General features: G+C 39.8%; 1 protein-coding gene across 2 annotated transcripts; it reads right to left on the reverse strand.

Moving 5' to 3' along the window:
* Positions 1-104,696: 104,696 nt before the first annotated feature.
* On the reverse strand, positions 104,697-231,961 carry SH2D4B (SH2 domain containing 4B). 2 transcript variants are annotated; one of them, XM_089507914.1, is made up of 9 exons: positions 231,778-231,961; positions 200,331-200,490; positions 199,875-200,022; positions 183,923-184,070; positions 162,443-162,642; positions 157,429-157,430; positions 152,897-153,024; positions 109,676-109,896; positions 104,697-104,851 (listed from the first exon to the last, which is right to left on the reverse strand). In XM_089507914.1, the coding sequence occupies exons 1-9, from the start codon at positions 231,959-231,961 to the stop codon at positions 104,759-104,761; spliced, it is 1,284 nt and encodes a 427-aa protein (XP_089364040.1). In that variant the 3' UTR covers positions 104,697-104,758. The 2 variants fall into 2 exon arrangements, with proteins under 2 accessions (XP_089364040.1, XP_089364039.1); XM_089507913.1 differs by lacking the exon at positions 157,429-157,430 and having other exon boundaries at positions 162,432-162,642.
* Between the last annotated feature and the right edge of the window lie 11,832 nt (positions 231,962-243,793).

The raw sequence follows: 243,793 nt of genomic DNA on the forward strand, positions 1-243,793 counted from the left end.
CAGTCTGATCTAAATGTATAGTATACCCTTAATTTTCCTACAGTTCTGTTGTGTACATTATGCATTTTTCTTTTCTTTTCAATATGTATAAATTAATGCTAGAGAAAATCAACCCTGAATTTTCACTAGAAATGATTAAACTGACACTTGCATAGTTTGGCCACATCATGAGACAACATGATATATTGGAAAAGATGCTGATGCTCTGTAAAGTGGAACACACTGGTTAAAGAGGAAGACAACATTATGGATGGTTTGATTCCATTTAGGAAGCCACACTGCTGGGGTTGCAAGTCTCAAGCAGGGCTGTTGATGGCAGTAACTCATTCATAGGGTCACCAAAAGTCAAAACTGACATAACAATAAATAAAAATAAATAACAACATTTTTTCAAAGCCATTAAAGCCAGTTAGATCTTGCATTCTACCATAATTGGTCTTTCTGTTGTTTTTATTCCATTGGCTAGACCTGTCCTCCACTCAACATTTGGTTGACACTCCCCTTGCATTCTATCAAGTATCCAGTCTTGGGAATGATTTGTCATGGAACAATATTTTTACAAGACTCACCAGATTCTGCATCAGCACTGCCTAAGACCCAGAGCTTTTGAGACTTCAGATCTCAAAATCCATAACCTAGCATGGACAATATTTTAAAATATTTCCAGGCTGTAGCAAGAATAGATTAAGACATTCTGAGCAGCCAATAATGCCCCAACACAGGTAAGTCATGGAACACAGTCCCGAGAGCTAACTATATTGTCAGAGAGGGTAGAAATCTCCACGTCACTTCTCCAGGTCTAGAAGTAAAAAAAAAAAAAATAATTAAAATGCAATAATAAGGAAAATAAACAATTCATTATTTGCTGCCTTTTCATGGCATCCACAATTGTAATCACTGGGACAGCACAAGGTCTGCCATGATTTTGCTGCTCTGAAATCAACTTTGGCAATCTAACCCTTGCTCCTGTGAATTCATGTTCTACCGCTTCATTTGTTAACCACTTCTACAAGTGAACTGCATCCAAACTGTCACACAGACTTCATGTAAAGGATATAGCAAAAGATGTAACTGCCCTTGCCTTCTGCACAATAGCAACACTCAGCAGAATTAGAGCACATTAAGAATTCATTAATAAGATGGCTTGCTGAAGTCAAGAAACTCAATGCATTAAAGAAATATAATTAGCTCTAAAAGCATAATAGCATAAAAGTCATCAGTCGGCTCCTCGGCCCTCAGTGTACAAACAAATGTGTTACTTTCTTAAAGAGCTATTTAAGAGGCTATTGCATCTACAAATGATGCTATTAGTTGGGGTGTCTGAAAGATGCCCAACTAAAACACAACTGCAGAAACAGGCAAAAAAGAAACAGCTATTTATTGTTCTTTAGTTTCTTGGCAGAAAGATTAGCTTGCAAATAAAGAGTGACATTAAAGAGTACTTGCAAGGGTGAATTGAAAAATCACAATCTTTTGAATGTTTTTACAGATTTAATTAAAGGTGTCAACAGCAAAACACATTCACAATCTGGTCCCAGCTGTAGAAAGAACAGCTCTGCTAAACTGCAGCAACAAAGTGTCTTAGCTTTACTATGATATATGTATAAATGCCATTTTAATTTTCTTTTTAAAAATGGAGAAAACTCAGTGGTGCTGTCTTGACAATAGCCGCCAAAAGGAAGGCTGATCTAAAGAGGGGTCTTAGCCCAGGATTTCTAGGTATATAGGTCCAAATCATGATGTGAATCAAAAAAATAGCAAGGAAAAGAAAGATCATGTTGTTAAAGCTGTCACATTCAAAACAAATATCAGTTCTACGTATCTAGGTTTTCCTGCCCTTCTTTTAAACAGTTATGGAAGGAGACTACCATCATAATTCTGCTCCTTTCCCAAGAACTTTTGTCCTACACAAATAGAATAGCTGATAAGAGTTTATTGCCTAACTTATTATTATTATTATTATTATTATTATTATTATTATTATTATTCCTGTAATGAAATTCTGACCCATTTCCACCCTTTAAAAAAATTCCTTCACATTGGTGGCCATAACACATCTGGTACTTCAGATATTTCAAAGTTCATTATGTGTTGTACAGATAATTAAAAGAAATTTTCATCCAAACATCCAACACATGAAGTGTGAATCATGCTTCTGCAATGAATTTGTTATTAGTATTTGTTGTTGTTATGTTCATTCAAGTCATATCTGACTTATGGTGACCCTAAAATGAACCTTTCACTGGGTTTTCTGCGTCCGAGGTGTGTGACTCACCCAAGATCACCCATGGATGAACAGAGAATCAAACCCTAGTATGTAGGGTCTTCGTCCAATTCTCAAACCACTACACCACACTGGATTTCTATCAGTATTTAGGTAAGCCTCAATATCCCAAATAAAAAGAAAAATAAAGATAGTCAATATGGTGTAGTGGTTTGAGTATTGGACTACATACAACTCTAGAGATCAGAGTTCAACTCCTGACTGGAAATCCATTGGGTGGTCTTAGGAAATCACATGCTCTCAGCCCCAGAAAAGCCTGTGATAGGTTGCCATTAATCTGAAATGACTGGAAGGCTCACAACAATACAACACAATACCCTAAAGTCACCAGATCTCATTTAGTCTCGGAAGCGAAATGGGGTCAGCCCTGGTTTAATACTTGGATGAGAAACTGTCAACAGATACCAAGGGATGTCAGCTATAGTTCAGAGGAAGGAATTGGCACAACTACCTCTGAGCATTCCTTGCCTTAAAATACCCTGTGAAATGTATGGGGTCACCAAGTCAAGAGGTGACTTGAAGGCATGTACACACACAAGTGGAGATAATTTTATTTCCTCCTCCAGTATTGCTTCTGACACATAAGAATTATGAATGAGGCAGCTTTCTGGGATTAAGAAAAACATCAGGTATTCTATCTTTTATGTGTTTATTTGTTGTAGTCTGTGGGCCAAAGTAGATATGAGAACATTCTGAGAAATAATAATAATGTGAGCAGCGTTTAAAAGTAAATATAGGTATACCTCAGTTAAGGAAGCATATGTGTTCTTGAGGTATAACCTATATTTACTTTGAAAAGCTGCTCATATAATTATTATTTCCCAGAATGTTTACAACCTCTTTGGCAGAAATACATCAACCAATGGATTTCATAAAAGGAGTTGCAATCCTGGTGTTGTTTCACACTATACAATTATAGTGCTATGATTTCACTTAAACCTCCATGATTCCATCCTATCCTGAGAATTGTAATTTAAGGAGGAGTATTTGGAATTCTTAGCCAGAGAGTTGTAGTGCCAGACCAAATGAAAACCCCAGGATTTGACAGGATACTGCCATGTAGTTTAAAGTGGAATAGTAGTAACATATCATATATACTTGATTATAAGTCGACCTCATTTATAAGTCGAGGACAGATTTTGGGGGAAAAATTATGGCTTTTGATATGACCCATGGATACATCAAGTATAAAACCTATGGGCATGTAACACAGGGTCTAAAAATGAAGCAAAGGAAAACAATATCAAAGAACTTACCCAATTCCAGAAGGCATTAACTGTTTGTGCTTAGTCTAAGGGCTGGATGGATAAGAGAATGGGAGTCAGTGCTTCCAGAAAAGATTATACCTTTGCCTTTCACCAGGGGATGGTTCATTCCCCCCCCCCCCTAAGAATTAAAGCACGGTACTTACACTGACCCATGGATAAATCCACTCACATTTTTGGGACACTTTTTTAACCAAAATTTCTAGACTTTTATATGAATATATACAGTAACTGTGTAGCGTGAAACAGTCCTTGGTCTTTAAATCAAGATCCATGCAGCAGCATCTGCATACAATAAAAATCAAATGTCCCTTCTTCAGATGTAGGCAATTACTATGAATAGGGAGAAAAGAAGAAATCCCAGTGTTTCCAAAGGAGCGACATTCTCCTTTTTCTTGTAAATCCCTAGTAGGTCATCAGATTAAACTCAATATGCCTATGCAGTAATTATTTAGCAGGAACAGATAAGAGGACTATATAAAGAATATAATATTTTGTAATAATTAATAAAAAAAGTAAGCACACACAAAGAAATACACATTGACTATTAGCTGTAAACTTTATATTTTCAAATGATATTCCACCCCACACCCATGACATCCTTCAGACATCTCCTTCTTATCTTTTTTTCAAAAAGAAAACAATTCTGATTGCTATAATTATAGCGGGCTAGCCTTTTATAATGAACTAAAACCCAATGACCCAGGACTTACACTAACAGCAAGGAAGAGACAATAACCAAAGATCCCCAAGTGCCACGCATTTAGTAGTCTCAGCATGCTCTTAATGACCCCTAAACAGTTATTTTGCTAAATCTTCCCCCAGTTGGTAACTTTATTTGCTAAAGCAGATTGGGAGAGTAGCATATTCTAAACTGCGTTTAAAATGCTGTCTGCTTCGATGACTCTCTTGTTATGACAAACATTAGAGCACAATAAAAAATACCTTAGTTATCTACGGTTTTCTCAAGTGAAATAGCTCAATTAAGTTATTATTCCCAATATCTAAGCCACCGGTAGACAACTGTGGCTGCTTCAATATTTGGGCCTTGTTTCAAAAACATGTAATGTTGGTACTTAAACCACTTTATTGCTATATTTATCTACACATTGAGGGGATTCTTTACCTGAATTGTAAACTGTAGTTATTCTTTCTCCTCAGGGGGAATGTTGGGAACTGAGCTGTTCTTTGAAGGGAACTGCAGTTCTTTGAAGGGACATAATGGCGCTGTACAGACGGGCCCTACGGGGCGCTGTCGTTACGTGCGAGGGGCAGCGCTTCCAGACACAACTCGCCCCTCGCATGTGACAAGGGTGTCAAAATGGCGGCGCCCTCTATATATGGGCGCCGCCATTTTGACGTGACGGTTGCCTAGCGTCCACATGTCCTGGCATCATTGTGATGCCACTAGTGTGCCATTGGTGCACTGTGGCGTCACAACCGTGCCGCAGAAAGAACCCACTTTTTGCGGGTTCTTTTTGCTGCCCGAGGGAGCCGTGCGGTTTGTCTGCTGCGGCTCCCTCACACAGCAAACCAGGGTGGTGGGAGACCGCCCTTTTTGGGCGGTCTGTATCCCGCCAATTGCTAATTAGTTTTTCAGCACTGAGACTAAACTAATATACAGGTTGAGTCCCCCTTAAACAAAATGCTTGGGGCCAGAAATGTGTTGGATTTCAGGTTTTTTCAGATTTTGAATATAATGAGATATTGTCGAGATGGGACCCAACTTTAAGCACAAAATTCATTTACATTTCCTATACACCTTATATACATAGCCTGAAGATATTTTTATGCACAATATTTTAATAATTTTGTGCATGAAACAAAGGTTGTGTACACTGAACCAGCAGAAAGCAAAAATGTCACATAGCCATCACAGCCATGAAACGTGCTATCCAGAACCTCTGGGATATTTAATCCAAAATAACTTTGCTGATGGAAATAAGGGTAGCTCCCCACCTCACAATGCAGTCTGTTGCAACGTATTCACAAATGCACCCCACTGTGAATGTGTCATCCAAATCTTCTTCCTAATGTCTAAACAGAATACTTTTTTCTTGTGACCTGAACCTGTGAATGTATATACTACTTTCTAAAGCAGCATATAACAAACATGTTCCATGACCCAACTCCTTCAGCCTTTCCCCAATGAACTACTTTCTCAGCCTATTATCAAGACAATGAAAAAACCCTTTGAATCAAATCTTGCCAAGAAAACCTCATGATGGAATTGCCTTCGGGTCACCGGCATACAACAGCAGGAAATATGTCATTGCTCCTATATTAAATGTATGGTGGAGCATTTGATGCAGAATGTTCCAGCTTTAGCATTACAGAAGTCTTCAATGGTTTTGAGCCAGGATGTCTGAAAGACCATTTCCTCCCCTTTTAGACTGGCTATAATTTATATTTTTGTAAAATACTTTTACATCTTTCACCCTCCATCCATCCACCACTTTTGTTATATTCCACCTTTCTTCCAGACTAGGACTCAAGGAAACTCATAAAATGGAGAAAATTACAGTGGAAGATGCATATATTTAAAACTTACAATTGAAATTAAAGCGGTATTAAACAACAACAGAATTAAAGCCATTTATAATCTTACATTAGAACAACAGTTAGAAATAGCACAGCACCATAAAAGCCCTCTTCCGTTAAAAAAAAAGAAAGCCCAAACTCTTGCCAGGGTGTGGAAGGTGTTAACCTGCTGCCAAAAAGACAACAGAGAAGGAGCCATCCTAGTTTCCAGTGGGAGGGAGTTCCAAAGTGTGGGAGCAGCTACAGAGAAGTATGAGCTTCTCTCGTATTTCCACCAACTGTGCTTGTAAAGGTGATGGTATAGAAAGAAGTGCCTCTCCTGAACATCTGAGTGTTTGGGCATACTCATATAAGATACTATGGGCCCATACAGACAGGCCAAAATAAAGCTGCTTTGGGTCACTTTGGAGGTTGTTTAAATGATGCATGCATCATAAGAGTCCTGTAGCCACACCAAAGCCATGCTCTAGTCCTTAGGACTGGAGCGTGGCTTTGGCATGGCTTCCAGACTCTTAGGATGCATGCATCATTTAAACAGCATCCCTCCAAAGTGACCCGAAGCAGCTTTATTTTGGCCTGTCTGTATGGGTCCTATAATTCAAATAGCAAGTGTCTGAGCCATATAGGACTTTATATGCCATAAACAGCACTTTGAACTGTCCCCAGAAACAAACTATCAACCAGTGTAGCTGTTGCGAACAGAAAATTGTGTGTTCCCTAGAACTAGCCATTGTTAGCAATTTAGCTGCAGCTCTTTGGGCTAGTTGAAGTTTCTGAGTAATCTTGGTGTTACTTGTGATACTTCTGGACCACAGTGCCCTGCCTGTGGAACTGGGGCTTCTTCTCTAAGGAGAGGAGGTTAGTTGTTGCACTTTACCTCTTATAAATGGTTCAGTTGATAGTGTTGCAGCAGGATCTTATTCATTACCAATTTTATTGTAGTTGTCTGTTTTTATTGTTATTATTATTAATGAAGTGTGTTTCTTTACCCCCTACTTCTTATGTTATGGCATGATGTGTAGTTTTCATTCTTTTTTATTGGTTAGTTTTATTGCTGTATCATCATGAGCACTCATTTAATTCAGAAATGTGCTAAATGAAAGATATAATTAAAAGCTAGTGTGTTTCTGCTTCAAGGAGCCCAGTTATTTAGGTTGGAAAACAGATTTGTCCTATAGAAAAAGTTATTTCAGCTTTTCTTCCTTCGTACCCTAACATATGGAGAAAGATATGTTGTGGTTGCTCCAATGGATGGGAAGAGAGGAATATTTTTAGGATGCTACATAGAATTCTCTCCTCCCATCAAGTCTCTTCTCTTCCACCCATTTCAGAAATAGATTTACATTATCCTAATATGACATTTCTGGTTGTGATTATTGTTATCAGTTCATCAGTGCCAATCAAAGAAAAAAAAGATGGTTAACATTCTGGTTATGCAACCCATATCTGCAATATCAGTGAATGTGCTTGGAACACATGACAAATCCTGAAAAAGTGGCTTTTTAATTTGAATAAATAAACCACTAATCCTCATTACTCCAGCTCGAAAAAGCACGAAAACATCATGAATGCAATGAATTACAAGAAATTAACAACAACAACAGAAAGAGAGTTTCCTTTCAAAATCACATGTTTCCAAGGCAGAGCAGAGATGCTAGCTGTCATTTCAGAAAATGAAACCAAACAATCAATTAGATCACTGTAAATGAAAATTACATGGATATGATATTTGAGAGTGAATTACATCCTGGTACATAGTTTGGAGAATATAAGGAGAGATCATATTCATTATTCATTCTAAGCAATGAATACAGATACCTTAGAATACAATTTATGACTTATTCATATCACTAGCAATATTTTATGGACTGAGACTTTTTTGCACCTAAAGGTTCAAGTCAATATCTTGGCAGACATGGCTATGATTTACATACTACTGTAAATATGCTCCTTGATAAGAAAGAATTGCCCTTTCTCTCAGGATAATCTTTTGCCTTCTAGTTGGTGATGAGTGATAGAGAGATCTTTATTAAGATTTTTTTGGTGTCTACTAATTTCCCAACCAGTTGGAAGCTGTGAAGGGGGAGTGTGTTTTTTGGATGTGTTTTTTTCTGCCCTTTACCAACATGCAGTCTAAGTTTGGAAGTGGCTAAGAGAGGGTTCTGAGAGTTTTCTGGGTGGCAGATGCAGATTCTATGATATTGAGCTGAATCGACATTGCTTTTTGACTGGTACTATCCATGTGTACACTGGTTCCCATCTGTTGCATGCGCTCATTTTAAAATAAGCAATTTATAGAGCTACTTGCTGACAAGGAAATTGACAGTGAAAAATGGTGCCTTTGGAACCTTCAGCCACTTGGGGAATTTGGGCAGATAGACTAATAAAAATGCCAACCAACATTATATTATAATGGTGGCACAAAAATAATTTAGAATACATTCATGGCTCTTGTAACCACCTGAGACACAAGCTAGGCAGCAACCAATAAGGCAACTGACAATACATCTAAAACAGGAGAAAACAGCCACAGTAACAAACAAACAAACAAAAAAGAGGCCAAGACTCCAAAACCTAGGTGCCTAGGTGGTGCATAACTTACTCTCATTCTTTTCTCTAACTTAAGAAATATCTTGACATGGGAAACAAATTATGAAAACCCATTTGCCCTTATCACTGGCTAATTGTTCTTGCTGAGGAAATGTTCCTAGCTAGAGCTACAGCGGTGAGCAACTGAGATGAGTTGAGGAGGTGCAATCTTCTTCCATAGACTGCCAAAAAAAATGGGGGGGGGGGGAAGCTGAAACTGTCCAGATGTCCATTGTAAAACACTGCAAGCACCCCTGTAACTTGTCTCAAGAGGTTAACTGCTGCTTTGGGGGGGGGGGGGCTTCTAAAAAAGGCACTTCTGCCCTTGTTGTGAGTAGACAAGGGGCTGCCTGGAGACATTGGTGAGCCGTGGCCCCCCAAAAAAACAGTATGGGGGTCATATGTGACACAGATTCACACTATACCTACCCCCTGAAATGCTGTCACCTGCTTTGGATGATAGCTGGAATTTGAGACTATAAAATGCATATCTGTAAGACTGCATTCCAGTTCTGAGAACTATTTAACTGTTTATCTGAATGGTGTTGTCAAATGATGCCCTAGATGGTCCCCTTTCATTGCATATTAAATTGGACACATGGAGAGAATGATTTTCCCATTATTGCTTGCCAAGCCATTTTACTTAACACAACATTAGTTCTATCCATGTTTCTCCTTAATAAACTGATTACTTGTAGCATTAGAGACAAAATAAGACCATTCCCTCTTCATTTTATAGCTTGATTTTCTTTCTCTTCAGGAAAAAAACAACACACGTGCCTTTTCTTTTCCATTTTGGATTATTAGTGTCTCTTATATGCACATTAACCTCTTGTATCCATGAAGATACAACTGATTCGATCACACATAGAAACAATGGTTTTCATATGATACCATGTCATATAAAATGCCCTGAAGTACTAATATGATTCTGAAATAGAAAAGCCATGTGTCCCAATGGAGCTTTATGTTCTAGATTCCAGAACTGATAATAAAATAAAGGTAATTTGGGGTGTGAAAATCTGTCAGTCTATGGAATTTGGTGGTTGTTTGGGGTTTGGGGGGTGCTTTTTGTGTTTCTGTGTGTATTTCTTTGCATTTCTCAACCTGTCCCAATTCCCAATAGGGTCTTAAGATTGTTTTCCTTTCCTGAACAGAACTTTGTACACATTTTCTCAATATGCTGTTCATTCTTCACATATACTTATTTTTAGTCATTCATACTGATATAGGCTATATTTCAGAGGGAAGAACTGCCAAAACCACATCTAACTATTCCTTATCTGAGGAAATTCTATGAAACTAATGGCACTGCCATAAGTCAAAGGTGACTTGAACACACACACACACACACACTTGTCAAAAGTGTATATAGGGGTGAAACAGATGGGCAGGAAAAGGGGGCTTGAAGCTGCCTTTTTCGAAACTGCATTGAAACATCACCAACTGCACCACCCATTCCAAAGGAACAGGAGGGCACATGTCATGACTACACAGCACAACTTCAAGCAATTCTACTGGGTACTTTTTTTACTGCCCCCCCCCCCCCATTCTTGCACATCTTAGCAGGAGCTAACCACCAGTAACTGCCATCACATTGTCACATGTGCAGCGCTTCACCAGGATAGGACATCAGACCATGCAGTTGCCAAAAATTTCCAATCGTGCCCCCTTGACCCCCCTTCACCCCATGCCCCCTTTTCACTGTCTGTTTTGTGTATGTTTTACTCACCTCTGTGAGAGATGTCAGTTTCTCTTTTGGGCATTGCCACCCTCACTGCTTAGGTACAGCAGGTCTGTCCTTTTTAAATGAGCTCCTGCAACAGAGTGTTTACATGCACAATTAGGGTTAGAGTTTGGAAAGAGTGCCCCTTTAGAGCTGCCTTGGCTTTGGTGCATTTATATGTACATGTGAAGGTGCTCGCTTTCTGGGAAGAAGCGGGAAAAAACAGCTCCTTTTTCATCCAGCTTTTCTCCCCATAGTGTAGTCTGGAAGCAGTTTCAAGGCTTACATCATCTAAGTGCCCCACCTCAAAGCCAGCCAGAAACACTTACAGTGGACCCTTGCCTTACACAGAGGATCCGTTCCAGACCCCCCTGCATAAGGCTAATTCTGTGTATGCTTGAGCCGCATTCATTTGAATGGGGCTCGTGTGAGCAGCAGCGCGGCGGCACAGGAGCACGCGGGTAGCTATGGATGTGTGTCCCATTCATTTCAATGGGACACGCCGCCCCACATGCTCCGTGCTCTCCCCGCAGCCTGACTGCATACACTCAAGTCCGCATATAGCTTGCCCGCATATAATGCGGGCGCACTGTATTTTGACCACCTGTTTCACCCCATATTTTTTGTGCAGTTTTTCTTTATCAAAATGTAGAATCATACTGAAAACCTTTGCAATGGCGGGATACAGACGGGCAGGGGAAGACGTCTTGGAGGTGTATTCTGCTGAATATGGAGCCTCCAGACCGGCCACCCCGGGGGCATGGCTCAGGTGATGGGGCTTCCACATGGGGGGCAGTGAAGACGCCTCACCTGGGGCCGTTTCTGACCCGCAGTTTCCATACCGCTGCCTCGGAAGACGCTGCAAAGAGAGAGGCAGTTTCCTCACGGGCGGCCAAAAACGGGGCTTTTTTTTTTCTTTTGCCGGCTGGCGGATGCGCAGCTGTGCAGCTGCGGCGCTCAGCAGCAGCGACAGAAAGCTTATGTGCACATTTAAAGCCCCCAAGCCCCTTTAAAACTTTTTCCCTCACCCTGCCCAAGAACAATGGTGGTCTCCTGCCAGCTGGTGATCAGCTGGTGTTGGCATCCTTGTCCACTTGCACTTTGCCAATGTCACCAGGATCATGGATGCCTCCTCTCCTTTGGTCCCCGCGCTCTTGCTGAATCTGCAGTGCACAGCCACAGCTGTCGCCGCTGCCACCGCTGTCCCCCTGCCATCCCCCATCACCTCCCTTGTACATATGTAAATATTTAAAGTTTTAGGGGGTTTTATTGTTAGGTGAAAATGGCACAGGAATGTGTGTAGGGGTTCACTTTAAATTCCAAACTTTCCCCAATTCTAGCAGCACATGCGTACATGTTGCTCTAGGGTTAGGGTTAGGGTTAGGGTTAGGGTTACGAGTCTTAAAATGCGCTGCAGCTGTGCTGCAGCTTCCACACCTGCATGGCAGCGGACGCTGCAATTAAAGCCTGACTGCAAACTGCGCATGTTCCAGAACCCCGACTCATTATGTGACACAGCAGACACGGAGCTTTTAAATGGGCAACTTAAATTAGCAGCGTAACAATTCTGGCGTACCGGTGCAGCAGCTTACAGACGGAGCTGCGCAGCTGCGCATCATACAGAAAAGAAGCGGGGAAAAGCAGCACCTTTTTAATGCCGCTTCTTCCTGCTTGGGGCGTTCATGGCGGCATTCAGGTAAGGGCCATCTGAAGGCTCTACCTTCATGACGTCATGAACACACCCCTTTTTGCCCGTCTGTATCCCGCCAATATATGGATTTTCCAAAGCTGGATGCACCTTGTTCTATTCTCAGTCTCAGAAATACAAATGGATATTTTCATAGGGGTATGCAGACTGAGAGACCTAGTGTGGTGTAGTGGCTTGGTTGTTGGAGTACACCTCTGGTGACCAGGTTTGATTTCCCACTCAGCCATGAAAACACTCTTGCTGACCTTGAGCTAGTCACACTGACTCAGACTCAGAGGAAGGCAAAGGGAAACCTCCTCTGAACAACTCTTGCCAAGAAAACCCCAGCATAGGTTTGCCTCAGGTTCATCATAAATCAGAAACAACTTTAAGGCACACAACACCAACAACAATACACATCCAACAAATGTTAATTCTATTATAAGATACTTGTTTCCTTGATTTTGGTGGGCCTGCTTTAAGAAAGTTAACCACCACCTAGAGCTAAGTTAACTGAAATGAAAATGGGAATAACATGGTGACACATGCCTTGATTACATCTCATTTGGACTATTGTAATAAGCCTTACATGGTGCTGCCCTTGGAAATGGTTTGGAAATTCCCGGTGCAAAATGGGTGCAAAATGTTCCAGCCAGGCTGTTGACTGGGGTTGGCTACAGAGACTGTGTAACTCCCCTGCTGAAACAGCTATGATGGCTACTGATTCGTTTCTGGGCAGAATTCAAGGTGCTGGTTTTGACATTTAAAGCCCAAAATGGCTTGGGTCCAGACTATCTGAAGGGCTGTATCTCCCTATACAAGCCAGCCCAAGTACTAAGATCAACAGGACAGGGCTTTCTCTCAGTCCCACCTTCATAGGTGCGGTTGGTGAAGACTCAAAAGAAAGCCTTCTCCATGGTTGCCCCCAGACTGTGGAACTCCCTTTCATGGGAGGTTAGGTTTCTTTGCCCCTCTCTGGTCTCTTTTCAGTGGCAGATGGAGATGTTGTTATTCATGCAAGCATTTGGTGGATGAATTTTACTTCTGTTGTGCAGTGTGCTCTAAATACTTTGTGGTTTTTACTGGTTTTAACTATGTGTTTTTAATATATGTTTTAATATTAATAATATTTTATTATTTTAATTATTTTTCACTTCTGTAATTAATGTTTTTACTTCTTTAATCATTATGTAATCAATCATTAATCAATATTTTTACTTCTGTCTTTTTTATTATTGTAACTCACTTGAATCTCATTGTGGGACAAAGGCAGGATATAAAATCCTTGAAATAAATAAATAAATAAGTGTTAAATAACTTTTAACTATACTGTAAAAAAAAAGACAAGGGAAGGATGAGCTTTCTCTTTCAAATAACAATACACCACAGTTTATCACAACATTGGAGAGTGCCCATTTTTATCCATTTGGTTTTCCTGAAATTACCAAGAAAAGCTTTCAGATGTCACTTTTGGTGAAATTTTCACAGAATCCTAAGTAGCAATATATTTGGTGAGAGGATATGTTAACAGCAATTGTTTTTCTATTGATAAGCAGTTTTGATAAATTGTACTTTTAAAGTGGTATGGTGCTAAAGTGGACAAATAACAAATGTAAAGATTTTCCACAGGATTCATGATGAGCAAATCCTAAACTCCCATTACATTAAGTTGGGGAAATTAGAAGGAGTATCCAGTAGTGGCTGTTGTACTCACAATGAGTTTTAACAGCAGCAGCACTGCCCAACACAACATCCACCAAGGCATCTTTCCTATCTTCCCAAACATATCATGAGGCAACAACAAAGGGAAAGCAAAAATATTCCCTCCAAAAATGTTTAGTTTATCTTTATTGTTTTGTTCTTGTGGGATAGGGGGAGCAGAAATGATGTTGGTTCTCAGATAGAGAGGAAGAAAATGAAAGTACTGTACTCATGCAACATTGATTCTGACTTTCAAAACCTCTTAACATTTCTTGAATCATCCACTGCAATTGCTCACTTGGGAAACCAATAAAAGGGAAGTAATACCATTTTAATTGCCTTTTAATGCTATTTATCCCTTTGGTAAGAAAGGTGCAAGCCCCTCTCTTACCCCTTATTTTCACTTTGCCAGAAGCAAGTGGTGGTTCATGGATCAATGTCAGACAGAGGAATGGTAACAAGTGGTGCTTCACTCCAGTGCTATTCAACATCAATGAGAGGAGAAGAAGGAGTTGAGTATGTGTCCATCAAAATGTGTGGATGGTACCAATTTTGACGAAACTGCAAGGATTACAAATAATAATGTAAAAATCAAAATTCTGAAGTTAAGCTGGAACACTCAATTGTAGGGAAATGTTAATCAACACATACACACAAACACTTATTGGGAAGATCACGTAAGACCTAGGATTTATTTGCTGTTGTTGTTGTGTGCCCTCAAGTTGTTTCTGATTATGATGACAATAAGGTGACCCTGTCATGGGGTTTTGTTCACAAGATTTGTTCAGAAGGGGATTGTCATTGCCTTCCTCTGAAACTGAGAGAGTGCCCAAGTCATACCATGGCTAAGCAGGGATTTGACCCCTGGTATTCCTGGTTCTAGTCCAACAATCAAACCATTCTACCATGTGGGTCTCATCCTAGGATATATACTAGCTCATAATTCTATGAAACAGCAATGCGTAGCTATTCTAGAAAAGGTATACACTATTTTGTTTGTGTCATTTTCAAAATTGTTACATAGGCCTGTTACAGACTGTCAAAATAAAGCTGCTTTGGGTCTCTTTGGAGGTATGCTATTTAAATGATGCATGCACCCTAAGAATCCGGAAGCTGCACCAAAGCTGCACTCCAGTGCTTAGGAATGGAGTATGGCTTTGGCGCGACCTCCGGACTCTTAGGACCCATGCATCATTTAAATAGCATACCTCCAAAGAGACCCGAAGCAGCTTTATTTTGGCAGTCTGTAACAGGCCATAGTATGCCTGAAAGATATTTATGAAGATGTTGAAAACTTTTATTCCTTTATTACTATGGATATTTTAAAGTTTCCATTATCTGCTGTGGTGTTTTCTGACCATTTATCCAGAAAAGCTGATGTTAAGTGTATGCATATTCCTTAGCAGGCTTAATTGAATATCATGTTCCTCATTAAGGACCACAGACTCCTTAACTGTTATCACGTAGATCTAAATTATTGTTACACAGCAAACTTTTCATGGAGGGCTGCAGTAGTGGCCTTAATCTGCCACAGTGAAAACAAAGAATTCTGTGGCACCTTAGCATTTGTTTTTTTCTTTTGAAAAAACAGGGTTTTGCAAGCTACTGCCACTTTGCAGAACTAATGAAGTTTGGTCATCCTAAGTGAGAGGTATAATTCTTCACTTATTTCATTGTTGCATACAAAGCCCCATTAATTTCCCTCTATATTTATTTCTTCCTGCTGTATTTTGAGCATTTTTTAAAAGTTTTCTCTTATTTGGGACTTTAACAGTATCTGTTTGTATTTATAAATGTGCACTTTGTTTTGTGCATATTCAGTTTCTCTGAAAGACCCTGTAAGCCATGCAAATATGCACATTCTTAAAGCAGGTGTATTTTTTCTTATAACAAGTACAAAATGCAACTTCTGTCAAGATTGTCAAGTACAAAGACCTTATTTTCTCAACTTTACATAGAATAAGGCTGCTAATATCCCACTGAAATAAGTGAAATGTAAACAGCCAAACTATGAGCAAGAATGTAATCTTAGTAAGCATCAGTGGCCCATGGTCCAAGTATGGGGTTTTTATCACACCAATTTGCAGCTATAAACCCATGTCTCTGACATGCTCTGGTCATAGACGGTGGGTAAGTATCCGTTATACACAAAAGCCTGCGGTGATGGATGCTCTTGTTCTGCTTTCTAGCACTGCTTTCCATTTTTCTCAACTAGGTTTTCCATCTGCCTCACCCAGAATAATAAGCTTTCCATACCCACTGAGCATGCTCAGTCCTCACTGAGCTATTATGGGATCCCTGCTTTGAGTTTTTATTTCCTAAAGATTTGTTGTACTTCTGAAAGCTTTCTCAGTTCTCCCAAACCCTCCGAATGCCCCTGTGGAAGTGATGCCATTTTGTCTAGTCATAGTGCTACACATGGAGAATGAGTTCCCTATCAGCATTGTCAATTCAAATTGACGCTTTTACCTTGAGTTTTCTTGCAGCTATGATTCACTTTTACATAAATTGGGGGGGGGGGGGACAAAAGGCAGAATACAGCCTATCACATGATTTAATGGCACTCTTCTGCTAAGAGGAGATAGGATTAAATTTGAGTTGTATCAACACTTTTGTTTTCAAGAACTGCCATTATTCATATGGGCATCCAATATCCATATTTTTTTAAAGAAGAAGGCATGGAGGAATATCCATCAGAGAAACTGAAGGAAATCATAGCCAGTAAATATAGCCTGTGCTTCTTCATTCGTTGGTTCATTCCCAGAAATATGTGGCTGTAGCCTAATTTGTCACCCCTCATCCATTTTTTACAGCTGTGTTGCAGTAAATAGTGCAATACTTAGCATTCAAAAACATAAAAGAAAATGGTGAGGATCTGGAAACCGGAATAAAAAATCCTTCTGTATTTCTTGCATGAGCAGTTACATGTTGAATATTTCTGCAAAAAGACTTCTCCCCCTTATTTTCATTTGGCTCTTCATTTGGAGTCAAAACATTCCTCTATCTGTCCAAGAGTTGAATTGTCTTGTGAATAATCGGTCATAATTTCCTCACACTTTTTCTTTGTAATTTCTGCATTTTGTTTTGAAAGCTAGATTAACTACAACAGGTTTGAGATGTTTGCAAACCCAGGAGAGCAATTAACCTGTTATTTTGCTAGAAAATTGTTTGGTTCTTTTGTATTCAAGTCCTGAATTGTATCTAGTTTTTTATTCTGAAAAAGCACAGAAATTACATTATATTTCAACACTGTTATCACGACTTTGAAAAATCTTTGAAAAATAAGGATCTTCAGTTTCAGACTTGACCTTTTTGTTTACATGGGACTTGAATGCCCATTTACCCTAGCCAGCACACTAAATGATGAGGGATGATGGGGATTGCAATCCACTTACACCTGGAGGGTCACAGATTCCTCTTCTCAATAGCAATTCAGCTTTGATCAATGAAGCAAGTGTATGGACAGTAGTTATTGAGATGGAAGGTAAGTACATTAGCAGTACACAGGAGTGCCCCTAAGTTGATGTCTAAAACATGCAGAGCAAGCTCTCTGAAATATATGTGCTAAAAGTAAGACCCTTCACTTCAGTGGAAGTTATTCTCAAGTAAATGGGTTTGTGTCTCTCAGCCCTATTCTCTTTTATTTCCTTTTCCATTGCATTATACCTCTAAAAGTAATTTATGAAATGCCTAGAGATCTCTTACATGGGATGACCTAGGAAATGTGACTTATTTCATAGTGTAATAGAATTCATTTAAGGTTCTGGGTGAATTACTGTTAGTGTCGCTTCCTCTCCTAATATCTTGTGGGAGTGAATCCCTACTTATTACAAACTTGCATCTTGATTTTATGTCTTGGGTTTCTATACAAGGTGATAGACTGGTTTACAGGGCCATGTACTTTTCTTTTCTTTCTTTTTAAAATTAGATTAAAATTTATGCTTTATTGTTTGGCAATTCCATATACCAGTTCTGTATGAGAGGAGGGAAAATCAATGTGGTAATTTATTTATGTCTACTATTCAGCTGCAAATCACACTTCCTATTGGTTAAGAAAGTGGCATTTGTTGCAGTGATAAAGTTTCGGTGGCTCAGAAAGAAGTTCTGGGGTTCCTAAGGCCTTCCTCAGAGAACCGGCCTTAGGCGCTCCTAACTTGAATGAATGAATGAATGAATGAATGAATGAATGCTTTTATTTCAGTTAACAAACCATAGGCAGTATAAAAGCAAAACAACAACAGTAACAAATTAATAACAGCAAGAGTAGTACATACACAGCATATAAACAAACATGTAAAATACATTAAAATAGAGGTTTTGTTAAAAGATTCGCCACCCCAATTTTCCATAAGTGTTTGAGCCAGGAGAGAATATCACTACTCGCCTTTATGGCACATGCCTTTACCTAAATTATTCTTAAATTCCAATTTTTAAAATGTGAACCAGAGAAAAAATTCACTCAGAGTTGCAAAAACCTCAAGTCCCCAAATCTTTTCCCCAAGAACCATTGTATTTCCTCCTAATTCCCCTCACTTTAGTGTTGATGCTCCTACCTTCCTGGTAGGTACAGTGGGCCCTTGTTATTTGCTGGAGTTTGGTTCTAGGACCCCACATGGATACCAAAATTTGTGAATGCTCAAGTCCCATTAAATGCAATGGCATAGTAAAAAGGTATCCCTTACGTAAAACTGCAAAATCATGAATTCTTGAGTCAGTGGATAAAAAAAAATCTGTGGACCTCTTCAACAGCTGGTTTGTTCCATTGCAGTTCCAAGATACAGAATCCTAATAGCATTTTCTTAGGAAATGTGAACATCTGATTCCTTCAATACACAGGAGGTGGCAGCTACTGGTTATGGTAAAAGGGCAAGTAGGTTTTAAAAACGAGGGTGATGAGGTGACCAATATGAATAATCTAGAAATGGATTAATAGGAAGATTGTTTTGGGGTGTATCCACACTGCAGAATTAAAGCAGTTTCACACCACTTTAACTCCCATGATATTATCCTATGAAATCCTAGGATTTGTAGTTTGGTGAAGTATTCAGCCCATTCTGTCAGAGATCTCTGGTGCCTCACCAAACTACAAACCCAAGTATTATGTAGGATAGAGTCATTACAAAGTGGTGTCAAATTGCTTTAATTCTGCAGTGTGGATACACTTGCTGAACAATTCATGCAATGAGACTGCTCTAGTTTGGATAAAACAACAGGATTCCTACCAATTGACAAGCACTGTCAATGAATATATCATTATCAGACAAGGAAATAAACATATGAGAACATGCAAATGTTATAGATTATTTCACCTGCAATTTGTCTTTAAAAATGTTCTTTTCGATTTCATTAAGGACCAGGTCACAGTTATATCATGGAGCCAGTCTCAGCTTTTCATAAATGCTTACTTGCATTGAACAATACATTAGCTTGGATTTTGCTGATAGACCCAGTCCCAGTGCATCCACTGAAATAAAGGGATTACAGAAGTGTTGACTCCCCATAAAACAATCAATTTAATGGGTCTATTGCATTTGGGATTAACCAACAGGATTCAGGCGAATGAACTGGATCTTGACTACAACCATCAAAATCAACAGAACTGAAGCTGATGACTAATGCCAGTCTCACTGAATTCAACTGGTCCCTAGTAAATATGACTAAAGGGCTTGACAGACAGCTCCAAAGGAGTGGCTTCCCGCTGCCCCTTTCAATGCCAGTTTGGGGCCATGGCAACTTGCCAGCTCTAAAAAGAATGGCAAAATGCTGCTCCTTTTAGAGCTGGCAAAAAGCCACCCTGGCTGGTGGCTTTTTGGTGTTTCTTTGGCATGGTGTGTATAAACACTGCACCAGAAGAACATCGTGACACCCCCCGCCCTGTGGTCAGGCACACGGTGTAATGCCAGAGTCAGGGTGGAGTCGGGGTTGTGCGGAGTGTAGTCACCACGCTCCCACTCCACCCGGATGCTGGCATTTCTAGCCAGTCTGTTTTGCCACTAAGCTTTGGCTCAGATCATTGTTTGAACAAGCAAAGAGGTAGTATCACCCACATTTACAACACTATTTTGTGGCAGAAATTTTTGAAAGTTTTTTACCTCTTCTTCCCCTTGTAGACTTCTATGCTGCCTAGAAACTGGTTGTGGAGAATTTCCCAACCCTCCAGCACTGATTTCCAAAACACAAGAGGGTGAACTGAAGAATTTTTTTAAAAAATCCCATCTTAGTTATTTCATTCTCCCAGTGGATGCCCACCACTGAATTCTTCACATTATCCCTCAAATTGTGTAACTAATTTTGCCAAGAGAAAAAGAAAACCCATACTTATGGACCAATAAAATTTAGGCCTATTTTCCTGACAATGGGCCCGAACAGATAGACTGAAAAAGCTGGCTTAGGGGCATGGCAGTTAGATGGTGCACACCCTCAAAATGCATGGAAGATGCACAAAAGCTGTGCCCGGGCCAAGATGCAGGGTTTTTTCACTCCAATTTTGGTCCGCAGCAGAGGATGGCCTTGGGGCCTCAGTGTGTGATTCTATGGTCCCTAAGCATCTTGAGCAGGGCGGCTTCAAGTCACCCTTTCATGCAGGTCTGTTTCCCCCCAAACTCATGGGGTAGATTTGGATTCAAAGCAGGCAAGCATTTGCTTAAATAGGAAAGCTATAAAAACATCAACAACACTGCTCCCCTGTACAAAAAGGGGAAAAGCATCAGTAAACTGATAGTTCTTATTGATGAAACCTGACATTGAATTTGATGGTTACCAACAGTTGTGATGCTGTCACTTTAAAATATGTACACTCCTACTTTAGAATGATGACAGTGTAGAAGCAAATGGATTCTAGTAGATTAAATTCTCCTGCTGGCTACTGATTCCACAGCATTTGGTGGAGATATAAGGTTTAAGAGCTTGGCTACCAGAACTGATCTCTCCAAAAACCTCAGTTGATACCAGAGTAGCTAGTCTGAAAGTTTTTAAAGGTACTATCCTCAGACCTTCCCAACAAAAACTTCATACTGGCCAATGCTGTGCCTGCAGTCTTCTTGTGTATAGATGGATGGCAAAGTAAAAGTAAAACGAATCTTTATGTGATGTATTATCACATTTATTTCATTTACTTTGCTCAAGAATAATTTTGCCATTAATTACATTGCACTTACTATTTTATGATTGAAAAACATAATTTTCAAGGTTATTGAAGCAAATGGATTTTTTTATCTCTTTTTGTCAGATGAGAGATAGATAGATAGATAGATAGATAGATAGATAGATAGATAGATAGATAGATAGATTTGAGGGAATAGAAACACAAAACATGTCATTTCCCTGTATGTTTTTGTTTCATTTATGCCTGTTCTGAATATTCTCCCAGTTTGATCCTTTCAGCTGAAAATTGTGCTTAGAAGGGCCCAATGATGGTGAATTTTGTCTCCAATAGGGTCAGATTTAACCTCAGAATCTGAGATTCTCCATCACTGACTTAAAATATAAGATTGTCTTCTAAGTGCATATTTGATGTTAACCTAAAACAAATAAAGAAGTTTTTTTTTTAATTTTTTTAAAGTGTGCTAAGAAGAATTATTTTTTCCCTATCTTGTCATATCCACAAGCAGGAACAATATTTAGCTCCAAGTGCACAAATGTTCTGTATTCCTGGTGTATTGAAAATCAATTGCGATTCCATATGTAATTTACAGAAGATTTTATTTTATTTGTTTATAAGTGGCATATGGGATTCCTATAGAACAAAAGAGCCCTCTCAAGGCAAAATTTATAAAACATCAATAATACAGTTAAAACTCTATTAACTGCTTAATAACTAATAAAAGCCAAACAGTGGGTTCACTCTTAATTCAGTACAAATATTAAAACCAGTCATGAATTAAGACAAGTTTCATCAAGAAGCTCGAGGGAGGGAATAAAAAAGAAAAGATCCCTGATAACTATTTCTTTGGAGTTCTTCTGAAGGATAGCAAAAACAAGGATTAACATAGACCACCTGTTAAAGAGTTTCATATGTGTAGTGCCACCACCAAAAAAGCCCTATCCTTTGTGGCCATTAGTTCACAAAGGCGCGTTACAGACGCGCACAAAGTACATGCGGAGCACGTATTAGGGTTAGGAAGGGGCGTCATTTCCTAACGCCCCTAACCCTAATATAAATAAAAATAAATAAATAAAAACTTTATTTATATAGCGCCCTTCGAAACATCAGGGTGGTTAACAACAATAACAACATACATCCAATTTAGATTAAAAACAATGCAATTAAAACAATAAAAGAACTTGTGCCAAATCACAAACTACTAACAGAGGAGGGGGGGAGAGGGGGCTCTCAGGGCAAAGAATCAGGGGTAAGCCTGCTTGAAGAAGAACGTTTTCAGCCCCTTCTTAAATTGGACCAGGGAGGTTGCTGAACGGAGCTCAATGGGCAGCGAGTTCCAGAGGGTAGGGGCCGAGGTGGAAAAGGCCCTTCTGGTGATATTAACTAATCTAGCCTCCGGAACTCTTAACAAGTGCTGCCCAGTGGATCTGAGTGTGCAAGGCGGATTGTACGGAGAGAGGCGGTCCTTTAAGTACCCTGGGCCCAAGCCATTTAGGGCTTTATAGGTTATAACCAACACCTTGTATTGCGCCCGGAAGCAAATAGGCAGCCAATGTAGGTCTTTTAAGACCGGTGTTATATGACTGGTCCTAGGTATGTTAGTGACCAGTCTTGCTGCCATATTTTGCACTAATTGCAGCTTCCGGGTATGGTACAAGGGTTGTCCCATGTAGAGCGCATTGCAGAAATCCAACCGAGAGGTTACCAGAGTGTGTACCACTGTTTCTAGGTCCCCCGGGCTCAGGTAGGGACGCAGCTGGTGTATCAGCCGAAGCTGAAAGCAGGTGCTCCTGACCGTCGCATCCACCTGACTGCGTACAGAGTCCTTCACGGGAAGCGTGATCCCATTCAGGACAGGTGGAACCACCGCCATCCCTGGGCCAGGAGAACCTATCACGAGTACTTCCGTTTTCTCTGGATTCAAGCTGAGTCTGTTTTCCCTCATCCAGCCCATTACCGACTCCAGACAGGCCACGAGAGGAGAGATGCCATCCCCGGTCACTGCATCAGTCGGAGACATAGAGAAAATTATTTGGGTGTCATCAGCGTACTGATAACCCTGCGCCCCATGTCTCTGGATGATCTCTCCCAGCGGTTTCATGTAAATGTTACAAAGCATGGGAGACAGAATGGCTCCTTGAGGGACCCCAGATGTTAGGGGTCTCTTGTCGGAGCACACGTCTCCCAGCTGCACCATCTGGAACCTCCCAGAGAGGTAGGACCGGAACCACTGGAGCGCAGTGCCCCCAACTCCCACCTCTGCCAGGCGCTCCAGAAGGATACCATGGTCTATGGTATCGAAAGCCGCTGAGATGTCTAAGAGCACCAACAGGGACACGCTTTCCCTGTCAATGCCCAGACGGAGGTCATCGACCAAGGCGACCATGGCAGTCTCAACCCTGTAGCCCACCCAAAAGCCGGTTTGAAATGGGTCTAGATGGCAACAGCGATACAGGCCGATAATTATTATGCATCAGAGGGTCAAGGGAGGGCTTTTTTAATAAAGGTCTTACAGTGGCCAATTTTAGATTCGATGGAAATTGCCCCTCCCTGAGAGATGTATTGATGATCCGGTGTAACATTGAAGTTACCACCGGTCCCCCCTGAGCCGCCAGCCATGAGGGACAGGGATCGAGAGAGCAGGTCGTCTTCCTAACACTCCCAAGGACCCTGTCCACATCCTTGGTACTTACAGACTCAAAGTGATCCAGTTTAACCAAGTCCACGGAAGCTCTGGGCGCCTCTACTCTGGTTTCTGCTCTAATACTGGCATCCAGACCTTTGCTTATCCGAGAGATTTTATCCGCGAAGAAGTTGTTAAATCGGTCACAGCAGGCCTTAGTAGGTTCAAGGATCTGGTTCGGGGCAGGAGGGAGCTGAGTTAGCTCCCTCACAACCCTGAACAACTCTGCCGGACGTGACTCCGCGGACGCGACAGGTGCACCATAGAACGAGTTCTTAGCTGCACGTATCACCTCTCCGTAGTCCTTCAAGAGATGGTCTAGGAGAGTCTGGTCGGATAAGCGCTGGTGTTTCCACGAGCGGTGCTCTAGCCGTCGCAGAACCCGCTTCCTTGCCCGGAGATCTTCCGTATACCAGGGCATGCAAGGCGCGGGCGCACTGTAATTCCTACACTTGTTTATTTAATTTTACATGTGTTGATATTGCTTGCTTCATTTGTGAGGTGATAAATTTACTACTTTCCTGTTTTGTATTTAGTGTTTCGTTTTTGTAATATCATTTTAATATGATTATTTTCTACACTATCTAGTATGTTTTAAATCTGGTATATTTAATTTATGACCACTGGATTATTATGGAAAATTATATTCTCATCAAATCATCCTGATGAAGATTAACAGAAAAGCCTCCACATTTCTGGGTGTACTCACTTAAAGGTCTTCATTACAGCCTTTCAGTAGAGTATGCCTTGTAGATCATATTTAGTTTTCCTATTCCTATGGAAGTTCAGAATGATCCTTAATGTTCATGTGATCCCATTGTTGATTATGGACTTCCAAATTTGTTCTGCAACTATTTTTCTACAATGCCGTTGGTCTTGTTCGACATATGCATTTATATTATATGGTATATACAGTGTGGTGTTTTGACCTGAGTATTGGACTACAATTCTGGAGATGAAGGTACAAATCCCTGCATATAAATGGAAACCCACTGGGTGACTTGGAGTAAGTCAATTTTCTCAGCCCCAGAGGAAAGCAAGGGCCTCTCTGAACAAATCTTGCCAAACCCCCCCCCCCCCCAAGGGTCACCATAAGTCGGAAATGATTTAAAGGCACACAACAACACAAACTACATTATATTATATTATATTATACGGTGTTTTATTTAGCTACATTGTATTTAGGTTTCAGATGGTCTTTGTCTTTTCTGCCAGCTGCCTTTTTCTCATATATACATTTATATTGTTTATTCTGTAGTGTATTGTGTGGTTTAATATCAGTTATACACTGTATTGCCTATAGGGTTTTGTTGTTCTGTGCCTTTTGTGTTTCTCACAATAATTTTTTTTAATTGGTTCAGAGTCTTCACTCCTGTTTCTGATTCTTAGGGGCAAAGCAGACCACCTCAAAGGAGCATCTTCTGGCTGCCCCTTTAAGCGCTGGACTGGGGCCATCGCAAGTGCATGCTGCGGGCCTGATCTGGTGTTTTTACAGCCCAAAAAGGAGCTGCAAAATGCTGCTCCTTCTTGGTACGGAAAAAATCCACCTCTAATCACTATGCCACAGAAATGTCTCAGTGCTGCCCACCTCTGGTTGGGCAAGCAGCTTGACACTAGCTTAGAGGTGGTGTCAGAGCATGGTCATCCAAACACTACACATCGCCCTTGAGCCAGTGTATCGTGCCGGTCTGTTCAGACCCTTAGTTGATTTTTGAGACCCTTTCTTGTTTTCTGATGTTACCAGTAAAGGCAGGGCATTTACCTGAAAACTTTACACTAGGATTTATTTACCAGGGGATGCAGGGATGTAGCCAGGATTTTGGGAAGGGGGGGGGGTCCAGACTAAGTGCAACCATTATAATGAGGCTTTGGTGTGGAGGTGCAGCAGCACACACAATTCATTGTATGTAATGGTAGGGGGGGGGGGGTCCAGACCCCACAGACACTCCCTTGGCTACATCCCTGGGGGTTGTCTGAATGAGCAAAGAGACGCATCTTCACCCCATTTTTTGAAACCTACCTGTCTAAACGATGCATGTGGCCAAAATGAGAGGAAATTAGTACCGAGCTATGTTCTAGGGCTAAACAAAAGAGCAAAACAATCCTTGGTTTGCTCCAGGTCAAGCCAGAAAGTGTGAACTATAGCACCAGCATATGGACTGTGCACCAGTGTGGAAATGGAGGAGGGCCCAGGTGGCCAGTGCAAACAGTCAGGAGTAGGCACCATGGGTTGAGCAAGCTCTCAGAACCATTGCTTGCCAGAATCTTGTTGTTGCCCACTCACAAATCAATTGCAAAAATGCACTAGTGGTCAGCTGCACCATTGAAGCATTGCACGCCCTGTGAAGCAAAATAATTACAACAGATCCAACAATACAATGAATTTAATAGAAATATTAACAAAAAGCTAATTAACAAGGGTCGGGGGGGGGGGGAGAAAGAAAGTATGTATGGAGTGGTGGAATTCCATGATCATACTATGCCAATGTATTACTGGCTGCACTGATATGCCATATGGGCACCAATCATTCATGTAACCATTCATTCAGTCATGTAACTGGTCTGCTGGGCTGGTGGCTGGGCAGGATGAAGGATGCAACTGACAGTTGCTGGTGGTATGTCCATGCACTCATGCATGTGCCTTTGGGGGCAGAACAGGAAAAAATAATAATGATGTGATGCAACTTGTTGTGGCAAATGCTCCGTTTTGGCATTTCATTCTTGCAGCACCATGAACTGTTTCTTGTGGAAACTGGCAGTGTAGTCAGAGGATTCTCTCTATGAATTGGGAAACCCTGAAGTTAAGCCAGTTTCTCTGCCTCATCTTCTCAGTGTCCCAGACATGAATTTAACATGTATATAGGGATATGACCTCACCTTCCTTTTATACCACTGTCTAGCCACCAAACCATGTAAAATGTGAAGTAAAGGGTCAAGTTAATCCTTTCTGGAGAAAAGATAGAGAGGATAAACAATGTCTGAACTCTGACAAAACAGAGGCCTTTTGACTTCACAAGAGAAATCAGAACCAATCACACGAAAAGAGCCTTTATGGCTACAATGGAGGTCTGAAATCATATGGCCTCATTTTACAGCCTTTTTTCCTTGTTGCTCCTTGACATCTGTTTGGCAGGAATTGAGAGAATTGAGAAGTTAACTTTCTGACTGCAGGAAAACACTTTCATTGTCACATCCAGATTTAGATATGTGGGCTTTTGTTATTCCAGTCATGTACTTCCATTTCCCCTTCTGACTTTTTAAAACGGTCTTGGCCTGATGAAGAAACCTGTGAGCTTTGAAAGTTAGTATAATGTATTTTGTGCCTTCTGGTTGGTGTGAGGAGCTCACTAATGTGTACTTACGATTTTGTACTATAAATGTATTGTTATGGTATATAAACTGCTAAGAGATTTTATTATTTCAAGCAGTATGTGTGTATTGCAAGAAGCAAGCTATTATCAATTCAAACATTGGCTTTATTCCTAACTATACCACCAAACCCTGATATACAGTAGCAGACAGTTCACTGCAATCAAATCGTTCACTACAATCAAATCATTCAAGCAAAACTTCCACAGTAGATTGTAAGAGAGAGAGAGAAAGAGAGTGTGTGTGTCTGTAAAAATCACATGATAATTTATTTTAATTTGAAGGTGCTTAACCTTCAAATGGGAAATGCTATTTTAAAAACAACAGAGGAAGTCGCTACTAATAAAGCAGCAAAGTAAAAGGGAAAATTCCTCTGCACCATAAGAACATTAAATGTGCCATAATCTGTCCTATGTGCAACACATTGTTGATAAGGCTGCATTCTTATCTGAGAGTAAGTTCCATTGAACTCAGTGAAATTTCTTCAGAGCAGATGTTCATAGGATGGCAGTAAAAGACAAAATGTTAAGCGTGAGCAGACCCTCCCACCCTGAGGCCTGCCATTAGCAACAGAACAATATACATTCAAATCACTCCTGACTTTCCAGGTCACACAATATATATATACCCAAGTCCTTTCCAGGCGAGCATTCTCTGAAGATGTCATCCACAGATGCTGGCGAAATGTCAGGAAGAAACTCTTCTAGAACATGGCCACATAGCCCAAAAAACCCGCAAAAAACTATGGATGCCGGCCATGAAAGCCTTCGACTTCACATTAAGCGTGAGCTGTTATGTACAGCTTATATATTAGAAAGCAATGGTTCAATAATCTGTTACGGTGATCATATTTGAATTTGTGCACCTATTCAAGAGTCACTGCTGACTTAAAGGGGCAGATTTTTTAAAAAGGAAACAAGCATGAGAATGTGTAACCTTGTACTTGAGAACCATCAATTGAAATGTTATAAACTATAACAGAAACATGGTGTACTGGCCTAACCAAAGTTACACTGCTGCATAGGCAAGTATATGTTAGAATCCCACACTGGCATATTTTCTGCACTGTCACGAGTTTACTGTGACAGTGTCCATCCTCAATCGAGATTTTTTTCATTTATTAATATGTGCAAATCCGATTTTATTTTTTTTAAAAAAAATACTTGAGAGTATTTCTCCCTTTGCATCCATGTACATTTCACAAGAGTACCAGTGTAGTGTAGTGGTTTGAGTGTTGGACTCCAGGAAACCAGATTTTGAAGACTCGGTTCCCCACTTGACCATGAAAAACCACTGAGTCACCTTGGTCAAGTCACACTTTCTCAGTCTCTTAGGAATGCAAAGACAAACCTGCTCTGAACAAATCTTGACAAGAAAACCCGGTGACAGGTTCACCTTAGAGCTGCCATAAGTCACAAATAACTTGAAAACACACAACAGCAGCATTTTATAGACTTCTGGTGGCTGGATTATTGTTGCCATTGCAGCAGATACCCATTGGAAGATGTGTAGTTGTTCCACTTGTAGCCAAACTGTAATTTTGCAGGGTGTGGGCAGGGACAGGTCCCCAGATGTGTTTATGTCACTAGCAGAATGATATGGTGATGTTGCTACTGCCATGAATCAGGGATCTAGCCCTTAATGTGTGGGTGTGGTGTGTAACTGATGATATTACTATTCTCTGTATTTTTACAGAACTTGGGAAAGTTCCTTTTTGAAGTACAGCTCTCAGATCTTCAACTAGTGCTGTAGTCCAAAACAATAACTTTTCCAAGCTCTGAATTCTTGCCATTACATTTCAACCTCAGTCTCTGCATCTGTTATGACAGCTAAGATATGGTGCAGGATGTGCTTTCTAGATTCTCAAATGAAATTTGAAGTTACTGCAATCCTGGAAGCCTGAGGAGTGTAGGAAAGTTTTAAATATCTTCAGGCAAGAACATCCCCTTCCAGACTCCTGTTTCCACATGATTTTACTACCTCCTCTTTAACAAATACATTTGGGAGGGTAGAATTCTTGTTGGGAAACAATGCCTTCATCCCCACTCCCACCTGTAGCTATACATGATATAATTCTGCCCTGATAGACAACTCTGAGATTCAAATTCATCAGAACTTCAGATGACATACATACACCATTTGACTATACATGGAAGCACACACAGAGTGTCATACTCACACACATTTGCGAAACATAAGACAAATGACACTTTTCTACTTTTAATTCATTATAATGCCCATCTCTTTCCTCCTCCCCACCTTTTAAATTATGAAACAGCACTAACTGCTCATGGGATGGCACAAGTGGGTCTCTGGTGAGTGGTATTTGTTACAGAGGAGGTAGTAAAATCATGTGGAAACAGGAGTCTGGAAGGGGATGTTGTTGCCTGAAGATATTTAGAACTTTTCTACAAGTTATATATGCAAGTCTGTGTTTTTCTAATAATATTCTGGAAAAAAAATTCCCAGGTGATCATTTTCAGCACTACATAAACAGTCATTTATTATTGATGTGAAATTACCACAGTTTTGCATCAGAATAATGCATTGAGATTCCTGGAGTGCTCAATGAACTGCCTCAAAAAGCAGCAAGGAATATTTAAACTATGTTTCTGTGAGGCAAGAAGGGATGCCACAACAGCTTCCTATCAGCTGGAAGGCCCCACGCTTGATGAACATGGCATTACACTTTCATAGTCCTGGGCTAATTTGTTGGAAGAAACTAATATGCCTTTGCTTCACACAGAGATGTTTTCTTTTTTAAAAAAGAAGTAGCCATAAGGTTGAGCAAAATGGACTATATATATAGTGCCACCTTAAGGAGAAATGCATTGACTGTGATATGCACATGAATCCATTCTAGTCTTTAATCTGAACTTTTAAAAAAATTATCCAAGGTCCTAAACCTATTTTGGATAAGATTCAGCTGTTGAATAGCTCCTTTAAACTCTACACTAACATCTAGAATGCATTCTCTGTTACACTATCATGGGAGCTGCAAGCTGTCACTTGCCCACGCACACACACACAAATGCACACTTCAACAAAATGGTTGTTTGGTGCTCCAGAAAGCCAGCCCTACCCTCTTCCAGAATATTTCTTTCCCCAACTCACTTATTTTCTCTGTTTCAAATTTATACTCTGGATTTCCATAACCACTGAGTTTAGTCATGACTCCTTACATTCATTTGGGACCTCTCCTCCTTTTTGCATTTTTTTAATGGATAAAATAGAGGCCTGTTACAGACTGCTAAAATAAAGCTGCTTTGGGTCTCTTTGGAGGTATGCTGTTTAAATGATGCATGGGTCCTAAGAGTCCGGAGGTCGCGCCAAAGCCACACTCCATTCCTAAGCACTGGAGTGCAGCTTTGGTGCAGCTTCTGGACTCTTAGGACCCATGCATCATTTAAATAGCATACTTCCAAAGAGACCCGAAGCAGCTTTATTTTGGCAGTCTGTAACAGGCCATACTTTGTAACTCAGGCTTCCTCTGAGTGCATGTTACCATATCCTTGGGCATGAGTGGTGCTCCTAAATGCTGGCACTCACCTTAAAACATAGTTAATTGGGCAAATAAGGTGTGCGTGTATGTGTTTCCATGCATGTATACACAAGTACATTTGTGCACAAACACGCACATACAACATATGAATGTTCCGAATCTTGTGAACTGCACCATTCATGAGTAAATGCCTACAACCTCAGACGAATGTAGCCAATACCCAAGAAAGAAAATGAGAGAAACATTCCCTCACTTTTCAGGCATACATGAGTAAATTGTGACAATTTAAATTACTGTCAATAAGTATCCACAAATCTCTGCATTTCCAAGAAATAAACTCTGTTGGGAGATTGATATAAAACGCAGGGGGGTCATACCTCAAAGGGAGAGCTAAGCACATATATAATCCTCTTCTAAAATAAATGGAATCCAAATATGCACATTTTGGGTTAGAACATATCCTTTTGTGACTTATTATTCATTATTATGAATGAAATGCATCAATGCTACACTAAACAGTAAGGCTGTTATCAAAGTTACACGCTAGTATGAAATAGCAGCTGAATCATCACTTTCCACAGCCTTGCAATTTTTAAAGGGAAATGCAATCTCTCTGGATAGCAACTCTTATCCCATTCTTGAAGTGGAGAAGTTTTGTCCACTGGATGTTTTGAACTACAGCTCCCATAAATCCATTTAGCATTAGTCATGCCAGCTGGGGAGCCAAAGTTCATATATCTGGAAGTTACCCACAAGTGCTCATGTCAGTCTATTCTTTTACTTGAACTGCAGCATCTCTAGCCTCAGAAACAGAAACTTTGTGGCAGACAAGTGTTTTAACAAATGGCTTTGTACATGTCACTGGCTGTACATTTGACTTATGGTGACCCTATCATAAGCTTTCCCCCTGGTGAATTTTTTTACCACTTATGTACTTGTCACTGGTTGTACACTTGTCCAAATCATGTTTGTGTGATGAAGACCAACATGTCAAAACAGTTTGTAACATAATTCTGGAATACTCTATTATGTTCTACCCTGGATTCATTTGCTTGGAGAAATTCATATTCACTTGCTCCATGAATGTAACTTCTAAAAAGGTGGTCACATTAGTCTCTTGTTGATTTTGTTTTAAAATTTCAAGCAAACTTTGAAGTGCAGATACCAGAGAAATGTAAAGAAAAAGGGGTTAAACAGAGGAGAGTTAAAATAGACAGCCTATGGTCCTGGGTTAAGCATATACCTTAATATGGAATTTGATATGTCCATATGACTCAAAGTCAGCCAGTGTTATATTGTAGTATGAGTAGTGGAACAGCACTCTGTGAGACCAGGGTTTGATTCAGCCCACAGGATGAGCTTGGGCAAGTCAGCCTCTCTCAGCCTAAGAAAAAGGCAATGACAAACCTGTCTTCCAGTACAATAAATTGGAATGAAGGCCAATTCCCAAGCCAATCTGGGTAAAAATCACCCAGCTACAGCAAAACAAGGTACACAGCAGAGTATTAAAACAAAACACGCACACAGCTATTGGTATTGGCAGTGCACTGACCACGTTTCACACTTAAAAGAAATAATCACAGACAATTGATTCATCCAAAGTCCTGGGGGCTTTTATCTTCAGTTATAATATGTACAATATAATACAGCATACATATATATATATACACACTCCTCTTTGACTTTCAATCAACTTCAATGTTTGTTTCTCAGCCACAAACTAAAACACAGTAGTTCACAGCAAACACCTGCTGCTCCAAGAAAAGCTTACAACCGACCAAACATTCCAACTGTCAATTGTCATCTAATATGTGACCAGTCTTCTGCTCCTCTAATATAGTATGGTGGCTGTGAGTCATCATTCAGTTAGTCAAAATATTTTTTTCCTGTTGTTTAAAGGTATATTACACCAACAAAACCATCCCTGAATAAATCTCACCAAGAAAAGCTTATGGTGATAGAGTATCCATGTCAAGACAGCACATAACAAATATGTTCCAAAAGACACCAGATCCAAAAGATTCATGATATTGCATGTCTACATAAGAGAGGTAGCAACAACAGTGAAGAGTCTCCTTAAAATATATATGAATGGAAACATTGGATCATACCCAAGGATTTGGGCTAATTAGATCAGTCTCAGCTTGCAGGAGGCAAGCAATTTAGATACACAAAGAGCCTGAGACACTAAAATTCTTTGTGATGCTTTGAAAGGGTTCTTTTGGCCTTTTAAGCAAGAAGACAACAGGACAACAGACCTCCCACTGTGCTAATCCATGTGATGTTAACAGACAATGGCATACAACCAAAATAGCTGGTAGCAAAAAAGAAGGAAAGCTTTAATAATTTCTAGTTGCAACCAGTTGCTTTTCAATGGTAAAGGCTCTGTAATTTGAAACAGCTGCATGACAGACCAACATTCAACAGGTACCACTTTCTGCTGGCATGAAGGTACCATGGCATGAAATGCTAGACTTCTTGACCTTTTCCTGTCATGTAGCTGTTTAAAGGCTGAGAGACAGCGTTAGAGAAAAGACTTCAAGTCTAATAATCATATTCTTTCCAGGCTAAAAGGAAGAGGAGAATCCACCATTTACTTGTGTGGTATTGATTTTCTCATTAAAATTGAAAGTGTGATGCTAAATTGAACAAGAGATCTTTGACATGCAGGTTCTTTCTTCACAGGCTCAAGAAAGTAACTAATTCTTTTTGCCCAAGTAGGTGACATTATACTCACTAGCCTGAAATAATTCACACCCCAAAGCTGCCAGCTTCACTTGACACCATATTAGGTTTTAATCAATGGCAGGAATTGCCAGTTTCTGGATTCTTTGAAGGATATAACTTTCAGTTCTCTGAATAATAGTCTCTGGGTGTTAGCCATTTATATAGACTCTTCCTTATTGACAGTCGGGCTCCACAACAAAGTGAGCATCCCCTAAAAGTCTGGCTCTTCATAACAATGGGGCAAATGCAATGAAATTTCCCTTCAGTCCACAAGTTTCTAGTTTTGTAGTAACTTAAAATGTTGGTTGCAAATTTAGAAATGCATTATAGAGAAAGGAGTGAGGCAAAGGTACCAAAGGAATACAAAGACAGCAAGTAAGGACATTTAGTTGTGGACAATTTTCAGTGCCTCACTGATGGCAATGCTAGTAGAATTGGGAAAGATGGAAAATTTCATTTGGGAGGCAGAAACCTTATTTGAGGGGAAGGTGTCCCACTTCCCATCCAGCAGATACACCTCTGTTCAGACTATCAGTGATCTGGATTCTATCCAAGAGGTATTGTGGATAACATGGCATGTTCCAAATAAGATCACTTTTTATAATTCTATCTATGGTGATTTCATTCAGATGTTTTGTCAGTCAGTTGGGTATTCCTCTCAAATCATTTATCACTCCATACTGGAACTATAGTTATTTGCTTTTCCTAAGGTGGTGAAGTTTAGTTGGTCAGTTAATATTTCATAATCTTTTCTCTCTAATTATGCTACCCCCTGGGACTGCCACATCTATAATCTAAGCACTCTTTTTCTCAGCCACAGTTACCAATGGTATAGTATACTATTTTTATCATTGTTTTTGTTACTATAATATTAGTTGAGGCCTCACATTGAGAAGATTGAGTGTTCATAGAGTTAAATGAAAGTTATATGATCGCAATGCACATACATTTTTATAATGCACATGAACATCCATGCACAACAGAACACAATGTGCAATGCATACCCATTTCCAGCGCACAGCCATGTGCAGTATCCATTCAGTGCAATGGTATCATATGTGGAACTCCACTTTCTCAACCTTAAACTAAGTAGGAGAACTTATAAATGTGGAAGATACCAACAGGATTTGGTCACTTACTACAAACTGATTATACTTGAATGCATATAGCTATTCATATGTTCGTATAAGAAAAACCTTTTCTGTCAGTCATGTTTTATAACAAATTAAATATCTGACAAACATTGGCTTCTGTATGTAACTAGTTGTCTCTATGATTTAAAAAAACCAGTTTGACAGATGATATAAGAGAGATTACATTTCTATCTCTTTATTTTAGACTTCTCAAGGTGTATTAATTTAGTCACAATGATATATTCCTATATTATTTGTTTTCCATTCCTTGACGATGTGTGTTCCATGTTCCTTCAAACAAGTAATATAGACTTCCTTAGAACAAGTAACATAGACTAATTGTCTGCTATTTCAAAGTCTGATCAAAGTTCATAAAACATTAGCTATTAAAGATGTATTCATTTTCTGGTAATTATTTTGACTGCTTTCTTAATACAATACCATAACCTATGTACAGCTCTGTCATTAGAACAACTGAATGGTTTCCATTTGGCTATCCTTGACATAAATGAAAAATATTATGAGGGTGATAGTCTACTAATGAAAAATACAAAAGATATAGCTGGGAAAAGCTTTAATTGGGGCCAAGCTGAAGGCTTACTTCAAATATATACAGGGTTATTTTTCTTGATTTTTCTGGATTTAAAATAGGCTTTTCTTATTACTTACACAGATGCTAATATACAGCTATAAAACTAAGTAATAATATACTTGTATGTCAGCATGTAAAATAATACATTTTTAGTTACTGTTTGGCATTTTCTGAATGAGGAATCAATTTGCTGCTGTCAAATAAACTGACTACTCCTATTGCTATATTTGAAGTCAGTCAACATGGACACTAAATAAAAAAGTTTCTTAAAATTGATTTAAAGGGAAATGTTAACATTTTGCAAAGTTCTGTTAACCAATTACCGCATTGGTTGATATTACACACAGAGAAGCAGCTGAACTATCAGTTCATCTTCTGCCATTTCTAGCACTAGATTTAGGAGGAACCTCCTGACAGTAAGGGCTGTTCGACAGTGGAACACTCTCCCTCAATGGAGAGTAGTGGAGCCTCCTTCCTTAGAGGTTTTTAAACAGATGCTGGGTGGCCATCTGTCGGGGATGCTTTGATTGAGAGTTCCTGCATGGCAGCGGGTTGGACTGGATGGCCATTGCAGTCTCTTCCAACTCTATGATTCTATGATTTTATTTTTTTAAAGCAGTGAAGTGGTGATGGAGGAAGTGATATTAGCTGAGATCCTAGATTGCACTGGGCAAGTATAATGTTCCATCAGGCATAACTAAGGGCAGGCCCCCTTCCTGTCCCCTTATATTTCATCATGTGAGGGCACCTTCCTCATACAGTCATTCAATGGCCAGGGAATGATAGGGGAAGAGTCAAACAGGGGCTGGCTCATTTTCAGCAGCCATCTACAGGAAGATGACATCCAAATCTTTAAGCTCATGGAAGATGCCCTGGATATTAAGTGGGATCCCCTTGTTGTTCATGAGCCAGTTTGTGAAACTAAGCTACTTCCCATTTTCCCCTCACCATTGAATAGCTATTTGGTTACCTATCACAAGGAGAGTGAGGTAAGGGCACAGATGGGTTCAAATCAAATAAAATAACTTTAGTACGGTCAAAGACCAGCAAGAGATGAGTTCAGCATGGATAATGAAGCTGAATCTTGTCATCTCAGTTGGCCATAAAAATACACAGAGAGACATAAGTTGGACTTATTCCTGCATATGTCACCAACAGGATGCCAAGTATTATGATATAGCAAGGTTCTGCAATGGTGCTAAAATCACTGTCAGTAATATGTTAAAATCCTCTACTTTAAGTCTGTTGCTGAAAGGCAAAAGGAAGCGAAAGGTTCTCTGACATTAGTCAAGATGCAAACTGCTTGGGCAAAGTGGTGTAAATAGAAATACCTAGAAAAGGAAAAGTAAGGCTAGTGAAACTTTGGAAAATAAATTACATTTAAGATGTATGATGGGGCAGTATACAGCAGGAGTCAAGAAACACAGATGATCTGCGGTAGCACCCAGCCCAGTTTCCACTGCACTTGGCCCCTATAGACCAGACCAAAATGAGCGGAAGGTCACTTCTTAATTTTTTTTAAAAAAATGTGTTTTTGTGTGGATGACCACATCTTGTTTTAGACCAGAATTACATCACTCTGGTGCAGTGATGTTACACCCATTGGTGTCATCCGGTGCAGTGACACCCCCCCCCAGCTGCCCATCACCTCTCCAAACCATGGGATATAATGCCCTTTCTCACTTACCCAGCAGCTACATCTGTCCCATTTGAAGTACCATCCCACCAGGTGTACATCCCCCTCTGGGGTGTCACACATTGCAATCTGCACCCCCCCACACACACACACACACCGAATTACACCAATGCTCTGATGGTTTCCAAAGCTATGATTCTCATTCAGAAGTTATTTTATACTTTAAAAAATGACTGGCAAAGTAAAGTAGGCACCCAGGGGAAACACAGATGTCTTTTAGGGGTGCATATACCCTACAGGATATCCCTTAGCAATCTCTGATCTAGAGCAATATGATGGAAGGAAATAAAGCTGTAATAAAGGACTGTGGACACATGTGAAGTGATCAAACAACAACAGAAGTGGAAAACCATTTCAAACTTGCTTTTAGTTTCCTTTCCCAGCAGTCTAGTTGGGCTCTGGTTCAGAAATGAACATAAAGACGTTCTTCAGAAGTAGGGTTAAGCAGGAAATCTAATACTAAAAAGCTCAGCTTGGGGTGGAGAAATTGTGGCGCTCTCAGTATTTTGCACTATAATTCCCATACTCCTTTACCACTGATCAAACTGGCTTGTTCTTCTAGCCAGGTAGGAGAATGAAATCAAACACAGAGAAAAAGCAGTTATTATTGCAAGTTCATCTGAGGCAAAAGAACAGATCTGTTAAGATGAACTGATTTAATTGAACATCCGTATGGATTTTGAGACATACTCAGAGAATTTTTCAGATTAATCTCTTCCCGTTAATTGCCATCAAAATAGTTTCAATGGATGGCAACCCTATAAATTTGAGGTGTCCATGATACCCTATCACCAGGGCCTACTTCCTCCTTATTTTAGTTGTTGACCCATTATGCTTCAGTAAAGTTTGATGTAAAATTGCAAGTAAAATTAAAGAACCATAGGCCTGTTACAGACTGCCAAAATAAAGCTGCTTTGGGTCTCTTTGGAGGTATGCTATTTAAATGATGCATGCATCCTAAGAATCCAGAAGCTGCACCAAAGCTGCCCTCCAGTGCTTAGGAATGGAGCATGGCTTTGGCGTGACCTCCGGACTCTTAGGACCCATGCATCATTTAAATAGCATACCTCCAAAGAGACCTGAAGCAGCTTTATTTTGGCAGTCTGTAACAGGCCATAGTAATTTTTCAGAGTAAAAGTGGGGCAGGTAGTGCACACACTTCCATTTAAATTGAAACATTTTGGTATGATGGAAAATAAATATTCATCTTAACCTATCAAGAAAAAAATTGATTCAAAAGCTCTGTTGATAAGAATCATTTTATTATTAGCAAATGAAAACTGAGGAATGGGAAAGAAATCCTGTCTTTTTCTAAAATTGCTATGGATTTGTGTGTGTGTATGTATGTGTGTGTTTACCTCTACAAAAGTTTTGCTGTATGGTTTATTTTTGGCCACTGCTATTGGCTTTTGTCATGCAAATAATAATCTTGCAGGGAAATGTCAGCCTATGCATCTTTTATACAGACTTTATTTATTTCATGTAATAGAGAGTAACTTGTCATTGTGTTAAAATTTAAATGTGTTTTTAGGCAATGCATAGGCTTATGTAATAATCCTGAAGAAGCCCACTCAGTACTCTTAGGGCCCAAACAGACAGTCCAAAGTAAAGCTGCTTTGGGTCATTTGGAGGTATGCTGTTGAAATGACACATGCATCCTAAGAGTCCAGAAGCTGCGCCAAAGCTGTGCTCTAGTCCTCAGAAGTGTGGCTTTAGCATGGCTTCTGGCCTCTTAGAATGCATGCATCATTTAAACAGCATACTTTCAAAGTGACCCGAAGCAGCTTTATTTTGGCCTGTCTGTTCAGGGCCTTAGATACCATTTTTGCAATGTTTTATCTCCCCTAATGCTGAGTTTTCCTTCTTTAATATGGGAGGTTTGGGATTAAAACAAGTAATCTCAAAATGTTGCTGCTTTGGATAATTTTTCTCAACATACACGCATACACCCCTCTAACCTCAAGAGGTTCAGAATGGGTATAAAAGAGTAACAAAAATGAACCCATCCATACACTTTTGTTTTGTTGATGTTGTGTATCTTCAAAATCATGTCTGACTTATGGATATCCTAAGGTGAACCTATCATGTTACCCCTGATATTTATTTTGTAAGCAATAAATACTTAACTATATGGACTCCACTCAGTTCTGTTTACTTTTTTGTTCCAAAACAAAATGGCAGGGTCCAGTCTTCAAGAGACACATTTACGCTTCTCCCACAGTCATCCAGCTCCATATATTTTGAAAGGTTTTTGTTTTGCCTCAGTAATTGTGAAACCTGACCAGAGATGACAACAGGACAAAAGAAGTTTGTGTGATTCCTGGAGGAAATTATACCACCTTCAGCTCTGTTAAACATGACTGCCTGTCTACGGCCTTTCTGTGTTAGTCAGTCAAGGTGGCTGTCATCCTCAGTCAGTCATTGCTACCTAAATGAGAAGCATCAAATACATGTTTAGGAGATCTTAATATAGCAACATAATATCAGCTGTGACTGCTGGCCACCTCCATAGAGAGACCAGCAGCTGCTAACTGTGGTCAGGGTGGTACTGATTTTCATTTTTCTTGATATCAAAGGTATAGTGGTTTGCCAGTTTCTTCCATCATAAAGATACCTTTGTAGGCCCCTTCCCCATAGGCAACCACCCACTGGTAATCCCAGACCATCTGAGAGTGTGCGTGAAATACACGGATGCAATTCTTTACTAACTTTACTCTTGAAAGAAGCAGTGAGTAATTTTAGCAATTTTATTCCTACTCTAAGAAAGTCTTCAGAACCTCTGCCATTTTCAAAAACTTTTTTCAGTTTGAGATTTGTTCTACAGGGCATCTTTCTGAATAGCATTTTGGTAGCTCTCTGGAAGAAACACAGAAAAGGCAATTTTCTTGCATAGGCAACCACATTTTCTGCATAGAAAATAACAAATGTTATTTGTACAGAAATATCCCTGCATGGCAGGGAGCTGCATGACTTGGCTCTTTTGTTTTGCTTCTATGGTACTATAATAATCAGAGCATGTCTGTGTAAGGCCAGGATCCTATTGGTGACACATACCAACACAGCCTTCATTTAGGCTAGTGTGTATATGTTGATGCATGATGTCCAGAGAGACATCTGCTACCATTTTGTATCATGCTCCCCCCAGGTATAACAAAGTTTTACAGAGAAGGTGGCACAACTCCATGGCCAAATAGAAGGAGAAGAGAGACACCTTAGCACCATCTGCTTGCAAATGGGCAGCTAGGAAAAAAGGGATAGCTGTCACCCTTCCTGACTTCCATTGTAACACATAGAGTATGGTGGGATACAAACCACCGCTTTGCGGCGCTTCCCGCCGGCACCATTTGCTCTGCGCGGGAGTTGCAGCAGCCAAACCGCGCGGCTCCCACGCGGAGCAAAAAAGAAGCTCCATTTTGGAGCTTCTTCTTGCGGCGCACTGATGACGTGGCGAAGCGCCGCTGGCGCATTCGCGACGTCATAGGCACCGTGACATGTCTGGATGCTATGCGTCCAGTACGTAAAGATGGCGGCGCCCATGTGGAAGGGGCGCCGCCATCTTGTACGTATTGTATACGTACTAGGGTTAGGGGGGTGCGGAAGCACCGCCCCTTCCTAACCCTAGTACGTATACAATACGTACTATATGGCGGTGTGTATCCCGCCTATATATGAGATATTTGTTATTCAGTGCTTCCATAAGCTCTTTAAAAAGCTAACTCTTGGGACTTTTTCATATGAAGAAAATTGGAACATTATACTGGTGCCAATGCAGGGTCATCCAGGGCATTAGGGACAGGATCACAGTTGCTTTTCACATGACAGTGCACACAATCTGAACAGACTCTAGACAGAATGTCTGGTGAATCAGGAAATAAGCAAATCTGCAAAACGATCATATTTACATTTACATTTTGCTTATGAATTCACTCTCTTCACATAATGGCAGCCGTCTGAAAACCAAGCCTCCAGTTGCCTCCTGTTCCCAGATTTTCCAGGGTCCTTTGCTGTTCCAGGGAGAGGGAGAAAGCCCTGTTCTTAAAGGATACACACATACATCCCTTGCCCAGCTGCTTCCTCCTTCCTCCTGCAGCCTCTAATTAAGGGAATAGCTGCTGGGAGAAGGCAGAGAGAGGACAGCAGGGAGAAATGGAGGACATGTCCTGGAAAAGGAGGGCATCTGGGAGTATCGGCCCTCTGTGGAATCAGGCAGGTTTATGGACCCAGCCCCCTCCTCTTTCTCTCTCTCTTGTGTGTCTCTTTGTGTGTGGTTTTACAGAGTTTGCAAAGGGAAGCCTCATCCTGCCTTATTCTGACACAGCTTCTGGGACAAAGAGGTTTTTTCCTCCCCGTTTCTCTTCCCTCTCTGGAGCATGTGGGTGTGTACGCACTTGTGAAACTGACAGTTTGGGGCATGTGCAGAAAAGGTATTTCTAAGCTGGCAATGGGGGTTTGTCCTCCTACGTTTGATACTCAAATTCTCATTGGACCCTAAGTAACGTGCCTTTAACCCCCCTTGTGCTCTTGTGTGTGATAAGCATTAGCAAATGGGCTTGCTTTTCTGGGATGCCAGCACTTTAACCATTTTCAGGATGGAAGCACATAGGTCCCCATGTGAAAAAGTCCCTGGAAATTCTCAACCAAGGAGTAAGATTTTTTTTTTTAATCATTTGCAAATGAAGTGAAGGGATGAGACCTTTGAATCAACAATTTGATGGGCAGGATTGCATATTTTTCATAAGCAAAGCAACCATTCAGACTTGGTGTTACCAGAGGATCTTACCAGAGACATACTGTACATTGGCTAGTTCCTATGTTATGGTGATGGTCTGAAAATATTATGGTGAATTTCCTTTGAAAATAATTGATTCTTTTAGAATCAGGTTCTAATTCAGCAAGATCAAAGGCTGTCTCAGCAACATAAAAACAAGCAAGGATTCCCCCCCATCCCAAATTGCTAGTCTTCAGAAAATGGCTTGAGGTCCCTGAATTATTATGTTTAAAATGACATGGGAACTTGTGATTAGATACTAAATTTGTATGAATAGGATAAGCGTGGGGTGGGTAGGCGGAAGAAGCCAATAGTAGAGTTCCAAATTCCAATATCATCCGGCATGCTCCATTGCTCCTGAGCATCTGTGAAATAAACCATTGTAGTTAGGCTTCTGCTTGGCATGAAGTTCTGAAATTCATAAAAAGAATAGGGGAATTATCACCAGAAGTCCAACTATTCATATTATTATTTCAGCTTTGTTCTTGCTAACAGGGTGCATGTTGGTGCTTCCTGATAATGAGAAAGAAAGAAAGAAAGAAAGAAAGAAAGAAAGAAAGAAAGAGTTTGTTTTCACAAATGTGTGAGTTTTATCCACGTTAAAAAAAATAAAAAAATACTACATTAAAACACAATCAGGAAACTTGAGATAACATGCTTAAGCTAATTCTAAGCTCCAAATAGAGTAAACCCATAAAATCAGTGGACACTTATTAAGCCAGCACCCAGAGAAATTATATTACAAGTTATCCAGAAATCCAAAAATATCCACATGGGTAGATGAGATAGTGACACCTTTGCTTTTTGGTGATTCAATGTATGCAAACTATGTTTCATGCAAAAAACTTTTAAAATATTGTTTATAAAATTATTTTCAGGCTATATGTATAAGGTGTATATGAAACATAAATGAATTGCATATTCAGATATGAGTACCATTTCCAAGATATCTCATTATGTGCATGTAAATATCCCATAATCCAAAAGAAAGAAAGAAAGAAAGAAAGAAAGAAAGAAAGAAAGAAAAGAAATCCAAAATTCAAAACACTTCTAGCCCCAAGCATTTCAAATAAGGAAGACTCAACCTGTAATTAAAATAAATCTCATCCAGTTGAGATTAAAAATTGAGTTTAGACCACTGTGTCTATGGAGCTCAACAGACGGCCCCAAAGGAATGGTTTTCTGCTGCCCCTTTCTGTGCCAGATTGGGGCCACAGCAATCACACACCACAGGCCTGATCCAGCACTTTGCCATTCTAAAAAGAAATGGCAAAATGCTGCTCCGTTTTAAAACTGCAAAAAGCCGCCCTTGTCATGATGACGGCCTCTTTTCTGCATTTCTTCAGTGCAGCAAATGTAAACACTGCACCAAAGAAATGGCATGATGCTGCACACTGTGTGGATGAGCTGGCGGCGTGATGCCAGCATCAGGGTGGAGTTAGGATGTGCGCTGTGAAGTCACCACACCCCCACTCCACCCTGATACCGGCATTTCTTGCCAGTCTGTTTAACTCCTATCTCCTCATTTTCATTTCACAATTCAGCTTATCATATTGCCACCTGGGGTGTGATGGGGGTGGAATGAAAGGGAGTGGGATGGGAATAGAATGGGGCAAGAAACACATTTTACTGCATTCCAGAATGCCAACGATGCTACCGGAAGTTCCCATTCCATTCCTGATCCATCCCGGAGGAGGCGATTTTCAGGAACTGTTAAGAAGCGGTCCTGAAAATTGCCTCTTCTGGGATGGATTGGGAATGGAATGGGAATTTCTGGTGGCAGCAGCGGCATTCCAGTACACAGAAAAATGTGTGCCTTGCCCCCCTTCCATTCCCACCCCGCTCCATTTCATTCTACCCTCATCACATCCTGGGAGGCAATGCGATAAGCTTAATCAGCTATTGAGAGACAGTGGTCTGGGGACTCTTGAGGTCTAAGTATTGCTGTCCTCTATATTATCTTCTTATTTTATTTGAAAACAACCCCCCCCCCCCGAGAGTATGTATATATTTATCCAAATTTACTGTATGTATATATAGTTATGAAAATGTGCCAAGGTGTGCATCCTCTCAGGGCCCTGCTAGGCTACAGGAAATATATAAATACTGGCTGGAATTCAGTACTGTAATCCTGGATTCATGATTGAAGAGTCATTGGTCTGTAATGATTCATATTCACAAGGACTATGCATTCATGATCATAGCACTATGACCATACCCTCCCCCCAATTCTACCTTAATGGTCACCAAACACATTAAATGAGGGAGATCTGTTTTCCTGTTGACTGAAGCACAGCAGCCTAAAGTTTCCACCCACTTGTCATCAGATATCTCAAATGCAAGGAGGAATTGCAATAGAAATTGTTGCATCAGAGATCACTAGCAGGAGGGGAATGGAAACTTAAATCTGCTAAACCTCAATAGGCAGGAGAACATACCTCCATCATTTGCAGTGGCTGGTGGCCATTAAGGTAGGATAGAGAAGGTTGGGCCAGGAGACACTTCTTAGTTAATTAAGCAGCCAATCTAGGCTTTTAGCCATCATATATGAATTGATGGAAGGAAGGAAGGCAGTGGTGAGGTGAGGTGACACTGATTTATACCTGGGATTACAACTTAAATTAGGCTGAAACATCCACTGACACCTTTGATAAGAGTCTGTTTGTCTTCCAGGTGTCCAGTTGCTGCCACCTTGAATGTGGCATTCATTGAAGGAAGGCAGGAGCCCAGTGCCAGGAATGGGAATTAGCAGTTTGTAAATCAATAAAGCAACAAAGAAAAGGGAGAGTTCAGTTACTTGAAATGTGCATTAAAAGGAGAACAAAAGATTAATAGCCAAGTGGGACCATGGACTATGACCTGTATTTTTAAAAATCTTATATTTTGTTGGGATGGGCTGGTTTAGAAAATGGATTGGGCGCAAAAGGACTCCAATACCCAACAAAACTAGAAACATTCTACAATATTCTGTTCTCTAACCCATCTCCCTCCCTCCCTCTCTGTATGTATGTGTGTGTGTCTATCTTAATGGAAGGAAGGAGCAAGAAAATGACAGAGCAAGATAAATTATCTTAATGGCAAGGCAATAACATGGATGGGAGAGTTTTTGATAGCACACATCTGAGTCAAGACTGGCCTCTTCTCCCCTTCCCCTTCCCTCCTCCATACCAAGGTACATAAAATTTCAATAACACCATAACATTTTCCAGAAGCATTTATGTAACTTAAGCAACTGTGTCAACGATTGGCATTTCCATTTGCTTGCCTGAAGATTCCATGTGTGCTCCTCCATCTGATCCAACATGATTCCAGATTTGTTGGAATATTTCAAATCCATTAGGAACAGATTCCATTCTGATTTCTCCAGCATTGCGCACAGCTCACTTACAATTTTAATTTTGTTTTCCTTGTTCCCACATCTACTATTTTCTATTGTCCTTGCAATACTAGTTCTCTGATATCTATGTGGAACTTTAGATTAGCTTCAAAGTAATTCACATAAATTGTCATCATTACAACAACCTTACAAGGTAAATGAGATAGCGATAAGATGATAAATAATGGCTTGGTAAAATGAGGAAAATGCTTTACGATTCCAGGGCGAATCTGTAAGTTTCTTTCCCCCTCCACTCTGTCACTGTAATATCTAACTCATTCACATTGTATACACAACACACATCAAACAATTATGCTTGCCTGTTATTTTTGCCTATATAACAGATGTCTGCAATGTCTCTCATGTTCTTTGATTCATATTTCAACACTGCATTTGGTGGTCCTTATGTAGACTTGTCTGCAGCTGCACAGTATGCAGTAAACTCTTGCAGCCATGAGACCGTCTCTCCTGTCCTTTGCCGAGTACAGTATTTGCTGAATTTTCTTGGTTGATTTGTAGCTCATTTGGAGGTTGTGCTTCCTCACCACTTTCCCTATTCTGTCTGTGACTCCTTTGATGTACGGTACAAAATATCTTCCTTTTGGCAGACTGGGTCAGCCAGAAAAATCAGCAGTAGCAGAACACATTATAAACCATCCTGGGCATAAAATGCTGTTTGAAAACACTGAAATTCTGGACCATGGCAACAACTATCAGGTCAGAATGCACAGGGAAACCATTGAAATCCATAAACATCTGGACAACTTCAACAAGAAAGCAGAAACCATTAAAGTAAACAAAGTCTGGCTACCAGTCCTGAAAAACACTGAAATCAAGACCCTGCCCATGCAAATGAAAACTACCCATTGTCCCAACAGACAATGGATGATTAATTAAATAGACACTCTGAGGCCTTGCCATTGAACAACAGAACAATACACAGATTAAAAAGCAAATCACTTCCCCTCAACCAACAGTATATATACCCCACTCTCTTCCATGCCAGCATTCTCTGAAGATGCCAGCCATAAATGTTAGTGAAATGCCAGGAAAAACCTCTTCTAGAACATTGCCTCATAGCCTGAAAAAAACACAAACATTATAATATTTCTCCTTTCCCTCTCTCCTTCTCCCCCTCAGAACAATCGTGGCCACCAACATCTCCCTGAAGTCGGCTGCTGCATGCACATTCACACAGCAGCTCACTTTGGAAGGCGGTTGGCAGCCACAATAACATATCGACCTCACCTGACTCATGTCACTGCTATGTGAATATGCTTTCAGAGGCCCTGTGCTTTGGGAAGGGGCAGAGCAGTGATGGCTGCTGCCAATATACATTTGGCAATGTGGAAAACAGATCCCACAATCATGTATTGTCAAAGCGCTTTCGAGGGAAACAGTATGGTAAGGAATGATACCAAACTGGTACGCTTCCATTTCTTTCACATTCTTGTGGCCTTCCCCCTTGCTATTTTGTGTAACATGGCAATCTTTCATGAACTGAGGCTTTCTTTATAAAAAAGAGACAAAAGACTAGAATATTGTCACACAAAGTAAATAATCTAAATTTGCTGAAACATACACACACATTTTTGCAATCTTTATAATGCTTACCAGTGGAATAAACAAGAAACAGACATCAAATATGAAACTCTAAAGAGTCCAAAACAAGGCAATAGGACACTCCCAGATTTGTTTCTTTGTATGTATAATTTACAGCAACTCTACAAAAGCAGTAGCACAAGTTTTCATCCTTATCTTCAGAGCCCTCAGTGGCCTTGATCTCCTCCATCTCTGCATTCTCATTCCTAACCATCCCTGCCTTTAATCCTCTAGATTTTCTGTGTAACAGGTTTCCTACTCCTTCAAAGTATTCTGCCTTTTCTCCCAACCAACATGTCATCATGATATGATGGACATTTTGCTAGTAAATATATATAATCTGGCGATCTGAGTGATTTTTCTTTCTCATGACACATATTTTGCAGATGTTTTTCTTCTGTGTTTGTTTTGACCATTGGAAATAATGCTGTGACTTAGCTGCCCTTTATCTGTCACAAAGGAGGTGAGAATGGCTGTCCCAAATAATTCATTGCCCTGCTATTTGAGATACAGGAAGCTGCCAGGCTAACCTGTTCTTTCATAACTAATGTTCTAGGTTCTGTACCAAGGCTAGCATTTTAACACTCTAAGCCTTCAACTGAGGGCCCAAACGGACAGGCCAAAATAAAGCTGCTTTGGGACATTTTGGAGATACACTGTTTAAATGCTGCATGAGTCCTAAGAGGCGGGAGGCTGTGCCAAAGCCACGCTCCAGTCCTAAGGACTAGAGCACAGCTTTGATGCAGCTTCTAGCCTCTTAAGGTGTGTGTATCATTTAAACAGCATACATACAAAATGATCCGAAGCAGCTTTATTTTGGCCTGTCTGTTTGAGCTCTGAGTTCACAGGTACCATAGCATCAGGGGTTGGGATGGGGATCTTAATCATGAACTTTATCTTTTAAATTATTTAAACCTGAAGTGAAACAATACTCACCCCGTCTGTACTGACCAAATTTGCAGCATAGGTACTTTTATTCACAGCATAGTGAAGATCATGTTGTATTAAAGATGAGGACACTTTCAGGATAAAGAAATGGTATTCCTATTTAGTACCACAAATGAACTCAATACATAGAGTTTCAAAGCCAGACTGTTAAGAGTTATGTTGTGTGACCATTTCACAGAGAAAATTTAAGGGAGAGGCCTAGAGAGCTGTGCTGTTGCCTATGTAGGATGAGGAACATGGGTGGTGATAGAGCTGTTATAGTGATCTGTACCATCTTGTGGCATGTTTGCTTTCCTGCCAGAGGATCTGAGGGGCTATACTTGCAGCAAGTGGAAACTCTAATGGACGAAAAGGTACAACAACAACAGGCTCATTCCTCAGAAGGAATGGAAGTAACCTTAGAGGGTTCTACAGATGGCTCTTGCCAGTTCCCAGAGAAAGAAGAGATGTGTGGAGCAATAGGTGATTCCTGTTGTACAGAACAGAAACAGCAGTGTATGGACCAGCTAAAAAAGTATTGTCTCCCAGGGAGAGAAGGGGATCCATTGTCTGTCAGTTTGTTTCCAGGCACAATTCAAAATGCTGGTTATGACCTATAAAGACCTATATGGCTCAGGTCCAGGCTATTTGGCAGACCGCATCTCCCTCTATGAACTGGCCCGGGGTCTAAGATCCTCAAAAGAGGCCCTCCTCTCCATCCCACCACCACTACAAGCATGGTTGGTGGCAACATAAGAAAGGGTCTTTTCCGAGGCTGCCCCTAGACTGTGGAACTCCCTGCCTGTGGAGGTCAGAATGGCCCCTTCCATGTTATTCTTCCATGAGCAGGCTAAGACCTACCTGTTTAGACAGGCATTTAAACCAGAAAGTTTTTAAAGCATGGGATGGAGTGGTGTTGTATTGTTTTAATGTATTTTTAACATTTTTATCTTTTTAATTGTATTTTTTTAAACATGCAAGTAGTTTTAATACTGTAATAATTCAATTCTATTTTACTGTACTATTTTTGTATGCTTTTAATTGTACAGTTTTTTAATGTTGTGAGCTGCCCTGAGTCCCAGTTTTGGGGAAAGGGTGAGATATAATTAAATATCATCATCATCATCATCATCATCATCATCATCAAGCCCATTGACCACTATTACCCATTCCTTCTGATGTAGAATACTCAACACAATTAACAATTTGAGATTGTAAAACAACTTTTTTTTCTTCAAAGATAAGGAAATTTGCAAATATTCTTAACATTCTTAGTTTTTTTCTGTGCTTTATGTGATTTGTTTTGGGAGCATGGCTGCTATAAAGTGTTAATGGGTGCAATTGTGAAGGCAAAGCTAAAATGTCTGTATATAGGTATTGTGCATTTTGGCTGGTACATCAGTGCATATATATAACATGAAACAAATTAATATATTCAGGTTATAACTCATCCATGTATATAATTGTGCTTTTAATAGGATGGTCACTTAAATATCATTTGACATTTCTCTGTATGATTGTGAAAGCTACACAGTGAAGAAAACTGATAGAAAGAGGATTAACTTGGAAAGTGGTGCTGGAGGGAAATTCTATGGTTACCACAGTTTTAAAAAACATATTATAGTTATTATTAGTAGTAGTAGTAGTAGCAGCAACAGTAGTGGTACTAGTATTTCTTACTCACCTCTCCCCATGGATTGAGGTGAGGGACAACAGCAATTAAAAAACAAACACCATCAGTTAAAATACACATCAATTTAAAAGGACAAATAAAGACATATAAGATGTGCACATATTAAAATAACTGACATTTAAAATTCATCATTTATAACTCACAATTTAAAAATCATCTAGACAGGCCTGCTAGAAGACACTAGTCTTCCGTGCTCTTTTTCAATTCAGACAGCATATGCAGTTGTCAAATCTCTTCTGGCAGGTCATTCTACAGTCTAGGGACAGCTGAAGAAAATGTCCTTTGACTGACAGTTGCCAACTTAGCCCTGGCTGACTGGAGTAAATCTCCACCAGAAGACCTTAGTATACAGGGCTGATTATATGGAAGGAGGCAATCCAAAGGTAACCAGGATCCAAACCACGTAGGGCTTTAAAGTTAATAAGCAACACTTTGTACCTTGCCTGGAAACTATTTGGCAGCCAGTGGAGTGATTTTAATATTGGTGTAATGTGACCACTCCTAGATGTCCCAGTATTCAATCTGGCTGTTGTGTTTTGAACAAACCAAAGTTTCCAAACTTGGTACAGAGGTAGGCCAATGTACAGTGCATTTCAGAAGTCCAGCCTTCAAGTTACCAATGTGTGCACTACCATTTTTTTTGTCCTCCAGCAATAGGTAGGGGTATAGCTGGTGTAACAGTAGAAGCTGATAGTAAGCACTATAGCAATAGCAATAGCAAGTATATTTCCAAACTGCTTATTAGTGCATTTAAGCACTCCCTAAGTGGTTTACGATGTATAATCTAATTGCCCCCCAAAAGTTGGGTATTCATTTTAGCAACCTTAGAATGATGCCAGGCTAAGTCAACCCCGAGCCCCTGGCTGGTATTGAACTCACAACTTTGTAGTTTGTGAGTGAGTGGCTGCAGTACAGGCATTTAACCACTGCACCACCAGGGCTCTATCTGAGTTATCATTTGGAGTGATGGGTCCAGAAACACCCCCACACTGTGAACACAGTCTTTCAGGGGGAGTATAACCCCATCCAGGCCTGGTTGACACACCTCCAAACACAAGTTAGGACTTTTGACAGTAAGCACATCTGTCTTGTCAGGATTCAGCTTAGTTGTTTTCCTCATCCAGCCCTTTACCTCCTCCAGGTATTCATTCAGAGGAAACACACTATTCTTAGCTGAAGCTGTATCTGAAGGCATAGAGAAATATATTTGGGTATCATCAGCATATGGATAGGACCCTGCCCCATGCCTCCAGATCATCTCTCCCAGCTGTTTCATGTAGATATTGAATAGCACTGGCAATAGGATGGCACCTTGTAGTATGCCATATAACAGCGCCTTTTGGAGGGGGGGGGGGAGCAGCTATTCCCAAGCACCATCATCTAGAAACTTCTTGAGAGGTAGGACCATAACCACTGAAGTATAGTGCATCTGATTCACAGATGCCCCAGATATTCCATGGTCAATGGTATCGGACGCTGCTGAGACGTCCAAATGCACAAGCAAGGACACACTTCCCCTGTCAATGCTAAGGCAAAGATCATCCATGAAGGCAACCATAGCAGTCAAAACTCTATATCCTGCTTCAAAGCCAGTTTAAAATGGGTCTAGATAATTTGTATTGTCCAAGATTGCCTGGAGTTGGAAGGCAACTTCCCTCTCAATCACCTTGCCTAGAAAAGGGAGATTTAATATTGGTCTATAGTTGTTTAAGTCCAGGGGATTAAGGAAGGGTTTTTTAAAGAAATGGTCATACCACTGCTTCTTTTTAAAAAATGGAAAACTTCCCCCATTGAGAGATGCATTAATGATATCTTGCATTTGAAGCCTAGTTGCATCTCCCCCTTGGACAACCAGCCAAGAAGGACAGGGATTGAGAGGACAGGTGTCTTCCTTACTTGCCCCAGCAGCTTGTCCATTCCAAATGAGGAACTGTTTCGAGCTTTGGCAAACAGCAGGATATGCTAGATATGTAGCATACAATTGAGCCCTTTCTTTTTTACTTACAGGAAGATGCATGGTTACTAATTTCTGTGTAGGAATTTCCACACATAAGCAAGGGAGATTCATACCCTCCAATTTTCCTGATTTGGAAAGTACAGTCCCGATTAATCCTTGTTCATCCCACTATTTCAGCTGCTTTTAAAATGGTCCAATTTCTCTCTACTCACACTTTCCTCCTTTCCCTTCAACTACTTCAGTTGCTACACACTGAGTTAAAGAGCAAAAGTAGTTTGTACTCAACTCATCAGGGAAAGAGGAGAGGAGAGGAGGCAAGGTTCAAGTCTTCCAGTGTGCTTAAAAACAAGCAAACCGTTCCAGACTCTCTTAACATGTTTTTTTCTTCTTCTTTATTAGTAACTTTTGCCATCTTGGTCTGTTGTTGCTTGGCCACAAGTATCCCAGTTTTCATCTGTGAAATGTTGGAGGGTATGGAAGTTTAAGCCGATGGCATCAATAAATGCTCCCATGCACAGGAAGGAGAATGTAGGGAAAACAAGCATGGTAGAGGGTATGTTAAACATTTCCAGCCTGGCCTAGGGAGTCCCTCAATGGATTGGAATCTCACTTGCTTACTTGTAAAGAGAAAGAAGTAGAGGTATTCGCTGTACGCTGCATATTTAACATATTGTGTCGTTTAGCCCTAAGTGACAGGATAACCTGGGTGGTAGGTTTTTTTCTTTGTGTAAACTGGTTGCTTAGTTGTAGCTGTACAGAAACTTAATATGTGCAAAATGCCTGGGAGACACAGGCTGTGATTGTCACAACCACCTTTGGAAATTTCATCTTACAAGTATCGCATCCCCGCTAAGTGCATGATTATTTTTCACCTGTTCAGGAAATCTAGAAATGCTTTAGGCAAAATGACCTTTCATAGGAAACAACAATTGCTAGTGTGTGCGTGCACATGGAGGAATGTGTGATTCTCCAAATGCTGTTAGACTGGAACTCAATCAGCTTTACCCAGTATAATAAATGGATGCTAGGAGTTGCAGTCAACATCCAGAGGGTCACATATTATGTATCTGAAAGATTAGGTATAAATGGACCTAAATCCAAATGTTAATTCCAACTAATGTAGACTGGTTATTCAGTAGGAAAACAGCTGGTTGACATTTATATAAACTCCATTAATTTAACTGGTCTATTCTTATTTAGATTAACAGTTTGATTGAGGTCACAGAAATTTAAGTCTAAATTAGGGTTTGGAGAAGTTATGTTAGGTTACCACTTCCAGAATCCTTTACATAGCGTGGTCATGGAACATGCTAGCTGGAGCATTTGGAGACTGGGAGTTGTAATTCAAAAAGTAACTTTTGCAGGCATTTGTGGCTTGGAGGAGCCCCAGTGTCGAAACCGAGGGGCTCCCCAGCGCCGCAAAAAAGAAGCGCCCAAATGGCACTTCTTTTCGCGGTGTGGTTATGACACCGCAGGGTGCCAATGGTGCACTCGCAGCATCACTTGTGCTGTGCAACGTGCGGACGCAATGTATCTGCTATATCAAGATGGCGGCACCCATGTGGAACAGGCGCCACCATTTTGTGCACGCTCCGCACGTATTAGGATTAGGAGCATCAGGAAGTGGCGCCCCTTTCTAACCCTAGTACGCTTGGAGCACGTACTATAGGCCCGTGTGGAACAGGCCATAGATACAGCTATCAGACTTTATCACACGGGGAAAAGCAGTGGTTTCAACTGTCATTGTCCCATGAAAGTCATGTGATTATTATGGAGAAGATTTTTAAAAGGCCTCACAATTAAGGAGGACTTATCCTAGGAATATCCAAGTAATAACCAGCAACATATAATTCACAGGAAAATCCTTTGAATGATTTGTAGCTGGCTATTTCCTAGTTATTCCTGGGATAAGTTCTCTTTAATCACAATGTGTGTGAAAATTTTCCTGTGATTGTGTGACTTTCCAGGGATAATGACCCCCGATTTCCCCACTCCCCGATTTTGCAACATGTGATAAACTCAATAGATATAGCTCTTAAACTACAAATGTGTGAACTCTGATATAATGGGGAGGGGAAGAATGTGATCCTCTTGATGTTAAACTACAGTTTTCCCAGTATTCTTCAAAATTGCTTATGTTGGCTAGGGCTCATAAGAGTTGTACTTCAGTAACACCTTGAGGACTATGCGTTTGTGAATATAATTCAATTCAGCTGTTTCTCTTTCTAGTTTTTTTTTAATCAGAGATACATTTACTTGCTCTTCCTCCAATGTAATATATGCCATGCTATGCCAGTAATGCCCCCCTACACTCTACATTGGAGAAACATGGCAATCTTTATATGTTTATATCTGACATTAGAAATGGCAATACCCCCAAAAAACAGTTGCAAAACATTTCAAAAGAAATTTACAGGCTGTGGTCCTTGAACAAGGAAATCACAAACACTAGAAATTCATGCAAACCACATGAATGACCACACATACTCTAGCAAAAAACGCAATTCCTTTTTCTATACGTATGCACAAAAAGCCTCAATTCCTCCAAATTGCATGTGAAGGAATCACATTCTAGTTTAATAGAATGAATATTATTTAGCTCATGTAGACAAGCTGCTGCACCAGTGCACAAGCCACTACACCATGCTGGTTCTCTGGTGATGCCCAACCGGTATAGCTAATATCCAAATCATACTGTGTGAAGTAACTCATCTCTATAGTGAAACCAGGAACAGTCCTTAGTCAGCCAAGACCTTTAGAATGCTTACACTCTCTCAGAGTTGTAAATAAAAAACCCTTTGCAAGTCTATCCATTGACCTAAACAACCATATCAGTTTTAGACCATTTATAGAGTTATAATCTCCCCAAAAATCAAGAAAATGACAATTTGAGAGTGCCAGGAACTATCTGTTGTATTACTCAAAAGGACGTGGGGATGTGGTGCCCCACTAACAGTTACAGTATATCCTTGGTATTTTGGAGAAATTATTAGCTCAAAGGAAGGCCTGCAAAAGGTAGTTAATTTAAAGGGATGTTTCCACCTATGTATACTAGTACTAACTGCAAGAGACTCTGGCCCTGTACACAACAATCATTAAGGCCAGCATGGGGGCATAGTCAGGGCATAGCGCCCTCATGATCCATGCCTCACTCTACCCCCCCCCCCCCCGGGTGCCCTGACGCCTCTCCTCTTGTGTTGTGTCCATATGATGCAGTGCTGAAGGAGCACTAGATAGCTGTGGCAACTTGTGCTCTCAAAAGGCGTGAGGTTGCCGCAGCCTCGATCTGGCTAGGAAAGCAGTGGCATCACACTGCCCCTTAGGGGCTGTATGTACAGCCCCTTAGTTTTCAATGAATAAAAGAATTTCATTTAGAAATGTTCCAAGGTTCATGCAAATACACAAAACCAAGGCAATGTTCAGAAACATACAAAGAAAGAAAGATATGAAAGGCTGGATAGCTAGAAATTGAGAATAAGAAGACATGATAATTACCAGTCCTGAAGAGTGATTTGCACAGATGTTGAAGTGTGGCTCAGACAGAGTTTCGGGGCTATACAGAGAGTGAAGCTCTGGTCTATGTAGTGAAACTCAGTCTGTAGCACTGAATTGGCCATGTGTGTGGCAGATTTATATTACATTCTGCACTCTTGAGGGATACTTGGTGCTATCCTGCAGTGTAACAAAGACTTGATGGTCTTCCCACGGAATTCACAATAGGATTCCAGAACTGCTGGTGGCTCTAACTCTAAGTAACAAAACATTTGTTGGATTTGAGATAAGTCTCTAGATAGTTGGGCAGGAAGAGGTGAATAGGGTCACTGCCTGGGCAGGAGGGAAGATATGGTCTTTAACTATATTGTGATGGGATTTGTTCCATCCGCATTTCAAGAGGATATGTGGAAAGCTTGAGGGAGAACAGAGTAATCAGCAAACCCATTCAGCCTTTATTTAGTGTTATCTAGATCTTCCATATGCCTTTGGGTCAGTATGCCTTTCCCATGTGAAACTTCCTAGTGTTCCAAAGGCCATTGTGACATCTTAAAAACATGCCTCACTCTATTTATCAAATATGAAAATATATTCAGTGAGAGGGGTAGGCTAACAGTTGCAGGTTCCTAATTTTCCTCTGCCACATGAAGACACATTAAACAAAATTTCCAGAGTTTCAAGAGTGAATAACTATAATCAGGGTAAGTCTGTGGTATAGAATATGCATGGTGAGAGGAAAAATAAAGGAGTTCAACTTTGTATAAATCTGGTACTGATGTTTCATATATTTTTAAGAATGGAATGCTGAAGATGGACCTCCAAACTGTTGTGTCTTTTGCCACAGCAAATATTAATATATTATTGATATAGATATTATAGATTGTCAGATGGATGGATGGATGGATGGATACTAGGCAGATTATATGTGTTTTGACAATGTATGTGCATAAATTATAATTATATTGTTAACTGAGAGATTAGGTGGTGAAAATTATTTGCTTATTATTATTTAATTCAAAAAAGACAAAATGTAAAAGTTTATTCTTTTAAAAAAGGTTAAGTCTGTGGTGTAGAGACATTTTAAAGATTGCAGGCATGTCTAAGTAGGACTCCATGCAAAAAATACATACCCACCACTTGACTCAAAATGAGGAATTATTCTTTACTTATGCTTGATTCTAAAAATATCATTACACACCCTGCATTTGAGTACAAATTACAATGTCTGATATATAGATAGATAGAGATAGAGATAGAGATAGAGATAGAGATATATTCATTCATTCATTCATTCAGCCAAAATTCAGACATAATTCGTGTTTAGGAAGGGGTGAGGTGAAAGCAAGCTAATGAGAAGTAAATTGGCCAGAGCAAGTTAAAGCAACAGCATTCCCTTTTAATGTTCCAGCTGCCATCTTTTCTTAAAGCAATGCAGCTGTATGAAATAATGACTCGCAATTTGTAATATAGCTGTTTATTTTTTTTAGTTCCCTTCCATTTTTTTGAAAAAAATTAATGGGTATCATCTCTTGCATTATTTAAAAGGGTTTGCTGTGCAGATTAGCTCAATTGCACCATCCACTGGGACAAAAGGACATGGCATCAAAAATTCAGTTAAAATCAAGCAGGTGTTTGTTCATTCATTCTGTGTAGAATACCTCTTCTTCTACTGTCTATGCAGTTTGTCACTGCAGCTCTTCTCTCGTGGACTTTTATGTCAAAGGTGTAAGAGGTGTATCTCTTCTTGCATTCTTTTAAACTATTCCAAATAGGCAGAACACAAAATGAAAGTCTGTCTCCAAAATTTGATGGGTTGCAGAATGAAAAAGGAGAAAAATCCTCCTTTTATAAGAGTGAAAGCACATGTTCCTTTCCCATCTCCTGATTTTCTCACATTTCAAAGAAGGACCTATGTGTTCTATCTCCAGGTCATTTCTTATTTATTGGTGAGAAGGCCTCCCCTTCTGGCTTCTGTCCTCTCCTATTAGTAAACATCACTGGCTCCAGGAATATGCTATCTCTTCTGTCACATAAGCCACAGAATTAAGGCATTTGAGAGACAAGAGAGAGAGAGCTGTAGCACGAAGAGAGAAAAAGAGAGGAAGAGAGGCAGCTTAACACAGCTAAGAGAGTTCCCCTTGTCAAACTCAGAAAGTTGAAATGACAGCCAGATGTGCAGAATGAAGAACTTCTGCTCCTTCTGCAGATGTTTTTCCTTTCCTGTCAAAAAAGTTTGTCCCTCCAAAAGCCGCCCAGTTTCCAGTTTCTCTCTCTCTTTCTGGAAATATAAAATCTTTGAGGCACTGCTCTTTTTTCCAAACTATCAAAGGCCTGATTTCAAGGTCACAAAAAGTTTTGAAGTGAAATATCACACGCAGGAGAAAAGTTGAAAGGTTATGTCGTCTTCATATCCACATCTTTTTCTCTATGATAGTAGAAAACCTCCCGACTTCACAAGAAGAGCAAGAAAGCAAATGGTAAGTGTCATTATTATATTCTCATTTATTGTAAAACTGATTGAGTGTTAAAATTGATTAAGTTTTTTTTCATATATACAATAAGCTACTATGCAATCAGAGAGGCAGTACGATGTAGTGGTAGTGGTAGTGTAGTGGTTTAATTGTTGGAATAATTTTTGGAAGACCAGAATTCAAACATTGCTGAGCCATGGAAACCAACTGGGCAACTGTGGATAAGTCATACTCTCTTAGCCTAAGAGGAATCCAATGGCAACCCCCCTCTGAATAAATCATCCCAAGAAGACTCCAGGATCTGTTTGCCAGGAGCTGAAGTCAACTGGAAGGCACATAACAACAACTATATAGTCAGAGCTGGCCCACTGTGTTTTCCTACCTGAGCTGAATGCCACTCCCTCCAATGTACAGTCAACCATATTGGCAACTGTATTTTATTTCAATGCTGGTTGCTTCTACAACTCTCAGAGCGGCTTACAATTATTCTTATTATTTTTAATAAGATGGTTCCCTGCCCTCAAGCTTACAATCTAAAAATACACATTATTATTATTATTATTATTATTATTATTATTATTATTATTTGTATCCCACCTCTCCCTGTATTGGATCGAGGCGGGTAACAACAAACAAAAGAACAATGAAAATACAACACAACAAGCCACAAGTGAAAACATAGCAAAACATATCAATTCCTAATTCCCTATCTGCCTCCCACCCTAAAAAGTGTTAAAACAACAATTCCCAATAAATTGCTCCCAATAAAATAGTCAATAAAATAAATCACGAACACAGTCCGGTGGGAACAGCTATGCAACTGGAGAGTGAACATTCCGAGGAGGTCAGTTTGGAAAGGACACAAAAGGAGAAGGGAATGGTGGTGGGGAAGGGGATCAGGTCCAGCAGCTCTTTTCTCCTTCTGAGGCCTGGACCAAGGCAGATGGACTGGAGTGAGGACTCTGCTTACTAATCTAAACCAGGCCCGATGAAGCTGGGTCTGCATCTCTCCCTCCATGGCCAGATGGCACCAGATGAATTGAAGGGAGGGCTCTGCTTCTTAGAAGGCACTTGGAAGGCAGAGGTCCAAGCAGCAGTAGAACCAACAGCTTCCTCTTCCCCCTGGCCCCGGATAGTCACTGTGGTCCTCTCATTCTCTCTGCTGGGGTGTTTTCCAGCAGAACTCTGTCAGGTCTTGGTTTTATAGCCCTAGTAGGCAATGTGGCTGTGAGTGATGGCAAACACAGTGGCTACTGAGTCAGGGCTTCAGTCCTGAAGAGAGAGGAATCCATTTGAAAGGCAGAGGTCCAAGTACCAGTAGAACCAGCAGCTTCTTCCCCCCCCCTGGACCTCTGATAGTCACTGTGACTGTGAAAGAATTATCAAAGACCCTCTGACAGTCTTTTGGAGGTCCTGGAAAATGACTTCATTTGGGAGAGTAATTGCAACATGAAAGAGATGGGTTTTCAGGGAGAGGAGATAGGGCACCTTGAAGAACTTTACACTGCAGAACCACTTCTAGATCTGTCCGCTTCCTTCTCTTAGACCCCAAGATCCCAAAGAACAAATCAGCTAACAACCTTCCTCCCACAGGAAGACCAATGAATGCTCACCAGTGCCTCCTACTTTGTTGCTCTCCTTCCACTTCTGTAAAAGAACCAACTATTAAACGGCACCATCATCAACCAACCTTTCCAGTTTCACTCATAGATCAGTGCAGGTTACAGAAAAAGATTTCCCTTCTGAGATAATTTAATGAGAAGGCATACATTCCTGCCAGTTTTGAAGCAACTAGCCATATTTGCAGTAACCACAAAGTCAGTTCGACGGGCAGACAGACCAAGCAATGAAGAAAGGGCATTTTGGTGGTAGAACTGATTTTCATAGCCACAGGATTGCCCCTGTACTCTTACATTATGATACATCAGTATCATCACGAGTCACTGAGCCAGTCTCCCTCCTGGCTTCTTGTTCGTGTTATGTGCCGTCAAGTAAATTCCAGCCTATGCCAATCCTATCCCAGGGTTTTCTTAGCAAGATTTATTCAGAGCAAAATTAACATTGCATTTCTCTGAGGTTGATAGAATGTTTGTCCAAGGTCAACTAGTGTGTTTTTTTTTTAATGGCTCTTGGAGCCCTAGCCCAAAACTCAAATTATTTTCCCTTCCATTAGGAAAGCAAATAGTAGCCCCACAAATGGATTGAATTGACATTTCTTCTTGTATAATAGGTATGCTATTGTGTATTAGGTATGTTATTGTGTCACATGGAAGTTTACCCTTGCCATCATCTGAGGCTGAAAGAATGGTCCCATGGTTACCCAGTGGATTTCTATGACCAAGAAAGGATTCAAACCCTGGTCTCCAGTTATAGCCTAATGTTCAATACACTACACCACACTGACTCTCTGATATTATTTCAATCTTTCAAATGGGTCAAAGTGAGGGGAAATTCCCAGTTGTTGACATGTGAGCCCTGGACTGCCTGTATAGTCCCTGATACACACTACCAGTGCATACGACTGTCTGACTGTTGCTAACAAGCCTCAGATTGGTGTCCAATTAATTACAAATATCAGGTTCTTGCTGCCATTTCAGTTAATACACTGGATGTGCTCTGATGGTTTCAAATTTAATCCATCTTTGGTTCCCTGGGGAGTGACTGTGTAGTGGTGGTAAGGGAATAGAAGGAGTGTTATCTCTGGAGACAGAGATATTCTTTCCTCAATTAACAGAGCAAGCATTTTCGACCAAACTCTGCCAAACTCCTGTCGTGCTGTTGCTCTGATCATAAACACTGAGTGACCTAATGGGGACAAGCAGTATCAAGAGCTGCTGCACAAACCATGGATTTGAGAGGCTTATGCTGATCTCCTGCATTCTAGCATGTGCAAAAGGCTCTTGCAGAACATATTTTTATTTACACATTGTCTGCATGTTTTCAAATATAAGCTAAAGAGTATATTTCCTGATCTGATTATATCCCACCCCTCACACTTCATTTCTTTCCCACCCAAATAAACAACCCGCAATACTAAATAAACAGAAAGGGGTAACTAATCTTCTGGCAGCAGAAACACTGAAATACCAATAGTATCACAAAAATGATTCCTTCTGTGTAAATCCCAACTTGAGTGATTAATAAATTCTGCTTACCTATCATTCCTCTTTGAGTTTCAAGGGGAAAACATTATGTTTTTAAATTCTTGGCCTAAAATCGGTTGTCTGGTATTATAGATGCTGAAGAATACATGTTCAGCATTCTAAATCAGTAGACAAGAAGCTCATAAGTCATCATTAAAAACAGAACTCGCCAATCTCTTCTGTTCCCCCCCCCCCTTCTGTTTTATATTACAATGTTTATACTGAAATGTACTACCAGGACTGTGCTTCTGAGAAGTTAAACACTCATAAGGCCCATACATCTATACTGAGACTAATATCAATACTAATATATCTATTTATGTCAGTGTGTGTGTATATACACACACGCAGGCTATAGCTTGAACTCTCTGCATGGTTCATGAAACAAAGCTTAAAACAATAGAATATAAAATAATGTAATCACCTAAATATGTTTTTAAAAATAATGGAACCTAATAAGAGCCAAAAATATATATATGCAAGAATAGGGAAATAATTAAGAAGCATAATATTTTTTATAATGTATGATGAAAAAGCCTGGGATGTGTGTGTGTATGAATCCTACTGCTAATCTACACTAGAGTAGACCCATTAACTCAATATGATTTACCTATATGGTGTTCTCTCACCATTGACTGAATATTCATTCATATGTATGTGTTAATACACCAGTCAATAACTAGGTCTAGTCTGGTTGGAATCAACCACTGTATGAGCTTCTCTGGGGCTGTCTGTGGTGTTCTACAGTTAAGATGCCAACACTAAAAATATTTTTCTTTAGTTAGGTTGCCAGGTCTCTGGGTTGCCAGCTGAAGTCTCCAGGAATTGCAATGCTTCCCTTGGCTTTCAAACGTGAAGACAAATTTCTGGATAAGCAGAGCATGAGCTATTTTTATTTGGAGGGGGGAAGGTAGCTTTTGATCATGACTGCCCATTGCTTCTTTAGTCTTTACTACCACCAGAACTCACTAGCTTCACAGAAAAATATTTGCCTGTACAGTGGTACCCCGGGATACGAATTGCTCGCGTTACGAAATTTCCGGGGTACGAAAAAGTTAGATAGGAAAAAACTGTTCCGGGTTACGAAGATTTTTTCGGGTTACGAAATTTTTTTCGGCGCGAAATTCAAATCTGAAAGCGCGGCTAGCGGGCGGCTAGCGGCTTTCCAGCGCCTTTTCGGGTTGCGAAATTTATCGGGTTACGAACGGCGCCGCGGAACGAATTAATTTCGTAACCCGAGGTAGCACTGTACATTGCATTTTCACATGATTAGTGAGAGTAAGGAAGCTTTCTGAGATATGCCATATTCTTGTAGTCAATCCTTGCTTTGTCCTCTATAGTCATGGTACTGAAGAAATAATTTCACAATAACATACCTATTAAGCAAGAAGAAAAGTCAATTCAAAGTGTAATTGGCAACAGAAAATTTGCTCTAGCATCTGGGGCCAACATTTAATAAAACAAAAAGATCTACACTGCTGGTCTCTGCAAGAAGATTTTGGCTAAATTCACACATGTGGGATAGCTGCAATAAATGACTAAAAAGCCGAAGCCCAAATTTGTGATAGTTACTATAATTTTTTTTTTAATGTATGCTTTTTGGGGATGAACACCCTTCAGAAATCAAATTCATTTTATTTGTTATATGTATAGCTCTTCATTCATCCAATGAGCTCAAGGCAGAATACATGACTCTCCTCTTTTCCACTTTATCCACTCAACAATCATGTGAGGTAGAGCAGATTTTGAGTGAAGGAGTGCTCTAAGGCCACCCACTGAGGTTCATAGTTCACTGAGGATTAAAACCTAGATCTCTCATATTCAAATCTTATAGTCTGGCCACAACACCATATTGTCTTTAAATGGGAACCTTTAGGGTTTTTCAGACAACCCGAAGGCATTTATGATTTTAAAGTTTTATACTGTTGGCCTTCTGTATCCATGGATTCTGCACCCATCGATTCCACCAGCCACAGCTTGAAAATATTTTAAAACAAATTCCAAAAAAGCAAATCTTGATTTTTTTCCATTTTATATAAGGGGCACCCTTTTACTCCCCCATTGTATATAATGGGACTTGACCATCCATGGATTTTGGTATCAATGGGAGGTCTTGAAACCAAACCCCAATGGATAACAAGAGTCCACTATATCCGTTCTTTAAGATGGGCCTGGAAGTGGATTAGAAGCCAGGGTGGTTCAAGACCATTTCAAGACCATTTAAAAAGGTCATCAAATATAAAACTTATAAGTTATAAAAATAACATGTTGACAGGGTGTAGACAAATGTAAATAGACTATTGCTGTGCAGACAAGATTGTATCAACCTAAATGCATAAGAGGTGCCACCAAGGCAACCACTAAAGCTAAATCTTTCAAGATGGACTGTGCAGTGAATCAGTATACACACTCTGAATTCAACAGAGGCTTCAGCCTCTCATTGCTGAGCCTGAAGCAGAATCTAAAAAAGAAGGCAAACATTCCTTGAAACAAGGCACACACATCCCACACATGTCTGTTTTCCAACCAGAATCACACTTCTGAGAAGCTTTGTGGAGTGCAGTCAAACTTGTAAACAAGGAGTACTGAGAGCATGGACATTTCCTTAATGCAAGGAAGAGGGAAATGCAGATGAGATCTACATATAGCCCCTGCCATGTCAAATTTAGGGGTAATAAAATTACCACAAAATAGCCAATGACGGCCTCATTCAGACTGGCATAAAAGACCTGGAAGGAACTGGGCTGATCCGGATGCCCCTCCCCCGAATCGCTCCGTTAGCAAGTGCCCACTACAAATTTGAAATCGAATGCATTCTGTGTCTGCAAATTTGAAATCGAATGCATTTGGCGAGGTGGCCGCTGTCAATCAAGCGATCGTCATGGTGACGTTTTGCAGGGCATCGGAAAGTGTCCTCCCCCTCCTCCCTTTTTTTAAAGAGCCAGGCACAGGGTTAATTTTTTATAAACCTATGGGCATTTGGATCAGATCTGCTCCTGTCCCAGGCAAAGGCAAATTGTTTAAAAATGTAACATTGATTGTAAGTGGGGTCTTTTGCAACATTGTAGCTTCCCTCTCTGCTGAACTGACCCCTTTCCTCCTGCTTACACTTAGCCATTGCCTTCCACTGAGGCTGAGAGAGAGTGACCTCATGGAATCAATTGGGAATAAAGGGGAAATGCAGCGCATTAATAGTAATAATAATAATCCAGGAGCAAGAGGAAATAAAGCACAAGCAAGCACACAGACATGTCACCCCAAAAATCATACGCATAAATTGTCAAAAGAGGCTGCTTCTGCTGCATCCATTTCCCTACATCCCCCAGCCTGGGCAATCCTCCTCTTCCTTTTCCTCCTCCCTCCTCCTCCATCACTTTCTCCATCTCCCCCCCACCCCCAGCCCTATGCAGCCCAGTCCCCCCCTTTTGCCACCTGTCACCCTTAGCATCCACCCTTTGGGCTCTTTCCTCCTCTCTCTCCCCTCCGATGAGGGGAGGGAATGCTCTAACCCATGGAATCAATTGGGAATAAAGGGGAAATGCAGCGCAGGCATTCTGACTGTAGCATCCGCATATAACAGTAATAATAATAATAATAATAATAATAATAATAATAATAATAATCCAGGAGCAAGAGGAAATTAAGCACAAGCAAGCACACAGACATGTCACCCCAAAAATCATGCGCATAAATTGTCAAAAGAGGCTTGGAGTCCCAGGAGGAGGAGGAGGCTGGGGCTGGTCTCCGCTGGCGATACTTGCCCAGAGGCTTCCTGCAGGGCCTTCCAAGGGGCTTTTCGGAACCCAGAACCCCCTGCAAGGCCTGGAGGCCACCCGGGAATGAGGCCCCCTCCTTCCTCGCAAAGCCCCCTCCCGTCCTTCCAGGGCCAGAGCTCACTCTCTCTCTTCCCCCAAAGCAGCACCTTTCCCCTGGATGATCCCCTGCCCAGCTCCCCTGGAGGCTCCCCTCCTCCTCCTCCTCCTCTCCCCCGGAAAGGCCTGCCTTGCCTTGTCCGGACTTTTGCATGGCAAATGGGGTGCTGCCAAGGGGCCCCTCCTTACCCTCATCGCGACTCCGCTTATGCCTTCCCTTGCTCCCTTCTTCCCAGGGCTCTTTCCTCCTCCCCCTCCCCTCCGATGAGGGGAGGAAATGCCTTGCCCTTTGCCCACCCTCTGACCTAAATCCCTCCCTCAATTTGCCTCGATTGTGATCAAGGCCAAAGTTCTCATTCCCAGGACCCGGGGTTTTTAAAAAGAAACGGCATTTGCACCGATTTCAAAAGACCCGCGCTAGGGGCCATTTACCACGGAACGGGTGTGCAAGCCTCGGATTCGCTTGTGTGAGATTCGGGGTGAGTAGGAACTTCACGTGCAAGATTCGCTTTGAAAACCGCTTTTTTTTCGTAGTCTGAATGGGCCCGATGTTCCTCAGGGTTTACTGCCTATTGCACCCATCACCATTTTTAGACCCAAGGAGGATATTTTTCCAAAGAAAAAGTGATTAACGGAGGATGCAAAAAGAAAGCAAGCACAGCAAAATGAGGCTAGCTAATCACTTTCATTCAAGTATGTCTAATGCTTGTCTGACAATAACCTGCTTGAGTACTTTGCCTAGTAAAGAAATGTTTGCAAATGGATTATGGCTGTCAACACCTTCTGAGTTTCTTCAAGACTGGTCCATATATCACTTTCTCAAAAGTGGCCTAATGCCAGCCTTTCCTGCAGAGAAGAATTTCCAGCCTGTTTAATATGGCTGGTCATTCCCTTCCTGTTGGATAAAAGAGGACACGAAAGGCATGATTCAAGTACATAGGCAGTCAATTGAACTTGGCAAAACTTGTTGTCCACATCCTCAGGCCTCAACAACTGAAAGTCATTTATAAGACTAGGCAGTGCCCTGGGAACCCCTACTAAAGAAGAAGACCATAAGAAGATGCTCCACATGTTCTAAGATGGTCAACTGTTTATTCCTTTTAAAATAGCCTGCCCTAATGTATTTTGACCTGTATGAGAAAAGGCCTTCTTTAGGAGCTGAAAACAAACAAAAATACAAATATATTAAATGTTAAAATGGGGGGGGGGGAACACAACATTAAATTAATTGTTATCACAGTATCTATACTTCAATCACCCTTATTTGACCGTTGATATCAAATTAATTTCAAAAAGTAAGGTTGCCGGTGGGTTGCCACTATGGGGCTCCTAAGCACAGGAAATCAACCATATCATATTAGGACATCTGGATGACTTAGCATGGGAGAAGCTGAAGGCATACAGCTGAGATCACTCCAGATCAAAATCAGCATAATCTCTTCACTGAGGAGAGTGATGGTGGAGAGCTGAGCTTGCGAACTGTCTGCATAAAAAGCCAAAGGGACTTTCCTTCTGGCAATGAAACCCTTTTTGAAGTTGAAGGCTTTCATGGCTGACATCCATAGTTTTTTGTGGGTTTTTCGGGCTATGTGGCCATGTTCTATAAGAGTTTATTCCTGACATTTTGCCAGAATCTGTGGCTGGCATCTTCAGACGCCAGCCACAGATGCTGGCAAAATGTCAGGAATAAACTCTTATAGAACATGGCCACATGGTCCTAAAAACCCACAAAAAACTATGGAAACTCTTTTTGTCTGAGGACATTCACACCAGTTGTCCAGACATACTTGTATACCTCTTTCCATTCTTCTCCCCTGGAAAAACCATTTAATTCTTGGAAAAACCATTTAATTCCTGAAACACTGCCCTTAGGATTCATTTCTTACTATAAATACACATGCTCAGACATTAGCAAATTGGTCTAGTTTGAAGCCGGACAGAACTTCTGTTTGATTTCATCTGGACACCTCAATATAAGGCCACCCCACATGTCTCAGCCAGCTACTGAGCCATTCTCAATTTCAATAATCCCACAAATGGAGCTACATTTCCATATCAGTACAGTAATATATTTTATCCATTATACAACTTGCTGATAACTACTACCATTGCGTTGTTAGTTCTTCTGTATGTGAATGAAAGAGTATGTTTGTGAATGTGGATTCTCTCTCTCTTTTTTAAATAAACTAAATTGATTTGGAACCTGACTCTGGAGTTCTTTGGGTTTGGAACTGATATACATAGACTTAGATTCCAACTTTATGTTACTGAAGCCTTCTTGCTGCTTCCTATTAAGCTAAACTAATTTCCCAATTGAATTCAATTTGTGGGTGCTCTCTTGGGACTCCCTGCAATTTAGATAACATTAACCATATCTCATAAAATTACTGAGGATTACAATATTTTTCATATTGGAAACATAAATGCCCTTCAGCAGAAATCACTGGAGTTATAAACACTTTTCAGTACTCTCTTCACCACGCCTACTAAAGATCTAACATGATGTGGTGAGTCCTATGATTCCTTTCATTAAAACAGACGGCTGAAGGCTTCAGACCTCTTGAAAAAGTTCCGCCTGACACCATGGAAAAGACTTCACAATGCTGGTGGGATCTAAATATGAAGTCAAAGAGTAATGAGGTCTAACTCTATGTTCAATAAGACTTTGGATGAGTCTTCTACAGTGTGTTCTCATAATTTTCCCATTTCCTCTTTTTTTGTTATAAAGGTTTTAAAATCTGCAACACAAAACTCCATTTGAAACAACAGAGAACAATGACCAGGTGTCTGAACAAACTTTCCTCTATTCTTTTGTTCTGTAAATAAGCATTCACCCTTTTCCTTGTGATAGATGAAGGTGTACCATTTTCTGTATTCTGTGGGGCCAACTATAATCTATTTCAAATACAACCACAATTTAAGTTCCAATACATATTTCTGTGCAACATTCGAATGAGACCTTCACCACCTTAAGCTTGAACTCTATATACCAGAAGACTTTCATCAATGTGATCCAAACTGTATGTACAGTTGGTTTCCATCTGTCAGCCAATTTCTTAGTTCCCTGAGGGCTCAAATATGTACTAGAATTCTGTCTTCTGATTCAATCTTCAACCTCACAACTTTAGCATTCCATTTTGTTATATTGGCTTGCTGATGCTTTTTACTTTCTTTGATGTCCAAATCATAAGCATAACGCAGTCTGCATTTCAAATCTCTCACATCTTTCTCAAGGCTTATTCCCTTGTGTTCCCTGGGATTTATCTGAAAACATAAATCAATAGGTAACAATTGTTGTCTTCCTAACACTAAAAAATAAGGAGATTTTCTTGTAGTGCGATTTCTTGTGCAGCTGTAAGCATGGACCAATGGCTTTATATACTTCAGTTAATTTTCTTAGTAGTTCACAAAGTTCCTAACAAGCCTAAGAAAATACAATTAAATCTCTCAACAGGATTCCCTCTAGGGTGGTATGGCATTGTATGTGATTTAATGCCTGCCAACTTAATCAACTCTGTGACTTAGGGCTGAAGCAGACAGGCATGAAAGAATGGCCCAGGTCTGCTCTGGCCGCAAACAGCTTGGGACCTTGCTGACTGCACAGTCCACTCCCAAAATGGGCCACAGCGACAGAACCTAACCCATTATCTTGGCTCCATTTTGTGCCAGTCCAAAAGACCATAACACAGCTTTGGTGTAGCTTTGGGCTGATCTGGAGACATGCATCATTTGAACACCACTCCTCCAAAATGGCTGGAAGCCACTTCATTCATTCCATCCATTTTGGAACTAAGTCTGACTCAAATGTTTATTCCCTGATCGCTGTGAATCTTCTAGAGAATTATTGGCATATAAAATGCTTCTGCAAGGTGTTAGCACCCTGGGAAGGTTAGAATGGACTCCACTTCAAGAAAATTCCGGTAAAGATTCCTGCTCCCTTAAATGGTTCCATCCATTCTCCCTTTCTACTCCTTTGTTGGAAAGTTCTTTCCACAACAGTTGTGTGAAACATCTTTTCTCTCTTTCTCCAAATGTCTCTCTTCCCTCTTTTCATCTGGAACACTTACTTTAAGGAATATTGCCTTTTTAAAAAGATTTTAAACCTGAGGTAGTTTACTGTTTTAAAGTTTTATTTTATTCCCAGCTTAGGATGGATTGTATGCATACACTCACCTTTTCATTTGTTTTTAATAAGTGCTTAATTTTTATGTTGTTTTATTCTAATATATTCCAATCTCCCTGGAGAATTTCTTCCTATAGAGCACTTCGGTGCTAGTATAAGTGTGTAAGCCAGTAAGTAAATATCTCTGAGCAAAACATACCTCTTTTGTGAAGATCGTAGCTCATTACTTCAGTCCTTGCCACTACAGAAACAGTATCGTGTACTCAGCAGGAACTTCCACAGAGATACTTGGCTTACTCTCAAGTTATTGTGCATGTGACAATACAAAGCAGTAGTCTAAATCCTATTGATAGTTTCATGTAGAGCAGAACTACTAAATCAGTCCGATTTACTAATATGTTGACTCACCACTTAACAATTGATGCAATAGCTCTACTTTTGTGGGGACTGACCAATAGGATTCCAGCTAGAATGGGCAACATATATCAGTTTCTTGCTTTCCTATTGTCTCTTCTTCCCTTCTAGATCTCCTTCTATTGAAACATGGATTGTAAATTAAACTTAAATGTAAGATTGGGATCGTTTTATCTCCCTTAATGCTATTCTGTAAGCAACCACATATACTGACTGCTAGATTTTGTATAAATATATATAAAGGCACAGTACTGTATAGCTTATATGTTTGTTCAGGCATGCAGTTTTAAAATGCTATACATTTATACATCCCTTCAGTACCTTTGGCACTTGGAAGGAAGAGGAACATCAGTTTTGCTTTCATCATATGAGATGGTGTAGCATTTAAGCCCCACTATTCAGAAGTGGGGAATGCATTAAATTCCTCCCACGACCACCATGTCTAGAAAAAGCAGTTCAGAAATTGGTAATGGCAACATATCCACTGTGAAATATAAATGCAGACCATAGATCTTTAAAAGTGGCATATGGTCACATTGTGGAGGGTTGATTTTCACTTGTTCAGCAATGGACTGCTTCTCAGGCCTATTGTTATCCATCCACTGAGATTCGTTTTTGACCTCAGCTCAAATGATGGTAATTGGTCTTTACTATCTGATAGGATAGTCATGACAATGTTGACCAATCCCCAAAAATAAATATAACATGCTGGCAGCATGCTGTTACAGGAAGAATGTAATGACAGAGTGAGACAAAGTGTTTGAAGTAAAAGATATGAAACAACTAAGTATGAAAGATAAACACTACCAAGTGAAGTACAGTCAAGGAGTAACCTGGAGCACTCACTGGATATTGTGCTTACTACAGAGCTTACAAGTATGGGATGGAATATAATACAGTATGTCCGCGTCAAACGAGGACGGGACTTATGTGGCTTTCAGCATACACTAAAAGCCACACCGGAAGAAGGTTTGACACAACCTGAAAGGGGTAATGGCACACACACCACGGCGCACCACAGGCACAAGCCCCATTCTTTTGAATGGGGCTTGAGCATACACAGAATTCCCCTTACATGGGGGGATCCGGAATGGATCCTCCGCGTAAGGGAAGGGCCCACTGTAATATTATCTTACTTGTATGGCAACTATCTACCAACATGTTATCTTAGCTTCTTGCTCCATAGTTGCAAAAGCATTTTTAAGAAGGAAAACAATCATACCATTAACTCTAATACATGGTGTGCGTTCCCTCCCTGCTTACTCAATAGCAGTATAAAGATGAAGTATCCTTTACTCTGCAGGGAGTACTACAATTAAAAGTGTCATCCCTATAGTTTACAAATCAGGAAAACTTTTCCATGCCAACTTAGTGTGTGTGTGTGTGTGTGTGTGTGTGTGTGTGTGTGTGTATGCATTCTGTTTGCTATGGAATGCACGCATATTTGCCAGTGGAGTCCTGTTCATTGGAGATTAATTTAAGAATTGTTCTAGAGTGAACGCTTCACCTGCAGGGCACTGATCAATCTGTTAGAACTAATTTTCATGCCATAGGAACTGAAAGTGAACCAGACCCAAAGCTTGGGAAAAGTTACTTGATGGCTACCACTCCCAAAATCTTCTGTCAACTTGTAGGATTCTGGGGATGTAGTCCAAAGTTGTAACTTGTCCAAATTCTTCTTAGATCACAACTAACACTAATTTGAATCTCTGTTGGAGAGGAAGATTGCTAGTAGTGATCATGTTTTCTTTGTCTGTCATTTCTGACCTCATTGATCAGAAAGCCCAGGGTTCCATGGAACACATTTCAGAAAAATCCAGACTCTGTCATGATAATGTGCATAGGTTCTGTCTGTTTATTCTATGCTTTGAATCCAAGGTTTTACCAGTAAATGTCTAGGATAATTTACTCCTTTTCAATGTTTTCATGGTGCATCTCCACAATTTCCCAACTCACTAACCACAAAATTAACCAGAGGGCTGTTGAGCATTATTAGTCCATAGGTATCATTCTGAGCGATTACTCATATTGAATGGGTGCTCAGCAGGGTGTAAGAAACCATTCTAAAGGACTGTGGCATACTAGAGCAGAGAACTGCCACTTTTTATATTAATTCAATACCAGGGATTTTATACACAGACCATTTCCCACCTGTATTAAACACTAATATTATCTGCCAGTTTATACATACCTTTTCTTTCTTTCTTTCTTTTTGCCCTGACAGTAAATTTTAAGAATATGAGATACCAATTTCAGCTCATTTCTTTGGGAATACATTTTCCTTTTCTCTACAGGAAAACAATTAATGAGATCCAAGCAGTTTATCTGCATAGTCACATAGAAAGCAAATTAACAGCATCTCTAATAATTTATTCTGCTCCTTTGAAAAAATTGACTAAACTTGTATCAACAGAAGATACACTTCCCACCAAAAATAATTGCTAATGGCTATATCTATGGAACTAAAGCAGAGGTTTTGACTCCATGTAGAGACTCATACTATGTGTACATCCAAGGTTTTTGGAACAATCTGCTGCTGATAATCACACAAATGTGGAGATATGTATACACCCAATTTTTCCAGGCAAACTCTCTGAAGATGCCAGCCACAGATGCTGGCAAAACGTCAGAAAGAAACTCTGCCAGAACATGGCCACAGAGCCTGAAAAACCCACAAAAAACTATGGATGCCGGCCATGAAAGCCTTCGACTTCACATTGAATTTGTTGTGTGGATTTTTTCCAGATTCAGAGTGATGTTACAGTGAAAGTTGTTGAAACTCTGTTGTGTCCAAACTACAAAGATATCATCTAGAAATCATAGGTAGAGGAGATGTTTTTGAGTGCATGTGCTAAGGAAGCATTGTTCCAGGGAGATGTTTCATAGTGTGTTGCCATTCAGGTGCCCATGACAATGCTATTGACTTACGAGAACATATTATTCCTAAAAAGGAAGTCGTTGTGAGTATAAAGTGGCAGAGTTTGGTGGCTAGGTCTGCTGTATTCTTGATGGTCTGTAGTCCATCTTTGTAGTCCATTGGTGTTTAAACATTCCACATCCATAATAGCTAGAATGGTGTTCTCTGTTTTGTCATAAGAAAATCAGTAGTGTCCTTCACGTAACTTGCAGTGCTAGTGGCCTATGGCCTGAGAACTGAGTCCTTATATCCAGATATCTTAACAGTCAGGGCACTAATGCTTGAGACAATAGATCTTCCTGGATTGCCTTCTTTGTGTATTTAGGGTAGCAGATAGAAGATGCCTGGTTTGGGCTCCTTGGGTGTGCCCATTTAAATTCAGCTCTGATCATCAATAGATAATTATCTGAGTAATTTGTGTAGTTCCTTCAGCTATCATTGAATGGGATCTTTGGAGAGGCTTCTGTAAATTGTTGATGGCCATATCGATGAAAGTTCATGTGAAAATACAAAGCAGGTAATCTTAAAAGTACTGCCACATTTCTTTTTTTTCCCTCCCCCTGCATATCTTACATTGTTGATGTTCTTTCATGAAGTTTTCATACCTCCTTCCCCCAGTCTAATCTTTCCTTACATTTGATACATTTAGCGTACAAGTTAAACAGGATGATCAAATGAAACCTGCCTGACGGCTTTGCCAATCAAAAATCATTCTGTTTCTGAAGTCAAAGGCTTTCATGGCTGGCATCCATAGTTTTTTTTGAGGGGGGGTTCGGGTGATGTGGCCATGTTCTAGAAGAGTTTCTTCCTAATGTTTCGCCAGCGTCTGTGGCTGGCATCTTCAGAGAATGCTTGCCTGGATATATTGCTTGGGTATATATATTATGTGACCTGGAAAGGCAGGAGTGATTTGCACGTATATTGTTTGTTGCTAATGGCAGGTCTCAGGGTGGAAGGGTCTGCAAAAGAGGATTAGTGTCTGCTTGATAGTGCTCATTGTCTGCTGGGAGATATATCATTTGCATTTGTTGAGTCTTTATCTTGCTATTTTTCAGGACTTGTTTACTTTAAGGATTTCCTCTTTTCTCTTGAAATTGTCCAGGTGTTTGTAGATTTCAATGGCTTCCCTGTGCATCCTGACATGATAGTACACAATATATATACCCAAGTCCTTTTCAGGCAAGCATTCTCTGAAGATACCAGCCACAGATGCTGGTGAAACGTCAGGAATAAACTCTTTTAGAACATGGCCACATAGCCTGAAAAAACCACCAAAAAAAAAAAAAAAAATCTGTTTCTCCCGATGGTAGCTTTTTGTCAAGAGTACAGGTTAAGTGTCAGGACAATTAAGTATTGCACACTCAATTCTTTAAGAGTGAGCCGTAAGTTTTCATGATCTACACAACCAAAGCTTTTGCTATAATATATAAGATATAAAGCAAATAATATAAAAGCAAAGCAAATATATAAAGCAATGCAATTTCTTCTTAAATTATTTGTTGTACTCCATTATCCAATTTAAGTTAGCTTTACTCTTATTTTTGATATTAGCAGCCTATGCCCTGTGCCGCAATCTGCTCCTGGTCTTGTTTTTGCAGAGAGAATGGGGCTTCTCCATCTTCTGCTTCCAGTTATGTAGCTGATTTGATTTCTATATTGGCCATCAGCTGATAGCCTTCGTTTTCCCGAAGAATGCATTTATGGGAAAAAAACAAACCTCTTTACCTCGCTATCCTACTTCATTTCTTGATCCTACCAAATTTTCATACAAAGATTCTGCTCTGTTTCTTACTTTTTCATTTGAGTTGCCTATGATTAATAAGAAGTCTTTGTGATCTATTCCATCCTATACTCCAGAACAGTTTCTTTTAATTTCTTCTGCTGCTGCTTCTGTAGTTGGAGCGTAACCTGGATTATGGTTATATTAATGGGTTTTTCCTGAAGTCTTATTGATATGCTCAGATTTTGCATTATATTCTTTGACTGCTTTTGTTACATCTGTCCTCATTCACATTTCTTCTTAGACTTTCCTTTCTTCATTAAAACACCATGTAATTACCTGACTCAAAATGTCTCATTCCTGATCATTTTAGCTTACTCACTGCAAGTATTGCAATGTTTATACATGACATTTCTTGTTTTACTGTGTCTAACCTCCCCTGATTCATATTTCTCACCTTTCATGTTCCTATAGTATGTGCTGTGCAGCTCCGGACTTTCCTTTCACATCTGAGCATGTCAACAGCTGAACATCCCTTCATCTTGAGTCTAGTTGTGTCATTAGCCACAACACTACTCATAGCTGTCATCTGCTATACCTCAGTAGCTCAATGAATGTCATCTGACCTTGGAATCTCATGTTTTGGCACTATCTCTCGTTTTATTTTGGATTGTCTCATAGTAGGATTTTCATGGTAAAAAGATATTCAAAAGGAGTCTACTGTTCTTCCTTCTGTGCAGTATTAATAAGTGCTAGCTATGGTGCCACTGCTGTTTTCTCTGAGAGATTCTCTACCAAGGTCACTACCACTAAAGATGGGGTGCCAATGTCACCCATCCTAACACATTAAATCTGGCTCCTCAGGAAAAGTTTGTCTGACAACGGAGACCCTAACAGCAGCACACTGCCATCATCACAGCCTCTTGCCTCAGAGGAACATGCAAAGGAATCACTTTGGAAATGTAGTGCCATTAGAGGGTGTTGTTTTATACTATGTTGTTATTCTCCCCAGTTAGTTACTGCAGCAATATTTTGTCTCCAATGGCAAATTACTGTTTTGCAAGTGAACATGCTTTCTTACAAAAAGTCAGAAGAAGTTAAAAATATAACAACAATGTGGGGTTGGTTAATAAGACTTCAAAGCAGCATTAATCAATCTCTGCTTCAAATTGATGAGCCTCATCAATTAGCATAAACAAAATATGGATTTTTCACAAAAATTACCATTTTTAATGTAATTGTCTAATTGCAATAAAGCATGGTTTAGAGTGACTAATGGTTCAATAACTTTTCCTTCCACTTCAGGTTTGTGAGTCTGAATTAATTAAGCAGCATAGCATTGGTGAATGTGCAATCATAAATGCTGACTAACCCCTTCACAGTTGAGAGGAACATCAAGTGAGTGAAAGAGCTTGTTGGCTACCTCCTGGTTTTGCTTATTTCTAGGGCCATTTTGGTCTCAGTTAACCTCTGCTAACCAACCATGGAATAATGAGAGCAGATACAGAGAACTGGGTTGAAAAAGCACCACTTTATTTAACTTAAAACCAATTTGAACTGTGTTAAACCTAGAAAGAAGCAAGAAGGAGGAGCAACCTAGTGTGGGATTAGATGAGGTATTGGCAATCCCATTGTCCACCCCAGCCACTTGAAGCACTGTGAACAAAATATAATGAAGCCATTATAGAATATAAGCCCTGACCAGATATATGAACCATGGGCCCTTGAGTACAGAGAATTAATTGCCTGTACTTGGGCTATATTATCACACTAAAAATGAATAGAGGAGTTGGTCACATCCTCAACCCAAACCTGAACAACTATCACAATCAGAAATAAATCCAAAAATGTTAAATCCAACAAGGCTGACCTTAGCCCACTCCTCAGGCCATATCTTGGCAAACTAATAATCACAAAAATAAAACCAAAAACCTGCTGGGTAAGAAGACATCTTCAAGGCATCCCAGATTTGCAACTCATCTCCCAAAAGTAAATCACATTAAAGGAAGGAAGGAATTCTTGCCAAACCTTTAAATCTCCCCTAATCCCTTGTACAATCCTGAAATGGTCCTGATGTTTTTTGAAATGAGTTTGAAGTACTTGGGAAGTACTTTGAAGTAGTTTCCTAAGGTAGTAATATTGAGGTGTGAATGGGTATTGGTGGTCATGCATTTGCAGGCAGAGGGGATTAGCATGCAAGATTTCTGGTGATTTGTTTATATTAAATCTGCAGCCCATTGAACTATAGTCTTGGATCTCCTCACCACCTCCAAAATGTCCAGAACTGATCAATCAAAGCTGGGGCATTCATGTAACTACTTTTGCTAGCTTATGTGCTTGGGCTCCTTTCTAGTAATGGTGTTCGCATCAGGATCATGGAAGGGTCACCCAGCCTATGATTTATTAAGTTTCTGATATCAAAAAAGGAGGGATGATTGGAGATCCACCCCATGGGCCTGCTGCATACTCCCCGTATCACCATAAAACCACTGGGAATGATGGGCCCCTTGGGGTTTACAATGGTAGAGGGACATTTGAACATGTTCCACTTAGGGCGGAAAAATTAAATGCACGGATATAGGATGGGGGACACCTGGCTGAACGAGACTACATGTGAAAGGGATCTAGGAGTCCAAGTAGACCACAAGTTGAACATGAATCAACAGTGTGATGTGGCAGCTAAAAAGGCCAATGCAATTTTAGCCTGCATCAATAAAAGTACAGTGTATAGATCAAGAGAAGTAATAGTGCCACTGTGTTCTGGTTTGGTCAGGACCCACCTGGAATACTGTGTCCAGTTCTGGGCACCAAAATTCAGAAGGGACATTGAGAAACTGGAGTGTGTTCAAAGGAGGGCGACTAAAATGCTGAAGGGTCTGGAAACCATGTCCTATGAGGAACGACTTAGGGAGCTGGGGATGTTTATCCTGGAGAAGAAAAGGTTAAGAGGTGATATGATAGCCCTGTTTAAATATTTGAAAGGATGTCATATTGAGGAGGGAACAAGCTTGTTTTCTGCTGCTCGAGAGAATAGGACCCGGAACAATGGATGCAAGTTACAGGAAAAGAGATTCCACCTCAACATTAGGAGGAACTTCCTGACAGTAAGGGCTGTTCAACAGTGGAACACACTCCCTCAGAGTGTAATGGAGTCTCCTTCCTTGGAGGTGTTTAAGCAGGGGCTGGATGGCCATCTGTTGGGGACACTTTGATTGAGAGTTCCTGCATGGCAGGGGGTTGGACTGGATGGCCCTTGTGGTCTCTTCCAACTCTATGATTCTATGATTCTAAGTCTACCGCTCCCAGGAACCACTCCTAGACTGTCGATACCTATAGTATCCTGACCTTCTAAAATACTCGAAACCTCTCCCACCCAATCTAACTATGTGCACCTGTTAAAACTGTGTTAGTGTCATGAGACTCACTTGAAACCTGTTCCATTGGGGTGGACTCACAGACAGTGCCCTCATCATGAGCCAAGAGAGCCACAGGAACCTCCTCAATGTCTTCATACAAAGCACTGTTCTCATTCTAACTAGGCTTCTCTAAGATGAGTCCAAGTTAGCTTAGTGAAACTTGTTTTACACCTACTTTATTTTGCTTATTAGTTGGGGCTACAGGCTGCTTCAGAGCTTTTTCCAAGACCTCCAGTATGGCTAAGATAATAAGCCAACCCACCCCTTTCCCTTCTTCATCTGACACAGCAGATAACTCTAGAGGTGGGCACTTGGATGGTGGTCACTTAGCTGAGCCTTTGCCCTTAGACCTTGTAATGACTGGGCCTCCAGTCATTGGAAGACTTCTGCCAGGTAATAAGAGTAATCTGGCAGAGAGGCACATGCAAATAAATAATGACATCACAGCTGACGGAAGGCTCACTTGACCAATCAGTGAGCAGGAGCGAGAGTTTCTTCCGGAAGCTTCTAAGAGAAAAAAATCCTCTGAGACAAGATGACAGTTGGAGAGTGACAGAGAGAGAAGCAGAGAGAGAGAGTCTTCAGCAGTTAGTGGTTTCTACAGTGAGAATTCAAAGTGGATATATCTCCCTCGAGTTAGTCTTACAGGTTAGGAAAACTATAGTGTTGGGCCTATATCAAGAAGGCATAATTCAGGCAGATAGTTTATACTAAGCTAAGACCTGTAACTATGGTGTGGTACATACCACCAACAAGCGGTGGACCAGCGCCGATTCTAGGGTTAGGGACCATGCAACAACTGCACGGTCCCTAACCCTTGAACATATTGGCAGCATAACAATGGTGGTGCCCTATGTACACGGGCACCACCATTGTTACATAAGTGATGCAGCACGGCGTCTGCATAGCATAGTAGCTATACTGCTTATGCATATATATCACCTATGCAGGATTCCAGTCATAGTCTACACATCTAAATACCCTAGCCATTTACTTATGTCCATTGAATTATTTTGCTATCACATTTGCTTTTGCGGCTGTGCTAATCCAACCAGTTGAGGTCCAGTTTATCATCTATAAAAGTGCCTAAAATGGAATCAGGTTTTTCCCGAAATATGCTTTGGCATAATTTTTGGTGCCAAATAAAACTTAAAGAAGGAATGGGGAAGGAAAATGGATTCTTGAAAATGTGGCTTGGGCAATATATTATGAGTCAAGAGCAACCTGTGTACAGACTTGCTAAAAAAAATAAAAATAAAATAGGACCTATTCTATCTAAGAGCAAATCTGGGAATAAGGAGAGTAATGAGAAATTAATTCATCCAGTACTGGAGTGCTTTCAACCACAGAAAGAAGAGATTTTAACCCATCAATCAGAATAGGATATACAGTTTCCCTGAAAAGACATTTGCATTGTGCATCCAGATGAAATGAAATGAATAAAAAAACAATATTTGAGAGTAATTAAAACAAAGAGTGTGTGATTGTGTAACTAAGTATTTGAAAGCACCACATTTGCTTTCTTTTTAAAAAAAAGAAAACCTAGAATGAAGACCTATTGTTTAAAGGGAAATTGAGATTAAAAACAATGGTGCTTTTCTTTTTAGTAGCAAATATTCTTTCTTCAAAAATGCTGCTCCTACTTTTAATATTAAGTGGATGGACAACTTCTTTAAAAATTCAGTTTTAGAGTCACTGGCATTCCCTTTTCCTCCAGATCCATTCCTTCTTCACAGTATGTGGTCTTTTATCAGCAGCAACTCCTGGAAAAGTCATTTCAGAGAAATGTATTTAATTGCTTAAAGAAGTAAGACCACATATATGGACTTAAAGGTGGGGAGGCACCAATAATAATAATAATAATAATAATAATAATAATAATAATAGGTTTTATTTAAAAAGTAAGCATTGCTCACTATGTAGTAAAAAATATCGATGACATTCAACCTATAAACCATTGTATAGCCAGATAGTATGTTCTTAATTTTTAATGATGTTATTCTTCAAGGTGAATTTATGTCTGCAGAATGAAATCCTTCTCTTTTTTTAAAAAAAAAAGATCATGTTACATTTGCCAAAAAAAATATATCTAGGATTACATTTTTGTTGCAGCACCAGCATAATGGGGCTTTTTTTTCTCCAGTTCTTGGAAAGATTTTTGAGAGAAGTTTGGAGAATTGAGAAGTTTGGGGAGTAGGTTTTTCTGGCCTGCAGGGAGCTGGAGTGAGGAGTGGAGAGTGACCCTTTTCAGTTCTCCTGATGGTAGACGTACTGTCACTAAATGGCTGGAATCTTGTTGCTGACATATATAGGTGTAACTCTTGTGACACCACATATATTTATGCATTCATTATGCAAGGTACCCCCTTGTGCAACAGTACCCCCTTGAGCAATGACATATGTACTTGATCCAAACCATCGAATAAAGAGACCAGTCACATAAATTGGATGAATAAAGAGCCATTTATTTGACCTATATTTAATGCTAAGCTCTTGAACTTCAACCTTAAACTTCAAAACTCTTGAGAAAATTGATTAAAGTGAAAAGCCTGGTGTGGGTTCAGTTGAAGCCAGGTGTCACTCCTAGTCTGCCTCTTCAGCTTTCCCTTTGGGCACAAACACAGGACCCTGGGGTAAATCCGATGATTTGAACTGCATCCTCAGCCATTCCTAGGAAGATAAACATAAGGCACTCTCCCAAAAACTCCTTCGAATTGCCACTAGGCAATTCAAAATGTCTTTCAACCCATTTTGAAAATCCCTCAAAAATATTTAATTGCCTTCATCTGAAAGGTGAACACCACCTGACCTGTATAGATTGGGGCATCTAAACAAAATTAGTGAGTGGTTAATTAGAAAGCCAGACATCTTTAATAGAGAATTTCATATTTCTCTATTAACTCATTTTCTGGCAACATCCAATTTACATAGATTATCTTCCTCTCTCCACAACTGTTAGGGCAAAACATCTGACCAAATTAATTTTATGCCTGGCCAGATATGGTATATTGTATCGAAATCAGGCCTTGCTTGCCAAATCAGGAATTTTCCTTTCATCAAAACCAGGTCATTTCCACCAAGGTGTGTCAATAGCACATCAGATTGAGGGCTGACACACTCCTCAAACAAATCTTGAGCAGACCATTCCAACGCAGGCCTCGACTGCCCAACCATTTGACTGTGGCAATGTCACTGAGACCGAGGTGGGAAACCGAGGTGTGGCTGTTGCGCTGCTGAATAGATCATACTGTGCCCGCAGATGAGGATGCAAACTCTACTAAAACATAATCTGAAAACTAAAAGAGGCAGGAGTCAATAAGCTTCCTCTGTAGGATGTGTTTCCTGAAAGCAGAAGATTTCGATCTACCAATGCATTTAATCAATGTACTTTCCAATCCCACGGCTGCAGCTGTGGAGGCTGCTCCAATTTCAAAAGAATATGTATCATATCTGATCCCTTTTAGCCCAAGGTTATGCCCAACTGTCATGGCAGTTAAAGTCATGTCAAACTAGATTATTTCTGCAATGTGGATGCAGCCTTTACGAAACATGCCTTGTTGAGAATATGAAATATGAAACAGATGTAAACCCAAGTTGTGCCAAGAAATGCTTTTATGGGTCTCAGCATGAGAAGACTTAAACAGAAGACTTACAACAGGCAAAGATAGATGGTTAATGTGCCAAGAACTTTTGGAGTTTAATCAAGGGGAATATAGAAATAAATGAAGTGAACAGCTAAAAATGTAGGGATATTATTTTTAATGGTACTCTTACTTAATTTTACTCTTATTTGTTGGACAAAAATAGGTATTGTTTTGAGCACAATAAGTCAGAATTTGAAGTGTAATTGTGTACAAATTATGACCATGTAATTGCTAATATGTATAAACTGCACAACGCTGGGAAATATGGGAGACCCTTTAGAGCCCAGCCTAATTTCAGACAGGTAGCTCTGCTGGTTTATGCTGAAGGCACCTGCAAATTTCACATTTAAAAGCTAAACAAAACAGTAGTAAAAGTTGTTGACTCCTCAAGTTTGGCAATTATACTGGTTTCACAGCTGGCGCTGTCTCCCTGGAGCATCAAACAGCTGACAAATTTTAAAATAAGACTAAAGATAATGATAGTGATAATAATGATAATGAATCTACTGCATAGGTAAAGAAATTTAGCCTTTTGCTTTAGCCTATAGCAAAGCAACTGGTGAGATTCAATCATGTAGCACAAGGAACTAGGGAATGGGAAGAAAATGTTTTATTAGTGGGAGCCTTCTGACCAATCTTCCTATTTGGAATCAATTATATTATTGTTAACAAAGGCCCAAAACAGATGGGCCAAATGACACAGTTTCCTGTCATGCTCGGGGTTTAGTATTTACATGATGCATGTCCCAAACACAGTGGGAAACCTTGTCATTGGAAAAGAAACAGGCCAAAAAGGAGCAGTGGTGCAGAACTGAGCCAGGTGCATGCAGTCTCTGTGGCCCTAGTGCAAAAGACACCATCACAACCCCACCATGTTTTTTTTGTTTTGTTTTTTTGCCTGTCAGTTTCCGGCTAAAGAGGAGCAAATAATATAATAGTAATGGTATGGTAAGAACTAGATCAGGAACTTTGATAGGGGTATGAAAAATTCTGAGGTAGATTTTACTTTCATGTTTCTGTGGTGTGTGTGAGCCAATAGGGCACTTACTGGCTCCTTTAAAAGCAACAGCTATAGCAAGATATACTGTGAATCATTCAGGAGCTAGATAATTTACCTAAAACTTGGCTTCCTATGTTTTGGCACAGCCTGAAATGTTGAAATCTTTAGCATACATATTTTGCTGCACTTGAACAGTGAGATAATCTAGACTGTACCTGTACTACAGAAATAATGCAATTTGACAGAGCTCTAACTGCCATGGCTCCATCCTATAGAATTCTGGGATATTTAGTTTATTGTGACACCAGAGCTCTCTGACAGAGAAGGCTAAATAGTTCACAAAATTACAAATCCCAGAATTCCATAGCATTGAGCCATGGCAGTGAAAGCTGCATTATTTCTCCAGCACAGATGCAGCATAAGACAAAGGGTAACAGTTGAGTTTTCTTTGGATAATAGCACACTGGAAGTTTATGTTTACTTTATAGTAGTTGGGCTTTCCAAAACAATGAAGTCTAGGATACTGAAAACTGAAAGCAGGCAGTGCTACTGCTGATCCTAATGCATGTCCTTAAAGAAAGTGTGGTTACCCACAGGTTCTCCATACTTATGCTAGTCTAGTTCAACTCAAAATCAAAATCAAAATTCCCAGGTTTGTGACTTTCTTTACCTCCAAATTCTGTTTGCACCAAAGGTAACATAGGAATCAGTAAACATATGTTGAGAATGAATAACTAACTATGGGGTGAAACAGATGCCCCTTTGTGCAGCCGCCCAGCATCTTGGGGGTGTTGCATCTTGAGGGCTAAAGACAGTTTTTCTGTGGCTAAAAAAAAGGAATGGTTACAACCACTCCTTTTTCAGCTGGTGGCATGGTGGATTGGAGCCGTGGCATGTGGCACCATGCCCCCAATCTGGCTTTAGAAAGGCCAGTAAGCCACTTTTTCAGGGCTGTCTTTTTTGGCTGTAAATCATCCTATGAGATGAGGTACTTTCTATTGGGATACATATCCAAAAGTCAAGCAAAGAACAGTTCACTCTTTTCTCATGAACAAATTTTGGTACCTTTTTGTATGTTACCTTCATGAACCTCAGATTAGCATGTATACCCACTGTCAGGAATATATATTGAGAACTATAGTCTAAAAATGTAAGAATAAAGGTTCTGTTTCCCTATGTGACCCAATAAAAGGGAGATTATAATCCCTTTGTGGAATAGTCAAAGATGAAGAAAGGAGATGGACCTTCAGGCACATTTCCATAGAACTCAATTAAAACCAAGTCCATTTGCGCATCAGGAGTCTTTGGAACGTAATACAAATTTCTCAGCTATTTTTAAAGCCTAAGATCCCACATGCATTAGAACTGTGTTTTGCTTGAGTCTGGTGGGATTGCTAAAGCCTAAAATGTTTGCAGCGATATGGATTTGCAAGTATCATATATACCTTTCTACTGTATATCAATGCCATGATATTGATAATAAGGGATTTGCTGGCTATTTACCACTGACATTTTCAGAAGCTTGTCTGTAATCCACAATGATCTCCTGCTGTATTACATTCTTTGTTGTAAATGCAGTTTCTGGGTTTTACAAAGAAAGGCACTATATTGTACAACCTGACATTTGGATGCTTTCCCAAGAGATATTAAGAACTTAACATCTTCATGCCACGTTTCTGCCAGAGTAGATTAAAAACTATATAAGGACATTTTTTATTAGAGACTGGTTAATCTCCAAAAGTTCAGGGGGTTCATTTGTTCACACAAGAGTACAGATGCTTCTTGGGAACTTCTCTGAAAAGTACGAGCCTCTTGAGTCTAGCAAAATTGCTCCAAAGACCTAAAGAACAAGGAGGGATTCAGATGACATTTTCTGCATTTCATCTTGTTTTTAAGGCCGCAAATGTATCTTTAAAAATCCAACTCAAGTATTTGTTCAGAACTAAGAGTATATAATTGAAGAAGTTCTGTAGGTCACATTAAGGACTGTACAGTCTCTAGGTTTTCATTTCAAATTGGTGGTTTCAAAGGGATAGTATGTTCTGAAGCCTCTTGATTGGGTGAAAATGAGCCTTGCTTCAAACCGTTTCAGTAGCATTTCCTCCCATGTTTCTTCTTCTTTGTACTATGTGGATGAACCCTCTTCGTCAGGAACTAGGGTCTCATTTTTCTAAGCTCATATTGCTATTTATCCATTAAGAGACTGTCAATGATCTGAGCCAGCATAGTACAGTGGTTTGATCTCTGGGGAGAAAGGTTCAAATCTCCACTCAGCTGGGTGACCTTGGGCAAATCACAGGCACTCAGCCTCAGAGGATGGTACTGACATTGTCAAGAAAACCCTGTGATGAGTTTGCCTTAGGGTCACCATAAGCTGGAAACAACATGAAGGCAAGCAACAATAACAACAAAATTACTGATAATTTTATGGTGTCACGTACCCTATCAGTGATGCTTTTGTCGTTGTTGTGTGCCTTCAAGTCATTTCTGACTTATGGTGACCCTAAAGTGGATCTATCATGGGCTTTTCTTGGCAAGATTTGTTCAGAGGAGGTTTGCCATTGCATTCCTCTGAGGTTGAGAGCATGTGACTTGAAGGTCACCCAGTGGGTTTCATGGCCAAGCGAAGAATCAAACCCTGAGCTACAGAGTCATAGTCCAGTACTCAAGCCACTACTGAGGGTAAATTGGGGTCAGCTGAAAATTAAGACAATATTGTTTTTTAACCAATCATTTATTCAGTCCCCAGCCAAATATCCAAAAAGAACTGTCTCATGCAGGAGATATTTCTTGATACTGTCAATCATTTTCAAGAAGAACCAACAGTAGTTTGATCCCAATTTAGAATAATGGTTCAAGTTCACTTTTCCCCACACTTGCTTTTATGGATTTTGTTAGCTCACAAAATGTTCAAGCAGCACTTGAGTTGAAAAGTAGAAATCGAATCTTAAAGAGGGGTATTGTACTGTGAATATATGAAATTTTAGAAAGTTCTTTGTGCAGTCTCCTGTGTTGTTGCTGCTGCTGCTCACTTACAGAGACCCTAAGGCACGGTACATACCGCCAGGAAGCAGCGTACCAGTGCCAGTTCTAGAATTAGGGACAGCACGTCAACCACACGGTCTCTAACCCTAGAATGTACAGATGGCATAACAATGGCAGCATCCACACGTCACCATGCAGCGCTTACGTAATGAGTGCACCAGTGGCGCACTTGTTACACCACCCCTGCAGCTTAAAAAGAACCCACTTTTCTTGGACTCTTTTTCCTCCACAGGGAAGCTGCACAGTTTGGCGGTTGTGGCTTCCCTCTGGAGGAAAAAAAGCTGCCAGCAGGCTGCCCTTTTCGGGCAGTCTGTCCCAGGCCTAAGGCAAACTGATCATGGAGTTTTCTTGGCAAGATTTGTTCAGAGAGGGTTTGCTATTGCATACCTCTGGGGCTGAGAGTGTGTGGTTTGCCCAATGTTACCCAGTGGTTTTCTTAAGGCCAAGTCTGATTTCCACAATCCTAATCCAACACCAGACTTCAACACCATATTGGCTCAAATGTTTTGTTTTATTATCACATGCTTTGCGTGTTTGTCTTCTGAAAAAATTAAATGCTTCTGTGATGCTGTTCCATTCAGAATTTAAAGAGACTTGGAGGACAACAGGAATTAATTTGATCCTTGTCACTAACAGTTTTGTTGACACTGGATGACTGAAAGAATACTATGTTTATCCTTTATTTTTACATTACTGTCCAACAATAATGATTTGAGCTAGGCAAAATGCTTTCCCTCCCAGCCTTATATGACTATTCATTCTTCGAAAGTGACATTTGGAAAGCTGAGGTGATACCAAAGAATGTTTGAGTGGAAGATCAGCCTTCCTTTGAAAGAAGACTTGATTTCCTTTCCTTTCCTTTCCTCTTTCTTTTTCTACATAGTATTTTTGTTCAAGTTTACTTGCTACTTTAGATGGTGATCCTGGCAGTGTTTCCATTGCAATTGGAAAGAAAATGTCACACACAGTGCCATTTGTGGTGGGGTGTGTGTGTGGCTTCTACCACTGGACCCATGACCTGCACAACTGATGGCTGTTTTGCCCAAAAAGAAAGAAAGACCAAAGGCAAGGAATAGTTATACTGTGTGCAAAATGCAAGCCAAATAAGTCAGATGTGTGCATTTACTATATATGCATCTTCAATATATTTTATTTGTTATGTGACTGAGTTTGTGTAGCATCTTTATTGTGCAAATTATTCCATCTAAGAACTAGCTTATGAGGCTTTGTAACTATTTTGTAATACATTTTAGTCTGACCTTTCATCATATAATATTGTTCTTTATTTTTGGAGTAAACTGAGCAATTTCCCCAGATTCTTTTTCAAAAAACAGTTTACTTTCCATAAAAATATCAGAGTGGTAAGCTGGGATAAACGATAATCTTTTGACAAAAAGTTGCATTCTGAAAAGAATCCCCTGTAAGTTACAATCTGTTGTCTAGCATAGCCAAAATATACTTTCATTTTTCCCTTTACAAGTGATCAGTGCTGGATCTTCAGTATCTAAAATGTCAAGTCTCAAAGATCTTATAGCAGAGCTTTCCAATATTTAAAGTGAAACCTCGGTGGTCCTAGCCCCAGGATATCAGATGAATTGTTTACAAAGATAATAAATGGCTGTCACATCTCAATAAACATGTCCATCCTGATTTTTCCTCTGAGAAATTTACATTTAGCTATTTTTTCTCATTTAATATCAGATTCCACAGTCTCCTCCATGATGAAACAGCTAGTTCCTCTACATATTTCCATACCTTAGCTATGGCTATTTTCCCCACTGATAATAATTTAGATGAGATATTTATTATGCCAGTCTCAGTCTCTCTCTCTTTCTTTCTTTCCTACCTCTACACACACAAGATTCAACTACCAATGTAGTTAATTTCACTACATCAACTACTGAAGGGGCATCAACTTTTCTTTTACCTCTGGTGGCAATCTTGGACTAATCTTACCATTCTTCACCCATATGTTCCATGTGTTCACCAACTGTGTGAAAAGAAAATGAGAAGAGATGTACAGATGTTTCTCCTTAGTATCCCACTGAGTATTTCAATAAAGATGGTATGTACCCATATTACTCTAGTTCTCTGATCTCATTTGGCTGGCACGTCTCCTTGTATCAAAGCTTTGCATCTTACATTGCCAGCTATGGTGACTTAGCTACCACTTTGGTAACCATATCATACTTTACTTCAGTGAAGAAGATTGTGGCTCACAAGACATGAATCCACAGTTCAGTATGAACCCCATATCCAAGGGAGATACATCCCCAAACTTACTGCAAACAGTGAAAATCAAGGATAATAGTGAAACCTATATTTCCAGCAGACGATCAACCTAAAGTTATAGTGGAGGACCTCCAGATGCCCAGAGAGACTGTATTTTTTTAGATGTGAGTAAGTGAAATTGTGGGTACCAATCTTGTGGATGCATGTGTTTTTCTTTGTCACTTTTTTGTTTGTTCATTTATGATGCAATAAACTGGCATGGCTACCCCTCTGGAATTTTCCTTTACATAGAAAATTAGCATCTCCCTGGCACATACCTTTTCAATATACAGGGTATACTGTTTGTATAGAGAAGGATTCAGCTATTTCAGTTCGCACCTGCAGTCTGAAGGGGTACACGCCATATCCCATTTCAGTGACCAGGAGGCTGTGTAGCAAAAATTGCATTAATCTGCATAAGTTTCTGACTAATTAAACTGGACACTCACTAGCTAATTAAACTGTACTGAACTCTGGAGTGCTAGATGACCTGGAAACTGGTCAGTGCTCTTCTCCAGATTATTCACTCCTATTTTATATCATCATCACCACCACCACCACCACCACCACCTAAAACCTCTGTTTTCCTTTTCTTCCCTTTGTTTGGAACAAGGTGAAGGCATTTTTCTAAGAACAAAGCCAGCCAGCATGATCACTTCATATGAATGAAGTGCTTTTGCTTCTCTCCCCAGTACTTACTGACACATGTGCTCAGTTTATCACTCCACTCTGCAGCAGCTACAGTCCTTGTGACCCTCTGCACCAATTACTGTCCCTATATTTTATTTGTATACAAATCCATGTCAGCAAGAAAACATATTTTATGTTGCCTTTGGAACAATCTTTACTCTAGACACTTTCCATATAACAAAGACAAGAGCATGATGTTCAGCATTGCTAGAGATGGACCTGTTCCTCTGATTGCAGTTTACTTTAGTAACCTTTCATGATCCAATCCTATTTTCTATAAGACCAATTTGAAAGGAGATATTTTGAACTTGATGTGACCACAGTGAAAGCCATTCTCCCAGGCAAATCTTTTGAATTAATGTCCAACAAAAGGATGGCTAACCTGTGGCCTCTGAACAATAGCTTCCCATTGATAGATACATTTAAAAAAAAAAAATAAAACACAAGAAACAGATTTGAAAAGATCTGGCCAGCCCCTAATGATACCATAGTACACTGGCATTTGTTTTTGGTTTTTGTAAATTCCTGCTATGTACTTTACTGCTACTTGCTTCCTAGCTTCATTTAACCATTTTGACACGGATAACATAAAATCCCCATCATCTTCTCTGGCAGTAGAAGAGATAATGTGTATGTTAATGCTGGATTTTTTCCTCTAGTTCATGCAGTGGTTAAATTGTATAATTGAAACTGGAGAAAATGCCTATAAATCTTGAATATTAGTCATATGTGGGCCAGTTCTCCATATAGAGATCCCCTCCTTAACCATATAGGGAGGTCAAAGTTTTCTTTTTAAGTCTCTGCTTCTTGGCTCTTGGTTTGTGTGGAGACTGGGGTCAGTTAAAGTTAAAGTGGAATAGGGGCCAGGGTACCAAACTATAAGAGTTTAGTGTGGTAATCTAGTTGGTCTCAGTGAGTGCATGCCACAGATCTTCGGTAGTATCAAGGTAGATTTTGAAATTTAGCTGCTCATGATATAAGCCCCCATAGCAGCATCTTCAGGGAAAGCCCCTCAAAACTAGAAATCTGTCAGTGCCAACAAACAGTTCTAGCAGTTTTTTATCTTCCACCATAACTAGGATTTTCTAGAGCTGATGAGTCCTAATTTCTCAAGGTCACCTTGAAATCCTTTTTATTAGACTTGGGATAGCTTGCAACAATAGGTTGCTGTTGAGGAAATCCATCCTCCCGATACACCTGCTGGGGGAAATTACAAGCTACACTCAGAGGGAAATGGAAAACCAGGAGTAACAGATCACCCTTGCTAACAATGGCCCTGACCTTTGACGCTGCAGACCTTTGTTCCAAATTTATAGTCAGAAAGTTTCAGTAGGGTTGGCTTGAATATAATTTGGGTTGTGGGTGCAAGAGTGGTGTCCCAAGGTGCAGAAAAAACACAAGACCACCAACTTGAAGAAAAAAGGCCACAACTTTATTCTTTACAGCAGAGGAAAACTGGGTTGGCCCTAAGCATGGTTCAGGATACTGGCATCGACCAACTCATCTGCTGATTGATGAACTCCCAGCCTGGCCTGGCACCAGACCCAGGGGATGACAGCTCACACACTGAAGGCTCATTCACACTTACCCTTTTGTACCAAGGAGATCTCCTTGGTGATACTGAATCTCTCCATGCCATTTTAACTTTGTTCCCATTCATACTTGGGGAGAGGAGGAGGAGGAGGAGGAGGAGGAGGAGGAAAACCCTTTCTGGACAAACCTTACCAAGAAAACCCCATGACAGGTGTGCCCTAAGTCAGAAATGACTTGAAGGCACACAACATCAGAGGGGTGGGGTGCCTCTCTTTCTTAAGAGACCCCTCCTCTGATCTACCTTTTTTTTACAGTAAAGTTTTCCTGTCACTTTGTCACCTCCTATTCCCCATTCTTGCCCCTCCTAACCCTCCCTCAGCTCCAGCTTGGGCCAGGAAGGAAGGAAGGAAGCAAGGAAGCAAGTCACACTCTTTCAACAGAAGATGGCAAAGGCAAACCCTCTCTGGACAAACCTTGCAAGAAAACCCCATGACAGGTGTAGCCTAGGTTTAAAATGGCTTGAAGGCATGCCACAACTACAACAGCAACAGCAACAACAATAGAGAAGGGGGTGGCATTGCAGGGAGAGGAGGGAGGAGGAGGAAGAAGAAGTGGAGGAGGAGGAGGAGGAAGGACTGCACTTGAGGTTCCCATGGGATTCAAATCAAACTGATAGCTTACTCTCACTATCAGAGATCTGAATAATTGTTGTTCTTTTAAAAAGCACTAGTTTAACTGAGCTTTTTGGTCTTCCCTCTGCAAATTGCACCAATTGCGGTCAGGGCAAATGTGAACTTCATGGAAATAAACAGGTTCCACATCGGTTTATTTCCATAGCGTGAATGAGCCTTGAGGTTTCTAAAATGTTATTTATTTATTTTATATCTATTGACCCTGAAACAGGCATGGTTCCACACTCCTTTCTCTTGAGACTGAGGGACTGAGGGTCTGTCACCACATGTCATCTACTATGTATCTGGCTGGGATCCCTTTCTATCACCTTTTGGTCATCTGGATGCCCAAACTGTGACTAGCATTGAAATCCAGGCAGGCAGAGCTAACATCAACACAGTACTTATGCATTCTTAAGTACAGTATTGGAATCTCTGGATATTTATGTGGGAAAATGAATGGGCTGTCTGTTAATATTCTAGGCTATTTATTATAGTCAGTCATAGATATAGATGCATATATACTCTCTTAGGAAGAAACATAGGTATTGCCATTGGTACATTGCTTTGATTAACCTACTTTGCATGAAAGGCATCAAATGCATTACATTACAATGCATTGCAGATAGAATGTTACACTTTCATAAGGACTTGATCTTTCTACCATCTGTGTTGCTCTTGGTGACTTTTCTATAGTTAAAACATAGAGGAATATTGCCATCTTAAACAATAGATCTTAGCCATTTATTCCCTAGACTGTTTAGAGATGTCTAATTCCTCTTCTGTCAAGGAACTAGACATCCCTAAATAGGCATCTGTGAACAAAGAGGCATGTCATCATAGGCTTGGCAATAGGCTCTGCTCTGGTGCCCCAACAAACTGTCCTTCCTAGAATTCCATAGTGTTGAGCCAGTGTAACGAAAGTGCTGTCAAACCAGACTATTACTGGAGTGCGGATGTACCCATCTCCTATTTGAAATCTATGGTTCTCTGTCTTACTAGCACGGTCTCCTTCCATCAGTATGTCTGGATTATCAACTCAGAATGACAGCTGTTCATGAACAGCATTCTTTTATGCTGGAGACTGACAAGCTGTTTGACTTCTGACTCCTGACTGTTTCTTATCTTTTCTAGTCTAATCAGGTGATATATCTGGTCCAATAAGACAAAAGAGGTTTACAGGTTCTCTCTTATGAAAATTATTAGTCACTCTCCAGGGGTGCTGTAATGTCAGGGACTATTGATTTCTGGCTGTCTTTCATCAACTTCCATCAGCCGTCTGATTGCATCAGATGGTCCTCTTTATCATTGGCTCCTGTTTTGAGTTTATTATCGATCCAGTCATTGTTGACATTCTCATATCTTTGTTTATAGCTATGTTGACTTTTTTCCTGGAATAGCTCTGTGTCTATAGTTTTAGTAACACACATTCATTCTACATTAAACAGAGCTTTCCCCTTTATATTCTAGGCCTTGAATGCTTTATGAACCCGTTATTTATGTTTTCTGGGACTTAAATTTCACAAACTAGAATGCAAATCAGTGAGCCACCTGTATCATCTGTCTTTCATTACATTCTGTAATGGCAGAAAAGTGGATAATGTTGTTCAAAGAAACCTTGTATATTCCTATTAATACAGCCAGCTCTGAAAGGGTTTTTGTTTTTGTTTTTGGCATTGTTTCAGAGACAAAAAGGAAGAAGAATGCAAAACAATGGAAGGAATACAAAGGCTTTTCTCTTTCCAGATTTTGAAGCATGTGTTTCACACTGGAACAAGGGAAGGAAGCCTTAACGACTTGAATTAAGTATGGCTTGCATTAATATAAAATAAAATATACAGGAAACTCATTCTAAAAAGAAAGTTATAAAAGACCATGCAAGCAACCATTAATTAGGAGAGAGAGAAGACAGAACCAAATAGAAGAGACTGTAGTGAGCAATAGATGTGAATGGATTTGTGAGTTTTTTTCCTGTAGAGGACTTTTAAGAAAACATCTCAAGTTCTTTCCCTCTTAAATATAAACAAATGTGTGGCTGTTGATGCAATAAATAAGAATCTTACAGCCCCCCCCCCCCCCCACAAATGAACAAGTTTTGGTTGTCATAAGCATTCACTGCAGTCCACAAAAATGTGTGCCAAATAAAACATGGCCCTGTACACACTGGCCATTAAGGCCAGCATAGGGGCAGAGTTGGGGTGTAGTGTCCTCACAATGCATGCCCAACGCCACCCCCCAGGGTGCTCTGATGCCACACACCATGCCACACAGTGTGCGGCATCATCGCGCTCCTTTGGTGATGTGTCCATACCACACAGCACTGAAGGAGTGCCACATAGGTGCGGCAACGGGGCTATGGCACCCTTTTGAGGGCGTAAAAAGGAGCCACAAAAAGTGGCTCCTTTTCACACCCTTGAAAGGTCAGATTGGGGCCATGGTGTGAGGTTGTCACAGCCCTGATCTGGTGCGAAAAGTGACTGTGTAGAGCCCCCAAGTTAGTGGTAAAGCTGCCAGCACTCATTGAAATGAAATTATGACTCCTCCACACCAGCCAAATTCAACCAGGAGAGCTAATCCCAGTATATGTGATTTCAATGTTGCTTTTGAAAATAGCTTGCATGACAGAAAAGAGTGGTGGCACAGCACCACAAACATAGTATATTACCCAGAGATTTAACCCATACTTTTAAGAGTACTCAATGGCTGAATGGATGAATTAGTTTCAATTTTTTCTGGCTCCTAGCTTCCTCTCCCATTCTCATATTTAACTCTCCCTGTTGTGTTAATGAGAGCAGCTTTGTATAGATCCTCCCATTGATTTAATGGGGGAGAATTCATAATACCAAAAAGGAGAAGAAGAAAGAAAAGAAGAGGAGGAAGATATTGAAGGAAGAGAGTGGGTGTGTTAGGCTTCTATCAGTGGGATTCTGGGTTCACTGGAAGCTTTGATGCTGCTTACAGCAGTTACTACCAGAAGTAGGCTTGTCCTACTTCTGGACACACACACACACTTCTTACTGTCATTTATATTATGAATCATGCCTTTTCTTTTCTTTTTCATTTTTAGTATGTGCATATAAGCTATCTGAGTTGCTTATAACTCAAAGCTCAACAAAAATAATTTTGACCAAAAAAAGAAGTCTGAAAAACCATTCACAGTGTGCAATATTTATACTGTGTCTATGTTAATTTAAAATATTTATTTTATATTATATTATTATTATTATTATTATTATTATTATTATTATTATTTCTTCTGCCTCTCCCCATGGATTGTGGTAGGGGACAACAATTCCTCTATAACTTGCCTTTCTTGAAGCCTTTTTTTTTTTAAAGTGAACATAACATTTAGAACATAAACTATGACAATTATAGCAAACTAAAGTAGATTTCCTTTGGTTTATTTACTCATTTTTAATTGATCATATTGCCTGTGTTTTGCCTTCACCTTTGTATTCATTGGAACCTCTCAGATAGATTACATTGACAAAATGAGCTTTTCATAGTGAACAGAGATTTAAATGTGGGTCTCTGTCAACGAGTCAGTGTGGCGTAGTGGTTTGAGTGCTGGACTATAACTCTGGAGACCAGGGTTCAATTCCTGGCTTGGCCGTGAAACCCACTGTGTGACCTTGGGCAAGTCACACACTCTCAGGGGAAGGCAATGACAAACCTCTTCTGAACAAATCTTGCCAAGAAAACCCCATAATAGGTTTGTCATAAGTCAAAAATGACTTGAAGGCAAAACACACACACACACACACACACACACACACACTGTCAAGATCCAGGTCCCTCAAAGGTCCTGATATATTTGTTAGTTAATTTGGCTTTGCCTTTTGTTTGGTTTGTTTCATGTTGCTGGAAGCTGGGATATATCATGCTGGTGGTACTGTGAAGAAGAGAAAGGTTATTTATACTGGGGATGGCTAAGGAGCAGATATGAAAGGGAGGTGACAGGCACCAAAAACTGGCAAGGTCAGTTCTGTGAGAATGAATGGGGCTAGAGAAAACAACTGGGAGGTCTGGAAAAATAAATGTTTTCCTTTTATGACCAATGAGGCCTGAGCACTCAAAAGAGGACTGCAGAATTTCATGGTCCATATATATTCCCTAAAGTAATGAATATATAGGGATGGTCAATATAGAAATGTACTTGCTATTGCTAATAAGAACCAGTCTCAGATGTGTTACTCAAATTTACACATTTGCAACTATCTTAGTGAATTCCAGTCATCGTGTATATTTTTTCTCTCCAGAATGTAATCATTTTCCAAGTATTTTTAGTGAGAAATACATATTTTATTTTACATTTATGTCCCATTGACTAAAGTGTTTTGCACATTTTGGATATACACATATTTAATTGTCTGCATTTTTCAAATGCATGCATGATTTTGTGGAAATTTTCCTCACCAAAACACATTGCAAGCCTCGGAAATGTAAGGATTTCTGAGACAGGAGGTGTGTCATCCTATTACTAGCCTTGTAAGGTGCAAAAGGAGTATTTGTTTTACAGAGAAATGCAAACCAACTAATATATTTTGTATCCCTACTCCACATGCAGAGCATTCATCCAGTTACAAGAGCTAAAATGACTGCCAAGAGGGAACACTTGCCAGGAGAAAATAGGTCTTTGCCCTACTAGAAAATCTGAATTAGCCACAGGTCATAACGTAAATGCTCAAGCTGCAGGGCTAATCATCATGAGCCAGCAAATATTTGGAGAGGAGATTTCCAGAGAGTGTTGGCCTAGTAAGAAATTAGCTGTGAGGAAAAATAGATTATATATCATTATCACCAAGTGGTCTGTAGTACATCCCAGAAACAAGGCTCAATCCAAAAACAGCCCAAACCACCACAATGCTTCCTCTTTCCCTGGGATGTTTTGTAGTTATTTTGTATCTCAGTTCACTGTTCTCAATCTCAGGATTGAAGACTGTGAGCTTTAAAGTTATCACAAAGTAATGTAATGTTTTTCCAACTCCGAACAGTCAGTGCTAGCACACAAATAATGCAAATGAATATATTAATATAAAAAAGGAGGTGGAAAAAAATTGCTCCCAGGGTGATACAAACCACTTTCAACCTAACACACAGCTCTGACAAGTCTATAAAAATCCTGAAGATAAGTAGTGATTCACAGAAGCTTGGAACCACAAAAGTATAGGGTGATTCTTCTTTACTGTATCTGTTTCTAAAACTCTGTATTTATACCATCTGCAACTAACTTTAGAAAGTCATATAGTTTAAACTGATATACTGTCAGCCAAAGTCAAGGAACTAATATTTATCAGCTGACTAATATATCAACTGAGAATACATCCTATTTAAAAAAAAAATTGGATCCCTGGCCTTGTTTCTGTGACTTTATTGCCTTAGTTTTCCAGATTTAGGGTCCTTTATGGGGAGGAAAGTCATATATACATGAATGAAATAAATAAATAATCAGGATCATGGGCTCATTCGCACATTTAAGATCAGGAAAGTAGTTGACCCTTAGCCGCTGTCACCCATGAGTTGTGGGTTGTTCTCAGGACAAAAAGTGGCGAGGCAGATTCAACCTCTTATTTAAAACTGTTCCAAGGAGATTTTCTCAGACCAAACACAACCTTCAGGCCCTGAGAATAAGGAGATAATATGTTGCATAAGTAAACAGCCCCTGTGGCACAATAGTTAAATGCCAGTAGTGTAGCCACGAGGTTATGAGTTTGATCCTGCAGGGCTCCAAGGTCCTCTCAGCCTTCCATCCTTTTGTAGGTTTGTAAAATAACCACCCAGCTTGTTGGGAGCAATTGCCTTACAGATTATAAACCATTTAGGGAGTGCTAGTTCACTGATAAGCAGTATAGAAATGTACTTGCTATTGCTATTGCTAAGTCTTATTATACCAAAAATTCACTTCCTATCTTAGCAGCACAAGGCCAGAGATTAAGATGGTGTATTAGGGTGGGAGAGAGATATGTTTCCACATTGGAAGCACCAAGGAGCCTGTTGTGCTACTTTCATAGCCCTGCCTAAAATATATGACAGAAGGATGGTTTTTCACAAAAATAAAGTACTGATAAAGCTGTCTAGACTTTTTCAACTGAAGAGGTTTTGCTAGCCACTCAGATGAAGATCCAGCTTGATCCAGTGTTTACCTTGGACTAGCTTGTTGCTGAAGCAATATTTGAACTAGTGTGTCTCCAGTTTGAGCTTCACATGGAGCTATCTGTGGTACCACTTCCTTTGCTAGGTCTTGATCTTATTTGATTTGTTGGTCCAATTAGGTCCCAATAGATTGATCTGTTATTAGAAAATATCCTTTGCCTACTTTTGACTTTGCCTTATAAGAGACACTATAGACTTGCTTGACTGTGTCTTACTTGCTTTTCCAAAACCCAAAATTATGTCTAAAGCACACATACACACAAACACACACTTTTCACACATATGAGAACTGTATCCTACCATCACACTAACAGTGCAGCAAGCCAAGTCAAAAGAAGCAACTGTATACTGCTTCCCAATTATCCTTCTACCCCACTTCCTTCATTGTTTTCTCTGGGACAAATTATAGATTCCAAACTACTCAGAGGAGTGCCATGTCACCTATGTAACTATGTAATGTACCGTTCACCAAATAAAGAAATCTGAGTATACATTTATAATACATTTTCTATGTCTTTTCTGTGGTGGCAGCCCAGTTGTAGAATTCCCTCCCCCTGGAGGCCTGACTGGAGCCAACACTGGAATAATTTTGATACCAAGTCAATATTTGTGGGTTTTTTATTATTATTTTAATAATTTTTATAAGTTTTCAAGATATATAAAACACAACACTTAATAACAAAAATTAGGAGGAATAGAAAGAAAAAGGGGGAAAAAAGATAATATTAGATATAAAGAGAGAAAAGAAAGTAAAACAACAAAGAAACAAAAAGTACTTCCAATCTTCTCAACAGTGGTTATTAACCTATATGATTTTATAAAAGAATTTTCAGTGCCTCACTAATACAATGAATAATCAACTGTCTCTTTATAAAATACAATTATTGAGTCAAATTCAGATTTCGTATAGTCAAATATATTTCCCCTGCCGAAAGTCACTAACATGTCTATAAATTCATTAAGAACTAATTCACTTTCTTAATAGCTTCCCACTATTTATTATTATTAATCCTTCCAACCTGAATTAAACATTGGCCCAGTACAGCCCTCTGGGAATCGCCATAACTGGGCCAAAACTAGGGTTTGGGAGTGCGCAGCAACCACATGCTCCCAAACCCTAGCGTGCAGCAGCGGTGCCATCATGGCAGCCTCCAGTCCACACGGGGGCTGCCATGATGACACAAGCACCGTGCAAGCATCCAGACATTGCTGCACTGCACTTACATCATTAAAGCAGTCAAGATTAGTAATATACTGGATCTCCTCTGGCAGCCCATTCCATAACCTGGGCACGACAGACAAAAAGGCCCTTTTAGTAAATGCAGCCAACCTAGTTTTTGCTGGCTGCAGTAAATTTTTCCCAGAGGACCTGAGTGCACAGGGTGGGTTGTATGGAGGAAGGCAGTCCTGCAGAAGCTGGGCCCAAGCCAATAAGGGCTTTAAAAGTTATAACCACTACCTTGTAATGTGCCCAGAAACTAATAGCCAGCCAATGGAAAGACTTTAAAATCAGTGTTATATGGTCACCTCTAGATCTCCTGGTGACCAATCTAGCTGTCATATTTTGAACTAGTTAAAATTTCCGAACTAGGCAGAACAGTAGCCCTATGTAGAGAGCATTGCAGAAATCAAGTTGTGAGGTCACGGCACATGTACCACAGTTTTTAGTTCTCCAAGTTCCAGGAAGAGGCGCAGCTGGCTTATCAGCCAAAGCTAATAGCAAGCACTCCTGGCTGTCACATCTATCTGAGCTGGCATCTGAAGCAACAGATCCAGGAGCACCCCAAGCTGTGAACACCATCCTTTATGGGAAGTGTGATGCCATCCAGGACCGGTTGACAAACTTCCATACCCGGGTTAGGGGCCCCAATATGTGGTACCTCTGTCTTATCTGGATTCAGTTTCAGTTTGTTTTTCCTCATCCAATCCATTACCAGCTTAAGACATTCATTCAGAAGGGAGATACCATCCTTAGTTAATGCTGTAATCTGACGTATGGAAAGATATATCTGGATGTCATCAGCATACTGATAGCACCCCACTCCATGCCTCTCGATGATCTCTCCCAGCAGTTTCATGTATATGTTAAATAGCATTGGGGACAGTGTGGTGCCTTGAAGGATGCCACATTTAAGCTCCCCTTTAGAGGAACAACTATCTCCAAGCATCACCACCTGGAATCTGCCTGAGAGATAGGATCAGAACCATTGTATTACAGTGTCACCAATCCCCATTTCTCCCAGGGGCTTCAGAAAGATACAATACCATGGTCAATTGTATTGAAAACCGCTGAGAGGTCCAGAAGTACCAACAGGGTCACACTTCCCCTTCAACACTTAGGCGAAGATCATTAATTAAGGCCACCATAGCAGTCTCAAATCTGTATCCTGCCCTAAAGCCGGTTTGAAATGGATCCAGCTAATCTGTTTCATCCAAGACTGCTTGGAGTCGAAGGGCAAAAGTCCTCTTGATCACTTTGCTTAAAAACGGAAGATGTGAGACTAGTCTATAATTATTCATGTCTATGCGATCTAGGGAGGGCTTTTTCAGAAGCAGCCGTACTACCGCTTCCTTTAAACAAGATGGAAACTGGTCTTCCCTAAGGGATGCATTAATAATATGTCCCAGATCAATCTTAAATGCATCTCCTCCTTGGACTACCAGCCAAGTGAACTGAAGAGGTGAAGGTTCTCTCACTGTCTTGTTCTAGCCACTGTTGTTCCAAAATGCAAAGCATGCTATAAGTAAAACAAGTGGTGAAGGTGGAAGATGTGTAGTTACAAACAATTCTTCAGGATGAAATATTGGTAAGAAAACAAGGTGAGAAAGCTTCATTTCTCAATGTAGCCCAAGCAAAAGTGGTTTCTTGTACTTTTCCATTTTAAATATTTTTATATATATTTTGAGCTTCCTATTATATAAATAAAAATGAATTGAATGAAAATAAATGGCCTATAAGAGTATATAAGAACAAATTTTCCTTTATGTCTAGGCTGTGTTTTATTGTAAAAATTTAAGTACATAAAGTGCCTTGTAATAAATTCCCCAAAATCTCACTGATCAAAAAATAAAATGGCAGAAAACACCTAATGGAAATCTTCAGAATGCAAAATTCTTCTAACATGTGACTAACAAGAACGGTAATGTGACGGTCACTGCTGTTATACTGTAAACCCAGACAATGAAGATAATGAAAGTGCAATGAGCAGATAAGTACATGAGCTATAGGAGAAAGAGAAATTGGGGAGAATTTGAGCATGAGTCTTGAGTGAATTGTGCAATGGGTTCTTGAAAGCTGGATCTTGATAATCATCAACATATTATACAATTTGAGAAATCTGACCAACATTGGCATCTAGAAATCTATGAAGTTTATGGAAGCTCTGATAACATCTATAGACTAAATCAAGAACTATCAAGTGAAGGATTGCAGAGATTTATGGTTACTTCCATATATAAATTTGAACAGCTGTCTCACTGGTTGGATTTCTGACAGTACTCACCATGTGAATTGGTAATCAAGATCCATCTTCAATTTACACTTATAGCACTTTAATATCACTGGAATTGATGTTAGGTCTCCCTATGAAATCCTGGGATTTGTTGTTTGACTACTTAGAATTCTCTTCTAAAGAGCTGCAGTACAGTAGTACAGAGGAGTGGACTAGATCTTTCTAGCGGTGCTTCATCAAACTACAAATTTCAGGATACCCTGGATGGAGTCATGTCAGTTAAAGTGATATGAAACTGCTATAATGGTCCAGAGCAGGTATGTTTCTATAGTGATGGTGCTATGTAATCTTAGGCGGGTTACAGACTGCCATTTTGTACGTATTCAGTACATACTAGGGTTAGGAAGGGACGGTGCTTCCGCAAAATGGCAGCACCTCTTCCACATGGGGGCCGCCATGACGACGTCACGGCACGCCGCCTCTATACGGGGTGGCGCGAATGTGATGTCATTGCTCCGCACCAGGGCGCTTAGTGCACCCTTTCGGCGGAGCAGGAAGGAGCTCCGTTTCGGAGCTCCTTCCTGGTTTTCATCGCTGGGCGCAGCCTTTAGATGCCTGCGCCCAGCGACGCAAGGGAGAAAAGGGCCAAGCGGCCCCTTTCCTCTCCTCCTCGCCGCCGCGGGGTGTCCTTGGGGCTTGAAGCCCCAAGGACACCCCTTTCCATGCTGCGGGGAAGCTGCCTTTTGCCGCTTCCCCGCAGCCTGGAAAGCGGTGAATCGGGGCCTCGGAGGCTGCCGGTCTGGCAGCTGAGGCCCCGATACACCGGGGAAAGGGGCGGGTGCAGCCCGCCCCAAATGGGCGGTCTGTAACCCGCCTTAATATCTACAGTTTAGTCTCCACCACCTCCATTTGTTCAAGGATCTCAAACAGTAGACAAGAAAGATTCTCAACTAGAATAGTGCTGATAGATGAAATAGGCTGAATGAACCTATGATATAATTCAGTTTAAGGGAATTACATAGGCGGTGGAAATGTAGTTCTTCACTCATTTAGTTCTCAAAGTTCGCAATGAGTAATTTTAGCAGTTTTCTTCCCATTGTGAGAAAGCCTTCAACATCTGTATTTTTCAAAGGTTATTCATAGTTTGTTACTTATTCTGTGTGCAATTTATTTTGCACAGAAAACAGCATTTTCAACAAAGGAAAGTTTTGCATAGTCTTCAAAAATCTTATATTATATGTAGAAAATGAAGTTTTAGGTTCAGAAAATGCTGTAGTTGGAGACAAATTCTGCACAAAATTGGCAAGTGTGAAGGCTTTTGTGCAGAAAATAGAATTTAGAATTTATGCTATTTCCTGCACAAGGTAGTCATGTATAGAATAAGTCCCAAACTATGAAGATTCATACAACTTCACAATTCTCCTCATCAGGATTTCCCAACACTTGTGAAGCATCTTTTCTGACTTTTTTTATTTAAGTAATTCCAAATGTTCTTTCCATCCCTAATAGAAAAACAGGGATTTGTATAAATCTGCAGGATATCTCTGATAAACTCTGACAAAACTTTGCATATGTTTTTCTCCTTATACATCTCCTGCACAAACTTGACTTTTAATGACTTGTTTCTTTTTTCAGATTCAACAAAACACACTTCTAAGTAAGCTTAAAGGAAAGACCCTCTTTATTCATTTCTGTTTGTTCCCCACTCCCTTGAGTAGTGGCAACGGCTGTTCATCTTTTCCATATAAAGCTGTTGCTCTTTTCAATTCTTCCATGCCATGAGCTCTTTTTGTTTCTTTTGAAATTTTACTTCAACTTAAGTTCAATTCCGTTACATGGCTGCTGCCTCTCCTTATATATTGTTGAAGTTTTCTTGGCTGCTATTCTAAGTTGACTGACTGTTTTCATTATTTCTGTTTGAGAATCCTGACATTTATTAGCATAATAAAACTCTCAAGATGAAATTGCAGTTTTCTAGCCAGTAATTTCATTTGTTGGGGAATTTACAAGGAATTTATTTTAAAGCCAGGTAAAACCTAAAATATGAGATATGCATGAAATACAGACTGCGGAAAAATGAAAATGGATTACAGAATGAAAAAGTATGCTGTTGTGCCATACTTGTTCATTAGGGAATGCAGAGAATGTGGAATAAAGGCCAACAAGTTGCAAAGCCAAACTTTCAACAGTCCCGTACCCAATGTCATGCACCATTTTGCATTCTGCTCCAGGTTGAGAAGTCCAAGTTGAAATCATGAAGCATCTATTGCTAGAAAGGATTATTACTGTCTTCAGATAGTGACCAACTCTGTCCTCTGTCGGAGGACAACAATCTGGTCATCTACATACATGTTTTGGTCACCTCCTGCCAAAAATAACATTGAACATTTTACACAAGATCTTCTTTGAAGGATCCAGAAGGATCCAGAAGGTAAAATCTCATTACTAATAAGGGATAGCTGCAGGAATCATGAAACTCACATTCTGAGGGATCACCACTCCCTTTCAGTTAGGCTCAAGACCCACTAGAAATGTACAATATTGACCTTTAAAATCTGAAGTGGTCCAGGATATCTTGAGGAATGTTCTCTTTCATCTTTTCCAACCCATGGACTCAAGCCATTTGATGAGTCACTGCTCTCAGTGTCCTAGGCTTTGAAAATGAAGCTGCTGAAATCAATAAGAAGTATTTATTCAGATGTGCATCCATCTCTCGAGCATTTTCTACCCAGACGATGGTCAAAATGATTTTTTAAAAATTATTTTGGAGGCTTCTTAAGAGAGCAAAGCTGAACTTTTTGATTCTGATTGTTCTTTTCCAATTTTGTTAATATCATTTATTAATATATATTATTAATATCTTATAAAAAAGATCATTATATTTTCTTATTCTTCATGTTATTTTCATCTTGTAATTGCATGTTAAAATGTAACCCACCTACTATTATGGTATAGGGTGGAATCTAAAATAAACACCTTTTCATCAGGGACTTTAGAGAAAATTCCTGAAGAGGAAGTATCATCATTGTCTTTATTTTTGGAAGACAAATGTGAAACTTTGACTCATCTGGTTGTTGTTATTTTTCTGCTTTTAAAATCATGTTTCCTCTCTCTCACCGTGACAGGCAATTCCCCCATAATGGAAATGTGAGTTCTAGTTGAGGAAGCATAATGCATCCAATTCTCTGAGACTGTACCTTCTCAGAGAAAAGAGTTATCTGATCACTGTCATTAATGCTTTGATAACAACTCAAAGATATTACTGTAAGATGCTTCTTGTTTTCCACACCAGCAATTTACCCATCTTTTCTGATATGAGATGTCTAAAATGTGATCATAGCTGGAGCTCATCTATGATAGTGGAGAGCAGCTGCCATTCCCTGCTTTTGATGTTGCAGAAAAAAGAAGGAAAGGGGAGCACTTGCATTTCCTCTTCCATTTGTTGTACCATTCCAAATTCTAATGCTTCAAGCTTACATCATTGCATTTCTGCAGTTATGGACTGGGCTTCATTGTGGTATCATGGTAGGAGAACTACAGTGGCTATCAACTAGATTTTAGATTAACTTAAGGTTGACATGTAGGCTGACATTTATGTTTCTAAATAGTCTGGAACCAGGTACCTTGTCTCATATGTGTCTCTCCAGATTTTGAGGCATTCTGATGAGGCCTTGCTGGACATACATATATTTTATATGTTTTCCCAATATCGTCTTAAAGCAGGGTCCTCTGTACCATGGCAACTTCCTTTCAGAATGCTCTTTCTAGTCTGCAAGACTAGTTCTTTGTTGATTTTTGAGCTTTTTAAAACAAATCAAAGATCTGGACCAAGAATTAGTAGAGAAACATGTACCAGACTTCTCACAGAAAGAACACTTGCAAATGTTCTCACCCTTCATGACAAAAGGTTTCTTGACGCTTTGATATACCCCATCAAGTAAAAGGTTAGCTGTCATGAGATCTTTTTGCATTTGGAGATTTTTGTGTGTGAAAAATTAACCTTATAGTTTTGCACAGAAAACCATATTTTGCTGAAAATCCACAGCTCCCTAAATAAAACCAGAAGTCATCTTTTGCACAGAAAACACACTTCTTTATACAATAATTGTGGAGTCCCCCACCCAAAAAAGTCACAAAAACTGAGAAAAAGGAAATATGGAGAAATTGGAAAAAAATATGCATAAACTTTCTTAATCTTATCCAGAAAGAAGAAAACTTTTGAAATAATTAGTTCATGCATGTCAGAATGAAAGAACAAAGATTCACATCCCTAGAGCAGATCCACTAAACTCAGTAGAAATGAAGTCAGTCATGCCTCACTTTAATTCCAATCGATTCCAGTTGTTGTGCTTTCAGTAGGGCTTAAGTCTCTATCTAAGTGATATTTTGGCTTTTGTTTCAGTTTTTTTTTTCTTCTCTCTACACCAGACATTGAAGGTTTAACTGTCAAGTCTTTCTCGTTGCTTGCACTGCTGATAGTTTTGTCTCTGCTTTATATTTTTATCCACTTTGAATGGTTGGGTTGCTCTTATAATTGTTTATTTTCTGTAAGTCATCTCCAGGGCCCTTTGAATAGAAAGCTATGGTAACTTTGGGAGGAATGAAAAATAAAGAGCTCCTTTGTATATTCCAATGGGAAACATTCCAAAGTATCAAACAGTCATACCTATCATACCTGAGGCTCGGTACAAAATATAAATATGTCAGTATAGTTGGCCACATAGGCTTGTAAAGCAAAGCTGGCAAGGGAAAGAGCCCCAGAGAAATGAAAACCAAAAGACGTATATCCACAATATTTCAGTTTCTCACAAGTGTTTATTGTTCCTTATAAAAAGTTGGTAAAGAGTACAAGTGAAAAGTTGGTGCATGTTTATATCCCTTGAAATTTGCCAGAGGCAGGAAATATATTTCTGTACTTAATGATTCATTCTAGGAGCCACACTTTGTCCACCTCTGGCCTCAAATACACTTCCAGTAATGGCTTTAGGAGCACACAAATTGCAATTGCCCTTTTGCCTTTCCACATAGGCTCAAACTACATGTGAAAAGAATAGTCCCATTTAATATATTTAAACCCAGACCTGTCCTGGGATTAGATGCAGAATGAGGGAGGTCTGCTGGGACAAAAAGAGAAATGTGGAAGAAATAACATGGTTTACCTTTGCCCTCACTGCTACCCTCGCTCCATAAAGCACTTTTCAAATAGTAGGTGTTACCAGAAAAGAGATGGTTGGGATAAATGACTACAAGGAGAAAAGTGGCAGATGAGGAGTCAGTTACAGTCTTCATTCTGGTTTGTTTTTTTCAGCCATGCACCCATTTCACTCAAAAATGTAGGCCTCCTCACCCACCACATTTATAAATAATTGAGAGGTTTAAGCAAATAGACATGGTGCTACTAACCTGTAATTTGTATCTCAGAAAACAACTAATGCTACATTCCCATAGCCCAAATCATTATATCTTTTAACCATGTACCCCTCATATACTTCAGTGTCTGCTCATTAAAGTACTAGATCCATTCCCTGTTCCTATTGTTATTACTTAACATCATCACTTTGTAAATGCTGGCTTTTGATCATCACTTTAACCATATTTTGAAGTATAATTGTAAAGGAATTATCCCTTGAATTGTTGGCCTTGCATTATTAGTGACATAACTGGTAAATTAAAAACTTGATAGTCTGCATTTAGCTCTTGGATATTTGCTAGTCATAAGCTTGCATCTTATTTTTGAAGCTGTGGTTATTTCACCAATTATTTCTACTCTTCTATAGTCCCAAAATAATAAATAAATAAATACACCAAATGTCATTCAAATAAAGGACTGTAGTCAGGTGGGTTCTTTGTCTGTCTGCAAGGCTCCAGTAGTAACTCTGCACCAGAAGATGTAATTATTTCTTCCTGGAAAAATAAAGTGCATTGCATTAGAAAAATGAAAAATAATCCTGTCAATTTTTACTATAGGAGTACAATCCAAAATATACTTTTTAAGTCCAACTGAACTTAAATATCATAAAACACAGACTGCAATATGTTTTACAGTTGTGTAAGTTATAATAGTAGGATTAAACCAATACACTCTTACCTCGGGTTACGAATTTAATCCGTTCCGCCGCCATTTTCATAACCCGGAAGTCTTCGTAAGCCGAGAAAGCCATAGGCGCTAATGCAGAGAAGCCGCGATTTGGTGCGAAATAGCGCCAAAAAGCACCAAAAGGTTATTCGTAACCCGGAATAACCTTCGTAACCCGGAAATATTTTTTATTTTTTATTTTTTCGTAACCCGAAAAGTTCGTATCCCGGCGCGTTCGTAACCCGAGGTAAGAGTGTACAAAAGAAGCATATTAATTTAATTTTAAATATGCTGAGTAGTCATTACTCAATAGTTTATTTTCTTTCATCACATGGCTGAGGAATTTGTGGCCCTCCAGATTTTATTAGGCTATAATGCCTATCATCCCCCACCATAGGTTATGCTTGCTAGGGCTCATAGAAGTTTCAGTCCAACAGTACTGGCGGTAACAGTACCAAGAGGATGCAGACAAAGCAAATATAAGAATAGGTGTGAATTCTTATTGGGAGGTAACATCCTCATCCCATCACCTTAGTTAAACTTCTGAACTTCTGCCTGCTTCATTTGCTGGGGAAAAAAGTGAGCTCCATCCAAAGTGGCAGTTTAGTTTCCTCTAATGATGAATACACACACACAAACCCACAAACATAGTCAGGCAGCCAGACAGCCAGGTCTATGAGGGACTGCTTAATAATCTGAGTGCAGTTCAGCTTGATAAAAAGAGAACCATGTTATTCACATACAGACATGCTTTCAGTTGGGGTAGGAGCATAGAAATGCATTCAGAAATACCAGTTCTCTTTCCTTCTCCATGATACAGCACTAACTAATCACACAGATTCAGTCCAATATGTTTGTATGTTGTATTTTTGTCTTACACAAAGGGGTTTCTTTTTCTGTTTCCTTGTCTTTTTAATAAAGGTTTTCTCTGTCTATTTACATTTGCATCATTGTGTCTGGTTCGTCTGGTGCAGCTAAGTAAACTTCAGTCATTTAAAACATTTTAAAAATGGATTTGTTTTCTTCAGCTTAGCTTACCAGCCATTACTCATTGAAAAAACAAATTCTTGCCATATCTAGCACATCCAGGTTCTTGGTGGATCTTAAAGATTCCCCATCAACTGCCCACTCCCTATATTTCTGATGTGGAGGTTGTTTAATTATTTTTAAATTTACAAAGCCACAGCCAGAGATCAGGAAAACCAAGATTCTACATGTCAAAAGAATGCAACCAATTGATTTTTATGAAGTAGAAAATACCCAGTGTCAGGAGCTCCCTCATGGTGCCAAGGATCATAAAAGAACTTCCCTATGACTATAGCCTCTAAATCACAGGAGGAAAGATTGCACAGATTTGTTACATAGTCCAAAAATTAAGAATACTGTGATCTAGGAGAACCACTAGGAATCTTGATAGCATGATTGCAAGAACCAAATCAAGTGTGCTGTCAATCCCATGCTCCAGGAGTGGCTATTGGATCCACCACTGTGGTAGTGCAAATCCATTTTTGATTCTCCTGTTACACCTCCAGAAGCTGCTCTGTATGGAACAGGAGCACTTCCAGAGACAGCCCTCATCCTTTCAGAGGTCCACCACCATGAGAGCTCCTGTCCAACTCAAAGTAGCTAAAGCAAGAATGACAGTAAAATCAATAAAAGATTTGCCACCCCTGCAACAGAGGATCCACCTGCCATCCCTGTCTTGATCAGTGGAGCACAGCTCATTAACATCTAAAATTAACATCTAACCTCTGCAGCAAATGAGCACAGCTGTAGATCAATCATGCAACTGCTGCATCTAGACCTGACTCCAAAAACTCTAGGCTCCAAAGTAAACTGCCCTAAGTTGCCATCCTTTGGTATATTAAGGATGCCACCTTTCAAAGCTGGAACAGTAGTATCCTCACCCTTTGACACATTAGCAGAGCAACATGTGTAAACCATCCAGTTTTTAGACAAATGTTTATTCCTATTAATAATTTTTATTCAACAAAATAGAGCCGGAAATCAATACAATCCAATATATTTCCTCACCTGAGAGTAGGCCATGCTGAGCTGACAGTGAGTACAGAGGTATAGAATGGGTCTAGGACTCTGGTGCTGGGCCCTTTTCTACTCTATTGGCTTTTCAGAAAGTACATATGCCAATGCACATACATACACATCCCTACTGACCATGATCCTGTTTTTCTGCAGGTGGAACTATGCCATGTGTCTCCTTTCAACTCTCCATACACTGATCATTTAGCTGCTACAGTGTGCCTGAACACATACAGCCATTCAGTGGCTAGGAAGAGGGGCAGCGGGTAGGAGAAGTATCTGGTTGTGTCTCCATATTTATATACAAACCAGTGACATCATCTGCTGAGATCAACCAAGGTCTTTGGGAAGCATCCATGAACTATATCATTTTCTTTATTTGCTATGGGGACATTGCCAGACATTTGATGGTGCTGTGGGCTGCCATGTCAGTGAGTATTGTAAAATAACACTAGATTTCAGGATGAACCTTAAAGGTGCTGAACTTATTTTGCAATTGGAGCTGTATGGACACATGCCAACAAACACACTGCAATATTTCACTGAGTTTATAAAGCAATCCAGAGCCAAAAACCAAAACCTAGTGCTGTAATTGCAGGAGAGGTAAAAAGAGCTTGAAAGTTCAGCACCTCTAATAGCTTATTTAAAGTGGTGGACTAAAACCTGGGACTGACTCTTTGCCCCACAAACATGGAAGCCATAAGCCATTAATGGCCCTAATGACCTTTTGCTGTGGAAATCAGGGTTTGAAGTGCCATGGAAAAATACCATGAGGGATTCATATTCAGACAGGAATTTAGATTCCTAAGTGGGCGTATAGGACCTAGTCTTGAGACTGACAGAAAAATTTGCAGTGTGCGTGTCAGCGTGTTGTGGGAGCATTTTCTTTTTAAAGTGGATTAACTAATAGAAGCTAGATTGCCTGGTACCATGGTATTTTTCTGCCATTACCATAGTAAGCTCTGGGTTTTCCCCTCTTTTACTTATCTGTATTTGTGTTGTTACAGTGCATTCAGATGGAAAAGACACGAGAGCTACTGGCTGAAGAGATAAAGAAGGAGCAGTATTGCAAGTTTCCCATTTGACCACAGACAATTAAGCAGGAACTGCCTGCTCACTTTAGGGGCAGAACAAGTCCTCTAACAAGCTTGTCATAACTGCAGCCATTGATTTTTGTTCTCACCAGGGGACATCCCAATCTATTTTATTTTGAATGTCAGAGGCTAATGGACGTTTTGCTTCTGACAGGTGTCCCTGTGCTCACTCCCTAGATGAATGGGCTTTTCTGTGCTCTCTTATTGCCTATGATAAGCAAGCAGACAAAGTGTGTGTGTAGGGGGGGGACCTTTCACTTCAAGATTGGTGCCTCTACAGAAAGAAGTGGGCTTTGAAGACGTGGCAGTCCTTGTGTCATTTCACAATTGAAGCATCTGAGGTCTTTGGACCAGAATCTGCTCCAGGATTTAGTCTGGAGCTGCGCAAAGGTGCCAAACCTATGTGGGGATAGAGGGTCCAGCTAGGACAACTCCTTTAAAGTTTAGCCTGTTTGTGGGGCATTCTTGGTTCTATATCTTGGGCTGGGATTCTGCAAGAGCACAGAAGGTGGGAATAAGCCTGAAAACCAGTTTTCTGACAGTGCCAATTTTCTTTTTCTCTTATTTTTAATGCAATTTTTTTAAAGCTTTATTGCTGAATATATGAACTTTAAACTGGGTATTAGGGAATGGGGGGCTGTGACCAAACAAGATGTGAACTCACTTAATTCACATCATTTGGCTGCACATGTGCAGTGTTTGTTTCTTTTTTAAATAAATGGCTAGTGTATAGGAGAACCCTGCCAGATCAGGACAATGGTAAAAGAGAGACAGGGGCTTTAATCCCTTACCCCAGCCATGGTCCTTGTTAGACTGGAAAGAAGGAGAAACACTTGCTATTCCAATTGGAGTAAAGCTGTCATTCATGGCAAAGAGAAACAATGAAACAGGGCAGCAAAGCTATGGAAGGTGCCAAACCTATTTTGAGAGCTCCTTCTAAGGACAGGCTGAAATTCAGACCAGATTGACCATCTCACTAAGATGAAAGCCACCAGACAACACTATTTTATGAGAAGCAGAAGTTTCACCTCTGACTCTCTCCTTTATTGGTCCTTGAATTATCCCTGAGTTAGCCACCACCACTGCCTGAAGAAGTCTCAGCTTGGCTTTCCAGATTAAGACTTTGGATTTATAAATCTCTACTCCAAAAAGTATTTGTATGTACCTGGGTTCTGCAAACAGAGGTCACGTTCTAAGCCTACTGCTGGGGACCTAACATTGCTCATTGCCAGTGCTTCCTCTGAGCCCAGTATTACAAAATATATACCACAAACACAGTTTTGAAGCATCTTTTCCACAACACCCTTGACAAAACATCATTTAGAGGCATTGTGGGAAATTTAAAAGTGCCTAAACAGGCCCTGCTCAGAATGTTCCCTTGCCTATGCCCCATCCTTAAACCTGGAGCTAGCTCTGCCTGTAAAGTTTTAATTTTATAATGCTCCAACATATTACTCCTTCCTTTTGAATTATTCACCTCCTCAATTCATTGATTGATTTGTGTGTAGCCAGTAATACCTTGTGGAAATCAATAAGGTCTGTGAGTGTTGCATGCCGGTTGGGATCCACCCCTAAGAAGCTGTAGAAATCTCCAGAAGCATCCACAAGAAAATGTTTGAAACCACTCTGATGCCGATAGGAAAGTGCGTATCCCCAGATTTTCTCACTGACCCGCACTAGGAAAGCTCCTTCAGACTTATTTATCAACAGCTCTTCTGCCTCTTGACGACTAATAATTCCTGCCAAAAGAGAGAGAGAGAGAGAGAGAGAGAGAAAGAGAGAGAGAGAAAGCAAAAACTGGATTAAGCAGCTATTGGTCTCAAGAGGACTTAAAAACAGATGTTCAGTCTATTAAATGGCAGGATTCAGGCATCACATGAAGCAAGCTGTAGCTTGCAAAAGCTTATAACAGATAAAATGCCTTACCTTTCAATCACCATTACACACACACACACACACACACACACACACTATTTGGCTACTAACCCTTTAAGAATCTCAGAGCCAGGGCAGGGCCATGGGTGGCCCAACCTGGATCTACACAGTATGTTCTCTTGGGATGACTGGTTGAGAATTTGACTAGCAGCACAGGAGATAAGAGGTCTTGCTCTGATAAGCAGGGAAAGGCAGAAAGCCAGGTACAGTTTGATGAGAGTTTTGGCATGTCAAGAGACTTCACATGGTCTGCCAATCAGAGGATGGTGTTTTACATCCTTTTTCTCTTCTGTGCTTCAGAAGGGTTCTGAGAACCCAGCCTAAGTGCTTACAGTCTGTCACTTACTATATTAGGCCACAGCTTCAAGTTTCTGATTCAAGTCTTGGAAGCCTAAAACTTTCTAGTAGGGGAATCCACTCTCGTGCTTTTTTATCATCTCTGTCTACCAATGAAAATAAGTATATCTCTGAAATTGCTACCTCTGCCCTTAAGATGCAGAGTTTAAGAAGGACCAAATTATGAATATGGGGCAGGCTTGAAGAGGTTTTGGCTCATGAAGCTGCTATGCAGGGTGGAGTTTCCTAGTCTCACCCACCAAGGTTCAGTTGGAGGCTCTGCTCCTTTGCTCTGTCCTATAATGGAGCAAATGGAAATCATTTATGTCCAATCTATTGCAGGTTCAGAATAAGACCTTTACTATGTCTCAGGAGCACAAGACATTTTCCTTGCTTAAAGCTAAGGAAGGAATTTGGACAGATCAGCTGAGAAGGAGGGGTGTTTGTGTTTGTATATGTGTGTCTCTATGAATGCTATTATTGGGGGTGAATGTTGTGTGTGTCTGTGTGTGTCTGTGTGTGAATGTAATATGTTTATGATGAGGGGAATGTATGAGAGAGAATATAGGGAATGTGCCTGCAGTGGCTCAACCCACTTTGAATCATAGGGGTGTCTTTTTCAAAATTATTTGTTCCTGTAAGGAATAATAAATAATATAATCAGTTTTCTCATTGCTGTGAGAATGTCTTTAAAAGGTCCAGTTTTCAAATATGTTCTAGCAGAAGGGAAAATATTCCTTTACCAGACTAACTTGTGAGACCATAGCCACTGACAGCAATCCTCACTCCGCTTTCCCCTGTCCTCTCCATCCAGCACTGCTATGTAATGGCCAAAGAGATAAAGCCAAGCAAGGATCTGCACAAACTGTTATGTCAGAAAACAGATGTCTATAATAATTGTCACACAGCTTCTCTTCATCCTGCTCCCCTTAATGGCAATGGAAGAATAGGCAGGTTGCAGGGGTGATGAACCAAGCAAGGATTGGTGGTAGCAGTGGTGATCTTCACTCAGCTTCCCTCCACCCCACCTGGCTCTTCCCCTGACATGACCACATAGTGGCTTCTGGAAGAGAGATGCCAAGCAAGGATTTCTATATGTAGTGACATCCCTGCTTGGCTTGCACCTGCCCTCTTTCCCTGACACTGCCATGGAGGGGCTGCTAGGAGGGTGACAAGCAGAATAAATGCCATTGATGTCTATTATTCATTCAGCCCACAGCACTCATTCCCACAAAGAAATGACCCCACCCAGCTACCCCAAAATACACTCTTGGTGCCATGGGAAGCATTTTTGCCATATTTTAGTGCCCCTTTTTTTTAAATAACAGGAAGTGACCTAAAAATCATTCCCAGTTTCCTTTTGGTTTTGAAAAAAGCTTCTCCTGGCCTAAATTGGCCCTGGGGGCACAAAAATATGATGAAAATACCCACATCCACTAGAAGGCATCTGGGACAAGAAATGCTGACATGTGAGGATCTTGATGGTCACAAAAACAGTCCCAGGAGATGCATGCTTCACTTTGCCCACTTCTGTTGTAGTGGCCAGTGGGAGGGCAGAGATGCAACCAAGTAAGGATCATTGCACAGTGATAGAGGCATTCTCAGGGACTTTCTGGTGCTCTTATGAAATTCCAGGAAGAGGGTAGCATTGTCATGTTCTGGCTATTGAAACAGCTATATTCCTCAGTTGCCCCACCCTCCCAGTATCACTGCATTGCCATGTGGAGGCAGGAAAAAGGGGGGTCCTGGCCTAGGGTGGGTAGAAATAGGCCTTTTGTAGATCTATTTAGAATCATAGAATCATAGAGTTGGAAGAGATCACAAGGGCCATCTGGTCCAACCCCCTGTCATGCAGGAAATCCCAATCAAAGCATACCCGACAGATCTGTAGATTGGGGGGATGAAAAGGGGCCTTCAGGAGGACTTTCTTTTCATCAGAGTTACTGAAGAAGCATTCAGGAAGTCACTTTCTGCCTACCCATCCCAATTCTTCAAATATTTTCCCATCCATATTGAATGATAGCCTAATCCACTGCTGCCTCCAGTGTCTCACTCCAGAGGTAAATTGAACCTGGGACCCCAAATGGTTCTTCATCTTTGAAAAATCTCTCATCTGTGCTATTAGGTACTTTGGACATGGATAAGTAGAGGTCTTCTGAATATGCAGCAACTGCAAACTACAGCAAGATTTAGTATCAGATTAATTCAAATTGTTTTACCCTTTGCTCTACCAATGAGAGAAATCCAAAACCAGTCCTCATAGTGTATGTACATGTAGAATTACTAGATGAAGGACCAGTCAAAGCAGATAATTATCAAACATTTGTGAAGTGTATTGGGAAATATTTAGGTCTGCATAATTCTGGTTGCACATTTGTAGTACAGGAACAACAGACAAATATAGACTTGCCCATATGACACTCATAATGTGAAGCTTTGTCATTAGATTCTAATGTACTGTGCCATTCACCAAGAAAACTCATTCCATAATTAAGCTCTTGGCTTTCATGTCCCTGACTTTTTAGCATTTGGCTTATCTCACTCTGAATATGCAAATATGAGAGTTAATATGGCTGACAAGGCTTCTGCCTTCAACTCATGGTCAACACCTTCCTCTGCTAAGGAAAAAAAACAGAACAATAACAGGTTTGTTCTTAATTCAGAAAGTCCCATTGGCTAAAGTATTGCAATCAGTTCAAAGAGAGCTCCTGAGATTTTTGCAGTGATTGGCATTTTCACTGGCAACCTTGTGATTCTCTATTAGTGATGTTCTCCTTCAGGTGCCTTTATATGTCTATCAAGCAAACTGTGTTAGAGCAACCAAAAATGTTGCTTGCACAGGGTAAGTATCAAACAGCTTTTAGAATCATAGATACTAGACAGGACTTAAATGGTTCCAAGGGTGGTTTAGTTCAAAAACTTCATGCTGAAGACTGCTGTCCATATTGCACTATATAACTGACAGTTCGCTGTGCGAAAATGTATCAACTATATATGCCTGTGGATAGTTAGAATCCTATCTTTAAAGCAATGGGCAGAGAAGACTGTGCAAAGATTACTCAGGGGAGCTGCAGTTTTTCGAGAGCACAATGCTAGCCAGAATGTAGACCATATGCATGTGTGTGTGTGTCATAGAGAGAGAAAGAGAGAGAGAGAGAGAGATTGAAAGTGGGATGAAAATATAGAACTTTATTGCACGGGCCCTGGAACAGTCCTGTTGTGTTCTAACAGGGGATGTGATGAGAATGGGAGACGGCAAAGAATGCATCTTACCACACAGGGAGAATGCTGCTGCCACCGCCAGACATTCCCATCACATTCTGGATGCATCCCAGAGGGGGCGATTTCCAGGAATGCTTGAGAAGCATTCCTGAAAATCGCCTCCTGAGGAACATATCCACAACGCATGTCTGGGAAAGTATGTTGGCGGCGGCAGCATTCTCCCTGTGCTGTAAGATGCGTTCTATGGCGCCTCCCATCCCCATGACATGTCCTTTTAGAACACAACAGGCCCATTCCAGGGCACGTGTGATAAAATCCTTAGAGTTAAGAGAACAGTTAATGTCCTTTCTCCAAGGAATTCAAGTGTGCAGAGTGTGGCCACCATTTTAAATAGTGGATCTGAGGAGAGGGCATACAATGGTGGTGAACTGCTGGATGAGAAAACTGTGTCACACAGCCTGTCCTATGTCTCCTACCTCATGGCTACCCTCAGGACTTGTGCACAATGGACATTATCACACTGGGACAGGATAGGAACAGGATCATTCCCCCATCCTTATCCCATCTGTGACCCAAGTGAAAATGATTGTGCAAATCACTTTCACATGAAAACGGACTGAAAAGTACTTTCAGCTGTCAGCTGAAAGCGCTTTCAGAAATCATGGTAATAACAGGTTCTTCTGTTAATACAAGAGACTACAAATGACAGGAGAAAGTGCTTTCAGCTGATGGCTGAAAGCGCTTTTCAGCCTGCTTTTATGTGAAAGTGATTCATGCAATCACTTTTACTCATGCTTCCTGGGCGGCTGAATGAAGGGTTCAGTGAAAGTGATTCACACATTACTTTCATTGGTGCTTCCCTGCTGGGTCAATGCCGGTCATGTGTGAAAATTCTTCCTGTGATCTGGCAGGAAGGATGGGACAGCAATCTTCCATCTCTCATGTGATAATCTCCAATGCTGTCTTGTCAACAAAGCTGAAGAAAAAATCAACTGCCAGTCCATTTTGATTCTATACATGGAATGGAGGTATGTCTTTTGCCTCAAGAAGCAAAATGTCTGAGGCCAGAAAGCACTATTTATGGCTAAATGGTGATTTGAGCCTGAATGGCACCAACTCAAATGCAAGACTTTACCCATGACACCACACTGGCTCTCTAATGTCATTCTTCTCAGGATGCTGTCAAGACTGACAATGAACTGAGTGATCATACTTCCATACTGGATTGTAAACTGGAACCTGTCTATAGAAAGGAAAACTAAATTGACAGCCATCCAACTTTTCATTGGCCATTATCAGGAGACAAACACCAACAGATGTGGTCAAAATCTGGTTGCTTTATTCCAAACAAGCTGTTCATCTCCTCCCAAATCCCCAATGCCAGAAGAAAAAATGCTTCAAGCTTCAGCACACGCACTTTCCTATTAGAGCATAGTCCCCCACCCCCAGAAAAAAAAGCTGAATTTACTCTTTCTTTTGTTCTTCCTTCTGTTCATTTGGCAGGGGAAAGCATATTCTGATACTGTCAAGATCAAGAATTACCATCTCTTTTTCCTCTAGTCAGGCCTACCCACCTCTCTGTTTCAATATACTGTCTACCAGTCATTTGTCACGCAAGTGTTAATGAGAGCAATAGAAATCTTAACCTTCTTGCTTCATAAAAGTACTGTACTGTTCTCATGACAACAAGAAAGCAAACAGCGAGGAGGGGAAACTCATAAAAGTAATGCTGCTCACTTCAGAATGGCTACTGAAAAATAAACAACATCTGTGGAAAGCCTCCTTGAATAATCCAAACAGTTTGAATTCAAATTAAGTGTTCTGGCTTCCAATCTCTCTATTCTGAGACTTCCTGATTTTTTAGGGTGTTCCTAGTTAGGATACTCCTTTATCTGTGGAGATCTGCAGCACTAATCTTTCCCCTTCTATTGTTTCCAATACTTTTTAAAATCCCTTTATTAAAAAACAAATAAAAAGCTATATATTGTTTGGCTTTTATTAGGTACTAAGCTGTTAACTGGATGTTAATTTTGTCCTGCCAAGTTTTATAAATTGTGTATTCCTCCCCGAGAGGACTATTTTATCACTCCATAAAATCCTTTGTTAGTCATCCTACAAGAATCTCTGGTTTGAGTGTTGTATTGCAACTTTGGAGACCAGAGTTTGATTCTCTGCTCAGCCATGAAACTCACTACCACATGCTCTCAGCATCAGGGGAAGGCAATGATAAACCTCTGAACAAATCTAGTAAAAAAAACCACACATGATAGGTTCACCTTGGGGTTGCCATAAGTTGGGAACACACCACCAACAACAATCTTTGGTCCTACAGACACCCTAAAATGTGTAAACATTTAAATTGTTTAAAATCCAGAAAGAGTGCATTCATTTTAAAAGTTAAGCAGAAAGTGATTTGGGCTTCATTTACACTTTTGTAGTAAAAGTTATCTCCAGCTGAGTGTGCTTACAGCTGCTCCCCTTTAAATTATGAATTGTACTTGAGTTTTAATGGTAAAACAGCAGAATCCAGGAAACTGGAAAGAGCAATTCCCTTCTCCCCTTTAAAAAAATAATTACCCCCATCCACAGACACATAAACTTAAGAATTCCCCCTTTCCCCCCTAGAGTTCCTCTTGCACCTTCAGACACTGCTTGAGATGGCAGGCTTTCATTTAATGGAGATAGCTGCAGGAAGAAGGGAGGAAATTGCCATTGTTACAGGCAGCACGATATTGAATTTACTCCTTCATTTATTGTTTGTTAAAACTGGAAGAACAAAAGTCTGTTTCTTATGTTGCTGGGAATATGTAGTTCTTTAGTTACTGGCCCACAAGAAAAGGTTTAGAAGAGATCTGCTAAGCTATGAGAGCAATTCCGGAGCCTCACTGTCCAAAGCGGCCATGTCAGACCAACCCCAGTTCCTGACAAGGTTATTTTCATTGCTAATATAATACCACTACACACACACACACACACACACACACACACACACACACACACACACCATTATAAAAATTAATTGGGCAAAAATTAATACTGAAAAAAGTTCAGGCCAACAGGTTGAGGTGTGCACCATGTGAGGTGTGTAAGTGGGTCAGACTTTGCAATACTGAGATAAAGTGCTAGTATAGATAGACTTTGTGTACAACGGCAGCTGATGGCTTTCATGGTGTTTTTTTTTTTATTAGCAAACAAATATTTATATACAAATAAAACAAATAAAACAGGACAAACAAATAAATACACATTTTAAAAGCTACTAACATAGATAGATAGATGGATAGATGGATAGATAGATTTAAATTTACAGCGCTTTATAAATAAAGGTTAATAATAATAATAATAATAATAGATAGACACACAATCTCTCAATCGCTTACAGAAAAATCTAAAAATAAATTTCCTGGTTGAGATCACCTTGTAGTAAATTAGTATTCTTGAGTCTTTCTCTATGTCACTTTTTATTTTTGAGAACTTCTAAATCTACTTCATATGATCCTCCTGTAATTGAAATAAAGTTTTAACCTTACTCATTCTTTTTGGTTCACTATAAAATTAATGCCTGCTAAACCATAACTGGCTCTATACCAATAACTTACTCTAACACATTTATTAATTTGAATCATATTTCTGGCTCTCGAGAGGGTAATAGTTTCGAATTATCGAGGTTTATTTCATGTATATTAAAGTCGGTTACCATATTTTCTTATCAGGCACCATTCGTCTTCTATTTTTTCCATTGTTCTGTTTTGGATTAAAGCTGTTAATTTATCCAGGTTCATCATCTTCCATACTTTGACCATCCATTCTTTGATGTCTGGTATTTCTCTTTTTTCCCAATATTTAACATGGACTGTCCTTGCTGGTGTTATTAAGTACAGAATTATGCACCCAAATTTCCTCTCTTTCTCCTTATCCAGATTGGAAATCATATTCAACAAATAAAATACAGGTTTGAATGGGAGCTGGAACTGGAATATATCTGCTAGAGTTTTATGGATATCTTTCCAAAAAGTTGTGGCCAGGTTGCATTCCCTCCACATGAGGTGGAATGCCTGTGCATCATCTTTAAAAGGTTTTCTTTAAGGTCTTGACAAAAGGTAAATCTATTTGTACACTTCCAGGTTCCCCCCCCCCCCCCCCCCATTCTCTAAGTTTCAATTTCTTGGTTTTTGGTGGGTTTTTCGGGCTATGTGGCCATGTTCTAGAAGATTTTCTTCCTGATGTTTCTCCAGCATCTGTGGCTGGCATCTTCAGAGAATGCCGGCCATGAAAGCCTTCAACTTCACATTTCAATTTCTTCTTTCTTCTTGGGACCATTTATTAATTGCATGTTTGATTGTTTCTTGCTCTAGATTTCTTTCATTGAGGGTCTTATAATATTTTGCAATATGGTGTCCTTTCCCATCTGTCATGACGATGTCTATTTCTGTTTTGTTACCTTCAAATCCCTCTGTTTTTGTGTCTAAATTAAATCTATTGTAAATATAGGAACCCATTATGTACCGTTCCTTCTGCTTCTAGTTGTTCTTTTGATTTCATTTTGAATTCGGTATTTCTGTCTTTAGTTATTTTTGCTTCCAATAGGTCTTGATATCTTATTCATAATTTACTATCTCTTTTTGTTCTGCTCATTAGAGCTTCTTGATAAAAGATTCAAAGTGGGTTTTTCTATAAAATATATATTTTAATTTTTAGTCAAACCTGGAGTAATGCACTTCTTATGTGGTTGGTGTATACAGATTTTATTCTCCTTGGGTTTATTGTAGCCCATAAAAGCATGAAGTCCAAATTTTATATTATCTTTTTCTAGACTCAAGAGTCTTTCATTCTTCAGGTTGATCCAATCCTCAAGCCAATTTATGGAACACGCATAGTAGTACTTTTTTAAATCTGACAAGGTCAAACCTGTTCTATCTTTTGAATCTATCATAGTGGACCATCTAAATCTTGTTTTTTTACATTTGCCAAAAAAATTGCTATTTCTTTCTTCCATAACTCAAAACATTTCTTATTGTAAATTATTGGAATGTTTTGAAAAAGATACATACATTTCAGTAAGATACTCAATATAATTAGCAATACTCTCCCTAAAAGAGATATCTGTAATTTGGACCATTTAAACAATCTTTTAATATTTCTTTCCACATTTTGCTATAATTGTTTTCGAAGAGGTCTGTGTTACTTTTTGTTATGGTTATTCTTAGGTATTTTACTTTTTTCAATCTTAAATCCTATCTTTACTTTTACTTTACATCTTCTTCTTTCTTGGAAATGTTTATTGTCAGGACTGCCGTTTTATCTTGATTAACACAGAGACCTGCAAGTTGTCCATATTCCTTTAGAATAAACAATAATTTATCAATACTTTTTAATGGGTCTTCCAAGAAGCAAACTACATCGTCTGCAAAAGCTTTGAATTTATGAGTATATCCTTTGGTCTTAATATCTTGGATATCGCAGTCTTGATTAATTTTGATGAGTAAAATCTCCAGAGTCATTATGAATAATAATGGAGAAATCGGGCATCCCTGTCTGGTTTTTACCCTAATTCTTTTCAGTTGTTTTGCTAAGTATTTATTCTTCCTACTGCTTCTTCATTGATCTCCTCTTCTGATTAACCTTTATTAATGTCTTCTGAGTTTTCATCGGTTTTTTGATCTAGCATGTCCTGATTCATTGTCTTTTCTTTTCTTAGTGATGTTAATTCCTTTTCTTCTTTTTTCTTCCCCCACTTTGTTATGTCCCTGCTGTTCTTCTTTCTCTTTTTTTTGGCCAAGCTTTACAATGAGTTGTTTGGTTGGGTCCTGCTCTTTCTTCTGGTTGTGTCTTTCTGCTTAATTTCTTCTCCATTTCTTTAGCCTTGTCAAAATTATCTATCTTATATCTTTTCTGATTCCAGATAAATGACAATCCTTGAATACTTTCCCACCTATAGTCTATTTTCTTTCTTTTTAAAAGTTGAGTTAAAAGTTTATATTTTTGTCTTTCCATCATAATCGATGGGGGATGTCTTTTAAAAAATTTAATTCATTGTTTTCTATCCATAGGTTCAACTCATAGCTTTTTGAATAATTAGATCTTTTGTTCTTGTTCTTGTAAAATACATTACTATGTCTCTCGCCACTTTCTTTTCTTTTGCATAGCTTGAGTGATAGGGTAGCCTATAAAATTTTCCATTGGTGTCACAATCCTGCTAAACAAGTCTTCATTTGATATTTCATGAAGTCCTCTCAGGTTCATACATTTTTCTCTATGTCTTAATTCATTCATCAGTTCACTTATTCTTTGCTGTTCTTGTTTTTGTATTATTTCTCTTGATGTCTTTTCCAAAGATTTTATTTGGTCTTTCCACTCTTCCACTTCCGTTTGTGTATTAAGTACTTCTGAAGATAGTTTTTCCATTTTCTTTCTAAAATTGTCCAATTCTTTTTTCAAATCCTTTCTTATTTCTGGCCTTGTTTCTTTCATCTCCTCTCTTAGCTCTTGTCGCATTTATTTGGATTCATCTTCCTGACAAATATCTTTGATTTCCTGTCTTAATTTACATATTTCTTTCAGTAAAATTGCATTGGAATCCATTGCTTTAAGTGGTTCTTCTGATGAGTTTCTTCTCTGTACTAGTGTTTGAATCTTGGATTGTGTCCATCCTTTTTCCCCGAGGCCATTTTGCATAATCTAAATTGATTATATATTCTATAGTCAAACAGATCAGCAATGATAACAGATAACAGATAATCTTCCAATATGTAAACAGAAACTTAATATTACAAACAGCCTTATCATTGATTTTAAACAAAAAGTCTATTCATTGTCAATATTTATAATCCAGAACCGCCTCAATATAAATGAAATACTATATAGCTATTACTCGCTAGCGTAAATTCAATACTTATCAGAGGTCTAGTTGATATTCTATATCAAGCAATCAAACAGGTTGGCAACAGTAATATACATTCTTCCAATAAATCAGTGAAGACTTAATGTTGTGTGCTACCCTAAACAAAATGGCTGTTCATCATCAGTATTTTAAACAAAATGGCTAATCATCATCAATATTTATTAACTGAAACCATCCCAATATAAATGAGGTACCAAATATCTATTGCTCACTAGATTCAATACTCAGTGGAGTCTAGGTGGTATTCAATATATTAATTCAGTACTCAGCAAAGGTCTCCATGGAATTTAATAAATCAAATGATATAAAATTATACAAAAATTAAGCCCTGTATTTCTAGCTCTGTATTAAATGATAATTAACTTGACTATTACAGATTTTGTTCTATTTCTCCACTACTATTCCAAATTTATATCTTCATTGTTTTAATTTGAATTTTTGTAAGATATATTCAGTAACTCATAGATCGCTCATAAATTATTTAATTTATATTAACCAACCCAACTCACTTTAAATTTATACAGTGGCTCTTGTTATCCACTGAAGTTTGGTTCCAGGATCCTCCATCAATAACAAAATCCGTGAATACTCAAGTACCATTAAATACAATGGCATAGCAAAATGGTGTACCTTATATAAAATGGCAAAATCAAGGTTTGCTATTTGGAATTTATACTTTTTTGAATACTTTCAAGCTGTGGATGCTTGAATCTATGGATACAAAAAATCAGTGGATAAGGAGGGCCAATTGTACCCTTCAACAGATACATTCTGTTAGTTTGAATAGATCTGCAAATAAGTTCTATTATTTTCTCTATTAAATTGTGTAAATGTTTGGTTGTATTTACTGAATATTCCTTTCACTGCAATAACTCTTTTATTTCTATATTGTAGTTTATGTTTTCTTGGTTTTGCAACTCACTGTTCAGAGTCCACCCTTGCTTTTTAATTTTCTTTATTTCCTTTGACCTCTAATTGAGTTTTCAGTCCTTGGTAGTCCTTTCCAGTTCTTCTCTGTTCTCCAAAAACTACTGTTCTTTTCTTTTTCTGCTTCTGCTTCTCTTTCTGCTTCTCCTCCTCATTCTTACTCTTTCACTTCTCCTTTGTTCCTTCTTGGCTTGTATACTTCATTCCAACTTTTGTATCACCCAAGATTCCATTTTTCAAGATTTCCAAAGTCACTGTTATTGATCACCTTTTCAGTCCTGCTCAGCCTCTTTTCTACCCCACTCCAACTCCATTTCCCAAAGTGCTAGCTCTCTATCTGATCCCAAATCTCCAACACACCATCCTGTTTAAGCTTAGTCCTTACTCAGTTGTCTCAGACTCCAGACCTCTAATCATGGCTGTCGCTCCTTCTCCTTTTATTTACTTTTATTCTCTCCTCCTGAGCTCCTTAATTTCTCTTCACTCTCTACATAAACACCACTTTCCTTGCTCCTTCCTTTAGCTCACTCTGTGCTGTATTACTGCTTTCTCTGCTACTCTCAGTTTGCTCTATTTTCTTTTACTGCCTCTTTACATCAGTTATTCTGCTTTACGGCTTGGTTTATATTTTTTTTCTCCACCCTTTCATGTGAACTCTCTCTGCCTTTTTGTAAATAGGAGTTCATTCAAGCAGGAGAGCACAGTAAGGTTTAGTCTCAACCATTTATTCCAGGCATTTTGGTGAAAAAGTAATTTTGTTCAGATGTAAGTAGAGTGAGGGTGCCAACAAGCTGTCCACAGGCAGTGGCATTTAAGAGCTGGGGAAGCTCTTTGACCTCCAGGGTCTTCTCCGGTCATGACAGAGGTATTTTTCTATGGCGACCAAAGATAACCCTTCCGCCAAACCCATTGTTTCCTCCAAGCCCCTTGTTTCTCCTCTTCCCAGAGGAAAAGTTAAGATGGAGAGACTGATGTTATTGTTTTTGTTACTCTCCCGTTTCCAGCCTGTTAATGCACAAAAGGTCAGGAGTGACTCTTGCACCCAACCTCTCATGGCACTGCCTCACTGGAGGTTGATGACTTCTGTGTTAATAGGTTGGTAAATCTGCTCTGGGTTTTAGTCCAAACTTTAAATAAACTATCCAATGTGCTGCATCCTATCCCCAAATAGGCTCAGCACCTTGGATAGCTCTTTCTGAACTAAAACCCAGAACTGAGGGGCTCAACAGACTGCCCCAAAAGGGTGGGCTGGAGCCACCCATTTTTGCTCCCGAGAGACACCACAGCAGCCAAACTATGCAGCGTCCCTCCACACCAAAAAGAACCTGGAAAAACTGGGTTCTTTTAAGCGTGCACGGCTGATGCAATGAGTGCACCATTGGCGCACTGTTGTGCATCAATGTTGCAAGAGCGGTGCCGTGACGTGCCGATGCTGTGCCACACTTGCATCATCATAGTGGTCCCAATGGGGACAGGAGGCCGCCATGATGGCTGTGTCTGTACATTTAAACAGCCATGTCTCAATGCAATGGAATTCTGGGATTTGTAGTTTTGTGAGACAACCTTATCTGCCAGAGAGCTCTACAAACTACAGATCCCAGGATTTCATAGGATGGAGCCATGACCATTAAAGCAGTGTCAAACTGCATTAATTCTGCAGTGTGGAAGCAGCTTATATTGTGTTATAGATGAATGCAAATTTAAGCCTAGTTCCCCCTGATTCAAGTCTATCATTCTATGAATGGCTATGCCTAAAAATATTGCAGTTCTTCCATTGTTTAACTTGAAACATCAGGAGTGGAGAGGCGGAAAGAAAAAAATATTGAAAAGTAGTGCAAAGTAAATTAAAGACAGCTGGCCCTGGAAACTAAACTGCTTGGAGGATTCACCATCTGCTGGTACTGAGGGCTCAATTCACAGAATCAATGGTAAAAACAGCACCAGGCATGCTTGTACTGCTGGTAGCAAAAGCACAATTTGCAGCTAAGAACAAGAGATAAGGATTAACTGACATGAATAAAAAGTAAAAGAAAACAAATCCTCTCAGGGGGTCAAATGTATAAATTAGAGAGAAAGAGAACGCAGAAGAAATTTACTAGCTATCTTTTCAAAGATAACTTTAGAAGTTCTCAAAATGGGAAACAGATCTCTAACCAGAGACATTGACAGTTTCTAGTGATGAGTGTTTTGTAAATTACTCTTGGACACATACCAAGCTGTACAAGGATCAAACGGGTCCAGGATGGTGTCTATATGTGTTGGAATACATATCCTATCACCTGCAATTATCATAGCCAACACTTCTGAGAGGAACTAGGCTAGAGAAGGATGGATCAGATGTTAAATGCTGTGACAACATTTATTGTCTTTTGTTGTTGTTGTGTGTTCCTTCAAGTTGTTTCTGACTTAGGATGACTCTAAAGTAAACCTATCATGGGGTTTTCTTGGCAAGATTTGCCACTGCCTTCCCCTGAGGTTGAGAGCATTTGACTTGCCAAGGTCATTCAGTGGGGTTTGTGTCCAAGTGGGAATTGAATCCTGGTCTCCAGAGTCATAAGCCAACACTCAAACCACTATGTATGTCTACTTTCCTTTTTAAATGACAAGTGTGGGATTATGAAGAGATCAGAATTAGAAATCAGGCCCAAAGAGTTTATTACCACACTGCTAGAGTAGTGATTTGAGCATTAGACTATGACTTGGGAGACCAGGGTTCAATTTCCCACTCAGCCATGAAACCCACTGGGTGACCTGAGGCAAGTTACACTCTCTCATCTTCAGAGGATGGTAATAGCAAACCCCCTCTAAAGAAACTTACCAAGAAAACCCCATGACAGGTTCACCTTAACATAGTCATAAGTCAGAAACTACTTGAAGGCACACAATAACAAAAAACAACCACAGCAAAAGTCACGAAGCAGTGCCTCTTAGTAGAATAAGCAGCATCTTATTCTTTTTGTAATAAAGGCAAAAAATTAAGAACAATTTAGACACAATCACTTTTTTCTTTAGATGTGTCTCATTATACAATTAATGTGCGACATTCCCCTACCACCACCATTCACTGTGATGTCATGGCATAATGGGTATCAGCTCATCTGACAGCTGAATACACTGTCTGAATTTTAAAAAGCATTAAAGACCAACCTCTTCTGGCAAGCATATCCAGATGGTTTTAAACTGTGGTTTTTGAATAAGGATTGTTTTAATATGTGTGTGTCTTATTTGTCCTTTTGAACTGATGCATGTTATTAGTGATGTTGTATGTTTGTTAATTGTTTTTGTTCCCTGCCTCAATGCATGGGGAATGGTGGGTAAGAAGTTGTTGTTGTTTTTGTTTGCAAGAAGGCATCAGAGCAGCAGCTACCAGCAGTTTTATAAACAGGCAATAAGGAGAGATGTCACTTTCTCAGATTTCACCCAAATACAAGCATAATTGGTGGAGGTCTAGGAAAGCAACCTCTTTCATTGCCCAGTTGCAAAATTGCTGCTGGTCATTGTTTTGATGTTTCCTTTTTCTCTAGCCTCCTTCATTTCCATGGGATATGCACTGTTTTGTTGGGGATGTTCCTTCCTTAAGGACCAGAAGGCAGTCTGGCGCGACTATGCCAACAGAGCTATACACTGCATCCATAATGATGGAGGATTGTGACTGACCCTGCTTGATCATGCTACCTTCTTGAAACGAAGAGGATTTGTAGAGGAAATAGTGAATAAGTCCATCTCTCCCCTCCATACAACATACAGAAGGGTAAGTTCCCATCAATCCTCTTGTTTTTCTATAAGAATGGCAATGGCTTTGATTAATGCATTATATGACTCTTGCATTGGCCAAAAAACAAAAAAATAAACCCACCATCACCTCGAGGCTGATGCTGAGTGTTTTCACAATGTATAACAACTTCTGGCAGATTGCTGTTGGTCTTCCCTCTTAACCCAACTTTGCCCCAGAGTTGGAAAAATTGTGGGAGACCCTGGTTCTTCCCGAAAGCCTCAAAGTTAGCATGGGATTTTGTGGCATGTGAACAGCTGGATTGGGCCTGAATTGGGTTATCCCACTGTTTGCATGCTAGGCAGCACGCCATCCCCCTTCCCCATGCTGAGCAATACAGGGAAAGGGGGTTGTCTGTTTCTTGAACTGTCACCACTACTCCTGTACCTGCTGGAGTTCTATGGATAGGCCACCCAACATGCACCACTTCTCCTGAGGGTGGACTTGCAATTTAATATGAATTTCTATAGCTGGAGCATTCAAGAGTACATGAAAGATATATATTATGAAGACCTGGGTGAGGAAAGGAAATGTCAGGAAACAGCACAGATAACTAGTCAAACTGAACCTGATTTGAGGTGAGCATGGGTCCAGCATCACAACCTTGTTCTGCCCTCAGATGATCAGCATTGTGTCCATAGCACTAACTTTTCTTTAGCCTAAACCTAAATGCTAATACCAGTTAAAGCAGACCCATTGATCGGTTTGCATTAGGTTTATCAAGTTCTCATTGACTCAGTTGGTCTCTTCTAGTGGGGACTAATAACTCAGTTTAGGCTTCCGTCTCTTACAATTTCCTATAGAGCTCTCAAGAAAAGAAAGACCCTTTAGAGAATTATCTGCATAGATGACATGGCAATGCCAGTAACACCTGAATACAGAGTCCCTCTGAAAATGAATTCTGTAGCTAAGGAACAATTTTCATAGCTTTCTTGTGAATTAGCCTATGCTACGCCCACTGCTACAATGCGTGGTTAATAACCTAATTGTCTCCTTGAACCTCTTATTTTATCTAGGCTATCAAAGTATTGTAAATGTTTTTCTTGTTCCTGTCAAAATATTTTCCCTGTGTTCACCAACAAGCTAGAGTACACAAATAAGGTAGGTGCTGTGTTACTTGTTTGAGCACGCTGCTTCTAAAATGAAGCTGCAAATGAATGCTTCATAGAAATACACAGTTGGGTACTCCCTCTCCCTCTGTTCGCCTCTCATTTTAGTTTACAAAAATGCCAGAAGGATTCAAAGATCTCAGACCCATAATTTATTTTCTCTATATTACTTGCTGCTCCAAATAATGCAAAACCTGTGGCTCTGTTTTTTCCAACTTCTGAAATTATCAAATTAAGGGGGGAATCCTTTCTCTGCGCAAATGCATTGGGCTTAAATAGAAGAATGGTGTCAGAGAAGTAAAGAGATTCCCATCCCATCCCATCCCTCTTCAGCTGAAAATGTTAAAAGACTGGCATGGTCCTTTTTTTGGTTGTAATGGAGAACAGGCTGCATTGCCTTGCAGATAAGTCTCTTCTGTGTCTTTCCTTATGTCATGCACTTTGCTCTGATCTTGTAGCTCTACCATCCTTCACTTGAATCACTCTGCCATAAATTAAGTTTAAGTATCTTCATTATGCTATTCCTTTCTACTTGTCTTTTCTTCCTCATTGTCCTCTCCACTCATCTGTCCCTGAACCACTTGTCTGTCACTTTTAAACCCAGGATTTTCATCTCCATCTCCTGTTTCACAACATCACCAGTTCTATGGACAAGATGGCACCAAGTGTTTCTTGCACTTTTGTGTTAGTAGATGGATTCAGAGTAGGTTGAATATTATTTTAAAAGTGGCTAACCATATATCTCTATTCCTGCCTTCTTATGTTCAATTCACACAACATTCAACTGAACAAAGCAGTACCCATTCCTGGTATCAGCCTCATTTTATTCTTTTCATAATAAAGACAGAAATGAGATGCATATAGCAGTCATGATCAGTAACTATTGCATAGCCTTATCCTTCATGAATTTTGTCTAATCTCCTTTCCATGTGAATTTCTGCTGCTACATCTTGTTGCAGAAGAGCCCAGTGTTTAACTATATGGCATGAAAAAGAGTAATTCCTTTTGCCTGTTCTGAATCTCCCACTTCTCAGCTTTGGTAGGTGACCCCATGTTCTGGGTTATACGCACACCATACAATTACAATACATTGATACTTTAATTGTAATGGTTCTATCCTGGCAAATTTGGGGGTTTAGTTTTATGAGTTACTAAGAATTCTCTGCCAGAGAGATCTAATTTAGTAGTTCAGGGAAGAATTCTAAGTAGTCCCACCAAACTACAAATCCTAGAGTCCCATAAGATGGAGACATGACAATTAAAGTTGTACAAGACTGCTATAACCGTGCAGTGCAGATATACCCATAGCATTATGAGATAGACAGGGGAACGACTATGTCCCATCAGCTTTCTTCACACCGTATATAACCCTATAATTCTATCACATGTTCCCCATTCTATTTTTCTGAACTAAAAGACCCCAAAGGTCTTTACTCATAGATGCTGTACTCCACCTCCAGGGGATTTGGTTACATTTTCTAGCTCTGTATTATTTCAAGGTACAGTACAGTGACTAAAATTATGTATGGCATTCATATGACATCACACCACAAATTTGTATAAAGTTGTTATACTATGTTCTTTATATAACCCAGGAGTTAATGTGATACATGCTCCCCTATCCATCGTATTGGTAGGTATTTTTCCAGTCCTAATAGCAAACAGTCAGTACAGAATTTTAACCTCTTTATCTACACAAGTGCAACAAGATATCATGTAAATATTCTGTACATTTTCTATTTCCACAATTAGTTAGTGCCAGAAGGGAAAATATAGTCAAGACATTTTGTTGTCTAAGATGGAAAGTACAAATAGGACTCACTCCCACTGTCTAAGTGTCAAACTACATGTGATGTTAACCAAGCCACATCAAGTTCTATTATTCTCTTTTCAGTGTGGCTTGCCCAGGAGAATTTGTCTGACATTGTGGTGCACCCACCGTCATGTAAAGATCTGCTCCTCCTCCCAAAAAAGCATCCATTTCATAATAAGGATGCAAATTTTTAATTATTTTATCCTTGCCTACAAGACAAATAGTGTTCATTTCCATGTAGGCATGTGCACACATATGCAAATGTTCCATGTCTCTGGAAATGGGGCAGGGAGGGGTTACAAAAAGTGCCTTCTGTGCAAAGATCTCATGTATTTCTGAGCACATTTTTTTTCCAAAACACCTTGAGATATACAAACAATAAGTAAAAATTAGACAAAATTCACCCTGTTTTATTGTTCTTCCTGATTGTGTTTCCCAAGTGTCATGACACCCACTTTTCACCCAAGAACAGTGAATATTATTTCAATCCCTATGTCATGGTATTGCTTTCTGATGTGCCTTCTATATTTTACCACCACTACATGGGTAGATTTTAAAGGACATATAACTACAGTAATCTGCATACAGAGAGCTGCTACTGAAAAATGGGTTCTGATTAAAACCAAAGTCACTAGTTACAGTGATATAAATACAATGAATCAGTGCCTTTGTTCCACTTGTATCATAAAACATGGTTACTACTGGTCATTCTGAAGGGGAAAACTAATTACTATTGCACTGAAAATGCAGTCTCATTTATTCGGATCTTCCTTAAACATCTATATATTTCCTCAGCGTTTGTAGGAAACTCCATATGTCTTTGGATTTGTATCATTACTAGGGTGAAATGGCCCAGAAAAAGAGAAAGGAAAATGTAAATCTTTTTCAGAATTAAAAGAAAGAAGGGGAAAGATGGCATTTACCCATTCTGTTTTAAAACTTTAACAAATGGTTGTCATGATAATTCTAGATCTTCTATCTCTGCAGAATAATTGTACATAATTTGTGTCATATTAGATTTCTGTGGGATAATGGAGCACAAGAACAGTGTAACACTTTTATGGACCTGAATACAAATTTCTTTTCCATCTTGCAGGTGTGTGCATAGCCACAGACATGCAGATGAAAACATTAAAATCAGCTGGAAACTTTAAAAAATAAAACTACTGAACTGACACAATTTATTAAATATTTTCTTAGTTTCATTCATTAAAAACAGGGGCTGGATGTGTTCAGAGATTCTCTTGAGAAGTAGAATTAAAAAGATCTCACTTCCCAGGAACAGACAATAGAGAGAATTAGAACACAGAGGACACCATATAGAACAAGAGACTTGCATTGTGTTTCCTTCACAGTTCTTTTCTAGGTGTGAAGCTGGTTATGAACCTAAAACATGTGGTCCATTGCATATGGCATTATGCATGCTTGTAAAGAAAAATATGTAATTTGTAATGCTACCTTCATTATGCTTCCTATGAATCTGTCATAGCCTTTGTTCCAGTTAATTGCTTTGCTGAGAGAAAAGGGAGCCATTTTACTTCTAGCTTTCTTTCAGATAGATGCTTGTGTATTGGATATAAAGTCAAGAGAGTTGGCTGGCTGCGTTTTTCCTCACTAGTTTAAATATGAACATTCAGACTTCAGGAGCTGAATGTCTGAAGTTGATCAGCCTCTCCCAGTCTGGTGCCTTCATATTGGTTACACTCAGTTCCCATAATCCTCAGCCAGCCCAGCTATCAATTGTTACTCAAACCACAGACGATGAGAGTTGTAGTCCAACACGTTTTTTGGGCACCATAGTAGGGAGAACCACTTTGAAGACATGACTATATCCCTGCTTTCCTGCTTCTCTGGACTTAATATTCTCCTTGGTCTTTTGCCATCTCTCCTTGACTGTCTGTTTCTCCTTTCTCTTACATAGTATGTTTGTTTTTTTTCCCCTTGAAAATTTGGTTCAATTTGGTTGAATTACAATGCCCCCTCTCTTTTCTTTTCATGCAAAGCAAAATAGTTGAGTCTGGTCTTACAGATAGAACATGAAACATTCCCCATGGTTGGTTGATAATGATTATGACATCACTGGTCTGTTCCTCCAGCAACAGTTAGGTTACTCCTATTGAGCTGGGCTTTGATTGTCTCCTCTTACTTTCTTGATAGGCTTGCTGTTGCCTTCCAGGACCCAACATCTTGTTCATCCTGTAAGGTAAGAAAGCTACTATCTCACTGTTTCCCCAACCTTTGTTGGAAAAAAAAAAACTTCTGGCACATTGCAAGATGCAGACACTTGTCTGTTACAGCAGATTATCAGGGATGAAAAAAACATTTATTTATTTATTTATTCATGGGATTTATGCCCTTGCCCTTCAGCCCTAAAGGCTCTCAGAGCAGCTTACAATTATTATTATTTTTAATTAGATGGTTCCCTGCCCTTAGGCTTACAATCTAAAAAGGCACAACACAAAAGGAGAAGGGAATGGTGGTGGGGAAGGGGATCAGGTCCAGTGGTTATTCTCTCCCTCTGAGGCCTGGACCAAGGCAGATGGACTGGAAGGAGGGCTCTTCTTCTTCAGATTAGCCCTGATGGAGCTGGGCCTGCCTGATCAACTCCCTTGCAGGCTGGAAGATGACAGTTATGGAGGGAGGAGTCTTTTCTTCTAGTCTAGCCCTGATGGAACTGGGCCTGCCTGGTCAACTCCCTCATAGGACAGTGGATGGCAGTTATGGAGGGAGGAGTCTCACCATGTTGCCCTGCAACCAACACTGAAATCACACCACCAAAATTTGCAAACCTAAGCTGTGCCGTCGATCCATTTCTGCCATCCTCAGCCCCAGAAACATAAAAAAAAAAATGCTGATCTCCTGAATTCCCTTGGCATAACCTAACTTTTAAAACATTCTTCCCTGTAAGACATTCTACTCCATTCTACTCTACATAACAGTTTCTGTTATGGGAGGATGCTCTGACATCCTCCTGGGTGCCAAAGTTGCTGTGAATTTCAGCAGATATTTTGGCCATGGTAAAGGACCAATGAAAGTCAACTTGTCACTTCTTTCAGGTTACAAGGCAGTCAACGTGACCCACCAAAAAGAAGGAATTGTCCATCTCTGCTCTAAGGAATCCTCTTGATTTATTCTGGACACAAAATTCCTCAGATTGTTATTGATGAAACATTAAATCCTCAAAGCCAGTAGACTGTTACTATGCAGTTTGTTAATTTTGTACCCAACATATATAAAAACATACCCTTAACTCTTACAGACTCTGAGAGGCTTCAGAAGCCCAGCTGAGAGCAGTATGCTTGTAAGAATTTTATCTTGAGGGATATATTAAAGCATTAGGAATATATGTTTGTTTAGCTGTCTTCTCACACTGCAGGATTGCGTTATTGCTCAGCAGTGTTCCACCATGATGGATTAACTCAACAGAACTGTGTCTCTGATATAATCTGAGTCCTTGCATATTGACTCATGGATTTTTTTCCCCCACAAGGCCTTTAAGATTTTGAAACAACTCCTAAAATGGCTCAGAGTTTATTGTCACTAATTTATTCAACATGAAAAGGGGATCCATGAATTTTTCTGACCCCATTCTCTTAAAGTCATTTTTTAATTTAATTACGACTGTGTTTGAAGTTTCTTCAACACTTTGCTTTAATTTGCACCCAGTTCCTTTTGAACAAACTATTTCACATGCTGACATGTTTCAACAAAGCCAAGATAAATGAAAGATCCTGAAAAATGGACAGATCTCATGGTCAACATTGAGTCAATAGGCTTTGGCTTTGTTTTTTTCTCCATTTATCTTGCAGTTGGTTGCATGTAATTCCCCCAGTTTTAAATTAAACTAAATTAGAATTCAAGATTATTATTTTCATTTTTTTTCTGATGAAAGATTAAAATAATCTAAGCAGGAATAATGATTTTTTCTCTGTTTGGTGGCTAAAATACTATTGTCATAGGAACTGAGCCACTATAATTAAATTATATAATAAATTATATTTTATAATAAATTATAAATTCATATAATTTATAATAAGTTTGTAATTAAAGTAGACTTGTTAAAATAAGTGAATCATGACTGTATTTTAGACCTCTTAAAACCTGGTTCCAACCCGCTAAATAGTTTGCAGAGATTGGGAACATATGGTCCTCCAGTGTTGCTGGACAATGATTTCTGTCAGCCCCAGTCAACACAGCCAATAGTGACGGATGATGAGAGTTGCAGTCCAACAACTCAGAAAGGCTGCATGTTTCTTATTCCTACAGTAATCTTTAGTCTTTGCTAAAGTATAAAGAGGACAATAAAGGTAAAGGTAAAGGTAGTCCCTTGACATTTATGTCTAGTCATAACCAACTGTAGGGGGTGGTGTTCATCTCTGTTTGTAAACTGAAGTCATGTGGTCAGCATGACTACACCGAAAGCTGTTACCTTCCATTTAAGTGGTACCTATTTATTTACTTGCATTTGCATGCTTTCAAACTGCTAGGTTGGCAGAAGCTGGGACAAGTGATGGGAGCTCATCCCAGTATGCAGTAATCGGGCCTCGAACTGCCAACCTTCTGATCTTCCGATCATCAGAATTGGCAACTTAACCACTAAGCCTCCACAAAGAGTACATTAGGCTAATTCATTTTCAGATACTTCAACAAAATAGTAGTTATTATTCTCTCTCTCATATATATATATATATTTGAAGGCACACAACTACAGCAAATCTCAAGGGCAGAACTCAAAACTTCTTAAATATGCACCATACCACTAGAACGACACAGCAACATCCTACATACACCAAACACATGACTCATAATATACAAGCTGTATAAAATGGCTGAACAGTAAAATGCACTCTCTTCATATTCAGCTTCTCGTGTCCTTGCAAACTCTGAGACAACAATACCCCAAGATCCAAGTGCACACACCTCCTCCCTCATTTATCCACTCAAAACTGTTAACATTTTGTCCCTGACAATTTTATTTCATTCAAAGTGAAGCCCTGGGGAGAGATTTTATAATGACTTCAGATATTTCGTGACAACTTAAGGTGGTCATGACAGGAATTAAACTACTAAACAACTTTCCATAACACTTCACATTATCATAGATTTCCTAGGCAGGTGCCAATTTAACACAGCTTTATCTTTGCTATTTACCATCCCAAGGACATTTGGATAGCTTAATTCAGAAGAGACATCCTGCCATAGACCAGCACTAGTGTTGGGCCAACACAGATTACTATTGTGATGGCTGTGAGAGCAACTTTCTAACTGTTTATCAATGACTTGTGTGACAGAATTGCGGGCATACTTATCAAATTTGCAGATGTCACCAAATTAGGAGGAATAGCTAATACTCCAGAGGACAGGATCAAAATTCAAAATGACCTGAATAGACTAGAAAGCTGGGCCAAAGCTAACAAAATGAAATTCAATACAGAGAAATGTAAGGCGGAAAAATGAAATGCACAGATATAGGATGGGGGACACTTGGCTGAACGAGACTACATGTGAAAGGGATCTGGGAGTCCAAGTAGACCACAAGTTGAACATGAGTCAACAGTGTGATGTAGCAGCTAAAAAGGCCAATGCAATGTTAAGCCGCATTAATAAAAGTACAGTGTCTAGATCAAGAGAAGTAATAGTGCCACTGTATTCTGGTTTGGTCAGGCCCCACCTGGAATATTGTGTCCAGTTCTGGGCACCACAATTCAAAAAGGACATAGAGAAACTGGAACATGTCCAAAGGAGGGCGACTAAAATGCTGAAGGGTCTGGAAACCATGTCCTATGAGGAACGACTTAGGGAGCTGGGGATGTTTAGCCTGGAGAAGAGAAGGTTAAGAGGTGATATGATAGCCCTGTTTAATTACTTGAAGGGGTGTCATACTGAGGAGGGAACAAGCTTGTTTTCTGCTGCTACAGAGAACAGGACCTGGAACAATGGATGCAAGCTACAGGAAAAGAGATTCCACCTCAACATTAGGAGGAATTTCCTGACAGTAAGGGCTGTTCGACAGTGGAACACACTCCCTCGTGTAATGGAATCTCCTTCCTTGGAGGTCTTTAAGCAGAGGCTGGATGGCCATTTGTCGGGGATGCTTTGATTGAGAGTTCCTGCTTGGCAGGGGGTTGGACTGGAGCTCTTGTGGTCTCTTCTAACTCTACGATTTTATGATTCTATGACTGTATGTTCCTCATGACATTTCTAACCATTCCTTTCCATTGGAAGACACAGTTGTGAAAGCTACTCACTCATTCCTGGGTCCCCTAACTTAGCCTGTTGCTCAGATGGGGCCAAGGATGTTACACCATCAAAGACATTTGAGTAAGATTCTACTGTTAGTACAGTCAGTTTTTGTCTGTGAAGCAGAGAAGGCATCCAGTTTTGATTTTTATCTCACACAACCAAATATTTTATCTCTTTTCTCCCATATTCATCTTACATTTCCAGCTTACTACTGAGCAGAGAAATTTGTATTCAGATTAATTATAATCAGAAATGTTACAGGGTTTGAGAATTCCCTGTTTCTCACTTTACTTTTTTCTTTGCTAGATCTAATTTCCATGAATTTGTCTAATACTTTGTTACCCCAGGCCCCCACTTTCCCCTCATATTTCTGTATCCTATTAATATTTAAAAGGGGAGCTTGGGGGTGACTTAGTCATGAACACCTAACCTGCTCGCATGTGGAAAAATCAATTAGGGCTAGCCAGGGTCTAGAAGGCACCCACCATAATTTTATTTTATTTACAATATTTAAACCCCACTCTTCAGCCCTAAAGGCTCTCAGAGCAGCTTACAATTATTATTATTTTTAATTAGACTGTCCCTGTATTCAGGCTTGCAATCTAAAAAGACATGACACAAAAGTAGAAGGGAATGGTGGCGGAGAAGGGGATCAGGTCTAGCAGTTCTTCTCTCCGTCTGAGGCATGATGGGAATCCCTGAGGCTCCAGCATAATTCCTTTTGCCTGCAGAGGTTAGTGAGAGGATCATGGCAAAAGGTGACTGCTTGAAACTACCTGAGACAAAGGAACACTGGCAAATCCCTTTGTCTAGCACGTTTACAGCAATCACCCAACTATCCACTTCTAGTCCAAACTTCTTTTCCCCTGGGAAAGCATTTATCAGAGTTTCTTATCCTTTCAAACTTTGATTTTTGCTCCCAAGATACAATTTGGGTTACATATACAGCTAGCAAAATAGCCAGTTTTCAGTGTAGTTTGCAAGAAGGCAGGCACTCTGTTGGTTTAACTAGACTACACTCCTCAGTATGCCAGCTAAACCCCTTTCTTTGCCACAGTAGCTATTGAGTCTTCTTCTCCATTGCTCATTGATTTGGACCAAGATTCCATCAGTAGGTATCACTATTAGCAAGGCCTCAAACTTATTCACCTCTCCGACCTTTGCTTCCCTAGCTCTTCTGTTTGTCCATGAGCATATGTATGCTTGTGTGTGTTGATTATTTCCCCTAATAAGCATACAAAAACATATTTGTGTGATTTGGACCTTGTATAGCTGGGCTGATCCCAAGGCTGCTGTTTCCCTGATCCAACTAGATCTGTCATTTGAGCTAATACTATAATTTCCCTAAAACTAGATTAATTTGTGGGTATCTTCTCTGGGTCCCAGCAATTTGGGTGACAGATTTTTAAAAAAGTCATCTGAACAAGATACCCTCAACAACTCTCATGTTAGTGAGCATACTGCAGTATGAATGCATTGTGTGAAGTAACACTTTCTTTTGTTGTCCTGAAACAATGGTCAAAATCAATAATTAAAGGGACAGATATTATTGATGTAATTGGTTTTTGCTTCCTGCCTATTCTGAGTTTACAGTCAACAGAGTGTAAATCTTTTGTCAACAGCTTCAGTTATTCAATGATACACTTTAATGACATCATTTCAATTATTCAGTGATTAGAAATAAAAAGATTGGTCTGGCTTATGAGCACTGAATCATGTAAAGGTTAATTGGGCAGCCTGGTAGAAGACAAATATTGTATTCATTTTCATTGACAAGTTACTAATTTACTAGCAATGCTGATGTCTAATGTTTTTTAACCCTCCACTCATTTTTGTAGGTGACAGCTTACATTGAACTCTCAGCCATCCTTTAATTGCAATTTGTTCTTAATGTGAAAATAACTAACCTCTTTGTAGAAGTCAGTAAGAATTGGGCTGAGGTTTGATGTCAGGGAGACAGAAAGATGGCCCAAAGCATTAGTACATGGCTGCATGAGACAATAAAATCCTGGTGGTTATAAAATAAGGATACATCACAAAAGGTTATTTTAAAGATTCAGGAAAAATATGGGGGCTGGTTCCCTTGGGATGGAACAATCAATGAAAAATTGGCATATTTTGGAAAGAGAAAAACAAGAATCCACTTCCACAGACATTTTGGTTTGTCAGTGCAGGGAGTTTTTTTATAATATCAGAATATTCAAGCCTCTTTGCCATCCAGGGCTGACCCCAAGACCTTTTGTTGTCAGAAACAAAGAACAAGATGGTGCCTGCTCCTCATTCCATGTTATTTCAATACTGATGATAGGAAAGCATCTTGAATAAGTCAGGTTCATAGGGTTGATTTAGAGACAAGTTCCATTGCAGAGGAGAGTAGCTGTGGAATCCAGGAATAACAGCCAGGATGATGCATCCATTGTCAAAGGCAGTCATCCTGCTCTGCTTCATAATGGACCAATCCTGCTGCTATCAATTCTTCCTGTTTCTGGAACATCTCTATTGCTGTCAAGGACATTAAGCAGAGGCCAGTGTAGCACCATTAAACACCATGCACATAGTATTGTAACATGCACATTGTATGGCTTGTCTTAGGGATGCCGTGAATCATGTGGCTTGGGGATGTTTATAAAATTCTGCTGAATCGGTAATGTTAAAGAGGACATTCAGGCAAACTGGCCCCCTGAAAATGTGTAGTTCTATGCTTTCAGCTAAGCAAAATTCAATCTGATCCATGTGGCTCATATACCAAATGGTTCTTCTTTATTTATTTAGGTGCTGGAAGGCAGCACTCAATGAGATATGAGGAAACATGTTCTTGCTCTGGAAAATTAAATAAGCAGGGACAGCTTTGCTTCTTATTGTGATTTTGTTCTGATTGAGTTAGAGGAGATGTCTCCCGTGTGAGCAAGAAAAAAATATCTTTCTCACTTCCACATTTCCACCCAGCTTTCTTAAGGACAACATAATTCACTGACAAGGAGTGCTGTCCAAGCAACCCTTCTCTTGACATGATTCCACCCATCTGCTTGATTAGCAATGGTCCCAGTGCAAAGCCACCTCAGGAGTGCAAGTTTAACTCCCTTCTTTGTTCAGCTTGCTGGGCTTCCTCCCTTTGAATTATGAGCTACTACTTGGCTTAACTGGTAGGAAAGAAGCAACCCTGTGCTTACTATTCAACACTTTGAAATCAAACTTTTATTCATTATGTCTCAACCTGTCCTGGATCTCACACTTGAGCCATAATGTTCTAAGAAGCCTTTCAACAGGAATCTGTGACTGGCTGCTGTTCAATTGGCTGGCACATTCCATGCCAATGGAGAAGTGAATCCACTCTGGGTTTTAGACTGAACTTTAACGGTGCTATCCAAGATGCTGAACCATATCCCCAAAGTAGGTTTGACAGCTTGTACAGCTCCTTTAAAGTTCAGACTAAAACCCAGTGTGGATTCACTGACACAGTTGCCACTTTTTGCTGGTTCCATGGAATTCCTCCATACAGTTGCAGTGATTCCCAAACTCTGGTCTTTCAGGTGTTTGGAACTTTGGCTCTCAGAATCTCAGACCACTGGCCAGTATGGGGTTATATTGGGGCTACATTGCACCTCATGAACTTTCCTAGCACATAAGAGTAGCCAACAACAAAACATCAAGCCTTCATTGCCTATGAAATACTCAGATTCAGACAGAACTGGTCTCAGATTGTTCATTTCCACTTACTAGTATGAATGTCCACCTTCCTGGCTATCTCCTTACTTCCTACCTCAAATAGCAGTGCCAAGTCCTGACAACCATAAATGAGCAGGAGGGTGCTATTGTGTACCAAAACCTGCAAACCACTTAGCTTAAACTACTTCATTCCAGTAACATAATTGAGGGATTGGTACGAGTAGCTGTTGAAATTAGAGTATTAATTCTGTATGCCCCCAGACCAGGAAAAGATATCATTCTTTGTAGCTTATAATATTTCTGGAGATCATCTGCTATAATGCCAATTATCCAAACTGAATAGCATTACTAAAATACATTTGAAGACTGCATTGAAAAATACAATCTGTTTTTAACTACAAACCAGAAACAAAAAGTATTAAAACCAGAACATGACAAAATCATAGCAATTCTCTTAAGGCTATTTGTAAAAGGAAAGCTTTAAATCAGTTTGCCATTGCCAGACAATGGTTTCCTGACACACTAGATGCACTTCAACATTATCTGACCCCATCCTCATGGGGGTGGCCTACATTCATCTGTTCCCCTCACCACAGTCTAGTCCCATTGCAAAACTGGATCTGCCACTTCATCTCCATGCACAAAGACCAATTTCCTATGTGAGCCACCTCACAAAAAAGGCAGCATGCTAAACAAACAAATAAATGCCCCACTGTCAGACAGGGTTGTCAGTGAATATATGAAATAGGGGTTTACAGCTGGACCTGGTGAACAAAAGTGCACTTGTGTGATATTTGTGCTTTCATACACTTCTATGTTTGTTGCTGTGTATTTGAAGCACCTGAGAGCCAAGCTAGACCTGGTGGAAATAGTACCAATGCATTCAGTGCCCTTAATCAGACAATCAATCAATCTGTCACTCAGTGGTCTGAAGAGCTTGCTTTTCTGATTGCCTTTAAATGAATATTCTGTAGTAGTCCTTTCAGGCTGTACCTGTGCTGCAAAAATAATGCAGTTCTACACCGCTTTAACTACCATGGCTCAATGCTATGGAATTCTGGGAATTGCAGTTTAGCGTTCTCTGTCAGAGAGCTCTGGTGCCACAACAAACAACAAATTCTAGGATTCCATAGCAGTGGGCCATGGCAGTTAATGTGCTGTCAAACTGAATTATTTCTGCAGTGCAGATGCAACCTCAATATGGACATTTTTGCCGAACATAATGGCCTACTTATTTTAATTTTTAATCTTAATTTATAATAATAATAATAATAATAATAATAATAATAATATGTTTTATTTATAGACCGCTATTCCGCGATGATCATAGCGGTGTACAGTAAAATCGTAATACAATACAAAATACAGTTAAAGTATATACTCCAGTGCTTAGGAATGGAGTATGGCTTTGGTGCAACCTCCGGACTCTTAGGACCCATGAATCATTTAAATAGCATACCTCCAAAGAGACCTGAAGCAGCTTTATTTTGGCAGTCTGTAACAGGTCACTGTTTTCTATATTACTAACAGATATTCAAGAAATAGTTACATCGTTTACCTTCAAATATATCTTAAAACTGATGACATCCAAATCTATTTCTCTATGTCTCCGACTCTTGTAGTGGCCAAGGATGGCATCTCTCCTCTAAATGCCTGCCTTGGGTCGGTAATGGGATGGATGAAGGAAAACAAACTCAATTTGAATCCAGAGAAGAACGGAGATACTAGCGATAGGATCCCCAGGCCCAGGCAAGGAACTTTGTCAACCTGTCCTGGACAGGGTCACACTTCCCCTAAAGGACGAAGTACGTAGCTTGCGAGTACTCCTAGATCCATCTCTGCAGTTGTCATCTCAAATAGATGTGATGGCTAGGAGTGTTTGGTATCAACTTTGGTTGATACACCAACTGCGCCCTTACCTGGACAAAAGGAACTTGAAGCAGTGGTACTTGCACTGGTAATCTCTCGTTTAGATTTCTGTAATGCGCTCTATATGGGGCTACCTTTGTACCAAGTTCTAAAGCTTCAATTAGTTCAAAATGCAGCAGCTAGATTGGTCACCAGAGCATCGAGGTTTGACCATATAACACCAGTATTAAAATCTCTGCTCTGGCTGCCGATTAGCTTCCGGGCGCAATACAAAGTGTTGGTTATTACCTTTAAAACCCTAAATGGCTTGGGCCCGAGTTACTTGAGGGAACGCCTCTCCCTACACAATCCGCCCTGCACTCTCAGAATATCTGGGAAGAAATCACTCGACCATGTAACAACCAGGCTAGTGACCACTTCCCACAGAGCATTTTCTGCCATGGCCCCCAAGTTGTGGAATGATTTGCTGGAAGAGATCTGTCTTATTACCACCTTAGATGCTTTCAAGAAAGCACTGAAGACAGATCTCTTCTGGCGAGCCTACCCACCAAACCTGCTGTAAAATATCTCACCTCTGTTAGTATTGTATGTTTTTATGGAGAGTTGACCAACTGTATTTATTGTATTGATAGTAATGTATATTTTTATGCTATGTATTTGATATGTTTTTATTGTTGAAATTTGCTGACTGCTGTAATCCCGCCTTGATCCTCAGGGAGAGGCAGGAAATAGAAATAAATTGTATTATTATTATTATTATTATCTGCCATATTTACAAAATACAAGTTTCTCATGTGAATTGTGTTCTTGCATTCCCTATTCTGCCCCTGGTTTTATGTGAAAATGATTCACATAAGTCCAAAATACATTGCAATGTGATAATTTTACCTTTAAAGAGTTCTTCAATTTACTCCTCCTATTAAGACAAATATGTTACATGCATTTTTCACCTTTGGAAACTACTTTTCAATTAAAGATGAAATAGTTTCAGGGAATTTAAACTTTTTTAAATGTTAAAACACAGTAAAGTAGGAACTTTCTAATTATCATAGAATCATAGAATCGTAGAGTTGGAAGAGACCACTAGGGCCATCCAGTCCAACCCCCTGCCATGCAGGAAATCCAAATCAAAGCATCCCTGACAGATGGCCATCCAGCCTCTGTTTAAAGACCTCCAAGGAAGGAGACTCCACTACACTCCGGGGAAGTGCATTCCACTGTCGAACAGCCCAACAAAACTAACAATATTTCTCAAGAGTCTAATGTATTTGCAAATTGGTTTTATTTAATGAGTAACAGAATAGAGTTTGTCTTTCTAGTGTAACACTAAGAAAGTGATAAATAGACAGGGAAGTTTTGGAGAATATGGATAAGGAAAACTCTTTAACAGAGCAAGAGTCAGCAAGACTCTTCACATAGGTTCCACAAGACTCAGGGCACAGTTCACATGACTTATCATTCCTTCACCATTCCCTCACCGCCAAGCAATAAAATCATCTTTCTGTCACTGGGATGGAAGAAGCAATAATAGCTCACTTCTGTCATTCCTGAAGTTGCTGTGCTGAAACACCCTATGTATATATTACATTTATAATCAATTCTACCTGATGACAGACAACCCTCTAATGGCCCACCATAGAATGGCTAGACCAGACACATAGAAATAAGAGCCACTTTATTGATCTATAATCTATCTATAGCATGCCAATCCTGGAAGAAGCAAGGAGAGGGGAGCAACCTGATGTGGGTTCAGCTGAGACCAGATATCACCCTGAGACTACTTCTTCAGCCTTCTCTTGGGTAAAACATCTGACCCTGGGGACAATCCAATAATGGGATTGCTTTTCAATTAGTCCTCTACTGGAAGACAAACTCAGGGGTCTCCCACCCAAAATTCAACATGTTACAAGTGAGATCAAACCCACAGAAACACCTCAAGAGCAGGGTCTTACCCCACCCCAGGACCCTGGGACCCTAAAGAAGCAGTTCCACAGCCCTATCTTACTCCAAACAGGTGTCAAGGTGAAGAGGCCACAACATGAACCATGATAACCCAAAAATAAATTAACCCAGAATTAAACCACATTTAAAGGAGTGACTGCCAACCCTTACAGTGCCAGAAAGGGAAAAGTGAAGCCCCCATTTTGCATGTTGCTGCCAACCAGACCCAGAAAATGAAGGGGAAGGAAGCTCAGAGCAGCTGTGGGAAGAAAGCACAGATAAAAGTTCCACTGAACAGAGACAAATTATAGTCAAGAAATAAAGTTCCCTAGATTTATCCAGTAAGGTGCAACAAGGTCCAGCACTGTCTGCTCTCTGCAAACTAATTATTAGAAGGAAACGTGGAGGGATGAACAGACCTTTTATAGCCTCTGGCTATAACCTCTTCCCCCCTCCCAGACAGTGTCCTGGCACTTTGCCCTAGCACAAGGGCTCCTGGTCTCCTTTCCCCAGGGATTATCAAAAGGTGATCACTCCCCAGCAGCACCACACAGTTCTAGGATTATATGTGGGTCTTAAATCTTATTTGGCCATATCTGCATGTGGAGATATGCTACATGAATGCTGAGCAACCACTATGCAGAATAGCAACACTGTGTAACACATGTCAGTGACTGGGCGGGGGGGGGGATTGCATGATGCACAATACATGATGCACAACCACAGTGGGCAACACACAGTGTGAAACTGCAATGCAAAGGACAAGATGCATAACAAAAATGCAAAGTATAGAATGTGCAGCCACAACATGTAATGCACAATGCACAACTTGCAAATGCAAGGCACAGATGAACATGCTCTCTGCACAACTCTACTCCCACCACTATCAGCATAATGCATATATTGTGCAATGGTGACTTTTTGGCCTCAAATCCATAGCATGACTATGGCATAGCATGTATATGTCCCTAACAGAACTCTGATTTATATCTTCTATACTCTCCTTCCATCTGAGGAGTTTTTCGCACAGCAAAACAACAACAACAAAAACAGTTTAGTTTTCCCAGTAGGAAACCTCTTCTGGGATGCAACCAGGTATTATCACTCACACCACCTCCCACCTAAAACTCACTTAAATCCTAGCTCCCAGCCATGGTCAGCCGGCCAATTTGCAAAGCCAGGAAGCTCCTGACTTTGCAAATCGGCTGGCTGAACGTAGCTGGGAACTGGGATTTAGATAGGTTTTAAGTAGAAGTGGCATCGGTGGCAAAATGCAAGTGATAATACCCAGCTGCATCCCAGAAGAGGTTTCAAACCAGGAAAGGTATGCCAAGTTTTTTAGCTATGCAAAAAACTCATGTGTCAATTTGGTTGAAGCACAGTTTGTAGAAAACTGGAGTAATTTTGAAACAAATGTATGAAGCCACCTGTGAAATGTGAGTTCAGGATCATCATCCTTTTGATCTCTGCCCTCAAAGAATAATTATAGGTGGCTTGAAACATGACAAAGGAATTATGATTCCCCCCCCCTTCTAAATCTAGTCCCTGAACTACCAAGTTAAGGGGTTTCCATAATCCTGAAGATGCTACCATGCCCCAACAAGCCAGTGCTGGATGCGTGAAGTGTTTTTCTGCAACACTTGAAAAAGCAGTAAGTAGCTTCTTATTTTTAACACTGGATGGCTTATGTTGTCTAAGTTTTTAGTGCACATAAAAGTTTAAGGCACAGAGTAGTCAATATTTGGAATGGTGTTGAAATCTCTTTGTCTTGTGAGAGAGGCAAAAGCAAGAGCTCACTAATTTATATTGAACACATGCCTTCCTTTCCTTACCTAACCCCCTCTAGCCCAAAGACACATGATCTCACATGTTTTGTGTACTGAGGAGCTAATAGGAAGCTATCAAAATAAAAGCCTGTTTCTTTATTTTCTAATCTCATTCTGCTGTTTCGCTGTTGTAATGTCAGTAGGTTAAGTATGGCCTCCCACTGCTTCTTGAGTGGCAACATTTTGCAGTCTGATCTTTCTTCATATTTCAGTGTAATCACGTGCTTTTTCCCTCACATGATTGCAGAGGGCAAGCAACCCCATTGAGAGCCAGTCTGAGAGCATAATTTTGCCTTGACAAGCCTCAGAAATATCATAATTCCACAGAGTTTTCAGATTGACAGCCTCAGTGCCTTCTGCCTAGAGGCTGAATCAATAAGTTTAAAGTCTCTGTTCTTTGCACAGCAAGGTGTTGGGTCGGGAAGAAGGCCATTTGCAAAAGAGTTGCCTGTAGGGTCAACATTTTACAATAATACTCAGAGCACTTCTCTTCAAATGAAATGAGAAATCCAAAAATAGCTAATTAAACTTTTGTATTTCAGGAAGTGTATATTGCCACACTTGCACCTGAGTACTTGGAGAACCAAGTCAAAAGTATTCAGGGTTTTGCAGGAATATTTTCAGCAGCTTTGAAGAATGCCCACCATCCCTTTCCAATGATTCTTCAGCCATGGTTAACTAGGAAACAGTGTAATGTCAACCTACTCATTGTGTGTTCACTGCTTGATTTGCATCACTTGACTGACTTAATACAGGATGGGGAAGCAACTGAAAATGGAAATAGCTTTCATAGCAGCTAAACAGGGAACACAATGGAAATTAAAAGAAAGGTGAATATCTCCTCTTTCAAAGTACTACAAAGACTGTGATTTTGATAGCCATCAGTGTAGTGCAGGGCTTTCTTGGCTATGGCAGTCACCATATACAACGATCTCCTTACTGAGATTAAAATTGAATGTTCAATATTGAATGTTTCCACCATCAATTGAAGATCCATATGCTTACCCCAGGCATTTGCTTGATCATTTCCCTGATTGTTAATATAGCCAGTCACCACTGGTGGTGGTAGTGGTGATGTTTTTGTTGTTATTTTATTTATTTTAAATACATTTATATTTTTAATGTTTTATTTGGGGTCTTTTAAAACTATTAGTTGTTTTGAATCTGCTTTTAATGTTAAAAAATCACTTTGAGATTTTAAAATGAGAAGTAGTATGAAAATGTTTTTCCATATTTATCAAAATAATTTTTAAAAGTCTGACAGTCAATGAGAAGAAAGCTGCTTTTATGCGCTGCAACAGTACTCCCAGCAAAACATCACATACTCAGGGAGGCACGAAGGCTTCAGCAGGTTATGCTGCAATGATGGAAATGAATTCCACTGGAGTCAAGATTCTCAACCAAAAAATCTCTTCTGGACATCCCAAACAGCATTACAAAACAAAATGTATCTTGCCTGGGGAATCTGCATGATGCTTAAAATTTCATCTTGATTGTTGTGTGTGCTTTTGCATTGCAAGGAAGGATATCTGTCCTGGACTTCCATATTTTGGAATCTTACAGTCCTTGCCAAAAATCTTCTCTTTCTTCCAGGTCTTCATTTTTAACCAAGCCTCTTGTAGGCTTCTTCTGAGGAGTGTTTTTAGAAGATATGGGGGATGCATACGGGACTGGGTGACACATCACAGGGGTGTGTCAGCTGGTGAGCTTGTGTTCAGGGAAAGCTTTCTGGTGTGTACTGCCACACCTCTCCATAGGTAGACCAGGACTCCTGAAAAGTGAAGGTCCTAGAAATGATCTGATCCATCCACCAGAAAGCAGAAAAGAAAACAGCCAGGATACTGTCAGTACACCATGGAAAACTTCTTGAGGCCACTATCATCACTGAATGGTGTCTGTGGGACATTGGCCTGGGTAGGGGTATGCCAGGCAGTCTGGGTGTGACAGCATGACTCATTGCACTGAGGTGACACCCATCCAAGTGATGCCACTCTTTCTTCCACATCTGCTGTTGACATCTTTCAGGAGCCACCCACTCTCTCGAACATTTCTAGACTTCTTAGCCAGTGGCTTCCCTTGCGATTTCATTTGAGGTTTCTTCAACAGACTCTTCACTTCTCACTGGCATGTTGTTGTCCATTCTCAAGTGTGTGCCTGGGGATTAAGACCTGATTTATTTCACTTCATTTTTAACCAACCTTTCTTTACAGAGCTCAGATTTCCTCTAGCATGTATCCTCCACGGTAGGTTATCCTGAAAATTGATGCCTGGTCCAATATCACCCTGAAAGCTTTGTGGCTGAGCACAGACACTGCGGAGACCAGTTTTTTCCTGCATCCTTGGAATCTGCTGCTATCTTCAAACGTTTGTTCACTTTTGTAAATCAACACTGGTTCTGCTGCCCCCACTATCCAGCCTGAGAAATATGAGGGCCTGGACAGACAGGCCAAAATAAAGCTGCTTCAGGTCACTTTAAAGGTATGCTGTTTAAGTGATGCATGCATCATAAGAGGCTGGAAGCCACACCAGAGCCCCACTCCAGTCCTAAAAACTGAAGCACAACTTTGGCACATCTTCTGGCCTCTTAAGATATGTGTGTCATTTAAACAGCATACCTCCAAAGTGACCCGAAGCAGCTTTATTTTGGCCTGTCTGTTCCGGCTCATGAGTAACTGAAATGCCATTCCTTGTTCTTGTGGACATAAAATGAAGCAATTCATTGTTAGCAGCCACTCTTGGAAGGGCAGCTCAGAAATAATGAGGAAATGGAAGAGAGGCTGTGTTTCTATAACAAAGCAAGCAATAAGCAGCCAAACTGGAACCAAGGAGGTCTTGTGAAAAAGCATCAAGAATCTAGCCTCACTACCTCAGCAATGCAGTTGCCCACACTTCTTCAATTGCTTTTCTTTCCTGCATGGTAGGGATTTCCTCTTTTCCCTAGGTGTGTTGTCACTGATCTGTTGCAGTTTTGAAGTTTGTGTCAGTAACTGCAAAATGTGTCGCTTTTGTCAACTAAAAGGCTACAGCTGAACTGGAACATCTCCACAGTCAATTATACATGAATGCATGTCCATGTGAAAAGTGCTCCTTTTTTCAAGTAAGAACAAGAGCCCAGCAATGTTGGGAGGACAGGAAACAGGAGAGTGAACTCTTTGTTTGTGGGGCATTTGGCCATCTCCTTGGCACCCTGTAGTACCAACCCTGCAACCATAGTTTGCTGCTAATGTTTTTATGCTGCAGTTTCTGCTGTTGGGTGGCAGTAGTAGCCATTGAATTGCTATTCATCCTCTCATAGAGTGTGTCCTGTTCTGTGCCTCACCAGCAAGGATAGTGTAGCACAGTATTCAGGTCAGTCTGAGTCAAGCAGACAAAAACTCAAACCAAATGACAGTCCAAAGGGTGACCCAAGAGCATAGTCTGAAACAGAACAAGGTCTGAGGTTGTCAGGCAACATAAATCAGGAACACAAACCAGGAAAGTTTACCAACCTGGAAAGGCTGGTTGTGAGTAAAAAAAAAAAAATTGCTTGAAGGAGGTTCCAGATTTCATGGTCAGTTGTCAGCATGCAGCTGTTTCTGATTAATGAGTGTCTGGCATATAAACACTCCAATCTATGCTAGACCTCTCTCTCTCCCTTTCTCTCTCCCTGTCTTTCTCTCTCCATCTCCCTGTCAGTCTGCCACAGTAGGTACTATGAGCTCTGTGTGTTGCTGTTCCAAAATTGTAACACTTTCCTGGCTTTGTGTTTCAGAGGAGTTTGTCAAACAGGACATGCGGCTTTGAATTTCGAAAGAGAAGATAGCGAGGTCAATTCAAAAATTCATGCAATTACGTGTTCACACCTTAAATTCGGTGTAATGGCCTTCCCGAACATGACCCAGATTCTGTGCAAAGTAAGCCATCACATCAGTGGGTTCTTAATTGCGAATTGGCACCCTTGTGAATGCTCAGTGAGACTCCAGATGACTGGAGCATAGTATATTTAGGCAAGTGTGAGAGAGAAACCAAGAAACTCCACAATTTACAAAAGAGGTTGGGGGGGTGGGAAGAATGGTTGAAAGAACATGCGCTATTCATGTTAAAATGAGCATATATTCACTCTTGTCACGTTACAATGTGAATATAATGGTTATCCAATAGCTCCAGGTCCATGCCTGTTAATAAACAGGCAGCAGCTCCCCGCCCCCTCAGCAATGCTGAAGGACAAGCGGAAGCAAAATTGAAGCGGAATTGCAGTGTGGCTTCATGGGAAACCCTCCTTCCAGTTTGGGGGGGGGACCAAGATCAAAGGAGACATGTACATCACACCAAACAACAGCACACTGAGTGCAAAGTTGCCTAGGAACAGGGTTTGTGACTTGGCTAGTTCAACAAATTTATTTAACTGTGGATTGACATGTGATTGCATTCGGAGTGCGTTTGGACTGCCAGCGATCGCGTGTGGTAACCTTTCACACAATAATGTGAATATGCGTGATTCCATTCAGGATGACACTGGATTATACTTTGAATTTCAGTCATGTGATATCATCCACTGACAGGATCCCCTGTCTCATTCTCTGGCCTCTCTGCCTGATCTTGCACCTCTCTCACTGTATGAATCTGAGCCCTGGGGTGCAACATAACAAGGTGTTAGATGCCTTTGGGGACAATGGATGGTGCAGCAGCAGAGTTTAGTGAAGCTGCCTACCCACATCTCTGTACTCACCACCATTACTATCTAAGCATATCAATGGTTGGATGATATAATTTAAGGTGTTGGCACTGGTGAGTTGTAACACACCTTCTCAGTACTCCATTCAGTGCTTTTCTGCAGTATTAAGCATTCTTGTGCACTAACTCACTATCACCATTTTCAGATATGCCAGTTTCACTCCAACATGAATGACAGTTATGGGTTTGGTATAATAAAAACATTATTTCACAAACACTATTCTTTTCATTATGCCAAACCCATAACTGGCAATCATATCTTGAAGCATGGTTCCAATGCTCCACTATGTATGGTCACCATGAGGGAGGAGGGAATAGGTTATTATAGCCCAACATTAGTTTAAAAGCCCACTTATCAAAACCAGAAATACATTACATGTTATGATTATGTTCTCCTTTACTAGGCAACAATGTCTTTTATAATGGGTTCTATAACTGGTTTTTGCTCCCTTCCAGGAAATGTCCTTGTACACATGCCATTAGTTGTTGCTAGGATCCTCCAATGGTCAGATGACAACCAAACTGAATGTTGAAACATCTGCAAATCAGCATGCTGCAATAATGGCACTTATCCTTAAATAGTAGCAAGCATGGTCTTCTATTGCTTAACTTCCAAGATCAGTTTATATTTTTAGACTGCAACTGAAAATTGCCATGCCTTGGGCAACTTGTTTTCAAAGTACAAGTTCTTTCTAGTTCTTAAGCCTCATCTTGCCTTAGCAAGCTTCTCTCCACATCTGTGCTAACAAACTGTGTAATCACATTTCCCCCCTTTGAGTCAGTAACAGCTGTCCCATAAAACAATCTTTTTCCATCCATCATCTACTGCACTTGACTCCCAGTTAAACACAAAGCAAAGATGTTTGGCATATTGTGGAGGGTTAGCGAAGCCTATTTTCACATTAGTGATTAGGCCATTGGCATGAATTATTCAGCTCCCCAAGTCTCCAGTTTCAGAGCAATAGCGATGCTGGCCTTTTTTGTTTTTGTTTTTGTTTTTTGCTTCCTTTCTCCTTGCCATATGCCCCCAGCTCACATTACTTTACTTGGTTACTTCACTTTCTTCCGCTGAGAGGCCATGGCTCTGAAACATTTATCATGTTTGCTAATAACTTCTTGGTTCAGACATGTCTCAACTACAATGGTCCTAGAACAACAACCATCGAGGCTTCAAAAGGATGGACAGACTTAAACAATTATTAAAAGCTAAAGTGAAGTGACATGCTGTTTGAAGGATCAAGTTATTGGTGAGAACAGAGGATGAAAAAGAAACATCTCAGCGTGAATCTCAGGGGAATGGAATTGGAGTTGACAAAGCAATCACTTTTTTTTTTGTACAACTGAAGACCGACCTTGAAAACTGCCATCATTTTCCACAAGTAGCACTGAACACCCCCAAACAGGATGATCTTATTTGCTATATTTTCTCATCAGAGTCATCCCAAGACAGTTTTCTGCCTGAAGTGAAGGAAATGATAGTAACCTCTCCCTCCATCTATTCCACAAAGAGAAACCAACTGGATGATTCTTTGACTCTTACTTTTCACACAGGTGACAGGAGAGCCTCCTCCAGCACATCCCAGATAACAGTCTAGGGGCACAGGATAGGCTGCATGGCACATATAGCTCTCTCCTCTGACAGGGGAACAGCACAAGACTTAAAAGGAATAACCAAGGCTGTTCACTGAAATTTGCTGCCTAATTTCTGCAATCATAGAGGCACTGTGTGCAAGCATATGCTGATGCTCCAGCCAAATGCTTCCTCATTTTTGTCCACAAATTAATCACAGAGCCCTGCTGCTGCATCTTAGTCAACTCTGACTATTTTTAAGGTATATTTTCTTAAGTTTTATATTTTATATTTTCCTTTTGTGTCGTGTCTTTTAGATTGTAAGCCTGCGGGCAGGGAACTGTCTGGTTAAAAATAATAATAAATGTAAGCCGCCCTGATAGCCATTAGGGCTGAAGGGCGGGATATAAATACCTAAATAAATAAAAATAAATAAAATAATAAAAATAAAGTGACAAACAGTGATTCACCTGGGATCCTTACATCATGCAGTTATAGTGCTACGAACCCACTTTTATTGCCATGACAACATCCAACAGAATCCTGAAATTAGCATTTAAGGAAAGGTGGGGGTAGAATTCTCAGCCAGAGATCTGTTGCGCATAGTGGATCTATTGCTGGATGATGCCACTTCAAAAGACAAATGGAGAGGCATCTTAGAAGTGGGATTTCTTCATTTCCTCTATATATTGGGAAAATATTTTCAGCAAATTAAATCATGTTTCAGAGGTTTATCTGAAAAGCTGCTTCATCTTCTTTTTAATTTGTTCCTTTAAAGAGTCCAGCCAGTTGCTTCAAGCAGTGTAAAGCCACTGGAGTTTGTTTTCAGGTGGGCCATCATGGTTGGAATCTCCTGATGATTTACACTGATGTAACTTAGGTGTATCCCAGTGTAGGTACTTTCTCAGAGGTCATACAAGTTGCTCTTACATAACCTGCATGTGCAGTACTTTGTCCCTCACTGTACACTGGCAGGCAAACAGCCCTCAGGTGAAGCTCAACCTTCCTTGACAGAAGCATTCAAAGATTGGTTGCAGGATGCATTAGATGCTAGCTGGCTATCATTGCAAACCTGGGAGAAAAAAGTAGCCTTTGCTCTCCCAGACCTACAGTATAAATGTACTGGTGCTGTGTCCACACTGATGGGAAATCCTGGCTTACTGTCAGGGCTTCCGGATCTGTGGAGAGGAAGAGCTGCCCACGCAACTGGCACCTGCAATGGGCTGATACTGGCAGCACTTTCTGCACACTCTCCTATATGTTAGTATACTGGACTGATGGTATTGTTTTTGCATGTCTGCAAAAGGAATGGCACCAGAACTGCTCAGATATAAAAATGAAAATGCTATGATAAGGAGTTGGATGTTTTGGACAGGAAGAGGTCAGTGGTTCACCAGCCTGCAGATATTCCTCTCCCCATCTCTATATCATCATGCAGTCCATACATCCAGGGCATTCTCTAGAGTTTCCAGCCTGATCTGGAGCAAAAGACAAATCATTTTACTTTGAAGAATCACCCGGGAGCACAGACTGGGCCTGTGTTCTGCCCATTTTGGTCTCGTGCCTCATCTAAAGTAGGAATAGGGTGTTAACATTTATTTTGCTCCATGTGGACACAGCCTGGAAAGCTTTAAACTATCTACCCATTAGGATTTGCCTTATGTTTTCTTCAATGCCTCTGAAATGGCAGTGTATTATGGCATAGTGTTGAGGCACTACTGGGAGGAGGGGAAAAAATGTCTGCTGCCAACCCCAACTCCCAACTCTCTACAAACATATATGCAGTGCCTCAGTCACAATGACACTGTCTCTTGATGTAATGGTGATTCAGAGGCATCTATGTGGAACATACTGAGCTGCCCAGGAGACCAGTGCAGCAGCTCTGTGCCATTTGAATCAGCCAGAAATAAAGAAGAGAGGAGAGGAGAGGAGAACCAAGGAAGTAGCAGAATTGCTAAAAGAAGGAACCATTCTGCTTCCTTGTCAAAAATATTTTGCAAATTAGTTTGAATAATTTCTCTTCAGTCTCCTGTTTTATTGTATCTGAGGACAATTGGAAGCCCAATTGTGGTACAGAAAATATATTTTTGGCATTAAAAACAAATGTATTTTTGTTAATAATTAAGGAATTTCCATAATAATTTCATCAAAACACTTTAGGAAATTTGGATAATGGGAGTAAATTGTGCAAACATTTCATATCATTATTGTTGTTGTTGTTATAGTTGTTGTTGTTGTTATATGACAGGGTTTCATGAGTGGTTATTTTTTTACTTGTGAAAAACAGTTATGAATCTTCTTTAGATTCCTACCTTGGAATATGGTGGAAATTTGAGAGGGACATTTTGATTAAGAGCTGATCAGAAGTTTTTGACAGAAACTTTCCTGGTAATTATTAGAAGATGGATGTGAGATAAGAAGAGAAAAATCAAGCAGTCTGCACTGATTTTTTAGGTGCTAAGCAAAGAATTTGTTTTCTTCCTAGGCATTTTATTAATCTATGTTTGATATTCTAAAATGTATTGTGGCTGTGAATCTGTAAGACACAGCATAACACAATAGTTCTGTATGTGGTCTATTCTACAGCTGACCATTCTACATGCTGCAGACTTACCAATAAGCCACTGTTACATCCCCATTAGAGATTTCTCAGATTCCTGGCTGTTACAATACAGAAACTAATAGTTATCTAAGATGCTGAAGTAATATGTTCAGGGAGAAACACATCCACCTTATAGTAACTTTATAGGAAAACTGTTGCTTCCGGGTTAGATTCAGCACATCTCATATGTTCCAGTTACTTTCAAGAAACAAACAAACCTCTCTCAAGATCATCACCAAGAGCTTCCTTAACATGCCCTTCATACTTAAGAATGCCAATAAAAATCAGTTTTACCATGGAACCAAGGTGCAATAGTATTAGAGTTCCTTTCAAATCCAGCACGGCGTGGAAGCTGCTCTGCTTTGAACCACTGAATTATGACTTCTCTGGAGAAAGGCCTTGGTGGGCGTTCCCAAGTTTTGCTGTATTAAATTAAAAAGAAATGGAGGTTAAAAGCATGCAAAGGTTGTGACCAACAAAACAGTATTTCTACTGTTATATAATAAAAGACATTATTTTCTTTTAAAAGGCACACAAGTCAAACAGGCAATTATATGGAAATACAGTTGGCCCTTAATATCCAAAAATTCTTTATCCATGGATTCAAGCATCCATGGCTTGAAAAAAATATATTTTTCTTAAAAAAGGACAAATTCTAAAATAGCAAGCCTTGATTTTGCCATTTTATATAAAGGACCGTTTTACTATGCCTTTATATTTAATGGGACTTGAGCATCCATGAATTTCAGTATCCATGGGGAATACTGGAACCAAACCCCAGAAGATAACATGGGCCCACTGTACCAGCTCTGATTTTTTTTTTTTTTTTTTAGGTAAAATGAAGCTTTAACTAGGTTTTAAGTTTAAATATGAAATAAAGATGGGATGGCAACATCTTTCTACTAACATTTCAATTATCACTTCTGAGTTGTTTTCACTGCAGACTTCAGGCTGTATCCTGTTATGTTTCAGTGCTAACACACGACCTGTAATGTTACCAGTTGCATATGTTCAGACATAGTGTTATCTGGTACAGTTTTTACAGGAGACTAGCCTGTGCATCCAAATCAGTTGAACAAGATGCACAAAGGCATACAAAGGTATAATCCAACTAAACTGGGCACATGAAAATATTTACTCCAGTAGTGTTAAATTGAAGTTAGGTCTTCATATTTCTGACAGCAAGTATAAGAATCAGCACAACTTTAGAGATCCTGACCCAAAATGGCTTCCCTTTGCTGCGTGATTGCTGCCTCACTTCTTGTCTAGACAATTTTATAGCAACAAATGGCAACTAATGACTATTGGATTGCAATTTTATTTTAGTATGCATGTAAACAACCATTTCTGTATAACAATAATACAAACTTACACACAATGTATATTTAAGTATTTAATAAGCTGCATATCCATAGCATCCTGCTAACGATGCAGAAAACTGCACCTCAGCTTTGTGTCCACACAGAAATACGAAGAAGTAGAGGGATGGTAGAGTTCCTCTCTCTATTTTGAACCAAGTACTTACTATGCACACTAGGGTAAGGGCTTAAATTAATAATTAAATGTAAATTGATTAAATATGTGTACATACAATCACAGAATCACAGAATTGGAAGATATTACAAGGGCCATATAGTCCAACCCCTTGCCATGCAGGAAATCACAATTAAAGCATCCCCAGCCTAAGTTTAAAGATGTCCAAGGAAGGAGACTCCACCACACTCCAAGAGAATATGTTCCACTGACATACAGCTCTTACTGTCAAGACATTCCTCCTAATGTTGAGATAGAATCTCTTTTCCTGTACTTTGTATCCACTGTTCTATGTTCTAGCATCTGGAGCAGCAGAAAACAAGCTTGCTCCATCCTCAATGTGATACTCATTAAAATACTTAAACCAGTATCATATCATCCGTTTACTGTCTCTTCTCCAGGCTAAACACACCCAGCTCCCTAAGTCTTTACTCATAAGGCATGGTTTCCAGACCCTTCACTATTTTAGTCACCCTCCTCTGGACACGCTCTAATTTGTCAACATTCTTTTTTAATTGTGGTGCCAAGAACTGTATTCCAGGTGAGGCCTGATCAAAGCAGAATGGAGTGGCACTATTACTTCCCTTGATCTAGACACTATACTTCTATTTATGCAACTTAAAATTGCATTGGCCTTTTTAGCTGCTGCATCACATCTTGGAAACTTTTTATGAAGCAGGATACTTTCTTTTAAGTGCAAAAGTGACTGAGCCTGATAGTAACTGGCATGATCCTTTTGGCCAGTCGGCTTCAGGCCTTAGTCTAGGGATGCTAGAAATTACTTAGAACGTCACTTACCACGTCCTAATCTTTTTGTGACATTGTGATTAAGCTAGAGGAGGAAGTTTGGATCTGGTTTAACTCAGCTCCCTATTTGTCCTTTTCCTGGCCTTTCTACCAGTGTATTTTAATCAACTGAACAGTTGTGCCAGCCAACTCCTTTGGATGGCAAATCTCTGAAAGCATCTGGCAGAAGATGGTGCTGTGAGAAGAAGAACAATTCTTCTGGCCAAGGACTATGTGCCTAATCCTAGACTACCCACTACAGTAAGCACACCTCTGATTTATGATCACATTGAATCTTAATTCAAAGCTACTATGGTAAGTAAAAATTACCTGTAATATTTGTCCGTGTTACAGTGGCATATCGCTTTGAGAGAATGTCACAATTCACCCTGCCCAGAATGAAACAGTATCAGGGGAAAGCTCATCCCTACATTTTTAATACCATCACAAAAACTGTGGTAGGAAACCATTTTGAAGTAAGTGGGTTATAGCCCAGGAAATTTTAACTAGCAGTGCTCCAATTCCACTGAAACTACCAAGACATATTATTTAAAGGTATCACATATCCTTGTTTTCTTGTGTGAACATCCAGACTCCATAGCTTGTGCAAGAATACCTGACTCTGTGATCATATAATAATGTCACCTGGGGATGGATAAACAGCTTTTGGATAAGTATAAGATCATTCCCATAGCCTTTTAAAGTTCCTTTCATCCTAGGTTGGAAATTAAGAAACAATTCACATCTAACTGCTGCTGAATTCTACACTAAATGGCTTCACTTTAGGAGATTCAGAACTCAATTCTGAAATATACCCACAGTCCTTCAAATGTATTGTTTTTATTACTTTATTTCAGAAAGCTTCACTTATTGAAAGTGATTTAGAATAACAAAAGTAATGGGAATATTTCTTTGACAAACAGCATACAAGCGTTACAGAGAATTCAACGCCTTTTAGGGTTACATCCCAATCAAACTGGGAATGCTAGCAACCATTAGAGTCAAGATGCTGTATCAAAATACATCAAATCAAATGCACTACTTGTCAGAACAGAATGTAAAACACTGAGCAAGAAGGGACTGAGGTTCCTTATGTCCTGCTGGGCTGCCAGACTTCCTAACAGCAAAGCCTGACAACTTCAAGACTTGAAATTAAAAATGAGAATACAAATTCAAGGCAAAGAGGCTTGCTTTTACTTAATGGAACTTTTTGTGTGTTCATAAAGTTTTAGAAAATCAACAGCATGTTATGGTTCACACTAGCTTGTTCATAACACCAAGACTAATTAATAATATCATATGGTGTCATGTAAACCCAGGAGGAATGGTGGATGAAACTTTTCCCAACTCCATCTGCTACAGGGTTGTTTTTCACCGCTGGAAATTCAAAGGCAGGCAAGGGATCAATATAAATATCAGAGAAAGCAAAGAAAACTGTACAACTATGGTTGAAATGCATTTCAGGAGGAAAATGGCAACCAAAATCTCCCATTTCTAATTTGTATGGGGGAAAAGCCTAAATCCAGTTGCTAGTACATCTAGAATAGATGCACTGAAATATTGGGAACTACATAAATGTTGATTTACTATTCAACAATTGACTCACTGAGTTTCACCTCACTGGGACTAACTAGATTGAAACCATAATTTTGGATCTCCTAATCTGTTTACTTTCAGATTCCCTAATGTGGAGAGCCAATGTGGTATAATGGTTTGAACACTGGACTATGACTCTGGATACTTTTGAGGCCCTTCACACTACACATTTACAGTACGCTGTAAATAAGCATGGTTCCATCCTATGAAAGTCTTGGAATCTCTTGAGGCTGGAGGTTAGATAGTGTTGAAATATGTGAAGTATGCCAGAGAACCATTATCTCTGTTCAACCCATTGCTCTTGGGCTGCAGCCTGTGGATACATTCCAATTCTGCTGATTCTCTTTCCAATCTTCCTATGTAGCTCTTTTGTTCAAAGATTGCTGTTTTAGCCCTTAGTCTCCCTGGACATTCCATATCAGACCTTAGATACACTACACCCCCAAGTCACCTGGAAGCCGTGCTGGTGATTACATGCCAGAAGGCTTCCAGACTACTCAGGGGCATGCTGTTTAGACATTACTCACTCTGGAACTAGGGACAAGTCGGCTCTGGCAGCAAAGGGGCAGCTTTTTTCTGCCACAAATACGAGTAGATTTTTCTAGCTCCTATTTGGGGGCAAAAGCTGGCTGGATTGGGGCTGTGGTGTGCAGTTGCCATGGCCCCACCCAGTTTAGGGTGTCTGTTTTGGCCCTAAGTATTCTGAAACCAGTTTTTGTGCATTCCCATTCTTAATGTCTGGTTTATGTCCATTTATCCCCATCAGTTATGTACTTGTGACTTGTTAGTTAGGGGCTACAAGGGAACTATAAAAGTCTCCCAATCCCAATTTAGCATGAAACAGCCACTTCAATCAATGGCAGTTTGTTCCCCTATTGATTGGGAAGCAGCTGACTGCTGTTCCCACTTACTCCTTATGCAACTGATAAGTATGAGGGGGAATTGAAACAAGGGTCACTGGTGGGAGTGGTGGAAATGGCAGCCATCTGCTTCTTCATCAAAACTGGAACAGACCCCTGTCAATTGCAATGGTTACCTCTTGGTAAGTGCAGATTGGGAAGATTGGGCTGGGATTCATTGGGTAGCACCATGATTATGGTGCTGACACATACATAAATCCCACATAGGATTTTGGCCTTCATCTTTACATGCAAAGCCACAGTTCAGTAGTAATGCACCTTCTTTTCAGGCAGAAGACCTACATTCAGTCTTCAACATGCCTAAGTAAGGCTAGGAAATACTGGCTAAAATATTAGAGAGCCACTGTCAATCCCGTCAACATTACTGGACAAGATAAAGCAGTAGTCTGGCTCAATAGAAGACAGATTCTTATTATGTTTTCTAGCACTGTATCCTCTCCCCAAATGCTCAGAATTCAACAGGACCCTGAAGATTACACCAATGGGTGGATTTTCACTCTCATCCCTCAAAATGTAAGGAAAATATTGGACCAATTATATGGGCTCTGTACTAATACTTAGGAGTGAGTTGCTGCTCTAAGAAACACTGTTGTAGCAATGGGCACACCTATCATTTTCCCCTGGCACTAATGACCCAGAACAACCTAACAAGGTTCCTGCAGAGAATCCATTACATCCTAAGGCTCTTCAGTTATGTGAGGTGTTTCAAATTTAAAAAAATAAAAGAACTGAGGAGAGACATGCTAAGATTATGAAAGGTGTGAAGAGTGTGAGTAATAGGGAAATATTATTAACTTTCTCTTTCATAATATTCAGGAGATTATCTTCTATTGAAGTAAACAGGCAACCGTTCAGCAGCAAATAAAAGGAAGCATTTCTAAATGAAGACAGACCACCTTATCAGCTAATGGGAATACATTATCACAGGGTGATGTGATGGTCAGGAGCAAAACAAAATGCTTTTTAAAGTATTTAAAAAAATACATGGAGGACAGGCCTGTTGGTAGCTGTTAGGCATAATGTCTAGAAGCACAACCAAGCACATTTATGAGGATAAAGAGGCTTAAGATTACTTCTGACAATATGCTTGCATTAGGAGCATTCCAGTACATCTGTCCTACAGGACCTGGCTACTATCGGGAACCAAAAAGCTGAGCTATATGGATTTCCATTCATTTGTATATTTGATTTTTAAAAATGGCTTGAAAGGAATACAATGATATGTCTCATGTTCTGAAAGTCCAAAGGGAAAAGGGCTAGGTTTTCTTTTGCTTTCTTTTGGGTTTTTTTTTTTGTTTGTTTGTTTGTTTTTTGTAGTTTAGCTAATATAAATTCCTCGTCCTTACATCAAATGCCCTCTATGATCAAACCCTGATTATCTTTCTGCCTTCATATCCTGTTTCATGATGATACTTGAAGAATTAATTCTTTGCAAAGTCCAATACAAACTGACCTGATCCATATCTTCAAGTCTACTAGGGAGGTTGAATCTTACAGGCTGATCTGATGCTAAAAGAGGTGACTGCAGGCCACTTTTTAGGGGTGGTCTGTCAAGCCCCTTAGTGTTCAACCAGCCTTTGCTCTTTCTGCATGTTGTTTCTCTCTGATGTTGTTCTTACTTCAAAAAAGAATAAAAATGCATTTCAAACATGAATTTTTCAGGATTAAATTCATAATACCAGGGCTAACCATACCACTACAGTGGTTGCCTGCAGTAGCAGATTGAAGATGTCATGAAAGGGGCGTATTCATAGTTATTTCATACATGGTTATTGTATTTTAATTTCCAGGCGGGAGAAAGGGTGCTTGTGGTATTTTATGCCTCAAATAATTTCATTGGTTTAGAATAGCATGTAATATATATCAGGTGGCTGAATAAAGGACACTAGCACTATAGAATACTGACATTATAGGGGAAAAGGAAAAGAAAAGAAAAAATAAGAAGAAAAGAGAAGAAAAGAAATAAGGTAATAAAGCAATGAGGGAAGTAAGACAACTTAAAAAGAAAGAAAACAGAGAAGGACAAGAAGAAGTGGTGAATGAATAAAAGCTGGTAAAATAATTCTGTTATATATGTATAATCTGATGAATTCAATGTGTAACCAATGAATATGATGAAATTAAGTCAATTATTTATTAATGTTCTGTATGTGATTATAATTTCTTTACAATTAAGTATACCAACATATACTGAAAATAGAATTGACTGAATTTTAATCTTCATTTTATAGAACCTGAACTGACTGGATGGCTAAAAGTGGATAAACCAAATATAGAAATTGATAAGATACTGATAAGATATTGAGATGAAACGATATATGATATTTGATTTGTGATTGGTCAGGTTTAGATATATTTGATATCAATCAGCTTCAGTAATTGTTCCAGAATCAATTGAAGGAGCAAAGGAGATTAACAGCAGAATTAATTAAGGAATCAAGATATTAACACAGTGGGGGATTGGTTGATTGAAAAGACAAGTGAAGGAATTGATAGAGTTAATGTTTATGGTTTATTATTAATTCAAAGTTGATGGACTGACGGGCTTGGTTAGACTGAAAGGAAGAGAAATTGATTAGTTGGCATTTGATTAATTTTGTATCAATACAGAATTAAAAGACAGATACACAGAATGATCAAAGATAATTAACTAGGAGAAAACAAATAAGAGGGGGAAGAGAGAGAAAAATTGTAGTCTACCACAGTAGATTAGAGTAAATTAAGTGAAGTGTTAATAAACTGAAGGTCTGTTTTGAAAGAGAAAGAAAAGGAAAAGTCAAAGACAGAAAAATAGGAGAAGAATAGAAGTGGATAGAAAGAAAAAGTAAAAAAAGCAAAAATGGCTGGAAGATCAAGAACTAAAATGATAATGCAGACACTAAGCGTTCCTACAACTGTGTTACGTAAGAAATTGAATAGAAGTAAAATTATACAGAAAGAACTGAGAGAATTCAAGAAGAATTTTAAAAAAGAAATCATGGAAGAGTTAAAAGACCGAAGAATTGAAATTAGACAGGATACACATAAAGAAATAAACAGCTTGGCAGAAAAAATAGATAAAAGAAATAAAGAAATATCAGAAGCAAAATCAGAAGTGAAAGAGGTAAAAGCAAAAACTAAAGACCTAGCAATTAAAATGGAAGGAATTAAGAAAATTCAGAAAAGGGATGAAAAAATATACAAGAAATAGATATAGGGGGAAATGCAATCCTGAAATTGCAAATGAACAATTTTTTGAAAGGATAATGCAACCATTAGCAAAGTATCTTAATTTCTCTGAAGAGTTTACTGATTCGCAAATAAATCAAATGTTTAGAATTAATTCCATGTTAGGTAAAGAAAAGAAACTACCAAGAGACATAGTGATTTGTTTTACAAGAATAAGAATGAAATACATTATACAAAGAAACAGCAAGGAAAGATTGATTACACATGAAGAAGAAATCGAGATATTTAAGGATATGTCTCCACAAATACTAAAGATAAGACAAGATTACAAGTTCCTAACAAATTTACTACAAAGAAACAATATTAATTGTTATAATTAACATAAAGCCAAAGGAGCCATACTAGCCATAAGAAAAATTCCAAAATGATATTTCTCCTTCCTTCCATTGGAAATTTTTGTGTACTCTCATGTGTGATGAAATGTTCTAGAGAAGATGAAAGCTTGGACCCAATTTGATGAGGTTAAGTTGGCTTGATACAGATGTTGCCCTTATACCAAATTTGGAATTGCTGGAGTTATAAGGCAATAAAGCAATCAGACACTTAAAATACCTTTTCCAATACACACACACACATTTGTTGTGTGCCTTCAAGTCCTTTCTGACTTATGGTGACTCTAAGGCTAACCTATAAGTGGGTTTTCTGAGGTTGAGATTGTGTAACTTGCCCAAGGTCACCCAATGGGTTTCCATGGCCAAGTAGGGATTCAGACTCTGATCTCCAGTGCTGTATTCAAATGCTCAAACCACTACACCAGGTTGGCTCTCATATATAAGGGATCTAGGAGTCTTAGTGGACCACATGCTGAACATGAGTCAACAATGTGATGCAGCAGCTAAAAAGTCAATGCAATTCTAGGCTGCAACAATAGGAGTGTACTGTCTAGATCAATGGTCCCCAAACTGTACTCTTTAAGGGATTTTGGACTTCATCTTCCAGAATCCCTGACCATTGGTCAACATGGCTGAGGCTTCTGGGAACTGAAGTCCTAAATGTCTTAAAGGGCATGGTTTGGCGACCATTGGTCTAATTTGATGGAAGTAATAGTACCACTCTATTCTTTTTTTGGTCAGACCTCACCTGGAATATTGTGTCCAATTCTGGGCACCACAGATCAAGAATGATATTGAAAAGTTGGAGTGTGTCCAGAGGAGGGCTACCAAAATAGTGAAAGGTCTGAAAACCATGCCCTATGAGGAGCAGTTTAGGGAGCTGGGAGCCTGGAGAAGAGATGGTTAAGAGGTGATACGATTGCCTTGTGTAAATATGTGAAGGAATGTCATATTGAGGATGGAGCAAGTTTGTTTTCTGCTGCTGTGGAGAATAGGATCTGGAGCAACAGATGCAAACTAGGGAAAAAGAGATTCCACCTCAGCATTAAGAAGAATGTCCTGAGAGTAAGAGCTGTTCAACAGTGGATCATTCTCCCTCAGAGTGTGGTGGAATCTTCTTCTTTTGAGATTCTAAACAGAGGCTGTTGTGAGTGCTCTGACTGTGTATTCCTTTATGACAGAGGGTTGGACTGGATGTCCCCTGTGGTCTCTTCCAACTCTATGATATATATATATATATATATATATATATATATATATATATATGGGAGTTGGGTGTATACATACCAAAAATTAATAATCAAAATATTCAAGAGAATCTCACCCCCAATTGCTTCCCAAAGTAAAAGCTGAAAGGGCATCACTGAGAACAATTTCCATAGGGGACTGTAACAGGTGGACAAAACATGTATTATCATGTTCATATATACAAACCTGTTTGGTACCATCATAGTCAGAGGTGAAATGGGAGCAGCATTGGTCAGTTTTGCCTCTTGCTCAATATTCAGACCAGCTGCCTGAAACAGGTTACTCAAACCAGCCACTTTTCCTTTTCGGATGGCTCTCAAGGATTGGTGCCGATATTCATCCCGAGCCCGACGTGCTTTATGGCTTCTTTCTTCATCAGCAGCTTTTGAGCGACGCACTGCAAGGATGAGAAAACAAAGTGTCTTTACTTTCTCTGCAGAGGAGAGTGGTCCAGTCCCAACCCATCAAAATGAGTCTGATTACTAAACCAAGCAATAAACATATATACAGTCAGCCTTCCATGTTTGTGGCTTTGGCTTTTTCAGATTTGATTATTCATAGATTTGATTAATATGTTCTCTCTCCAGCATGAGTCTATGTTCAGCTTCCACCAAAAGTCACACTGAAAGGTCTAGAAATTCTTAGAGAGAACACTTCACTAGATTTTGTAGGCCCTCCAGTGCAATTCTATGGTCAACATCTGACAAATGTTAACCACAGAATTACTCTGGAGGACCTAGAGATTCCTAGAGAGATGTTCCCTCAGGTTAAAAAAATAGTTTGTTTTCTATTTGCCATTTTCCCACTTTCATGGGAATCTTATGCCTCTAATCCCAATGAATGTGGAGGGTCCACTATATACGAGTAACATTCCATATATAGGACCCAAGTATCAGATCCTATATCATTTGATTGGAATTCTTGGACCCAATCAGAAAGGGCAAACTTAAGGCACCTTGACATCTTTGCCTCATCTATTAGCTTTTTTAAATAAACGAATAAATCTATATATGTAGATCTGTCATTTTACAATTGTATGTTTAGGTTCTAAAGCAAGGTGATAGATGGTGATACAAGTTGTAAAGCAAATCAAGAGCCCTCTCCCTAGTCCATCTCACATCATCTGACTTCAGAGGGAGAGAAAAACTGTTTGATCCCCTTCCCCACTGACATTCCCTTCTCCTTTTGTGTCATGCCTTTTTAGACTGTAAGCCTGAGGGCAGGGAACTGTCTAATATAATTAATTAGTTTGTATAGTTAATTACAAATAGTTAAACTACTCTGAGAGCCTTTTGGCTGAATAGCAGGGTATAAATACATGTGTGTATGTGTAAATGAGCATCTCTCATTTTTTAGTTAACATGGACGTCTCTCCAAATATGGTAGGACCTGGCACCCCTGGCTTCTCTCTCTCTCCTGTCAAGACAGCGAAAGAAGTTCTGGTTGTTCTCCGGCTTATTCTTTGACTTACTGGATGAGAAACAAACCTCACTTCCTGTGCTTTCTGTACTTGGATATCTAGCCTAACCACAGATTGAAAGCCAGCTTACTGGCTCATCCACAATAGATGTCTTTAGAATTCTGTCTTGCCTGTGCCATGAAGAAAAAAAATGAGACACAAATTATATATAACAGCATCTGCCCAGGGGACAAAGGACAGCATAAATTTAGGCAATGATCCAGGCTGAACCATTAGCACAGGAAAGCAAAATGCATAATAATTCTATTAGAGCAGGAGAACTTATTGGCTGATCTGATGGGATTCCTGGCTGCAAGTTCTATGATTAGGTATATGAATGAATTCCTGCGGCTCTGGGAATGAACTTGAGTGAGTCACATCATTTGGGATAGATTAGGAGATTTCCATATTTTATGGCCTCCTTAACTCTTTTGAAGAACTGTGAATCACAGGGTAGGCATGTGTATGTGTGTGTGTGTGTGTGTGTTTGTGTTATGAGAATGCCTTATGAATATGCATCTCAGTTTTTTTTTCCTAATGATTTACTTCAGCTGCTTGTTCATTAATAGTCCTAGGTCTGTAAGTTAATTTGGGGGAAACACACAACAAATAATCAAGCTTCAAATAGTATTTGACTGAAAACATCACATTGTTATGCTTGTGTTCATCAGATGAATTAAAAATGAAACTTGGGAAATATGCAACATGAGAACATGCCAATGAAAACTTCAATAACCCGTGGCTAATATTCAGGCATTCGTATAAAGGCACATATATGATTTTGAAACATGGAATGTTTCCATCAACAGCAGAATCCTAGTCTGTTTCCACACTGCAGAAATAATCCAGTTTGACACTGCTTTAATTTTCATTGATCAATGCTATAGAATTCTGGGAATTGTAGTTTTGTGAGACATTTAGCCTTCTCTGTCAGAGTGCTCTGGTGCTACAACAAGCTACAATTCCCAAGATTCCATAGCACTGACATACAGCAGTTAAAGCGGTGTCTAACTGGATTATTTCTGCATGTAACTACCACCACCAGAAAGAAAACCAATATGATCTAATGTCAAGTGGGGAGGACAGCTTTTATCCTTATCATATGGGTTTGCCCCAATATAGTATTTTATTCTCCTTAGGAAGCCCATTCTGATGCAAACAGACTGGACAGCATCTGGCCCATTCAGCACCAAAGCCAGAGTATATGCCTCTTAAAGCATATTAAAATAACGCATTGTTTACTCCAGATCTTCCTGGGATATCTGGAGCTCTGTTCCTATGTCAGGCAGCTGCTTAAAATATATCCTGCTTTTCCATCCAGCACCACTACCAGTGGTGTGCACATCACTCATACACAGTCAGAATGAGGTACCCAGCCAAGTGATTGAAAATGAGGATCTTATTCTGACCTTGGAAGCACGTGACTCGCTGTTACCACCATACACAAGCAACCCAGCAGGATGCCCAGGCAAACAGCTGCCACGTGTTGAAACAGAGGGCCTCAGGTAATGGAGGAAGATCAAGGGGAACTTCAGGGGAAGGATACTCCAGACTGCTCCTGGTGTATCCTGGCCCATGCAGACATGCCCACATTTTGTTGCCTTCCCTAGGGTCCTTTCATGCTATGACTCCACTTCAATATTGCTGTATTCTGTGTAAACTAGGAGTTTTTAGTTTGAGGATGCACTACAGTTCTCTGGCTGAGAATTGTCAATGCCCTTCCCTAAACTGGAAATGCCAGGATTCCACAGAATGCAGTGCTGGCAGTTAAACTGGAATCATAACCCTATAATTATGTAGTATGGCATGATCCTAAGTTACTTCAGTCATTAAAGATCAAGCTTGGCCCTATCAAGGACTAGTATGATTATCTTAGGCTTGTTTTGCTTCCCCATTCTCCACTTCAGATAATCATAACAACAACAAAACTTGTTGTTGTTGTTGTTGTTGTTGTTGTTATGATTATCTGAAGTGGAGGATAGGGAAGCAGAGAAAGCCTAAGATATTTGTCTCCCCATGTGAAGGACAAGATGGCCCTTCCCATTCCATGTATGGAAGCCAACTATACTGGCAGTTCAGTTTTTCACATTCATAATCCCATTCTGCCTTATTTACATACCCATTAATTATTTTTCAGAAAAAAGTACAAATATATGCCTTATTACTGACATAACTTTCACATAAGATAACTTTTTATGCATTTGACCATAATAAAATATGTGGTTTTGTATGCATTACAAAGTTGTATATGAATTCTTTGATGTTCTTTGCACCTAGAGATGTACCACAAAAATTAAGCAAGTGCAAGCTGAGATCCTGCAGCATGGACTGTGACACATAACTTTATGATGACAGAGCTATATCACTGACACAATATACAACCATGTTAGAGATTTTTGACAATGTGCAATGGGACACTATGGAAGAACACTGACTAATTGGAGGGGGTCCCATCACACAACAGGGCACTGTAAAAGGTGGGGACATGTTGTTCTGACCAGGTGCTAGGCACCCAAGCATTACCTCTGTACCCTGTTCTGGATTACTAGAGTTCTATGGCTCTGTTGTAGGCCATTGTCCTCCTCTCCTTGTCATTGTGCAAGGCCAGACTGTTCCACAAAATGCCATACTGTTGTGCATCATGGCTGTTTCACAATGACCATGCTAGTTACTCTGCTTGTGTGATGGTCCCAATGACATAGCTACAACAATGCTCCCCTCCTGAGGATGCAGTCAATGTGCACTTCCCCAATTCTAAAATACACAATTCTGAGTTGGTTTATGATGTTATACATTCCCAACAGGATGCCAAGTGCAAAAGCCCAAGGAAAACTACAACTGGTCTTTATACTAGCCCAGGAAACAAAAATCATATTAATTCAAAATGTAGACTAAATGAAATCCTCAAGGAGTCCTTCATGAAAAGTAAAGTTTGTGGTCATGCTGGCTGAGAGATTCTGAAGTTACACTCTTAAGTTACCTTCCAAAGTCTGATCACAACAGCTAATTTAATCTCCATACACCAACACAGACTAAAATCTTCCTGCACGCTATGGGCTGGGATCAAATGAGAATGGAAGGTCATCCACACTATGTCCTGCTTAGAAATCCCAACAGTATCTGGCTGGATGACAATTGGAATGCTGGCCAGATTGGAACTTGCTTTAGCACAACAACGCAGTTCTTATGTGGCTATTCCCTAAAGCAATGGCAGCCCAATTTGAGAATTGTTAATGTGGGTTTTTTTAACAGCTCCAAGAAGCTATATCTCAATTACCTTCGGAAGAATGGTGTTGTTATTTGTTTGGCTTGATAAAATGAACCACAGCAGTGAATTAAGCTGAACACTAAAATTAGTAACGCTTCACCTATTGACTTGGCAATAAATAGCTGTGAGATGATGAGATGAATCGTCATTCTGTTGGAAATTCCATGTACTAAATAAATTAGTACTGTCATCAATATCATTGCAACATTCACCCTCCACAGCAGCTGTGCTAGAAGTGTGCCTTTTCGACCCTCTTGACCCCTGGCTCTGCTGAACATAGCAACTGACTTGGTGGTGGCAAGACATGATGGGACCTGGCTCTCATCCTAATGGATAATTTGGCTTCTGTAGTCAGCACATAATAGCAAAATGACATGAACACTGACGTCTCTGCATCTTTCTGTCTTTTGGTGCTAGTGAACAGAAGCCAGGCTAGCATTACCATACAGTGGGAGGGAAAAAAAATAGGGCAGGATTTGTCTACATTATCTTGGACTGTGTGAAAGCATAAGCCTGAGGTGCCAAATTTGGTCAGTAGGAGCAACGTTCTCACCATAGCTACATGCAAAATGATTTACACTTGCTCCTTGGAACTCGCGAGGTGTGCGCCCCATTGAGGTTAATGGTGGCCGCCCCCCGCAGATTTTCAAGTCCACGGACTTGAAGGGGCAACTGTAATTTCATGTTTACAAAGAGTATTCATGACTGGGAAGAATGTTTACTTTAAAAATATTTATAACACCTTTTGGTCTCAAAATAACTGTAGCGATGTTACCATACTAGCCAAAGACTTTTCCTCACTCCATCTTGAGGATTTTCTTCCACCTCTGGCAAAATATGGGACCCCATTGGCAAATCTTTTTTTCCTTCACTGGATCATTTTCCACTGAAACAAAATGTCTTCCCAATTCACTACAACTAATCCTCACTTTCAACAGAAAGCCTTTCCTATAATTTTACATTAAATAAGTTTACAAAGTGAGAACCATGGTAAAATATATAGAGATGTATGTAGAAGTGGGGGGGGGGACATTACTGTTGTTGTTGTTGTTGTATTTATACCATGCTCTTCAGTCCTAAAGGCTCTCAGAGTGGCTTACAATTATTATTATTATTATTATTATTATTATTATTATTATTATTATTGCTATTTTTAATTAGACAGTTGCCTGCCCTCAGACTTACAATCTAAAAAGACATGACACAAACGGAGAAGGGAATGATGGTGGGAAAGGGGATCAGGTCCAGCAGTTCTTCTCCCCCTCTGAGACCTGGACCAAGGCAAATGGACTGGAGGGAGGGCTCTGCTTACTAATCTAAACCAGGCCCGATGAAGCTGGGTCTACATCTCTCCCTCCATGGCCGGATGGCACCAGATGGAGGGAGGGCTCTTCTTCTTAGTTCAGGCCAGGTCCGATGGAGCTGGGCCTGCATGTCTCCCTCCAAGGACGGATGGCACCAGATAGACTGGAGAGAAGGGTCTTCTTCTTAATCTAGGCCAGGCCCGATGGAGCTAGGCCTGCATCTCTCCCTCCATGGCTGGATGGCACCAGATGGACTGGAGGGAGGGCTCTTCTTCTTAGTTCAAGCCAGAACTGATGGAGCTGGGCCTGCATCTTTCCCTCCATGGCCAGATGGCTTTTGGCTATGCCCCTGATATCTAATAGTTCAGGATCCCTTCTTCATGGTGGCCTATGCATATGGATTATGGTTAGACTATCTGTCCCAGCAATTCTAGAAGGTACAGCCTGTGCATACTGAGCCCATACATACTAGAATATATGTGCAGAGCATCAGAGGAATAGAGGGGTCCAGAACTGGCAGGATCTCAGCCTCCTCACTCTATACATATATGGTTACAGATTATGTGTCTGTTAACAGAGGTAAAAAAAATATGGAGTCTGTGAACCACATGCACACACACACACATACGGGGGGGGGGGGAGGGAGAGAGAGAGAGAGAGAGAAGTATACCTAGCACCCTTAAAAACATGCTGTCAGAATTTATCAGCAAATTACATTGCTGAACTTCACCAGCAAAACAGAGGGAGCATTTAGAGCAAACATTTTGCTTACTCTAAATGTCTTGTAGCATTGCTGATGTATTTTGTTGGTTTCACCCCCTACCCCCACCCCACCCCCGGCTTGCCACTTAAGTATAGCAATTCAGTCTTCTACTGAATTTGGCAGTGGGGAACAGCCACATGTTGTAGAGGAGGTCAGAAGCGAACCCACTGAAATTGCTCATCCCTGCTGCTTGAGCTTTGGTGGAAGCGTAATATTGTTCCCTTAATTTTTTGCTACTGCAAATGCTATTTGTGCTGCAAGGTAGAGTTTTATTTCAGCTTAGATAACAGCTGCAAGTAAGAGCTCTCTGAACCAGTTGCTCAAAACTATGGGTGCTAAAATGTCTTCACACTGTGCCTATGAGGATAAACACTTTAAGCACTAAAATATGAGTTACATTTTGCATACTGGTTTAAACGTGGGCTTAAACTAAAGTGCTTTTACCAAGAAACTAGATCCATGGGGCTCTGATCCAGAACATGTTCCTAACCTGTATTGGAGCCCCACAGGTATATGCCCCTGAAAATTGTCCAGATTTAGGGCCCCAAAATGTATAGCAAATATATTGAACCGGACCCCCATTGATGCTTTTTACTCAAAATAGAAGAATACTAGAGCCTGAAATGTTATTTTTTCAATGGCAACTTTTTGCATTGATTTTTGCTGTGATTGCCCAGCAGGTACTGATACTGCAATCAAGAAAGTAACTTGCCAAGTTACTTGTTACTAACGTCCTACTGTTAGTATTGTGCCACTGGAAAATATAGGGAAATGTTTTCTGGTTTCTTGTATTACTGATCATCTTAATTCTGAGGGGACTACCCTTCCTGGATGAGAGAGAGAGAGAGAGAGAGAGCACTCAGGCACAGCACACCAGATCCTGCAGCGTTCCCATGCACTTTACATAGATACTTTGGGCAATTGCACAAAAGCAGTCACTCACTCAATCCCTCTTTATTCCAAGTTCCCTCTCTCCTGAACAATTGCTCTAAATGTCATGCTTGAGGTGGCCTTGGGTGTGCAGAGAGAGACATCCTCTCCTCCTTTAAACTTTATCTCTCACACACAGTTCGAGCCTTGAGCTGCTGTTTGGAAAACCCTGAAAGGATGTCCTCTTGCATTCACACTAATCCTCTCTCTCTCTTTCTGGCAATAAGTTCCATCTATTTTATTTGGGCAGAATGGAGAGAAGGCAAAAGTTATTTAAATAAAATAATTTCCAGCTAATTTGAGTCTCTAGTGCAGTCCATGTTCTCCATGGCGGGATACAGACGGGCAAAAAGGGGTGTATTCATGACGTCATGAAGGTAGAGCCTTCAGACGGGCCTTACCTGAATGCCGCCATGAACACGCCCCCCGCACGCCCCAAGCGGGAAGAAGCGGCATTAAAAAGGTGCTGCTTTTCTCCGCTTCTTTTCCGTTTGATGCGCAGCTGCGCAGCTCCGTCTGTAAGCTGCTGCACCGGTACGCCAGAATTGCTACGCCGCTAATTTAAGTTGCCCATTTAAAAGCTCCGTGTCTGCTGCGTCGCATAATGAGTCGGGGTCCTGGAACATGCGCAGTTTGCAGTCAGGCTTTAATTGCAGTGTCAGCTGCCATGCAGGTGTGGAAGCTGCAGCACAGCTGCAGCGCATTTTAAGACTCGTAACCCTAACCCTAACCCTAACCCTAACCCTAACCCTAGAGCAACATGTACGCATGCGCTGCTTGGAAAGTTTGGACTTTAAAGTGAACCCCTACACACATTCCTGTGCCATTTTCACCTAACAATAAAAAACGCTAAAACTGTAAATATTTACATATATACAAGGGAGGTGATGGGGGATGGCAGGGGGACAGCGGTGGCAGCGGAGACAGCTGTGGCTGTGCATTGCAGATTCAGCAGGAGCGCGGGGACCAAAGGAGAGGAGGCATCTATTATGCTGGTGACACTGGCAAAGTGCAAGCGGACAAGGATGCCAACACCAGCTGATCACCAGCTGGCAAGAGACCACCATTGTTCTTGGGCAGAGCGGGGGGGAAAGTTTTAAAGGGGCTTGGGCACTTTAAATGTGCCCATAGGCTTTCTGCCGCCGCTGCTTAGCGCTGCAGCTGCACAGCTGCGCATCCGCCAGCCGGCAAAAGAAAAAAAAAGCCCCGTTTTTGGCCGCCCGTGAGGAAGCTGCCTCTCTCTTTGCAGCGTCCTCCGAGGCGGCGGTTTGGAAACTCCGGGTCAGAAACGGCCCCAGGTGAGGCATCTTCACTGCCCCCCATGTGGAAGCCCCATACACCTGAGCCACGCCCCCGGGGCGGGCGGTCTGGAGGCTCCGTATTCAGCAGAATACACCTCCAAGACGTCTTCCCCTGCCCGTCTGTATCCCGCCCATGTGTCTCTTCCATGCTTCCTATGCCCCCTGCCCTCTTTCTCACACACACTTGTTGTTGCTCTTCTGCTCCTTATTAGCTACACATTTAGGAATGTAATTATTCACAAATTTCATTTTTTAGGGAAACAATGAGTAATTTCAGCAATTTCCCCACTGCAAAAAGTCTTTGGAAACAGCATAGTTTTCAAGATTATTTACAGCTTGGGAATTCTGTTCAAAATTTCCAGGTGGTCTATTTGGATATAAAACTACACATTTGGCACAAGAAATAGCTTTTTCTGTTCAAAAAATAGAATTAATGCCGGTTCCTGCACAGAAAAGATGGTAGTTCAGGACTTATTTTGAGCAAAATTTGTACATGGTTTCTGAACATATTATTTTTGTGCAGAAATTGTTGTCTCCTATACAGAAAAGGGTGATTTTTTCACAGAATAAAACCAAACTGTGAAGATTTTCATCATTCTTGGATTCTCCTTGTCATGGCTTCCCAGTACTCAAGAATTATATTTTTGAACATTATTTCCATCCCTACTGCACAATATCCCTACAAAGAAGGCCATAGGTGCAGCCACCTATTTGGCCCTTCCTGGTCCCCCTCCCATTGCTCTGACTGTATCAGAACACACCAAATAACAAGCAATCACCCAAAACACCATTATACTGTTCTGATAAGTAGTGAATTACAGCCCCTGGCAATTACAGGCAAGAGGTAACTAGTTAGCTATGTGACTTGTTGCAACTAACATATTCATTCCAATGTCAGAAGTAAACTATTTAAGCACACGTTTTAAGAATTGTGATGAATAATGCAATATGTAGCTTGCCCTATGTTAACCTTATATTCCCCATCATCACCACACACACAGAGCCTTCTCCACAAATGTTTTTATACCCCATTCAGAGACTGGTGAGAATTTCATCTGGTTCAGTTTGTTAAAATTCACAAAAATGAAATGTGGGAGAAAATTGGACTTGCAGATTTGCTCATACCTAAGGAAAGGTGAGAATTTTGTTTCAGTTTGTTTTTCATCTGTATTTACCAAAATTGTCAAAATATCAATGAGGGGGAAGTGAAATTGAAAGATTTGTCTATCCTCAGCCCCACAAATCCACATAGTACATATCTGCAGCAGATGGGGTACATAAGCAGACCATATGCACTGCACTCTATGTGCATGCAGTTAGAGGTTACGCCCCAAAAGTCTATACAGTGGGCCCTCCCCTTATGCTGGGGATCCATTTCAGAAAATCTGCTTATGCTCAAGCCCCATAGGCAATAATGGGGCGTGTGCATGTGGTTGTGCAGTGCATGCGTGCCACAGGTGTGCATGCCATTGTTTTACTCTCTACGTGGCCTCTGCCTAAGCTGGAAGCTGTGTAAAATGCATCCACACATGGCTCGGGCCCACTGTATATTATAAGGAAGAGTAGGGCATGGAAGTCTTAACCACACTTTCCTGCAGTCATAGTCCTGTAGTGCATGGAACATCATGTTAGGGATGATGGGAGTTGCAGCTCTTCTCCTGGCTTTCACTCTCACCCCCCTGGTCAGCGGAAGAACAACCAGTTTGACCAGTAGCTCTGAGAATTGGCTGAAGATCTTTTCCAATCTTCTCTGGAGTCTGCTGGTTCTTGTTCAGCTCTCAAGACACCAGTCAACACAGTAGTCTTCTATAAAAGATCTACTTTTATTCTAATATATACACTATGCACAAAACAATTCACTACTCACAAAACTCACACTACTATACTCCTCAATACCCACAAAACATATTGCCATACATTATTGCTTATATAGGCATTTGTCTCTCAATTCATTATACAGTTGCCACCTCCTGGGCGTGTACATACATTATGATTGACATATCAAACTTGGCTCAATCTTTACCTCACATTGCATCATACATTGCTGTCCACTCAATGACTTTCAGGTGATATCAATTTGCACCTTTTCACTTTGTCCTTGCCACATGTGTCCTTGGCTTTTAGGAACTTCTAATTAGATTATATGCAACACCTATGTGCCATTTCAATAGCTTTTGCTGTGTCATGTTACTTTCAAATACATTCATATACATATTATATTTCTTGTGACTATATATCCCATGTTGCTTTTTCCTGACACATCATAGAGGAAGAAAAATGGCCCCTGTATTCTATCTGGGAGTTCAATGGGTAAGAAGGTTCTGGAAGGGTCCATAGACTGCAAAAGAGAGAGAGAGAAAGATAGATTGTGTGGCTGTAGGCAGGGGAGCTATAGGCTTCCCTTGGCCCACCCCATTATATGGCTCCATCTATGACTCCATTTGATAGAGAGACTCAGTCAGCAGTGTCTCACTGTCTCCCCAAAACATGTAGTTTAGCTTCAGAGCACCTTTATACGAGCGCAAAAATATACCACAACTAGTGGAATGATGTATTTTGCTATTACTGAAGATTTCCTTCTTTGACACCATGGTTACCAAATGTCTAACTCTCTCCTGCTTCAATATTGCACCTGGGATTCTTTCTTTTAAAAAGGATGTGCTTGTATAAAAACTGTCTACATCAAAGTCAGGAATCAAACCAAGGTTGCCTATGCTACATTTTTCCCCCATGGTAGAAGATAATGTTGTCTTATTCTGTTGAAAAAATAAAACTGCGGCTTCTGTCATTCTTCAGAGAGTTATTATTATATCCCTCCCTTTGTTACTGAAAGTTAATTATTTAGGATTGTACTTTATCAGAAACATTAGAGGCCAGGCACAGTCATAGTTGATAGGAATATCATTTTTCACTTGCAAAATTAATTTGGTGTAAACAAAGTGACCTGGTCTCATATGAATGGCATGTTGGAGACTTTGAGCAACTGTCATCCAAGCAATTCTATGAATAAGGCTACATTCACAGAACACGTGGCCTCTGCTACACCATAACTGAAATCCACAGTGGTGTTTAACAGAAAGCAGTGTTACCACTTTATGTCATCTGAAGTTGAGGAGTGTAAAGCATTACATACATACATCAAAAAATGTTTATGTCACTAAAACCTTTTCTCAAAAGCAGGAAAATTAAGAGACCTTTCTGGGCTATGTCACTCCAGGTTATAGATCTTCAGATACCTAAATGCTCTCCCATACAAAAATGTATATACACATAGAGAACCCTTCATGATAGGAAAAAGGCCAGGCTACACACTGATAAATTTTTTACATGGTGAATCATTCAGTAAAGTGAGCCCACCCCTACAATAAAGTGATACAACACACATATAGACCTCTCACTGCTTCTGCTATTGTTTTCCTGATTTTCTCAGACACAAAATATACAACACCACTTCCCTTCTTTCCCTCCATAATCACCTTTCTTGATAACTACACAAAGCTGAACATGTTTACATTGACACTAAGCTTTAATGTATACTGCCAAACCCATTATAAGATACAACATTCACTTCAAAGTTGTTTTTTTAAAAGGAAAAAAACCATTATGCTGTTCCTACACACACACACACACACACACCAGATTCTTATTAGGGAGGATAGATAAAATCTAATGTCAAGTGTGAAGGACAGGTTTACCTTTATCACAAGACTTGTCCAAATACTGAATAGTGCTTTATTCTCCTGTGGAAGATGTGGCAGCCATTAATGGGAGCTTTTATTTTATAAGGAAAGAAAGAAAGAAAGAAAGAAAGAAAGAAAGAAAGAAAGAAATGCTGGGGAATCCAACTTAGGTAGAAACTAAATATGTTCACTGCCTTGGGACCCTTTCACACAATAACAGCACTATAACTCCAACTGCTGTGGCTTTATCCTATGGAATCCTGGGGTTTGTAGTTTCGTGAAGCACTAGAATTCTCTGGTTCAGGATTCTAAGTACTATCCCTAAATTCTACATCTCAGGATTCTTCAACAGAGATTCATGGCATTTAAAGTGGGATCACAGTGCTATAATTTTTTAGTGTGAATAGGCCCAGGACAGGCCCAAGACATTTTTACTGCATGAGGTGGATTAGCAGATGGTATCTGTATTCACAAGCCAAATTTTATTTCATTTCATCACACCTTTCTTCTGATATAGGACCCAAGACAACTTACAGCAAAGTTTAAAAAAAATAATTTAAAACATGATGATACACAAATGTGTTTATTTGTCAAAAAAAACTGTTAAATTATAATGTAAAGACACCTCTAATTCAAAACAGTATAAAGCTATTTTAAATATATGACTCGAAAGACAGTAAGTTGAAAGTTGTATTGTACCAGGGTCTTTTGAATTATTTTGGCACTTGAGGCAGAAAATCATTTCTGCCTTTCTCTTTCCCCCAGCAGTAAAAAGAACTCTTCTTATTCTTTCTCTTTTTGATTCAATAATCAGCAATTTGTTGCCTTTTCATGCAACCCAAAAGAGCTGCCCCAGGAACTGCTCTGTCTAATTTTAGGGCCACCCTGCTATTACACTCAGTTCATCCACACATTCTGGTTTCAAAGTGAATGCTGGACAGCCTTCTTCAGACAAAGGGGAAACACTGTACGACTAACAGAGAATGGCCTACAGAAGTGTGCAGTAATGGGGACCCTCAAACAGTGCCACTTGGCTTGACACAAATACAAAGAGTATCCCTACTTTCATCTGTCAAGCACTAGAGTTAGGGAGAATATAACATATAATCATGGAATATAAAGTCACCGTTTCACAACCCCGGCAGTTGCATTTTCTTGTTCACTTGTAATGAAATTAACCCTCATGCACTAAGATCAGTCATTCTAGTCCCCTTTGGTTACATTTTGTTGGAGAATGCATGCAAAACTGCACCCATAATGTAGGCATTCTATGGGGTTGTCATTGGCACTGTTGTGAATGATAGCTAAGATCCTGCATCAAGAGAAAGGAACACAATGCTCTGAACACACAATTCCATGACTGCCCTTTCTATATGTCTTTAATATGTCAGTGAGAAGAGAAGAGAAGAGAAGAGAAGAGAAGAGAAGAGAAGAGAAGAGAAGAGAAGAGGGAAGGAATTCAGACATGGAGAATTTATTCATCTGGGTTCAGAGGGGGAAGAGAAATGGCAGAGCACCTTCAGACCTGCATTGGTTCAATTGCCTCCCCATTTATTACCTCCCCACCAGTAAACAGCAGCAGCAGCCCATCAAGCCCAGACAGCTATAGGGGGAAGCTTTGGACATTGTACAAAGGGCTACAAAATAGCACCTTGCGCTCTATCTAAAAAGAGAGATAGGCACTAGGGGTATGAAAGTTTCACAACCTCATACTTCTGTATCATTTTTCAATGAAGCTTTGTCAAAAAAACAGTTAAAAACCTATTAATTCTTACCTATCTTTTAAAAAGGGCACCTCCAAATTAAGAAGAATGGAATACACAATTTTTCCATAGAAAGAACATAGTAGACTATTTATTTATCACATAACAAATATGTACTGTTGTACTATAAACATTTAAACACTACATCTTTACAAAAACTGGCATTTTTTTCCTTTCTTATTATTTTAGATGAACCGTAGTTGCAGTTTGTCCTTGTCTTTGCAAACTTCATAAAGTTGTTGCATCACTTTAATATCTCTTTGTGCACTGATTAATTCTTGGTATTTCTATTACTTATGGCTCCTGTTTCCAGTGAAACAGATTCTTCAGACTCAGTTTATTCAGATTTCAGATTCTACAGACTCAGTTTTAGATCTACTAGCAGTAATTTCAAGATCATAAGATGCTGATGGTAGTGATAGGTATCGAGGTTTTTGTATTTTTGGTGGGTGGATTGTATCTTTGCTTGCAATTTTACCTGTTGAGTACCCACCTGCTCCCTTGCTTTCCACTTGTAGAAGGTACATTTTTTTGTCTTCATTCCCCTTCTATTTTTGCAATATCAAAAATTTTCTCCTCTTAACACATTCATCATAAATCTTTAGCACCTTGGCAAGCTTTGATTGTATCACCTGATCTGACACATGTGGGAAATTTAATTTGTTTTCCCATGATTTAGTCATTTCCTTTTCTATCTTTAATTTCTGCTCCAAGCAATTGGTATCTCCCAATAATATGTGTTTGCAGTGGTATTCTGCTTTTATTTTCTATTTATTTATGTGGCTGCTGTAACTGAACAAGGTATTTGGTCCAAGTATGTTTGTTCTTCTGTATGGTATTGTAACTCTTCATGTGTGACATTGCTTTACACTATTAAAGAAATACAAAAAAACCCAGTTTTAAACATGATCAAAATCATTTAAATCATGTTTATAAAGCTCACAATAGATGTTCCATAAATGTATAAATGGTAAAATTATGAATAATTGAATATAATTACATATATTGTATACTTATATAGCCAATTATACAATATATACTACACTACATAATATACCTTGTATGCATTGTGTAATACAAATTTTTGATTTGGGAGTGACCTTTTTAAAAAAAATTAGGGAATTAACACTTTTTTATTTGTTTTTAAGCAAAAGTTCATTGATTTATGATACAGGAAACATTTTTTTTTAAAAAAAGTTCAACTTTCATATGCCAAATAGGCACACATAAGCCAGATTTATGTGTGCCTGTGTCACTAAATTGATTCCAGGAACTGTGCTCTGCATTTCACATGCCATTTCCCACTACCTTCAACAATAAGTAAACAAAAATATCCCAGACAAAAACATGCCAACAAAACTGATGCGATACGGATATTCTTTGGTCCCCACCAACATCAAGTATGGGAGGGAAATGTTTTGTACTCTTTTGTGGAGACACCATGATGCAGTAAAGCAAATGCAGAAGACTAGCCCTATATAGGGAAATCAAAAGGTATTCCTTTGGATGGTATCCTGAAATTCACTGCGGGCAAGAAATATCCCATAACTCATACAATGCATTGTTTCCTTTTAGTCCGGTGCTTGAGGTTTAAGGTGGAGGAAGAGGGCATGTGAGAAATATGAATGCAAAAATAACACTTTAGGGAACAACCAATCATTTGTCTCCATTCTTGTACTCTATGTGGAAAGCAAATTATCATGACAATTCAGTATTACATTCAGATGTGATTATTCATGACATTTTAACTAAATCAACGACATGTTGGAATTAGCAAATGAGTGTTTGGGTGGAACTACACATTACAAGAAATATGGGGCTGCTGCTAAAGATATGGGGGGGGGGGGAAGTAGCCTGGAGTGGCTGTCTTTATAATGATTTTTCACAATGCCCACAAACACCAAAAAAATCTGATCCTGAATCGAGAATTTAGGCCATGTTCTCACAAACAGCAGGTGAAGTGTGGACTATGGCTCCTGCATAGAGATATTAGAGACAGAGACAGAGACAGAGATATTAAATCCCCATATACAGAAAGCTAGCGTTCGGGGGGAAACAGTAGCAGATCCTTTCTCACTGACATACTCAGTATCTACAGGGATGACATTATGTCAGTTTCATAGACAATGTTACTGGCTGTACCATCAATAATTTGGCCTCTACCCAGTAATCTAAGAAACTGTAGTTGCTGTTGTTGTTGTTGTCCAGGTCCTCCTCCTCCTCTCCTCTTATTCTTTCTAACGTTCAACCATTTTGGCCCATCTCCACACTCTCAAGTGGTAGAGACCAGATGAAGATTTTGTTTGTGAGGACACCATCTAAGACTGAAAGGACTGTCTAAATCCTGAGGCACTAAATCCTGTCTGATCTTGGAAGCTAAATAAGGTCAGGCCTTGTTAGTACTTATAAGGAAGGCCGTTAGAGAATGCTAGGTGCCATTGGCTACATTCAGAATTGACAAACCACTTCTGAATAAATCTTGCTAATAAAACCCTATGAGAAGGTGACCGTAAGTCAGAGTTGACTTGAAGGCAGGTAATAAGATCAACAAAAACAATAACTGGAACAGAAAACTTGCAAATCTCTATTAGTGAAACTATTTCACCTCTGCTTTCAATACACTGTTGACCAGCATTCTCAAAACACTGGCATAAAATAATGTTTGAAAACACTAAAATTCTGGATCAAGCCAACCACTACCATGTCAGGATGCACAGGGAAGCCATTGAAATCCACAAGCATCTGGGTAATTTCAACCAAAAAGAAGAAACCCTTAAAGTGAACAAAATCTGGCTACCAGTCCTGAGGAATAGCAAAATAAGGACTCAGCAAATGCAAAAGGGAAACCTTCAGAGCCAGGGGCTTTCCCAGCAGATAATGATCACCAATTAACAGACATTAATCCTCTTTTGCATTAGCCTCCCAGCCTGAGGCCTCCCATCAGCACAGAACAATACACACGCAAATCACTCCTGTATTCCCAGGCTCACACAGTATATATACAACTTTTTCCAGGCAAAGCATTCTCTGAAGATGCCAGCCACAGATGCTGGCAAAACGTCAAGAAGGAAAATTTCTAGAACATGGTCACATAGCCTGAAAAACCCACAAAAAAACTATGGATGCCAGCCATGAAAGCCTTCAACTTCACTGATATATTTCCATTCCAGGATTAAAATAGGACATATATAATAATGTAGATAAAATTCAGTTTCATATTGCCTTTCCCTGAGCTTTTCTCTGGTGTTGTTCATAAATCAAACAATGAAAATGAAACTAGATAAGGTGCTATCTCTTATTCAGTCAACTAATTTGTTTTGTATTTTTCAAAGCTGAGGAAATAAAAGAGCAATACCTTAAAGAAATTCATGGATGTTTCATTAAAGGAAAGGGGGATGGGACAGAAAATACTGTGAAGTGTAATTTTAGTTTCTCAGAGTGTTAACCCTTTTAAAGGGAAACAAAAATATGCAAGTTTGAAAGTTAAACCTATTAAGAGTTCAGTTTTCATCTGCAGAACAATGAAAGTGTGGGTCAGACGATTATTTTAAATCTATCTTCCTAAAGAATAAAGACTTGACAGACCAGCCGTTAAAGCCAGCCTGGGAACAGAGTTGGGGTTGGTGACCACATGACACATGTCCCAACTCTACTCCAAGCTGACATGACACCACACACAACTCCACACAGAGCAAGGAATCATGGTGCTCCTTTGACGCTGTGTCTACATGGTGCAGCAACAAAGGAGTGTGGAAAAGCCACACACCAGCAGCCACCTTGAGTCCCTATGTTGGGAGAAAGGCGGGATATAAGAAATAATAATAATAATAATAATAATAATAATAATAATAATAATAATAAATGATTTATTTATAGCCTGCCCAATCACTAGAAATCCAGCAGGTTACAACAGTAAAAATGCATTAGAAATAGAATAAAATACTAATTGATCCCTTCTCAACCCCCTCCCCAATATTAAAACTACAATTAAACAATCAAAGTTTTAAAACAATAAAATCCTATACAGCATTAGGTTAAAATTAAAAACAATTTGGCGGGCAGAGAGACATCATGATGATGATGGTGGTGATGGTGATGGTGATGATGATGCCCTTTCCAGGGCACAAGAGGAACCACTTTTTGCAGCTCCTTTTTGCACCGCAGAAAGGAGAGAGCAGGGCCATGGCATGTAGTTGCTGCAGCCCTGATCTGGTGCTAAAAGGGATGGTCTGTAGAGCCCCTTACTCAAAATAATAATAATAATAATAATAATAATAATAATAATAATGGTTTTAATAAATAATTACATAACAAAAAACTAAATCCTAATCGAACAAAAGATAGTTATATATATAGCAGGTATATTAAGAGAAATATATCAGACTAGTAGTCAAGCGAGAGACACATACTAATTGTAAGATTAACAGTTTAGAATCTTGAGATAGAGATAGTTAGTCTTAAAGAGAGAGAAGGACCTAAATCGGAAACCCTATCTATATAATGAGGGGAAAGAGAATGCATAAATTTCTTCCAACGAATACAACTACATCATTCCAGCAGCTACAGAAACAATAAACAGGTTCAAAATGTAGAAATTCTTGTCACCTAAAAGCAGCAGGATAATGGCCTGCCCCAAAACTTTTCAGTACTTTCAGTGGGGTTTGCAGTGGAGCTGAGATAGAGGATGGGGATCATGGGGTTTGTAGTCTAAAACAATCATTTTCCAAGTTTTGAAGTGGAACTAACTTTCACAGTTGTTGCCTCTTTTCTGGAGATATTCCATTTCCAGTGATCCGTGCATGCACTGGACTAATGCATGTATCAGATTTGATGACTTTTACGAAAAGAAAGGCAAGACCTTGCCTTAAATCCATATGTTAATCCTAACTAAAATATGCCTATTATATCAATGGAAGTTACATATATATTGTCTCCAAGTTCCCAGTCATTCAATAGACCTGCTCTAGCTCAGAGTAACCAAAATATAATAAATGTTCTTAACATTTTGAAGATGTATAAGTATATTTGTGACAAGGTTTTGCTTGACTATTTTGCTTGGATTTGATAAATTGTATCTTAAATCCGGAAGGTTTATTATGTTACTCTTCCCCACTTGGCAGCACTGGTGATGGTGAAGGAGACATTTTTATCATTCTGTTTTTGGAAGGTTAATGGTATTCATTTTCTTTTTTTAAAAGTGACAACTAGTAGCATCAACAATTTTTCTATGAAACAAATAATTCTTACCTGTTACATTTCCTCTTTACATTTTGGCAATAAAAATGACATTTTAAAAGTATTTTGAGATAACTTCTTTCATTTTTCATTTCATTTTCGCCCATTTTTATGTTTTTCCCCCCCCACAAAAAAGGAACCAAGAAGTACAGTGGGACCTTGTTATTCATGGGGGTTTGGTTCCAGTATCCCCCATGGATAATAAAGGGGCTATACATGGCACTTTGTGCCATCATGTAGGCAGAGCCACTGCGCAGTATCCGCATGCTGGACACTGTGACTCCACCCCATCACATGATGCTACATGATCTTCTATATGGTGCACAGCATCATTGCACGATCCCGGCACTGCATCTAGATGATGCAGCACCAAAAGGCTGTCAGAAAGCCATGGTACTGTGGTTATGATGTCCTTTAGAGGGCGCAAAAGAGAGCCAGTTTTTCCGGCTCCTTTTTGTGCTCTCTAGAGGCCAGATCAGTGCCGTGGCATGCAGTTGTTGCGGCACTGATCCAACCACTAAAGGGGTGTCTGGATGCCGCCTATCTGTACAGATCCAAAATTCATGGATGCTCAAGTCCCATTAAATATAATGGCAGAGCAAAATGGTGTCCCTTATATAAAATGGAAAATCAAGATTTGCTATTTGGAATTTATACTTTTTTAAATATTTTCCAGCCATGGATGCTTGAATCCAAAGATACTGGGAACATCCAAAAAGACAAAGAAATAGATCCTTGAACAGTTCAAGCCTGAAATATTCCTCAAGGCCAAGATGATCAAACTGAGGTTGTCGTACTTTGGCCACATAATGAGAAGACATGAATCAGTAGAAAAGATAATAATGCTGGGAAAGGTAGAGGGTAGTATAAAGAGAGGATGACTGCAAGTTAGATAGATAGACTCAATTAGAGAGGTCACAAGTAAACATTTACAGGGCCTAAGAAGAGCCGTGGATGACAGTGTGGATTGAAGATGTCTCATCCACAGGGTCATCATGAGTTGGGGTCAACATGATGGCAATTAACAAATAAAGCAGTGTTAATAGGAGCTTTATAACAAGTCATGATAATGCAAGTTTTTAAACACAACTTTCCAAATCATGAAATGTTATGATAAAATATCTGGAATATGTCCGATCATTAAAACAACAATAACAGAATAAAGGATTTAAAACTTCAGTGCAGCTTGAGGAAAGCATTTTGATCATAATCTGATCATATATAGTCAGAAACTATTTCAAATATAAATGATCTGAACTTTTCTTCTGCCAAATGACATAATGTCTGTGCCCTTCGTAAATATTTTCACTCATTTCTAGACAGCAATGTTTCCATTCATGCAGGATTCTCCAAATATATTTTGCTGTCTGATCTGGATCAGCAAATTACACTCCTCCCAAATAACCAGGAAAGTAATTTAGGAACAAGAGGCTAAAATTGTCACAAGTACTTCTCTCCATTTCTGGTGGTAACAAAGCAATGATAACAAATTTAAAAGCTTATAGTTTACTGCTCAGCATGGCGTGGTGTCAGACAATGACTCTGGAGCTGAGAGTTCGATTCTCAGCTCAGCCATGAAATCCACTGGGTGACCTTGGAAAAGTCCCATTCTCTCAACCTCAAGGGAAGGCAATGGCAAAACTCCTCTGAACAAATATCGCCAGTAGTTTCGCCATAAGTGAGAAACAACTTGAAGGCACACAGCAACAATAGTTTGCTGCCCTTCCATAACATCCTAAAATATGACCTTAAAAGGGATTGCTTAACATTGCTTAATGGTGCTTTGGGTCCTGTGAAAGGAGAAAGGTGAGGTATTAATTAATTAATTAATTAATTAATTAATGGTAGAGCCAGTCCTCTACTCATTCAAGGATGGCACAGCTTAAGGATCATATGGACCATGCCACAGTTTGCTCAGTCTAACTCAAGAATTTGGCATATCTGAAACCTCTTAGTTGGTCAATGTTCACTCACACTGTTCTTCCCATTCATGGTCCTCCTTTTCATTGTGTTGGCTGTACTGCTGGGCTTGTTTGAGGCTCAGGTATAGCTCTTGCGCTCTGCGTTCCTCCTGTTGCCGTATCTGCTCTTCACCTTTTTGTCTCTCTTCCTCCTCTCTTTTCTAAGCAAAACAAAGTTGACAAGGAGAGATCACAACTGAGAAGAAAAAACATCTGAAGAGAAACATCCTACAACATGGGATATAAATATTTGAAGTATCTGGATGGCTCCATTCCTACAAATGTGGCAATCAAATCACCCTGCACTATATTAGACATATATGGGCATTCAAAACAAAATGAATAAAATTATTGACACTCCAATTAATTGTGTGGGAACTGAGCATTATTTTTACAAACAGTATCTGGTGCAACAGCATGTGCAATTTCATGTTCTCCTGAACCATGACCTCACAAGATAGCCCACAATATATCAAATTTGACTACTTAAATGCTGTGTGGAAGGGACTACCAATTTAAAAAGTCTGGAAACTACTGCCCTTTTCAGTTGTCTGAATGGTCTTGATGAAAGATGGGCAAAATGCAGCCCTCCCATTGTTGAACTACACCTTTTCACCACTAGCTAAATCAAGGCTGATGGAAATTGCAGTCTAATAGGACCTGGAAGGCCACATTTTCTACCCTGGTCTAGATCTAGGACAGGTTCCAGAGCTTTATGGTAGGGCTTTAGTGTTATGGTCTTTGCATGCCTAAGATTAGGCAGTGGGTTACCAGGGCTGGGGAAGAGTCCTGGCCTAAGATGCTGCTGGCAGATGAAATAATACTGACTCAGATGACAGCAAAAGGTCTGACCATGAAAAAGCCATATATATATATATTCATTTACTCTTGGATGTTACACACATACACAGAGAGAGGATGGAGGAAAGAGAGAGAGAGAGAGAGAGAGATCCATACATACAAAATAGGGATATGTCTGTCTCTGGCTTATCTACCATATATACTGTGCTTTTTGGCTGATCATGCTGAACACTTTAAAAAATAGTGCATGGATTTTCAAATATGTAAACTCAAAAACCTTGTGGCCTTTCACCAAGACAGCTAGGATGAGTGGTTTAAGGAAAGTGGAACTGTGGCTTAAATTGAACATTTTTTTCATAATCCTGATAGAAACACAAAATATTCACAGGAGTTCATCCCTTCCATTGTAAAGCACAACTTTCAAAATGGCATTTAGAGATAGCATCAATTTCATGTCTTATGCCCTCATCTCCAATGCATTTTGTTTCTTTTTCTCCCTCTCAAGAAATGAACAACAGGGTGTGAGCTGGTGTTCAAACATAAAATGAAATAGTGTGGTTATAAATGTAAATATCAAATTTGTGGCATTTAAAATGCTCAAGAGAAATACTGTATTTTCTGGCATATAAGACGACTGGGCATATAAGACAACCCCCAGTTTTCCAGTTAAAATATAGTTTGGGATATACTCGCCATATAAGATTATAAGACCATATAAGCTGGGGGTCGTCTTATACGCCCAGTCGTCTTATACGCTGGAAAATATGGTATTTCATAGCATTCTGGTAGACTATTTGAGGCACCGAAATGGGTTACCATCTTGAAATTACACAATTGTATTGAGAACGTCCATGGCTATTTTCATTCCAATAGCTCAATCCTGAAGGCAGATATCATATTACACTGTATTTTTGAACTCCACTTTGAAAAGACACATAGGCTTGAGCTGGTATTGACTCTTAGAATTATATGTTCCCTGAACAGTTTAGTTCCAATACATGTCCAGATGTTATACAGAAACAATCAACCAGAGTAGATAAACCAAAGAAAACATTCTGCTTGAGCAATAAATACTAGAAGGTGGGTGTGTGGGTGTGTGGGTGTGTGCGCGCACGCAATCCTGTTATTTCAAGAAGTGATGATCCACAATTAGAATTTTTTGCTAATTTAATTCTCAAAGGAAACAATGGATAATTTTAGTAATTTTCTTCCTGCAGGGAAAGCGTTTTCAAAGAAATAGCAGTTTTCAAAATGTTGTTTTCCATCTGCATACACCCAAAACTCCATGCGTTTTGCAATAAGTTCCCAACTACAGCATTTTTTGCACACAAAATAATATTTCTGCATATAAACATTATTATCTGCATGGAAATAATTTCTGCTATTCTTTGTGCAGGAAATGTTGTTTTCTGTGCCAAAAAAGTGAGAATTTTGCATAGGTCTACAGGTCCAAAATGCTCATTAGTCCAAGAGTTTGAAATATTTTATTTTATTTTCATCCCCTTGATCAACTGGAAATGATTGGCTTTTACAGGGAATGATGTTTTCAAGGACAAGTGGAATACAATTTGACTTTTTGCAGGGAAGTCAAATCACAAGCGTTTGGAAGTAACTCCTATTGAAGATGGGGCATGACATTCCCAATTAATAAAGACTCAGAAAACTGAATCATGGGATTTGTAGATCCAGATACAACATTTTTTCTCATGGATAAATAATGATAACTTATTTAATTTATCTGGGCTAGACTTTGGAAAGCTGCTTTTAAAAATAATCTTCAAATACAATTACACTTCCAAATTTTTAATTATTTTAGTAGACTATTACTATTACTATACGTTCAATGTTTCTTCACCCCTCACCATTATTAGTTGCCATTATCATTGCATTTTTTCTTGATTTTAAAAGTTAATCAAAAGTAACTACATATATTTATGATACTTTTCCAGAGAAAAAAAATCAAAATGCTGCACATTTTGAGTTCACACATATCTAACTATAATTAAAAGCAGTTGTCATTAAACTGTGAAAATGGAGTGAAGTTATTATTCATTATTTTACAATCATAATGTTATTTGTTTGAGCCATACTTATGAATTATTAGAAGTCATGCATTACTTGTAACTAGTTACTCCAAGCTTTGATCAGACTACCACAGAGCAAGTGAAAAGTCAAGAGTGCACACTAACTTTCTGCTTATTTTGTCATGAAATTTTCTGCAAATCACTTTTATCTACAGTCGTACTAGAAGAGCTCTTGACAGCAAAGAAAACCCAAAAGGCTTCCCATGAGACTTCAGAAATCACTTTGTTTCCATGAACTGTATTGCCTCTTTGTTTCTAAACAGCTTGCACTCAGCTTTATTGCGCCTTGAGAAATGTGAGAGTGTGCAGTGGGAGTTCTAGCACTGTCAAAATCTGAAGGTCTTTGAGAAGAAGATTCTCCAACAATTCTTTATGACCTTTAAGATACCTGTAAGGGCTGAGGTTGCTTGACTGCTCAGAGGCAAGAAATGTTTTTACAGAAAAGATACCATTAGAGGGAACTGGCACTTCCTATTAGCAAGGAAAGAGAAAGAACAGGCAGAGTTTGTCAAGTGTAAATAAACAGGGACAGGTGTCTTGGGCTACTCAAGGATGGTTCAGTTTGTAGATGCCTGCCAGCTGACAATCTTCTAAATCCTTTCTGTCCATTGACATTTCAAAAATGATGGAAAGAAAGTAAGCAATTTGCTAATTACAAGCAATTATCATACCCAGGGAATACAAAATTGGAGCAAGTGCAGGCTTCTACTGTTGGCAAGAAATCAAGATGCTTCGCCAGGTGGTCTGAAAAACCTCTATAAGGGCAACATCACATTCAGCTGCAGCTGAGTTTTTCTTGCTAAATTTCACGCTTGCCTTATATACCCGGTGGGAAGTCTGTGGCTTCTTTTTTGAAGAATTTTTGGTCCACAATGCTAACCAGTGTTAAGAGGCTGCCAGATCCAAGCCCTAAAGGTATTCTTGGTTTTTAGGTTATTTGTTGATTCATTTTTGAAGACACTGTTTCCTCCTTTTTTCCCTCTAAAAGACAAGGGCTATTGCTATGTAAAAGGGGAGAAACACTTCTAGTTGCAAATATATCCAAACACATAAGGGAAAATATGAGAAAGAAGCGATTGTTTGAAAACTCAAACAAGGATAATTCAACTCAAGCTCCTTCCTTCTCTCGCCCCTGCAAGACCTCAAACTGACTTGAGGACTACTCTTACCCCACCCCATCAGAGAATTATCTATTAACAAATGACATATAGAAGTTAGGAAAACAAGGATGCTGCTGATTGAGGGGAACTGCCATTGAGGGTGTTATTCTGATAGCTGGTGCACAATAATGACTGCATCACTGTGAAGCAGCTAAAGAACACAGATAGTGAGGCTATAGCCTACCCCCCCACACACACACACACATACCTCCCAATGTTAGAGGGAAACAGATGGGATTCTAGAGAGGATCCTAGAAGGCTATAGCCTCCCAATCCTCTCACACACATCTGATGTGTTGCAGAGGAATACAGAAGATGATCCTGGAAAGCTATAGCCTTCTGATCCTCACATAACTTCCGCAAAACTTACCAATGTTGTGAGGGCCATGTAGGGGGAGCCAAGAGAGGATCCTGAAGGTTATACACCCCCCCCCCAAAAAAAAACCCTCACCTCACTTCTTCCCCATTTCATATGAGGGTAGGACAGGCAATAGCTTCCCCAGTCCTCACTTGATTTTGCCCACCTGTCCACTCATGGCATCAGGAGAGTGGGAAGGCAGGGTAGGAAGACACAGGGAAGCCATTGAAATCCACAAACATCTGGATAATTTAACCGGAAAGAAGAGATGCTTAAAGTGAACAAAATTTGTCTACTAGTCCTGAGGAATAGCAAAATAAGGACACAGCAAATGCAAATGGGAAACCATTCAGAGTTGGGGGCTTTCCCAGGAGGTAATGATCACCAGTTAGCAGACACTAATCCTTTTTTGCATTAGCCTCCCAGCCCAAGACTTGTCATCAGCACAGAACAATACACATGCAAATCACTCCTGCATTCCCAGGATCATGCAGTATATATATAGGCCCACTGTTTCCAGGCAAGCATTCTCTGAAGATGCCAGCCACAGATGCTGGCAAAACGTCAGGAAGAACATTTTCTAGAACATGGACACATAGCCCCCCCAAAACACAAAAAAACCACAGCTAGGAAGGCTCTTCACTTATCTTCCCTCTCCAGAATTTATGTGTGGGAGTCACCACCCTGCTGCTGGAGACTCCCCCCCTCCCACACAAGGCTCTTTGTAAATTGCTTTTTTCCCCCAAAGACATCCAACAGTGGGGAGAAAAACTAATTAAATTATTCATTCTCCTTTGTGGGAATGAATAATTTAACACAAAACATCTTCATCTCCCCTAAATCAGGAGAATAGATGTTGAGGGGCTACAGCTGTGAGAATGAGTAAAAACTAGTGGTGTTTCAAAGAAAAAAAAGTCAATGATTTTCTCCTTATCTATGAGATTTTGCAGGGAGGTAATCCGTCTCAATGAAAATGTGTGCATTTGCAAGACTGGAGTTTTGGACAAGTTGTGCAACTGTGCAGTTGTATAGAAGTATGATAGCTGGTGCTGTATTGCATAGATTTTTTTTAATGGTACATTATTCACATTATATTTGTAGTCAAGCAGCCAGCTCTCCTGTGTTTGTGATATGTATGTACTTAACTTCAGAATACTCGTCTGAGGCAGAGATATTTTGGAAAACTCAAACAAAAAAAGCCACGCACATCTTTTTCTCATGCTGTTGAGGTGACAGATTTCATAAGAGTTGCACAACTGTGCAAAGATACCTGTCATTGTGAAAACAAGACAATTAACAAGATTTCTTTACACTCCTAGTGACAACAAGTAACCACTATAAGCTAAGCATCCCTTATCCAAAATGCTTGGGATGAGAAGTGCTTTGGATTTCAGATTATTTTGGATTTTGGAAGTCCTGTTATTTGCATATACATACATAATGAGGTAACATTGGTAAGTTTTGCGGAAAACCCCACAAAAAACTATGGATGATGGCCATGAAAGCCTTCGACTCCACATGAAAAAAGTGTTGGTCTTTGGAGTATTTCAAAATTTGGAATTCAGGATAAGAGACACCCAACTTGTATGAACCATTTAGAAACAAATTTTCAAAAAAAGAATCAGTTGTGGCAAAAAATTGCTCAGATTTTTTTTGGGGGGGGAAACACAGGGTGGCAGAGAAAAAAATGCTTCTTTGTATTTCAGCCAGATAAATTATGAATTATAAGCAAAACAAATATAATCCTTGCTGCTCCAGAGACTAGGACCCGGAGCAATGGATGCAAGCTACAGGAAAAGAGATTTCACTTCAAAATTAGGAAGAACTTCCTGACGCTAAGGGCTGTTCGACAGTGGAACACACTCCCTTGGAGTGTAGTGGAGTCTCCTTCTTTGGAGGTCTTCAAACAAAGGTTGGATGGTCATCTGTCGGGGATGCTTTGAATTGGATTTCCTGCATAGCAGGGGGATGGACTGGATGGCCCTTGTGGTCTCTTCCAACTCTATTATTCTATGAAAAAACCCAACTGTGAAAAGCCTTCAGAATGACACGGTAGTTCAGTTAAAGTCACCAAGCCATGAATAACCCTGTGATGTGAGTGTTACACCCATTTTACAGTCATAAACCAGATGCAGTCTGCTACATAGGGTGATGAGACCTGTCACATAATAGATGTGTCTATTATGGACAGACTTATATTTGTTTTGTTAATAACAGTACAATAATCAAAGCTATCATGGAGCCCTGAGGGGGCTGGAAAAATAATTCTTTCCTACTGAGAAAGCTGTTCTGCTTTTTCCAAGCATGGAGAGAGTTTTAATTAAAGTCAAAGGAGAAATGTATAATTTGGAGGGGGGAAAGCTGATCCTTTTTAATTCAAGAAACTGTTTCATGTTACTTCTTCAGCAAGGCAAATAACCCTGAACACGCATTCAGTCCATGAATGTCCAATTGTCTTAACCCACACACAAATGCTTTGAATGCTCCAGAAAAGTTTTGAACTGGTACACACATGTGTATTTGCCACTTGGTAATTGCACCAATATAGTTGAATGAACCGGAACAGTTGTAGGAGATCACAAGCCAAACTTATGTATTGCTTCACATACAGAGCCTTTTGGTGGAATCCATTCATGCATTCAAATTTTAATCAAAAAGTATAGATTTTCTATATGAAGAACCCATGTGCTTGTACTTAATAATTAATTTGTCTCTTTGGATTCAAAATTATGCTCCAACAGATCAGTACTTGGCAAAACTATTCCAGGACCATATCATTTCAAACAGGAAAAAAGGAAAAATACAGAACGGAAGGGGGGTTTCTCTTTCAGTAATCCCCAGTATAAAACCATCTATAAACAAAGACAATCTCCCTCAACCCCGCATTTTGATTTCATCCTGTCCAGCATTTTTTGTTTGTTTGTTTTCCATATGTGGATCTTCATGGAAGTGTATTTGGTCATGCACAGCCCACAAGCCACCCTGCAGTCTGAAGTGGAATAATCCAGGATAAGTTTTTATTGTTAGCCACCTTCGAATCAACCTTGACTCATGAGGACCCTGTGAATGCAACGTCTCCAAGGCCCCATCCTCTGCCTCTCTGCTCAGATCCTGTAGACTCAGGTCCATTGTATTGAGTCTATCCATCTGACAAGCAGGCTTCCTCTCTTTCTTTTGCCCTCTACTTCCCTCAGTATCATTGTCCTTTCTAATGACTCATGCATTCTCATTATGTGGCTGAAGGACAACAGCCTCAATTTAGTCATTCTAAACTTCTGGGAAGAGTTCAGGCTTGATTTGTTCTAGGACTCATTTGTTTGTCTTTTTTGCCATCCATGATATCCTCAGCACTCTTCTTCAGCACCACATCTAGAATTAATTTTCTTCCTATCTGCTTTCTTCACTGTCCCACATCCCTACATGGTAATAAGGAATACAATTACTTGGATGGTTGTAACTTTATTGTTCAGCTGTATATCTTTACACTTTAGCATTTTGTCTAGTTCTTTCATAGCTTCCCATCCCACTCCTAATCTTCTTTGGATTTTTGACTGCAGTCTCCCTTCTCATCAATGTTTGATCCAAGGCATGGGAAAACTTTAACTATTTCAATTTGCTCAAATGTATTGCTTATCAGAAGCACTAATAATGGAATCTGTTTGATTAAAGGAGCTATTATTAGTTAACTCGATGTTAAATGTTAATTCTGGGACATAACTAGAGATTTATAGAGAATAGCATAGAACAGCTGCTGTTTACCCTAGAGGTACATTAGGTTATTGCTTCCTTCAAAGGGATTATTTTTGTACTTTTAAAGCTGTCTTCCTTCATTTACAATTTTTCACATGGACTACAAAGCCCATAATGGGATTGTTGCCTCTAAATTATGGGAGTCAACACATCTGGGAACTATCAGGATGGGAATGGTTATCCTAAAACATAGGGTCTAATCTTATAACCTCTTCAGGTCAATTCTTCCCTCATCTGAACCTATTATTTTCCCATCAACATATATTCTTTCATCAATCTTCAAATACATTGTTTATTAAAGGTTAGTAAGGAATGATGCATTTTATTTACAGGATACTAATCCACTGTATTTGTAACAACAAGTAGATATCTATAAAGATCAGTCAAGGAAACAAGAGTGGAGAATTCTTCATCAGAAATATTGAGAGGCTCTGACCATATGCACAACATTTTTCTGCACGTTTGAATCACTACATCCTTTTAAACTCACCATGGCACTACCTTTCCATGGTTGGATCACATGCTGCTGTGAGGCAAGAGGCTATGCTGATGGCAACAGTGCTGCTGATATGGTCTCCCAATTCAGATAAGGTTTTTCTGAGGAGCTAGACTAAATATGCCAAACAGCTACTGGGCAGCAGCAGTAATGGAGGCAGAGGGAAATGCCACTAATGGAGGATCTCTCAGGGGCAATGGTAGCAGCACTATAATTAACACCAGTTAGTACTGTACAGAGGGAGGTATGGTAAGCCCCCACCCCTTGAATGTTTTTTACCATGAAAATGATATGATGAAAAACAATCCAATATGAAACAGTAGATAGTGTCAGAAGATGACACTCTCTGGTCAGAAGGCTGCAAGCTACTGGGGTACAGCAAAGGACAACCACAAGTAGTGCTTGGAACTCTGATGGCACAGTAGTTAAATGCCAGTACTGCAGTCACAAGATTATGAGTTTGATCCCAGACACGACTCCAAGGTTGATTCAGTCTTACATCCTTTTGTAGATGGGTAAACTGAGTACTCAGCTTGTTGGAGGCAATTAGCTTACAGATTGTAAACTGTTTAGAGAGTGCTTAGTTCACTGAAAAAACAGTATATAAATGTACATGTTATTGCTATTGCTGTGGGTAATGACACAACTGGACTCAAGCCAAAAAGAAGTCCATCTGTTGATGTACTTAGGACGGAGTGGAATGAAATTCTGAAGCTGGACAGCTCAAATTATAGGAACATGGAATATGAGAAGCATGAGGCAGGGGAAGCAGCATATAGTAAAACAAGAAATGGAACACATAAACATTGCAATACTTGGGGTGAGAGAACTAAAGTGGACAGGAATAGGACATTTTGAGTCAGATAATTACACAGTGTTTTACTCAGGAAATGAAAATCTAACAAGAAATGGGATAGCATTAATAATGAGGAGAGATGTAGCAAAAGCAGTCAAAGGATATAATATAAAATCTGAATAATATCAGAAGCATGAAAAAACCCCACTGGGGAAAAGTAGCTATTAGCCCTTAGTAAAGCAAACCCACTGACACAATAGAACTTACATAACTGTTGACTTACCAAATTCCCTCCAGTTCAGTGAGACTAGTCTAGTTGGGATAAACCATTGGACTTGCACCTCAAACAATTTATTTTTCAAAGCTCTGCCTAAACCTAAGCTAAGTACAGAGGTACCTTATTTAGCCAGACAGATTAAATCTGCCTATTTGCCTGTCTTGTCAACCTTTCTTCCTTTCTTTCTTGGAAATGCAAAGGGTAGGTTAGTATTGGCAAGAAAGAGAAGTAATTGTTATTAACACTGAGAAGAGTATGTATGAATGAATGGGTATGTTTTTCTCCTCTGACCCACTTGGAGTCCTGATTGATGTTAAAAGGAAAAAAGCAGACAATTTTTGAAAGCAAGAGTTAATGACACTGTGCCATGAAAGGTTAGGCACATTAGCAAAATGGGTGTCACACTTTAATTTCCCAAATCAAACTGTTTCTAAGTAATGAAACTTTAATTTTAATTCACAATTTTCTCACTCTGTTTCAAAGATAATCCTCATCATCTTCCCAGATACACTTATTAATGATGTGCTAAATATTTTAAATTTGGTAAAGTGAGCTTGTTAACTGGTCTGCCTCCTATTCCATCAGCCTGAATCATTCATAAAAGTTACCTTTCCTCAGGGCTTCAGTGACTTCAGTCAAACATGAATGAGTTTTTAGCTGAGGAACCTGCATGTGTGCCCTTTGAGGAGGATTTGATCCTGTGGAGGGAGTAAAGATCTTGGGTGTTTCCAGATTATAGGCTTTCAGCACCACACAGCTTTCAGTGCTGAAAGCTCACAATTCCATACATGTAACACACAATTCCATACTGTGAGCTACATGTTAATCACAATAGCTCAGAGTTCCATACACATAGCTCACAATTCCATATTAGGAATTGACTTGCAAGTGAACTTGCAAGTGAACTTCAACATTTCAGATGATGTGATTTTTGTTTAAACTTTTTTCCCCAAGGGTAAATCTCACAATGTTCCATCCAGCACATATACAATAACAGCCACAAGGAAGTGAGAGTGACAATGAACTCAAGCATGTCACTTTAATAGGCTGGTTTAAAGCCATTTTTTACATTTTCAAAATTTAGCCTAAACTGGTGTTTCCTTTAAGCACTATTACAAAATTATTTTCAAGCCAAAAAAGCACAACTCCAAAGATGAGTTTTAAAAATGAATAAATACCCCTTTACAACAACAGTGACTGGAAAAGTAACAGTGAAGGTAGAAGGGGGTTCAGAGTATGCTAAGGAATTTGAGGGTGGCAAAAAATGGTTGAGATCATTTATTCAATGGGAGATTGAGGGGTCAAATCTTCCCATTGACCCATTTGACCCCTCAATCCCCCATTGAAAAAATGATCTCAACCATTTTGGCAGCCCATTTGAGTATATTTTTACAATCATTTTTTTAAAATCTGGGAGTGATTTTTTTAAAAATGTGGCTGAGATTGCATTTGGCACACATAGTGCACCCTTGTCTTTTCCCTGCCCTTGTTGTTTGCTCTGAGTCTGTCAGCTATTCCCCTATGGTAGAAAACAGGGCTCCCTGCGCCACATGATCAATCCACAGTCTTCTAAACTAGTCTGCAGTTGAGGTACAGTGGGAGGTGCTATTCCATTATCCACTCTGAAATAAGATTCAATTACCAGTTTGCTTTGCATGGACAACAGGGAGGGGCACTAGCATGTCTTTTTTTTTTTCAAATAGCAAAATGTCCTGCACCAACCCTGAAGGAGGATACACATAACTCAAACTCTTTACAGTATTGTCTGGGTCCTGCTGGCTGTACTAGAAAGCACTTCTATGCCCATCATATTTTTGCTGACCTATGGAAGCTGGAATTTTCATCTCTTTGTATCTTATCATGCAAGCATTCTTTGTTCTGGTTTCCTGCACATCCAGAAGCACAATAAATAAATAAATAAATAAATAAATAAATAATAGCCCACCCAATCACAAGGAATCCGGGTGGGTTACAACAATAAAAATACATAGAAAATACAATAAATAGTACAATAATAAATAAATAAATAAATAAATAAATAAATAAGTCCCTTCCCAATCCCCCATCCCAGTACTAAAATTACAATTAAATCATCAGCATTTAAAAACAATAAAATACAATAGTGTTAAAATTAAGGGAATTGGTGACAGAGTAACAAGAATCACAGTATATGGGGAGAGGAGCTAGATTGGGAAAGCCTGCCGAAAGAGATCCGTCTTAAGAGACTTCTCAAACACTGTGAGAGTAGAAATGTGGTGGATCTCCTCTGACAGGTCATTCCGTAGCTTCGGAGCAGCAGTAGAAAAGGCCCTCTGGGTGACTGAAGTTACTCTAGATCTCTTAGACTGAAGTAAATTCTTCCCCAAGGACCTTAGTGTGTGGGACGGACAGTACGGAAGAAGGTGTTCCCTTAAGTATTCTGAAACCAAGCCATGAAAATAAGTAAATAAGAAATTTATTGTTGGTAATAAATAATTAAAGGGTGGGCTACAGAGCCAAAGCAGACTTAAGGGAAAGAGTTAGAGGTAAATAGCCAAGAAAATGCAACAGATTAATACATTGACAGAGTCAAGGGTTCAAGGGAACAGCAGATGAGAGAATGGGTGGGGAGATAATAATAGCAAAGAGAAGAAGTAAAATGAGAAAGAAAATCAAATTTAGGCGGGTTACAGACAGCCCATTTGGGGCGGGCTGTACCTGCCCCTTTCCCCGGAGTATCGGGGCCTCAGTGGCTAGAACGGCAGCCGCTGAGGCCCCAATCCGCTGCTTTTCAGGCTGCGGGGAAGCAGCAAAAGGCCCCTTCCCCGCAGCCTGGAAAGGGGTGTCCTTGGGGCTTCAAGCCCCAAGGACACCCCGCGGCGGTGGGGAGGAGGAGAAAGGGGCCACTTGGCCCCTTTCTCCTTTGGTCCGCTGAGCGCAGCCATCTGAAGGCTGCGCCCAGTGGACCAAACCAGGAAGGAGCTCCGAAACGGAGCTCCTTCCTGCTCCACGCTAAGGGCGCACTAAGCACCCTGGCGCAGAGCGAGGACGTCACGTCCGCGCCACCCCGTATAAAGGCAGTGCAGTCGTGATGTCCTCATGGCGGCGGCCGTGTGGAACGGCCGCTGCCATTTTGTGCATACGGAGTGCGCACTAGGGTTAGGGGGGTGCAGAAGCACCGCCCCTTTCTAACCCTAGTGCACGCTCCACATGCACAAAACGGCCCGTTTGTAACGGGCCTTTGTAGTCACTCCTGGTTGTGTGAGAACTTTAAAAGAGCTATCCAAAATACTGAAACCATAACCCGGCAATAGATTCAGCACCATGGACAACTACTTTAAAATTTTCACTAAACCCTGCCTGCTGGTATGAAATGTGGCACATCACTGCCCCATAGTAAAGCAGGATTCCCTTCATTTCCAGCTTCAGCTAATGAGCTCTGTTCAAATGACTGTTGTTTAATGTTCCTAATGCTTGATATTGGCACCAGCATAATATCTCCAAGTAAGTTTGATTTGGGGTTTAAGGAGTGTGTGAGGTACAGAAAAATCTAGGCCAACCTGCTACAATGGTCTGTCCTTAAGGAAGCTGCAGCCTACACACACACAAACACACACACAGAGATGTAATCTCTTTCACATTTTTTCTCTGCATTACCAAGCCATTCTTCAACAGATACATAAATCCTACTCCCAGATAAGCTTCAGGGTCACAATAAAACGTTCTATCATTTTAAATTTCGGTAAGATCATACTGGACAATTTGGTGTTTCTGAAGAGGAAAACTTGTCTAGGTCTTCTGAAAGACCATGTCCTCCCATATGAGTCTGCCCACATTTTAAGATCTTCTGGAGAGTTCCTTCTCTTTCTCCCACCACTCTCACAGGTTCACCTGGTGGGAACAGGAGAGGAGGCCTTCTTGGTGGCTTCTCCCAAACCCTGGATTTCCCTTCCCAGAATGGCTCCCTCTTTCCTGTCCCTCCATAGGCAGGTAAAAGTTTTGTTTGTTTCAGCAGGCTGTTGAGGACTGGTTGCTCAGGGTGAAAGGGCCTTGCATAATGTTTGGTATTTTCTATTGGTTGCTTTCTTTTTAATGTTCAGTTTTTCAACTGGTTTTTTTTGATTGATAGTTTAAATACATTTTTATAACCATTTGTCAGGAGTGCTTTGTGTATTCCTGTATGGCAGAAGGTCGGACTGGAAGGATCTTGGGGTCTCTTTCAACTCCGTGATTCTATTATTTTATAATAATACAGCATTGCTATTATTATTACTATCATTGTTTTTAAAAACTAGTCTTTCAACTACCCTAACACACAAAAATGAAACTGTCATAATCCCCGTTCCTGGTATCTTTCATATCCCAAGAAAGTTTTGCTTTATAGACCTTCAGCTTCCATTAAGCACATAGAAGCAGGGTCAGGAAAAGAGGGCAATCACAAAAGAAAGAAAGAATTTTTTTTATACTTTAGGCTAAATCTTATTCTGGTTATTTTTGTTTTAACCATTAACAGATGGAGGAGGGAGAAAAGGAGCAGCAATTAAAGACTGAAAAATAGGGACTGCAAAATATCTGCAAGGTCAGAATAAACCTGAAAGAACTTTCGTGACACCAGAGGTGATCATGACGTTAGTAGATGGTGGCCTTTGACTCCTCCACTTTTGCAACCAATAAAATTGTCATGAGGCCTCCTAGATCACTAAATATGAAATGTTTCCATCTATTGTGCTTGTGGCAAGTATAGCTTGATTCTGGTATACAGACTGAGATTGGCTGCTCATAAGAGCAGATGGGTCACAGGTCAATATGATCTTGTACTTGAGAGAGGCAGAGGTATCATGTCAAGAGAAAGCATTCATTATGCCTGGAACAGAGTCTTAATGAAGCCACTCAGTGGGTATAATGCTGCTATATTTGCCTTTGACAAAAATAAAGAATAAAAAATACATGTCAGAATACCGTTTTTCTTTAAGCACAGGAAGAATAATTGTAAATTCAATGAACAGGTTAGCCACCCAAAGGGGAAAAGATAACTATACTATTCTATATATGGCTTCCAGACAGACTTCATTTGGGATGAAAATGCCAGTTCCTGAGGGAATCCTTTCTTTCTCAAAGAATTTCTTTGACACTGGACTTTGTAGTGACACTTAATTGGGAGATGAGGCAGCTGTGGCTTCAGCCTGTTCCCCACCTCTTCCAGTTTTTTCATCTATACCTCTCTTTTGTCTTGCTGTAGCAAATAGGTCTCTGGATACGTCAAAGCACAGGTGGAAAAGAGAAGTGCATTAATGGAACAACACGAAAAAATCAAACAGGAAAAAATCCTGCCTTGCCTCCTGACTGAGTGACATACTTGAAGATACACACAGAGAATCTCCAGGACCCTGATGCAGCCTGGGAACCTTCAACATGCCTCATATTCTCTTTGCTACCATTTCTCAGTCACTCTCTAAGATCCTTTCTTTCTGCTTTTATCCAAAATTCACAGCTGCAAGATAAGAAGTTCCCGGGTCCACACTTTTACAGAGTGTGAAAGAATATCAACATAGAAGAAAAATGTATCAAGGAGAGCCCATGTAGACAATGCACATGCGTTTTCCATATCTTGGAGGTTGAGGAGGAACTAGTTCAGATTACAATTTGGGATTGGGGCAGAATTTGTTCATTTTGCATTTTAATATGAATCACATCTCCCAAACCACTGTCTAAATTGAAACATGAGTTTTCATTTTTCCAAATGCAAGGAGTGTGCATTTTGCTGAAACACACAGTAGTCTCTGAAGCAGAGCTTCCATTTTAAGGTGCTCTGAGGCTTATCTTTTTTAAACCAAAAAAAAAAAAAAAACCCTTTGCCTTTCTTTATTGAAATGGCTAGAAATAGCATAGAACAACTAGGAAAGCACTGCAGGGGCTGCACACTGTAGAAACTGAGCCATACGTGCCTTTGGGAGGATGGGACAGGACAATGTCCTTAAACTTTGAGTAGAAAAACAATAGAGGGGGAAATGGACAAAAGAGAAAAATAGTTTAACACTTCTGCCCTCTTTGCCAATTCTCCAGTCATATTTATAACCTTCCAAAGTCTTTACTTTTCTTTTTAAAGCCATGGTAATTTGGAGAGCTTTTACATATATTTTCCATATAGCATCATCTCCATCACCTTGGTTGAAAACACTAGTGTTCTGAAGGATCTCTCCATAATCTCTCCATAGCACCAAACTCAATGGCAGAATTAAATGTACATTAAAGGAGCCAGCAAACCTTTAATTCTTCCTGGATTTTCTCCTCCATCAATTTGGCTGCTTTGCGATCTTCTGTCTCTATTTTCCATTTCTCTGCTACTATGCGAGCTTTCTCCTTAGCCATGGCATCTCGGAACTTCTTTGTAATTTCAGCTTCCTTTTGTTTCCTTTTAAAAAGGAAAAAAAACCTAAAGTCAGATACATCACATTTTTTTTTTCAAATGCAATTGGAATGGTCATAGCTCTTGAAGTTCCTATTTTTAAAATTGTCTTTCTATGGCAAGTTATATAATCTCTGACCTAAGAAAACTGGATTGTTACATTTAAAGAACAAAGAATGAAATCAAGAGGATAGGGGAATCAAGTCAACACTGTTTTGAAATGAACACTATAAAAAGTCACTCGAATGTAAGAATGTTCATCCAAACCCACAGGAATCAGTGATTTCTAGAACTCAGTTTTTGCAAATGCTCACCATAATTCTTCAGCTTCCTTCTGAGCTTGTTGTCTGGCTCTTTCTGCAATAAGTTCCTCTGAAATCTGTTCATATGGCTTGTCCCCAGGAGCTTCACCCATAATCCAAACCCAGACATCACCATCGGTCCCAGGAAGCCATTGCACATGTTTTCCATTACCTGAAACAGCCACCAAAATAAACACACAAGACAATGTGGTCAAGGAACAGTGTCAATAACTCACAGTCAATGTGAGGGCTGAAATACACATCACAGACCTGAACACACAAATGGTTTCACAGAAAGGAAGCCAACTTCAGCATGTTGCATCAGTCTTATGGTTGTTCATGTCAGTTCACATGTCAGAGTGAATAAACATCAGATCCAACCAGCTCTTGAGAGTTAAGCTACCTCAGTTCCTGAGACCCTATTTTTCATTTCATTGACTGTGGCTGGGGTGGGAAAGATCTGATTATCTGGATGTTTTGGACTTTATTTCACACAAGTCATTACCATTGGCTGTGCTGGCTGAGGCTTGTGGGACTTGAAATCCAAAACATCTGGAGAGCCACAAGATCCCCCCCATCCACAGGTCTAGTCAACTTTATCAGCTTTTTGCCTTTCTCCAACTCTTGTCTGATATAATGGCATGAGTCTCTCCCATATCAGCTTCCCCTTATTATCAGGCTTGACTTCATACAATACTTCAGAGCTGACCTCATAATGCTGGCTTCTAATCAGCAAAGAAGACATCACAACACATAGATGGAGGACAAAATTATAACTTTCGAAGTATGATCGGGCTGTTGAGCAGATGAAGCATGGTTACAGGTAATTATTTTACCCTGCCTTTTAAGACACATCTTTACTTAAAGTGTAGTAAAGCTCTCTTTACCCAATTGGTAGGATGAGCCATGTTGCCCTGGAAAGATGATCCATATAACCATAATACCCTTGCATTTGTTTAAATTTTTATTTAACTGATTAAACAGGGCTGTGTCGGGAAGCTAAAATTTTGTCCATGTATCTTGGGCAGAAGGGAGGGATGCACATATAAATAATAACAATAGTACAGTCAGCTCTCCATATCCATGGTTTTTTTTATCCACAGATTTAAGCATCCATGGCTCAAAAATATTTTTAAAATACATAAATTCCTAAAAGCAAACCTTCATTTTGACACAAGACAGATCTTGTGGCTCTCTAGATGTTTTGGATTTTATTATACCATTGCATTTAAAGGAACTTGATAAACCAGGGATTTTTACATCCACGGGGAGTCCAGGAACCAAACCTCAGTGGATAGCAAGATCCCATTGTAAATTACCTTTGCACTACATAACTCCACAACTTCTAGTGTTCATTAAAATAATTAAAAATGCCAGTGTATTTTTGGTTGCTGGCAGTGAGTACAAGCCCCACACTCTTAGTTCTCTTATGCTGGATACTAAAATAATTTTGAGAAAGTGATACAACAGTCTATTGTCATACATAAATAATAGAATAAGGCAAATTTAGCACCACACAGCACAACAGAAACTCTTTCTCCATTTAATCCCCTCCCTGTGTAGAGAACTATTGGAAATGTGTGGAAGTACCTGCCTTCACACTACACTGATTTTTGTTTTTGCAGCCCACTGTGTTCACATCTTGACTGCTGATGCTCCTCTATAACCTGCTCAGCAAAATTATTTCAAACCCATTAGATATTCTAAAGACAATCCTTGAGAATCCGACTGCCATTTGGTACTAATATCTAAAGAATATTCAGAATTCTTAGAAATGGAAAACAAACACTTTTTCAAAACATGGATCTTTTTGTACATGGGATAATATTCATAGCATTGGATACACCAATGATAAATTAAAGAGCATGTGCAGAAGTTACAATAGGAAAACTTGGACAAAAATTAGAATTTTAGGGAAGTGATAGTTCAAGATGGGTATAAACGTCAAAATTTGCAACCAACACTTCAGAATAGCTTTGAGAAAGTATGAAATCAGACATAGCTTTTGAGACAAAGAGAACTAGATTCAAAAAACAGGAATTACAGCACAATTCATACTGGAACTGGGAATTCATTGTAGGACAGCTCTTCATGGGGCAGGGAATAAAAATGCAATCTGAAAAATACAGGGAGCAAATGGTAAAAACAAATAGAATAAGGCAAGGGAAAGCACACTGGAAAATGTCCATGATGTAGTGGTTTAACTGATGGACTAATTCTAAGGGGCTGAACAGACCATCCCTAAGGGAAGGCTTGCAGCCACCCGTTTCAGCACTAGATCAGGGCTGTGGCAACTACATGCCTTGGCCCTGATCTGGTCTTTCCGCAGTACAAAAAGTAACCACAAAAAGTGGGTCCTTTTTGCGCCATAGAAAGGGCACTATAGCCACTGGCGCCATGGCTTTTCAGTGCTCCTTTGGCACTGCATCTTCTGGATATAGCACCAGAGGAGCTCTGTGACACCGCCTGCCATGTGGTGAGATGCATGGCATCACACTTGCATGGGGGCACATTCAGGGTGTGCGTTGTGCGGACACTACCACCCCACTCCACCCCCATGTCAGCCTTTGATGCCAGTCTGTACAGCTTCTAAGTCTCCAGGAGGTCAGAGTTTAAATCTCCACTCATACTAACCCATGGGAATCCACAGGGGGGGGGGGTTTACTGGGCAAGTCACATTCTCTCAACTTCAGAGGAAATCAGTAGCAGACCCTCTCTGAACAAACTGGCCAAGAAATGACAATGACAGGTTTGCTATCAGTTAGGGTCACCATGAATTAGAAATGACTTGAAGGAACACAACAGCAAAACATACTGGCAAAGAACTGTAAACAAGGTATCCAAGCTATAGGAGTATAATTATTAATAGTAAAAAATAAATTGTAAATATAGAGAGGGAAATCAAAGAATGGACTCTGGAAAGATTAAACAGAAATCCCCTTGTGGAGTTACCAGCAGTATTTTCCCTAAAGAACAGAGCAATATCCATGTCAAAACATTAATGGAACTTCATAAAGAAAGTATGTAGGGTTGTTCACCTATCTACCAAAGCAGGGGAAATGTATGTAGTGAAGGCACTGAAAAAGAAGTAATAAATTGTTTGGTAAGCATTAATAACAATCCCAAAAAGTCTGCCCATAAAGCAGTCTCTATGTTTGATGGAGAGAAAAATCTGCAGAGAAAGACATCATGGGAAAATACTACATAAATGTTTGAAAGTGAAGTAGTAACAGCCTAGAAGGTTCATATAGTAATGTGATAGAAAGCAGAAGCAAGAACTGTATGTAACATTAAAAAGACAAGAGAAAGCCACAAGTCAGCAGAATATAAGTAAAGTTCTTCACTGCATATCCCCCAAAAGGCAGAAACAATAAAGCAAAGACAGTGATAACAGTGCACTTTTTGTGGAAGCCAATTTAAAAGGTCCACATGGGCATGGAGTATATTGTTTCCATATACAGAAAACAAGTTGATTATAACAGCAAAGCTATTTCCTGAAGAACAGTTTCACCACCTTACAGGGAGTTATCTATGGATAGATGTATTATTAGAAGCAGCTCATTCAAGAGTAAAGCAGTAATTTCAAACCCAAAGCAAAATTGTTCTGTTGCTCAAATGTATAAGCACACATGGGAAATGTAGTATGTAAACTCTACTGTAAATAAAGCAAAGTAGGGACTTTATCACACCAGGAAAATCGGGGGAAATTGGGGGTTTAAATGGGTATTATCCATAGATATTTGCGCGATTGCTGTAAAGATTTAAACATCTGATTGCAATTAAAGATTACTTATCCCAGGAATAACTAGCAACAAATCATTCAAGGGATTTCCCCATGAATGATTTGTTGCTGGTTATTCCTTGGTTATTCCCAGGATAAGTAATCTTTAATCATGATGCATGTGAAAATCTTCATCACAATCACACAAATCTCACTGGATAATGTACGTTTAAATCCCCGATTTTCCCCACATGTGATAAATTCCTAGGTCTTGAGCATATTCCATAGAATTTTACCTACAGAAGACAGAAGATGTTGGAAGACACCTTCTAATAAAACGGTTATTAGAGGTCCCTCATTCATAGAGATCACTGAAAATTGATGCCCAATTGATAGGAATTAACAGCAAAGCTAAACCAAACTATGTTTCACGGTGATTTAAAACTCCAGATGTTGCAAATACCCTCGTAAAGATGTGGTTGTGGGCTAGAAGGAACTGTTCAGGTATCATCTTCAAAAGAATCCAGAATATATGAAATTTAAAATCTATTCAGTTAAGGGCTATGATCCCTACTTGCCAGAAAGAAAGCCCCACTGACCTGAGTGGGACCTAAGGTTGCATCTGCACTGCAGAAATAATCCAGGTGAACACCACTTTAATTGCCATGGTTCAATGCTAGGGAATTTTGGGACTTGTAGTTTGTTGTGGTGCCAGAGCTCTTTGACAGAGAAGGCTAAATGCCTCACAAAACTGAAATTCCCAGAATTCCACAGCATTGAGCCATGGCTGTTACAGTGGTGTCAACCTGGATTATTTCTGCAGTGCAGATGCTGCCTTAATTGTGAGCAGAAATGAATTTAAAGGGAAACAACACAACCATTACTAAAACTTGCTCTGCTAAGGTCCCCAGCACAAAAGCATCTAGGCCATGACCTTGAGGTAAGTACACGGTTCATTCTCCCTCTGCATCATTAATGGGTACAATGGCAGTTTTCCAGGAAGCAGAAGGCCATGACTAATACAACACTGAAAATATATACTTATCATCCCTCGTAAACATACATAACACTGGCATTGGAATCATAATATTTGCTTGTGCTTTTCCGGTGCCTTCTATGGCAGATTAATAGAAACCGTTTCAGGCTGAAGTTCACAGCAATGAACCCAGGAAACAAGGCCTCAGAGAGCAATTCAAAATGTAGGACTCTAGCCGAGAAGGATCATTTGTCTCCAATGAAATGCACTGCTATTTAATATATGCCATGAGCTGGAGTGCTTATTCCCAACCTCACACTCTCAAAAGGCCAATGCTGTTTTTAAAGAGTATGTTATGCAAAAAGTGGTGGGGGGGGGGGATGGAAGGGGAGAGCATCTTGTACAATGCAATAGGCTGTAATAAGTTTGTTAAGAAAAGTGCCAACAAATCAATCTATAGACTAAATAAAGCTTGAGCTCAGGAAGAACAGGGTTCTACTCTAACAAATAATAATAATAATAATAATAATAATAATAATAATAATAATAATAATAATAATTTATATCCTGCCCCTCTGTCCAAGACAACCGGGGCGACTTACAAGTTAAAACAGTACAGTCCCAAATCCCAGTATCCCACCCCCCTAAAATAACAATTCACAATTTAAAACATACCTTAAAATAAACAATCAAAGATTCCTCATTTTGGTACTACTATATGTAAAGACATAGGAGTTGTACAGACAGCCTGGTAAGGGGCAGCTCTATGCTGCCCCTGGAAGTGCTGGTTTGGGACGTGGCAACTGCACACCATACCCCCAACCCTGTGTAAAAAGGAGCCGTGAAACGTGGCTCCTATTTGTGCCATAGAAGGGGTGCCATAAGCAACCCGGCACGGCATTATGATGCCCCTTGTGTGAAGCGTGATTTGGGCACTGCACATGAAGGACATCATCATGGCACGTCTCTGGACGGGCGCATGCCATGATGGCAGCCAAGCTGCAAAAGCAGGGCTATGAGAGTGTGAATGCTCAGCCCTACTGCAACCCTAGTTTGGGTGCAGGCTGGCATAAAGTGCCAGTCTTAACACCCTCATATTCCCATGGAATCACTTCTTTCTTTCTTGAATAGAACTGCAGTAGTGAAGAGAATTTCAAGTAGATTAGAGTCAAAAGGCTCATTTCCAAGCCACCAACATTTGCCTATCCCTCATAATTGCCAGAGTTTGCAAAGTTATGTTAAAATGGATGAATATAGACACATGCTGAAGCTATCCTCAACTGAGTGGTGCAAGAATGATGTTTGTGTCCTAGAATATTGTTTTAATGCTATTCAGTTTAGAATAGCTTCAGTATGTCACTATACCCATTCATCTTGAAATGACATTTTGAGGAGGGTCTACAGCAATTCCCTCCACCTCCTTTGGCTTTTGCCTCTTCTCCCACCATCCCACCTGATTCTATTCTTTTAGAGGATGAAGTTTTTCCAGACTTCCACAACAGCCTGCCCTTCTTCACTGAAACAGCTATTTAAAGGTGTAACTAGGAAGTATGACAACACTGCCTCCCAGGGTAAATAAGAATGCTGCATTCCCAAATGAAAATTTCCTTCAGTTCCCAAATTTCTAGCATTATAGAGAGTGGGATACTGGAGACTGTTCACATCCAGAACTCTTCTACTTGCTGTGTCTGCATTCCCTTGGGGACTTTGCCTGCTCCTTTTAGGGGATGTCTAAACTGTAGTTGTAAATGCTCAACTGAAGTTTAAAGTTACTGAAATGCTAGAAATTTTGGGAGTGAAGGATAATTCATGGGGGCTGGAATTTTTATGTAAGGGCAAGGCCCTCATTTTACCACATGCACACCCAGAGTAGCTATATGCTTGTAATCAAACCTTTGAGTAACTGTCAGCTGGAGACGCAAAAATTCCAGAGGGAAAAAAAGGAATGGTTAAAGCATCCATCAAAACCAACAAGCCTTGTTTTGGAGAAAAGATGTTTGAGAAAGGAACATTAACATGAAATATACTGTTCTCTCTCTTTCTCTCTCTCTCTCTCTCTCTCTCTCTCTCTCTTTCTCTCTTGGAAATCTAACATTTCCTAACTGTTCAACTCAATCTTTTCCCTAATGCCAACAAGTGAATGTATATGGTTTTAAAAATAAACTTGAGACCGTAAGAAAAGTAACTGAATAATACTCTTCTATTGTGTCACAGTTCAAACTGTCAAAGCTCCCGCGAAGCCATATGCCTTCACCTACTGTTTCAAAAGTGCCACCACCTCTGTTATGCCTAGACTTTCATACAGACTTATATCATCTTTGTTCAAAACCAAAATGTATCCAATATTCTTGTAAGGGACAGCCAAGCTTTTAAAACTTCTCATTTTAAATTTTAGTTATAAATCCCAAGTTAATCTTGTTGTACTGAAGAAAAGAAGCATTCATCTGACATAACAGCACAAAAGGTCATTCATTCAAGATCCTGTATGCTATGTCACTTGATACAAGTATACAACATCCAAACATGTGGTTTTACCCATTGCTGTGATTTTTTTGACAGGAAATGTGAGACTGCTGCTATCTGAACCACTTCTGCCACACTGTCTTTTTAAAAAGACACACAGAGATTGATAAGAAACTGGTAATCAAAACTTTCCTACAGTTCATGCAGCTGATGCTCCTGCAATGTCAACGTCTTATTTGTAAGTCGTTTCTCAGGCTCTCTGACTTAAACAAGCACTGCATTTGCATGCAACACATGTTTGTTTGAACACTGGAGGCACCATATGTACAAAAGCAACAGGAATGTTTCTGCATTTGCAATATCTTATACTGCTCTGATCAATTTTCTATTCAATTAAATTTGTGCATTAAGGGAACTGAACTGGAAACTCTGCCTTGAAGCCATAAAGGCTTAATTTCCTTTACAGATATCACCTGATCAGCTACTCTTCTTATCTTCTACGGTGCTTGGAAAAAATGTCCTACAAGTCATCAAATATTGTATCATATGCTCTATAAAAGGTTCTATCCAATCATTACAATGTTTGTGAATATTTTGAAAATTCTAGGTCCTCTGCTCAAATTGAATAGCACAATACCTTTGTAGTGTTACCAATCAGTCAAGCCATTGAAGAAACAGTTAATGAGGACACATAGATGCCAGGTAGATGAAAATGTTTCAGTATTCATAAAGGAACAGTCAGAAAGTATCACATTACAGCCCACCTACAGAAGTGTATGCATTTGTCAACTTTGGAAGACTATTGCTATTACAACTCAGGATCTGAAAAGATCCAGAATAGAATGTGCTGAAGAGAACACAAAGTTCATGACAGACATGTTCCACAACACTTGCCAAAATCCACTCCATTCTGAGAAGCAGAAACTGACTAGTTTGTTTACTGGTAGGAAATGAGCAGATGTTGTCAGTGACCTTTTAAATCCCTCCTCCCAATGAAGAAGCTTGCTTCAGGTTCAGCAGAAATACTGTCAGAGAGGCCCACGCATCAGTGGAATGACAGAATTCCCATATTAGATATGAAATCATTTTTATACATCACAACACAGTACGAGTCATAACCAAGTTGCTTAGACTAAAAACTGAAATAATTCTATTTGGCTAATGGTTTTGACTATACAAAGTCACGTTTACTCAAATAGAGAAGTCCCAGATGATCCACTGTGAATCAGTTCCTTGGTCATTAGCACAGTATAATTGCGTACTCAGAAAAATAATTACATCTACCTTAATTTCTGAGCTCAAAAAATGGATACAACCAACAAGAGGGTTTTTTGGGGGGCAGGGGGTGGTCCCAGAAGTTTCAGCATATTTTCTTGATGATATAGAGCACAGTGTGATCATACTGCCTTTTGTGACATAGCAGACAATGCATTTGAGAAGCTTCTCTTAGCAATGTCATAAAATAAAAAGAACAATATTATGTTTGATGTAAACTTGACTGTATTAATGAAGAATACAGAATGAGTATATTGAGGGTGCTACTGTATTCTTGTCCCACTTGAGGACTTCTAATGGCAACTAGTTGGCCACCATAAAAACAAAATGCTAGACTACATATGACTTTGGTCTGATCCACTAAGGCTGTTCTTGTGTTCTTAGGCAGCAATGAAGCTCTGCAGAACAAGCCATAAGATGAAGGTTGTAAGTTAGAAGCAAAGACTCTTATCAAGTTCAGCTAATAACAAGGATGGACAAGCTCGACTGATCCAGAGGCTAAACTTTAGAAAACACCTTATGACCCACCATGGGTTCCACTTGTCCCCCAAACGAATGCTAGAAGTCATCAAAATCTCACCACCGGTTTGCCAAAAAGTTTATTTTTCACTGTCACAGGCTGCAAGGTGGCATCTGACTTTTTTCAAAAGAGAATCATGCTTCTTGGAAGACTCTCACAGTACAGTTTTAATTTTAAAAAATAGAGTAGGAGCTTTTTAAGGCTCCAGCAACCACAAAATTAGAGTGGGGTATAACCCATGGGAGAGCCAGAGTGGGGTAATGGTTTGAATGTTGGTCTATGACTCTGAAGACCAGGGTTTCATTCCTCTAGCACATGCATATTCAGCATGCCTGTAGCATAAAACAATTATTTGCATGAATCAATTGATTAATTAATTAATTAATTAATATCCAGCCTTTCTTCCAACTATCCTAAATCAAAAAGCACAGACAAGGTTTGCATATTGTTTGATATTCACTTAAAAACAATATTTTTCAATAAAGTCATTTTATGTATTTGCCTGCGAGTCCAAGTTAGAACTTTTGGAGAATAAATAAAGAGTATGGTAGTTGGGGGGCAAAGGCAAGAACTGAATAGGTAGGCCTGGAAAGTCTAAGAATAAAATTATTATTATTATTATTATTATTATTATTATTATTATTATTATTATTTATAGCCTGCCTCTCCCCAACGGATCCAGGTGGGTAACAATCATAAAATACCATAATACATATGTAACAACATAATAAAATAACATAGTCCCCTTACCCCCAATTAAAACTACAAAACATCATAAAACATTCACTTTGCTAAAACCAATCTAAATCAAACCTCGTTAAAATGAGACATTATGGGATGATCGAAGCCAACCTTATCAATATTTTGAGACAATGAGACCATCCGTCCATCAGCCAAGGAATGCCTGCCGGAAGAAATCCATCTTAACAGCCTTCTTAAAGGCTTCAAGGGTTGTTATATGATGGATCTCCTCTGGCAGGTCATTCCATAATTTAGGAGCAGCTGATGAAAAGATCCTCTGGGTAACTGTAGCAAGCCTGGTCTTTTTTGGCTGCAGCAGGTTGCTCCCAGAGGGCCTGAGTGTGCGAGGTGGATTATATGAAGACAGGCGTTCCCACAAGTAAGCTGTACTTAAGCCATGAAGGGCTTTAAAGGTTATTACGAACACCTTGTGTTGCGCCCAGAAACTAATTGACAGCCATTGAAGCAATTTTAGGCTTGGTATTATTCGGTCAACTCTAGGTTTTCTGACGGGCAATCTGGCTGCCATATTTTGAATCAATTGAAGTTTCCAAACTAGGTACAAGGGTAGCCCCATGTAGAGTGCATTACAGAAGTCCAATTAAGAGGTTAGCAGCATATATACCACTGTATCTAGGTCTCCCGGCTCCAGGTAGGGTCGCAGTTGGCATATTAGCCAAAGCTGATAACAAGCTCTCCTGGCCGACGTGTCTATCTGGGCTGACAGGTGGAGTGACAGGTCCAAGAGCACTTCCAAACTGCAAACACAGTCTTTTAAGGGAAGTGTGACTCCATCCAGGACCCGTGAACATATCTCCATGCCCAGATTAGGTGTCCCCACAGCAAGTACCTCCGTCTTATCTGGATTCAGTTTTAGTCTGTTTTTCCTCATCCAGTCCATTACCACTTTAAGACATTCATTTAGAGGAGAGATGACATCCTTAGTCACTGCAGCAGTCTTGGGCATATAGAAGTATATTTGAGTGTCATCAGCGTACTGATAACACCCCGCTCCATGTCTTTGGATGATCTCACCCAGAGGTTTCATGTAAATATTAAATAGCATTGGGGAGAGAATGGCACCTTGAGGGACACCAGATTTAGGTTCTCTCTTAGTGAAGCAACTGTCTCCAAGCATTACCATCTGGAATCTACCTGAGATATAGAACCTGAACCACTGCAACACAGTGCCCCCGATTCCCAACTCTCCCAGGTGTTCCAGAAGGATAGCATGGCCAATGATGTGCTGCTGATGCCCTGGTGGCACAGTGGTTAAATGCCTGTACTGCAGCCACTCAATCACAAACCACAAGGTTGTGAGTTTAATATCATCCAGGGGCTCAGGATCAACTCAGCCTTGCATCCTTCCAAGGTTGCTACATGAGTACCCAGCTTGTTGGGGGCAATTAACTTACATGTTGTAAATTGCTTAGGGAGTGCTTAAGTGCATTGATAAATGGTATACAAATATATTTTCTGTTGCTATTCAACAAAGAGCAATCCAGAAGTTCTTGGTAAACCCTTATGATGGTGCTGCAGAGATTAAAGTGCCTGCATCTAATTATCAGATGAGCAGTCTGAAAGTCCACTCTAGCCCCTTGCAAACTGACATCAGAGTTTCTTATGACAGTCTGCAATATATGCTTTTGATCTGTCATCTTTGGCTGCTGCAATCGATGACATGGATGACCCAGACCAAAATGATTTCCAAACATTTGGAATCAACTTAAGCATCTATGGAGGAAAACCAGTCTCTGTCCCTGACAAAAGCTGGGTAGGCAACTCTCATTTGATTCCTAAAGTCATTTCCATTCATGCTGCTAATTAAAAGCTATTTAAAATAATGGGAGCTGCAGTCGATGGGATATTGCTAGAATTAGTGCACTGCATGCAGGTTCATTTATCATTGTTTTAAGCAATTATGGCATCTTTCACAATTCCCAACAGTTAGCCATCTCCTCAGCTTTTAGAAAGGATTCCTTTTTACACTGAAGCTACTCTAAAGTCTGTTGCAAACTCAATAGGATATCACATCTCAGAGATTATATCATTAGTTAGTCAAGGTTTGCAGCCCATTCAGCCTAATGAAGTATTCAGATAGTACCTCTCGGTCATTCTGTTGTGGGATAGATTAATTGCTAATTACATTATTGTTTTAGTGGATCGTTGCTTTGCAATCTTAGAGACAGTACAGAACTTCCAAAGTGTGCTTATTTAATACAATTCCCTGAGAAATCCTCTTTTTACTGCCAAATGTCCCCTACAAATAAAGCTTCCTGTAGGCTGTAAACAAGTACAAAACAAAAATATGATACTAAATGTATCTTTGTGAGATGCTAGTTTTCTGCATGTAGAGCTTTTGTTTTTTATTATACGGAAATATTCCAACACATGACACACTCTAGGCCAGAGCAAATGGGCAGGAAAAAGCAGCTCAATCCTATTTTTTCTAAAAGAGGGTCAAAACTCCGGGAGTCCACACTGTCTGGATTCAAGGCAGGTCAAACACCCTCCCATAATGCTCCCTTCATCCCTTTTCACCCCATGCCCCCCTGTTGGACTGTCTGATTTGTGTGTGTTGTAATTACATCCATTGCATTATTGGCAATCACTTTTTTGCTTTGCCGCAGTCCTGTCCTGTCACTGGGCTATTTATATACTGGTGCGATGATAAGAGCTTCTTTTTGCTCTGGTTTTTAGTCCCAGAGCATGGCTTTGTTTCACTTTCCACCCGCTTTCTCCTCATACACAGGGACGTAGCCAGGATTTTAGGAAGGGGGGGGGTCCAGACTAAGTGCCACCATTATAATGGGGCTTGGGTGCAGTGGCGCAGCAGCACGCACCATTCATTTTTCTAATGGAAGGGGGGGTCCGGAGCCCAAGACCCCCCCCCTTGGCTACGTCCCTGTCATACATCTTCTAAACACTCTGCCTTCAAAGCTGTTAGAAGGTGCTTTACTTGACCAGGGCAGACTACCCCATAGAGACATTTATATTAACATGACTCTTCATTCTCTCTCTCTCTCTCTCTCTCTCTCTCACACACACACACACACACACACACTGTCCTTTTATATCTGCCAGAGAATCCAAAATTGTGCCATCTCCTCCTCCTCTTATACAGTAGGATGGGCAAAGTGTAATCCATCAGCCAAATGCATCTCCAAAGGCTGTTTTTCTGGGCCCCAACATCCCAAACCATGCTTTTGATAAAAGCTTTTTATGCACAAATGCCCACCATATGTGGCAATTTCACCCTGCCTTGGGGGCTGCCATTGTGTGGCTCCTGTTTACTTCCTATTTGGGAAAGGCCTTTCATGGTGCCCTTTCAAATGACACAAATATAGCACTATGATTCCACTTCTCTTTGTTTCATCTATAGAATCTTGGGATCTGAAGGTTAGGAATAGACATTTGTGACATCCACAGACACTAAACCAGTCCTTTATTTTCTCATAGTACAGTGTGCTCCTTCATTTATCACAAAAATAGCTAGCTTTCCTTTTAGTTACTGTTTTTAAAAGTAATTCTTTCCTTTCCATTTTGAAAAACTTACTATTTTAGTCTTTCTTATGCTTTAATAATGTTACTATACATTATTTTATTTTATTTTAAACAAATATAACTCAATGTACAAGCTGGCCTTTTACACAAAATATATTCTCTTCCCAGTTAACAAGAGGAAGTATATTTTTTGTTATTGTTGTGATTAGAAAAGCAAAGTGTAATGCATTTCTTTTACTTTATTTCCCAGTCCTCTCCTGAAGTGGTGTAGTCTATATTTGCATTGATCCTCCTTTAAAATCAGCATAAACCTCACCTTAAGCAAACATTTCAAGAAAAATGCAGACCTATGACACTAACACCATTACTTTTCTTCTCCTCCATGATTTTGTATCATCTTTGCCTGATGAAGAAACCAGTGGACATCAAAAGCTAGTATGACACATTTTGGTAGCTTTTTAAAGAAAAATACCATATATATATATATATATATATATATATATATATACACCATGTTTTCTGTCTATATTTTATTGTAAGCTGAATAGACCTCGTCTTGCATTTTTCTCTGTCTACTGTCAATTCAGCTTTCACAACATAGCCCAAACTGTGCTATATTCCTCCGCCGCCATTTTGTGTGGAAAACCTTTGTAACTATCAAGGTATCATAACAGTTATAGTTGTGACTCAAGAACGAAGTTAACTGTCATCCAGTTATAATAAAATACAATTTAGTTATGCCTTAGTTAATGTAAAAAGGAATTAATTAACAGTAATCATTTATTTATTTCCTCCCAAACTTGTGAATAACATGATTATATTGCAATTTTTAAAAAGCTGAGTCTTCAGCTCCTTTAATTATATCTAGATGGGTGGTCAACAACAAGTTAAATTAATTGGAGCATGACCGGAAAAACTGAAAGCTGATGCTGTATCTAATATTCTCATTACTAAAGATGAAGAGGCAAACAACATGCCATCCAATTTCAAAACAACTTTGATTTCAGAGTCAAAAGAAATTTTAAAGTAGCAAGCATTTTTAAAAGCAGAGTATGCTGTTGTTGTTAACTGCCTTAGAGTGGATCCTGACTCATGGCGACATCTCCAAGACTCCCTGTACTCCGCTGCTTTGCTTCAATTCTATACATTCATACCCATGACATCCCCAATAGATTCTTTCCATTTAGCATGTGGTCTTCCTCTCTTTCTGCATCCTTCCACCTTTCCTGGCATTATTGTCTTTTCTAAAGAGTCGTGCTTTTTTCTGACGATGTGGGTGAAGTATGACAGCCTCATTTTGATCATCTTGGCTCCCTGGGAGATTTTCGCTTGAACTGTTAAAGGTTAAAGGAAAAGTTTGTTTGTTTGTTTGTTTGTTTGGGCTGTCCACGGTATCCTCAGCACTCTTCACCACCACCACATCTCAAATGTAATTATTCTTACCCACATTCTTCACTGTCCAGCTCGTGCATCCATACATGGTAATGGGAAATACAATAGCTTATATGATTCTGACTTTAGTGCTCAGCTGTATATCTTTATTCTTTAGGATCTTCTCTATTTCTTCATAGCTGCCCTTCCCATTCGTCTTCTGATTTCTTCACTGCAGTCTCCTTGATAGATTTTTTGACCCAAGGTATGACAGTTCTTTTACTATGTATGTAGGTCCTCCACAGCCATTATTTTTGCGCACCTCTAAAGAAACTAAGATGTCATTCACATGTTGTTGTTTTTTAATGCAGCTATGCGAATAATCTCACTAATTCTGGTTTTGTTGTTCATACTATGGAACTACATCTATGCACATTTATGCAAGTTCAGTTTCTTACATATGCCAGCACTCAAATAAAGATTGAGTCAATGATGAGAATGTATCTGAAGCATGTTCAATGCATGTAGAGTTTTATCCTGGTTTATCCCAGGTCTATTTGCCTCAGTTATTCACACAGCCAAGAATTTGAATCTTTTAGAAAAACTTGGGGGGGGGGGATTGATTATCCTGGGTTAAGTGGGGGGTTGGCATACAACCCCACCCCAAACTTAATCAGATGCATTCAAAATGCATGTGAACAAAAAAGATTCAACCCAGATTCTACCTGGATTATTTTTACCATCTGAATAACCTCTGAATGGAACAGTATTACAAGATTGCTCAGTTTTGCTTTTCCCATCTAGAAAAAATATTGAGTACTCCACTGAACTCACTTCCCAAAATCACTTCAACTTCGACAAGTGCGGCATCAAGGGTGGCTTTTTGCAAGCACCAAAAGGAGAGGCTTTCTGCCGCTTCTTTTTGGCCAGTAAAATGCCAGTTCAGAGCTATGGTATACTGTTGCTGCAGCCTGATCCAGCGCAAAAAAGGGGCCCAGTGATGCCGCCTCTTTAAGGCCATGGAGAATTGTTTTCCCCAATCTCGCAATTTACCAGCCTCATGTATCTTTAGTTAAAATTTAGTAGGATAGATGGCATGAGAGCTGGACAATGGATTAACTGTCCCATGCATTTCTGGTCATTTCTCACTGTTGAGGAGCTTTTTTCATGTTCAAATGTTCTTGCCTGGTTTGAGAAAATCTGTTAGATAAATATTATTAGGCATTCAGTTTTGTAATGTGCTTCCTATTTTTTTTAAAATGACAAAAGTTCTGTTTATATAGGCTTGACCAAGCTAAATATTCATGCTGAGGTAGGAGCAATCCCCCCCCACACACACACACACACACAGCCTTTTGTTGGCAATTCAGAGTCAGGTTTTGTGCAGTATTCAAAATGTCTTTTCCTCTTCTGACTCTTATTCTAGAATTGTCTGATACTTCTTCACAAACCTCCAGTTCATTAAACCATGTACCATTTTCCTTCAGTAGAAATCATTTATGAATACTTGCAAACCCATCCAATTAAAGGGTGTAGAACCTTGGGAGTTAGGGTTGCTAGGTGACTTTATTGTCTTAGGACCAGTTCATTTTTATTTCTCCTATCAGAGAACTTATTCCCGCGTATAAAGTACACAGAGCATTATTGATGAATGGCTCACACATGTATAAATTATGGCCCTTGCTGGCAAAGTACCTGCAAACAATGCCTCTGTACGGGTCCGGCCCTGCATGCAAGCATTTTGCCAGCAAACACTGCACTTCGTTCACACTCATACATTTTATAAAGCCAACTCCTAAAATAATGTTGTTAGCGCAGACTTGAATTGGTTCCAAAGTAAGGTATAAAATGGCCCTGTCATGTGTGGTTTCACAGATTTATGGATCATAATGGATGTCATTAATTCAAAACAGAAGAAAGACACAGAAGGATAACCATATGTCAATATTAATTTCTGCATTCTCAGTCTGGATAGCAGACAAAGGAAAGTAAATGCCAAACCCTCCCTCCCCTTCCAGTATTAAGACTCAAAATCTTGATTTCAGTGTCTGAAAACAACAACAGTAGTTTGTTTGTTTGTTTTAAATGCATTCAGGTTTCCATGAATTTCTTTTCTCATTCTCTGATGCTAGGTCTGCTCTGATCTTTGCCATTTTGATGGGTGAGAGAGAAAGGAGTAGACAGTTCATTGTGGTGTTAGGCTAGTCCACAAGCATGTTCTGAGCACATTGCTCCATGGAGGCCCAGCAGTTGCAATGTGGCTATTCCCTTGTGGTAAAATTACAAGCTATGGTCTAGCAAGTAATAGCAGTACTTCTTTTTGAGATGCATGTGCCAAGCATTTCCTGTATAGATAGGACCAGGGATAAGTGCCCCACTGGCTGAATAGGCAGATCTGTTCTTTCTTTCACTCCATATGAATAATTATACTGTTTCCATCAAAGGTTTCTAGCATAAATATTGTGGCACACTACTACATACAATTTCTGTTTCAATACATTGAGCGGCAGTTCTCAACAAATTAATGTCAGAGCAAGCAGCGACACACCAATATTCTCTTCAATCTTACAAGCTTGTCCTTCAGCTTCAACTGTTCAAGGCCCAATACATTCTAAAACCTCGTTGCTGCCATACTGTCAACTCCAAGACCTGGTTTGGTATATTGTCTGCAGGCCAACCAGAAAGTCGCTCATGCCATCCTATTTCAACCAAACTAATAAATGGACTCCTGGCAAAATGAAAAATTGCATGTCTACTTCCATCTGAAGAACCTTGAATGACATTTCAACATTCATATTTCAAAAATGATATACTATGAGCTTGCTGTTGGCTTGTTTGATGACTCAAAATATTCACAAACTTTCACAAAGTTCCATAAAACAGGGAAAAATCTTATGTGGTTACATTCCTTGTCAAGCTGCAAGATGATTTTCAGCAACATAAAATCAATGGATGAAAACATTGAATGGTGGTGTCTGATATAAAGATCAGCATACAACTGGACATTGTGCCGTTGGAAATAAACTACCAGGAAGGATCATTATGCAAGGTTATGATTAATGCTTATATTACAAATGTATGATTATCTGCAGTTATTAATCATAACTGTAAGCTAAAAAGTGTAGAACCAGCAACAGGAATTTTCAGCACTGGGGACCTGCCAAAGTGAATCCTGTACACATCCTGCTAGTAATTGACTTCAGTAACTGACTATCCCACTTCCAACCTCTTGAAGAACCTGGCCCTTTCTATTGGTGACTATTTACCTGTTCTTTGTGTGAGAGAAATCAATGAAATGTGCAAGGACAATGTGCTGTAAACTCTGCATACTTTGTCCTTTCCTCCTGGGATAGAGGTGGGCATAGGACATGGTGTCACTTTCCATTTTGAGTGAGACTAATGAAGGAAAATGTGGTATTTCGGTTTGCAGTGGAGAAGGGTTTTCTGTGAGGCTAGGGGTGGGTGGGAACTGTCCCCTGGTCCCCACAGTTTCCACCTCTGCTCTGAAACATTCAGAGAGACATACAATTAAATCGGCAAGAAGGGGAATTGAGCACAATAAGCAACTGATCCCCTTGATAATATAGGGCCCAAACATACAGGCCAAAATAAAGTGCTTTGGGTCACTTTGGAGGTATGCTGTTTCAATGATGCATGCATCCTAAGAGACCAGAAGCTGCGCCAAAGCTGCACTCCAGTCCTTAGAACTGGAGCATGGCTTTTGTGTGGCTTCTGGCCTCTTAGGACACATGCATCATTGAAACAGCATACCTCCAACATGACCTGAAGCAGCTTTATTTTGGCCTCTCTGTTCAGGCCCGTATTCCCCAAAGGTCCAGTAGAGCCTGGAATCAGTACATGTTGGAAGAATTATACATTGCATTCTATCTTCCCTCCTTAGCTAGGCAGGGACTTCCTATCTTCCCACCTCTCCCATTCTATCTGGCAGTTTATGTGACTCTCTGAACAATCTAAACTATCACCTCTCAGTCTCCATTTGGTAACATTCCTCCTCTGAGTATGATTAACAGCTTTCTTCCTGCTGTATTAACTCCAGTTAGATTAGGTTTTAGTTTTGTTATGTATTTATTTATTTGTTAAGGCCATTATTGTTGGTTTTTTAAACCACAAACTACATGTTTGTCATTTTTTGAGTTAGTCTTTATTCTTTAGGAAAGCATATTAAAAGATAGTCTGACCCACGTTTTTGCTGCTCTGCTGATGAAAGCTGAACTCTAACAAGTTTAACTTTCATATCTGCATATTTTAGTTTACCCTTAAAAGATTTAACACCTAAATGTCAAATGGACAGATATTCAGGTCCCAGTATTGAACCAAGCTAAGCCCTTTCTATATGTGAGAGGGGAAGGACACTGTTAGTTATTGGGATTAGATGGGTATTGCAGTTGGCTTACTCTTGAATGCCAAGTGGATAACTGCTTACACTCCAGCATCAGGACCCCAACCCTCATTCAAGAGGAATCATTGGACTCTCTTCTTACAGCATGGAGGTATGCTGAAACACTGGTCTACCTTATAAAGAAACAAAGAAACAAAGACTAAAAGACTAAACAATCGGACTCCTATATTATTATAGGTTTTAGCTTTAAGACCAGTTGGAGTGTTTGCCCTTCATTTCTGATTGGTTCGGCTGGTAAGTATCTCTTCTAAATCTGTATTGGATCTCTCAATTAAATAGAACAATCTGCTATAAATACAATTGATATATTACCTGCTTAAATATTCCTTTTTCATAGATAGTGTGGATTAAATCTCCCTGATCCTATCTCTTGAGAGTCATTTTCCCAATAATGATGTAAATTAATGTACTCAGTATTGATTGAGGTTGTGCAGGTTTTTTGTTGTTGTTATGGTCTCTTCTTTCAACAAGAAATATAGATTATTGAGCCTATCAATAAGGACAGGAAAATACATAAAACAAAAATCCTTTCCACCCCAACTGAGCAAGCAAGGACTTGGTTGGGCCATTTGGGGCTTTAGTCATCACAATTCCTAAACAGGATCCAGATGCTCATTGGATTATCAGTTCTAAGGATGGGCCATCATTAGTGATTAGATGTGAGCATGTCCAAAAGGTAAGGGGGGGGGGGTGTTTGTTTTGTTTGTTTGTTTGTTTTTTGCTTTCTGCTTCTGGGCCTGACTTTTTTGGGAGCATGGGGCTGAAAGCAGTGCCAGGCTGCTGCTGCTATTATTATTATTATTATTATTATTATTATTATTATTATTATTCTGTAGATTTGCACAGCACTGTACATAAAACAATAAATATATAAGAGTAAACCTGCCTATGGCATACAATCTAAGAAATAATAGGGTAATACATATAAAATACATAGGAATACAGGAAATGGTACGATAAAACAGGCAACAAAAGAACATCAAATAGCAAATAGCCTGGGAATGCTTCTCTGAACAGGATGGTCTTTAACTCCGTTTTGAAGCTGGTTAAAGAAGTGATGACCCATGCTCACAGGGGAAGAAGGTTCCAGGAGTGAAGGGCAGCAAGTGAAAAAGGGTGAATCCAAGATGGGGCAGAGGAAATCCTGGGCTGGGACAGCCAACCCTGACTACCAGAGCGGAGGGCCCGAGTGGGAAGGTGAGGAGAAATAAGGTCTGATAAATAAGGAGGGGCCAATCCATGGAGGGCTTTAAACGTCAACAGCAGAAGCTTATACTGAAGAGAGTAGGAGCCAGTGAAGGGATGCCAACAAAGGAGAGATATGGAGCTTTATCGCACCGGGTTCTCGGCCCGGCCCGGCAGGAAACGGAAACGAGCGGGGGATGGATTTTACCGCACACACCTGTCCCTCACTTGTTCCGTTCCACCTCTCTTCCCTGCCCATTCCGTTCCAGAGGGAATGGTCAGAGCGGTGGGCAGATGTGATTATGCATGCAGCTGAATGCTGGACAGAAATTAAAGGATGGAGGTGAGAAAGAGGAAGCCCAGCCAGAAGGATGTTACAGAAATTGTCATGATACCACTAGGGCATGGACCAGAGAAAGATATGTTCTTCTCTCACCATTTCACTTTTTTAAATAATTCCTTTTGCAGTTTGCAGTTGTACGTATGTAAGTGTTTATAGTTCTGTTTGTATTTCAGCTTGCCTTTTACAAGAGCTAAAAAGAATAGACTGCTCTGTCCTTCCTTGCTTCACCTTAATAATACGCCAGGTCAAGCTGAGAGAGAGAGTGATTGGCTCAGAGTCATGCAGTGAATGTTGTGGCTTGTGGGAGCTTCAACTTAGATCTCCCTGATCCCAGTTCACCACTCTAACCATATCAACAGTTGTAGCTTTTCTATTTTATAGGAAAGAATACCTAAGAAAAAAAGATAAAAGACAGATTAATAGCTAAAACTATCCTTCACATGGCCAGCTTGCCTGAAATTAGGTTACAGAGCATGGCCTTTCTGGTCCACTCTACAGAAAACACTGCTGCATGAAATATGTAAGGGTGCATGCTTGTACTATTTTCCCAAGCAAATTAAAGCATCTTTATTTAGGGACGGCATTTAAAAACAGTATCACTGGATGGATGGCTGAGTTGAGACTGATATTCTATCAGTATTTTATTGTTGCTGATTCTAAACTGCGGCCAAGTTTAAATGATTTTTTTAATGCAGACATGTTTTAATTGTTGGTTTTATTGCCTATCATTTGCAATCTAGCCAGTATGGTGTAGAGTGGTGTAGTGGTTTGAGATTTGGACTATGATTCTGGAGATCAGGGTTCAAATCCCCCTGCAGCCATGGAAACCCACTGGGAGACCTTGGGAAAGTCACACTCTCTCAGCCTTAGAGGAAGGCAATGTCAACCCCCTCTCTGTGAAGAAACTTGTCAAGAAAACCCTGCCTTAGGGTTGCTGTAAATTACTTGAAGGCACACACTGGCCCAAAACAGATAGGCTTAAAAAGTTGGCTTCCATGTGACTTGGGGTGTGTGGCATTTAGATGGCACAGGTCCCCAACCTGTGTGGGAGCCATGTCAGAGTTAGTTCTGGGATGCCTAAGGTGGCCTAAACCCAGCCTCAAAAGCAGCTTATATTTTCTGTTCCTTGCTCCCTTGGGACTGCAGCAGGGGCTGGCATTGGGAATGCAGTGTGTGGTTGCCGTGGTCCTGTGGTGCTCCTTCCTGACCATCTGTCTCATCTGAACGACAGCTATAGAAAAGTGACAGACAATCTTTAGAAATAAATATATATATATATATAAACCTCAAGAAGGAAAAGGACAGCACTGATGCAGACAATGTTAGTACCATAGCAGACCTGAATGTGAAATGTGAAATCCCTTCAGTTTCTATTTTAAAAGTACACAGAACTTATCTGAACATTCTATTCAGCCTCGGGATTTTTAAATTTTTTACATTTGAACTCTCATAGTTCAATCAAATAGCAGAAACCTCCCATAGACTTCTACCGAAATTGTTGCTTCTGCCTTTCAGTTTCTGCAGTACTGTGAACAGGGCATATGAACCAAGCTGGAAGGATGTGGCATACCCTGGTCAAAAATGAAGTGCACTGAACCTTGAACTGTCTCCCAGTCTCATATACCAGATCAAATCACCATAAAAACAGAAGAAAGATACTCTCTTATGGGTCTTCCTGAGGTCTTTGGAAGAAGGGTGAGAAAAATTAATGTGATGAATACTGGGGCTGTGATCACTGTCAGGAGAATCAAAACAAACAATAGGGAAGGAACATACCTTAGGGAAGACCATATGTGCTGTATGCACAATGTCCTAGTTTGAATCCCTGATATATCCAATCAAAAAGTTTCTGCTAACAAATGTTCTTTGTGGTGCTACATCTATATACGGATTATCATTAGGTGGCAATAGAGAAGTAGGCTGTTGTCAGAGGGAAAGAAGAAAAATTGTTTCAGTTTTATCTCAATATTGTGTCTGTGGTCTCTATAAATTCCATTTGGTATGACCAGTGGGGTTATTGTCAAGACTATGTTACCTAGGGATGTAAATCTTCACTTACTGCATTTTCTCAAGCAAGAACGAACCGTGCTAAAAGTTTTCTCTCTGCTAGAAAAGAGTACAAGAGTTGTTATGCATTTTTGATGATTTTTTAATAAAATTCAGAAAACCTCACAGCAGTTAACCATTTAATTGATGGGTATCTCAGAGGCACCCTTTTTCATTGAGGTTGAGAAAATTCATGAGTATTCTTTACATTCCTGCTGTTAACTCTACAGTTGTTATTTTACCAAGGAACTGGAAAGCTGATATGAGTCAAACTAGATGATGATATTGGGCTAATAGGATAAAAAGTCTGGCCAAGAATAAAACAGCTTCTGATGTTCCTAAAATTGCTTTTGCCAATAGTTAAGAAAACTACATTCAGCATGCAAACCACCATACAACTTGCTAGATGGTAGACAGCGATGGCAAATCCATCTGCCATTTTTTAAAAGAAATGTAAATGCATAAAATTATGGGGATCCAAAAGGACAGTTTCTGGAGTGACAGGGAACAGCAAATTGGCTAGAAATAAATCTGAGGCACAGTCCCTCGTGGTTTCATATTCTAATGGATGTGTGATCTGAAATGGTGCCATGTGGCTATAATGGAAAAGTTGATGAAAGATGTTCTCTCAAGCAGACTACACCTTTTAAGTGATTGAATGGGACACAGCCAGATGCTGCAAAATTCTTCAAGATCTCCCACCTCCTAACAATATTATTTTTGTTTCAGCAAAGGTGCTTTGATCATGGTTTGTACATTAGCACCACTCCACATTTGAAGGTTGGGGTTTTTTTTTTAGAATCAGGAAATTTGCAAAATTGTCATTTTATAATTGATGGAGCAATGCACTATCCGATTAACACAAACACAACATAGACAAGTAAATACCTAGATAGGTAATTAATGACACATTCAGACTATAATCTGGATTCCACAATTCTGGCACACAGGTCCACCTGCCCTGCAAAATAAATGTCAAAGAAGTGAGTACCTCCTGCACATTGATTTTAGAGTGGTTGTTATGTGTATATGCAACATTAAACACATTTAGACCTAGTAGCTTTATATGGGTGGTGAGTGGGAAGGCTGCCAGTTCTGACTGCAACCTGTGAACAAGTACTGAGGTTGTACTTATGGCCTTGATCAATAGTCTTCACTTAAACATCAAGCAAGGAAAATGTTACTACTCTATTGGTGGTAGTGGTTCTGTCATCAGCCTTTGAATATAACATGCAGGCAATTACTGAACCTGGTTTTTCCACTTTTAGCAGGAAGACCCAAAAGAGTAGCAATTGATAGATCCACTAACCTGGAAATTCAAGGAGACAGAATCTGTTTGCACTGCATTTCCCTAAATGGGGTGCATCTTACCATGTGTATTCTCATCTACAACTTTATGCTTCTAATACCACATCAACATTTCACAAGGTGTATGGCATTAATTAAAAGGTAGCCTGTTGCCCGAACTCAATTAGAAGGAGTATGTCATAGGACAAGGGGGAAATAAAATTATTTAGGTTAGTATTTTTATTCTGACATCTGTCTGAAATTAAACTGAAATTCACTAAGAATTCAACAAAGGTTGTTTTTTAGTTTCTGAGGAATGAATATTATAGTCTACTCTATAACTTGCAAAACATCTCTCATTATTAGAAATAAACAGTTCCATTACTTTCTTTTCATTTACAACTATTGTGACAGATTACAACTAAAAAGCTGGGGGAGAGTAGGTATCATTAACTAACTGTAGCTTATTCATTCAGTCACTGAAAAATAAGTGAAATGGGAAAGGTTTACCACCCATACATTACATGAGAGAATCCCTTTTTCCTTTAACAGATGGGGCATAAGCCAGCATGATAGTAAGTCGCCTTATATGGTGTACAATAAATTCCTAAACTGCACCAAGATGTTATCTGTTCATGACAATGGAACAGTAGAAAGCTCCATTCCCAGATCACTATCATTCCCTCCCTATACTGAAAACAAGGTCCAGAGTGTGCCGAGCAGCATGAGTGGGGCCAGATACCACTTGGGACAGACCTATGGTTGTCATGGAAGACACCAAGACCTGAGTCACTCCTGACAGAATAGCCTCAGCTTGAAATCCCCCAGTATTACAGATACAGGGACTCAAGCACCACCCCTGAGACCATCCCAGCTATCTTAGGAAGGCAGACTGTTGAGCAGTGTGGCATGTAAAGGAAAACAATAGAAGGTGTAATCTGTCCCAGCCAATCATTTTTAACTAAAATCCTTCAGCTGCAGACTGAAGGTTAGGGCACCTGATCAGGGGAATTTTATCCTGATAGACCACTGTGACACCACCTCTCTGCTCCCCAGGTCTTGTCTGCTGCTGTACTGAGAATCCTGATGAGCAAAGACAGTAAACCACCACCACCCCGCCTTATGTGCCTGTCTCCATTATTAGTAATCTATTTCCTCCCTTTTTATGCAATCCTTCAGAGTACACTAAACACATCCCTAGGTACAGCAGGTGCAGAGCAAATCAAGCAAATGAACTGTTTCCTTCCTATTCAGAAATATCTGGATCATTCATGAAACCCTCCCTTCATCATCAGCGTAGACAGTAAACTATCCTCACAGCTCTGCAAAGAGCTGATCTTAGCAAGAGTGCAAGCTAAGACACCTAAGTTACCATAAATCTCATTTAATCCTTGAGCTCTTAAGTAAAAGAAACAACATTTATGTATGACAGGAGAGCCAAGCGTTAGGCAGCAAAGTTAATCCTGTTTCCTCTACACAAGTGATTAACTGAAACTTCCAACCCTGCTCAAGTAACCAATTGTGAAAAGGTTTCTGAGTTTAAATGAGAACCCCTGGTGTCCAAGTATGGGATCTAGCCTGACAGCCTTCAATAAGTGAGCTTGAAATCCCCCAGTATTACTAGCTGCAGGGACTCAAGCACCACCCCTGAGACCATCCCAGCTATCTTAGGAAGGCAGACTGTTGAGCAGTGAGGTATGTAATGCACCAATAGAAGGTGTAATCTGTCCCAAAGTCATCTTCAGACACTGAAGGGAATTGGCATCTACAACACCAGCCCATGTGGTTGGTAGATAATATGAGGCCTCTGGATTGGTATATCAAGAACTCTTAAGAGCCAGAATTTCCTTGATTAATGGGGGAATCTCTTGGAGAGCCAGTATGGTCTAGTGGTTTGGATATTGGACTACAGATCTCAGAGACCACAGTTCAAATCCCTGCTCAGCCATGGAAACCTACTGGATGACCTTTGGCCAGTCAGACTTTCTTGAGGTATAGCGGTTTGTGTTGGGGTGAAGAGAGACGCGCTGTGTCCACTACAACCACGTGCAAAGTTGATCCACGCAGACAGGATGCCACGAGAAGGCTCTTGGAGAGACGTCTGCAAAGGCTTAAGGCAGAGAAGTAAAAAATTCCTCCCACACAGGCTTCAGCTTGAGCTCCCGGCTTGCAGAAATAAACACTGCTAGACCGCAAGGCTCTCACTCCAACAAGAGGGCTTTAATTCACTTGTTCCAAACTATTTACAGGATCGCACAGAGTACCGAACAGCCATCTGGATACTCACAGCTCTATATACAATTAGACAAAGTGCTTCCCCAGTCACCGACCACAACAACCCAACGACGGAGATAATCACCCTCTCCCTTTTATAGGTGGTCTTCTGTGAAGTCATGTGATGTCTTGCCACCAATGAAACCTTGTTGGTTTCATCCCCAGTGCAGGTTGCATCATACCATATCCTATGATGCACCCCATGACTGACTTCACCTGCTGTACATGTTACATCAGATGTCCCACGACGTACAGCTTCCAAATGCTAACTCATACAAACCTGCCACTTGAACTGTAGTTACCTCTTCTCCAGTTTTACCTAGTGGCCACATCCATGTCATTTCCAGGCCAAGTGTGCCACATGGTCCTGACAGTTTGAGTGTTGGACTGCAATTCAGGAGAGTTTGATTCCCAGCTTGGCCATGGAACCCACTGGGTAACCTTGGGCAGGTCACATGCTCTCAGCCTCAGGGGAACACAATGGCAAACTCCATCTGAACAAATCTTGTTAATAAACTCCATGATAGGTTTGCCTTAGGTAGGATCACCATAAGTCAGAAATGAGTTGAAGGCACACAACAACAACAAGCTTCTGCATGCTGTGCCCCAGCTTTTAGCTGCTGATTTGGATGACTCCTGAGGTAGAGAACAACACCCATCAAAGATTTAGCCTTGTCTTGACACATATAACAGTATGCAGAAAAGTGCACAAGAATTATTTGCCACTCTGTACAAGGACGCAAATGCTCTCCCTTTTGTATTGGGCTGGGGAGGGAGGGGTTTCTATTTAATACAACATTAAATATCCATTATGTGGCTGTGCTGAATTTCTAACAAATTAAACATCGCTTGTGCCATTTCAGAGCCCTCTTGTTCCGCCACATTGCCTGAGCCTGCAAAGCTGCTTTGATCACACAGCAAGGCATGTGTGTGTTTGTTTGAGGCATGCATTATTCTTTTGTAAACTGCATTCTTTAAGAAGCAACTAAAAATTCTCTTGATGAAGCAAAAGCACAAAAATAAGCTCAAGGTTATGAAATGAGCTGAGGTGAGTGATCTGAAGAAATACCAGAGCAACAAAGGGCAGAGAGAGAGCTACCTCCCTTTTTAGGGAAATATTTTATAAACAGAATGAAATAAGCTACAGGAAATAATAATTCCTTTGTTCGATGTAAGATTCATCCTTCCAATGTAGACAGGAGATGAGGAGGAAAGAGGGTTAAAAAATGCAGATTCAGAAGATAAAATATATTGACTATGCCTGCAATTCCAGAATGGTGTGGTGGTTTGAACTATGACTCTGGAGACCAGGGTTTGAATCCCCACTCAGCCATGAAAACCTCCTGGTTGATCTTGGGCAAGTCACAATTTCTCAGCCTCAGAGGAAGGAAATGGCAAACTTCCTCTGAAGAAACCTGACAGGAAAACTCTGCAATAAGTTCACCTTAGGGTCATCATAAGTCAGAAATGACTTGAAGACAAACTACATAATCCCATGTACATTTCTGAATTGATTGACACTAACAATAATTTCTACATTCAGTTTCCACCGACCTCATTGTCTACAATCCCACTACCAACCATGTCTACTTTCCTAAAATCCAAATAATAATGTACATCATGCATCTGATGGAAGCAGCTATGTTCCAGGAAGGTTTGTTCTAAAACAAATATGGACTTTATTTTGCTGCAGCAAGACTAACATGATTAGCCCTTGGGAGAACCCAAAGCCTCATCCTACCACTCTTCAGTTAGACTTCAGCATAGTATTTATATTCATTCTTCTTATTAGAGATCATTTTCCAGCTTCTCCTTGGAGTTGAGTGAGAATGAAAAATCCATCTGTGGGGTTAATCTATGATGGCTCAGTAACACATGTACGTAACAGCCAGCAAACAATAAAAATGCACATAGAATAGATTTGAGAATCCATAAAGGGTTCTGGAACTGAACCCCAGCAGATACCAAGGGTTCACTATAAGAAATACATAATAATAAATACATGATTTTTCCAGTCTCACTCACATTCCCTTTTAGATTCATAATGAAGCTGGGAGATAAGTTAGGCTCAGGGATAATGACTAATATAAATTCATCAAGAGAATAGAAGTCATGACTGAATGGGATCCTTGGACCCATACATTAATATTTAGTCCACAGGAGGAAAACATTTTGGTCGTTTTTATTTTAGTCAATTCCCTCCCCCCCCCCCCCCCACACACACAAACATTGATACCCAATATGAAATAAAGAGACCAGACACATAAATTGGATGAATAAAGGGCCATTTATTTGACCTATATCCTATTTAAGCTAAGCACTTGAACTTAAACCTTAAACGTCAAACTGTGAGAGAATGATTAAAGTGAAGGCCTGGTGCGGGACCAGCTGAAGCCAGGTGTCAATCGTAGACCTTTCTTCAGCCTACCCTTTGGGCACAAACACCAAACCCTGAAGTAAATCCGATTATTTGGATTGCATCCTCAGCCAGTCCTGGGAAGGTAAACATAAAGCACTCTCCCCCAAATTCCCTCAAATTTGTAAGGTTGAGCAAAAACCCCATGTCTACCCCAAAGGCAGTTTCTCTCACAACTCCATGTCCCTTGATGTGTACAAGCTGAACAATAACCTAATCTTTTACCACAAAAGGGCGCCAATGGTGCATACCAAACAATTCTTTAACCCCATATGGGCCAGTGAAACCTATTTATCAGCCACCTTTAGCTGATATCCAGTTCCTTTATACAGTATGGGGTAGGCAAAAAAAAAAAAACCTGGGAAAAGGGGAGAAAATTCATACCCGGCCCCAAAGCAACCAACAAAGTTCATACTGCATTTAGGATGGGAGGGTGGGCTGCATCATCCGAAAGAAGCAGGATGGGGGGTGTACCATCTTACATACTGACTCCTCCCCCCATCATGTGCCTCAGTTTGGTCTGTTAGACCATGCTTCCATTTGAAAATACTGGTCTCATCATGGAGGGTATCATAACCCCACCCTCCCTCAATGGCTCTGCCAATCGTCCTGGTGTGAACATTTTTAATATCCAAAGCCCATTTGCAGAGCCCCTGCATTCTGTTTTGAGACACTCCCCACAGTGGACCCGGAAAAGAAACAGAATAGTACAAGATAAGCCCAAAAGTGGCACATGTCACTTCCAGTCATTCAAAATGGCAGCTACAATGGTGCAGCAGTGGACCTCTGAAGCTCTGGAGGAACCAAACATTGGTTGGTACAACTCTGTAGGCTCTGGACCTTGCACACTGTGCCTTAGAGCAACAATGTAACCACTGTACTACACTGTTATGAGACATCTGTACAACACATAGAAACCCCTTCCCATTTTGTGTTGCCTGTCTTGTCCACGCCAAGCCATCCACATAAACTTTGCAACTCTCCCATTGAGTTGATGTAACAACACAGTTACTCTGGCAAATATGATCCCCCCCTTCCCCAAGGTACCAACTCAGTTCATAATGTATTAGAGTGACTTTGTTGCCATTTGAGATTAAAAACATTGTCATCCTCTTTTATGCATGATGGAGACCATATTTTCCAATCACCCTCCCCTGATGTTTTGTGGGGGATTTTTTAACCGAAAGACTTACAGCTAGAGACATGGGCAAGTCATTTGGAAGAAGTAAACATCCATAAAATGTTGAGCATAGGTGAGTTGTGTGCACTCAGAGACAGAAAGACAGACAGGGTAGAGCTTCCTCTGATCATTTTCTCCCCTTTTTCATCATTCTTTGTAAACTAGAAAATTAATTACCCAGAAAACAATTCTGTGCACTAAAAAGCAGAATAGGTTTTAATGTATAATTTATATATGGAAATGCAGCTGTCAAAAGTGTGACAAATGACTATATAAAAATGTTGCAGTTACATTTTCGGGTGTTAGCGTGCATTAAGTTCATCTTCAACGCAAGACAATCTTCATCCTCTTAATGTTGTTTTGCTACAGGGAACAGAGCTACATTCTTAGTGCTGCACACACACCCTTCCCCCACCAACACTACCAACACTACAGATCAATCAAACTGAACAAGCCTTTATTCAAGAGCAGTGGAAGGATTGCAAAAATGCAAGAATGCTGCTGAACAGCAAATACCCTTCACAGTGTGTTTTTTAAAAGTGGGGCACAGAAAGAGGGATAAAATATGGTAAAATCTTCTAATCCCAATGTGAATAAGGCATGTGCTGATCTCTATGGGCTATGCCTACATTTCTTGATTTCCCCACCTCTTCACATTAATATGTTGATTAATGCACTTCTATGTGAACAAATCCTGATGAACTGAATCTCAGTAGTTACTCTCAACTAGAGTAGGCCCTTTGAATCAATTGCTGAATGGTGAGTGAGTATTTATGCAACTGACCGTTCAATTACTGGTGACACACAATTCAACCATTGATTCAATATGCCCACTCTAACTGGAGGTATGTGGCCAAAATACAGCAAAGGCACCAGAGCCCATTTGATCTTGAAAGCTAAGCAGGGGCAGCATTGACTAGGACTTGGATGGGAGACTGACACTGAATACCAGGTTCTATGGACTATATTTCAGAGAAAAGAACTGGAAAAATAGTTTCTGAGTATTCCTTGCCTAAGAAAACCTGAGGAAATCTATGACACTAGCATAAGTTAACAGGTGACTTGAAGGCACACACACACACATTCACACACTTACAGAATTCCTGTTGATTCAAAAGAGCAACTCTAGTTGGGATTAAGAATAGGATTCAATACCTGTGTGTCCTTGGTGCCCAGCCTTTCTATTGCAATTGATAATTTCATGGCCATGGCTAAAGTTACTATCAGGTAAGGGCTGTATTTCCACATATTAATGAATAAATCATGTTATCAGTAAAGAGAAGGCATTTATTACCCTTTTAAGAGAGGAAGGAAATTAGCTTCCAAACTCACTCCAGTCCATTCCCAGTATTTTAGACTGTTATTCTTCGGTAGCTCTCTACATGTCATTTCTACTTGTTGTACATGTCTAGCATTATAAGTAAGTAATGAGCCTGCATGCCTCACAATGGAGGGAACCACAATTAAGCCTACCGAAATAGGAGACATTTGTCACAGATAACTTAATTCCCATTTTAACATTCTCTGGATTGGAGCCATTGTGCCTCATCAGCCAGAGTACTTCCGGGCCTCAGTTTAAGCAGCCTCAGTTTAAGACCAGTATATTCAGAAGATTGCCTTGGACAAGTCTTAGCTTTCACCTTCTCTGAGATTTACTTCACAGGGCAAACAACATCATATTTACAAAGTCCTATAGAAATTAGCAGTCATGATCAAATAAAAACTGTGAAATCTTACTCTGCTTGAGTCTCATGGTTTTCTTCAGCACGGCTTCTTTTTCTTTGGCTCTTTCCTCGTTCTCCTTCCATCTCCTAACCTGCTCTTCCCTCATCTTATAGAAGAGGACATGCTTCTGTTCTTCATTCAGTTCAGCCAGTAGTTCTGGATCAATGTACATATCCCGTAGAATTTGTTGCAGCATGGCAAACCCGTGAAGAGAACCACTTGCATACAGGAGCAAAATTCAAAAACAACCAGACTTTTGTCCAAGCCTGTAAAATACTACCCTCCGCACTTCCACAAACAGCTAGAGGCAAAAGAGCTGGTCCCTCTTGTGACAGGCTGGGTTCGCTTTCATGCTCTGATCACTTTCCCTTAATCACCACAAAAATAATAGCATCTCATGTCACCTATCAACAGGTGTTCAGCAGAAAAGATGGAATAGGAGATAGGAGGCGGACCAACGGGGTGGACCGCTTGGACAATAGTAAAGGGAAATTTAAGGCAAGTTAAAAACAAATTGGCCACAAAATCAAAAAGAATGGCTGCTTAAATACCTGGAGACAACTCAGAGTTATTTTTTTAAAAATTGCTCTTACTATGGCACATTGTTCTCATTCCGATGTCACGGTGTATCCTCTGGTGTTGTGCTGTGTGTGTGTGTGTGTGTGTCTTCGTTCTTTTTTTAAAAAATCTGGGATGTTATGGTTAAAAGTAACAAGTACACTACTGATATCTGTGTCATTCCAGTGTCCTGTGGGAATGAAACTCCTCCAATAAGAGACAAAACACAGTTACATATTAACTCTGGCTCTGCTTACTCTTGCCAGTTGCTGGAGCACACAGTGCCACCTGTCTCTATCCAGGGTCATGTTTAGTTACTGCCAACAGGCATAGTGCTTTGGCAGCAATGATTAAAAAGGATTTTCAATCTTGCAAAAAATAAGAATACTGTAATAAAAAAAAGAGCAACAGGGAGAGAAAGAATGAAAAGCAATCTAAAGCTGTGGTGAGAAAACTAGAAAGGAAACTAATTAATATTAATTAAGCAAAACCCTGTCCTTGGCAATTCAAGCAGGCGGTGTTAACCCTCCTGCCATCAATGTATTTTCCATTCTGCAGTGAGAGAAAAGAGAGGAGATTGCTTTTTAAGCAAATTATGACCTTTTGCTGTTTACTGGCATTTCCCCCAAGCTCTATGAAATACTATGGTTAGCTCTTTAGAGTTTCTGTTAAGATAATTTATATGTTAATAATATTCCCCTGTCCAATCCTCAGAGTCTGAGATGCACGAGAATAGATTTAAAACTCCAAAATATGCATCCGGGCCTCTATTAGGGCCAAGCAATATGTCACAGAATGTGAACAAGCTTCCAAATAAAGGTATGAACATCTTTCAGTTCCCATTTTGTTGTATTCTGAATCCTACCTGCATTTTCTTCCCATCCTTCTTTCACACTGGGTTGCAAGATTTGGGGAGCTTTTTGTATGCCTTTTACACATTTTCCTGATGTATACATTTTCTTCTCAGTTTACCTAATTTATGCATGCTTCTCCCCAATGACTAAGCATGGCTGTGGCACACTTTTTAACTGCAGACATTTTCTCTTTTGGCATTTTAAACTTCTGGAAACCTCTGTGGTGTAGTGGGTTTGAACGATGGACTATGATCTTGAAAGACCAGGATCTGAATCTCTGCTTAGTCCTTGAAACTCACTGGTGGCCTTGAGCAAGTCACACACTCTCAACCTCAGATGAAAGCCATGGCAAACCTCTCTGAAGAAATCTTGCTCAAAAAATCCTGTGATAGGTTTGCCTTATGGTCAACATAAATTGGAAATGATTTGAAGGCACAAAAAAAAAAAAAAACATTTTAAAATATACAGTAGGTGCACACCTTGGTATACATTATATTTCTCCAAAATGCCTCACAGGCCTTGCAATTGGGTCAGTTGCTTTTTTATAAAAACCCAACTGATTTTGAGTCCCCAAAAGACCACCTTCATCAAAACTAGCAAACCACATAAGTGACCAGTTATCCATTGCCACACAGATGGCCAATCCACCCTCAGTTTTATGGCCGCTCCTGCCACAGCTGTTCTGTATCTCTCTTTGTTGAAATCTCTGTTGCAAATTGGATTCACTGCCCAGAGAGCTTCTGTATATCCAAGAGAGTGATTGTGGGAGGAGCAAGCTTAAAGCTTAGAGTACATTTACCATTCGTGCAGCAAAGGATCCACAGTTACACTTGGAATCAAACCAAATTCATCCTTATTTTCAGGGTTTCCAGAACTCTTCAACAGGCTAGATGGTGCAAAAGAACAGAGATCGGAGGAAAGTGGGATGGGGGGACAATGACCGGAGTCCATTAAGTGCAGATCTAGGGCTGCATTAAGACCTCTCAGGATGTTTTAAGGGCCCTCGATGCCGCCAAGATCCCTGGAAAAGCCTTTTTATGGCCTTTATGAGTGAATTGTTACTTCTGGAAATCTCCAGATCCATTGATTTGCTTTTTAAATATGGTTCAAGGCCTCCCTGTACTGTTTAACATAAAAAGAAAATTTTCAAAACATAGTGTGGTTCCTGATTTCTCTTTCCTACCAACACTTTTGTTGCCCAACCTCTCTTCCTCCGTCCATTACCCTGTCTCTCTTCTCCCACAATACACACCAGATTGATCTGCATGCCCTAAGAAGGGAAATAATGAGATGGAAGCAGAAGTGGGGCAGTGCAGAAGATGTGCCATATTGGTACATCATACAGTACAGCACTATGCCAGTACTGAAGTGGAGGTGTGATAAAGGTTGCGCTTCAAAAAGATGATTGTTGTGTTGTAGAAGCTTCATGTGATAATCTACCTGGTCACTTGCCGGGGGGGGGGGTGTGTGTCAGCTTTTTGGTGGTCCATGAGATTCCCAGAAACATAAAAGTGGCTTCCAGAGCCAACATAGTTGGCCACATCTGGTCTAGATACTGTGGCCATGAAGTCCATTTTTTTCAGATCCACTCCTCTAGATGAGAAACAATTGTCTGCTTTGTTCGCAGGATTTACATAAGTCCCCAAACTTCCTTTTAAAGCCTCCCGGGATTTCCCATCACTTTTTCCACTCCCCACCCCCCTCCTTTTCCAATTAAAATCATTTAAGGGAAGACAGGTGGAAGAGAGGAGTGTTTGAGATTGTTAGCATTGGAGCTCTTCATCTAAAAACAGAGTGCATGTTGAATGAGTTAGTCATTGTTGGATGCTTCAAGTATTGTGTTACTGGGGTAGCTGATCAAACACAGTTACCTAATAAATGCAATTTTCATTAACCTGACCTCCCCACCCAGTTTGATATGCAACCAGTTTTATATATACGTGGGTGATTACTTATCTTAAACCGAATAATTATCTAGTGAACTGTATTAATTTAGATAAATAAAATTGAATTCTAAGGAGGACTTACTATTCTTGTTGGATTTTACTACTGTTTGTATTATTTGCTTTATTACCAATATACACTATTAATAAAATACTAAAAATTCTCCTCGTACACTAAAGTATGTGAGTCTTATTTTTAAATACTGTGCAAGCAAACCCAAATATTTGAATAATGAAAATTCTATCTTTGAACGTAAAAGGCCTAAATTCTCCTCAAAAAAGGAAAAGGGTATTCCTCTTCTTAGAAAGAAACCAGACGGATATCGTCTGTCTTCAAGAATCTCATATCAGAACTAAAGATGAAAGATTAATCAGAAATAAAAAATTAGGGAAAGAATATCTGGCATCGATCAACAAAAGTAAAAGAGGAGTCATTATATACGTAAAAACCATATCGAATCAAAAGAAGTATTTAAGGACAAAGAAGGTCGGTATTTAGGAGTAGAAATCTATTGGAAGGGGGAAAAATGCCTCTTATTAGGTATCTATGGCCCGCAAGAAAACAAAAATAAATTTTATAAAAAGATACAAGAGAAACTATTCGAAACTGACTATCAAAATATCATCATCCTAGGTGACATGAATGGTGTAATCCAACCGAAACTAGATAGATTGTCAAATAGACATATAAAAGAATTACAGGGGAAACTGCCCAAAAGCTTTTTTGAATTAATTGAAAATTACAGTTTGACCGAAGCTTGGAGATACTTATATAACAATGAGAGGAGTTACACCTTCTTTTCCGAAAGACACCAATCATTTTCTAGAATAGACATGTTTTTAGTGTCACAAAATTTAACTAGAGAAATTCTCAAAATGGACGTGCTAAACAGAGAAATTTCAGACCATAACCCTATAATTCTATGTTTGAAGGACAACGGTAGGAGTAATAGTTGGTACTTAAATGAAGAATTATTGAAAGATGAGAAAATCATTGAAGAATTTAGAATAATGTTCCAACACTTTATAAAGGAAAATAAGGATAAGGAGGTTCAACTACCAACGGTGTGGGATGCGGGGAAAGCAGTAATTAGAGGTTTTTTTATCCAGCAAAATAATAAAGTACAAAAACAAAAGAAACAAAAAGTAAGAGAATTAAATGCCCTACTTAAAGATAAAGAAAATGAACTCCAGAGATTCCCAAGAGATAAGAAATTACAAAAAGAAATTAAAATATTACAAAAGCAATTAGAAATCGAAGCGACAAATGAGCTAAACAGGAAACTTAAGTTAGCTAAGCAAAAATATTTTGAGCAAGCGAATAAGACTGGGAAATGGTTAGCATACAAATTAAGGAAAGAAAAAGAGAAAAAAAATCATTAATAGAATAAAATCGGGGGGAAAGATAGTGACACAACAAGAAGAAATTAAAAAAGCCTTTACCCAATTTTACCAAAACTTATACGAAGAATACCCGGTGAACCGAGAAGAACTGGAAAAATATGTTGCATCTTCAAAAATAGGAATATTAACAGATGAACAAAGAGCATATTTAGATCAACCAATATCTACTCAAGAAGTCTGGGAGGCAATAGATTTGAGTAAATTAGGGAAAGCACCCGGTAGTGATGGATTAACTGCTGTGTTTTATAAAACATTTAAGAAAGAATTGGTAGGCATCCTGAAAGATATAATGAATAAAGCACTAGAAGGAAGTCTCCCAAACTCGTGGAAAGAAGCGGAAATAATAATGTTACCGAAAGAAGGGAAAGACATCCTGGAACCCCAAAACTACCGCCCTATATCTCTGTTAAATAACGATTACAAAATCTTTACTGGGATTTTAGCCAACCGTATAAAACAGTGTCTCAAAGATTTGATTGAGGAAGATCAGAGAGGATTCCTCCCACAAAGATACATGAGGGAGAATTCAAGAATTTTGTTAAATATTCTAGAATATTATGAATCTCATAACGATAAACAATTAGGATTATTGTTTATAGATTTGGAAAAGGCCTTTGATTCTGTTAATTGGGTTGCTTTACTAGAGGTGTTGAAAAAAATTCGGGCTGGACCAAATTTTATTAACTGGATAGAGAAAATATATAAGGATCAGAAAGCCCAGATTAGAGTAAATGGTGAGAAATCTAACTTTATAAACATAAAGAGAGGTACGAGACAAGGATGTCCTCTCTCCCCTCTTCTATTTTTACTAATTATAGAACTTCTGATAAAAGAAATAAATATGTGCGAACAATTTGGAGGTACAAAAATTAAGAATCAAACTTACAAGATAAGGGCATTTGCAGATGACATTATTATGTTTATTGAAGACCCCCTTGATAACATAGAAGCAATCACAGAGATTCTAGATAAATTTGGGTCAATGACGGGTTGTAGGATTAATAAAAAGAAATCGGCGATATTGACAAAGAACATGAAAGAAAAAGATCAGAAGGAATTGGAGAGTAAATCAGGTATTAAAATTGAGAAAAAAGTGAAATACTTAGGACTCCAAATTACAAACAAAACAAATTGTCTATACGAAAATAATTATAAGAAAGTTTGGGCTAATATAAAACAAGAGTTGCTAAAATGGAATAAAATGAACTTATCATTAATGGGAAGAATTGCTAGTATAAAAATGATGATTTTGCCGAAGATATTATTTTTATTCCAAATGTTACCTATTATAACATCCGAAAAGCCCTTTAAAGAATGGGATAGAGATTTAACGCAATTCATTTGGAAAGGGAGGAAACCCAGAGTGAAATTTAAAATATTACAAGATTCAAAAAACAGAGGAGGGCTAAACCTACCAAATCTTAAGCTATATTTTGAAGCCTGTGGATTAATGTGGCTCAAAGAGTGGATAACATTAGAGAATACAAATCTGTTAGAGCTAGAAAGTGATGGCAATACCTTCGGATGGCATGCGTATTTGATATACGGAAAAGAAAAAATCAACAAAAGATTCAACAAACATTGTATTAGAAAACCACTGATCAAAATCTGGAACAAATATAAACAGAGGATAATGCATGGAATAGAAGGCTGGGTTTCGCCTCAAGAGGCATTTTATCGAAAAGAAATGATTGTAGATATTAGATGGCTCAGATATAGGGATTTATTAGAAACAAAGGGGGACAAAACCCATCTGAAAACGAGAGAGAAACTCAATGAGGAGGGATGGAAAATTAATTGGTTTGCATACAATCAGATTTTGGTGAGATTTAAACAAGATTTCAAAGAACAAAAAGTAGAAGAGTCTCAAGGGAACACAGAACTAGGAAAATTACTATTGGAAGATAATGTGAAATTAATTGGGAAAATTTATAAAATCCTATTAACCTATGAGATGGAGCAGGAGGTGGTGAAAGAGCATATGATTAAGTGGGCAAGGGAAATAGGCCACCCAATTGGAATGCTTCAATGGGAGAAAACATGGAAGAATAATTACGAGCTCACGGTTTCTCAGAGTTTAAGAGAAAACTTCTATAAAATATTTTACCATTGGTATATGACGCCTGTAAAAATTGCAAAAATCTATAAATTGAATAATAATCTATGTTGGAAGTGTAAAACAGAGATTGGAACGTTCTACCATTGTTGGTGGGTCTGTAAAGAGGCTAAGAAATACTGGAAAATGATAAATAGTCAAATAGAGGATATCCTGGGGGAAAAATTACAATTGAGACCAGAGATTTATTTGTTAGGCATTTTTGATGATGACATAAAGGGTATTGAGAAGAAAATTCTGTATTACTTAATAACATTGGCTAGAGTTTGCTTTGCACAAAAATGGAAAAGCGAAAATTGTCCAGGTTTGGAAGAATGGATAATGAAACTCTATGAAGCTATAACAATGGATAGTCTGACCCAAGCATTACGAAATAGTGAAAAAGAGCATAGAAGAGAAGGGTGGAAGAAGGTAATCGAATTTCTAGAGAGGCAATGGGGAGGAATAGCGGTGATATCATTAAAAGAGTAAGATATTTAGGCTTGCACAAGTATATTGACTCAATGGAAAAGAAGACTAAACAACTAAGGGAAGTTGGATCCGTGTTTTAAAACATCTGTTACCAGAAAGTCAAAATATATCGAAATATGTAAGAAGGTGGAAGGAAGTCATTATATGTAAGAGTAGACACTAGAGTGATGTGTTAGGTGAATGAATGGGAACTAAACAAGAGTAGGAAGAAGGAACAGTATAGAGAAAGTAAGTAGAAGGTAAGGTAGGTGAAGAAGGAAAGAGTAGGTAGGTAGGTTTATTTAGTTAGGAAGAAGGGAAGAAGAGAAGAGTTGGGAGAGTGATGAGGGACTAAGGAAGAAGGAAGTAAATATTAGAGATAATAAGAAGTAATAGGAAGGGAGAGTTTAAGAGAATTTCAATTTAGATCGACCCAAATTGGTTAATAAAAAGTAAGAAGGTGGGTGTTTATAGAGAAGTGTAAGTATGATTGTATTGAGAGTATGTATTTGTAGATGTATTGTATGTCTTGTGTTCTTTTTCTTTTATTATTGTATGTTATAATTGTATAAATGTATTTTAATAATAAAATTATAAAAATAAAAAAAAAAGTATTGTGTTACTCTAAGGTTCTGAGATGAAGAAAATATGGCTGACCTTTATTTTTGAAACACCTGTCTGTTAACTAGATCAATTGCCCATCTTAAAAGTCTTATGACTATGTTAGAATTCACTTAAAATCCAATTTAAAACAACTAAATGGATAACAAAACTACCAGTGTTTCACCATCTGAACACAGGCCACCAAAAATGCACTGGACCATAATGGTGTTGCAGTACATGTTACTCCCTTTACTTTTCTCCTGCACATTTAAGGTTGGATCTTCAATGCTCTGTGTGTATGCGCGCACGCATGCATGTGCACATGTGTGTATGTACATGTGTGTACTCACATGTACCTACAAGATTGGAGGAGGAGAGAGGAAATCTCTCCCCGTTGTTTTGCAAAACTGCTCTGGGAGGAAGAGGCAGTGAAAAGAGAAAAGGGGATGGGGGAAAGGGATTGTCAGGATTCCGATTTAAGATGCCAGAAAACTCTTGTTCTGCATGGGCTGGGGAGTAGGGGTTTCATTCAGCACAATAATTAATAAAGAAGTGTAGATCATGCATTTTATTTTATTTATTTGTTCAAAAGTATGTCCGAATGTGGAAATCAGCAAAATTAGCCAAAAGAGACATTAAATATAGTTTATTAGATTGGTATTAGTTGCCAATCTAGATGAGCCCTAACATCATTTTTTTAAAAAAAAAAAAACCTGCTTTCCATTTTGAGTATAGGAAGAATTCTTGTTGGAACACATAACTATTCTAACTCATAAATTAGAGTAAATATCTGCCTCAGGTAACACAATGCATGAAGATAAGAATGCTCCCCACCCCCTGTGGTTACCATAGCTAAATGCTAAATAGCAAGGCAACTGACCATGAAAACAAGTACTCAGCAGAAGCTTTTTCACTCTTGGTATTCTCTCTGATATCACTGAGAGTGCTGCATAACAAAACAGCTTGTTTGTTTTAAGAGGTACATGTTTACTGATCATTATTTAAGGTTAAAATATTTAAGGCTATTATTTAAGGTAAAAGAAATTCAGAAGTTGCTTCAAAATGACTGGGCTGTTGGTTAAGGACTTGGGGATGGCAAAATGTATCCTGGTGTTTTGTCTACCCAGAGAATCATGTTGTGATTGCTACAGGAGTTCATCAGTAAGATCAAGAGTGGTGCAAGTTCTTCTGAATATGGAAACATTTATTTGGCTGAAGAGTGGGGTATAAATAATAAATATTGTTATTGTTATTGTTATTATTGACTACAGTTCCCATTACTCCTAGAACTTGCTCATACTGGCTTGGAAATTATAAGACTTGTAGTCATAATGGTGGGTTACAGACCGCCGCTTGCTCTGTGTGGGAGCCACAGCAGCCACACTGCGCGGCTCCCGCACGGACCGAAAAAGAAGCTCCAAAATGGAGCTTCTTTAAGCGGCGCCTCTATGACATTGCGAGGCGCCAGGGGCGCACTCGCAACGTCATAGATGCCGCGACACGTGCGGACGCATAGCGTCCGATACGTAAATATACAGAATACGTACTAGGGTTAGGGGGTGCGGAAGCACCGCCCCTTCCTAACCCTAGTACGTATTCATTACGTACTAAATGGCGGTGTGTAACCCGCCAATATACCTTTTCAAAGCTCTGTTACAGATGTATATTTGGATAGTTTCATGAAAGCAGCAGATTACTGCCAATTTGGCAAGGTGTGGCCACACAGTGTGCTCCTCTATGCTGTCAATGTTTACTGGAATCTGAGGAGTCCAGAAAAGAAGTCAAAAATAGCAAGCTAGCACACATCCTTACATGCAAGCTGGTCCAGCCTGGTTCCAGCCAGCAGGTATCCACAAAGGACAAGACCTTTTCAACTGTGGCATCCCATGTTTGGAACACTTTCCTAAAGGTATGAAAATGGGAAGAAGAGATATTAAATGTCCTGTCCTTACCACATTTGTGTTTAGCCTGTCCTTCTCCCACCAGTGCCTCCTGTCATTGTATTAACTCGAGTTTCCATTAATACAAACTGACAGTGACATGCCACTTCAGAGATGGGAGAAAGATGGGATAGGTGCGATGTCGTCTGAAAATCTTATCATGATTATGCGATAAGAGCAGAATAATGACGATTATGTCTGAAAATCTCAGCAAGATTGAACGGAAAAGACAGGACAGGGATGGAACAAGGACATGCCATCCCCCATGTAATAATCTCCAGTATTTTGGGCCCCAGATTAAGAAATATTTCCCAAATATTTTAACTTGTATATTTCTTTGGAAAGTATAATTTCCTACATTTTACTATGGCTATTTTTAATGAATGCAGTAACTTAGTGGTTAAGATGTCAATTCTGATTATCAGAAGATCAGAAGGTTGACAGTTTGAGGCCCAAGTGCTGCATGATGGGGTGAGCTCCTGTCACTAGTCCCAGCTTCTGCCAACCTAGCAGTTTGAAAGCATGCAAATCCAAGTAGATAAATAAGTACCACTTCTCAGTGGGAAGGTAACAGCATTTGGTGTAGTCATGCTGGCTACATGACCACCAGAGCAGTCCTCAAACAATGCTGGCTCTTTGGCTTACAAGATGAGCACTGCCCCCTACAGTCGGTTATGACTAGACAGTCATGTCAAGGGATTGCCTTAACCTCTACCTTTAGTTATTTAATGTTAGTATTTTACTTTACAAAGTTTGATATAATCCTGCTTTTCATTCTGCCATTCACTGACCCGGAATTTGATTGGATCATGGATGTCATAAAACTGTTTTAAGATTCAATAGAAATAAAAACAAGGTCCTGTTGGGTCCTCTCTTGCCCACATGCTCTATATTACAAGGCAAAGTTTGTACATACTCAGCAATGTCCTTCTACTAGAAGTGGATGATTCTCAGCTTGAGCAAAAAAAGAACAACATGAGCTGTTTTTAAGATAGCTTCATTGATCCAAGGATTGTAGTGAGGAATAGTAAGAGACTAAATGGAGACAATATCTCTACTGTATTCTTATGAAATGGAATGGCTGAAAGATGGAGGAATGAACAGTTGAGAAGGAATAGGGTGCTGAAGGGTAGCAGTCTAGAGCAGTGATCACAAACCTTTTAGAGACTGGGTGCCCAAACTCAGTGATGTTCCCACACCGAGTGTCATCCAGTGCCAGGTGTGTGGGGGACTTCCAGGGGTGGGACTTCCAGGGGGGGACCCAAGGCACACTGTCTCAGTCTCAGGCTAGCAATAGCAACCTCCCCCACCCCCCGATGAAACTTGCCAAGAAAACCCCGTGATAGTTTCATTTTAGGGTTGCTAGGAATGACTGGAAGGCACACACATACACCCAAGGCACACTCTCCCAGCCTCAGGCTAGCAATAGCAAAAAAAAAACCTCTGATGAAATCTACCAAGAAAACCCTATGATAGTTTCACCTTAGGGTCACCATCCGTCAGAAATGACTTGAAGGCACCACACACACAAGTCATGCTCTCTCAGCCTCAGAGGATGGCAATGGAAATCCCCCTCTGATGAAGCTTGCCTCATGATACTTTCCCCTTAGGGTCACCAGGGAAAATTTGAAGGCACACACACCGAAGCACATTCTCTCAGTTTCTGGCTAGTAATAGCAAACACCCTTCCCCCGACAAAACCTGCCAAGAAAACCCCATGATAGTTTCACCTTAGGGTCACCAGAAACAACTTGAAATCACACACACACACATGCACACACGCACACAGAGAGAGAGAGAGAGAGAGAGAGAGCACACTATCTCAGCCTCAGGCTAGCAATAGCAACCCCCCTCCTCCTGCTGCTTCTCCCTCCCTCCCTCATTTCACCAGCGGTGGGAAGTTTGCTGGAGCATGGGGCCATAGCTGCTGCTTCCTCTTCCTTCTGCCTCCTCTTCCTCTCTCCCTCCCTCTTGGCTCACACCAGTGCCAGGCAAGTGGGCAGGTGGCTGATAGCATGGGACTGCTGCCACTACTGCACCTTCCTCTTCCTCTTCCTCCCACCTCCTCCTCCTCTTCCTTCCTGCCTCCTGGCTCTCACTGGCAAGTGGATAGCTGATGGCATGAGACCACTGCCACTGCTTCCTTTCCCTCCTCCTCTT

Source organism: Sceloporus occidentalis, unplaced genomic scaffold (assembly GCF_023333645.1).
Source record: "Sceloporus occidentalis isolate IW3139 unplaced genomic scaffold, rSceOcc1.0.p SCAF_2, whole genome shotgun sequence".
Lineage (NCBI taxonomy): Eukaryota > Metazoa > Chordata > Lepidosauria > Squamata > Phrynosomatidae > Sceloporus > Sceloporus occidentalis.

Excerpts from the sequence above, each read along its gene's own strand:
- SH2D4B (XM_089507913.1), bottom strand. The coding sequence starts at position 231,961 with ATGCTGCAACAAATTCTACGGGATATGTACATTGATCCAGAACTACTG. Across the intron at positions 200,023-200,330 it reads AAGGAAGCTGAAGAATTATG|GAAACAAAAGGAAGCTGAAA; the intron begins GTGAGCATTTGC and ends CCTTTTTAAAAG. Across the intron at positions 153,025-162,431 it reads ACTATGATGGTACCAAACAG|CAAAACTTGGGAACGCCCAC; the intron begins GTTTGTATATAT and ends AATTTAATACAG.